Source organism: Leuciscus leuciscus (assembly GCF_965113295.1).
Source record: "Leuciscus leuciscus genome assembly, chromosome: 10".
In the NCBI taxonomy this organism is placed as follows: Eukaryota; Metazoa; Chordata; class Actinopteri; order Cypriniformes; family Leuciscidae; genus Leuciscus; species Leuciscus leuciscus.
This window is the reverse complement of record NC_138734.1, coordinates 36481225-36769582: the sequence shown is the minus strand read 5'-3', so window position 1 is coordinate 36769582 and position 288358 is coordinate 36481225. Positions and strand designations below refer to the sequence as shown.

The 288358-nt window shown below is 38.1% G+C and overlaps 8 protein-coding genes, 3 long non-coding RNA genes and 1 pseudogene across 18 annotated transcripts; 7 read left to right on the top strand and 5 right to left on the bottom strand.

The window, feature by feature from the left end:
- The first annotated feature begins 2530 nt into the window (after window positions 1-2530).
- On the top strand, window positions 2531-13199 carry pskh1 (protein serine kinase H1). Its single transcript, XM_082181903.1, has 3 exons — window positions 2531-2964; window positions 4152-5253; window positions 10743-13199. Exons 2-3 carry the CDS (start codon window positions 4303-4305, stop codon window positions 11058-11060), a joined length of 1269 nt encoding a protein of 422 aa, XP_082038029.1. The 5' UTR covers window positions 2531-2964; window positions 4152-4302; the 3' UTR covers window positions 11061-13199.
- Window positions 13200-14923: 1724 nt separating this feature from the next.
- fan1 (FANCD2 and FANCI associated nuclease 1) lies at window positions 14924-25419 on the top strand. Its single transcript, XM_082181697.1, has 14 exons — window positions 14924-14983; window positions 15278-16555; window positions 17121-17261; window positions 17364-17562; window positions 18319-18552; window positions 18994-19125; window positions 19202-19310; window positions 19429-19548; window positions 19667-19831; window positions 19974-20142; window positions 20888-20991; window positions 21108-21302; window positions 23760-23888; window positions 24048-25419. The coding sequence occupies exons 2-14, from the start codon at window positions 15346-15348 to the stop codon at window positions 24183-24185; spliced, it is 3045 nt and encodes a 1014-aa protein (XP_082037823.1). The 5' UTR covers window positions 14924-14983; window positions 15278-15345; the 3' UTR covers window positions 24186-25419.
- A 4425-nt stretch (window positions 25420-29844) lies between these two features.
- On the top strand, window positions 29845-51154 carry mbtps1 (membrane-bound transcription factor peptidase, site 1). Its single transcript, XM_082182475.1, has 23 exons — window positions 29845-30004; window positions 32774-33295; window positions 34636-34893; window positions 37438-37656; window positions 37764-37874; window positions 38004-38113; window positions 38759-38875; window positions 39054-39121; window positions 39218-39320; window positions 41105-41256; window positions 44015-44176; window positions 44509-44653; window positions 44779-44967; window positions 46817-46989; window positions 47154-47269; window positions 47388-47544; window positions 48324-48448; window positions 48571-48648; window positions 48772-48912; window positions 49033-49164; window positions 49930-50056; window positions 50187-50317; window positions 50435-51154. The coding sequence occupies exons 2-23, from the start codon at window positions 33076-33078 to the stop codon at window positions 50647-50649; spliced, it is 3249 nt and encodes a 1082-aa protein (XP_082038601.1). The 5' UTR covers window positions 29845-30004; window positions 32774-33075; the 3' UTR covers window positions 50650-51154.
- A 4558-nt stretch (window positions 51155-55712) lies between these two features.
- Window positions 55713-62815, top strand: slc38a8a (solute carrier family 38 member 8a). Its single transcript, XM_082182574.1, has 10 exons — window positions 55713-55988; window positions 56236-56434; window positions 56545-56701; window positions 57915-58019; window positions 59827-59884; window positions 60350-60464; window positions 61241-61388; window positions 61467-61666; window positions 61908-61959; window positions 62068-62815. The coding sequence occupies exons 1-10, from the start codon at window positions 55800-55802 to the stop codon at window positions 62168-62170; spliced, it is 1326 nt and encodes a 441-aa protein (XP_082038700.1). The 5' UTR covers window positions 55713-55799; the 3' UTR covers window positions 62171-62815.
- Window positions 62816-62942: 127 nt separating this feature from the next.
- Window positions 62943-156048, bottom strand: necab2 (N-terminal EF-hand calcium binding protein 2). 2 transcript variants are annotated; one of them, XM_082182572.1, is made up of 13 exons: window positions 155624-156045; window positions 148621-148645; window positions 115397-115505; window positions 110599-110624; window positions 110193-110290; window positions 92715-92851; window positions 92244-92368; window positions 85547-85626; window positions 76300-76356; window positions 71100-71212; window positions 69123-69200; window positions 67492-67583; window positions 62945-64585 (listed from the first exon to the last, which is right to left on the bottom strand). In XM_082182572.1, exons 1-13 carry the CDS (start codon window positions 155939-155941, stop codon window positions 64557-64559), a joined length of 1287 nt encoding a protein of 428 aa, XP_082038698.1. In that variant the 5' UTR covers window positions 155942-156045; the 3' UTR covers window positions 62945-64556. The 2 variants fall into 2 exon arrangements, with proteins under 2 accessions (XP_082038699.1, XP_082038698.1); XM_082182573.1 differs by lacking the exon at window positions 76300-76356 and having other exon boundaries at window positions 62943-64585; window positions 155624-156048.
- On the top strand, window positions 79762-82468 carry LOC309508125. Its single transcript, XR_014209398.1, has 3 exons — window positions 79762-80227; window positions 81278-81350; window positions 82053-82468. It is a non-coding gene; the product is annotated as an uncharacterized lncRNA (long non-coding RNA).
- A 3071-nt stretch (window positions 156049-159119) lies between the features above and the next one.
- On the bottom strand, window positions 159120-223686 carry LOC309507346 (hydrocephalus-inducing protein-like; annotated as a pseudogene). Its single transcript has 50 exons — window positions 223681-223686; window positions 219085-219211; window positions 217920-218070; window positions 217612-217821; window positions 217372-217513; window positions 215585-215718; window positions 215295-215428; window positions 215081-215219; window positions 214684-214805; window positions 214109-214265; window positions 213543-213686; window positions 208916-209017; window positions 208264-208409; window positions 207263-207350; window positions 199978-200091; window positions 199690-199839; window positions 198992-199145; window positions 198328-198729; window positions 198082-198221; window positions 198024-198046; window positions 197154-197253; window positions 196862-197027; window positions 196552-196784; window positions 196369-196471; window positions 196059-196263; window positions 195667-195683; window positions 195486-195601; window positions 194183-194392; window positions 189304-189409; window positions 188545-188763; window positions 187914-188330; window positions 186487-186696; window positions 186251-186357; window positions 178451-178530; window positions 177749-178099; window positions 176818-176956; window positions 176487-176694; window positions 176116-176338; window positions 175934-176011; window positions 165540-165617; window positions 165245-165439; window positions 164999-165154; window positions 163758-164022; window positions 163382-163603; window positions 163011-163220; window positions 161665-161828; window positions 161082-161219; window positions 160735-161009; window positions 160038-160267; window positions 159120-159684 (listed from the first exon to the last, which is right to left on the bottom strand). The product of its transcript is annotated as a hydrocephalus-inducing protein-like (transcript).
- LOC309508118 lies at window positions 190600-192599 on the top strand. The gene is made up of 2 exons (XR_014209391.1): window positions 190600-191498; window positions 192101-192599. It is a non-coding gene; the product is annotated as an uncharacterized lncRNA (long non-coding RNA).
- Window positions 223687-227500: 3814 nt separating the features above from the next.
- On the bottom strand, window positions 227501-242064 carry LOC309508004 (AMP deaminase 3-like). Its single transcript, XM_082182511.1, has 14 exons — window positions 241862-242064; window positions 241493-241598; window positions 240737-240902; window positions 238902-239121; window positions 238654-238783; window positions 238341-238535; window positions 238107-238238; window positions 237824-237987; window positions 234726-234852; window positions 230332-230495; window positions 230102-230222; window positions 228933-229106; window positions 228718-228828; window positions 227501-228095 (listed from the first exon to the last, which is right to left on the bottom strand). Exons 1-14 carry the CDS (start codon window positions 242023-242025, stop codon window positions 227919-227921), a joined length of 2151 nt encoding a protein of 716 aa, XP_082038637.1. The 5' UTR covers window positions 242026-242064; the 3' UTR covers window positions 227501-227918.
- A 2712-nt stretch (window positions 242065-244776) lies between these two features.
- Window positions 244777-246220, top strand: LOC309508111. Its single transcript, XR_014209384.1, has 2 exons — window positions 244777-245937; window positions 246036-246220. It is a non-coding gene; the product is annotated as an uncharacterized lncRNA (long non-coding RNA).
- Window positions 245899-260158, bottom strand: ampd3b (adenosine monophosphate deaminase 3b). 4 transcript variants are annotated; one of them, XM_082182504.1, is made up of 16 exons: window positions 260004-260158; window positions 259197-259290; window positions 254865-255087; window positions 254606-254783; window positions 252670-252835; window positions 252178-252397; window positions 251936-252065; window positions 251645-251839; window positions 251411-251542; window positions 251133-251296; window positions 249882-250008; window positions 249279-249442; window positions 249000-249120; window positions 247852-248025; window positions 247637-247747; window positions 245899-246732 (listed from the first exon to the last, which is right to left on the bottom strand). In XM_082182504.1, exons 2-16 carry the CDS (start codon window positions 259252-259254, stop codon window positions 246556-246558), a joined length of 2340 nt encoding a protein of 779 aa, XP_082038630.1. In that variant the 5' UTR covers window positions 259255-259290; window positions 260004-260158; the 3' UTR covers window positions 245899-246555. The 4 variants fall into 4 exon arrangements, with proteins under 4 accessions (XP_082038630.1, XP_082038631.1, XP_082038633.1 ...); XM_082182505.1 differs by lacking the exon at window positions 260004-260158 and adding an exon at window positions 259416-259656; XM_082182507.1 differs by lacking the exons at window positions 259197-259290; window positions 260004-260158 and adding an exon at window positions 258380-259154.
- A 1947-nt stretch (window positions 260159-262105) lies between these two features.
- On the bottom strand, window positions 262106-264184 carry admb (adrenomedullin b). 3 transcript variants are annotated; one of them, XM_082181546.1, is made up of 5 exons: window positions 264027-264184; window positions 263579-263691; window positions 263365-263493; window positions 262966-263261; window positions 262106-262876 (listed from the first exon to the last, which is right to left on the bottom strand). In XM_082181546.1, exons 2-4 carry the CDS (start codon window positions 263677-263679, stop codon window positions 262991-262993), a joined length of 501 nt encoding a protein of 166 aa, XP_082037672.1. In that variant the 5' UTR covers window positions 263680-263691; window positions 264027-264184; the 3' UTR covers window positions 262106-262876; window positions 262966-262990. The 3 variants fall into 3 exon arrangements, with proteins under 3 accessions (XP_082037672.1, XP_082037673.1, XP_082037671.1); XM_082181547.1 differs by having other exon boundaries at window positions 262106-262617; XM_082181545.1 differs by having other exon boundaries at window positions 262106-263261.
- Window positions 264185-288358: the final 24174 nt, after the last annotated feature.

Below are 288358 nucleotides of genomic sequence, written 5' to 3'. Positions count from 1 at the left end.
ATGTGAAAAGAGAATTCATAATATTCATTAAACAGTAGGCGAAAAGTACCTGGAAGACCTTATGGGAGGCACTTTAATAAGTAATTACTTTGTGACCATTAAAAAAGTACATTCTATATAGTATGAATGTGTGCAGCATGAATGATTCTGGACATACTACATTCTTCATGTTGTCGTTGTCAAATAACCTATCAGCTGCCATTCATAAATCTTCTCCCATGGCCTCATTGGATAGAAAAGTGTCCATTGGATTCGCACTTCAGAATCTCACTAGAAATAGTAGGTCATCTGTACTTTTTGCCTACTGTTTTATGAATACTACGAATTCAGACATGCGACTCACATACTTTTTTTCATCTAATATATAGTAGTATGCGATTTTGGATGCAGCCCTTGTCTTTATGACTGAATCACTGAATCATTCATTCAACCATTCAGTTCAAAAACACTGCAGTGTGTTGCTTAGAAATGCACAATGATTAATTCTTCTTTTCTGCTATTCTGCTCGGAACTATTTCCGTGTGTCACTCATACTCTCTTCTCTTATATTGAACTATTCTGGCTATAAATGCAATAGCCTATCGCAATCGTGTTGGTTTTATAAGAGCTGCCGAATCACAGCCGTGCTTTCAGAAATATAGCACTTTTGACTGTGTGATATTGCAAAGGTGTATTTATTTATAATGGACGACAGGAGGTTCTTTGTAAAGCCTCCTATTATGTTATATGATATTTTGTCTGTTTTGATTTGACATAAAACAGAAGTTGCGATAGTCTATTCTTTCGTATTGTGATGTATTTCCGAATACAACGGCGTCTCAAACAAGAAAAAATGTTGGGCATGACTTGATTTTGTCTATCAAGAATTGATTGGATTGTTGTGGTTTGCTATTGTTGTGATATCATGTGAGTGACAAGTAATCCAAGCAATGAAGTCACATTGTAAGGCATGATGATCTGCAAACTTCATACATCTATCCTTCGTTTCTTGATTACTCTCTCTCTCTTGTCCCAGCTACCATCACACTGTGTGTCAACACTTTCTCACTAGTATGCTTGTCTGATTTTTTCATTCGGATAGTTGGTGCCCTTTTGTGGTAATGGATGGATCTGATCCAGCCTTTTACTGCAGGGCACAAATCCACTGGCATTTCCTCTGAGCATTAGAAGTTACACCGCATTATATTATCATCTTGCCCTATTGGAGCAATTGTGAAGCGATTGCTTTTTTAGAGTGGTAATATCACAAAAGTCAAGAAAAAAGAGTTCAGCTGCTTTACCCCTTGTCATGGTTTATATTACATATAGGGCTATGATATAAATGAAATGATTAGTCTTAGAAATACATTCAGGTATTTTTGTATTAATGAAGTCAGTAAATGCTTAGTTTAGCACTACCAACAGCACATAACAAAACCTGAACCAGTGAAATGGAGTTGATATTATTTAAAGAACAGCGCCATCTATTGGTGGATGAATCGAATATTTTGCGAGGTGTTGTGTGTCAAAACCATAGGTCAAAACCTTCTCAGCATGAGAAGAAAATGGACATTCAACTGTAATCTAACATGAAATATATATATTTTAAAAAGAACATGAAATAAAACAGCTCATATAATAAACAGGTTGACCTCCTAATGTTGATGTTTCAGGCCCTATTTAGTATTCTACATTAAATTAATTATTTTCAATGCAAATATAGGCTTTTGAATAAAAAAAACCCAAAATAATGGAGAAATATTTATCAACGCATTACATATATTGGCAGGCTGGTATAAATTAATTAACTAAAGTAAACAAAAAGCTTAGTGTTAAAAGTGTAGATCGTCATATGTAAGTAGCTTTCTTATACTGTCTATGGTAAGTAGTCGTCAAATTGAAGCAAGCTACGATACATGCCAAATAGTGGGAGACACAGATTTGTACAATATAAAAGTCCCTTCATCCGAATAGTCCTGAAAGCGAAAAGTATTTTGTAAAGTGAAATGTTAAATAATTCGGGCTTTTGTGTTTTTAAAATTCGACAATAATTGCTTTAAAATGACACCTTAATTAATAAATGGCGCAAACTTATACTTAATTTAAATCGTACACCTTTACAATAGTACAAGAGATAGTTTATTTGTATGGATAATTAAACTTAGCAAAACATATTGTTTTTTAACAATGTGTAGATTAAAAAAGTAATTGTGCAAACTCGGATACATAAAGAACTACTAGCTATGAAATGAATAAACAATCATTTAAAATAAAATAGTTGTGACAATAAAATAAATTGTGCATTTCAAAAGATTAAAAATTTCAAGAAAAAAAACTTCAAATTTACAAACGTCTTACATTGATGATACATATTTCACAACCTTTTGTAAATTATTTCACATACTAAATTTTAATCCAGAAATTAATATAATCTTACAATTTTACAATTCAGTCATTAGGCTGTGTGTACAGAATGCAGATGCATACATTGACGTTTATCCTAAAAACACTCGATTGACATTATCCGTAGTTTGTTTCTCGGCCAAATTTATGATTCTGGCTGGCTTCACGTTATTTGTTGCAGGGGTCGAAGCAAGCGAAGGTCTTTCCTTTCCCAAAAGAAAAGGAGAAGAAAAAAAAGAAAAGAAAAAAAAAAACGGAGAGGGGGGAGAAAGAAAGAAAGGTCTACACAGGAAAAAAGGTGGTCCCACTCCGAAAACACCGTTTCCAAGCAGGCGGTCTCTATTCCATACTTTTCTTCTCATATCGCATCGCGTTAAAAGTGATACAAACACGTTAACAACCCTTATTTTTGGACTCAGCATGTTCATGTTAGCAAAATCTAATGGGATGCTATCATTCTAGCAGGATTAAAGTTTTAGAAATACGGAAAAATGGAGAGAAGAGCTGAAACTGGGGTGAAGAGGCTGGCGCTGGGAATCTCGCCTAACTCCCACCATCGCCTGTAAGAAAATCCCTCTTAAGGTAATTTTCACATCTATTTGGACTTTTAAAGTTTCCAGTTTGGGTCTTAAGTTGATACAATTGTTGTCAAAACTACAACATTACGGAAACTTTAGCGATTAAGCTCGATTTTAGATCCAGGCCTCGAGAAAACAATTGATTTTGTGCTGGACGGGGAATTTTTTTGTGATTTTGGGGGGTAAGTTAACGTATATCCGGTGTATCGTTCACTTTTAATTATATTAATGTTTTATTAACGACTTTGTAACATAACTGGCTCCGTTAAGGCCGTAACAGGTAACGAAAAGTTGAATAAAAGTGTTTCAAGTTTGTTTTGAGCGATGAAAAAGTGAACAAGTGTCTGAGTTTGAGTCTTTGTGGGGGGCCAGTGGAATTTTTGTGGTAAAGTTCAGTTGTAAGATCGGTTTATAGTTTAACTATACTAGTTTAACAAAATAAAGTGCTTCATTGATATGCTATGACACAACTGATATGAATAGAGGTGTCATAGTTATTAATTTTTATTACCCAGACTCATCTTCATTTGTTCAACGGAACAAATATCCTTTATGACTAAATGTTGTATAAACCTATTTTGGTTGGACATCCATCCATCCATCCATCTATGTGATATGATAGCATTTATTCAATTATATTGATGATTTTAGCACTTATTAACAGCACTAATTTACATAGTACATTTCAGAAATAATAACAATTTATATAATATTATTTTATCTATCTATCTATCTATCTATCTATCTATCTATCTATCTATCTATCTATCATCCACCCATCCATCCATAGATGTGATATGATAGCATTTATTCAATTATATTGATGATTTTTTTTATTCACTATTCCTTAACACTTATTAACAGCACTAATTTACATAGGACATTTCAGAAATAATAATAATTTGTACAATATTATTTTATCTATCTATCTATCCTTCCATCCATCCATATATGTGATATGATATAACTAATTTGTTTTATTATATAATTTACAGTATAATTCACAAAAATCATTGTTAAAAAGTTTTATTTTCCAATATCAGCATGAACTGTTACAATTCACACTTGGTATCAAACATAAGCAAAAATGTAACTACCCATACTTCATGCAAAATATACTTGTTATATACTTACTTAATATACATAATCATATATACTAGTCTTAATAAATGAAGTATTTTTTTATTTCAGATTAACATCTGATTAAATTAACATTTCACGTCGACTGGAATCCACACAATTCCGGTGTGTTGACTGAAGAGGTAACTGAGTGTGGGACTGGACGTGTTGCCTAGGAGATGAGGATGTGCTGCTGGCACCAGGAAGGAAGGATTTTGATGTGATGGGGTGCAGGACGAGCAAAGTCCTCCCAGAGCCACCCGCTGACGTCCAACTTGACCTAGTCAAAAAGGTAGAGCCGCATCAGACCGATGTCTATAAAAACTTCATCAGAAGTGAAGGTGGCGGGGAGAAAACAGGCTCGCCATCCCCTCAGGGTCAAAGCCAGGCTGCTGCGAAGGTGAGCCAGTCCCCTCCACCAGCTAACAGCCAGACAGAGCCCGCTGACCCACACCGGAAAAAAGTAGCCAAATACAGGGCCAAATTTGACCCTCGAGTGACTGCTAAGTATGATATCAAAGCTTTGATAGGTCGGGGCAGTTTCAGTCGGGTAGTACGAGTGGAACACAGGAGCACACGGCAGCCGTACGCCATCAAGATGATCGAGACCCGCTACCGTGAAGGCAGAGAAGTATGTGAATCTGAACTTTGCGTCCTGCGACGGGTGCGCCACACTAACATTATCCAGCTGATGGAGGTGTTCGAGACAGCTGAGCGGGTCTACATGGTGATGGAGTTGGCCACCGGCGGAGAACTGTTCGACCGCATCATCGCCCGTGGGTCTTTCACAGAAAGGGATGCCACGCGGGTGTTGCAGATGGTTCTCGATGGTGTGAAGTACCTCCACACATTGGGCATCACGCACAGGGACCTGAAACCTGAAAACTTGCTTTACTACCATCCTGGTGCTGACTCCAAGATAATGATCACAGACTTTGGCTTGGCCAGCACGCGGAAGAAAGGCGACGAATGCCTGATGAAGACGACCTGTGGAACGCCTGAGTACATCGCTCCTGAGATACTCGTTCGTAAGCCGTACACCAATGCAGTGGACATGTGGGCGCTGGGAGTCATCTCCTACATACTGCTCAGTGGCACCATGCCTTTTGAGGATGACAATCGCATGCGCCTGTACCGACAGATCCTCAAAGGGAAATACAGTTTCTCTGGCGAGGTAAGGACTATGCGACCACTTTAAAATAATCATTCATTGTGATGTCAGAATGATATGCATGTACTGTAGTGTACATAACCTATACTGCATGTGTACAAATAATATACTTACAGAGTCTTTAATAATGTTTGTGTGATCTCAAGTCAACACTACCAAGCATTAAATAGATAATTGTGGGCTTAAACTTAAAGATTTGAGATCAACCTCATTAAATGGTCAAATATGTATTATTTCAACAATGTGCTTGTGTCACACACGTTACACCTGAAGGGAGTGGATTCTGGAATCCACTGCTGCGTCAATGTATATCTAATGAGTGATTATAATCAAGGTATTAATCAATATTTTAAATTCCCTAACACACCACTACAAGCCTTCACATCTTATATAGATAAAGCTTAAAAAAAGCTTTTTGCCAAGTTCAAGTCAGCATGAAATGGAAGTTGCGATAGTAGTTTCTTCCCTATTATGACGTATGTCTAAGTGAAACGGCTTCTCGAACAAGAGAAAATGTAGGGCGGTCTTGATTTTGTCCCTAGGAATTGATTGGATCTTTGTTGTTTGCGATTGTTATGATCTCATGTGAGTGACAGGTTGTCCCGCCCTCATGCCAGTAAACATATCATCAGAGAAGAGAAGAGATGTTGCTGCAAGAGGGAGGGTACGGTGGCCCAGTAGTGCAAAACTAAAAGAAATTATTCCACAACACAACGGAAAATGTACAACACAACGGAAATAAGTTTTCCTTGCCATTGTTTTATGTCAATAGAGTCAGCAGTCTTAATATATCAATACCACGATTAGTTTTAACAGTATGTAACCATTGTATATTGGCATAAAATATTACTTTAAAATCACTTACATGAATTATAGCTGTGTACTCGAGAATGCTTTGACGCGCTTCCACAGCGCATGATCCCTAAGGGAACGTCTGGCAATTCCCCCAAGTGTTAAAACGTATAAATTATTATAATATAATTTGCTAAATAAAAATAAAAACCATTTGGTGAATTGCAGAATTACAGGAAGGTATTGGCACAGTTTCACCTGTAATTAGTCAGTCTGGTCACTAGGAACCTACCACAGGCTTTGGGACATGAAAAAAAAAAACTTTAGGTGAATTACAGTAGCCCTAATGTTTTTATAAATAACAAATTGTGTACGGTGCATACAGGGAGCTATTGGCACAATTTCACTTGCTGTAAGTCAGTCTGGTTAATCGGAACTACAACTTTTGAAACATGATAAAAGGAAAAAAAAAACTTTTACAGAAATTTCCTACAAAATTTGTTTACTGTAAATACATGAAGGCCAAGGGAGGTATTGGAAAAAAGTCACCTGTAGTTATTCAGTCTACTGCCAATGCAATCAAGCTTTGGATTTTGAACATGTCTGTTTTTGAATGTTAAAAGTAATTTTAGTTAATACAAATTATACATTTAACAACTTGTAGGAATTGGCAGACATTCCCTTAGGGATCGCTGTGGTAGTGTGTCAAAGCATTCTAGAGTATAAATATGCAGCAGTAATGCACGTAGGTGATTTTGAATTAATAAATGTCGCTATAGAATGGTTAGCTATATACTGTTAAAACTAATCGTGGTGTTTATATATTTTTTTAGACTGCTGACTCTAAAGAACAGTGGAAAACTAACTTTATCATGCTCCAAGAGCTCTCTAGTGGTCGGGAGCTTTTACGTTGTGTTGAACATTTTCCGTTGTGTTGTGGCTTAATTTCGTTGTGTTGTGAACTTATGTTTGCTTTTTAAATTTCGTTGTGCACTACTGGGCCACCGTAGGAGGGGAAGTCATTTTTACTAAAGATCACGAGGGCATGTGAATGAAAAAAAAAATAATGATGTGAAATAAATGCTGCAATATTCTCAAAAAAAATTTGAATTCATGGTTATTTTAAAGTTTCTAATAAAGGTTTAGCCAAACTCGACGTGTCATACCCAAAGGGATAATCAACAGAGATAAAATCTTCTTAAATGATGTACCCTAATAATGCAGTTATGTATATTTCTGAGCTCTATATATATGAGATTTATATAAGAAGCCACTTCAGTGTGGATCGTGTGTGCAAAACAAGAGTTGCTGGGAGATTGGAAATGCAGATGTTTTTGATTAGGTATAGAAGTGCTATAAAGCATATGCTAATGTTACTTGGTTTTATTAAACCCAGAAGTATTTGTGTGCCATGTTTTTGGGCTCGCTTGCAATGTTCTATACTTAATGATTTATTTGTTTTTGGCTGACTGCTTTTGCAAACAACAAGCTCTTATAAAGTATATATGCTTTATATGTACATGTTAATTGGTGGGTGGTATTCACCTTTAAATTTCCTTAAAGTGCTCTGAAGTGTTATTATTTGATGTTAAACTCTCACCTAACCCAAATTTAATGCTGATGTGTGTAATTGTTTTATTATGTAAAAATTCTTTCTCTTATGCCCGCTTGCTTACATTTGTGCAGAGACAAGTATAAGTAAGCCAGTCGTAGGTTGATTTCCCCGAAAAGCGTAAGCACTGTGGTCTGTGGCGCTTTCAGCATTGCACTGTTTGTTTGAGCGGCTTGACATAGCAACATTGACAACAAATGGTTTGAGTTTGGGGCGGTACTACCTGTTTGTCCGTTGGGCGTTAAGGAAACATATTTTTGCACTTTTATTCAGTGCCAACATTAGAATTTAATTATTCGTTTTTCATAACCTCACAAACCCCCTGCAGTTTTTCCGTAGAATATAGCGGTTTTCATATATAAAACATAAATCAGAATTAAAATGTTTAATGTCTTTAAATGCTTAAATATAACTTTATTATTATAAATCCATTTACATAAATAATTTAGGAATTTATGCATTTGGCAAATGCTTTTATCTAAAACGACGTAGTATTTAAGCTTTCCCTGGGAATCGAACCCATGACCTTGACATTTTCTAGCGCTATGCTCTACTTTTTGAGCTACAAAACAGATGTGGCAGTACATCTTCAGTTACAGTACATCTGTACAGTGTACAGTTTAATAATGTTTGAGCAACACTTCAGTATGTGTCTTACCTCTATGAGTGACCCCAGGAAAAACGGTCTTGTACATTAATATTTTCATTATCATGTGGCTTAAAAACATAATTTTCTTGACATTTCTTGAAGACTGGCCTATTGTAACAATGCAATTTGTTGGATTATTTATTTATTTTTTCAACAGTGAGAAAGTAAAGAACAATGACGTGTTGCTATATGGCAAAATATCATAAATGGGAAGGGTTTGTGAAAACATTTGGTGCCACTAGTGACATATAAAGCAAACAACAGCTTTTACTTTGACTTTTAATTGTACTGCAAAATATATAAAAATTCTAAATGCGAGGAATACATATAAATGATTACATTTACATGTGTACATTTGCAGATGCTTTTATCCGAAGCATCTTGGATTGCATTTAAGGTATATTTTTTAATTAGTTCACCCATTGGCTGGGAACTGAAGTCATGACTTTGGTATTGCATGGCACATATTAGAGCTGCATGATTTTGGATAAATTAAGAATCACAATATTGTTTGTTTAAAATAGAGGTGATGATTCACCCACAATTCTGAATAGACAACTAAACATGTAATTAACTAGAGGTTCTGCCAAAATGTACATTTTTAAGAAATATTTCATTAATTTGAATTGATTCTTTTTTTTAAATGACTCAATGACTCACTCATAAAGACTTCACTTGTTTCATTACTGGATTAATCAGCGTTTTTAAACGAATCTCTTGAATGATTGATACAATGACAAATATTATTATTATTTTTACATTCTAGGGTTTAATAGACAGCCGTATCGTTGTAATTTCGGAATAAGATAAAATCCAGATCGCAGTCTTTTAACGATTAATCATGTAGCTCTAGCATATATTTAGTGTCCGTAGTCTGGTGAGCAAAGGCTTTTTGACGTGTAATCAATGCCTATGCCTATTCGCTTTGAGGCCATCTATATGCTAATATTCTCTGATATAACTTGACAAAATTAGCCATTAGCAGATACACTGATCCAAAAATACTGATGACTCATTCTGCACTAAGAATGACAGTGCCCCACTGAAAATGTCTGTCTCCTGCTATATATCTACTTGAGGCTTTTATACAGTCCATTCAGATCTGCATTCCTAAATAGAAATATTCCCCACAAAGCCACCAGAACACAACAGGCTATGATAGTACTGCCTCTTTCTGTCTTTTGGCTCTAGTGTGCTCTGTTTCTATTCTTCACAAAGTGCTTTTCAAACACTTTAAACTTTTGCCAACCATTTTGTCTTTGTCTGTTGACCTTGGATTTCTGAGTATGTTTATTTGCATGCCTCTATTTATCGTATTTATATGCAAGTTTTGGTGTGTTCGCATGCGCTTGTATTTTGGGGAGAGTGTGTGTGTGTTTGTGTTAGCTGGACAATACCCAGCGCAGTCTTGTCATCATGTGTTATCCCGCAGTAACCCCCTGCATGAGCGTGTGATGTAAGGCCACAGAGTTCCTGGCAGAGTGTGTGCGTCAGGGCCTCTCTGCTGCTGTGAGTCACAGACAAGACCAATGTGGACTTTACAGGGAAAAGCCCTGGAGAAGTCATGCTAACCAACAAAAACTCAGCCATGTTTTGTTTTCTCTCTTGCTTATAGAGCTGCTAGTGTTTGGCCAGTTGTCATAACATATCAGGACATGCACGACTAGTCTAAAGATGTTCTTGGAAGAGTGAAAAATTAACTTAAAGTAACTAGTTTGTATAATATATTTTGCATTGCTGAAACCTTCTTGTATTGGTCCTTTCTTTCTCTTTCAACAAACTTGAATTATGCTGTCCAATATCGGCTATTGTTATAGTTGACTGGACCTTGTTTGTTTCTTATTATATTATCATTCAAAAAGTTGGTACTAGGTACAGCAAGATTTTTAATTTCTGAAAGAAATTGATACTTTTATTCAGCAAGATCAAAAGTGACAGTAAAGACATTCATAATGTTATTGTAATGTTTGGATTTGTTCTTTGTTTAGAGTAAGAATCTTGAAAAAAATGCATCACGGTTTCCAAAAAAATATGATTCAGAACAACAGTTTCCAACATTGATGAGAAGAAATGTCCTTGAACACCAAATCAGCATATTATAATGATTTCTGAAGTTATTACAGTTATTACAGTTTTTATTACTGTTTTTGCTGTATTTTTGGTCAAATGCAACCTTGGTGAGCATTAGATACTTCTTTCAAAAACATAAAAAAAAAATCAGTAACACTTTATTTTATGGACACGTTACATGTACCTACGATAGTAATAACAGCAAATTATGCATAATTACAAGTATTAAGTATACAAGTATAATTAAAATGTATGATATTATCTTATATTATAATTATCTAGGTTGTTATGTGTTGTTGTGTACGTCTCAAAATCATTTGAATAATTTTATTTATGCCATTTTTCTATTTCTTTTCTGTTTTCTGACAGCCATGGCCAAGTGTTTCCAACCTTGCTAAGGACTTCATTGACCGTGTCCTCACGGTGGATCCAAATGAGCGTCTCACTGCGGGCCAGGCACTTAAACACCCTTGGGTTGTCAGCATGGCAGCTTCCTCCTCTATGAAGAACCTGCAGCGGTCCATTTCCCAGAACCTCCTGAAGAGAGCGTCCTCGCGCTGCCACAGCACTAAATCAGCCCAGTCCACTCGCTCCAGCCGCTCCACGAAGTCCAGCAAGGCACGGCGCGTTCGTGAGAAAGAGCTGCGAGAACTCAACCGCCGGTACCAGCAGCAATGTAACGGTTGAGGGCGATGTAAAGACAAACAAGACCTTGCTAAAACATTGGAGAGAGCAAAACAACATTGTGCCTCAACTGAGATGTCAACTTCCTGCTCCATCACAACAGAGCCAATTAGCAGAAAACCTCCTTCTAAACTTTTCATTCACTTTCTATTTTTCTGCTGTTTTTCTTTCGTTTATTATCTTTTATGTGAGTTTTATTTATTTATTGTTGGTGTATTGTCATGTTTATGTTGTCTTTGGAAATTATCTCATTCAGCCTTTTACCTGATTGTATCTGTTGAACAGAATTTTACTTAAGTTGCTGGAAGGACTAAGAATACACCTTCCTGATTTTTGCTGTGAATTATTTGTTACGGTACCCACCCAGAAGATTGTTCTTCTGATAGGGGAAATGTGCTGTTTATTCATTATTTGCAACAAATCACATGACCTAGTTATAGTTTATTGTGCCTTAACATCACTTTGAACATGAGGGAAAGGGAAAAATCAGACCGTTGATAATTGCTTTGGAAGCGACCACGCAAATCACGTTTATAATAATACACACTGCTGTTTAATTATGAGCCTTAAAGGGATAGTTCACCCAAAAATGAAAATTTTGTCATCATATACTTACCCTTGTGTCATTTCCAAACCCTGTATAACTTCTGCGGAGCACAAAAGATGATGCTTTTACCCATACAATGAAAGTCAATGGGGTCCAAAACAACACTGGACCTCATTGGGTTTCATGTACGGACTAAAAAACATGGATAAATAAATAAAAAATCTTCTTTTGTGTTCTGCAGAAATAAAGTTATACAGGTCCAGAATGACAAGAGAAAATGATTACAGAATCTGTCAGTGAACTATCGCTTTAAGTTGGTCCAAAAATATTAAAGGGATCTACATTGTCCAATATGTCTGTTGTTTATCCTGAATAAGACATAACTGACCCTTTTTCCGGCCGTTTCTGCAACCCTACTAATAAGGACCCTAATTGTAATGGCAATCATTAATACCTGTCGGAAAATACACAGGAAAAAAGTGTAATCAGGATTTTCAGAGACTTGGCTTTAATTTGGTCAGTGAAGAAACTTACCGTGATTCATGACTTCTACTGTTGTAGTAGTTATTCCTACTATCTGATATTGATCGCTCTCAGTGTGTGGGTGGCCAGTATCGGGAAGCCCCGAATCAGAATGGGTTACTTTCTCTGTCACCAGCTGTTGTGCCTTGAGCAAGGCACTGAACCACCGTGAAGGCCTTTTGGCAGCCTTTCCACTCTCACTCCCCTCTGTCAGAAAGCAGCAGAAATGTGCCAAAGAAACTCCTGTGTGCCTGGATTATCGAGCAGTGTTCGGTGAGAGCGGACATATGAAAATAATTAGTATTAAAACTGTGATGAAATGAAGACTTTTTAAAATATGTTCTTAAATCTGTTCCTTGTTTTATATATATATAAAATCATATATCAAAAATTAAAGGGAAAAGTAATCTGTGTATTTGGGTTGTGTCCCGTTTCACAGCAAGTGCCTTGAATTTGTTATACAATTGATGCAACGAGTGAATAATATTTTGAAAAAAATTGCAACCACATTGGTTTTGGATACTTTATTTTTGAAGAACTATTTGATTTTGCCGAAATATTCTCATTTTTGGTTTCTTCCACATTCTCTCACTTCTGAGCTTGTGTAATTTTCTCAGACTTTAGGAAAATATATTTCCCTCATTTCGGTTACATTTATTAGCTACATTTTTAAACCTGCGAAATATCTTGGGTTCTTTTGTCTGAGTTTAATTTGAAAATAACTAGAAATTTGAATCGGTTAAAGTTTCTTGAGGGTTCATGAGTGTTAAGGCTGTCATGCATTACTTGTTAATTTTAATCTAGTAGTATCCATTCAAATATCAACATCAAAAATGACTTTGGGAAAACCACTGTTTGTATATGCCTTTATACCCCAAATATTTTTTTTCTCTCTCAAGGAAAAAGCTATTTTATATGTGCACGTCAAATTGAGACTAATAAAGAAAATGCTCTTAAAAGTGCAAAAATATTTTTAATTTAGTGTATCACCAACATTCATGTAAGGAATGTGTGTTTGTAGCTTCAGTTGAAATAAAACTGCAACTGTTGTCCATTTGTTGAGTTCAGTCCAACACTGTCTCATGTTCCTTTTTGTCCATTTTTAATGAACAATTACAGAATATTGCTTTTTTTTTATTTTATTTTTTTATTAATATTTAGTAAAATGTTGCAAAAACAAAAACAAAGGCTCACTTTAATCAACTACTGAAAAAATATCTTTACAATTCAAATCAAGAAAACTGCTTTAACTTCCTGGGACCCAGGAATAGACTTTTGTCCACTGTAGTGATGTAGAGTGTAGAGGTTTCACCATGAAAACAACTTAGCCTTGGTCTTCAAAAATGTCTAACATTAATGTTAATGTCTAACATTTTAATTTAAATCTGACTACTTTTCAAATTGTATTTCATAAACCAACATCTGAGGAAAACGTTATGGGGTTTCAAAACAAAAAATGACTTTCTGTTACGGAAGAGGGCATTGATTTCATACATGTCCACTGTACAGGACATCAGGACTTAAATCATGTTTATCAGGCATTTTGGGAGACACAAGTGAATATGGAGATAAATGATACATCAATATTCCTATGAAATATTAGATATTATAATTAAAATGTTGCTAATTATTACTCCAATTATTACACTTCTTTTTTCATTAAATGTTGCTCCAAGAACACATTAATGTGCGCATTAGATACAGTGTATAGATACATTGCATTGAATGGGAATATAAATTTATGGCCATTTTACCCACATATTGCATGAAGTAAAATGGTGTATCAATTCATTCCTTTATATCTTTCATAACATAGTTGAGAATCATCTTTATACAAATTTTAGTTAAAATAAATCCTGAAACCCCAAAATGTATTGGTGATTGAAAAAAAAATCCCATTATGTCATTTTATTTTTTAAACAACTAAGTCCTGGTGTCCACTACAGAGGACATAGCAGAACATATGAATAAAAAATCATTTTTCTAAATATATATATATTTTTTACCATTTGTTTCTTATGCTCTAAAGTCTAAACAATGTGATGATATGGGGAAGAAAAAAATCTGGGTCTCAGGAGGATATTTTTGTGCAACATAAACTATGATTAATTTTCCTTTAGTACGGATGAGACATAGGACACATTTTTTTGGTTGCTGTGTGTTTGTAAAACTGTCTAATTGTCTGTTATAAAGGAAGACACAAAATAGTGATTCATTGGTTAAGATTCAATGTTCAGCTGTGATGTAAATTTTTAGGCCAACTGGTTTCCGATATGTAGCCTAAGTAAAATAAGGTTTGTGGTCAAGGGATAGTCCATCTAAAATTCTTTGGATATTTGGATCATTTACTCACTCTCATGTAATCCCAAATCTGTATGACTTTCTTCCGCAGAACACAAAAAGAGATATACTTTAAAGAACAATGGGTATACCAAACAAATTGGAGCCATTGTACGGAAGAACAAAACACTGATACATTTCTCAAAATATCTTCTTTTATGTGCAGAATTAAAAAAAAAATTGGGGTGAACTATCCCTTCAACATTAGGCTACTTGAAGAAAAAGATTCTCCTTTAATATAATTAGGCTATACACAGTCAAACATCAAACAAAGTTGCACTTTGAAGCCACAGTTTTTTTTTTTATACAACGCACGTTGCTATAACAGCTTTTTAACAGATAAAATATGATGAAAAGTTAAGTTTGTTTTAAAATATAACTAAATTGCCAGGCTGTAGCAAACGAAAGATAGCAGACTGCACTGGAGCTGACTTTTATTTTGAAAAATAACACACACAAAATAATGGCGCCATGAATTCTTGCAGCTAGCTTCACATTTCACTTCAGCACAAGACAGGTCTGTACAGTTATTTGCAGATTTATTTATAATTGTATAATATTTATTTTATTTATAGCTTAATCTATATTTGAAATTATTTTTCGTTTCATAATATGTTCATTTTTGGGGGGATTATTTTATGTGGCATGGCATTCTGTGTCAGCCTTGGAGAGTCTGATACGAACAAATCAATGAATTGCAAAATAATGTAACCTTTGAATGTAATGAAGCAGCCTTCCTTTACATAATTCAGACACCGTCTAATGAATGCCACCCTCTCCTATGACTATTTGGTCTTTTATGTACTTTCAGGTTCAGAAACAAATATTCAGCCTGTTGTTGTTTAGCTGGTTGATGGGATAACATATGAACAGACCGGTATGGAGTCTCGGATGGGGAAAGGCAGCTCTTCTAATAGAGGCAGTGCCAGAAAACTCTCAGTCACGAAGAAAAATAGCCAGAGAGTCAGTGCAATCAAAGAGAGAACAAGCAATGGAGGTGCGGTTGCTTCCATAACTTCATTTTTCAGGAATACACCACCTTGTAAACTGGCCTGTCCTCTGTGTGGCAAACTTGTACCTCGTTACAAGATTAATGAACACATAGACTCTCAATGCCAGAGGTTTCTTGGAGAGGATCATGAAGATGCATTGGCTGTCAGTGATGACAAGCAGGAGAAAATAACCAAAACACCCTCTAATGTTGCAGTAACTCGAAATAACGGGAAAGAGAAAAGCCCAGGAGAGAAAAGCCCAGGAGAGAAAGATGCTGATATGAGTCCATATTTTAAAAAGAACTGTGTGATGAGGCAAGAATCATCCAAAACAAATGTACAAACTAAAGCGGTTAAAAAAGTTGGTCTTGGGAGCTTATCCTCTAAACTGGCTAGAAGGGCACTTAGGCTTTCAGGGGAATCTGAGACGGATAATACTCATGTCTCTGGAAAAGAAGAGGCCTGTAATGCAGAATCGAGCAGTTCACAGAAGGAAAATTACGTGAGGAGTTTAACTTTTGAATCTAAAGCCGATGGCATGGATACAGATGACACGCTACCAACAGAGCCAACAGCTTCAATCCAACCTCAAGTGAAAAACGTTGAGAAATCTGTGGCAGTTCTGGCAGAATCTAGCAGCAGCGCTGACGTTCAGTCAGTGAAATGTTCATCCTCATCCAGAATAATGAAGCGGAAGTCAGAGGAGATGCCAAAAAACGACACAAACACTACAGAAACCTCCATCATACATAAGAAAAGTAGATATATTCAAAGTAAAACTGAAAACAGACAGGACACTAATGTCAAGTCAGATCAAACTGATGCCTCATCCAGTGTCTATGATGTTTCATCATCAGAGAGTCAAATCAAAAGCAAGACCATGTATGAGGACATTGAGACTACAACACCAGCTAATGAACCCAAAATGCTTGCCGTAGAGAAAGCCAACGAGGATTCAGAGCATCAGCACACCAGGCGGCCGTATTACTTGCAAAACTTTCGGACTGTCCTTGAGGCGGTGTTGGAAAATGAGGATGATAGGCTGCTCTTCAATGAAGATGACTTCTCAGCAATTCACACTTTTCAGCAGCTTTCAGGTAGAGGAACTACTTCAAAGTCACTTTGAAGTCTCACTTCTGTGCTTATATGCAACAATAGTCTTTTAAAACTCAATGCACTCCAGGTAAGTTATGTAACATACACTATCATTCAAAAGCTTATGGTCAGTATGATTTTTTTTTAAAGAAATTGATCATTTTATTCAGCAAGGATGCATTAGATTGATCAATAAATATCAAGATTTATCACAAAAGATTTATATTTCTTTAAAAAATTCATCCTGAAACCTGAAAAAAACGTTTTTTTTATATATAAATATTAAGCAGCACTACTGTTTTCATCACTGATAATAAATAAGAAATGTTTCTTGAGCACCAAATCAGCATATTTTAGGATCATGTGACACTGAAGACTGGAGTAATGATGCTGAAAATTCAGCTTTGCATCACAGGAATAAATTCCACATTTAAATAAATTAAGATGGAAATTATTTATTTTAAATAGTAATTATATTTCACAATATTATTGTATTTACTGTATATTTGATCAAATAAATGAAACCTTGGTGATCACAAGAGACATCTCTCTCTGTCTCTCCTGTAGTTCCTGGTCAGATGCTTTATGTCCGTCTGTTCCAAAGGAAGCTGAAATGGCTTCAGGTCAGTAAGGTGGAATATACAGAGATCAGCTCAGACCTCAGACCTGTCTTTCAAGAGCTGGTCGCATGTGGCTTCTTACAATCAGGTCAGTGGTGAGATTTGTCGACCCTTTTGATTTATCAACAGTTTAGAACCCAATATCAGGCAACATACTGAACTGCAGCTCATGACTTCTTCCCTATGACAGAATCGGAGCTTCACGACATCCAAGAAGTGTTAGATCTGCTTCCTGCACCAGAGCTCAGAAACCTGGCCAAAACATTTCACCTTGGCCGTGGAGGGAATGGGACTCAGAAACAGCAGTTGGTAGAAGGGCTACTCCAGCTGGGGAAACAGCGATCGCTCTTTGTTAGTCAAAACAACACGTCTGCAGTCATTCTCAAGAGGTGAGATGTTCAAGATACATGCAGCATCTGTACTTATATCCCAGTAGTGATGTTGGCCAAAGGTTATGGTATTTGGTAATGTCATAGACATTAAATTAAAAAGGTGATTTAGCAGACACTGACTTATACAGTGCCGTTCAAATGTTTGAGGTCAGTTAGATTGTTTTTAAATAAATTAATACTTTTATTCAGCAAGCACGCATTAAATTGATCAAAAGTGACAGTGAAGACTTTTACGTCATTACAAGACATTTCAAATGTCTATTTCCAATAAATGCTGTCTTTTTTTTTACTTTCCACTCATCCAAGAAAATCCTGGAAAAAAAAATCACAGTTTTAAAAAACATATATATATATATATAAAGCAGCACTGTTTTCAACATTGATAATAATTTTAAAAAGTTTCTTGAGCACCAAAAACAACATATTACACTGATTTCTGAAGGATCATGTGACACTGAAGACTGGAGTAATGATGCTGAAAATTCAGCTTTGCACCACAGGAATAAATTATATTTTTTAATACATTAAAACAGAAAAGAGTTAATTTATATTGTAATAATATTTCACAATATTTCTGTTTTTACTGTATTTTTGATTAAAAAAACAAACAAGGCTGCATTTATTTGATAAAAAATACAGTAAAAACAGCATAATTTCTGTTAATCTTACTGACCCCGATCTTTTTAACACGAGTGTATAATATAAACTGTACAAAACAGATGTCCTGTTACGAGTAAAGCTGGTCTTTTTCAGGGCCAAGCAGGCTGCAGGTTCCTGTGTGCGTCTGTGCCGCAGGTCCCGCGCTGTGTTCTCCCGCGTCCTGCTCCTGTTCTCCCTCACAGACTCTTTGGAGGAGGAGGAGACGGCCGCTGGAGGTCAGGGGCAGCTCTACACCATTCTGCTGGTCAATTCTGGCCGTCTAGCTTTCCCAGAGTACACTGTACATCGCTCAGCCAGACTGTTTCAGGACAGGGATGACCTCATCAGGTCAGTGTTATATTTATTTTTTAACAAAACTTTGATCAAGTGGTAATTTTACTCCAAAATCAGAAGAAAAGAAAAGTAGGTCACACTTTTTATTGGGTGTCTTTACTATATACTTTAGGTACACTGTACTTATTTTGTTGATGTTGTGTTGCAAAACACTTTTGATCCTATTTGTCTATTTCAGGACCATTATGATTTTTTAATTGTGTTTTTTAATTTTTTTTATGACAATTATATATAGAAATGAAAAAAATCTATTCTGTAACACGAACATGTATTAATAAATTAAACAAGCATAAATTATAGGAACAGATACTACCAGGATGTGTGTGTGTATATATATATATATATGGCAGTATTTGTCATTATGTTCTAGAACATTTTTTATTGTCTCTGTTATTGTTCTAAAATGTTTGATTCTGTGCATATTCTTCTGTACAGGTACGAAACGGCGATGCGTACACTGCAGGAAGTGATTGCTGCAATGCAGACAGGCAGTTGGGAGGACGCCCATGACCTCTATACTACAGCAAAGGCCACTTGGCAGGAGATTAAAGACTCTTGTGACATAAGGTTTGAAAAAGAAAAAGCAACTTTCATTTAATTTGCTTGCTGTTGTAAGATGGATTGAGTTTCAATATGTGTGCAGTCATCAAGAACAACTGCCTGTTTTCCTGCGGTGTTTCACTGTGGGCTGGACCTACACCCGTATACTGTCTCGGGGAGTTGAGATTTCACAAAGACTTCGCCGCTATGATGTGGGTGGATAATACATGGAATTAATTATGCCATTGTAAACACTTTATTCTTTATATTGATTTTATAATACACGGGTTCATTAATTCAATTATTTATCTTTGCATTTCTGCATTGTAGGAATCTGTGGAGGAGCTTAGGAATCTTCTGTCCCAGTCAGTGTATTGTGTAACCAGTAGGGGGCGCTGGTGGGACAGACTTGCTCTCAATCTCCAGCAACATCTTAAACAACATGAGCAGGTACCTTATTCGATTGTAGATCAATCTAAACAGAGATATTGTTTTAATGTTACTTTTATATGGGATGCATAAATGTTCTTTCAAAGGATTGAATGAATTTGACGCCTTTTGTATCCAGGCCATCTGTGCTATCCGGGATGGACTGAATGACCCTCTGGTCCGAACAGGCCACAAATTGTCACTTCATCAGCGAGCTTCCCGAATGAAGGAATCTGCTAGCTTGAAGAAGTACCGTCTGCTGCTCCGAGATCTGCCCACTGTGCAAGTACAGGATGTCACTCATGTGAGTCTTCATTTCTTCCTTATTTTTGATTATAATATAGTGTTAATCACTGTATATATTTTGTGGTCAGAATTACTAAATACTAATGTTGTATCTTTTTAAAAGCAACACTGACTTACAGTTTACAACTGTGTTTTAACAGGTCACAATTCGAGGCCAGCTCTTTCCTCATGAGGGTGGAATGGGCAAATCAGTGTTCCTTAGAGCAGCCAATGAGGATGAAGGTTCCAGAGAGGGACGAGGGACTATGGTCATGTGTTCTGTTGAGGACCTGGCTCTGGAACACTACAGAACACTTGGATTTGATCAAGGTCTGGCATCACATTTTGTTTGTGCACAATCAAGATGAAGGAAGTTAAAGGATAATTCACTCAGAAATTAAAGTTCTGTTATCATCTACATAGCCTCATTGTCATTTTCAAACCTCGAAATGACATTTTTTTTCTGTGGAAGAAAAAATTTGAAATTTTGAAGAATGTAGCCTGCAGTTATAAATGAGGCAGAAGATGAAATCTTGACATCTACTTTACAAGCCTAGCTCTCCTTAGTGCATCAGAGATGTACAGATGTCGGAAACATTCAGAGTGGTTCTGAACCAGATCAGGTGATTCATTGAAAAGATTTGACTTCATTGAAACGAATCTGACATCGTTATTTACGTCATGTACAGATTTACAATGAAAATTATTTAAATTTCAGTCTTTTTCTCTCAATATATAGCAATATATGACTTCAGAAAGCATTCAAATATAAATGATAAAGACCTCTTTTATGATCCTTAAAAGCTTGAAAGCTTGAAAGCTTGAAAGTTTGCTTGTTCACGGTTCTCTGATGTCGGATAATGGTTACATGCAATTATGCCAATACAATTTTGAAATCTTTTTTGAGAGTTTTATTTTTAAATGATTTATTTTACATTTGTATGATGAATTATTAGCTTTAAATCAACTCACAAACCCCCTTCAGTTGCCACACAACCACAAGTTTGGGAAACCCTGCACTAGCGCATACATCCTGCATTCTTTATGTTGCTGTAATCTGTTTTCCCCTTTTAAGGTATTCACGGAGAAGGCTCTACATTTTCCACTCTGTTTGGACTCCTCATGTGGGACATCATCTTTATCGACGGGGTTCCTGATGTCTTCCGAAACCCATACCAGGTACAGAATAATTAAAGAAGGAATGCTGTTTGCTTCACTCGTTCAGGGTCACGCTTTATTGTCAGGTCATACCACCCCAAGAGATCAGTGATCAATGACTCTATGCCCTTTCCCAGACTTGTCCTTTAGATTTGCACACTGATTGTTTCTATGGTAACCGGCGGGAAGCCATCGAGGCTCGCGCTGAGATGTTGCGCGAGGCGTCTGCAGAGACGCTGCAGGAGCTGCTCGCTGATGTGTGGACCGCACAAGAGGGGAGAGTGTGTGCGCTGATAAACTGGGAGCGCTTCTCCTCTCTTCAGCAGGCACAGGTAATCACAGATTCTTTACGCCATGTTCGTTCTTACATACCATCTTGGTAATAGCTTTCCGGCAGCTCCGGTCTACTTGAATGGGGAACCTTTTTGCAAAGATTACTTTTCAGTAACATATTTCAGTCACACTTTAGATTTGGATCCAATTCTCACTATGAACTAACTATTAACTATGACTTTTGCCTCAATAAACTCCTAATTACTGCTTATTAATAAGTAGTTGTTACGTTTAGGGATGTAGAATATGGTCATGCAGAATAAGGCTTTAATATGTGCTTTATAAGTACTAATTAACAGCCAATATCCTAGTAATATGCATGCTGATAAGCAACTAGTCAATAGTGAGAAATGGACCCTAAACTAAAGTGTTACCCATTTTTAGTTACAAAAGTGTTACTAAACCCATATTTCAAGTGAGCAATAAAATCAAGTTAATGTTCAATTGTGTTTTAGAGTAAATCTAATTTAAATCTCAATCTAATAGACAATTGGCTCTTTTTCTATTGCTGCCACATTGAGTTTCTACTAGTGGTCCGTCAACTCCTCAAAGTGTCTTTAACGTCATTAATTAAAGGTACACTATGTAACAAATTTATAATGAGTCAATGCATGATCAATCCTTTTTCCAAAACATGTTTTTGTCTTACCCTGATTCACTATGGTAAGCCTATTATTAGTGTTTATGTTTTAGACCTGTTGGAATGGTTTTCATGGGAAATTGCGTACTTGCATCCCTCGGTGCTCCGGCTACTTTGACGAGTGTATGGTGTAGGAGTGGCGTAGGTTAGTTGTCACAACGAGTGAGAAAGGTTGACATGGAGCAAAAATCTCAAACCTCTGAATCACCCGTTTAAAAAAAGCACACAGATCAGGGGAGAGTCTGCTGGCAACTGAGTGATTGTAAAAGTGACAAGGAGATAAATTGCCATTTGTAGTTAATTGTAAAGCATTATCTATTGTGAAGGGTCATATTCATCTGCACAGTCACGCAGAGCTGAAGCACAACAAAAACATTCTTCCACAAAATGCATGCAGTTTTATTTTTTTGACTACTAGAGCGCCAAAAGTTACTTAGTGTTACTATAAAACTTACATAAATTTTTTTCTTTTTTTCTTAGACAAGCATACTTCTCTTAGTGTATTTTAACATTTAAAGTCAGCATGAAACTGAAGTTGTAATAGTCTTTTCTAGTGATGCACCGAAATGAAAATTCTGGACCGAAACCGAAAATTTAGGATGCACTTGGACGAAAACCGAAACTGAAGCCGAAAATGGCTTCTTTTAAAAATGTATTAGATAGATAGATAGATAGATATTTCGGCTTCAGCAATTTAAATTGCTTGAATATAATGAATATAATGGAAATGAAAAATCACAAACCAATAGAATAATCAAACTTTTATTAACAGTTACATAATAAAACCTAAAATATTTTTAACAATAAATATAAATAATAATAATATTAACAATAAAATATAAATAATATAAATAATAATGCCACGCGCTTTGGCACTATCATCTGCAAATTTCTTTTCTATCATCTGCCACCAAGGGTGTTTGTGATGTAGTTGGGGTACTTTCAACCAATGTTGTTTTGCGGTACTCCTCATGTTCAATTAGATGTCGTGATTTCAGGTGGTGTATCAAAACTGTTGTCGAAAAAGTTATTTGGCACCGCACCCCCTCTTAAGATTTTTGCAGAACAAATGTTACATATTGCAACTTTGGTGTCCTCATCTGAAACTTTAAAATACTTCCATACCGCTGACATGCTTAATCTTTGATAGGCAGACGCGTGATAACAGCTCGACCGTGATTGAAACCTAAGCGCTTGCGCACAGATGGGAGGGGCGGGTGACATTCATTTTCGGTTTACATTTTCGGCTGTTTTTTTTATTTCAGCCCGAGACCGATAATGCCATTTTCGGCCGTACATTTTCGGCGGCCGAAATTTCGGTGCACCCCTAGTCTTTTCTTCCCTATTGTAATATGCATATCTGAGTGAAACTTCTTGAACAAGAAGAAATGTAGCCTGGGACTTGATTTTGCCCACGGGGAATTGATTGGATCTTTGGATCGCTGTCATTTGCTTTAGCTACGATCTCGTGTGAGTGACAGGTTGTCCCTTTCTCGTGCCAGTTAACATGTCATCAGAGAAGAGACATTTCTGCAAGTGGGAAGGGAAGTTATATTGATTAAAGATTACGAGAGCACATGAATTAAAACAAATATAATGATGAGCACAGATTTATAATAAATAATGTAATATTCCATAAAAAAACAAGGATTATCAGTTTTAATTTTATGGTGACTTTAACATTTTCATTCGATATCATTAAAATATGAACTGATTATACTGCGTGTGCCAGATTGTTCACTACCGTAAACAAGCACATTCATTTACTTAAGGCACTTAAGGCAATTTGTACTTAATTTTCTTCGTCTGGTTTTAGAGTCTAGTAGAGTGTTTGGGTGGCCACTTCTTAAGCGGTGTGGTCCTCAGAATGGCAAAGGACTACAGGCACTGCAGAGGAGGACTTCCAGATCTGGTAGTCTGGAGCATGTCCAACAAGAAGTACAAGGTGAGTCAGAGACGTAGCTTGCAAGTTAGGAATTTCACAGTGTATTCAACTTTTAAGTACTCCAGAAAGTAACTTATGTAACTGATTTAATACGATTACGGTGTTATGGAACAACGGAAATGCTTGAAAACTTTGCTTATTTGAGTTGTGTTCTTCTAGCTGGTGGAAGTGAAGGGTCCTAATGACCGTCTGTCACAGAAGCAACAGATCTGGCTGGATGAGCTGCGTAAGCTCGGTGCTGATGTAGAAGTGTGTCACGTCACTGCCATTGGAGCACGGGGAGTGAGGCGGGAATGAGGCCGCTGTCACTCTGAGAAGAACGAAGACTCGAGCATGCATGGTTTACCAAACAAGCAAAGTTAGAAATGTTTGATGCACACAGGACGGATTTAATGTTGTATTAAAACCTCAGCTTGGCGCTGATCTGGTGATGTAACAGAAGAGTATTATTAGGAAGTTTAAAAATACTTATTCTCCTGAATTGTAAAATTGTTAACTTACCTCATGGCACAGACTGACTGATTTATATTCTTGTGCTCATTGTAAAGTGACAATATATTATACTGACAAAAAAAAACAAAAAACTTTTCTGGTGTAAATAATTTTAAAGACATTGAATAAAAAAAATCACATTTTAAAAGTTTTTGTTATTTAGTGCTTAACTATTTATGGAAGACATAAGCACACAATGTTCAGTCTTTTGCTCTGTTTTAAAGGTCTATTCAAAACCATTTTATAAACTGTTATTTTAATGAATCATGCTTTTCAGTGTAACCTTTAAACATTATAAAGTTTGCAACATCATGCTACTGTAGCATAAGGTAAATAAATCAGTGCAGTGCAGGTAAATGGACACTATTGGACACTTTCCTTAATGTCCTATGCAGACCAGACAATCTCAGTTACTTCAACATTTAATTTATAGAACAATGGGGATGAACAGAATCACATAGAGAATTAGAACACTGAAGCAGACTATATATATATTTACATACAGGGCTGAAAATGGGGGGTTACGCGGGGGGACAGAGTCCAGGGACTGAATTCCGAGGGGGGACAGCGTTCCAGTTCATATTGTTTAAAAAAAAATTTGGGAAATGAAGGGATTTCTATCATCAACAGCATCAACAGTTTCATGTGATGAAACGGGTTGTGAGAAGGAGGGGGAGAACAACTCATTAATAGGATACTCTTTAAATTCTTGGGGGAAAAAAATTAATTGGCAGTTGAAATTATTTCAGAGAATTAAATTAGAATAGAACAACATGTTTAGAAACGTAAAAAAAAAAAAAAAACCTTCATGTCATTTTATTAATTTAGGAAAGAAAAAGTAGGCTAGCTGAAACTGATCTTTGATTCTCATACTAATTGCTCATATGCCTCTGGACACAGAAGGATTGCATTGGCATTTGATTGAAATGTATAACATCTATGCAAAATAATCCTTGAATCATTTATTTAAGGCCATTCCCGTTTCGAATATGTGATTGTGTATTGTCAACAATAAGCATAAAAATATTCGGCATTTCCATTTTGTAGTGTGGATCATTCATTGCGACATTTAACTTTTAAAGTTACTGTCAACCATTTTTTTGACCTCGGTATTTATAAAACCCTGCGTACGGCCCTGATGGTAACATCCTCAAAATATCTTCACATTTCAAACATTGTATAAGAAAAACAATGTTTTATCCAAAAAGGTTTATCCAAATTATTTTGTATTTTAGAATGCACATCAGCTTCCCTTCCCTTAAAACTGGATTCACCTTTAAATGTTTAATAATTGTTGATTTTAAGTAGGGCTTGCATAGACTAGTCGAGTAGTCGATAGATCGACTACTTCAACCACTAGTCGACGCTGTCGGAAACAATCGACTACTCGAGCGTCCATTAACCATAAATGAATTAAAAATGGCGAACGTCACCAACAGACGCCACACGTCAGATGTGTGGAAGTATTTCATCAAGGATGACAAAAATATTGTAATTGGCCAACTCTGCAAGAGGCCGTTCACATATTGCGTTTAAAAACGTGTGGAAAGCGCGGCCGCTGTCTCCTACAAGCGCTCGCGCTCCCATGGCGTCTGTCGGTGCTATGCAACCGTGAACTGCGCTCTCCATGATGACGATGAAGAAGTATCAGCAAAGGATTAATTGATTTCTAGCCCTTGCATTAGCTTTACTACTAGATATATTTCTGGAGATGAGAAGGAAAAACCCGCCTGGAAAAACTAGCGCACCACGTTGTTTCCATATGAGCGCGCTCGCCGCGCCTACATTTGAAATAACGACCTTGAGCGCGAAAAAGACGCGATATGTGAACGGCCCCTAGAAGCAGACGTCTGAAATGAAAGGCAAGAACGGCTATTTATTTGGCTTTAGACTGTTACATGAAAATTTAAAAATGAAATGTCATAATTATAATGTTTTGAGAGTTTACTTAAGTAATTGTTGCATTAGGCTATGAATTAATAAATGTTTATTGATAAGATCTAGCTATTTCATGTCTTTTCATTTAAAGTAGCATGAACCACGAGTAGTCGAGTAACTCGAGTATTGTTTTGATAAGGAATCGACTAGCAGAAATCAGTAGTCGTGCAACCCCTATTAAGTACTAAACTGAGAGGCTGCCATCCAAAATATTCCTCAGTTTTCTTTAACCCGAGGTCAAATGTATTCAAAAGATTTGTGTGACCTGTTCAATTCTGTATGCACCACATATGCAGATCTTTAATTTGGCCAAAATCATACAGGTAATTTTCTCCAAGCAGAGATTCTGTTGAATAAATGTGTTTTTGTCACACACAATTAATAAATGTTGTTCATTGACCTTTCATGTGCCTGTCTTGATAATAAAGAAAATATTATTTGGAGGAAACATGGAATCAACGTGTTTAATGCTATTATAGATTATATAATATTTAAGAGTACATACTTTTAGGGCGTAGTATAAGTAGGCGAATTTTGACGCAGCATTGGTTTGAAATCGCTGGTGTTTCTAACATCAAAAACCACCTTGTAACCAGAGCCATATGTAACCAATCATGTCAATGCGTGATCGTCAAGGAGTATGGCAAGCAGTTTTAACTTTTATTAATTTCCAGGATATGAATTCTTGATATCAACAATAAAATGTTCACTAGTTAAAATGATAATTATTGATATCTGGAATTGGATTTCTACTAGTAACAATGGCAATTTTTGATACAAGGAACTGTATTTCAACTAGTAAAAACTATAATTCTTGATATCTGTTATTGTATTTTCACTAGTGAAATGTCACCATAGGCTGCCATTCAAATTCAATTGTTGATATCAACAATTGATTTCTTACTAGTTGAAATTCCAATTTCACTTATCAGAAATACAATTCTTACTAGTAAATCCTTTATTTTCGATATCAAGAATTCAATTGTCACTAGTTGAAATGTCTATTCTTGATATCAACAATTGAATTGCTACTAGTAATGTTAATTTTTTATATCAATAATTAGATTTTCATAATTTGAGACAGTGGTGTCCATTCCGGAGACGTTGGTGTCTGTGCCGGAGACATTGGTGTCCGTGCCGGAGACGGTGGTGTCCGTGCCGGTGTCCATTCCAGAGACGTTGGTGTCTGTGCCGGAGACATTGGTGTCCGTGCCGGAGACGGTGGTGTCATTTCCGGAGACACTGGCGTCCGTGCCGGAGACGGTGGTATCCGTGCCGGAGACATTAGTGTCCGTGCTGGAGACGGTGGTGTCCTTTCCTGAGACGTTGGTGTCCGTACCGGAGACGGTGATGTCCGTGCCGGAGTCGTTGGTGTCCATTCCGGAAACGTTAGTGTCCGTTCCGGAGACGGTGGTGTCCGTGCCGGTGTCCGTATCGGAGACGGTGGTGTCCGTGCCGGAGACATTGGTGTCCGTGCCAGAGTCGTTGGTGTCTGTTCTAGAGACGGTGGTGTCTGTGCCGGAGACGTTGGTGTCCGTGCCGGTGTCCGTGCCAGACATGTTGGTGTCCGTGCCGGAGATGGTGGTGTTCGTTCTGGAGACGGTGGTGACGGTGGTGTCCATTCCAGAGACGGCGGTGTCCGTGCACTTGTCCGTTCCGGAGACTGTCGTGTCCGTGCCGGAGACATTGGTGCCCTTTCCCGAGACGGTGGTATCCGTGCCGGAAACATTGGTGTCCGTGCTGGAGATGTTGGTGTCCGTGCTGGAGATGGTGGTGTCCGTTCTGGAGACGGTGGTGACTGTGGTGTCCATTCCAGAGACGGTAGTGTCCGTACCGGTGTCCGTGCCGGAGACGGTGGTGTCCTTTCCGGAGACGTTGGTGTCTGTGCCGGAGTCGTTGGTGTCTGTGCCGGAGGCGATGATGTCTGTGCCGGTGTCCGTATCGGAGACAGTGGTGTCAGTGCCGGAGACATTGGTGTCCGTGCCGGAGTTGTTGGTGTCTGTTCTGGAGACGTTGGTGTCCGTGCCGGAGATGGTGGTGTTCGTTCTGGAGACTGTGGTGTGCATTCCAGAGTCGGCGGTGTCCGTAGACGGCGGTGTCGTGCCGAAAACGATGGTGTCCGTGCTGGAGACATTGGTGTCTGTTCTGGAGACGGTGGTGTCCGTTGGTGTCCGTGCCGGAGACGGTGTTGTTATGTTAAAAGCCTTAGGGGGTATGATACTCTAAAAAGTTTGAGAACTTAACTCAACTGAACTTAAATTGATTTTTAAACGGACACGGTGGTGCGTTGAACACCATATTCTGATGACGCAAGAGTTGCAACCATGGCAGCTGAGAAGGCCATTCTTTGTGTTCTTTTTGAAGAATTTTCAGAGCCTGATGAAATCAGTATAAATACGTGTTTATTAATACGGCAAAATACGCTCAATGTTACAGTCACTGCCCTTGCCGTCCAGAATAAAAGAGAACATCCCAATCGAGTGAAGGGATTTGTGGAAACTGTGGTTCCTAATTATTGTAATCCAACATTTCAGACTGAAAACACATCTATTTAGCCTCACATTCTACTGACTAATTATGTGCACCCATTTAATTATCTTTTTTATCTCCTGCTAACCAATTCTAATTTAAATTATTTTATTTCTGGTTCTTACTTTTTTAACCTTGTATTTTCTTTCTCATTTTTATGTAAAGAACTTAATTACCATTGTGTATGAAATTTGGTATATAAATAAACTTTCCTGGCAATGATATATAAAAATGTCTGCCTTATGATCATAAAATACGTTACAAAATCTTATCTTATATCTTCAGTAGTCTAGAAACATTCTAAATAGATTCATTCTGCTGTGTTCCTCATTATCATTGCTCATAAAAACAAAAAAGGTGTGTTATTTTCGCAGTTCCTCACAAAATTGAATAAAAGCGTGTAAAAATGTTGTTTAGCTGTCTGCACAGTACTTCAGCTGCTCTCTCTGATGAGTCTGTGAATGAGTATAATTTATGGATGGTACTTTTAAACAAGTTTATGAACGTGGTTTCGACAACAAATGTACAACTGTATAACGTAAATAGTATGTTATTAGTCAGTCAGCAAAGCCAGACTGAATGACCAAATAGATTAGTGCGTACACAGTGTAACTTCAGTCTGGCCATGCTGGGAAAACAATCGACCTCACAAACACCCAATTAGACCAGGGGAAACCATCTTAAACCAGCTAAAACCTGTCAACTAACTACTTCAGGAGTGCCTTAGCTGTATTCCGCTATTTAAGCTATTAGGCTATGATCGGATTCTTCACTTCATCCTAATGTAGCTGTTTATCTCATTCAGGGTAAAACTTTTTCAGTATGGGGAAATCACTGCGTGCACCTTTAACGCTAGCTTTTGAAGCACCTTATTATAGGTATCGTAATAACCAATCAAATGGAAGCGCAAAGGTATAAACGTTTCTATTGGCTGAACGCACATCCCTCCCGAGTCGAGACGTGACGCAGCGATCGATAATTGGCTACTGGTTGTTGTGTTTAATACCAGTTTCTCACGTTACAGTCTAACAGCTTGCGCCATTAGCTTGTGTACAGTTCTAATATGTAACTTACTAAACCCAAGATACGATTTTTTTCAGACAACCTATTGTGGGAGTTAATCATTTCCTGCATCACCGTTGCACATTCCGCTAATAGTAAGTATTCATATAAGTATAATATGGGGTTGTTGGTCATGTGTGGGAACTCTTATGCTCATGCTTGGCTAAGCTAGCCGTTAGCTTGTAGCAGGATGGTTTCGAGGCCACATGCTTGTCTGATTTAGAGACAAAACATGATTTTTGAAGATTTTTTTACATGAGAGGATAGTAAATAACGGGCCATTCTGTCAAACGACTTTACGCAACTAACATTGATGTTTTGTTGGTGTTATAGCTAGCAAGACATGCTAGTGTTTTTGTCTTTAGCTAATGTGCAGTGTATTGTTGAAAGTAAAATCAATTAAATGATATTAGATCTATCCATCAGACAAAGTGTTGTGGTCAGTACAGAACCAAACCAGTCTGTCCAAATACTGACTCCTTATGTAACGTTACATTTTTTACTTCCAATTTGAACATTGCATCCAATGCAGAATGCTGTAAATGCTAAGGCTTTGTTCAAATTTCTTTTGCAGATAATCTTTTGTGTGCAAAAAAAGCAGAGCTGGTTATCACTTTGATTTCTATTTAATTCACACATATTTTGTAATTTGTTAAATGTCTAATGCTTTGGCCAAGAAAACAATGGCTTTTGCAGGCCAATGTCTTTTTCTGATGATTTTGCTGATAATAATTGGCCAGAGGCTGGAGAGAGTGACTTCTGCTCTAAACTACATGGGCAAAAGTTCAGTATTGCTTTAGTTGTTTGTTTTTAAGGAGGATCCACCCAAAATGAAAATTCTGTCATTAACTTACACAAGGGTAGACACGATGACAGCTTCAGTCACTTTCATTCTGCCTAAAACTATCTTTTGAGTTCCACTGAAGAAAGTGGTCAAACAGGATGAGTAAATGATGACAAAACTTTGGGAGGTGGGTGAATTACTTTAGCTTTTATACTAACATCCTTGATTGTGCTATTCTACAAACAGAATGAAAGTAAACATTGATTCTGTAAAGATCACATCCGTTTTACTTGTTTGCTCTGGCCACCATTAAAGTTGCGATTCCTTTTCACATTTCCTGGTGTTCTCAGAAGCTAAAGTTGGGTCAACTTTTATAGCGGTGAAAAGAAATTGGGACAAATTTATTTTGAGTTCCCAATTCCCATTTGCTTGGTCAGTTGTATTAGAAATGCTTACGCAGCAGCGCTAACTAGTTTTCTGCAATTTAATGCCAAGGAAATATAAACAGGTTTAGTGTTATAAATGTACATTGCTATTGTTAGATTTACCATGTTAATGACTGTGGAAAGGCGTCATCACAGTCTGTGATGGGCGAGGACCTGGTTCTACGCATCAACTGTTGATTTGGATTTTGAGATGTGTGTTTGAGATGGAGGCAGATAAACGCAAGCTTGTTGGGTCAGGTTTTAAAGGTGCTGTAAGCAATTTTTGAAAAACGCTGTTGAAAGTGGATCGGATTGAGCAGAGCATCACAACAAACTTTTAGCCAATCAGCATTAGGGGGCGTGTCCACACATGATGGGGGAGGAGAGAGCGAGCAAGAGGGAGATTTGAAGAAAGACTGTAGAAAGAGAGATGGCTAAGAGACATTACAAAAGAGAAAAGTTCAGAGGAATATCACTGGAAATAAAAGGATTATGATCAGGCAAGAGTTTAGGTCCTGCAATAATATTAGAAAAGCTTTCCAGTGCTGGAGAGACCTAAACGAGAAGGCCTGAAAACATACACAGGGTTTGCGTTGTTTCTGCTCCATATGTGAGTAACAATGGTTTGGAGTGTGTGCTGCTGGCAACTAACAACAAACTCTTTCTCATATATACTTTTGTGTACTGCATGTTCATTTTTTCCCGTCTTCTTTGCTTTATTTTTTAAGTATTACTTTGCTTTGCTTCTGCTATGATAAGAGACATTCTTGCATGCCTTGTTCGTGCATTTTGGGGGCGGATGAATGAAGGGAAGAGTGTGTTTGTTTGGGTCGATTTCGAATATATCCATGATTTTGAGAAATCGCATATACCGCAACTTTAAGCTGACTAAGGGTTTGGAGAAGTCCTTCATACGTCACCAGAAAGAAGTCTGTTATTTTCACTGGTCAGATTGTGACATTTTGATTTAACATTATGAGGTCAAAACATAAAAAAAAAAAATAATCATGCAGGAATGAATTGTTTACAACATCTATAACATGCATTTAATAATTTGGTGAGCTTTTTTTTTTCTTGTCATGTTGACACAAGTCAGCAGGGATGGTCTGGTCTGTAGTAAAGAACCATATGGTGTGGATATTGAGCTGCATAACAGCTCAGCCCATCTGAGTTAAGCCCACTTCTTGGCGTTCACAGCCTGGAGTCAGTGGGAAATTAAGCCTCTGGAAGGGTGCCTGTGGGTGGGGGACTGTGTTTTCAAGGAAATGTCCTTCACATAATCCTGAGGCTAACACTTTGTGGTAAATTACAAGCATCATTCTAGATGTCTTAATGCAGCACTCGAACTGCATGAGCGGCAACAGCAATCCGACTAAACCCGATGAATGTGTAGGTCTATGTTGCCGTTGGTCTGCATCTGTCAGTGCAGAGTGGCTTGGCCTTAAACAGTCTTTGGGACCACACTTGATTTTAAAATGAATGGTCCTTGTAATTTGAGTGTCTTAACACCACTGTTCAAAAGTCCCAGTTTAAAATAACTGTTTTTTCAATGTAAGCTCCTCATTAAGATGTATAATTATTGGCTAAATGTTGACCTTTTAAAATTTGTGTTTTCCAGCAACTAGCTGAACGTAACTATTGTTATTCCCTCTCAGTCTACAGGAAGAATAGAAACCCTTTGGCCATTGTGAGGAAGCCCATCACCAGATGAACACCCCTCCTGATCTGCTGTAGTTTGTTTTACACTTTCATGAAGATGGCCCCTCTCCTCCTCCTCAGGCTGCCACACTGATCACCTCCACTGGACCACAAGCACACAATGGAGAGAAAACGCAGAAAGAAATGAATACTCAAGCCATGCATTATTCAGGCTTCTCTGCATTCTGGACCTAAACTATTTCATAAACTGCAAATACCCATACACATTTGTTACCTTTGAGGACACATGTATCTTTAGATGGGTAATAACCAGAAACGGACCACAGGGACCATGATTGTACGGCTGTGCTTGCTTGTGGCTGCTTTAGGGGGTCGATTGCCTCTGGTGGGCACAGAGGAAAACAGAGGGCCGTTCTCAACTCCCTTTCATCCTCCTCTGAATGCTGATGCACTCTTGAGCTCAAACTGCTCGCAGATCCTGCTGAAACTGGACTTTTCTACCAAAGTGGTCAAGCATGGTAAGTGATTTCATTTTACACTGAATAAAACTTGACTTGTTTGTGTCTGTAACAAAACAAATAGGATTTAATTTGTCTGAGGTTTGAGATTGACCGCGAGGAGAATGCTGAATTCTTCATAGGGTGCAACATGTTCAAGACATTGTGTTTTAGGACTGTAAGTTTACACAATAATTTAGTGCTGTATTTTAGTTTTTAGTGTTGATAATGACATTTTATTGCGCTGAAAATCAGTTATCAACCGGTTTATGGACTTAAATGAGGGTTTAAAGCAGCTGTTGCACGTCTCATTGTAATTTAGGGCAGGACAAAACGTGAATGTTTCAGGTCAGACAGTGCTGGTGTAATGTACTCCACTGTGCCGCAGCTCTCTCTCAGGACTCTGTCCATTCATTGGCTGGATCGTGCCCTCTGTTCTGTGTGTTTGCTGGCGTCCGGCCCAGAGTGTTGGCAATACATTCCTAAGACTTAATCTGAGTCCAGCGTTGTTTTCAAAGGGCCGATATTTCACTACATTGGGTGTGGTGTGGATGTGGGTATACAAGACCAGAACGTAACACGTTATTTATAGTGGCCTGATTACTGCTCTCTGAATGCGGCCCTTTGTGCCATCCTCTAATGTTTAATTCATTCCCACTTCCCTCACCCAAAGCTATGAATTGTGGGATTGGCAAAAAGATTTTAATTCATTCGCACTTCCCTCATCCAAAGCTATGAATTGTGGGATTGGCAAAAAGATTTTAATTCATTCCCACTTCCCTCACCCAAAGCTATGATTTGTGGGATTGGCAAAAAGATTACTTTTGTTCTGTGTTTTAAAAGTTGATGTTGATCTGTTTGGATGAATTGTTCACAATAAGATGAATAACATGCTGACTTTAATTGTATCTTATTATTTGCATTTGTCTCTCTCTGCTGTCCTTAAAGTCACTAAGCCCTTAATGTAGTCTATGTCTGTATTTTTGTATTGCATTCCCTTATGTACTATGGGCTTTGTTCGTAGTCGTGTCAAGCATTCTGGAGGATGGCAACATTTCAAAGCATTCTGATAGCGTCTCTGTTCAGGTTTGTCAAGCAAAGAAAGAATCTGGGTGTTCCTCTATACCCGCCCTGGCCTAAAGTTTCACTCAGCAGCCGTTGTTTCTGTTAAAGGCTCTATTGTGGTTGTTAATGCAAGGTTGGAACTTGGATCCATTTGAATGATGTGTTGCCCAAATAGAGGCAGAACCAAGACGTTAAGTGAATGCGAAACCTTGCTTACGGTGCAAGGTTTTCTCAGTAAATGCATGTGCATTATTCTGATTTTGCAATACCTTTTATTCTCTCCCTGTCTCTTCTAGAGTACATAGTTGCATTTAACGGATACTTCACAGCCAAAGCACGCAGTGATTTCATCAGCAGCGCCCTGCGAGATGTGGATGCGGTGAACTGGCGCATCGTAAGGAGGGACAATCCTGCTAGCGATTACCCCAGTGACTTTGAGGTGGTGGAGATCCGGCAGGACACCCGCAGCAGCCTGCTCACCCTGCAGGACCACCCCTATATCAAACGAGTGACGCCTCAGCGCATGGTCCTCCGCAGCCTCAAAATGACTGACTGTAAGTTGTACTGTACCTTTATAACACTGACATTCAGAACATAGGCATAATACTGCTATCTATCATACCTTTACTAAAATGCAGTACTAGTACACGGTATTATATTGTACTGCTGTGTTTCCCAACCCTGTTCTTGGAGGCACACCAACACTACACATTTTCCAACTCTTCCTAATCAATCACACCTGAATCAGCTTGTTATTAGAGACTCCAGCCATGAAAATAGCCTTAGATGCTGACATGGCATTAAATAAAACAATCTATCTATCTATTAGAGACTCAAAGACCAGAAATATATGGGTCAGATAATCCAAAATGTGCACTGTTGGTGTGCCTCCAGGAGCATGGTTGGGAAGCACTGCTGTACTGTATAAGTCACACTTGAACCCTGCAGTGCTGTGCACTATCACAGAGGTTACATGCAATTTGTTCTTTCCCAGCTCTCTGGGGTGAATGCAGGGAGGAAAGTCATCAGCAGGGGGTGAACCGAATAGGAAGTGTTTATTTACTGCATGGGGTTGAGGAAATGGCTTTCAGAAGTGTTTGAGGTGGAAGAATGTTCTGTCTTTGAGCACTGAGTTCTCCACCATTAGAATAAAAAAAGAAATCACTTCCTCTGCTGTCAATCTGTAAATCTGCTGTCAGTGTTTAGACACTCTGGGAGAGTGATTACAGTTTACTAGCACCGCTCCTGCGTAATAACATTGTGACAGTCTTCCTTTACCAACATCCTAAACAAGCTGCACGGCTTCTGTTTAATGCTTATGTTTACTGCAAGATTTTGCAGCATCAACTCCCCCCAAAAAAAACATTTAAATGTACACTACCGTTAAAAGTTTATGGTCAGTAAGATTTTTTTTTTTTGGAAAGAAATGAAAAACCATTATTCTGCCAAGATGCATTCAATTGATCAAAAGTGGGATAAAATAAATAAATAATTCATCCTGAAAAATATTAAGCAGTTGATGGTAATGATTCTTGAGCACCAAATCAGCATATTCAAATGATTTCTGAAGGATCATGTGACACTGAAGACTGGAGTAATGGCTGACATGACAACTTAAATATATTTTTGCCGACAGCACCATTCTGAATTAACACTCAAGGAGCTGCTTATCAGTCGGCACTCGGCACCCCTAAATGCTAGCATATCTCACTCTCCCACTACAGAGTATACATAGTACAGCTTTGAGGCACTTTGGTTTCAGTAATAAGAACAAAAATACATCATTAGCTGCTATTAGCTGGGTCTGTTTCTCTAAGAATAACCCCTGGTCACGGTTTGAGAGCATATATGCAAGTAATTATCATTTAAATGGTGTCTGGGTCAGCTCTACAGGAGCACGAGTGGGGGATTGAGATGTAATATAATTACAGTATATGCACTAGTCTCGTCTGTATAGCTCTAGGGGGAATTAATGAGCAGTAATCAGCCAGAGAGGAAGACTGACATGCCAGGGCTGGTCAAAGTGGCTGGCTCTGCAACTCAGCCACGCTTAAACGCCTACGATTCCTTTCCAGCCGCTTCCACCTGCACTTTACAAGAGTTTTGTTTTACTCTTTAAACCTTTATGAGGACACTTTTACATAGAACAGTTAAGGTGATCACTGGTATTATTACTCTGCTCCATTTGAATATTCCTGAAAGCACAGGCTACTCATCTCTGGTCTCGCCGGAAATTATTCACATGGCCAATAAAAATGCTTATGAAGGTGTAGATGTTGATGCTGTGTGCTTAAGTTGGTGTTAGACAAATCTAGAATCTGATACTGTGCAAGCTGCGTTGATATTTACCTCCAATTACAGGGTTTAACAATATGGATAGCCTAATGACTTGAGATAAGTGTGAGAGGGTTTCAGGCTAGAACTGAAGATAGAACTGTCACTTTTGGCCCGTTGTTGAATTTAGCCGATTTAAAATGTCACCATGGTTAAATTATCTAGCTAGTCTTAGAAGCAGTTACAATGGGTTGAAAATTATTGACAAATTATTCTATACTATCTTTAAAAACCTCAGATTGTTAATTTTAATGATTTAAAGACATAATGAAAATTATGAAAACTAAATGTGAAATGAAAAATTAGGAAAAGTCTAATACAAATATTTCCTTATGACATATGTTGCTAAACATTTATATTATATTTATAAAATATTAGCAGGGGTGATAAAAAGCTGAATTTCTAAAATTGTTGAGCCCTGATATTTTTTTGTGAGGTTTGAAGTATTCATGATAATCACATTTTTGGAGTTCTTTGGAGATTGTGTCTTCAGGGAGGGCATACAATTGCTATTGAGTTATGAGAAATAAATGTGTGCACTTATAAAGTATTAAATGGAGAATGGCCTGAAAGAGTGACAAATTGAAATCATTCAAGAGATTTGAAGTGAGTAGGACATAATGGCATATTCTATGGGATGGCAGAAATGCCAGTAGAGGTTCTTCTATACCATTTATATTGTATATCCATGGCACAAATCAAACATTCAAATGGGATGAGGTATAATTTATTGAGAATAATTTCTCATTCCTTTTCTCTTTCAGCGGGCACTGATGGGGCGTCCTCCTGCAATGACACACGCTGGGTGCAGAAGTGGCAGTCTTGGCAGTCATCAAGGCCGCTTAGGAGGACCAGTCTGTCTCTGGGCTCTGGATTCTGGCATGCCACAGGAAGACACTCCAGTCGCCGTCTCCTACGGGCCATTCCGAGACATGTCGCCCAGATACTGCAAGCAGATGTGCTCTGGCAGATGGGACACACCGGTATGTGTGAGAGAATGTGAATATGCGTTACCGTAACTAATGTTCTACTATTGAAGATCAGGTTTGCGCTAAAGCCTGCGTTTCTGTTTCTGTGTGTTCGTATACAGGCTCTGGGGTGAAGGTAGCGGTATTTGACACTGGGTTGAGTGAGAAGCACCCTCACTTTAAGAATGTTAAAGAAAGAACCAATTGGACCAATGAGAAAACACTGGATGATGGTAAGACGAATTCTCAGTGTATGTCATTAAACAAGTTTAAACATGTTTAATCAGTCATATTTTATTATTGAGTGAACTTGAATGAATCAACCCAGATTAAACTTTTTCTGTCTCATATTCTTTCTTCAGGGTTGGGTCATGGTACCTTTGTGGCTGGGGTTATCGCCAGCATGAGAGAGTGCCAGGGCTTCGCTCCTGATTCTGAGCTTCATATCTTCAGAGTTTTTACTAATAACCAGGTAACTACACACATAACCATTTCCCTATATGCAACCACTTTCACATGTCATTAATGAAAGTAATTAATAATATTATCCAGCAAAAAATGCATTAAATTGATCGAAAGTGAAGACAATGTAATAAAAGTTTTCTATTTCAAATAAATGCTGTTTTTTAAACATTCTATTCATCAAAGAATCCCCCCCAAAAAAAAAAGAAGCACAACCATGATTTCTACAAATATGAAGCAGTTTTCACTATTGATGGTAATAAAAAAGAGCACAGAATCAGCATATTAGAATGATTTCTGAAGGATCATGTGACACTGAAGACTGGAGTAATGATGCTGAAAATTCAGCTTTGCCATCACAGGAATAAATCACATTTTTAAATATATTAACATAGAAAAAGTTTTTTTTAAATTGCAATAATATTTCAAAATATTACTCTTTTTATCAAATAAATGCTGCCTTGGTAAGTGTAAGAGACTTCTTTCAAAAACATTTATTATTGTTTATGGATGTATTATGTTTTAAGCTATATCGCCCAGTTCTATAACGGACATCAGTTTTTAATTTCAATTTTTTATAATGTATTTAAGAAAATTTTACATGCCGCCTCATATGCTTCCTCCTATATGTTTTTCTTAATTTTTCTCTTCTTAGGTGTCCTACACCTCCTGGTTTTTAGATGCCTTTAACTATGCCATCCTGAAGAAGATAGATGTCTTAAATCTCAGTATAGGGGGACCAGACTTTATGGACCATCCATTTGTTGATAAGGTTTGGGCAGATTTAATTAAACTGACATTCAGCAGATGCTTTTATTCAAAGCGACCCACAAATGCGCAACATGTCAAACAATTTGTCACAAGTGTATTTTTTGCCGGTACATTAAATATGGTTTATGTACTCTGCAGTGTAGTCCTCTAATAAAAGCATAACTTGTCTGTTTAACAAGGTTTGGGAGCTCACAGCCAACAAGGTGATTATGGTCTCTGCTATTGGCAATGATGGCCCTCTCTACGGGTAAGTGGAGTAGATCTAGGACAAATTATTTTAGATTTGGCTATTAGTCCCAACATATCTATAGATTTTTTATTTAATTTTTTATGTTTCTTCCAGAACTCTGAACAATCCAGCAGATCAGATGGATGTTATTGGTGTTGGAGGGATTGATTTTGAGGACAACATTGCCAGGTTCTCATCCCGAGGCATGACAACATGGGTGCGTTCCTTCTTTGGCTGACGTCTCATTACTGCTTTTTTCCCTGTGCAGCTGCATGAAGAGGCCAGTGAGAACATGTCTGTGCTTTCTGATCTGACCTAAAATAGGCAGGCAGACAGACACCTCCTGCTAGACAAAGCTGGAGATTCCTGGACTTCTCTCCTTTAGGAAGGAGAGTAAATTGAAGAGATTTACGTAGTCTTAAAAAATCCTGTTACACTTTTTGAAGTGGTTCAGAGAATTATGCCTTTGTAGATTTACAATATAGACATAAATGAATGCCCTTGATGTTAATAAGATATTTAAAATAAAAACTGAATCCCCTGCTGTAGGACTAGGTGATATAGCTAAAAACATAGAAAATAAAAATGAGATTTGGCTATAAATAGTCCAGTTAAAATTAAATGGAGTGTTTTCACAGTATTTATTAATTAACACGAAGATGAATATCTAATAAATTTTATTATTTAGATATACATTATAACAAGTGGCAATATTTACCTAAATATATGAAATGGTTTTAGTAAAAATATATTTGGAAAATGTCATGCAAGGACTTCATTGATTCATTATAAACTGGTTTTACAAATTAAGTTTAAATCTCTCAAGTTGTGAGACAAGGAATGTTGTCTAATTAGAAAGTAGTCTATTAACATGTCTTTAGAAAAGGTTGAATAAATAAATGCATTTAAAAACATTGTATTGTTTTTAGTGCTGGGCAAAGATTAATCGCGTTTAAAGTTATATGCATGTATTTATTTAAGAAATATTTGCATGTATATACTGTATATATTTATACATAATTTATATTATATATAAATATAAATAATTTATATATAAATAAAAAAAACAACTTAAATATATACATGCATATGTGTGTATTTATATATACAAAATAATTATACACAGTACACACACATATATTATGCAAACACAAACTTTTATTTTGGATGCGATTAATCGCGATTAATCTTTGCCCAGCACTAATTGTTTTATTTGATCATAACGACACGTTCAAACCCCACAAAATCAGCAAGTCAGGCTAGTAAGAGTGATCTCCCAATGTGGGGTTTAAAGGAACACGCCGACTTTTTGGGACTTTAGCTTATTCACTGTATCCCCAGATTTAGATAAGTCCATACTTACCCTTTTCATATACGTGCGTGCCGTAACTCTGTCTGACGCACCCACCGCTAGCCTAGCTTAGCACAAAGACTGGAGGTAAACGTCTCCAGCTAGAATACTGCTCCCAATAAGTGACAAAATAACGGCAACATTTTCCTATTTACATGTTGTGATTTGTATAGATACAGCGTGTACAAATAACAAGGTCACATGAGACACAGCCATCTTCTAACTGTATACATTCTGGGAACTATATTCTCAGAAGGCAAAGCACTGCTACTTGGGTGGAGTGATTTACTCCAACTCTGAGCGAACTCTCTGCTCTTCACCACGGGGCTTCTCAGGTGCTGCGAGCAAATCACTCCGCCCAAATAGCAGTGCTTCGCCTTCTGAGAATATAGTTCCCAGTATGTATACGGTTAGAAGATGGCTGTGTCTCATACGGTGAATAAACTAAAGTCCCAAAAAGTTGGCGTGTTCCTTTAACACATCACTGGAGCCATGTAAATAAGTACACGTTTCTGGCCATGTGTGTCTGTAGAATTTTGACTCTGTCTCCACTCAGCCACATGTACTGCTCTTCTCACTCATCACAATATCTGTCAGTCTGTCTTGTCAGCTCAATTGACTCATTGCTTCCTGTGCTATCTGTTGATCAGGAGCTGCCAGGTGGCTATGGCAGGGTGAAGCCTGACATTGTGACGTATGGCTCTGGTGTGCGTGGTTCAGGATTGAAGGAGGGCTGTCGTTCTCTCTCTGGCACTAGTGTTGCATCACCTGTAGTGGCTGGAGCTGTCACACTGCTGGCCAGGTGAGACACAGTTGAACAAAATCTGTATGAAACTAAAATATTGTGCGTTAATATTCACAAACTCACTATCGAGTCTACTGTTCTTTTTTTTTTTTTGACCATACATATCTTTTGATTAGACACCACCACCTACAGTGCATTTAAACTGTTTATATCTCACTCCACTGTTCTAAAGTTTGGTTCAAAAAGATTTTTAAGAAATTGTTTTGAAAGAAGGAACTTATGCCCACTAAAATAACTGTTTTCTATTTTAATATATTTGACTTATTCCTGTGTTTTTTCAGCATTATTACTCCTGTCTTCACTGTCACACGATCCTTCAGAAATCATTCTAATATGCTAATTTGGTGCTCAAGAAAATGTATTATTATCAGTGTTGAAAACGGTTATGCTGCTTAATATTTATGTGGAAACTGCAAATTTTTTTATCAGGATTCTTTGAGTAGAATGTCTAACAGAACAGCATTTATTTGTAACATTATAAATGTTTACGGACACTTTTGATCAATTTAATGCATCCTTGTCAAAAAAATATACATTTCTTAAATAATAAAAATTTGACTTTAAACCTTTGATCAATAGTGTATGTATACTCAACACCTAAACTAGCGGCAGGGCTGGACTGGGACAAAAAATCGGCCCGGGCATTTTGGCCCAGACCGGCCCACTATATGATCATAAACACCACCCATCTTTGCACGCCCTTAATTATATGCATACCAACTCCTATTCCTTAAAACCACTAATGCCGTGAGTATAGGAACGAGTGAGAGTTAACAGATGAAATAAGTAAAAATTGTTGAACTATACTTCACATTGGTGAATCCTAAAACAAGCTATAATCTGCATTGGCATAGCAATACAAGTGTTTCTTACAATATTTTTGGTAAAACTGTGGTGGGTGGACCTCAGTCCTTCTAGGGGGGTTCTGGGGCATGCCCCCCCGTGAGAAAATTTTGTGCATTTTAATGTTAAATTCATCAATCTGGTGCACTTTGAGAGTTCAAAATTAAAAGCTCCAACCCATATTCAGTGTGCAAATTAAACAAAGAAAAATTCAAACCTCTTTTAGTTACAGCGTCTATTTACATTACACCTACTACATAATAATAGTTATAATATTAATCCAATGACAGTAATAGCCATATTTTGTAAAACAAATGCACTCAAAAATAAAGGAAACTTTCATAATTAGTTTTGTACCAATTTCTATACTTGAAAGAGATAAGCACATGATCTTTTATTCTGACGGAAACTGCATCAAGCTTTTATTTTGGCGGAAAACATGGTTTACAAACGCCTCTCATTAAATGTCTAGTGGTAATCGTCATCTATGCAGATGTGGAAATAATCTGTAACTGGGTTATGGGTTCCTACACTCATGACATAGCCTTAAGTGTTTTGAAAGTAGTTCTGCTTACCGCGGACTCTACACTTTCTCATCTCTCTCCTGATCCTCCTCACTATCATCATCTGCCACAGGAGCTGACGAAGGAGCTGATGAAGGGCAGAAAACATATATTTTGACACATTTTACAGTGTCTGCTTTAAGGGCCTGGTTCTATTTTTTCACGCTATTTCTCTGCACAATCCTTGCGTTTCTTCTCCATCTCGCAGACTATTTTGATACATACAACTGACACTGCTGCACGCTCGCTCACTCGTTTAAAGTTGTGATTGGGCCAGCCCAGTGTTAATCAAGAAAAGAACCAATGGGCCGCTGATCTACGTGTTTCATGGGCTGGTCTTTGAGAAGAAAAAAACTAACACTGACTTTTTTGGACCAATGCATTACACCGGCACAAACCCAGCGCCGCCAATTAAGCAAAACAAAACCAAACGAATGGGCCGCCGATGTACACATTTTTTTTTTTTTTAAATCTGAGATGAGATGTATCGGCCCAAAAAGCACGTCGGCCCACCGGGAAAATGCCCGGTATGCCCAATGGCTAGTCCAGCCCTGACTAGCGGTATCCAATTTTAGGCCTTGAGATATACTCAACAAAACAGCATTCTCTTTCTCTATATCAGGTGTAGACATGTTTTATATCAATTTTCATCAGCGATTCAAAATAGGGTTTCATCATAAGACCTATATTTGCTGCTTTATCAGGGCGCAGATAGTGATTGATAGTGGGCTCACCTGTACTTTGTACATTTATTGCTATAAACACACTGCTCTTTGAAACATGATATGAAGTAGAGCTAAATAAATTGGTTCTCTAAACCTATGGTTTTCTTCAGAATTGTTTTTGTTACTGTGGCCTTATGGGGAAAAAATGCATTTGCAAATAATAAAAAAATACAGCCCGCAAACTAAGAAAAACAAGAAACAAATTAATTGACAGAATCAATCTCATTTTCTTCTGAGAATTGAATGACATCCTCTTTCTTTTGCTTTATAGACCTTATGTAGCCCCGCCCCTTTTCAGCGCTGCACTCGTTGTCTTTTGTCTTCCGGTCTGTACTTTCACAGCGATCGTACTTATTTATGAATGAACAGCTCGTTTTAAAATCTTCCCAGTCTACTGACATTTGTTAAGACATCTGCTTTAAACATATAATATATAGCTCTCATTTGTATTAGTCTCTTATTGGTACTTGACCCCATCCACCTCTTTGCTTTATGGCCTCTGAGTGACCATGTGTTTCTTTTAAGTCTGTTTTCCAGTCTTCAGCCTGCACTGAAATTATATTCCATCAAGAATTCCTTCATCCATTTAACAGAAACTTGTTTATTTGTCTTTTGTCTTTCCAGCACTGTGCTGAACAGAGACTTGGTGAACCCGGCCAGTATGAAGCAGGCCCTGATAGCCTCAGCACGCAGGTTGCCAGGTGTCAACATGTTTGAGCAGGGCCATGGCAAACTTGATTTACTCAGAGCCTACCAGATTCTTAACAGCTACAAGCCACAAGCCAGGCATGTCTCTCGCACACGCACAAATATTGTGTTCTTCTCTTTGCTTTTACATTTATGTATTTAGCATGTATTTACTTTTTATCCAAAGCAAATTACAAGAGGGAAGTATCTTTCTCTAGCTTTCTGCTCACATAGAATGCTCAGTTTTTTATTCATGTATGCTAAATTGGTCCATTTAAAATGTAGCCAGCGTCTCCATCGCACCCTCATTCGGATTTAATTACATTCCAGCCTTTTTATAGAGTAGATTTGACCTGGTTCATTATCTTGCACTGGCTCTCAGGAAGGTCATCATCCTCTAATGAATTTCTGATGGTGTTTTTATTCTTTAGCCTGAGCCCGAGCTACATAGATCTGACCGAGTGCCCTTACATGTGGCCCTACTGCTCACAGCCCATTTACTACGGTAGCATGCCGACAATTGTCAACGTGACCATTCTTAATGGTATGGGTGTGACTGGAAGGATTGTGGACAAGGTAGGGAATAATAAAGAGACTGACTGCAATTCAGTGTAAACTGATATGTTGTTTCATACGTTGAGTTTTAACTTCAAATATTATTGTCCCCCTTGAAAAATAACAGTTATGTTTGATGTTCACAGCCCATCTGGCAGCCCTACCTTCCTCAGAATGGTGATTTTGTAGATGTGGCAGTATCTTACTCACCTGTGCTCTGGCCCTGGGCCGGTTACCTGGCTGTTTCCATATCTGTGGCCAAGAAAGCTGCATCATGGGAAGGCGTCGCTCAGGGTCATGTCATGGTTACAGTGGCCTCGCCGGCAGAGAATGACGTGAGTATCAGTACTGTCGCTGAGATCTCCGATAAACTAGTACAATATGCTATTTTTATTTTATTTGAAAGTGAGTTAAATTAATTGTATTACTTTATGAACATTTGGGTACTTTACACTTGTAAGTGTAAAAAATTCCCCCCATTGGAATTTTCTGTCATTTATGACAAAGCTTCTCTGCCATTGACAGAACTTTCCGGCAATCCATGTTTTCACTGGTAGGGGGCGCTATTATTCATCGTCTGAAATAGTACAGAATCTCTGGATCCAAAAACAAGCAAAGAAGCAGAAACAAGCGATAGAAGGATTGCTGAGGCACATGTAAACTAACGCAACCATCAAATATTAAAATTAACATGAAGAGATTTGGGACTGTGCAGCTTTGGGGGTGTTGATGGAAGCAATTTACTCAATCTATGTTTTGATCATTGTTCTGAATTAGGGCTTTGACTCCGAACTTCGTTATTCGAATATAATTCGAATATTTAAAAAAAATAATGATATTCGAACGAATATTAGGCATCCTTTAATATTCGAACCTGTTATGGGCATTATTTTTCATAAATATGTTTGCTTGTAAACGTTGTTTTCAATTCAGATTCCGAGGCTTTTTCACGCCTGGTGAAGTTCTGAATCGCGAGCTCATTAACAAGGCTATTATTGGTCATCTGGGCTCCGGTAGGTGACGTTAGCCTCCTGGTTAGCGCCTATTTTGTATACCAAAACAATGGCCGCGCCAACGCCTACAACAACCACGCCTGACGAGGAGTTCGAAATCTACACTCCTGACAATTTGAAAAGCAACGTGTGGCGCTACTTTGGGTTACCAAAGAAACAGGGAAAAATCACGAGTAAGGACAAAGTCGTGACAGTGTGTTTTTCTTCTGAAAACATCATTGCCTGCCTATTGACATTGACTGATACACTGCCCTCTGGTGGACAGAACATATACAACTTAAGTTTGATACCAATATAGGTCTTACTGTAGGTATTTTAATAGTCAAAATATGATTAATAAATATTCGAATATATTCGAATATTAATAATAAACAAACGAACTTCGAATATGATTTTTAGGCAAAAGTCAAAGCCCTATTCTGAATCTGATCCCGCCAGTCTTTGACAAAACCCCCCCCCCCGCAATTTTCAGAAAATTGTTCAAAATGTTGCTTTTTTATGAAATAAACCACATTCAAGTGTTGGAAGAATGCATGAAACTAGAATACTTTTTTTTTTTTTTTTTTTTTTTAAAGCTCTGTCCGATATATTGCATGTTCAGATATTCATGCAACAAAATATTCTGGGGGCCATGACATTTTTGTGAAAATGATAAATGCAGCGAGCGCTGGCAACATAAAAAAAAACGCTGGCGAGGAAAGAGTTGAGACCCGTTCACACCAAGGGCAACAACTATAATGATAAAGATATAGTCCAAAAAATATAGAATATAGAAATATAGAAGAATAGCTTCAGTCCACACCTCAATCAATGATAACAGAGGCACAGAGAAATGATATTGGTAGAATTACTTTCAGAACAATTTTTTCCAGCTGATGAACGATGAAAACATTGACAGCCAATCAGAATCCATCCTGCTTTAAAGAGCTCAAGCATTTAAAGCTTCAGATGACAGAACTGCAGCCCGCACTTAGAACAAACAGAACAATATCGTCTGCTGGTGTGGACTTGAATATAGTTATCTTTATAGTTCTAGTTCTTGGTGTGAAGGAGCCAAAATGAAAGATTTTCAGAAAACTTCTAAGAAGCCTGAAAGCCTTCTAAAGGCCCGAAGTAGTGTAAATCGAGATCATGACCTGCTGTGATCTGTTTTCCATGTGTTTGCATCCAGTCAGCAATAGGTGGCGAAATGACCTCCACAGTGAAGCTACCAGTGAAGGTAAAGATTGTCCCCACTCCTCCGCGTAGTAAAAGGGTTCTGTGGGATCAGTACCACAACTTGCGCTACCCGCCTGGCTACTTCCCCCGAGACAACCTGCGCATGAAGAACGATCCACTTGACTGGTGAGCCTCAAACACCAAAAATGATCCACATTCAATCAGTTGTTAGAAAAGACCTTGCATTGTGGAAACGAATCTGTAGAGGGTAGCATTTCATAGCTGGTCTCTATAGTACCATTATTCACTTATGATGGTGTAGATTACATGGGTTTTCTCTTGTTTTGCAGGAATGGTGATCATATTCACACTAACTTTAGAGACATGTATCAGCACCTTCGCAGCAATGGCTACTTTGTTGAGGTCTTGGGTGCACCAATAACATGCTTTGATGCCAGTCAGTATGGTAGGTGTTCATTCAGTATAAAAAATTCTGTCTTGAAGATTAATTGTTTTGTGGAATAAGTAGTGATGGAATAAGGACTGCTTAAATCAACTGTCACCCCTGTCGGTGTGTTTTTTAGGGACCTTGATGATGGTGGACAGCGAGGAAGAATATTTTCCAGAGGAGATTTCCAAGTTGAGAAGAGACATAGATAATGGCCTGTCTCTCATTATCTTCAGTGACTGGTACAACACATCAGTCATGAGAAAAGTCAAGTTCTATGATGAGAACACCAGGTACAGAGTGCATCAAGGCACAGTAGTCTTGAAATCTTTGAAATATATTATTCATCAGTCCACTGTATTGCATGTATCTCTGGGTAGAATGTTCAGTGGGGTCCAATAGTCTGATGCCGCTACCGAAAATGCTTCCGCTTTCTTATATTTATTTTATTTCTTCTATAATGAAAAATAGTAAATAAAATGAATTTCATATTTCGTTAATTTATTTGATAAATTATTTATTTATTTTATAATAGATAATATTTATAATAATTATAAATTAAATTCATTAATGTTTTTCTTGGTCATAGATGTTTCTTTAATATTATAACTTTTTTCTTATTGCTATAATCCTGAAACCTAATTTAAAATGTATGTGAAGTCTCTAGGTATAAATAAAAAAATTATCATATTTCAGTGTGTTCTAAAACTGAATATGGCAAAAATATATATAGCTCATGCTAACTAGCTCATGTCAAGACTGCCTTGCTAATTACTTGATTAATTGTGATTTCACCTGATATTTTTATTTCAGCAATGTGTTTGTCTAATTTTCCAATTACTTTGTTTTACCTGTCCTAATTTAAATTAAAGTGTGCTTCCCATTAGGGTATTGGAGTGCCCTAATTCGTAACTAATTTTATTTGGGGGGGATTGAAATTGTGTGGTTTCTATTATTGGATCCGACAAATAATTTTTAAATGGGGCTCTTAGTAAAGTGTCCAGTTCAGGGCAAACATGTTTTTATCAAATAAAGGCAACTTTTGAAATGTGCATTACACATTAATTCACAGGCAATGGTGGATGCCGGACACAGGGGGCGCTAACGTGCCAGCTTTGAATGAGCTGATCTCAGTGTGGGGTATGGCCTTCAGCGACGGTCTGTATGAGGGAGACTTCACAATGGCAGATCATGACAGTAAGATGATATAACATTGCATAGATTTCGGTTAAATACACAATATTGAGTAGATTATTGAAATCAAATTTAGGAAAACATGACTCCATTAAAACAATGTATCCTGTCTTGTCGCTTTTCAGTGTATTATGCCTCAGGGTGCAGCATCGCTCGCTTTCCTGAGGATGGGATTGTCATTGCTCAGACCTTAAAAGATCAAGGTACACAGATCACCTGCTGTGATCATACATCTCACATCACTGCTGTATCCATGGAGACCAGCTAAAAGCTCCCTCGTTTACTTAATCATCTTGTTATTGTTATCCATGTACTCAAATTTCTAGGTCTAGAAGTCTTGAAACAAGAGACGGCAGTGGTGGAAAATGTGCCTGTGCTTGGACTGTACCAAACACCCTCTGAGGGGGGAGGTCGCATAGCGCTCTATGGAGACTCCAACTGCATTGATGACAGTCATAGACAGAAAGGTAATGGACATTTTTATATATATATATAGCTCGCATTTTGTGCAAACAAGTCTGTCAGATTCACTATACATTTTCAGACTTGTTCATTTAATTTGCATGTGTTTGGGATCTCCTATTTAGACTGTTTTTGGCTGCTGGACGCTCTGCTGCAGTACACTTCATATAGCATGACTCCGCCCAGCCTCACACACTCTAAAAACAGAGTGGTTCCCCCTACAGGCACAGACAGGCCATTACCACAGAGATTGGAAGGTGATTTATTTTCTATTTTCTTATAATTCATTATTTTTTATTCATTATATAATTATAAAAAAAAAAAAAAATATATATATATATATATATATATATATATATATATATATATATATATATATATATATATATATATACACATTTTTACTGCTATGTTTTTAATTCATTTGTTATTTAATTATTTATTATTTTAATCTATCTATTTTTAGTTTACTTATTTATGTATTTAATTCATTTTTATGTATTTATTTTTTATTTGTTTATTTATTTTTTGTTAATTCATAATTTTTATGCATTAATTCACTTTTTTTATTAGTCATAAAATGTTATTAAATTTCACTTAAGTTTATTAGTAATTGTTTCGCTTTTTTATTTAAAATGTATTTTTAATTGATTGTTTTAAATAATTTCTATTTATTTTTTGGTAATTTATGCATTTAATTAATCATTTTTATTCATAAAGTAATTTTTCTCATTTGTTTTTAAAATAATTCATTTTATTTATTTATTTATTTTTAATCGTTTTAAATCATTTCTATAATTTGTATTTAATTCATTTGTGTATAATTCATTATTTGTATACATTTTTCTTATTTAAATAAATTTATTGTTTTTGTTTTAAGTCATTTATGATTTATTTTTTGTCAATTCATTTATGCATTTAATAATATTAATTTTTTTTCTAATTCATTATTATTTATATTTTAATTCATTGTTTTGATCAATTGAACATCATCATTATTGTTATTATCATTATTTTGGCAGGTAATCACCTCTACCGTTACTCCAAAGTACTGGAGGCTCATCTGGGTGACCCCAAGCCTCGTCCTCTCCCTGCATGCCCTCATCTGTCTTGGGCTAAACCCCAGCCACTTAATGAGACTGCTCCCAGGTCAGTACACATGAGACTGGTGCCATTCTCAGTGCAAAAACAGATCTCAATCTGGATGCGTTGTATTTTAATATCCACATCTGACTAGATTTGTTGACTTTTTTTTTTTTTTTTTTTTTTTTTTTTTTAGCAATCTGTGGAAGCACCAGAAACTACTGTCAGTGGACATGGACAAGGTTGTTTTGCCTAATGTAAGGCCATATCGGCCTCAGGTTCGACCCCTATCCCCTGGAGAAAGTGGAGCCTGGGACATACCCGGAGGTGAGGACGGAGTATTTGCTGTGTGTTTAGAAGATAGTCAACTAGATATCACCCGCAAAATGGCCTTTAACATTCAGACAATGCATTGCAGTAATCCATATCTGTGTGTTTCCTCAGGAATAATGCCTGGCCGCTATAATCAAGAGGTGGGCCAGACCATCCCGATGTTTGCATTTCTTGGTGCCATGGTTGTGCTTTCCTTCTTTGTGGTGCAGTTGACCAAGGCCAAGAGCAAACCCAAGCGCAGAAAGCCCAGAGTGAAACGGCCACTTTACCTTCAACAACAACAGCAACAACAAACCCCTCACTCAGTCAAAAACCCCAGCGTATGATTGGCCACATGCCACATCTGGACAAACTAATAAGGAACAGTCTTCCCTGTGGTGTGTGTGAGGCCGTAACCCAGTGATAATGAGATTGTGGACTCTGAAAGGCTGTGTCTGTACATTCTTGAGATGAACCAGCCACCTGCGCCCAGATAAGGGCCTTGCTTGGACATCAGTGTTCCCTCTCCTGTTTTTATTCAACACATGCCTTTCAATTCAGTGACCAAATAGAGGAATGTTTCCGTTTTTAATTTATTGATGATAATTGACTATTGACCCTTGCTTTGTATGTCAAATTGGACAACCAAAACCAGCCATTCAGTTTTTTTTGATCAACATATTGGACTTTTCCACATGTCCTCTTTTTTGTATTCTGTCCGACTGTGTTTTTTTTTATAAAACGGTTGTGTGCTTGCATCTTTTGTAAATAGCCATCATGATTTTACTTTTGTTGGTGTTGAATTATCAGTGTTTTAAATATATCTTATCCGATATAAAGCAAGCAAACCTGCCTCTGTCTTTGTAATAGATCTTAGATGACAGTCTTTATATAAGGTTTAGAATGGAAAAGAACAAGAACAGTCTTCATCTTGTTTTTTTCATGGGATGATTCAGGTAAACTGTCAGGAGCATATGTGCCTATGGAACGGTTCTGTTTACTTTTGCTACTTTCGATGATGGATGAACCTATTTGTTCTTTGTTTGCATAAGATACATGTGCATAAGATAGATGAAGCTGTCACGGTTTGATTGTGTGGCCCGCTAGTTTGCCTCAATGCTCTGCTCACAAGTAAAATATCACTTCAGGACTTTCTTTTGGAGGAGAGCCATATTTAACTTGGTCTATCTTTTTGCAGTGATCTTCATTACATCAAACACAAGCATATACATGCTGCTGTATATCTGTCAAAACATGTTACAAAACCTTTTATTAGATTATAATTAAATGCACATTATATATTTTAAACGCATTTAAAAATGTAATGTATTCCTGTGATGTCAAAGCTGAATTTTCAGCATCATTACTCCAGTCTTCAGTGTCACATGATCCTTCAGAAATCATTCTAATATGCTGATTTGGTGCTCAAGAAACGTCTCGGTTATGCATGTAACCCTCGTTCCCTGAAGAGGGAATGGAGACGTTACGTCAGTGAATGACGAAATGGAGGTTTTGCTTAGAAGCCTATCACCTTTTGAGTTCTAGAAAATAAGCCAATGGCAAAACAATGCCATGGGTCTGCGGAATGTGCTTAGCACAACGCCGTCCCACCGCGTGGGTATAAAAGGAGCAGCGCGGCAATCTCGCATCATGTTATGCTGATGAGCCGAGACTGAACTCCCGGCTGTTCCAGTGGCACAGCGGTTGTGGCAGGGGGACGTAACGTTTCCGTTCCCTCCTCAGGGAACGAGGGGTTATATATGTAACCGAGACGTTCCCTTTCGTTCAGTCACTATGAGTTACGTCAGTGAATGACGAAATGGGGGTCCCAATTCAATCACGCCACAGCGGCTGTCTTCCAGTGCCCTCAGCAAGTCTGAGCTCCGTCATGAGACCAGCACGGACGAAGGGCTAGGCTTTACGCAAGAATACATGTTACATATCCAAGGTGGAATATGTAACACTGCGCCTACCCGTAGGGAGGACTTAGAATACACACATGACCCGAGAGCGGGATGCATATGGAAAACTCAGAGGTATCCAGCCCGCTGGGTGGAAAGTTTCAACCTCGAGATGGCAAGAGGTCTTGTCGAGGGAAAAAACGGTGGAGACTTACCGTGGAAAGTGTTGGGTGTCGCCCAGCCTGCAGCTCTACAGATGTCTGTTAGTGAGGCGCCATGCGCTACAGCCCAGGAGGAAGCTACACTCCGGGTGGAGTGTGCCCTCACCCCGAGGGGGCATGGACGACCCTGCGTCTGGTAAGCCAAGACAATCCACTATCCAGTGAGACAACCTTTGCTTGGAGCGAGCCTTTCCCTTCAGCTTCCCACCAAAATTGAAACACTGCGTTCTGTCTACGTAAGCATGAAGGGCGCGTACTGGACAGAGCAGTGCCAAGGCTGGGTCTGCCTCCTCCGAGGGCTGCGCTTGCAGGTTCACCACCTGATCCCTGAAAGGAGAGGTGGGAACCTTGGGCACGTATCCAGGCCGGGGTCTCAAGATCACGTGAGAGTTAGCCAGCCAGAATTCTAGGCCCGCTTCGTCAACCAAAAATGCCAATATCCTCTTGATGGAGACCAAATCGACCAGGAGGGCTGTCTTCATAGACAGGAACTTAAGCTTGACTGATCTCAAAGGGGCCTCTCTGCAGGGCTGATAAGACCACTGCAAGGTCCCAAGAGGGTATAAGAGGAGAGCGAGGAGGATTTAGTCTCCTCGCCCCCCTCAGGAACCTGACGACCAGGTCATGCTGTCCCACCGTTTCTGACTCCTCAAGGTTGTGGTGTGCAGAGATCGCAGCCACATAAACCTTCAGGGTTGAAGGAGACAGCCTTCATTCCAACCCTTCTTGGAGGAAGAAGAGCTCCGATCCGATCGGGCATTTCCTGGGATCTTCTCTGCGAGAAGAACTCCAGGTGACGAAGAGCTTCCACTTCAGAGCATAGGCGTGTCACGTGGACAAGGCCCTAGTAGAAGTGATGGTAGCCACCACCTGAGGTGGTAGGGTACTCAAACCTGCCGCGTCCCATCCAGAACCCACACATACAGGTTCCACAAATCGGGACGTGGATGCCAGAGGGTGCCCCATCTCTGAGAAAGGAGGTCCTTCCTCAGAGGGATTGGCCTGGGAGGGGCTGTCGCGAGGAGCACCAGTTCAGAGAACCAAGTCCGGGTGGGCCAATGAGGTGCAACCAGAAGGACCTGCTCCTAGTCCTCCCTGATCTTTCACAGGACCTGTGCAAGAAGGCTCATTGGGGGAAATGCATACTTGCGGAGGCAAACGCTGCCTGAGCGTGATTAATGCCCAAACACACCAGGCAGCAATCGTGCCCATCAAAAGACAACACCTGTCTACAGCACCCAGAAATACATGGGCGAGACATCTTTAAAAAGATGTGCCACGTGCAGCACTTTTAGGGAGGAGAGAAAAAAGCTCAACAGTGTCTTGAAGCGCCCAAGGAGAAACACACTCACTGTTGGCAGATCACTGCACAGACCAGCAACAGGTAATGTGATCTCGCTGGAATCGCTCTTCTCGTAGAACTCAGAAAAGGCTTGCAGAGGAGTGAAGAAGACTCTTGGCTCCGAAGCAAAAACATGATGCTCCTTTTATACCCACGCGGTGGGGCAGAGTTGCGCTATGCAAATTCCGCAGACCCATGGCATTGTTTTGCCATTGGCTCGTTTTCTAGAACTCGAAGGTGATAGGCTTCTAAGCGAAATCCCCATTTCATCATTCACTGACGTAACGTCTCATTACCTCCTCAGGGAACGAGGGTTACATGCAAAACCGAGACGTTTCTTGAGCACCAAATCAGCATTTTAGAATTATTTCTGAAGGGTCATGTGACACTGAAGACCGGAGTAATGATGCTGAAAATTCAGCTTTGCCATCACAGGAATACATTACATTTTTAAATGCATTTAAAACATTTCTTCTTATTAGCAATATTTATAACTTTGTTTTTTAAGTAATACTTTATCAAGGACACATTAAATCAGTATTTAATGAAGTAACAGTAAAGATATTTATAATGTTACAAAAAAGATTTCTATTTCAATGCTGTTGTTTTAAATTTGATATTTATCAAAGAATCCTGAAAGAAATGACTTCCACAAAATCATTTTTTTTTTACATTGATAATGAGAACCATTATTAATATTTTAGCAACAATAATAGAGTACTAAATTATCATATTAGAAAGATTTCTGAAGGATCATGTGAAAATTCCGCTTTGCCATCACAGAAATATATTGCATTAATAATATAGTCAAATATAAAACAGTCCTTTTAAATTGCAAGAAATTTTTCAAATCTCTTGAGATACAAAGCATTATTCAGACTATGTATTTGAATGCAGGTGTAAATGGACAAACAAAATACGCTTCTTTGTTCTAAATCAGATCAGCACTGTCTGCTAAGCAGTCTTGTAGTTGCCTGTGCTTGTGCTTCGAGCCAGTGTGAAATCGACTAATTCCATTAGAAGTGATAGGGTCTGGGAAGTCTTTCTAAATCTCGGCCCTGATCCATTTTTAATGGGAAGAATAGCCTGTGAAAATGTCACCAGTCTCTTTCAGGTGACGAAGCGTGATAGAGGTTAATGACATGAAGAACATGGGAACTAACCCTGACCAGTTATCTGTGCTTAAATGGATTTCCCAAATCTTGTCATAACGGAGGTCACAAGTTCTATTTAAGTCCGTATTGCGAAAATTCCCAACCAGCTTTGGGCTCTAGGAGAGTAGTGAGCCTGTAGCATCAGTGCCAAACTCCCACCCCTGGAACGCATGCTGTTAAATGTGGGATATCCTGCACAGTGCACATGATCTGCAAATTACTTTCACAATACATATTGTGCCAACATTTGTCTTTTGATCTGTAAAGAAAAGATTACGATGCAAACAATCAAAAAGAATTCCTAAAACAGTGGGAATTTGGGAGTGAATTTAATAGCACTGGAAGCGTACATCAATTTAAACAATTAACCTTCTTGCAAAATAAAAGTAAATAAATAGTTTCTGCTAAATTACCATAGTTTCTATAGTTATTGGCAAAAATACCAATGCCATATAAAAGCAACCAATCTATCAATTAAATAAAAAAAATTTGTTTGATTAAGGTCCTAATCCCTTAAATGTTTAATATTCATTATGATTTTACACTAGGCAAAAAGTTAGATTTAGTAAGGGATAATTAAAAGTGTTTAATGCACAGCTAGCCGTGGATTGTCCCACTTACACCATGGTCATTTGCCAGCATTGCCAACTTAAAGCTGTTATCGATGTTTGTAGGGCAATATTTGATAAGGGTAAAACACTTTGAATCAGACAGGATATTTGACAACATAATGTAAATCTCCACTCGACCTCTTGTGGCTAGTGGAACAGTGGAAACGGGTCCAGCGTTTAATTGGTCTAACACCAAACTCCACCTCTCAGTTACCTGACCTAATGTTTGAACTCTCAGAGAGGAACAGAGATTGAAACAGGGCCAAATATGGAGGAGCTGGCAAAAGAGAGCATCAGCTTTTTAACAAAGCCCTCGCTGGACACGAACGGGCCGAAGTTGGGCTCTTTAGGAGCGGTTTTCATCTTGCTGAAGTCCGCGCTGGGTGCAGGGCTTCTCATCTTTCCCTGGGCGTTTGCGAAAGCTGGAGGAATTCACTATGCTGTCACTGTGGAAATGGCAAGTAACTCTGTGTGAATGCTATAATGAAACAAGGATTGTTTGAATATTTTATGACTCAGTTAACCTGTTTTCATCACTGTGGTTTCAACCACATCGATCATGTGCATTAATAGAATTATCTTGTCAATGCACCCACTGGTCATTTGTTCAGTATGCACATTGTTGCCTGAATTAAATATTTGCACTTAGGCCTATTCTAATTCTGTGCATGATATTATATATGATATATTTCTATCTTACGTAGATTTCTCTTGTGTTCCTGATCAGCGGACTGGTCATCCTGGGATATTCATCTTCAATCAGTGGACAAAACACATATCAGGCTGTGGTCAGAGTCGTGTGCGGTCCTGCCATAGGCAAACTCTGTGAGATCTGCTACGTCTTCAACCTTTTCATCATATCTGTTGCTTTTCTAGTCATAGTGGCTGACCAGCTTCAGAAATGTAAGCAACATCTTGATGGGACTTTGATCTTTTTTTTATTACTAATTGCTCATATAGTGTCATTATCCATTAGATCTTCACACTGATCAATCTCCATTCATTTCTCGCAGTATGTCTCTCTATGTATGAGTTAATCACAGGCTTGCCAGAATCAGAGATGCCGTACCACTGGTACACAGACCAGAGATTTGCCCTGTTTCTCCTGTGTCTCTTCTTCATTTTCCCACTCTCTGTCCCGAAGGAGATCAGCATACAGAAGTATACTAGGTGAGGAACTATATTCTGTCAATTTCTTGCTTATTTCCTTGACTGTGTTGTTCAAAACAATGTGAGTATTGTTATTTAAAACAGTACCACTTTACAATCGTTTCATAGGTTAACATTAGTTAATTTATTAAGTAACATGAACTAACCACAAGTAATACATTTGTTACTTTATTTATTAACCCTTTGTTAACCTTAGTTTATAAAAATACAGCTGTTCATTGTTTGTTCATTTTATTTCACAGTGCATTAACTAATGTTAACAAATACAACTTTTGATTTTAATAATGTATTAGTAAATGTTGAAATTAACATTAACAAAGACTATTAAATGCAGTAGAAGTATTTTCATTCTTAGTTCATGTTAACTAAAGTAGTTAACTAATGTTAACTAATAAAACCCAATTGTTAAGTGTTGCCACTAAACCTATTAAACATTTGTTTTTGGTATTTGAAATAAAGCTGAAATTAAATATAAAAAAATATAAAAAAATAATAATAATTATTACAGTTAGTTGCCAGGGCAATATATATATATATATATATATTTTAAAACTAATAAAATGACAAAACGCACATAACCAAATTACTAAAAATTAAACTGGAAATTGAAAAATATAATAATAAAAGCTAATTCAAAATAGTATATAGTATATAAATAATACTAAAATGACACTAATTCAGAAAACACTGTTGTGATGACCAAAGCAGGTTTATTTAGGAAGGTAAAAAATTCATTAAAGTTAAAACTATTGAAATAATGGTAATTCCTATAGTAGTTATTTTTCAAGTTTTCAAGAATGTGTTTCATCGGCACTTCCTCACAAGACACAGTGTCGTCCGATTTGTGGGCGAAAGATTCTTAAGTGGGTTCTTTTCAAAGATTTGTGTGCAACAAGTCACAATCTGTTCGTATTATTTATTAACAAATTTATTTTGGAAATGGTATGGAAATTGATTGGTCAAAACTGTGGAAACCCTGTTTAGATGGAAGGAGTTGAAACTGTAAGTGAATAAAAAGACTGTGATTGTGCCTTAATTAATTTTATGAAGCATTGTTATTGCTTCTGCTTTTCATTTATGCTCAATTGCCGTGACAGTGCACATTTTGTATAGCTTTAAAATGACTCTGACTAATAAGCAAAGTTTTTTCATCACACATCATCAAGATAATTTGTTTAATGTCAACTCGTCTTTGATATTTGTTTTTGTTCAGCGTTCTAGGAACTTTCGCTGCTACATATCTCACTGTAGCCATTACTGTGAAATACCACAGGAGGCCTGTCCATGAGATCAATCTGTCACCTCTTTACAGCAGTGGGTGAGTGGAGAGTGACCATGCTTTCAATTTAGTGGCAAGCTATATAAAGGATCTATACCTCCTCATCATCATCTTTTCCTCCTGCAGTGTGTGAACAAATCTTACCGTCATGCTTACTGCTGAGAGAAAGTAATTGGTTCATTTAGCCAGTGTTCAGGGTAACGCATGTAATGCGAGTTACTTAATCAGATTACTCAAGTAACTAAATTTACTTTTAAATTTACAACAACATATCGGAGTTACTTCTTCAAATAAGTAATGCAGTTTACTTTATTTTCCATTGTACTGATTGACTCCTGAAAGAAATGTTGAAAGAAATAATGAGTGAGAGGCAAAGGCGTTGTGTGCGTTGTGTGAACATGATAGTTATTGTAGTTCTAGAAGCATCCATTTACTCATCTCACTTGCACAAAAACTGATTCAGAATCCCTTAAAATGAACAAAAACAGTGAAATGCAAACCGAGAATATTATGAAAACCCACAATAATTAAATGTTAAAGGGATAGTTCACCCAAAAATGAAAATTCTGTCATAATTTACTCTCCCTCAAGTTGTTTCAAACCTGTATGAATTTCTTTTTTCTGCTGAACACAAAAGAAGATATTTTGAAAAATGTCTGTAACCAAACAGTTGATGGACCTCAATGACTTCCATAGTAGGAAAAAAAATTACTATGGAAGTCAATGGGGTCCATTAACTGTTTGGTTACAGACATTTTTCAAAATATCTTCTTTTGTGTTCAGCAGAAAAAAGAAATTCATACAGGTTTGAAACAACTTGAGGGAGAGTAAATGATGACAGAATTTTCATTTTTGGGTGAACTATCCCTTTAAATCACACAATATACCTTATATATTTAATCGCACTTTATTAACTCTTTCCCTGCCAGCGTTTTTTTTTAAAAGAAAGAAAAGTTGCCAGCCACCGGTAGTGTTTTTGATCATTTTCGCAAAAATGTCATGGCCCCCTGAATATTTTGTTGTATAAAAATTTGAACGGGCAATACATCAAAAGAAAGAACAGAGCCTCTGCTTTTAAACAACAACAAAACTTTCATTTAACTTTTATTTTAACTTTATGCATTCTTTTTTTTTAATCAACACTTGAATGTGGGTGTTTCATAAAAAAGCTCAATTTTGAACAAAAGGATGAGAAAATCATGTAAAAAAATAAATAAATAAAAATACAACAAGAATTGCATAAGCAATGCTTCTGTCGCTTGTTTCTTCCCCTTTTCTGCCTGTGTTTTGATCCAGAGATTCTCTACTCTTTCAGCAGATGTGTGTAGCAACACCTACCGCATAACAGTGAAAACACAGAAGGGCTCAAAATTAAGTCCATGGCGAGTAAACGTTGTCATAAATGATGGAAAATTGTATCTATGACGAGTAAACGTTGTCATAAATGATGGAAAATTTTGTCTATGGCAAGTAAACGTTGTCATAAATGATGGAAAATGTATTAAATGGCGGGGAAAGAATGAACCAATGTTCTTGCTGCTGACCTTTGATGATCCAATTCAACCATAGTAATTAGCAAAAATGTCTTTAGATAAACATGACATTTGTGTTTAATTTTTGTTTTGTATTTATTGAAGTAAGAGTGTTGAACTCTCTTCTCCTGCGTCCTATTCCTCGGTGTTCCAAAAAGTAACTAAGTATCGCAATTAGTTACTTTTTTAGGCAGTAACAACGCAATATTGTAAAGCATTACTTTTAAAAGAAACTTTCCCCAACACTGCATTTAGCTGAAAGCAAAATGTGTAAAACCGCCTGTTTAACTATCATTGTTGTTATTTTTGTTTAGAGTAAGCTCATGGGCTTCGATGTTCACTGTCATCCCAACTATTTGCTTTGGCTTTCAGGTGAGTTTTCTTGCGTTTATCATACTAACATTTGACTCTTGGAGAAAAAGAGAAATCATTTCACTGAATATCATCACTAGTCCACAAATGAGGGGAATTCAAGTTGTTTTTGCTCTCACTTTAATATTTAAGGTCAGGTCAGATGCAAAGTGTAAAAAAATGGGGCATCTTTGAGGTGTTTTATTTGTCAACGCTGGGGGATTGTTAAAAATGTAATAAAAGTCCACCGGCATGGTAGAATAGTGCAGAACTACTCTGTGTCCGCTGCCTGGGGCTGATTGATTACGAGGCGGGAATGGAGATATGAAGATATGAAAAGAGCTGTGCGGCAGGGGAATCGGTGAGGAATGAGCTAGTGCAGGAAGTTAGTTATTACAGGAAAAGCTTTTGTTTGGTGGAGACAGTGTACTGGAGATCGGATGTTTGTGGTCACATGTGCTTGTGCTGATTCGGTGTCTGTTTTAGTGCCACGAGGCCTGCATTGCTGTCTACAGTAGTATGGAGAACAGGAAGTTGTCCCACTGGGTCTTCATCTCTGTGGTGTCCATGTTGATCTGCCTCCTCATCTACTCTCTCACTGGTCAGTGATTACAGCTCAATTACCACAACTCTATATGCACTTCATATGCAAGCATGCTTCACGTACATAATGAACTTTTTTTCCCATCAGCAAAAATGGTGGTGAATGCAGAATTTGCTTTTTTTTCTTTCCAGAAATATTGAATAATTAGCATTAAATAACGTTATATCCTGGCAGATGTTATTGCTGTTTTTTTTGTATACATACTACAATTTAAAAGTTTGGGTTCAGTAAGATTTTTGAAAAGACATTAATGCTTTTATTCAGTAAGGATGCATTAAAGTGATAGTAAGACATTTGTTATATACATTTCTAAATAAAATTTCAAGTTATTTTGAACTTTCTATTCATTAGAGAATCCTGCACAACTGTTTTCAACATTGATAGTGATAATAAATGTTTATTGAGCAGCAAATCAGCATATTATAATGATTTCTGAAGGATCATGTGACACTGAAGACTGGAGTAATGATGCGGAAAATCACAGGAATAAATTAAATTTTTAAACAGTAAATAAGAAAACAGTTATTTTACATTTTCAAAAAGTTTTTACTGTATTGTTGATCAAACAAATACAGACTTGATAAGCAGAAGAGACTTCTTTCAAAAACATATAAAAAAAAATCTTACAAGGTTCAAGGATGACTTGATTGAACCCAGGGTTTATATATATTTATGTCAGTCCTCTTGGCTCATACCAGATCTCTTTTTTTAATCAGGAAGAGTGTTAGGTGTTTAGTAATGAGTGTATTGTTTAACAGATTACTATTTTGTAGGAGTCTTTGGGTACCTGACGTTTGGGAAGAACGTTGCTCCTGATATTCTGATGTCATACAGTGGAGGTGATGTGACCATGATCATTGCCAGGCTGCTGTTTGGAATCTCAATCATCACCATCTACCCCATCATTGTCTTGCTTGGAAGGTATGTGATAAACTGTGTCTAATGGTTAATAGGAGAACAGTTACATATATAGATAAACTGACCAGTCTATGCGTGTAGATCTGTGATCCAGGACCCACTGCTGCGGCAGCGACACAAACACACCGCGGTGACGGAGTCTTACGAGAGCCGTACACGTGTTGCCTTGACCACAGCCTGGGTCACAGTCACTTTCCTCATAGCAGCGTTCATTCCTGACATCAGCAAAGTGATCAGTGTTGTCGGGGGAGTCAGTGCTTTCTTCATCTTTGTATTTCCAGGTAATTGTACTTGTAAGATTGATGCATGTCTTGATGCATGTCTCATAATTCATTAACTGACATTTATAAAGAGAAAAAAATATTCCTCATGATATGAACCTTAATATGAATGATTTTTAGCTTGATTCTCACAACACTTTGTCTGAGCATATAAATATAATGTGAATCTTTTAATGCTTTTCATGTTAGCATGATGTGTATTCATCTTTTATATATTCATGTGCAAACATTTTTATTGAAGGACTTTGCCTTATATTTGTGGTGCAGTCAGAGTCCATTTCTCCTACAATGAGGTGAGAGAAGTGTAGTGCTCAAGGATCCTGTATGGGATGTTTAATCAAATTCACACTCATTCTATTACATGTACAATAACAGTGTTGTTATGCCTTGTTTGCCCCCAGGTATCTTTTGATTGCATGGGGAATGATCACACTTTTCTGTGGCATCTATATCTTTGGGCAGAGCACTTCAATTGTGATTATGCAACTCCTAAGTGAAATTTAATTTGTTGACCGTTACAGGACTTTAAACTGTATGGTCTTTCAGAATTTTTGACACCGCTCCAATACTTCAAGTGTGGAGTAATTGCTTGTAATGGAGATTGATGTAAAAATGTAATAATAATCCAACTCGAAATGAAATACCTCAGACCAATTAACTGTCATGTAAATCTGAATTATTTGTGTAGTCTTTTTTTTTTATGTTCTGCAATTTTGATGTCCATTGTCATGTCAGCATAGATGTGAGCTAAATTATACTTAAAGAATAAAGGCCTTATGTGCCAGAGAAACAAGCGCACAGTCATCTTTAGTATATTGTGTTTGAACTTCCGTTTTTGTGGTAGTTATGTATATTTCTATGGCATCGATGTCAAAGAGTAAATAGGTGGTGAGTTATTGTAGAGTTAACCAAAGTTATCATGAGCATTGTAATGTTTGAAGTGGATGTCATAACAAAGGTCAGTAGACCGGGAAGATTTTAAAACGAACAGTTCATATATAAATACTCAATATCTTACCTTCATGCTGTCTAAGTACGAACCGGAAGTTAACACAACGAGTGCAGCGCTGAAAAGGGGCGGGGCTTCATAAGGCAAAAAAAAAAAAGAAGAATAGTGGAAGCTATGTGTACATATTTTGACTCTTTATATTTCATTGGAACCACTTTGGTATGCATAAGCACATTTGTAAATAAGTGACAATGTAAAAATGTTTATTCTTCTTGTGTCATTTCAACAACCAATGAAATATGACTCTTATTGAAAATGAATGAAGCTGAAAAATGCAATGACAGATCCTTTTTCAGTACTTTATTGAATAGCAGCACTCTACATAATCTAGAATTTTAACAAATTTAAGACGAATATAATACTTTGCATCCCTGCAATAAATCTCTACACTCACTTATAAGAGAGAAAGCCAGTATACGGAAACATACATGGGTATAAGAAGTAGTATTTCATCAAACAATGCCATTAAAAGTGACTGCTCATATAGTTTTATTCATTTAATATAGTTTTGTTTCTTTTTGTTCCGTTACTGGAGTAATATAAAAGAAAATAAGAAATGCACAAAATCCATTTAAAGTAGCATAGCTAAATTCTACGGCAAATAATTTACTGGACATTCATTTGTAACATGCACTCACTGTGAGGGATAAACAAACCAAACAGAAGGCAGGATTGGTGGGAAAGGAACGCTGCAACTTGGGCCGTGTTTGGTGTTGAGTTTACATTTCGAGCCAACCAGAAATTCACACAAATACAACAGTCTTACTGGTCAACAACATCAATTTTGAAAAATCCTCTATTAAATTTTGTCTTGTCCTGAGAAATGAAATGATTCGATGCCATATGTTTAATTATTTAGAAGCAATAAAACTGATGGAATATTAAGTCAGTGCCACTCTTTCCAAGATCCATATATTATCGGTCAACAATGGTCGACATAAAAATTTCAAGATAATTCTGTTATTACTCAGGATATTCTCTACTCTCTATCAGCAAATCTCATTTACATAAGCATTTCAGCTACAGTTCAGGTACATTGTGCTTTTGGAGCAGATGTTTATTTGGTGTGTTGTAAATGTGGGCCCTTTGACTGGCAGTATGTGTCATGTTCATGGTTTGACAAAAATACCAGTCTCTTTATATCAGTGGTCCTGGGGACCCACAACTCTGCACATTTTGAAGGTGTCTCTTATCTGAAACGCTCAGTTGGAGCTCTCTCCCTAACAATCTGATGATCTGCATCAGGTGTGTTAATTAGGAGACATACAAAATGAGCAGAGTCGTGGGTCCAGGTTAGAAAACCACTGCTCTACATGGCTCATGAAGATACAGTTCAAAGTATTTATAACACCAACCTATAACTAGTATCAAATGACCTTTACAGAAATGCTATTGTCCATGGACAGCTGTAGAAATACTTTGCTGCACAGTTTTTGTCTTCTCAGAAGTTGTACCAAAGGGAACTGTTTGCAAAGCAGCGAATGCATGTTTGAATTGGGATGAAATATTAATCAGCCTCATTTAGTTAGAAGAGACTGTTTATGCAAGTTGATATTTCAAATGCAAATGCGAATCAACCAGGTGAGGTTCCCAAATGCTTTGGGGAGTTTTAATGTCGTCCCTGTACGTTGCAATGGAGGTGAAAAGGGAACTGGGACTGTGTCCGGCGTTCTCTGCAGCCGACACTACTTTTGGCTCAATATCAAATGGATACTGTGTAAACAAGTAATTATAAAAGAGGAGACAGAGTGGGGAGAGCGCTGAAAGAGGGGTAGTTAAGATAGCAGGGACTGTGACAGGGATAGAGAGGGGGAAGTGGAGGAGAAGAGAAGGGTTTCAGGCATAAGGCGGGACCGTTCCACCCGCAGACTGGCTCGCTTCTCAGTCTTTGTTCAGGTTGCACCAGGCGGCTAGAAAGAGAGAGATAGCGTCAGTGTCATTATCAAACAGATAAGCAACAGTAAATATTTAATGCCTCAACTGCACGTCTTTATGTTTGTCCACCTTATTTTTAAGCTGTACAAAACAGCTCATTATGCTGGTTGATTTTGCAAACTGGTATTTCTTATTATATGAATTTAACGTATTGTCATAATTCTAAACACTGGTTTGTAGTTCAAATGGTTTTACCGTTTACTGCATTTTGTTATTCTATTAGTTATTTACCTATGGTGGATAATGAATCGGAATTTATGCACGTTCGTTAAAAAATAGCTTGCTTTCACGTTGCAAAATAAGGTGGATAGAAATTTGTCAACCAGCATACATGTACAAGCCTATTGTTTCTGCTGCGGTTCTGCAAAACGGTACACATGGCTGTTGAAATCACATCACATTCAAAGAGAAATCAGACCAAAGGTTTCTATTATGCCATGGATTGGAATGTAGCTCAAGCTTTCCTGTGGCTTAAACAGATCATGGGTTCGATTCCCAGGGAAAGCAAGAACTGATAAGAATGTAAATGTGTACCTTGAAATGCAATGTAAGTCGCTTTGGATAAAAGCGTCTGCCAAATGTAAATGAGTAATGGGAATGTCTGATGGAGAATTTTGACTTTGTAGCAGCTCTCTTTTGAAATTACTTCTCTTAGGGTGTGTTTACACTTGTAGTTTGGTTCGTTTGGTATGGACATTTTATAAAATGTAGTCCTGGTTAGCGTTCACTACATATGATGGTATTTTGACCAGCTGAGAACTCATGAAGAGCTTATCAAATGTGTAAAGGAGCCAAAACCACGGCAAGCGGCTGTCACACTCGAACGAAGATCTGTGACGAGACACGGTTCTGATGCCTGTACCAAACTGTGATGGGCAACATCGCGACTATAACGAGAAAAAACAGGTATGCTTGAGCATTCTGTCCTTTTTAGACTCGCATCTTGTGACATCATGTCCTGTTTTTGGTTCGTTTACATGTCTTTTGTCCACGTTGCGTTCATATTTCATTCGAACCGCACCAGAGTTGGTTCTTTTCAGCGGTCTCGGTCGGCTTGTTTGTTGCACACCAGGGTTCGGATGGCAGAGTTCACATTTATTCAAATGAAACAGAGCAATCACACGAGGGTTCGTTTTAATCAAATCAAACATGCCAAGTGTGAACACACCCTAAACCAGTGTTTCTCAAACTGTGGGGCGCGCCCCACTGGTGGGGAATAGAGACGTGACAGGTGGGGCGCGCCAAACAGGAGGAAATTTTCCTTTTTATGCCTTATATGGTAATGATCAAATCTTCCGGAATCTGGAGCAAGACCGCGCATCCAGACTAGAGAGTAGAGATTTTTATTTCTGTGCCCCTGAGAGTACGGTCCCACATATGGGATTTAGAATGTTCAGTGAAGTGACATCACTGCCAGATTCAAATTGTGCTTTCGCGCGTTGGCTGGCGCTGAGCCAGAGACGGACGAGCTCAGCGCTGTCATATATCACAACTATGCAGTGTTTTCAACCTAATAATGTTTATTTTAGGTTTCAGCCATTTAAATACACATAAGCACGAGTAAAACAATACATTTGGAGTTTGTAAAATACATGTCTGTAAGGAAATTAAGGCGATCTGTCATACAGTGTTATTGTCATAGACAGTATATAAACTGGACACAGCGACCCCATAGGTTTCAACGGAGAAAAGTGAAGCAAATTAGAAGCACTCATTTCCTGATTGCCGAGCGAACTGCGCAGACTCAAACTGAGCTTGACGACGTGGATGTGACGTGAGCAGCCTGTCTGACAGTTGTAAGTCTTCTAGGAGCTGTGCCAAGAGAAATCTGAATCATTCCCTTCCGAAACTTGCAGAGACGGAGAGCGTGAGTAGGAGCTGTCCATGAGCTAGGAGCAGGAGAAACTTTACGATTCTCTATGGGCTTCTCCCTTGACTTTATCGGACTTTATGCCTCCACGTCCCCCCGATTGACTGCGAGCTTCTCCTCCTGTCTCTACGGTAATTTCCAGAGAGTCGCGTGGTTATGACGCAATCGTTAGCCTGTTTTTACAAAAACTGCTTCTACGGGGCCATAACGTAAGATACAAGGTAATGGAGCATTTTATACATTGTCGTGTTTCTTTAGAAATAAATAATGGACAAATGGAGTCTTTAAACGCCTCAGATGTAAAGTTATTCGCTGTCAAAGTGACGCCAAAATGAATGGGAGTCAATGGGATGCTAACAGCAGGTGAAGGCTTGTTAGCCAATGGCGGCCGCCGGGGGTGGTACGGAAATCGAGAGCTCGATTACCCCCCTGGTTATTGTGGCTGCGGTGTGTCACGTGACAAATATGACGCGTCGCCATGGAAACATTAAGGGGGAACGTTCTAAAATAACAGTCGCCTTGAAAAAAACAATAACAAAACATGGATAAATTTCTATTTTTGAAATTAGTAAAAAAAAATTACACAGCCGCACTTTTATTTTCTCAAATTGTTTTATTTTATGCAAGTTATTACGACACAGCTGCACTTTTATTTTCTTTATTTTTTAACTTTCTGTTATTTGATGTATATAGTTTGTATTTTAGATACAACTTGTTACTCTGATACTACTTGTTAGTTCAATAAATTGGAACATGTTAAGCTTGTTGCGCTTTTAATTAGCATTGTGTTGGGGCGATGGGGCTTGAAAATTCCTCCTCGTCTAAAGTGGGGAATGACCAAAAAAGTTTGAGAACCACTGCCCTAAACGCAGAGACTATCAGAGGACGTCAGGGCGCGTAATGGCTGAGACATCTCCCCCCTGACTACGCAAGACAATAAAAGTAGCATCAAAGGCTGGTTTGGCACCATAGCCCATAACAGCCTCTACGGCAGGCGGCAGTGAAACGCACCAGGCACAGCGACAGAGGACACAGCCTCGGGCTGGCATAGAGTATCCACTTTCACATGCTGGAAGGCCTTGCAAGCTGCAGTCTGAAGGTGCCTGAGAGAGAAGCAGAGACATTTAGAAAAGGAGCAAAATAAACACAGTTCCAGAACTCTAATATCTTCAGATGCAAAGTAGCATCAATAATAAACTGTAAAAGTGGACTCTGAATGTAACTTCCAAAAAAACAAACGGCTTCCTTGAAAATTATGTTTGATATGTATATAATAATGCTCAGTTATTAATTGAAAAACAAGTGTTTGTAAAGCGTGGTCACATTTTGGCAAGATTCCTCAGACAAAAAAAAGGTCCACTGTCTACAGTGTAGTGATGTATGAAGCTCACACAGAAGTCACTTTCTGTTGGTAAGGGCAGCAATTTCGAGGGAAACACAAGCAAAATCTGCATGGGGAACTTTTCACTCTCACGTGAAACTCCCAATCACATGGATTCCTATCAAAATGACTGGATGATCGGTCACAAAATTTCAAAGAGCAATGGCAAAATACAGCACCTTAAATTAGGTCAGTTTAAATTATCTTATAATTTGCTTTAAAATGAAAATTCTGTCATTATCTATCCACCCTCCTATCACTCGCAACACAAATGGAGTTATCATCAAATTGTGAAAGCTGCTCTTTTCCATACAAGTTAAGTTCAGCTGCAACCAAAAGACAAAAAATACAGGCCAATATATTTATTTAAATTTAAATCTTTAAATCTAGGTCGTGCTATCACAAAACTCACATTTCGGATCATATTACTTTTTTTGATACATGGATCGGATAATTTTTCCGTTCAAAAGAAGTATGTGTGTGTGACTAAGATACAAATTAAATAGTGCTTCAAGTTTTTTAGGTCTAACAGTATTCAGGTAGAAAATTAATTATCAATTGTAAGATAACACTGCATAGTCTTTACTGTATAAAATATATCATATTTTTTGTCTTTTGTTGTTATATAAGCATTAATGACACAGACAGCAGCAGGTATATTAGGCTGCTGTCACTTTAAGCCTGAATGCACAGCTTCAATATAATGATACGCATCTGTTTTCTTTCTCAATTGTTTATGTCCACTTAAGACATAACCAACTATGAATACGAGGATACTCGCCATACGGGTTTATTTGACAATTTTGCGAGTATGTGTCTGTTTGAGCGCAAGGAAATATTAAAGAGATTTTGAGACTCAGAGCACGAGTCCCGAATTCTCTTTTGTGTTTTCTTGCGCTTGAATGGTTTAAAATGGCTTGAATGTTTAAACTGACAGGACTTAAAAACATTTGCATGTTCACTCTATGATGGTTCATCTTTTCAATTAATTCATGAATCACATGCATTCCAAACCGTGGGACCGGGTCCCTACGGATCAACTAGGATCCGTTACACCCCTAGTCCCCATACATGCTAATGGAAACCATATCAATAGACTAATGCATTTGACACTTAATTCTAAGTAAAAGCTTTTTTTTTCTCATGTCTTGTCTCGTGATAATTCAGGTGCTCATGACAATCGAGATGAGCAGAGTTAAGTGCGAAGATCCCAGTGAGCACAACAAACACACAGTCACACACAGGAGAAAAGGTGTTTTACCTCTTCCACTCCTCCTCTCCGTCCCAGAACTCGTACACCACAAAGGAAAGGCCGTCAGGCAGCCGCACAGCCGTCACACTGGAGAGAGGTGAACGGAAGAACAATGAAAAAACACTGCACACTTACAATCTCACGTTTCACGAACACAGATTCAGCAAGCTGATGGAAAACAATGTTAAACCTTGTAGAAACAAACAGTGAGAATAAAGAAAACAAGGATAATGTTTTCAAGGAGACGGCAATTAACCTGCCATATAGAAAACGTTAACGGAAGCATAATTATTCATTGTACTGTATGACCCTCCACTTGATGGCAGTAACTCCTCAGATATTTCTGCAGCTGCAGCCCTTTGAGCAACAAAACAGCAATGATTAGCATTAGCTCAATAAATCAACAGAAGTCTGAACATTAGCAGGTTCTGACAACCCCCACAGACTCCTCGAACTTTCAGCAAACTGCAGCAAAGTAGCTTTTTCAACGCTTTCTGGATGTGGAAATGATTCAAGCTGTCCTCAGTCTTGGGTCGCCCACATATTAGAGAACAGGTCATGTCTCCAGCAGACATTTAAAGTCAACGCAAATATAAAAACTAAATCTAATTCAAAATAGTATAGTGTATCAATGATATAATAGTATATCAATGTTATTAAAATAACACTGCTGTGTAGCGATGCAAGTGGAAAGAGAAAGTCTTTTGAGAGGAAGTTACATTTAGATTAAAGATTATGAAGACATGATTCTTTCTTGCTCCAATGAATCCCTAAAAAAATACGCATTAAGAAAGTAAATAGGTTCAATTTTGATGTTATGTTGACTTTAATAACTGTACAGAATTATTATTGTTGCCAAACAGTGAACAAAAGTATCTGAACAAGTCGGTCAGTGAGTTAATTTGCATAAAATGTGCTGTAGTAGAAATCAAAGAGCATTTCAATCACTGTTTCACAAACAGAACATGAGAGGAGGAAAGTTGAAAGAAATAAGGGAGGCTACAGAGATGACAGTTCAGCAGAGAAGCTTGCAGATGTTCTCACTGATCAATTATTCACTAGTCTGATGTGAATCATGACGGCAGTAAATGCAGCCACACAAAACCCTCTCTCAGAGAACAGTCTCAGGGAGCTTCCATGAAAAACACTATAAAGGACCTCTTTTACTCACTGCTATTACATCATTATTTTATACTGTGGGGCTGAAAAATGCTCTCAGTCATGGCCTGACCACAGTTTTGAAAATGAAGCAACCTACTGTTCAAATTTTGCATTATGCATTTATTTGATCAAAAATATAGAAAAAAACAGTAATATTGTGAAACATTATTCAAACTGTTTTCTTTACTGTCACTTTAAATAAATTGAATGCATCCTTGCTGAATAATTGAACTATTAATTTAAAAAAAAATCTTACTGATCCCAATCTTTTGAACAGTAGCTTGTCCAGGTTTAACCAGGGGACAAAACTGAGTAGCTTACTGATTTTAAAGTAGTTCAGGACGATTTCTTGATCTTTTAGGGATTTGTAAACACTATCTATTGATAGTGCAGAAAAACGGCAATTGTTTAACCAGTTTCATCATTAATTCATGAACTAGAATAACAACACCTGCTCACCTGCCATCTTTATCTAAAGGAGGTAAAACGATACAGTGTCTTATTTCAACACATCAGGGATAAATACACATTGATGAGACACATGCATTTATTAGAGAGGCACAGGTTTACTCTTTAAGAAATGCATAGCAGTTATAGCAGTTATGCAGTACAGTTATTGCTACCCTCCAACAGTCATTTTGAAACATATGAAACTTAATATAGAGCATGTGCTTTTCCCTTAGCAGATAAAAACTGAAAACACTTAAGTCTGACAGCACGAAAAAGCACTATGAACTAGCATACTTATAAGACGCAATGAGAGAGAAACGGAATTAGAAAAACACTCACTAGAAGGTCAAAGTAAGACAAATGAAGTCAACTCACTGGAAACAGTCTCTCTGAGTAGACACATTCTTCAGGTATTGTTTCAGCGCATCGCAGAACTCTCCCAGCTGCTTCTGGGAAACATTCATCTCCTGGCGGATCAGGTAGAGGGACTAAAGAGAGAAAAAGAGCGATAGGATGGGGAAAGAGAGAAAGTGGTTTGAATAGTCTGAATACACAATGAAAACTGTGAGTCTGGGGGGATGATGAGAATGTCTTGTCCTATTGTTAATATTCTCTCTAGGCAAAATAAATAAATAAAACCAAACTTATTTAGAGACTCAAATCACAGTGTAAGGGTTCAAGACACCATACGTTATAAAAACACTTAAAGGGATAGTTCACCCAAAAATGAAAATTCTGTTATTAATTACTCACACTCATGTCTTTCCAAACCCGCAAGACATTTGTTTATCTTCGGAATACAAATGAAGATCTTTTTGATGAAATCTGAGAGCTTTCTGTCCCTCCATTGACAGCTACGCAACTACCGCTTTGATGCTTCAAAAAGTTCATAAAGAGATTGTTAAACTAATCCATATGAATTGAGAAGTTTAGACCAAGTTTTCTGAAGAGACACGATCGCTTTATATGATGAACAGATTGAATTTAGGCTTTTATTCACATATAAACATTCATCAACTCACACATCAGTTGTGGTAAACAGAAGCTCAAGAACGTTTTCTTGACGTGCGAGAACCAGTGAAGTTCATTCTCATGTTACGCATCACATTTGAGCTTCTGCAAGAACCAATGAGGTTGTTTGTTGCGTGTCAAGCAGGTTCGGTTAAGCTTCTGTTTATGTTCATTGATCAATGTTTAAATGTTAATAAAAGCCTGTTTATCATATAAAGCGATCGAGTCTCTTCAGAAAATTTTGACTAAACGTCCAAGCGTCAACTTTTTGTAGTTGTCAATGGAGGGACAGAAAGCTCTCATTTTTGGGTGAACTACCCCCTTAACTCTAACACTGCTTAGAAAAGCAAACGGTCTTAAAAGCTTTGATCCTCATTTAATAAGAGTTATGGTCTATATTGCAGCTGAAAGGTTAAGCAAGGGTTAATCTTCATTTGGATATTCCTTCAGGAGAAGAAATATATACAGTATGAAAAATACCAGAGAGTAAAATCAATTCAGCTTCTCCTTTGGACTGTCGCCTAAGTAACTAATTAATTCCCAGTGTAATCTAAAAGATGTAGAATTGTGGGAGTGTGGTTGGCTACCAAATGAAGTTCAGTACAAATAACAGGGCAGGCTTTAAACCTGCTTCCCTGCAACAAATAATGAAAAATTGTACAAAATAAAATAAAACCTGATTCGCTGTATCAAAATTTCATAACATTTCTTAAAGGGTAAATTTAGACCTTCACGGAAATGAAACTGAACTGCTTTTGACTCGTCTGTTTCACATAATTGCACTTTTCTCGTGTAACATGTCACTCAGGGCTCCCACTCGTTTCTAAATTGGTGCTGTCATCTTGAACCAATTTTATTAAGTCTAAGAGATTTGATTAAATAACTAATATTACTAAGAAATGATGGGTTTAAATATTATAATTTCTTGGCAGACTATTTCCACACTGCAGAGCACCCTGAGGAGCCTGGAGCGTTGATTAACATCTGCATTTATATGCTGAATATCATGCCAATATGGTTTGAGGTGCCAATATGCAAATCATTTCAACCTGAAGTAATATCCTTTAAAATGTTTATAATACACTACCGTTCAAAAGAGTCAGTACAAATTATTTATAATAATTAATACTAGTCTTGTATTCAACATGTATGCATTAAATTGATTAAAAGTGACAGTTAAGACATTTAAAATGTTACAAAAGATTTATATTTCAACCAAATACTGTTCTTCTGAACTTTCTATTCATCAAAGAATCCTGTAAAATAATTTATCACGGTTTCCACAGACATTAAGCAGCACAACTGTTTGAAATATTGATAATAAAAAGAAATGTTTCTTGAGCAGCAAATCAGCATATTAGAATGATTTCTGAAGGATCATGTGACACTGAAGAGTAATGATGCTGAAAATTCAGCTTTGCATCACAGGAATAAACAACATTTTAAAATAGAAAACTTTATTTTAAACTGCAATACTATTTAACATATAACTGTATTTACTGTATTTTTGATCAAATAAATGCAGCTTAGCTGACTAACCGCAAACTTTTGAACGGTTGTGTATGTAACTCCTCAGTTAGACCTGGTGAACTGTAGAAAGAAAAAAGTCTGCAGATTTGGTGTGGGCTCGCCTATAACTTTTATATGCCATTGCCATATTACAACCAAACAACTGCACCACAACACAAAACATATCTTTAAAGGCCTAAATAAAAGTGAAAAAGGGCATGTTTTTTTAGGAGATATTAGGGCATATTTCGTGTGTGGTGTATGCTATAACTAAAGTGTCACATCTTCAATAGAGCATGTGTAGTTCCCCAGCAGGTGGGGAAGATAAAACCCAAGAGAAACCATTAGGCCCTTCGATTTGACAGCAGTCCCGTTCCCCGAAGGCGAGGGCAATAAAAGAGCAGAAGCCTGGTAATAAACCCTGAACTTAATCAAGAGCACTATGCCACCCAACACTAGCCAGAATGCAATCAGAAACACTACATTAGCCGACCTACACACAATGATGAGTATCATTCTGTTTTCCCATTCTCCTCCACTGGAGGCCTGATCTGATAGGCACATAAGAATAATTAGAGGAATGCATGAGGATTCGCAAACCTAATTTTCTTTGCATTTCGACATCTGGCTGATCCGAACGCATTGAGACCGATTGCACTAATGTCTTTCATTAGTCTTCAGTGTTTGTTTGAACAGTGAGGGGGCTTCATTCAGACTCAATGCCGTGGAATAAACTGATAAATCATAGCTCGGTAGACGATGCAAATGTGACCCATAGTGTAAGGCTTTGTGGGATATTCTCATTGTATTATTAGAATCCTTAAATCTGTCGCTCTGACAGAAGCCAGTTTAAATTTCCTTTAGCAATATTTCTTGGGTGTATTGTAATGTCTCTCATTTGGCTTTATGCGGAATTAGCAATCCCTGATGTGGTGAATGCGCTTTGCATATATGTGAATGATGTGTGTCTCTTTAGCTCAGAAGGGAACCTAAACTAATGAACTCTAAAGACCCCCATGTGGAGTTGAACTGCTCCACTTCTACATTATGCATCAGACTGTGACACACACACACACACACACACACACACACACACACACACACACACACACACACACACACACACACACACACACACACACACACACACACACACACACACACACACACACACACACACACACACACACACAACGAGAGGAAAGAATATTTTATGTGCTCAATTTCCTACCATGTGAGTGAGGAGATTGTCTCAGGTACAGTACGAGTCCTTAGTAAAAGTAAGAAACCTCAGAGGGTTTGAGAAATTTCACAGTTACCATGGAAACTGGGGAATACCGTCCCATTTCTTTCTGATTGGCACCTTTCTACCCCCATGTATCCTTTCTCTGGTAACATTGACTTAATTGCATTATTCTCCCCCTTTTTGTTTAAGTCCAAAAGGCATAAATGGGAGCATCTCAATGTCCCTCTCTGCATCCATTCCATAATTCCCTCCAAATGAGCAAATACGTCTTTCAGACATGTAGTTGTCCCTCTCCCTTTCTCTTTCGGTCTGTCCTCGGTGGTTTTATCAGCAGACAGCTGATTTATATTCCTCTTGGCCAATCAAGACAAGCACTGCGGGTGGTGTAAGTCTAGTGAAGTCAGTGAATACAGCCTGTAAAGTACTAAACTGCTGAGCTAACAGATGCATTGAGCCATTGGACTGATCAGTCATTAGTCCACTCTCTATAAACATGTCTTGAAGAGAAGATAAGAGCTCCCCTTCTTGCCGCATCTCCACTCTGCTATAGACTTTAAAAGCCATTGTTTTCTTATATCTGGAGGTGGGAACACATTTTAGATGCCTGAACATTTTGTTTATATATGCATGTAGCTCATTGCAATGATTTCCATAAATATTTACAAGAGGAAAATCAAAAACTTAAGTAGCAATAATTATATGCTAATATATGCATTCATACATATTCAAATATATGAGGGTGTGAAGAAAAGCACTACTGCTGTAATACTTAAGAAGATCTACCTGCTCATTTAAATATTCGGCATCACTGTTCAAATTCCTGTTTCTTGTTACTAGGATTAGGTGCATTTTGTTTTAATGTTTGTCATCCAAATGTCAAAATGCATGCAATTTGCTAGAAGCAAATGGAGCAATAATAAGTTGTAAACAGAAATAGCTCTGAAATGGCACAGTTATTGTTTTAAAATGGCTCTTTTCTGCTCTGTGTAATAATCATGGCAAATAACACTGCGGGAGACCCTGATATTATTATAGGTGTGATGAACTAATTCCAGAAATATCTAATGGGTCCCAAAACAAAGCTTGTGTTAACCAACAAACACAGAGGCACACGCTAAAGCTGTCAGGTGGAACCTGCCCAACCCCCATTTTGTCCTGAAATTGACTAGGATTAATGGATAAAAAGGAATGATTCAATTACCCCTGATCCCTGCAATGTCAATAAGAAGTCAATTTGAGCTAAGATCTGTTACACACTGAACTCAGTTGCACCTTTTCCTTTTTTTTTAAACACAGCAATCTTTTCCTTATTAGATCTAAAACTTTTAAACCACAAAGTTTTACAAGAGATTAAATCCCAGCACTCCCACACTTTAGCTGAACAAATCCGTCCGATATTTCTATGCATTCCCATCATGCTCTGCTGTGTGTATCACTAAGTCCACAGAGCGAGACTGATTTGTGGCCAGGTGAGGTGTAGCGTGATACTGCCTCTTATCTTTTAGAGGCACAAATGACTCCTGGAACATGTTGGTATTAAACACACTGAGCTGGCGCTTTCATATGGAGAAAGAAATGTGACTTAATCCTGAGGAACAGGTGGCAGATCTGCTGCAGGTGTGTGGAACAGCATGAGGAGCTCTGGAGAGACCCAAGCTTCATTTGACAGGGGTTTATTCATTGGTTTTCAGTCTGCTTTTGTGTTTTAAGATGGGGGGAAAGGGTGAAATTGGTCATGCATTGTCTTGGAGGATTTTATGCAGTTTTCTATCATGCTCTTTGGTATATAAGACGTGCTTTAGTACTTACTGCGCTAGTTGTGCCATCAGTGTCTGTTAGTCGCTGATGTAGGTCAAACCAAACTGTCTGCAACACAAACCAGAACAGAAAAGCCACCAGTGAATTGACTGTCCCCCTCAGCTGCCCCTCGCTGCTTCTGTCTGTCTGCAAACACTCAGGTGAGCTCAGAGGATATCAATCACAAACACAACTGCCTGACTTTTTACCAAGAAAACAAAAAATGTCTAAAGCAGTCTGCAAAACATAAAAGTAGAAATGTATAAATTAGTGCACTAGATGTACGCCTTTAACCGCTGCGCTAACGTCTTGCGTCTTTTGCATGACATGGTTTTCTAAAAACAAGACACTCAAGTTGAACTTTTAAGCAACTTTTAAGCATCTCTATACCTTGCATTTTAAACCTCTGTAAACTTACAATTAATTTGGTCATCAGCATTAATTTACTCACATATGTGTAATTGCCCATTATTCAATGTGGGTCAATAATTAATTTGTGAAAATAATGTCAAATTCTTTTTTATATTTGCAGGTAGTTCTTGCATTAATGAATCAATGGTTTCAAACTGATTTGCAGCTCCATTTTTGTCACCACAGTCAGAAAATCATACGGTACTATAGCAGTGTTGACAAAATAAATATACTTTGCATTTCACATAAACATTAAATACAGTAGCCATTTCGTTTTCAGGTGTTGCTAGCTACTAATAGGATGTAAAATTGTTGATTTGACAAATGAAAGAAAATTTGCATTAATTACTTATGGTATAAAAGTATAGTATAAAACAACAACTATACAGTAGAACTCACCAGGGCCTGTGTGATGTTGTGGAACTCGTAGCAGGATAGCAACTGACTTTCATTTTACCAGATTTTTTCTTGAATGTTTTGTCTAAATGTTTTCATAAATGTCTGACAGTGTTGTGAAAGAGTATTTTAATATGAACCTCTTTAGTGTGTTGCAGGGATGTAACAACCATAGACATCGAGGGAGACAAGTCCCCCCCCCCAATAATAAGAAATGGCCAAATTGTGCCTCCCAATATTTAATATTCTTAATTCTGCTCTGCTGCACTCCATTACGCATCGCGCTGTTTGTTGTTAGGATGACAAAATGTTTTAAACGTTACATTTTTAGCCTAATCTGCTTCAGTGATCTAACAGCACTCATAATCATTGTGATGGCCAATCGAATCAAAGAAGGTGGGGCTTACTGTTCATTAAAGAGGAGTGCGAATTCCAACGCAATGCTTTAGGCCTGTGTGATGAACACTACGAACAGTATTTATATTGTTGTTACCTCTTGAACACAGCCGCGTCCAAATGATCTGAGGGCGCGGGCGGGTATAGATATATACACTAGATGTCGCCTTGGCTACGGTTTCGTTCCAATGAACTGCAGTAGCCAAGGCGACATCTAGTGTATATATCTATACCCGCCCGCGCCCTCAGATCATTTGGACGCGGCTGTGTTCAAGAGGTAACAACAATATAAATACTGTTCGTTTTCTCACACAAACCGCTCGTTTCGTGTCTTAGGCCATCAATGTGTACTTACGATGGGGAATTGTTTAATTTGGACGAAGTGGAATTGTTTTAATTTGGACTCTGTGCTTGCTCTTTGAGGTGGTGACCATAGACCTGCATTATCTGACAGACAAGAACGGTTTGACCTAAAAATATCAAAATTGAAACTACTGCGGAAAAAAAGACACCTACATCTTGGATGCCCTTGAGGTAAGCTAAAACATACCAAAATTTTATTTCAAAGTGAACTATCCCTTTAACAGTGAAAGAGTGTGTGGTGCTAGTAGCTAAACATTTAATATTTGACTACTGTTTTAAGTTACAAATGTTCAGCAACAGATAGTAATATCCAGTGATGCAAACTACTCAACTTATTGAAATTTCACTGTTTTGAATTGAAAATATGCTCAATATGATAATTTACATGATTCATGAAATTCATAACTGAATGTGACGAGACATGAAACATTTAGCGTTTCTGAGATATTAGTTATTATTAGACACGAATAAGAGTGATGTGGGCATATTTTTAAATGTAAACATTATTAGCAAATAGTTTTTGATTACTATACACAACTAGGCAACAATTATAACTTATTTCACATTTTTTTATCCTTAAATTAATTTTAATCCTTTAATTTTTTAATTCCTTTAAATAAAAAATTGGATAAAATAAAAAGACATCTTTGGTTCTCCCCAATGTTTAAGGCATGGTTATGGCCTTGCTGAGTAGTACAGTTAAAAGTGCACATACAGCATAATACTGTATACGTTTTTTTTTTTTACGTACTAGTTTTTATTTCTCAACTCTGATTCATTTCAAACTAGAAATGTTGCTATTTTATCAAATAATGGCAGGTAAAGTTGTAGGAAATTTTTTTTAGTAATCAAGAATCTGAGCAATGAGAGAAAGCATGCTAGTATTATTTCCCTTCCTCCATGTAGTGCACTGTCACTAGAATGCAATGATGAATGCACATAATAATAAAAAATATACTGAGAACAAGAACAGTATAGGCTACATTTCAAATATTCTCACTATATTCCAAATATAGGTACTTTATGAATTCAAGAGGAATTCACAGCAGCCCTGGCTCTGAAAAGTTAACACCACCGCAATGTAAGAATCATTATGTGCTTCATAAATGAGAGGCGCTGGTATCTCCTGTCAGTCCATCCACATGAAGTGAACAGGGATGGTGCGGGATATTCTTTACCATCATGGAATGACAGAGTACATAATGGCCAGTAATGATGCCACAAATTCGTGCAGCTGTCTCTCTCTCTCTGATAAAAGCGACGGCGGGTTATCCATCAAAAATAATAGCAAGAATGACAACCGCCATACTCTCGAGTATGAAGACTGCAGGACCGGCATGAGCGTTAGTCTCCACAGTGATTGGAGGCTATCAGGATGCCACAACTGGATGGAAAAAAGAAATTATGCGTTTCCTAAAGCTGTGGGGGCGCATTATGCAGACAACAAGAGCGCTCTGATGACTGATCCAGCTCTGAGCCAAAGCGGGTCACTGAAGTCAGGCTGCCCTGTCTGCTATAAGCGACAGCGAGAATGGAGAACGGGACAGGACAGACGTGCAGTGCTATGTTTGACATTTCAATTAAAGTGAAGGCTCTGAGGATGGATGTTTAGAGGAACATGTGCTAATTCCTGCACAGACCCAGGTGTGCTGCAACAGTTGCATTGATCAACTATGGCAGATTTCACAGTGGACCGAGTTTGACATGGCAACTGGAAAAATTGTCCCTGACTCGAGAACCTTGAAGGCAAGCCAAACAATGACGATTGCAAATGGTTGCATGGCTTGCAGGGGTGGGTGGAAAAAAGGTATTTCAAAATATTGCAACACTCTAAAAAACGTTGGGTTATTTTGTGTACCCAATAGCTGGGTTAAAATATTGGGTCGTTCTGTTGGGTTATTCGGATCATTTATTGGGTTGTTTCTATAACAACGCAGCCCGTTGGGTTAAAATTCAAATTTCAACGGTTGATCCCCGCAGCTGACAGAAGATACACGGGTGAGTTAATATTACACTATAGCCTACAGTATGCATATTGTATACATGTTTGTTTTTTTCGATATAAAGTGACTTTAAGCTCTTACATAGTATTATTGCCGTTTTTTTCTAAATGTTCAGCCAATTATTTCCATGTTTATTTCTCCCAGCTGACTGCTTTTTGTCCGCTATCTGCGACTAACGACACCAATATGGCAATATAGCCAGCCAATTTCTTAATACTCGGTTGTGATACTCTTCCTAACTTTCTATGTTCTTTCCGATTCTTTTGGGGAAAGTTATTCATATTTTCATATATTAACCGACGCGCTCGGCTTCAAGACCCAGCGGAAGCCTGGTCCATCCATCCAGTGTCGCAGTCACTTACAGGAAGAAGGTATGCTGAGTTATATAAAGGCCTATTGTAGCGCAAATGTTTACTTGTTTTATCCCAACTACAGTGTGAATTTAAAATACTACAAAGTGTTAAATTAGGCTGACCATACGTCCTCTTTTTCCCGGACATGTCTTCTTTTTGGACCTAAAAAAAAAATGCGTCCGGCCGGGATGCCATTCATTGTGTGCGTTTTTGCATTGCTTTAGAATTAGATCGCGCCTTCTCGCACCATTGTTCGGTCGGTCTTGATGTACTGACGCGTCTTGACCATGCGTCAACATACGACGAAAAGGGTACCCCCATAACGTCCATGTGTGACGATTCGGGTTATGGGTAGGTTTAGGTATGCGTTAGGGTACCGCTAGGAGGCGCTGCTGGTGCGCTTCTGTCTGCGTCTCATATTGACGTTAAAGGGGTACCCTTTTCGTCGTATGTTGACGCATGGTCAAGACGCGTCAGTATGACGTTTCGGGGTGAGACCGGGCTGATGTACATAACGCAAAACTGCACCACGGCTTGTCAACAGTGGCACATGGCTCCTGAACTGCGATAAAAAAGAGCCCAAATGTAAATTCACAAACGATTTACCGAGAAATTTCCCATGTTCTCGATTAAAAGCCCCGAAATATGGACACCCTAATTAAACATTTTATCTAGACAACTCTATAAAGATAAAAAATTATAAAATATAACTATGACTGGATAGTAAGTTATTACAATAGCCAGTTAAGTTACATAACACTTTTCAGATCACCACATAACTTACCCATTAAATAAAATGACGGTTGTTTGAGACTTTATTCCTTTATAATAAAATTTATTACTTTTTAAATGACACATAGCAGTAAAAGGACATTTTAAATGGAGGTAATTTACCATAATACATGGCCATTGCAGGAGCTCATACTGTAAAATTACAGCTGTGATTTTACAGTGAATTTATAGTAGGTTAGTGACAAATTGTTAGTGACAAATAAAGCATATTGTCACTGACAATAGGCTTTATTTTTGTTAATTCACTTTATATTAACTAAACTTTTTTTTACACAGGATGCTATGGATTCATATGTAAGGGAAACGCTTCAGAAGTGGAACCTTGAAACATTAATCGACAGATTTGCAGGTGAGAGATAATGTAGCAAGCATATAGCAGCATCACTAATATAGTGAAACCTTTTTAATTTGACTTCATGAAAATTAGAACTTAGGCCTACTAGTAATGAAGGATAATAAATTATTCAAATGGCACCTCTCCTTAAAGTAGTCCACCAAAATGTTTTAAATTGGTCATAATTTTTTCACCATGTCCCTAATAACCTGTTTGAATTTCTTTCTTATTTGGAACACAATTCCCAAGAGGGTTTTTTTTTTTTTTTTTTTACATCAATAAATCCAGAATAAATCAGAAAATTTTCACACAGAAAGGAAAGCCTTGAGTCACAAATGCATTTTGGGACAAACATGACCCCACACAAACACAAATGCAGGTGCACACACATGCATACACAACTTCATTTCTGCTAATTGGTGTTGGTTTTATATACACATTAAAAATTTTTTTTTTTTAAATCTGCATTTGGTTCATTAAAATAAATATAATTTGACAATCAAACTCTACATCTTTTCTTTTAGTGGCATTTAAGTTATATTTTTGCTAATTTGTGGTGTTATTGCAAAACCAGACAATTTTAAAACACCTCAAATAATAATTGTTACTTTATAGCATTTGTTGAAATGATTTGTAGGTACATCATTTATGACAACACAATTTGGGTAATATTTGATCCATGTGTGCATATTTACCATTTAATTTTTTTTTTTAAAGGTTGGAACAAACATCATTCAATATTTGGAGGAGGAGGAGCAACGGAGGCAATTCCCTCATGTCCTGCAGATTGGGGATAAATTCAACTGCTCACAAGCCTTCGTCATTGTGGGAGGAGCGGCACTAGAGCAAGACAGCCTTTTACAAGCTGTGCATACATGCTTTAAATTATTTTATGTTTTAGACATTGAGTATCCAAAGCCTGCAGCAGCTGTTTGGCAGTTTCTACAACACACAATATATTCTGTGCCAGGAGGAGTTCCATCAACTCACTGTCGCCTACTTAGGCAGTTTATAATTGGATAAGCTGGACAAGCTTTGGTTTGTTTTGTTTGTTTATTTTTGTTTTTGTATTCCATGTTTCTTAGAACTTAAAACATATATGTTTAATATATATTAAAACATTTGTATTCCAATGTTTCTTAGAACTTTATCAATAACTTTTGAATGCAATGTCTAATTGAATGTAAATAAAGCATCGTTAATATACTTAAGTTGTGAGTTATTTATTTACATGGCAATAATAGTTAATTATAATAATACTAGGTTGATTAAAGCATTTTGACCAAATAACCCAACAGATTCGTTTTTTGTAACCCAATTTATTGGGTAAAACTAATTACCTAATTTATTGGGTTAAAATAACCCAACAATAGGTCGGTGCTATATCAACCCACCATTGGGTTAGCTGTTGGGTCGTTTTTAACCCAACTTTTTTAAGTGAGAATGTTTTACCTCAACTACCTCAATGTATTGACATTGTCATGCAAAAAAAAAAAATTTAAAAAAATTAAAAAATGGACCACCACTGAGGGCAAGTCTGCGAGAAGGTGTAGTATTAGGTCAACACAGATATGTTTTCCAGCTATGCCATTAAAGAACCATTTTCATGGAAAATAACTTTCATGGAAATTTTTTTAAAAGAATTGGACCCTAAACTAAAGTGTTACTTATTAGCATGCATATTACTAGGATATTGGCTGTTTATTAGTACTTATAAAGCACATATGAATGCCTTATTCTGCATGACCATATTCTACATCACTTAATCCTACCAATACCTAAACTAACTACCTTACCTAACTATTAATAAGCGGTAATTAGCAATTTATTGAGGCAAAAGTCATAGTAAATAGTTAGTTAATGAGAATTGGATCCTAATCTAAAGTGTGACCAAAGAACCATATTTTGTGTGAAGAACTTTTTAATAATCTGAAGAAACTTTTTCCACTATAAAAGAACCTTTCCACTGCACAAAAGTTTCATGTATGTTTAAGGTTCTTCATGGAACCACGGATGCCAACAAAGAACCTTTATTTTTTAGAATATATTATATAAATTACTGGTCAAAAGTCTGGGTTTTAATGTTTTTGAAAGAAGTCTCTTCTGCTCACCAAGACTACATTTGTTTGATCAACAATTCACAAAACGGTAATATTGTGAAATATTATTACAATTTAAAATAACTGTTTTATTTTAAAATATTTACCATATTTTAAAATGTACTTCTAATATGCTGATTTGCTGCTCAAGAAATATTTCTTATTATTATCAATGTTAAAAACAGTTGTGCTCTTTAATATTAGTGTGGAAACCATGATACATTTTTCTCAGGATTCTTTGATGAATAGGAAGAACAGCATTTATTTGAAAGAGAAATATAAATGTTTTTACTGTCACTTCTGATAGTCTTCTTGCTGAATAAAAGTCTTAATTTCTTTTAAAAAAACCACTTTCGAATGGTAGTCTATATTACAAAATTAGCATTATTTATTTATTACGCTAATTAAATTAAAACTATAAGCTCTACAGAATATTTTCTCTTCCTGCGTACAGTATATGTGCAGTGCATGTACCGTATCCTTGTTAATCTGGACTGACCCCAAACATCTCCCAGTGCCACTGCAGTCTCTGCTGCTCAACCCAGATATCCTCTCATTCATACCGTCTCACCAGGATGTGTCAGAACCTCCCTTCCACTGAGAGAGGAATAAACCAGTTGGGTTGGTTTGGCTATTCTTAGCTCCAGCAATAAGAACCTGCCTGCCAAAGATTCCAGTATTAACTGGGGACTCTATTAGTGCACTGAGCTCAATGTCTATCAGACACGCATAATAAAATGACTGAGAGAAAGAGAGATGGTAAAATAATGGTTAACCAAGAAAAAAAAGTGACATAAGTGTTGAATAAAAAAAATCTAAGGGTAAAAATCAGCCATTAACTAGTTGCATTACTGTTGTTGTCAGGTCTGTTTAATTGCTTCCTTTGTTCACCGATTCATTCCTGCCCTCCTTCACTGCTCTGCACCCTGAGCAATGGAAGTAATAACTTAAGGAGGAAAGATTACTGGCTTTGCAAAATGCAATCTGAATCTCATCTCATGCTTTTACATATGAATGTGTGTAATTATGAGTGTGCTTGTGTGTGCATGAGTAATGGAAATTACAGGAGGCACAGAAAAGCTCCCCACCAAAGTTTTACTTCCTAATCGACCGGTGGACTTCTGAAAGGAAGCAAAATTTGTGTTTTTAGACTAATGTAAATTCACGTTCAAGCTCCATATTGATATTTCCAGACCGTTCAAAAGTTTGTGGTCAGTAAGATTTAAGGCTGCATTTATTTGACCCAAAAAACCCCCAGTAAAATTGTGATTTAAAAAGTTATTAATTTGTAATTAATACAATTTATAATTAAGTAGTAAATGTAAATTCCTGTGATGGCAATGCTTAATTTTTTCAGCTGCCAACATGATCCATGTTGAAAAAAAGTGCTGTTTAATGAAACTGTCATACATATTTTTCCAGGATTCTCTGATGAATAGAAAGTTTAAAAGAACAGTATTTCAAATAGAAATAGTAATATTGTAAATCTTTTTACTCACTTTTTTATCAATGCATTCTTGCGGAATAAAAGTTTTTTTTAATCTTACTGACTGACTTTTGAATGGTAATGTATACTTGTTGTACTATAATTTTTTTTATAATGACATACAGTACTATTTAATAAAATCAAGTAAAATCAAGCTTCATCGGGTTTATGCAGTTTTCAAAAATAATAACTACAATAATGCTGTAACAAGCAAAGCTAATTTACAGACTGATAGAACAATAACAGGGATATCAGCCAATCACCATAATATGAAAACCTTATTTGACTTTTTGGCCTTTATTTCACCCCCTCACAATCAATAACTGCCATCCTCTAAAACATACACAGTTTAGGACAGTGTTACTTTAGATGGGATCTTTTTATTTGAAAAATAAATAAATAAAATAAATATGAAATATCTACTCAAACAAAACATCTCAGTAATCTATATATGTTATCAGAAACGGAGCTAAATCTTTCCATTTACTGTAAATCATGTTATTTTCTGGTTCTTATAACGCTGGATTATATCTGCATGGGTCTGTGGATTCTGACTCTCAGTATTATAAGACGTTTCCCAGGAGGAAAGCACTTGACCTCTCAGTATTATAAGACGAACCTCTTACCTTGTTCTCCAGACGTCCAATCAGCTCAGCCAGTCGGTTGATCTGTGCCTCGAGTCCTTCTTTTCTCACCTCCACAGCTCCTGACAGAGACAGAGCGGCACAGTGCATAATTTGCAGATAGTTTCAATGATGTTTTACTCTTCCTGAAACCTCGTCTCAGAGTGGCTGTCATAGCAATGCGACAGGGGGAATCAAACGTTCAGACATTATTACTGAGCTCAAGTCATTACATAGATTACAATGGACATTTACACATTTTTGCCGACTTCTTTGAGTGCTGCAGATGACACTTATAAAAGAAGCACTGAAATATACTACCATGCTTTTTTGGACATGTACCACCTTATGGTATTACCACCTGATACCATGGTACTGCCACCGCGAATGATAAAGGAAGAGTACGCACTGTAACAATATTACATTTCGCATAAAAAACAAAATAATGTGAGCGAATAACATGATTTTCACCTTTCCTTTCTTTCTTTTATGCAATGACAGATCCTATTAATGAGGGAAAGGTTTTCCTGCCTTTGAAATCAGCCCCACTTGAGGTGCCAAACCAATTATACTCTAACACCTCCCATGTGTTGATGAGGCCAGCATAATGGGGAGGGGAGACATTTTGGAACACATTAACTGTGTTACCATAGCAATAGCAGGACCAAGTGAACAGGGCCTGAAACCTTTTAAAGGCATAGATAATAGTCAAAATCATATAAATAAATAATAAATAATACAAATATTCCACAGAATTCTAGAAATTTTACCATAAAATCAGCACAGAAAACCCTAATAAAGTTTGTAATTCCATCTTGGCCTTAGTAATACAACAGACATTTCTTCATAATGCACTTATAAAGACTAGAATGTGTGAAGATAATCTGGGAGTCTTGCCACATGCTCTTCCTGCTTAGGAGGATGTCATGTTAATTATCTTGGGAGCTTCAGCCACAACATCAGTTCAGTTCAGGCTCCGGTCAGGACCAAAACTTTCCCTGACCACCTGCTCCTTTCCCGATTTAATGCTGTCAAACGAATAACATGCACAATATAGTTTCTACGGAAAAATTGGAAAATGTTTCAAAGTCTTGCCAAAATTGGAACATTATGAAGTACAATGACCCTTTGAAGAAACATCTCAGTGAAATTATTGATAATGTTCACTGTAAAAAATTGCTGAAAGAAAAATAGCCAAATTCTGACAGTAACATTAAATCATTAACCATTAAAACAGTAATCTGCTTTAGAAAACAATGCAAAGCAACTGCTGTTAACTGGTACAGAGTAGACAGAAAATTGAGGCAACCCTGGTGTCAGGCAACCCCCGTGAGGCATGGCAGGGGATCAAGACCATGACCAATGTCCCCCACAAGGGCAGAGGGAATCCTTCCCTGATTCTGCCTGGAGGTGAGGGACTGGAAAGGGCAAACCAGCTAAACGGCTTCTCCTGTCGCTTTGAGAGCGGCAGCGGTATGCAGATGACACGGCTCTAGTGAGTCTGCTTCAGGATGGGGAGGTAGATCATGGGCCAGTTTTAGACTCCTTTTTAGAATGGTGCAATAAGTCACACTTAATTTTAAATACCAATAAGATCAAAGAAATGTCCATAGATTTTAGAAAGTCACAGCAACCCACCGACACTTTTATCAATGGGGAGATTATTCAGGTTGTTACAAACTATAAATACCTTGGCATTGTACTGGACAACAAGCTTAAATGGGACTCATGGACTGATCTTTTGCACACTAAGACACAGCAAAGAATGTACTTTTTAAAGAAACTGCTTGTTTTTAATCTCAATAACAGCTTTTATTGAAAGTGTTTTAACTTGCTGTATTATCTGTTGGTTTGGAAATGCCACTGAATCACAGAAAAAGATCATCAGAAAAACAGTTACTACTGCCAGCAAGTTATTGGGATAACATTACCGAGCATTGAACAAATTTACAAAGACAGAATGGTGAGAAAGCCAATAACATTGTATGTGATTACACACTCCCGTTGGCATCTCATTTTAAATTATTGCCATCTAGGCTTCGTTTCTGCCCACCCCTTATGACCAAGAACAGATCCAAATTTAAGCCATAAGAGCCTTAAATCAGTCAAAATAAGCTAGATGTCCAGCTGGCCAGGTCAGACCCAAGGGTGTAGTGTATTATAGTGTATTGCATTGTATTGTATTTGTTTGTGTCATATGTCTGATGTTCTGTCATGACCTTGCGACTGCGCCGCAAACCCAATTGCCCCACGGGGACAATAAAGTTATCTACTACTACTAATTTACAGCCCATTTTCAACACTGATCTACTGTATTTATGGATTATGGTTCAGTACTGTAGTACCCAATGCATTGTGGGCTGGTGCATTTTTGAAGCAATAGCACAATGTCCGACCCAACACCCGTACAGTGTGTTTCACAGGAGTTAGAGTAAGAGTAAGTCTTCCTATCCGTGTTTGCGGTGCTCATGACAGGAATATATGTGGAAAATGGAAGAAAACTAATCAAAGTGGAGAGGAGAGGGAACTTTGAGACTGACTGCTGCGAGGAGGGCGTTGTTTTAAAACTTGACCAGTCGGAGTGTTTTTTCTCACATCCAAATCACTTGAACGATGACTGATGAGCTGGAACTGAACAAGCCGGAATAGCGCTTGAGAGTGCTTATAAGTGAGTGATTATAAATGCATTAAACAGAGATTCGCTGTAATACATAATTTATTCCCAAATTTCAGTGTTTATTTCAGACTGTGTATTTCCTGGTGGCACTCAGCCTGATGGTTTTGCCCGTCTAGTGCTCGTTGGCAGGAGAAAAATAAACTAAATGAAATAACTGGTCAAATTTGTTCTTAAACATGATTGATTATTAAACTTTTAAAACGCAATTTCGTTTACCTGTATAAGCTATACAACAGATTTTAAGTTTGCATTCTTTAAGCTAATGCAATCTCACAGTATTCAATTACAGAATTACAGTTGATTGCTGGCGTCTCTGCAGTTAGTATTTTACTGTTATTTACATTTAGGCACCACAATATTATAATGCAAAATAAATGTAAAAAATAGGAGAAATTAGCTTGTATAATTAAATATTCAATATTGGTAATCCAATATCAGTATTGACTAGGGTTGCCCCCTAATAGTCAACTAAACGTTAGTCGACAAGAAGAGGCTTAGTAGTTAATATAAACCCCCCTTAACATAAACTTGCAATTAGTCTACTAATGGCTTAAATGAATGACTACTAGTCGACTTGAATAATCTTTAGTCAGGGGCAGCCCTAGTATATAAATAAAAAATTCTAATTAAATCTCTACATAAAAAAAGAAAAGACTCACTGTATATCAATAAATTATACAGTATATCAGATTTATAGCTTTGAGCCTGTGTGTGTGTGTGTGTGCAACATGAACAGAAATAGAGAGGAGAGTAGAGTGAGAGAAAGAAAGCAATTTGAGAAAAGCATATGATTGACTGATGGGAGAAAAAGTGGCATGTGCAAAGCAAGTCTCGCAGAAGTATTGATCAATATTCTCATCCCGTTGCTCATAAACTACAGCTTGGACAGCATGCTCCAATCATGGCTCTCCCTGCCGGAGCTGACAGCTAGAATGGCGCTTTTATTGTGAGCCGAGTCAGCTTTATCTGTGTCTTGGGGAAATTTAAAACTAGTGCCAGTGTTTGAACGTCACCCATAAAACAGACCTCTTCGATTCAGCGCTGTGGTGTCACTCGAAGAATATTGGCATTTCAACAGGCCAACCTTACAATAAAAGTGAACGAGAGGACAATTGAGATCTACTGATTACTGCCAATAAGGAGTGTGCACATCGATGGGAACTCCTTTTACAGCTTTTTGTGCTAAAATGTCAAATGGCGTTTAACACACCTGCTGAAATGAGGACTAAGATAAGCCACTACTCCAAATAAGCTCTGGTTCTGTTGAATGATAAATCCACAGCAACAGAAATGTCTGTATTGCTTGGCTGTTTTGAAGAAATTGACTGCATGACTATTCTTTTAGCACTGAGAAGAAGAGGAAAGTGAAATGGACATTTAAAAAAAGATTCATAAATTGCTTTTCTCTGTGTTACAGAAAAAAGAAAAACACTAGAATTAATTTGTTACCATATCTCCAGGCGCCCTCTAACTCCTGACTGAAGCTCAGAAACGCTTTAAAGAAAGACCTTTTTTTCCACCTTCTCCTCATTAAAAACTCACACATTTCTTCCGTTGCATCATCCATACGAGACGGTCGTGAGCGTGTGGTATGTGCTGACTTGGCACACGAAAGGCTTTGTGTTGTTTTAGTGTCTCTTTAGAGCGGTTTCATTACCAACTCAAAGGAGCTCAGGCCCAAATCTCATCAGTAATGGAAATGTGGTGTATGTTGATACAGAAAGCCCACGGGAGAGCCTGCGAACCACATCTTTGACAGACTTTAACTTTGCTTTCGGCAATTAGATGGCATGAGAAATGGTAAATGCGGATGTTTTGTGTGATAATGTAGTTGGCCACCAAGTCTGCACCACAAAAAATAAACCTTACCGAATTGATTTATGCGATGTTTGGAAAAACATACCCCAAGAAGCAATAAAGCAACATGCCAAATAGACCTTTAAACAAGTCCTTGAGTAAACCTCTGCTAAAAAAAAAGGATTGAAAGAGTGGCTAAAATGCCATCTATAATCGATGTGCCAATTGTTCTAATGGCGGTAATATTGCTTAAGTCAGTCTTTTCCTCTCACAGACCCTGGCTGAGGAACAGCCACCAAGTCTCAATAAAGATTTCCCAGAGTCTCCATTTGCTTGTGACTCACTGATTGATATTATAGTAGTTTAGTATTTTTATGCATTTTAAGTTATCATAGGTGAGGTACAAAAGGTAGGCAATTTAATTATGCAGCCTTCTAAGATACCTTCTGTTGGCCAAATTCACATGTACTGTATACATCACAAGTAACACCAGAATTGATGAGAAACGCCATATTGATATTACATTCTTGTTTTTAGATTCTATTTATTTGTTTGTTAAGCACTGAGAGAAATGTCATCTAATTTCCTTGTACTCTGTACAATGACAATAAAGAATTCTATTCTATTCTATTCTATTCTATTCTATTCTATTCTATTCTATTCTATTCTATTCTATTCTATTCTATTCTATTCTATGTATTCAAAGAGAAGGAAAGCCCAGAATGCATTGTGCTGAGCTCAGTGGAAAAAAAATACACCATAGATGGCAGATGAGGTGAAAGAAATGATTATAAATAAACATATTTCATTCAATATAAAAATAGTTATAGTATAATAGTATATAGTATAATAGTGTAATAACAGAAAATTATTATTTTACTCTATATTTGTGTGTGCTGTGTACACCGTTCAAAGGTTTTGGGTCAAGTTTTTTTTTTAAAGACATACATTTATTCAGCAAGGATGCGTTAAATTGATTAAAAAGTGACAGTAAAGACATTTATAATGTTACAAAAAATATTTCTATTTCAAATAAATGCTGTTCTTTTGAACTTTCTATTCATCAAAGAATCATGAAAAAAGTATCACAGTTTCCACAAAAATACTAAGCAGCACAACTGTTTTAAACATTAATAATAACAAGAAATTATGATTTTTAAGAATCATGTGAGCTTTGCCATCACAGGAATAAATGACATTTTAAAATCTATTAAATCAGAAAACATTTATTTTAAATTGTAATAATATTTCACAACATTACTGTTTTTATCAAAAACATTTGCTCAAATAAATAAGATACATTTTAAAAAAACGTATCTAATAATAAATCCTAATATAGATCTATCTATCTATCTATCTATCTATCTATCTATCTATCTATCTATCTATCTATCTATCTATCTATCTATCTATCTATCTATCTATCTATCTATCTATCTATCTATCTATCTATCTATCTATCTATCTATCTATCTATCTACCTACCTACCTACCTACCTACCTATCTATCTATCTATCAATCATCTATCTATCTATCTATCTATCTATCTATCTATCTATCTATCTATCTATCTATCTATCTATCTATCTATCTATCTATCTATCTATCTATCTATCTATCTATCTATCTATCTATCTATCTATCTATATTTTTTTGCTTATTAGGGAATTGTGACATTATATTAGCAACATTTTATACCATTCCAAATCAGTCACTTCTTCTAGGTAGTAGACAGCAAGGCAGCTCACTAGGGTTTAGAACAGAGCTTATGTAAATGAAGAAATAAATGAGAGGTTTCTTGGAAAATAACTCTCTGGCGTATGAGGCAAGAACCAACTATTTCATCGCAACCTTATTCAAAAAGCCGGTTTTGCTCACATAAACAGATGCATGCTGCATTTATGCTGATACTTGGAGACATAAGTGGATTCAGTCTGTAAAAGCAAGTCACTTAGCAAATTTTGTACCATTGTGGTTATTTTAGATTCTTTCAAGACTTGAATTCCAGAACACATCTACTGCATAAGTACATACATGAGTTCCAGTAAATTCATGATGCATAAAAATGCAAATGGTGAGTGGTGTGCACTATAATATTAGTGCTATTATACCTCCTCTATAATGCTATCAAACTCCTTTTGTAAACAATTGAATGCATGTCCACATTTAGTTGTATCTTGAAAGGTGTGTTTGGAAACAGCTGGATACAGAAGTGATCACCTCACCTGCACCTGTGTTGATATTCCTCATGCTCTCCTTTGCACTGACTCTGTTGTTGGGAGGATAATCTGGCACCGGGGCCTCATAGCGCCTATCTGGGACGCGTGGGCTGGTCTTACTGGGGTAGGATCTAGGTCACAACAGGGAAAACAAGGATGATTAAAGTGTCTGAAATCAACTAAATATGACTTAATTTTTGTGTTTTACTAGAAATAGTCATCTTCATTATTTAACTTTATTTATCAAATCATATTCAAATGTATGATGGCAGCCCAATAAACAAATTTATAGATTGCTTTCAATCACATACCCGGGTGAGATGCCAAACCTGCTCAATTATTATTGTGCATTTAAACCCCGCAATTGATGTAATGTAATCTACTTAACTGTTGATGACTGATGTCCTAATGGACATTTATGTTGATGGAACTGTGGTACACATGCTTTGGGTCATGATGGGTGATGCTCTTTCTCACCCCACTGATGAATGCTGCTCATCAATGGCATCCACAGCACTCTCTACAGAGTTCAGCAGAGACTGGATCTGATTGGCTGATTCCTTCAACAGGAAGCGGGTCACAAACTGCTCAACATTAGTTCCACGTTCATATACCTGCAGTGAGTGAGAGAGAAAGAGACAGAAAGAGGCGATTGAAGGAGGGAAGACAGATAAGAGCACATCAGCACTTTTCCGACGATCTTAAGCATGTATATTTGATGAAGTCCTGTTTAAGAAACTCTGGCAAACTTTGCTCCAGCTCTAAGCAAAACATGATTCAGAGGTCTCAGGGAAAGAACAGAAGTGGAACGAGTTTAAAGAAAGGAGTTCAACAAGATGCTGCTCATGTGGGTGAAAGCTTAGGGCAAGTTAAGTTCTGAAAGCTCGTAATGGTGTTGGACATTAGAGGAGCCAGCACTCATTGATCCGGTGACATTTTGACCGCTTCCCCAAACACTCAGGGTCTGTTTTACACCATAGAGGCATAATGTTTCACAAAGGTGTTGTATTGGAAGTAACAGACTTTGAAGGTGTTAAAGACTTTGGCCCCGAAGCTGCTTTAGTGCTGAACTTTAAGCTTTATAATTGTACATATAAACACATGGATTCTGTCAAACACTCCCAGGAGCCATTGTGGACTCTTAGTTTAGAGTTTTATGACCTTTTAACCACATATGTCCAATCTTTTTTTGCAATTTCCTCATATATTCTAGATCGTTGTCCTATATTGTCTATATGGCAACAAAAAAAACTTCTTGTGTAGCAGCCAAGACTCAAATCATAGACATTGTAAAAAGTGAGTAAACATCTAATCTCTGGCTTGCTCAGTCATTGTCCATTGGCACTGAGATTTTTGCTTTGATTTGCAGAAAGATTGTCATGGTCAGCGTTTTAACCAAACCTGGCCTTCACGGACTGCAAATGAATATCTAAATGGGAAGGCAGCATTGGCAAGGAAGTCAAATTGGACTGCAGTGCTGGCCTCTGTAAGGTCTCTCATAACTTATGCTGCATTGCCATGCAGACTTAGGATGACTGTGTATAAAAAGACCATAACAGAAGGATTAATAAAGGAGACTGGGAGCACTGACAGCCTGTAGCACATGGAGGGGTTTGCAATACAGATGTTGTCCTATCTACAATATGACCATGTGTAGCCGCCACAGTGGACTACTGCGTCTAATGAGGCATGAGGCAGAAACGTAGGAGGCTGGTATGAGCGGCTTTATTCCGTGACCACCAGTTTCAAAACATGTCTCCGTTATATTGTCATTTTCTGCTCGTACGGCACTTTGCAACAACACAACCTTGTTTCTGAAGCGACTTTCAGCATTTCTATATAACAACGTCTGACGTTTACGTTTTACGTGGCATGAGAGAGTGACATAAACCAGTGCGTGAAATCGATCAGAGCAGTCAGACTGAAACGGATTTGCAGGAATGCGATTTGAAAAGGATTTCAAACCACATATGAATGTGATTTTATTTGAATTTTTTGCCATTCACACATGCTAAGTCAGATCGGATTTCAATCGGATATGCACAAAAATCGGATTTGGACTGACAGTCTGAACGAGGAATTTGTAGCTTTTAAAATGACTGATTTTATTTTTGTGTGTTTTATTTTTAATTGAAGTAAAACAGTATAGAATTTTAATATATAGGTTATTAACAATAACATGAAAATAATTATTAATTTAACATTGTGCATAGTACCGTTTCAAGGTGAAACTGCATTAAAGAAGACTTCCTCTGGCCCTGTTTGTGAGGTGAAAAATAAAGATTATTTTCTAAATGGAGGATGGATGCTAGTGTTTGTCATGCTCACCTGCCTGAACGAGGAGCCACCAGGTGGTGACGGTGGCGGTTGGGAAGGCTCAGAATGATTTATTCTAACGGTATGCCAGGTCAGTGGTTCTGCAGTGCGTTTTAGTGCCAGCAAGGGCCTTAACACAGACCAGCAAGCGCGGAGGCAGGGCTTACTGTCCATGCCAAAATAAACATGATTTCTCAAAATAACTGGCAAAACAAATAACTTTTCAAATCCAGAAAAAATTGCATCAACAAAATGACAGCAATGATGCCGTTAGACGTAAATCAAGAAGTAAAACAAATAACCTGAAGATCAAAACTCTATATAACCGTGGCAGGCCTTTAATGAGCTGTAAATGGGTTTGAACTCTCAGGACAACAACATGCTTGGAGCAAACTAATGATTTGGTGCCCAGACTGCATGAGTGCATAAGGATATGGGCTGTCATGAAATATTCATTCTTCTCTATTATGGCTCAGGCAACACATATACCCAACACAAATGTACAAATGGTCTGTCACCCTTCTGTAAAATATGCTGTAGGCACTTCTGAAAGTATGACTGATAAGGTGAATTACTGAATAACAATGAGTGACATTCAGGACTAAAGCATCCAGAGACACCTGCGCTCAAGCCAAAACCTAAACAGTCGAAAAGAGCATTATATGTGATGCACAATACAGGTTTTCCACAAAATAAACAATGTCATATACAAGATGAATAAGCCATCAGGGGCTGAGGAGGAGGTTGTGAGGAATTGTGATCTTACAGTTGGAGATTTTCCACAGAGATTATATGTCACCTTTGGTAAAAAAATAAAATAAAAGGGAATCGCTGACAACTAATCTTTTTTGTCCTTTGCAGAGTGAGCATTAAATATTAGAAGCATGGCAAATGCAGACAAGTGCTTACTTGCGCAATATTTCAAAGTTCAAAGTGAAACAGGGTATGAAGAAACCCTCACATCAAGCTTAATAACCAAAGCTGGTCATTTTAAACAGCCATCTGCAAATGAACCCCAGAATAAAATGGCATATTATAGTGGGACATGTAATTTGACTGATTTGTCCTAGCCTCTTTAAACGCAATTTTGCATATCACAAAATGTTGTTGCTAAGAAACATATTGACTGCTGTTGCTAGGATACGATTAATTGGCTCATGTCTGAACAGAGAATGTCCTGTGTTTTTGTCTTAAAATAGATGAAAGCTTACAGTTATACTAACATATTTACAAAAAAAAGTCACACCCTTCTATTTGTTGACGAGGCTAACTAATAAAGATACACAGATACTGTGCCAGATAATTATACACGATATATGCATCTGCTCATCTCCATTATATTATCCAATACAATAAATTGCTTTTTATCTAACTGTTATTGTCTTTTTTATATTTTTTTATTTATGAGCACCCCCTTAACACAGTAATTACTGGGCTGGTCGAAACCATCTTAGGTTGACAGACACCCTATTTTTCTTTTCTTTTGACATGCTGAAGAGCTACTCAAGTGACTTTTGTTATATTATATTGTAAATATACTATACATTTATTAAAAAATAAATGTATAATATTAAATATAGTATTATATGAAGTATATTAATATGTAGTGCTGCAGAGCGACTCTTTCCCTTCCACTCTAAATACAATTTTCTTTTAAATACAGTATATTACAAATATATATTTATAACAAATATAATATATTCAATTTGTCATACTGAAGAGTTGAATTAAACTTTATTCACAAATGATGTGTGATTTTTTTCTGTAATATTATGGAGGGGCATGGTCAAGTTTCTGTGTGTACTTTGCGATTAAATTATGTGATCAAACCTGGTTAGGGTAAGGGTTGCACACAGTCATTCGTAAGTTCTTACTCAAATTGGAACGTATAGTCCACACTAGAGGCTTAGTAACCACGAGCTAGTTTGTAACTAACTCTGTACTTTATTCGGTTGCACCATTTGTTCTTAAGGTAGGACGTAGCTAGTAGGTAGTAAGCTCTCTGTAAAGTCATGCGTAGTCGCATATGACATCTACCCTCAATGATCCAATAGCAGCATTCAAATAAATGAGCAGAAGTTGTTTAAATGCTGTAAGCTTCAGTTTATTCTTCATTCTTTTGCCTCACGTTACTAACAGTAAAAATAAGTTTTCATTAAATATAACAATCAATTATTCAATCATGAATAACATAGGTATTTGTATATGTAAATAACATTCAGAAACTGTCTGAAAACATAAGAAATGACATTTATTTATTATGACTGATTTTTTCTGACATGCACAACATGGAGCGATGTGCACAGGGCATGCTGTTTAGGACGGGTTCGTGTTGAAGAGCCGCTAATAAAGTAATTTATTTACATAATGTTCTCTCTCTTAAAGTGTATGCGAGTGTAAATGTCAGCATTATCATATATGTCTAAAGAAGTGAAGTCTGTCAGGTAAAACAAGAGCTTATTAGGGTCTTTTCCACCGGAGGAACCTTTTCATAGCTTCTATTATTAATGGCAGAAGTATATGCTTCTTGGCGTGGAACTGGGAATGATTTTAGTTCTAGGAACGCTTTTTTGGGGGAACTAAATTAACTCCTACTTCAGAGTAGGGTCTAACCCAGCACAATAGGAACTACCAGTGACTTAAGTGTATGTTGATTGGCTGAACGCATGCAAAACACTGGCACCTGCCATTTAAAAAAAGCTGTGTAAACAAAGTTTATAGCCTACATATTTACTCCACGAACATGGAAAGCAGCAATAGATGGACCAACACGGAAGTCCAGGCACTTCCATATCCAACGTGACTTTGAAGGGACCAAACAAAATATGATTTCCTATGTACCGGTATTTCTGCTCAGCTATAGCGAATTTTTCGTATACCGTTTACTTTCTTTGTTTAACAGTTCTATCTAATAATGCATAAGATATACTGTTAAACAGAATGTAAACTAATGAAGACGGAGAATGGGAGCGCTGTGTGCTCAGGCTCTGGCTGAGCCGTTCTCAGCGTTGACAAAATAAAAGTCAGCCACGCCATCAAAATTAAAGTCCAGCACAACAACCAGAGTCACTTCAACCTATAACCTACTCAGTGTGAAAGCCCCAATTGATGCAGTTCAGTCAGTCTGCTATTTTATTCCAATCGTTACTCCAAAATATTTAGTTTATACATAGAGTCACACTCCAACTACGTTTAATGGTGCAACACAAAAATATTTAGTAGCGTGTAAGTTGTAAACTGTGCCCATTTACGTCAAAACAGGCCAAGGTGTTACTTATGCACATCCGGTGCAACCGGTCCCTGATCATCATCTACTCTCTGATGCTGCTGGTTCTTCTTCAAGTGCTAAATGAAAGAGGGTTAAACAGTTTTTTAGAATAAGCCGAAAGGGTAAACAACATGAAAAGAACATCCCTTCCAAAATTACAGGGCACAACAGAGACAAGCAAAGGTTTTCTCCCACCTACGATCTAAACCTGGGCTCAACCTAGTTAGACAAAGCTTCCGAGAATTGAGAGAAGAGATTCAATCACAATCGCATTAGCCAAGCCTGAAAACAGAAGTCATGGCATAATGCAGTTATTCAGCCAGGGACACATCCATTCACAGGCCCGAATCACAGTTGCTGAGACTTTACAAAACCAGGATTAAATCCCAGTCTGGTAGAAAATGAAGAGATGAGAACACAGACCTCCTATTGTAGAAGGATGATTGAGCTGTGCCTCCATTATTGTCTGAGAGTGTGTGGGAAATGGGTTGTCTAATGCTACAAGATAAAGATGTACACTTTGATTTCTGCTGTTCACTGCAGGTGTCTTGAGTATTTTTCAGTGTGCCGCTGAAGGTTTATCTAACTTTGGGCATCACAGTTTCAGGAACCCAAGCCTTTTTGGGAGGCTTTCATCTGTTCCAGTTACTGCATTTTCACTTTCATCTCCCCCAGAGAGAACAGTTTAACCCAGAGTCCTTTGACAGACTTAGAGTTAGGATTTTATCCTTTAAGAACATATAGAGTGTGACACTGCAGCTTTGAAAGGCAGAGAATTTTAAGAGACGCATAGTCACGTAATCAGCTATTTCTTGTTCCTTTGACCCTTCTGCAGTGCAATCTGACAGAGAAAGGTTGGAAGTACATTTATAGTTTTCGAGATTGTTCTTCCTTGTATTCAACAAAGCAAAAAATATTCCTGTGAGAAAAACGCATTTCAGCTACACAACGGCTTTCTTTTAAGCCTATGCAAGGCAGTGATAAAAGTGAGCAACTCTCTTTTCCAACTTGCTTGGTTGAATTATGGATCAAAATTAATACATCTGTGTTTGTAGGAACTGTTAGTGACTTGAATTCTGTCGATTTAGTCAATCTGGCAAGAAGCACAAACAGCAAAGATCGCTTAGTAATAAAAGATAGGCTGAATAAGCCTTCAAATAAGCTGAATTTGCAGAGGCACTCGACAAATAATCTTTCATCGCCAAATATCCATATCCCCATGTGAAAGAATTTACGTAAGAGAAAACACCATATCATAGAACCTTATTCACAAACATTATTAGATTGGATCACTTACTAGTTGTCAATTATATCCTCTGTGGGTTTGACCTTTATTGGTTTGACATTTAGATTCCCGAGGGCATCTCTAGGGGATAGATTTCATGGCAGGCTTATATGGGAACTTGTCTAAATAGGTTAATTCTAGTTTACCTCAGAGAGTGCACAACAACAAAAAACAACAACCAGTGAACTTGAAAGTGCAAATCTTTATTCACACCCCACAGGCAGTGGGAGGCATCTGAGAACAATGATATTCTCGAGCTGCAGCCACCACCAGCAAACATGAACAGGGCTTCTAATTATAACCGCCTCTTGCAGAGTTTCCCAGGCAATTTTAATCAGGCGGATTGATGTTGGAGAATTATCATCACAAAAACAGGACTCGGTGTAACAGCGACATTGTCGAAAGAGAAGCTCTTTCGACAATGAAGAAACACAGGTCCACCGATCTGTGTCACGGTGGGAGCGTTTTGTAACCGCATTGATTGAGACAGCAGTCAGGAAATCTAGCGCTCCAGCTGTGTTTCAATTGTGCCCACCTCTATAAGCCATAATGGTGATGAGGCAAGTATTTACCATCAGTGTCTCTTTCAGCCATCTTCTTCTTTTTTCCACACGATTCATGAGATTAAATGACACAGGCTACTTTCAATGAAAGAATGGTTGACCTTATCTGTCGAAATATACCATGTCGCTCCAAACTTGCATGACTTTCTTCCGCGGAACACAAAAGGAGTAATTTTGGAGATGCTGTCTCTCTTTTCATTGCAACAACCAAAAAATAGTAGTCCATATGACTTTGTTTCAAGCCTTTTATTGTCATATAATACTCTGTGAGGGAGAGAAGCAATTTTAAGTCGGTATATTCACAAATCATCTTATCTAGAATTACAATTACAGCAGATGTCAGCATTTTTTGTGAATAAAGTCCGTTCCTAACACAAAGCTATTCAATTGTTTTTTTCATATTTGAAATATTGCGCTCAAGTCATATGGCAACCTTTTTGAAGCTTGAAAGCGTGAGTATATTCATCAAAATTTCAATGAAAGAGAGAAAGTAATGCAAGTTTGAACACCATGAGGGTGAGCAAATAATGACAGAAGTTTTATTTTTGGATTAATTATTCATTTTACTTCAAAGTAGAATAAATCAGAGGAGGAAGGACTACTCATTGAGATCGTTCTTCACACAGACAGTGAATTTCACCAGCAATGACGCTTAATGAAAAGCTGTGTAAGATTCGGGCAATAGAGTTCACGATTCTCCAGCCAACGCAATCAGCCATAAAACGCAGTCAGAGACAAACTGCTATGGTTGTGGATTGCAGTTCATAAAATGCAGCAGCAGAGAGATTTATAGAAGAAGCTTCAGAAGTTTAATGAACGAGTGAAGGCAAGCGCTGTGGCAGCACTTAGCTCTCACTGAGCAGGCGCAGGGTCCACCGCTGCGCTAGAGCGTATGAGCACAGCCTGCCATTCACACACTAGCAGTGGAGAGATGAGTCTCAGGACACTAATAAATGACAGAGGTGAGATCTAGCAAAATGCCTGGAGCTTCACATGCTTTTGAAATGACCACTTCACACCACAGATACAGGAAAGGGTTCGAGATGGAAATAGTGGAACATATTGGAAGCACGGCAAAAATCTGTGCTACTGTTTAAATCAGTGATGCACCTAAATGAAAATTCTTGGATGGAACCGAAAAGCAAAATTGAGGGTACACGAAGCTGGAAACCAAGTTCCTGATTTTTTATTTACTAGTTTCATTGCATACATTATTATAATCTTGTCATAATATTATTATAATATATTCCTCTGTGCTTTCCTCATATCGTGTGAGTAGAGGTGCATCTGCCAGGGTTAAAATGAAAGTGTCAGACCACATACCAACAGTCAGTGATTTAATATTCATTAAACTGATTGCTTATTGAATGATTGTAAACAAAAAAATAAAAACAAGTTTTCAGCATTGTGCAATACTGTTCAAAAGTTTGGGGTTGGATATATAGTAAAAAACATTACCATTAATTTTTATTCCTAAAACCATTTATTCCTGTGATGACAAAGCTGAATTTTCAACATCATTACTTCAGTCTTCAGTGTCGCATGATCCTTCAGAAATCATTAAAATAATTTATCAATGTTGAAAACAGTTGTGATTCTTAATAACTTCAGGATTCTTCGATGAATAGAAAGTTCAAAAGAACAGTATTTATTTGAAATTGAAATATTTTGTAACAATGTAGATAAGTGTCTTTACTGTCACTTTTGATAAATTTAATACATCCTTTTCTTGCTGAAAAAGTATTAATTTCTTTAAAACAACAACAAACAATCTTCCTGAACTTCTGAATGGTAGTGTATTTATATTATTTTAATTTAAATACAAGGGAGCAGAATTAAATTAAATTAAATTAAATTCAAACAATTCATATTACTGATGTTAAAGTCCTTATATAATAAATAAACCAAGCACTTCAGAAAAACAATGATTGAATTTGATTAAGTTTCGTGTCAACTGATCTACAACAATTCAACTCAACAGCCTTCTGATTCACTGGTATATCCCACTGCTCTCCTCATTATATTCCATTATAGTCTGTTGTTGCTGCAAAAACTGTCATTTATCCAAATGCACATGAAACAATGGGATGTAAATATAAAATGACTACCAACGAATGGAGTTTAAAGCCACTCATGTTACATAACACCATACTTCAAGTTTTGGAAGGCAATTCCAGAACAGCAGCTTGAGACATTGAGCCGGTCTCATTAGCACACAGCCTGCGCAAGGATAACATTATGGCAACATGCAAAATCTAAATTCCAAGCTCACCACCTCATAAATAATCATTCACACTGTGGAGAAAAGCAAAGGAGGAAAGAATGAATTTGCTTATTGTTTGGGGAAGTTTATTTAATCCTGTCCCCAGCGCTAGGCCTTTAGATCTCCTAACAGGCCAGAAAAAAAAGCCCACTGTAAATGACAATAGTGCACAGCAAGTGTATGAGCAGACTGAAGCCCTCCACACTAACTAAATCATCAGCAGTAACATTCCAATAAGCCCTGAATTAAATTACCTCTGAGCATAGTGGTAACGCACCATAGTAGGAATAAATGTCTCTGTAGCTTTATGTTCTGGAAAACACTTCTAGTTTAAAGTGCCTCTATTATGCTACTTTAAAGGGTCCTAATTTTGTTTTGGATGTGTCCTACAAAAGGATTGCATGCATCCAAGGTAAAAAAAAAAAGATTTTTCAAAATATACATCGCAGCATCAACTCTTTTGTCACAGTTTCTGAAACAGTTTAATAAAGGATTCAGTCTCTCTAAACTGTTGGAATTACTGACGAATCACTTCAGGCAGTTCAGAATCGGTTCGTTCTTTTGGGAGACTAGCTCCATTTATCGTGCACTTTGATCTTTAAAACATTTTACATTCACAAACAGGTATATTACACACTGCATGAAACGTGATATCCGAAAAAGTATAATAGTATAATAACAATTTAAGGTCCATGATGCTACCTTTAACACTTTGCTCTTATTGTTATTATTCTACCTACATGTACTATAAGGCCAAAAGTATGTGGATATGCCTGCCATAAGTGGTTACCAGGGGAACTAGGTAACCTTTCTGCAACTAAAAGCAAATCAATGCAAGGGAGAGTGACTGAACACAGGAGGTGTGTAATAAATGTCTATAACAATGTCCAAACCCCCTTACCTCAGGTCAGAATGAAATGAAAGGGGAGATAAGTTCTGTACCATCTATTTTTCAGGAAATGTCCTTCACCTCTATTTGGGATCTCAGATGTTCACAGCATGAGTCTATGATAGAATGTACTTATTGACCGAGCTTAATTTTTTTAAAATAAGACAGAGATTCACTGCATCCAAAATCTAATACCTCCTTACTATATAGTATGTGAAAAACAGTACGCCAAACAAGTAGTGAGTTTGAATACATCGTATTCGAAAAACAATACAGTAGGTGCAAAGTCCCTGGATGACCAACTACTTCCGCCGAGATTCTGGAGTGCGCTCTCCATGGACACTTTACTATCCCATGAGGCCACGGGAGAGGATTTATGAATGCAAGTGAAGCGATGCAACTGACGCTGGTAGGTCATGTGACAATAACAAGGCGGATGTAGTAAGTCCAAGTTTCATACATACTACCCACATTCATACTAAACACTTTTTTAACGATCATGTAGTACATTCAAATTCAAATGTAGTACCTACTCAGACAGTATGCGATTTCGGACTCAGGGATTCACTTCTCTTTTCAGCATGGAAATCATCAAGAAATACAATAAACAAAGCTGTTTTGGTATAGGACAGAATGTGACCAAAAAAAAAAGTTTTTTTGTTTTGACTTGCATGAAGTGCCTGTTATCATAGATTATAGGCAATATATGTAAGTTTATTGCAAAGTATTCTCATATATACATGGTTTGGAGTCAGTAAGATTTTTAAAAGAACTTAATACTTTTCTTTTATTCAGCAAGGATGCCTTTAAAATGATCAAAAGGAAAATAAAGTAAAGTCATTTATAACGCTACAACAAAATCTTTTTCAAATAAATGCTATTCTTTTGAACTTTCTATTAATCAAGGAATTCATTAATTCAACATGGATGATAAAAGGAATATAAGCACATTAGAATAATTTCTGAAGAATCATGTGATCAAGACACTGAAGACTGGATTATTGGATGCTGACAATTTAGCTTTGCCATCACACCAATTAATTATGTTTTAAAATATATTCAAATAGAAAACAAATAAATAATAATAATATTTGACAACATGACTGTTTTTACAGTATATGTGATCAAATGAATGCAGCCTTGGTGAGCATAAGTGACTTCATTCAAGAGCATTAGAAAATCTTTCCAAATCCACAATTTTAAATGGTAGTGTATAAATATAAGTAGTAAATCACAATGGCTTGTGGCTACAGAAAATAATATCACCACTTCACAAACTTAGAGAGTATGGTATGACCATTAGTTTTACAATGGATGAAATGAATAAGAAACCCAGCTGATGCTTACCCTGGTAAACCAGAGTTCTCGCAAGAGCACAAGTTGAATTTGCTCAGCGAGTTACTCTGGTGTCGATCAATGGAGCTCATTAAATATGCCCCTCGATCTGAGCTGCACCAATCACATCGGGTTATCTGATATAGGCGGGCCAGAGGCGAGCTAAACAGATGACGACAGCGCTGTGACGTCGAAGTCATCAGTAAACATTGCAAGATGGTTATGGATAAATAGCAGTGGTTTGAAACGGCTTTGGCCGCTACAATGAACGAGTTAGACTTGGCTTTTTCCCAAAAGAGGAACAGAAGACGGCGCTCGAATCGTTCCTTTGCAAGAATTTGTTTTTGCTGTTTTGCCGACCAGAAGAGTCTAATCTACCAGTTAGCTCCCCTGGTAGCTAAGCGTATGGGGTTTATTGTTGTGATTGGTCGTAGTGTTATCCAATTGCGTGCTGTGAGATTTTCAAATGCATGCTTGGTGCCGCCCCTCGAGCTGGCTGATTTTCATTGATCGACACCAGACCATTAATCTTTTAGATTCAGGTCTGGATTTCCAGGCTAGCTGATGCTCTCCATAGGCTTAAATATTTGCCTAGCATACAGTGTCACAGGAATAGCAGGGGTTTACAGTAAAGCTGCAGGAAACTGTATTGTAGAACCTCAGAGACCAAACCGAACACTGCACCACAGTCCTCAATCTAATCCTGTCAAGTTAGAAAGAACTGGAAAATTGATATAAAACAGTCCCCAGTCCACCCCCTACCTGCCAAAATCTCTTCCAATAAGCATAATTACTGTTTGCCATGTGACAGGCTCATTAATATCAACTCTGGCATCAAACAAAGGCTTCAGAGTGCACAGCACAGCCAACCTGTTCAAAACGCGACAGCTCCCAGCTTGGCATCCTAATGAATTCCTGCATTTACATTTTAAACAACAGACAGTCCTACAATAACTGCTTTTTCATCCTCTGACAAGAGTGTGCTCACTTTAGCGCATGAAAAAACACACATATGGCACGTCACTTGAAGCAGGCTGAAATGAGCTGAAAGACACGCGGAGAACGAAAAAACGGAATCTGAACAGGCCGATTAGAAGAGATGATAATAAATTATGAGAAACTTCTGTTTAAACTGCTTAAACTAAATATTATCCTCAAAAAAAAAAAAAGAAACTTGAAGAGTAAATGCTCTCTATTTGAAGACTTAGCAAAAGGAACAGTGTGCGAATGTCTGGGCAAAGTCCAAGCGCTTTAACCAAGAAGCAGCTAATGAGAGGAGCTCATTAAAATTGTGTGTTCAGGACAGGCAAAGGAAAGATGAAATGTGTTTAATGAATTCTTGCTTTTCTTTTGTACCCATCATCTTCCCTCCAATGGCATCCTGCTTTAGCCACTTCCAGTTGCTAAATGGCCAATTAAAAACATGTTCTTGATGTGTTAAAATGTAGCATGCTATGGCAGGGGTGATGATGACCCTTGCACGCTTTATTGAAAAACAACCGCCGTTATTTTTGTCGTTTATTTGCATGATAGGATTTGGTTAAGTATGGCACTTCATATTATTCTGGCTTGCTTGATCTCTTCACTTTCTTCAGTTTTTTTACTTCAGAAAATACTGTCAGTTGAAGAACTATCTCGAAGTATGTGGCAGGAAAAGATTTCTATGACACATTTTAATTGGCATCATTCTTCATATTTACACTAATAATAAATCATATATTCTGTGAGAGACAGAGAAAGCGCACACCAGGAAACTATGTCATTTAGACCATATGGCAGCCTATATGTGTGATCGGTGATCTGTAGCTGATATTAAGATGTACATGTATTTTTTGTACGCTCCCCGCAACATTGTGCATTAGATTTGTTCCATTCGCCCAAAAATATACGGAGGACAAGCGGCAAGCCGGTAACGTCAAGATGATGTGCGAACGACAAAGCAGTTGCATGTAGGCTACAGATAACATGAGTCCGCTGACAGTGTGTGCGAGTGTTTTCGTCTCAGTCAGTGGCTCTGATCTACTTCCTTTGCTCTCTCGCTCTGACAGGTTGAGATAGTAGGAGAGAGCTGTCCTCTTTTCTGACATCAGTGCTCTTATACTGAGCTCATTTGTTCAGTGGGATGTCAGCAATTGCAGCTGAGAGACTTAATGAGAAGCAAGGTAGAGAGCATTCCCAAAAGACAAACTGCTAAAAACGTGCATTGAATAGGCCACAGTTATAGAGTATATGAGCAGTGTGGAATAGGAGTAAAGTTGTTTACTTGTGGCAATTTTTATGGAACAAAATAAACCATTACATAGACAGACCAATAACTGGATTGATAATAACAACAATAATAATAATAGTTATTATAATTCCAAGTTATTTATTAATTCTGATTACAATTATTTGCGTCAGTCAGAAATGTTATTTCTGATCATATTTATTTTATTTAAAAAACAATTATTTATATATTTTTTTAATATTTGTTTGATGATCACAGTGCATGAAAATCTGAGAATAAAACTATATTTTAAAGTTTGTTCTGCATATCAGTTATCGGATACTTGCATAAACAAAAATAACCTCTGTCGGTATTGTTAATAAAAAGGCAATATCAGTTGATATCTGCTAGTATGGAGAGAACCATAATAACAATAATATTAAATAGTAATAGTAAAAATAATATTTATACATTTTAAAACATTTTTACATATTTAAACACATTTCTTTCTTTTTTTCTACATATTTTTTCTGCAGTTCTTAATGTGTGAAAATCAGAATAATTAAAAATTGGTTCTGCATATTGGTTATGGTATATTTACATAAACATAAAAATAGCCTGACTGTACTGTATTGTTGATAAAAGGGCAATATTGTTCATTCCAGAATGCTTTGAGCGAATAGGGGGAAAATTGCTCTCTATAATCTATAAAAGATTTTACCGCAATGGCTACACCTCAGATAAATTCACCATGGCATATTTAAAGCATCTGATCCTATTAGAGACCATAAAAAGAATTATCTAGTCTATACACGGCACTTTAACACAGTACACATATCTGGGAAATGAGGCAGATTTAATTCCACCATTGTTACACTAGAAGCGTGTCCCTCCTTACACATGATCACACAACTTAAACTGCACATAAGCTACAGTGCAAATTGATGCCTGGTGTGCAAGAACATGAATATTTCATGGGCTGTATGAAAAAACACATTTACATTAATAATTAGCAGCAGCCTTTAACCTTTTCCACAGAACAGAGCACTATATTTTGAGTAATGAAGAGGTGTGAGAGGATTCAACATAACACTTATCAATATCAGTGGCTGTGGCAAACATCTCTTTGATTTAAGGACATCTGATTATTCGCCATCAGACAGACATCATGGCTCTGCTACTCAGCTAGTGGAAGGGTTTGAATCTCCAGAGACGTGGCAGTAATGGAGAAGAAAGTGGATAAACTAAAGCTGTAGCCCATGTTACTCAGTGTAAAGTCAAAGGTTCATGTCTAGTAATGTAGAGAGAGAGATAAAAAAATAAAAATACAGATACAAAAAATTACAGAAAGCTGCTGTCACTCCAGTCCACTCACATAATGTGTTCCAGTCCGTGCTTTACTTGGCAGGCAGCAGACAAAGCTTGATGCTACTATTCTTGTTGGCAGATAAAAAGTACACAAACTAACTGGTCACGTTTTGTCTGAATGTAAATGACTTAATGTAAAGTGTGAGATATTCCTTAATTGTGAGTAGCTGTTAAAAGCCAACATTCCTAGATCTTTAACATACTGATCTCCTAGGATTTCTCAGTCCCAATATATTCTGAAACAATGCCATCTTCATTGCAGGAGAGGCAGCCTGTGGTTTTGCTACTACCCCGTATATTAGATGACAGTTGCTGTTACACTAACACTTTGCACAGCATCTGGTATATTTCACATTACCACAACTACTGCGATGACAATGTCTGTCTCACTTAGTCAGTCTCCATCTCATCGACTCAAATACACACATTCATACACAAACACAAACACATCCAGTGCAACAAGGAAAACATTTACAGGCCTTAAGAGCTGAGTTTCTACTGTCACCTTATTGATTACCTAGTTCTGTCATGAAACTCTAGATGGCGCAGGTTGATGGGTCAAACTCATTTAGTAGCAATCACGTAATTATCTACATTGCACAGCTGATTGGTTGTTGGATCAGCGGCAATTGAGCTCCGGCTCAACATTCAAACAAATACCAGTAGTGCTGCTGTTAGCAGTCTGCAGCGCGCTTCAGAAACCCTCCACCTTCCCCAGCTCCACCTGTATAGATCTGCTATGGGGTTATTTCATGTGTTACATGTGCAGCAGCAGCAACATGTCTTACATGCTCACAGCAATGTCTGTAAATGAATCGGCAGTAAACAAAACAACAACAGCCTTGCATATTAAAAAACATCCTCTCTCTCATTTTACTTTCTATACAATGATGATTTTCAAACCTTTTGATCCAGAGAAGGAGTGTGACGCAGTATTCTGTATTCAGGCCCCCAAAACGCCACAGGCGTGTAAATGAATGGCCAAAACGCATAAACAGTTTTCAGTATTTAGTAAAAAACGGTGTCATGTAAATGGCCCCAGACACAAAGAATAATCAACATAACAAGGAACAGGTGCAAAACTAATTAGAAACCATGGTAACAAATGAACGAAAACTCAGACAGAACATGACAATTTTGTGACAGTCATGAAAATTCTGTGTATCGTTTTAACTACTCACTAAAATAATAAAATAAAAAAACTCTTACTATTAAAAACTAAGGCTGTCAATAGAATAATAGATGAATCTAATAATCTCTAACCAGTTTTTAGAAATAATGAAACTGTAAAATTATTAAATTCGCTATTGCATTAAACAGATTAAATAATATCTCAAACACACTAACTTTGAAAGGTGTAAAAATACAGTGATTTTTTCCCTATTTTCCTATCCTTTGCATTCCCATCGACATACAGCTACACAGTCTAAAAACTTTACATAATGGTCCGGTAAGAATCTTATGCCTGAAGATGCAAAAACACAAGCAGAGCATTTCTGCATTTTGCAAAAGAGAAAATTGTGTAATTGTGATTGGCTTTGGTAAGAAATCACCTGTTGAGAAGAACAGAAATGAAAATGTAGGGGGTAGTGAAGAATCACAGGGTGTAATAATATGATTTGCGAAATCAATGAAGGTTTGTTTGCAATCAGCCAGCCACATTAAAAAACAAGTGTTTAAGAGTGTCTTGGATCCCAGAATCCATCGCTGTAAAGCTTACACGCACACAGGCGAAACAAACACTAATAACTGTACCCCAAATGGGCCATACATTTTTAAAGAGTAAACTCAAGTTTGTATTGGGACAGATTTTTTTTACAACTATCACTCATCCAGGTATTTAAGACCTCTAACCTGCAGTATTAACAAGAACCTTAGTAACATCAATTACATTCTCCAGCGTGCCGGTGGGAAGTGTAAAATACAAGGAGGAGGGAGGAATACGCTCAAAGATTGATACAAGACGAGCTGGAGGAAAAAAAACAGAGACTGGGTTTTAATCGCTTCTATAAATCAGATTACACACTCGGTTAGAAACGGAAAGGAAAAGAGAGGCACATATTTGTGATGGCCACAGCTCAGTAATCTTCAGCCCTGTCTAACTGAGCACCAGCTTGCTAATGAGAAGAAAACCACAAACAGAATATGCAAGCCAAGCTTTGAAACGAGAGGTTATATTTAGACGAGTAGGAGAGACTGCATTAACATGCTCACACTCCTCTCTCGAAATCTATTCCTCATCTGAGGAGGGATTTACAGTAGTATTCTTATTGGAGATGGTTTTCTCTTTATAGACCCCCAAAGACACATCTGATACAAGCTATGATTTAGGAGCTAAACCAGCAATTCTTTAATACAAATTTGCTTGTTTTCAAAAATCTGAATGTATGTTATTGGACCATGTATTGACAAAAACGTAGAAGCAGAGACACACTTGAGTCAGTTTTTGGCACATTACTAACCTTCTTGGTGAAGTCCATGGCTTTGAGAATCGCCAGGTTGAGTGTCTCTAGGGAGGCCAGCACACCTTCATAATCTCCCATGTGGTTGGCAAAGTAGTCTGATGAACAGAGAGAGATGAGGCAGAACTGAATTATGAAATGTTTTCTCCATGGGAGAACGAAAATATGGAAGCAAAAAAAATGTAAAAAATTGGCCAAGATATTACAAAAGAGAAATTCTGCACAATCCATTGACTTATGTTGTAACTGACACTAGGTTGAATGACTAGAGTAATATTGTTTGGTCCATATATTGTTAATCAGTAAATATACTACACAACTGTATTCAAATAAAAATGCTTGTTTGCAAAGCATATTCAATTCGTTGTCACTAACACAAACTGACAGTTTATTTTCTGATACTCACCACATAGTTCCTTGGTGTCGACATTACTAACACATCACAGGAAATGGGTAGCGTACAGAAAGACAGAACAGAAGAGGGAGGAAAGGAAAGGGATAAGAAACAGGGGGGAAAATCCAGCATAAATCACACATTATATTATGTCCTACAACAGTGGACAAAAAGAAACTCACTAAACTATCTATCTATTTACATGGATCGTCAATACAATACAAAAAACTCAAGCATATGTTATTTTTGAAACAAGATCCTCAGCAGACCTTAAAGTTTACAGCTTCAACATAATGAATTATGAACTGATAAATTGACAGATGCATATAATGTGTTCTGTTTGATTTTACTTTTGATGTTTTAAGTATTTTGTGTATAACTCAAGTGTTATACAAAATATAATACAAAAGTTAGTTATGTATTTTGTTCTATTGCCAGTAGTTAGCATCTATCAAGTTCTAAATTAAAAAAAATTATTAAATAAAAACAATCAAATGAGGTAAAGTATCTAACATTTCTAAGTATTTAATTGACTGAATTTTTTTATTCATATAAAAATTACTCTGCTGTGATATACAATGCTACAAAAAATACTCATACTGGCAAAAGAAAAGGAGAAAAATATTAGATTGAGAGAAACAAGCTACAGAAAACCATTCGTTTACTGATTCCTGTTGCCATTTCGGGGATTCATCCCATCTCTTAGGATGCTCTTGCACTTTTCATCGCTCAATTCTTTATACTTTCCCTCACTTGTTAAAATGGAGATGGCATCGGTATAGGGATGCATAAAATCGATATACAGTATATGACATTTACAAGTGTAGGGTGGGCACTGAGAGTGAACATGGCAAACAATCTTCTCTCCTTTCACTGGTACTGAGCTCTCGAACGCCTTGCCTGTCAAACAGGCTACATTCACACTGTCAGTTTTTGGGATTGACAATCGCATTTACTGGTGTGAGTCTCAAAATGTCCTGATCACATAGCAACTTACAGTAGCGTCTTGAATACTGTCTGTATGACCGTGCAACGGGAGTCAAGCCCGTATTCTCTTACCAGTAATCATAGCGACGGTGACCAAAGTAATATAAAAAATGGTGACATCCATAAAACTGAAAAGTCTTATCACTTTTAACATGACAAGAGTCCAATCAAGCCACCAGTTAATCAGTCAAATCTTCATTAAATAACAGCATTTTAGTCGCACCGCTCGTGTGTAGAACACAAATCTGATGGGAGCAGCTCCGGTGGAGAGGTGGACAGTGATTGGATCTAGAACCTTTAGATGACACACAGCTAAGTTACAGAAACCACACACAAAAACCTGCAACACACGGTAGACACGCATTTGTTCATCGAAGAGCTGCTCTCCCACAAATAACCGTACTGTGTGTGAACACAACTGTATTAAGACTCAAATACAGGACTGACAACTGTATCCTGCTGCTGTGTGATCATAAGAGTACCTCCAAATCAGCAGAGGACAGAAGAGATGAGAAGACTCTGCTTTGTATAATACTATGTGAACATTATGAGTCTTATTATCTGTTAGTGGCCTGTCTACTTCAAACCCATTAGCACTGTGCTAGATAAGCTAAATAGTGATCATCTTCATTAGTGTTATTATTTTCTGTCCAGTATGTTGATGGATGGATGGAGTCAACATGAAATTGAGCCTATTTCCTTTATTAATGCATGTTCTAGGTCTCAGTGTGAATGATTCAGCTGTGCATGTTATTAAAAATAATAAAATGTCTTTGTAATATTTAATCAAAATATAATAAATGGTTCTTCCCCTCAAATGACTTTCCTGATGCCACTTAGGCTGCCAGGGCTACTAAATCATGTTAACCAATAGCTTTTAAAGCACTGTTTTAGCAAACTTGCATTCAGTCCGGCTCTGTTCTGTTATGTAATGCCCACTTTTCACAATCCAAATGATTCTCAATCAATAGAATTCTTGATGTAAATGTGTGAAATTAAAGAAGTAAAATGATTTGCAAACAGATGTTGGCATTGACTTTTTTGACCAATGAGATTTCATAATGGGAGGAGCTAACCATGACTCAACACAAATAACAAAATGCCCTGTAGTTAGTCATGGTCTCATCTAGTTAGTACAAACATTTCCACAGTTGTTCATGGTTAGAGCACTGTAAAAAATGATGAATATCTGCTTGATATTCAGATAAATGGAGGACAAAAGATGCAAAAGGATGCATGTTTCATTTCAAATCTACAACATGAGTGTAAATGAGAAACAAGCACAAAAAGGCGACACTCTCAATTGTCTTTCTTCCATTTGAGCTTCATCCACCTCAGTCTCTCTCAGTACCCCCCACCCCAGTGTCTTTCCCAACCCTCCCCCATCTCATCATCTAGCCCTCTTGTCTCCGAGTCCATCCCCTTCTCTGCACCAGTCCTTATGGGCTCTGGTGGTTCATTATTTAGAGAGAAGGCTGTGTTGGACCTGAGAGCAGCGAACGCATCCTAGCAGCTGCAGACTTCTCCTCATTTTTTTACATAATTCATTCTGAAATGTGATTAAAGACAACACACACACACACTGAAGCTGCTCTGCCTCCAGAGACCAGCTCACACACCTATACACACAAACACTGAGAAATAGGGTGTGTGAGACGGAGAGAACAGAAAGAGAGAGAAATGGCAGCAGATCGCTATAGATGAGACAGATGTACTCACAATGACAGAAAGACACTTTCCAAACACAAAACTTTGAGAGAGACAGAGATAGAGAGAGAGACAGTAAAGCAATTTATAAGCTGTTCTGAAAGGGCTAAGGGTTTTCCCTTTTTCTTGCTGTCCATTAACCATCATTATGTCCATCAAAATGAAATCTGCCTCATTTTTTCTGCCTGGTTCCTGAGAAACCATTAACTATAATAAGAGGTTAAATTTGGAAACAAGATTTGACGATCATGGTTCATAGAAGATATCTACCCTACAACTTCCAAAGGTTTCTCCAAATACAGATAATTTTGTCCCAGCGAGTGAATTTTATTACATGGAACCAGACTTTTAATCTTAAAATGTTAAAAATCCATTATAAAATTATTACCATTAAAATGGTTTTGCTAGCCATAATTTTCAGACAAGCTGTATTTTTGCTAAATGTGTGAAAATATGAATTTATTGATTACTTTAAAGGAATAGTTCACTCAAAAATGAAAATTATCCCATTATTTACTCACCTTCAAGCCATCCTAGGTTGTTATTTAATACAATCAGAGTTGTGTTAAATAATATCCTGGCTCTTCCAAGCTTTGTAATGGCATTGAATAGTTTCTGAAGCTCCAAAAAGCACATCCATTCATCATAAAAATAATCCATCCAGTGGCTTAATAAATGCCTTCTGAAGCAAAGCGATTGGTTTTTATAAGAAAAATACCCATATTTAAAACTTTATAAACTATAATCACTGGCTTTCGGCAACGGCCGTACGCGCGTTCACGAGAAAGTTACGTGGTTTTCGCGAGAGGCATTTATTCTCATCTAAGGTTACGCTACGCCTACATCATACGTCGGGTCAGAGGTCACCCTTCCGCTACCCTCGACCCTCGATAATTAAAATTTTTGGGTGAGCTATTGCTTTAAGATACATTAAAAGCTGGTTATTGAAATTAGCCTCAGCAAGACAAAGGAGAGAAAAACAGACTAGTTCAATAAACTACTGAAAGTGTGAAGGTTAGAATTTATTTTCTGAGTCCACAGGGCCAAAACTGATGAAACAATTACAGTGTTTTGCAAGGCAGCTTGGATGAGGTAATGCTTGTGCTTTAGGTGAATGTCACCTCATCTTTGCACCGTCACTGACTAGATTCTCATGTAGACAAATGGATAATACTTAAAGGGATAGTTCACTTTGAAATTAATTTTTGGTATGTTTTAGCTTACCTCAAGGGCATCCAAGATGTAGGTGTCTTTTTTTCCGCAGTACTTTTTAGTCCAAATTAAAACAATTCCCCGTTGTCCAAATTAAACAATTCCCCATCGTAAGTACACATTGATGGCCTAAGACACGAAACGAGCGGTTTGTGTGAGAAAACGAACAGTATTTATATCGTTTTTACCACTTATACACAGCCATGTCCGAGTGATCTGATCTGACGTGTTCGCAGACTGGTGCATAGATATATACACTAGATGTCGCCTTAAAGACATTCGTTCCAATGAACTGCCGTAGACAAGGCGACATCTAGTGTGTATATTCCTATGCACCAGTCTACGTACACGTCAGATCAGATCACTCGGACATGGCTGTGTATAAGACGTAAAAACGATATAAATACTGTTCGTTTTCTCACACAAACCGCTCGTTTCGTGTCTTAGGCCATCAATGTGTACTTACGATGGGGAATTGTTTAATTTGGACGGCGGGGAATTGTTTTAATTTGGACTCTGTGCATGCTCTTTGAGACAGTGACCATCGACCTGCATTATATGACTGACAGACAAGAACGGTTTGACCTAAAAATATCAAAATTGAAACTACTGCGGAAAAAAAGACACCTACATCTTGGATGCCCTTGAGGTAAGCTAAAACATACCAAAAATTTATTTCAAAGTGAACTATCCCTTTAATGTTGTGAACTATTAAGACCAAATAACAACTTGAATGGGATGTGCACACACAAAATGAAATGAATTGATGAACAAAGATTCATAAATTTTTTGTCATTCTGGATTATTCCCTGACAAGGTAACCAATGTTGTGTTGTTTCCTATTCTTATTGACTGAGATCTGTTCACTGAATGTGTTTTGAGAGTCGTGTGTCTCTGTAATCACCTGGTGTTATCAGAGTCAATGGTGTGAAACAGTTTTTCCAACTCCTCTTCATTCAGAGTCCCATCAGAGAAGAAAGCCTGGAACTCATCAAGGGAGAGCTTTCCATCATCTGCAGGAGGAAGAGAAGAGATTTTAGCTGCACGCCTCATTCATTTTTAAAACACCAGACAGAACTGTATATCAGCACCATGGGTATTTTTGTAACTACATCTTAACAGGTAGAACACACTGTGTTAGTCAAAGCATCACAAGTACAATCTTTTTTTAATGTCTAAAATCAAAATACACCTATATATGAGTTCCATACACTCATATGTCTCTCATTCAACATGTGAACAAAACATTCTTATTAATAGTATATGCAAAGAAAATGCTCTCACACAAAATTGATGGATTTAAGTGTGTATGCACAAACATTTTTTCTTAACCCTCGTTATAATGTTAATAATGTTCTTAATGAGGAAATGAGAGCCCACAGTTAGTAATTAACATGATACATGTCCAAACCATCTCCACCTAAGAGTTTTTTGCACAATTTCTTTACAGCTATTTGTCACTCTTTGCAGATGCTTATGCTCTCTATAGACGCACATCAAGATGAGAAAGCCTAGTGTGCCATTCTTTATGCAGAACTTGATACATAATTGTAAGTAATTATAAGCAATTTTTACTACTCTGAACTTACTGTATTTGGTTAATCAATTTCTAATACATACTGTACATACATATACACTACATGGACAAAAGTATTGCGACTCCTGACCATTACACCAACAGGGACTGTAACGACATTGCATTCTAAAAAACAAACTGCTAAACTGTTCCCACAAATCTGGAAACAAAGCATTGTCCAAAATGTCTTGGTATGCTGAAGCATTAAGATTTCCCTTCACTGGAAGTAAATGCTAGCTCAGCCCCTAAAAAACAGTGGCATACCCATTATCCCTCCTCCACCAAACTTTACGGTTTGGCACAAGGAGGTAAAGTTCTCCTGGCATCCAACAAACCGAGAAGTGTGATGTCTCGGCCAAGGAAACCCATTCCATTAAGCTCCCGCCGCACAGTTTTCGTGCTGATTTCAATACCAGTGGAAGTCTGAAACTCTTCAGCTATAGAATAAGCAGAGTGTTGGTGACCATTACACACTTGGTGACCCTGCTCTGTGACTTTATGTGGTCTTCTGCTTCGTGGCTAATTTCTGCTGTTCCTAAACACTTCCACTTTCAAATAATACCACTTACAGTTGAGCGAGGAATATCTAGCAGGGATGAGATTTCACAAACTGACTAATTGCAAAAGTGGCATGTCATGTCTATCTACCATGCTTACATTCACTGAGTTCTTCAGAACGACAAATTTTGCATGGCTAGGTGCTTGATTTTATACATCTGTGTCAATGCGTCTGATTGAAACACCTGAATACAGTAATTAAAAGGTGTATCCCAATACTTTTGTCCATATCGTGTATATACACACACTACCGTTCAAAAGTTTGGGGTTGGTAAGATTTAATGTTTTTGAAAGAAATCTCTTACGCTTACCATATCATTTATTGATCAAAAATACAGTAAAAACAGTAATATTGTGAAATATTATTGCAATTTAAAATAACTTTTCTATTTGAATATATCATTTTCAGCACCATTACTCTAGCCTTCAGTGTCACATGATCCTTCAGAAATCATTCTGATATGCTGATTTGCTGCTTAAGAAACAATTCTTCTTCTTATCAATGTTGATAACAGTTGTGGTGCTTAATATTTTTGTGGAAACCATGATAAATTTTTTTGTTTTTCTGATCAATTCATCGTTCAAAAGAACAATTTAATTGAAATCGAAATTTTTACAGCCACTTTTGATCAATTTAATGTGTCCCTTATTAATTTCTTATGTTATAAATTCTAACTGACTTAAATATATAAAGATCGTCATGGTACTGTATAGATGTGTATGATTTTTTTTTAAAGCATCACCATAAAGAGAGACAGAAGGCTACTAGAAGAATATATTGTATTGACTTCCTCTGTGGGGAAGGGTCGAGAAAAGGTTGGTGAGAAAAGGGGGGGAGGGGTGTTACAAATAGGAGTCTCAAATGCAGTCAATGCTGGGTGAAATTAAATATTCATCACCCTGGATTTGTCCTTGAAGAAAGAACTGCACTTATTGGACAAACTGAAGCCGAAATACAATATGAAAGTAGGTGCAGCCAATTACTGTTTCCAAAGAAACTATTAGATTGTAGTTTAAAAATCCAAAAGCTTTTACTGGAAATAGGAACCAGTCCTGGTTTGTCAATGCAGAACAACCATAACACACAGCAATGCACATGACCTTTTACCATTCTGCACTTTACTGTCTCTTTACCTTCATGTTTTTTTCTTTCTCTACCTCCATAATGTTCTCATTCTTTCTTTCACCATCACATGCCTCGCTCACAGTTAGAAAATGAAGGCGGAAGGGAAGCAAAATCAAAAGCAGATCTTTCTGTGAACCATAGCTCTTCCATGGAGTGTGTCTCTGTCTTTCCCCCATCTTTATGCAAGGCTGAGGAGCACGGGGAACCCAGCCCATAATTAGGCAGTGACCCACTTTTCTTATCTTTTCCTCTGGAAAGAATTGCAAGCCCAGGAAACAGACATACTTCCCCAGTTTCTACGTTCACCATTGTGCTCTGATGACAGCTGATGTGTAACAGTAACATTATGCCTGTAAAAGATTTTAATGAGTCGATAAACCTCTCTGCACTGGGTTGGGTTGACAAAGTAATCCTATACAACTAGCATTTATTGTCAATGATCATTGTTTGCATGATGCTAGTTAGAAAGAAAGATTTTTATTTTCTTGCAGAGCCATTTAAGAGAGTGAACAGTCCTGCTGTGCAATTACCTCAGAATTGCTGCCCTCACCTAAACTGCAGGTGGGCTACTGTAATGCTGCTTGATGGACAGAAATGGTTTATCTTTCCAGATAATGTGAATGGCCTTTAAGTGGGATTTAAAAGTGCAAAGTCTCATTTGACACAGTAAGAGTGTCATGACAACGGCAGCTTTTCATTTACACAGAACCAAAGCTTAAAACCTAAGCTTATTTGAAACTTTAACAATACTCTTTTACTGCCTTGCAAGTACTAGAAATTAATACTGTACTACCATTAAAAAGTTTGGGGAGAGTAAGAAGTCTCTTATGCTCACCAAGCCTGCAATTATTGCAATAAAAAAAAAAAAAGAGTAATATTGTGAAATATTATTACATTTTGAAACTGTTTTCTATTTTAGCAGTCTTCAGGAAAAAAAGAATGTGACCCTGGACCACAAAAGCTTGATTCACATGGGTACATTTTTTGAAATTGAGATTTATACATCATCTGAAAGCTGAACAAATACGCTTTCCATTGATGTATGGTTTGTTAGGATAGGACAATATTTGGCAGAGATGCAACTATTGAAAATCTGGAATCTGAGGGTGCAAAAAAATCGGAACATTGAGAAAATCGCCTTTAAAGTTGTCCTTTTATGTTCGCGATTGTGCTGCATTCACTCACAAAAATAAATGTTTTATATATTTACGGTAGGAAATTTACAAAATATCTTCATGGAACATGATCTTTACTTAATATCTTAATGATTTTTGGCAGAAAAGAAAAATTGATAATTTGACCCATACAATGTATTGTTAGCTATTGCCACAAATATACCCGTGCTACTTGTGACTGGTTTTGTGATCCAGGATCACATGCTGATTTGGTGCTCAAGAAACATTCCTTATTATCAATGTTTTATTTAAAAGTGCACTATGCAGAGTTTAGTATAGTAACATTACTTTAAAGGGTTATTTCACCCATCATTTACTCACCCTCATGTTGTTCCAAACCCGTAAGACTTTCATTCATCCTCGGAATACCAATGAAGTCCTTTTTTATTAAATCTGAGAGCTTTCTGTCCCTCCATTGACAACTACACAACTGACACTTTCACGCTTCAAAAATTTCATAAAGAGATCATAAAACTAATCCATTTGAATTGAGCAATTTATTCCAACTTTTCAGAAGAGACACGATTACTTTAAAAGATGAACAAATTTTACTTAGGCTTTTATTCACATATAAACATTGATCAGCGAACATAAACATTGATCAGCGAACATAAACAGAAGCTCAACCGTACACGCTTAACGTGCGAGAACAGACCTCATTGGTTCTTGCGGAAGCTCAAACATGCTGCGTAACACGAGAATGAACTTCACTGGCTCTCACACGTCAAGAAATCATGCTTGAGCCTCAGTTTAGCATAACTGATGTGTGAGTTGATGAATGTTTATGTGAACAAAATCCTAAATTAAATCGGACTAATTTGGACCAAACTAGTACATTTAGACTAAACCGCTAAATTAATAAGGATTAGTTTTACGATCTCTTTATGAACTTTTTGAAGCATTAAAGTGTCAGTTGATTAGCTGTCAATGGAGGGAAACAAATCTCTCAGATTTAATCAATAAGATCTTCATTTGTGTTCCGAAGATGAACGAAAGTCTTAAGGGTTTGGAACAACATGAGTGTAAGTAATTAATGACATAATTTTCATTTTTGAGTGAACTATCCCTTTAAAAATAAAGTCCATTTTCTTATTTTCTGCTTGAGTTGCTGTGCTCGTGAGCTGGGCTGCAGCCTTTGGTCAGTGTGTGTGTCGCTCCAGCGGATTACGGTTCTCAGCGCATGTGAGAGGAGACTTTATTGCCTGTGTTCTGTCTTGAGTCAAAAACGTTTGCTTGTGTTGCTATTGCTTTATTGACTGCTATCTGTAACTCGACAGATTACTAGGCACTGTTATGTTTTAATGATAACACATAATTATTTATTATTTTGGTTGGTGTTCCACCCACGAGGATGGGCCAAGTCTGAATGTTGTGTTTGCAAACAGTAAAAGAAAAATTCTGCATAGTGTCCCTTTATTTAAAAAAATATAGACAAGCTAGTCAACCTCAAGATTCAACTAGTCATTTGATGGACAACTATTGACCACTGTGACATATCTCTTTTAGAGTACATCGTTGCCTCTAGCTGCCTCTGACTGAGTGTAGACGGATGGATTATACTTCATGTAATGGCAAGGCATAATGTTCTCTTCTCTCTCTTCATCTTTTCTCTGTCACCATTATATTCTCCAGAGATATGGGGACTTTGGCACGTAAACCAGTCCAGTTGCAGTGAGAATGTAGATGGGAAAGGCATTGGGCTACAGCAATGCTGCTTGATGGACAGAAATGGTTTATCTTTATAGACAACATAAATTGTCTTTTAAGAGTGGAAATTTAATTTGGTGACGAGGAAATCAAACAGACAATGTTCCTCTGTCTTGAGAGCTGGGTAAGGGGTTTGGGGAGGTGGAAATGGACCAAGAGGTGAAGTTTTAGTTTATGTGTGTGGGAAGGCAAGAGCCTACAGGGACTGGACACTGTCACAGATCTCGCTACTTCCTATGAAACGGAGGCAATTAGCACTTTTCACAACCAATGGCCCCGGCACCTCTTAGCACCTCCTTACAAACACGTCTCTTCCCATCTCTCATCTCCCAGCGCATTTCGGGGAGAACTGGGGTACATGTTGCCATGGTAACCAAAAGAACAGGAGCAGACCTTCTGAGGGATCTGAGATGTCTTAATCGTACATGCGCTTGCCCTTATTTATTTTTCTCTCTTTTATTCTGTTTTTCTTTCCCTAGCCTTTCTTCTCCTATGTTCTGCTCTCGTTCCACACCAGTGGCATGTGGGTGACTTCTGTAATCAGGAGGCTCTGCGTTTGTTTGTCTTTAACCCAATGTAAATTCATCTTCCAATTACATATGAGGTTTACACAGTTTCTGTTTTAAAGTAGGAATGCATTAATATTACAATTATGGCAATACAATAAAAGGTAAATATGTCACCACCTATTATCGATTAAAATTGTATACTATTTCATTCTATTTTGACAAAAAATGTTTAACATTTTAAAAGCTACAAGTGAATTTAGGCAACAGCATTAAAATGGTTGTTCATTATTAACCTACATTTAGCAGTGTTATTAAATGTTACGTGTTTTAAAGATTAACTTTAAGTGAGTGTTAGATGACAGTAAAGGACTTCTAAATGCAAACAGAGATTGGAAATGAGCATGAACAATTAAATATCAAATATTGGCCAGCATATCGACTGTTACCTAACAGAATCAGACATATTGTGCATCCTTACATTAAAGGCATGTAAAACCATTTAGCTTCAACAAGAAATCAATAATAGCCTACTATTTAAATATTTTATATTCAAGTCTCATTATGTTTATGCTTTAAATTTTTTTTTTTTCATTGATTGATATTAATTGATATTAACAACAAGCTTCTGAAATGTAGTTTTAAGGCTCTTCTGAAAAAAATCTTTATCTGTTGGTGTCACTACTGGAAAGTTACTTAGAAAATTGTTAACAATTTGTGCTTAAATTTAGCAAACTCTGAGAAAATACGCCTGATCCACACACATTTCAGTTCACCTTGTAGAAGAAAAGTATTACTTTTCATTGCCCAGTGCTCATTTTGTCATTGCGATTCTGCTCATGGTTATAAACAACCTCCGGCTGGAAAAAAAACCCCTCCTTTCTGCATCAGAAAAATCACAGAGTATATACTGCGACCCTTTTTCTCATAGCGTAATGATGCTGGAAATTATTGGGGTGCAGGAGCAGAAGTCTAAAGTAAGACCGTATAAACCTGCACTGGCCAGTCCGCCCGCTCCATTGCCAAAACAGTAATAAACTCAAAAGCTAAACTAAAATGAAAGTCACACACTCCCTCTGGCCTGTCCAAAAGACACCAGTCAGTAATGATGGATGAACAGTAAAAGAGCCTTTCACAGGCCTGTCAGCTTCTCTTGCTCTGTGACATTAATCAACATGGAAAAAACTAGCCCTACCTGCCTGTCTCACAGTAAGCCTGTCTGTCAAAGCATCATTTAATCTATCTGCCTTCAGATTGCCTGTCTGTCTGCGATGGACACCAAGTACCTTTGTTTGTAGTCCGTCGGGTTTTAATTCAGCCATATGTCCGAACAGTGTGATGGCGACATGAGAGGACCCATCAGCACATGCTAAACATTTACCCAACTCATCCTCCCACTTCCATATGTCTCCAGCACAGACGTGTTTTTCTAAAAGTGTAATTGTGCACAGTGAGACAAATTAGAAATAGGTGTTGCTGAGACTGTACAACATGCTCAAGCTCTTGGACAGCATCTTACTGGGTTTAGCTCTGAAACAAAGAAGAAAACAATCTCATGGAGCAAACTCACATGAGCAGAACGTAAAATTTGGCAGTAAAATAACACGATTTGATGTGCAAACACATACTGTAGACGTTACAGGATTTCTCAAAACAAAATCCCCATCAATCAAATGACATGCAAACAGTTAAGGAGCAATGGTTAAACTCGTAGTGATGAAGATACCAGCTAATACGCCACATGCATTAGCCCACTGCACGCTGTCTCTGTGGAGAAGATAAGGGATGGCCGTATGAGAACTGATCCAGAATCTGATTGAATAAAAGTGAATCCTAATCCCCGGCACCACTGACAGAATCAATTAATGCTTCATCTAACAAATCTGATTCAATCACAATTCATTCAAATGAGTCATTAACCTCAGCTGCCTGAGTGGGCATTTCACATGGAAATCCTATTAGTGTGACCCAGCCACCAGAAAAGTGCATTAGCACAGAGAAGCGAGGGCTACAAATCTGCAAATCTCGAAAGCAAAGCTCTTAGAAGTACTGTAGCTCTGCACCAACCCAACAACCTTCTCAAGAGAAACAGACATAGAGAAAGTAATACACTTTTTTGTTAAGAAATGAGGTCTCAAGCAGTCTCGAGTAGCAAGACCTTTAGACTGACGGCAGAAGGTCTGGACTCCATTGCAGCTTTCATTGGCCAAGGACCGCCAGAGAGGACATCTGATCAACATGCAAAGCAACCAATCACAGTTCGTTTTGTTCATGTTTAGGGGTGGAAAAATGTAAAGTCAATGTCCCTACGATAACAGAAGGGCGTGCATGTAATAAATTATACATAATGTTGTTCAAGTTTACTTCAACATTGGTGCCGCTAACTTCACATACTTTTTAGGTTAGTTGATCCTGATAAGCACTCACTGTCACAGTTGTAAACAGCTTCTTCCATGAGGGGGTTTGGCATCACAGCAGCTTTGTTTCCAGGCAGACCGATAAAGAACGCAAAGAAATCCAGTATAATTCAACCAATCTGTACTTACTACTTTTAACCAGGCATAAATTCTGATCACAAAGTCTCCACAGATTTGTGCTCATTTCTTCTGGGTTTTCTGTACAACAGACCATGAACTGACTGAATAAATTTTTCCCACTGTGACAATTATAGTGTTGACTATTATCTATAGATAAACCCACCACCAAAATGTTGTGTAAAAAACACAACACACTCTGATTAGTTTCTAACTACTTAGACAGAAATATGATATGACCAAAATATGACCTTGGTGATATGACCAAAATATTTAATTTTCAACCACAGTAAGGAAAGACAATTAAAGCCATTCCTAACATTTCACAACATTGCCACTTAAAGTTGAAGTATGTAGTTTCTGAGACACTAGTGGCACCTAGCAGAATTACAAAATAGACATATTTTCAAACAGCCTTGTAAAAAACCCTTTCGCATGTCGGGCCTCCCCCAACTCAAACGTTATAAATACAGCTTGCATTTTGGTTTGCAATTCTATAACCAAAACTGAATGTCTTTTCCTATATAACGTGCCAGCCATGGCCCCACACTATGCTAAACCCCCTCTGGCTCCGCCTGCTACTGTAGCCACGCCCCAACCTCTCGCTATACAGTAGTTTGAGCTGGAAAGTGAACCGCTCTCACTGATGGTGCCAGGGGGGCTCATATTATAATAACAGAAAGCATAATTTTCTGCCTCTCAGACAAAAAGGCCAATTCAGAAGAGTGTTAGATGCATTTTTCAAAATTGGAGATTGGTTCAGTTTGTCTTTGAGTATGACTGAGTGTATATTTGGGCCACTGGGAAACGGGTGGGGCTCTATTAGTACTGCACCATTCAAAGCAATGCCATCAGTCAAGGATGAAGAGTCTGCCAGGCGACTAATGTAAGTTCAGCCTGTTCTGTGGTCAATAAAGTCCTTGAATCCTATCTCTAATGTAATGCAGACTGCAGTATGATGAATATGCAGCTCAATGCTGCAGTCGGCTAATTATTAGAAGAGAAGATTCATGACTATGATCGCCAGAAGTGCTAAGGGACAATTAAAAAAATTAAACAACTGGCTTAAAGTAAAACCCTAAAAATGTAAAGAACTATAACAGGGGATTTCCTGATAAAATGTATTAGTTGTAATACACTAGGGCTGCACGATATTGGGAAAAAAAATGGCATTGCAATATTTAGTTTTTGTACAATTTGTATTGCGATGACTGGTGAAGATCGATGCTGAAACGATATGTGTAGCCCTATAATACACATTAGAAAAAAAGTACAATGTCATTGGTTGGTATTTCTAGAGGAATACGAATATTCCCTGTAGAAAAAATGTGCATTATACATTTAGAAAGAATCTGCATTGCACCAATATGTGGCACTGGCAAATGTCCACTTGCTATACTCAAAGATTCAATCTGGAAGTAAGCCATCTGGATTTTAAAAGTAGACACAAACCAGTTTAACTTTCAACATCAGCAAAGAATCGGATATAAAGTCAGTAGGTGGTTTATCCTTTCTATTGTACATATCATTGGGCGTGCAGAACATCTTTTAATGTATCCTGAATAGAGTTTTACACTAAAAGCTTCCTTGGAGAAAGGTTGTTAAAGAATGAAACTTATCCCTCTGAATACTTTCCTTCAAATATCTATTACCTGTAAGACAGATGCACATTCTGCAAGAGAAGAAGACATTTTTAAGAGAAGAAATTGCCTATTAAAGGGATAATTCTGTCATCATATACTCACCTTCATGTTGTTTCAAACCTGTATGAATTTCTTTCTTCTGCTGAACAGAAAGGAAGATATCTAGAAGAATGTGAGTAACCAGACAGTTTTAGATACCATTGACTTCCATAGTAGGAAAAAAATATACTATGGAAGTCAATGGTATCTAAAATTGTCTGGTTACTGACATTCTTCTAGATATCTTCCTTTCTGTTCAGCAAAAGAAAGAAATTCATACAGGTTTGAAACAACAGGGTGAGGGTGAGTATATGATGACAGAGTTTTCATTTTTCGGTGGAGTATCCCTTTAAATTAGAGAAAAAGATCTCTAAACAAAGAAGGCAGTACTGGTACTGGGACACTATCCAAGTTTCAAAATCCTCTTAAAAGGTGTAAAATAAAAGAATATCTCACGGCTAACTAATTATACAGTAGTTGTTCCCCCCATCAAACTCATACTCTTACATTCATAAAGTGTGAAAAGATTTTAGGAAAAGAACTTATATAGCATTCTAGCATTCTGTCACAGCTTAATTTAATGGCACTCAATCCATTTAAATTAGTAAAATTAAAGTTTACTTAATCCATTTGCAATGAGACTACATGAATAATTTAGGTTGGAATTAACATAGCATTATTGAAACTGGGCTAAATATTTCCAATTTCCAGCATGATTTTGGTGGGATCAGATGGAGTTAAAGGTATTGTTCACCCAAAAATTATAATTTACTAATCCTTACGACATTCCAAACTCATAGAATTTTCTTTCTTCTGAACACAAAAGATATTTTAAAGAACAATTCTGTTTCAATGTTTCAAGAAGATACTTGTCTCAAGTGTTTTGTGTCCATACAATGAAAGTCAATGGGGTCCAAAAAAAAACATATTTTTGTGTTCCATAGAAAAAAGTCATACAGGTTTGAAATGAGGATGAGTAAATGATGATTGAAAATTGTGGAGAAGGACGTTGCTTAAATCAAAAAGCAATTACTGTTCATATGCCAGTGGAGTGACCAGCTTTTTCTTCCTTGTGGCTCCTATCAACACAATATTTTATATATGGTAAAAAGAAAAGTGACATTTAGTATGCTCATGTGCTCTGTTGCTCGCTCGTTATTAACTGCAAGAGTTGAGTTTCTTTTGACATGTCTAATTCTATTAAGTTTTAATCAATGCAGTTAGATTTTGCTACATAAAAAATAGAGTTCACAGAAGCGCTGCACAATTGATCGTTTAAAGATTGTGATCTCAAATCAAACATCCACACAATATTATTTCTGAATGAAAAAAATTTGGCTATATCTATTAAACCTTTTACAAGCACGATCACAACGAAACATTCAAATATGTGACCCTAGACGACAAAAACAGTCACACGGGTAAATTTTTTTAAATTGAGATTTATACATCACCTGAAAGCTAAATAAATAAGCTTTCCATTGACAAATGGTTTGTTATGATAGGACAATATTTGGCCGAGATACAACTATTTTGTGGTCCAGGGTCACATATGTGTTTGTGGTGCCGCTGACCCAAAAAAAAGCAGTTGTCATCTGTAGGTAGGTCTTTTCAACCACACAGTATCATTAGTTCTGTTACAATAACTTGAATTATCACAGGAGTACAGGGATACGTTTATAGTTCGGATATAAACACTGATGTTTACGAAAACGATCAAAATATAGTAATGCTGCCTTCATGTGCTATCAGAATTATCGTAAATACTAGTTTCCTAGTTAAATGAGCTGTAATCACGACTTCAGAAGTGGGAAGTAAGAAATTTCCGATAGCATGTGAAGGCAGCATAAATTACCTTTTGAAAGCAACTTGATGCTAAAAAATGTTATCCAATACACCGTTACACCAGTAGGTGGTGATAAGTTACTGTTAAAAAAAATGTATTTGTCATTGAATCATAAATTCAAGAGATTCGTTCAGAAACGCTGATTCATCCAGTAATGAAACAAGTCTTTATGAGTAAGTCATTGAATCATTGATCTCTCTAACAAAAAATTGTGATTCTCATGAGAAGAGAAGAGAAGAGAAGAGAAGAGAAGAGAAGAGAAGAGAAGAGAAGAGAAGAGAAGAGAAGAGAAGAGAAGAGAACAGAACAGAACAGAACAGAACAGAAGAGTTTATTCAAAATAGCGCCTTACACCCCCACATTCAGCTGTGGCAATCAAGCAAGTCTGCCTTATTTCCACTGAGGATTAGAAATTCTCAATTAATTTTCTCTCTTTTATGCTTCAAGGGACTCAGGACAAAAATCATCTGGCTTTGGGTGGGTGCCTAAGAATAAGTATTTGTCTTTCATTATATAGACATTTAACATAATTGAACACTTCTGGGTCAGCCGACTTAAGGGCTCAGGGAGACGTGAAAGAAATGAAGACATGGATGTGACCCCATATTGGGTTTCCATTTGATTAAAGCCTTCAGGCATCTAAAGAAACAAGCTTAGGGAGATGATGATGGCACCATGGCAACATCAGGAGCCACAGGCCTAATGGGATATATAGGGATCGCAGTTTGCTGTAACCATGGGTAACTGGCTACAGGGAGGTTGTTAGGGAAAATGCATTATTACAAACCATCCCCACTGATTTCTGCTAAATGTGCTCAAGAACATTCCTAGATAGTGGCTTTGATGCTGTCAAAAGTGGCCAGTTTAACTGAATTCACCCTATTTATAGTCAGAATCACACGAGAAGCTGCAAAGAGAGCGCTCTGAGGGAGCTCAACGCAGGGTTACGGTGCTGCTCTTGACAAATCTCTTTTCAATTGCAGTTATTGACTTACAGGTTGATTTATGGAAGAAAGTGGCCACCACAGCACTAAATCCTACTGTCACTGTTCCGTTGTAATACAGGAGTTGTGGCTGTATTGCCATTCGTACGTAAAAACCATAAGAACTTCATGTAGTGAACTGATTTCTCTGTTTGATTACAATAATAAAGTGGAAAGATTATAGGGATATAAGGGATAGTTCACCCAACATTTTTTATTTGGTCATCATTTACTCACCCTCATGTCATTACAAACCTGTATTTTTCTTCTTCTGTGGAACACAAAAGAGATTTTGAAACCTGTCTCAGTGGGGGTTTTCTTGTTCATACAATGTTGTTTTAGACCCCACTGGCTTTCACAGTACAAACAAAAATAGTTAAAACATTAAAATATCTTCTTCTTTGTTCCACAGAAGAAAGGGCCATCAGAAGATGTTACACTTACAAAAAGACATACAGATACAACACAATTTGTTAACATGTATGAAGGCGCTAATTAACTGACTTTTAAGTGGCATTTAACAACTTAACCATCTGTCATTAGTTAGAGTAGGAAAAGGCCACAAATTCACATATGCGTGTAGGGTACCCTCAAAATGGCAATTATTGCAAGAACAACCAGTGTGATGCTCATCATTACTTATGTGATGTGTGCTTCCAGGAAACTCAGACCATATAATACTTAATCATGGCTCAATAAGATAACCTGCTTTTTGGCTACTTAATTATGTCACAGATCTAACTTGTATATTTTGCAGTAATGCCACAAATACAAAGGACACGAGTAAAATACTACACAGTCTTTTTTGTGCCACTAATGAGTCTATCAAACATTTGTTTGTATCCTCATCTGAATCAGACACCTGTTCAAAAACTGTGCATGCAATCATAATCATGGTGGTTCATGTAGGTCATCAGCAGGTTCTTGAAAACAAGACACAGAATATGAACGAAGGTCGTGATTAGTACTGATTAATAGTGATGATTTTTTTTGCATAAAGAGCTGCTGTTTGCCCCTTCATTCACCTCATTTTAAATTCTTTATAGTTTTCCACAAACAGGAGCAGAGAGGTCACCCTTGATTCTAATAGCTGTATGCTCAGTTTTTGTGAATCGCGTGTTTGGTTCATTATGGAAGTCAGAGGTGCTGTCCATGTGGAGAGAGGTTTAAACGGAAAGGTCAGGTTGATGATTCACTCCCACATTTTACATTTTACTCAGGGGAGCTGTGCAGACCAGATAGCACTTTCTGTTATTCTGAAAATAGCATGTCAAGGATTAAGTTGTAAGGGGAAAAAAAGGAATTATCTCCAATGGGTGTCACTAGCGTGTAGTCTAATCCATTATCCAAGACACATGATGCAGGATGAAAGATACTAGGAGACTTTAATGACAACACAGAGTATACACAGGAAAACTCGTAACACACACTATTAACATAAGACGACACCGAACAAGGAACAGAAAGAACTGAGAGAATAAGTATACAAAGGGATAATTAACAGAACAAGAAACAGGTGTGTACCTCAATCTGAAACCATGGCAACAAACTAAAAATGAGAACTCAGGCAACATGGGAAAACGTCTCGGTTACTAATGTAACCCTCGTTCCCTGAAGGAGGGAACGGGAGACGTAACGTCGACGTGACAACGTAATTGGGATCACTTCAGGGAGTCCTATCATCTTCGAGTGTCTACAGAACAAACCAATGAACGTTGGCGTGCGTGAAACGCACACATTGTTTTGCGCTGAGGAGCCAAGATTGTGATGGCCATTGCAGCGATGGTCAGCAACGGTGGAGACGGGACGTTACGTCTCCTGTTCCCTCCTTCAAGGAACAAGGGTTACATTAGTAACCGAGACGTTCCCTTTCAGTCGCTCACGTTTGACATAATTGGGATCCCATGGAAAACGCCACGGTTGCTGCCACATCCAACGCCCTACGCAGACTCTCAGACCCCCAACTGGTTGGAGCAGAAGACCTGCGTAGAGGGAGTTCAGCTGCTGTTCCGTTATACCCCACACAGAGGAACTCTTGGATAACACTGGGAAAGAGTGCCTTTCCAGGGGAGAGGGGCGCTGCGGAAGCCACATCCTGCCCGAAGGGAGGTACCATGTGGAGAATACACATATGGACTGGCCGGATAGGGGCAGTGCAACATATGGAATGTCACTGGGGTGGCTCCACCTAAGAAAGGGGAGGCAGCACCGGACAGTGACGGCAGAGCGGACTCTGCCAAGGGAAAGACACGGGCTCACCGCAGGGTGGAAGAATACGCGTGGAAGAAGGTCGTGGAAGAATACGCATATGGGATCGCCGCAGGGATCACCACATTTGGAACCCAGCCTAGCACAAGTTACACAAGCATACGAGCACTAGGCCTGGCGTCGGACGCTCCACAACGTCCGACTGCCGAAGGGGTGCAGAGGAACTCTACAGGGTTCGTCTGAGTGGTGGGGAACTCGACTGGAGCAAAAAGCGCACCATCCGTTCCAGTGGAAGGGAGTGGCGCAGCAAGCGGACACTAGAGTGGGAACTTTGGTGTTACCGCAGGAGCACAGGAAGAAACCTGCTCAACACGTAGGCTATAAAATCTAGCGAACGTGTTAGGTGTCGCCCAGCCCGCAGCACTACAGATGTCTGTCAGCGAGGCGCCGTGTGCCAGCGCCCAGGAAGAAGCGACACCCCAAGTGGAGTGGGCTCTCAACCCGGGCGGGCATGGCACGCCTTGGGCTTCGTAAGCCAAGGCGATGGCATCCACTATCCAGTGGGCCATCCTCTGCTTGGAGACAGCCTTTCCCTTCTGCTGGCCTCCGTAACAGACGAAGAGCTGATTTGAGGTCCTGAGGCTTTGCGTTCTGTCCACGTACAGACGCAGAGCGCGAACAGGACAGAGAAAAGCCAGGGCTGGGTCTGCCTCCTCCGAATGCAGCGCTTGCAGTTTCACCACCTGGTCCCGGAAGGGAGTGGTAGGAACCTTGGGTACGTATCCGGGCCGGGGTCTCAGGATCACGTGAGAGTTATCTGGGCCGAATTCTAGGCACGATTCGTCGACCGAAAATGCATGCAGGTCCCCTACCCTCTTGATGGAGGCCAATGCAACCAGGAGAACTGTCTAACAGGACAGGATTTTTAACTCAGCTGATTGAAAGGGCTCAAAAGGTGGTCTCTGAAGTGCCGAAAGGACCAGAGACAAATCCCAAGAGGGTATAAAGAGGAACCTCAGGAACCTGACAATCAGGTCGTGCTTTCCCAATGACTTACCTTCAACTGCATTGTGATGTGCGGCAATCGCGGCAACATACACTTTAAGGGTGGAGGGAGACAGCCTTCGCTCCAGCCCTTCTTGCAGGAAGGAAAGCACGGCTCTGATCGAACAAGATCGGGGGTTCTCCTCGTGAGAAGAACATCAGTCAACGAACAGGTTCCACTTCAATGCAAAGAGGCGCCTCGTAGAGGGGGCTCTAGCGGAAGTGATGGTGTCAACTACCGCTCTCAGAGGAATGGGCCAGGGAGGAGCTGTCACGAGGAGCACTAGTTCCGGGAACCACGTCCGGTTGGGCCAATACGGTGCAACTAGCAAGACCTGCTCCTCGTCCTCCCTGACTTTGCACAAGGTCTGTGCAAGAAGGCTCACTGGGGGAAACGCATACTTGCGTAGGCCCCAGGGCCAGCTGTGTGCCAGAGCATCCGTGCCGAGGGTCACCTCGGTCAGGGAATAGAACAACTGGCATTGAGACGTGTCCGGGGCGGCAAACAGATCTACCTGTGTGGTCCCGAAGCGCCTGAAAATCAGCTGGACCCCCTTGGGATGGAGTCGCCATTCTCCCGATAGCACCTGCTGCCGTGAGAGCTCGTCGGCTGTACGGTTGAGCAGGCCAGGAATGTAAACAGCTCGAAGCGACCTCAAATGCTTCTGACTCCAGAGGAGGCGATGGCGGGCGAGTTGTGACATGCGGCGGGAGCGCAGACCACCTTAGCGGTTGATGTACGCAACGGTCGCAGTGCTGTCCGTACTTGAGGTAAGCGAGTCTCGATCTAAGCGCTGCCATAGTCATATTCCCGCAATGGGAACATGAACTATTCACAAAAGCTGCCTCAGCGTGCTGAATGCCCAAACACGAGAGGCAACTATTGTGGCCGTCTGCTGGCGCCAGGGAACGACCGCACCCAGAAACGCACAAGCGGAATGACATCCTGAAAAGGATGCAGGGTTGCTCTTTTAGTGAAAACAAAAAAAACTGAAAAACTCTCTCAGTGCTGAGGCACCCAGGGGTAGCCGCAGTGTGTATTTACACACACTCAGGAGGAAACGCCCATCGAAACCGACACACACACACACACACAGAACTGCAGTCTGTGAAACAGCAGTTGTGAGCTGCAATACTCGCGGCCGCCGCTGATCGCGCCATCACACCAACACTGGAACGAGAGTCCTCTTTGAAGTTTTCAATGCAGTCTTGTAGAATTCTGAAGTCAAACAGAAGCTCTGCTCCGAAGTGAAAGACAATGTGAGGCGTTTCACGCACGCCAACGTTCACTGGCTTGTTCTGTAGACACTCGAAGATGATAGGGCTCCCTGAAGTGATCCCAATTACGTTGTCACGTCGAACGTGAGCAACTGAAAGGGAACCACTCTAAACAGAACATGGCCGTGACAATGGGTATATAGGTCAGGTGTTACTGCTGTAAGCCCTGAATGATTCGAGTCAGGCATTACATGTGAGCATACTAAATGTAAATGTCTTTTTTTGTGGTCACAAACCGAATTAAATATATTGCTTATACATAAATATTATTTCTACTAATGAAAGATGGAGAAGTTTAAAGGGCACCTATTATGACTCTTTTCACAAGATGTAAAATAAGTCTCTGATGTCCCCAGAGTGTGTATGTTAAGTTTTAGCTCAAAATACCCAACAGATAATTTTTTACAGCATGTTTAAATTGTCATTTTTTGGGGCTCAGAAAAATGGAGATGGGTCTGTCTGCGGACTGCAAGAGAGGGGAGTAACAGGAAGTGGGCGTAACTTGAAGTGGGCGTAACTTGAAGTTGTCCAAATCACACAGAACCACACGATATGTCAAACTCAAAATGAGGAGATGTCGGCAAGATGCCAGCTCGTATAGAGACATTAGTAATGTCGTAAGTTTAACATTTAAACCACATTATTAGATTACCCTTTGACTTTATGAATACACATAAATGACAGCTTGGCAATATATTAAAGGTTTTTATTAAATATTATTTCAAAAAAAATTTCAGCACATGTAGTCAGAGGTACAGAAAAATAATAATAATTCAGCAAATAAGGAAATTGTTTTATTTATTTTAATCATGTTTGTTAAAAATATGTTGAATGATGTTAGTTAATTTGTGCAACCATGTATTTGCTATAATGATGAAAATATTTGAAAACCAGTTAAAATCAAGTAGCCTAATGATGCAATCCTTAGTTTAAATCTTAACTTTTGAGTGTATGCAGAATTAAATGGATGTAAAATTATCATGTCACATGTGATATTTTATTTAATGTGACAGAAAAAAAGACAGTAACACCACAGTGACACACAATGAATTACCAATGACATACATAAGACCAAAGATCATTATTCTTCAATAATATATATTTTTTTATAGCACAATGAAATGCTCCACGTGAAACTTCGGTCTTCCGATCTTTTACCATCGTGTCAATTCTCAATTGATTTTGATTAATATGCGCGAAGGAGCGAGAGAGAGCCAGACAGTTTGAAGACGCGCGCGCGCGCGACCGGGGCTCTCTGCTCGTTCCTATCGCAAGCACAGCAGTCATCTAGGCTACATCATTTACCGATCAAATAAGGCTTTGGCGAGACAAAAAATCGCTCGTGAGAGAGACGCGTGAGTGACAGAGAGACGGAGGGAGAGCAGGGAAAGGAAATGCAGCTGAATGAATACGCTACGTGTTTTAAATAGCGAGCGTACTTTTTTAAAATCTTTTTTTATAACGAAACGCAATATGTTGCGGCCGGTGTTGATTCTGTGGCGCACCGCCACGAATTAGTCTATGTGTGGGAAACACTGTTTGTTCTGTTTATGTTAAACTCATGCGAGAGCGATTCAAAAGCATTCAGAACTGTCTGTTTGCTCTTATCGCTCTCGCGGTAGGCTACTTTGATATTATACACCGACCGGTCTGTGCAGCGCAGCTTTAAGTCGAAAAAAACAGTGAGCAACTTGAAGTGGACGTAACTTGAAATGACGTAACTTGAAGGGGCGTAACTTGAAGTGGGCGTAACTTGAAATGACGTAATTTGAAGGGGCGTAACTTGAAGTCTTGCAGGATGCAGACAGATTCTATTGGAGAAATGCGCTGTTTTAGTGTGTATCCCTTTAAATGCAAATTAACTGCTGCTGCCGGCCCAGGGGGCGGAGCCTCACGAGCTCGCGCTCAGAGCCAGGACAATCTCATTTGATGATATCAGAACAGAAACTCTCAGTTGCGGTGTTCATTTCGACTCGGAGTCGGACAATAATGCCCACAGAGCCAGAGAATATATGTTGTATGGAGATAGAACAGGTATAGTTTAGTTTAATTATGGTTATAATTTACTTGTCATCTGCTTTTATCCACCATTAATACAAGCCTGCTGTAGCAGACCCTGTCCGAATGATGACCAAAATATACTGATGAGTTCAGTGAAGTTTATTGTACATCACACAAAAGATGAACCGTTAGTTTTACTCCAGAGAATCACAGCAAGAGCTGAATAAACACAGTATAAGAAGTGAGCATTGCAGTCTTATCCATAAACTCTCTCTTTCCCTTTCATTATCAACAACATACACAGCGAAGTACACAAAACACTCGTTACAACTAACAGTAAACAAATATAAACACACTTTTTCAGTGGGTGCTAAATAAACTGGTAAACCTTATATCCGTAAAATGACTCGATGAGCTGTCATAAAGTGCGTGCTCTCACTTTCATTTCTGCCGTGGTCAGTAACGTTAGGACTGTCGCTCCAGAGACCGTAAGCTGGATCACAAACAGTACTGATCCATCCTCGAGTAACAACGAGAGTAAATTAAGACTGCTATGTTCATTCTTACATCCAACAACATCACACCTCAATCGCTTAGGAGACATTCTTGTCTATAGGGATCTCCCAGTCACGTGACCCCTAGCCACGTGTCAGCCATTTTGACGGAATACTATTGCACAAGCGCACATACACGAGAATGCGGATTATCACGTTTTATGGCTGCGAATTGATTAAAATAATGAATAATGGTCACTGTATAATTATCTTGAGCCTGCTGAAATGTTCCTATAAATATATTTTCTTTCCAACTGTGCAATCTTAATAATAAATAGGCTAAATATATTTATCCACTAAGCTGCAGCAGTCCTATGCTCGTCTTCCCATTAAGTTTTTTTTCTCTTTCTGACATTTCATACCTGTTGTTAAATTTTTTTAATTAAATTGACTATAAAAAAGATTGCTTGTGTGTGCTGGTGTTCATTCCAGTCTTTTAAAATAGTTGAATGAATGAATGCTCGCGAGGTGCCTGTAACGATTTTGAATAGGCTAACGTTAGGCTATTTAATCAATAATGTACACAGGGTAGAGGAGAACGACAGTCAACTACTTTGAATATTATAGCATTTGGGGCATAAACATGTAAATAGTGAAAAGACTGACATTGAAAAATGACACAGAATGATTAAAATTTTAATATTTAATCAAAATAAATAAATGTTCGTGGTTCGCACTGATGTTATTCATTTGTTCTCACACACTTCAGCGTCGCGGTCACTGGCCACTATCTATTATTAGCGCAGCGGCCGTCAGCTAACTCTTCACGCCATGTCATCATAAAAAGAAATATACAAGAGGAAGATAAAATAATTAGGAATCATAGATCCATATGAAGCACCACGAGTTCTTTTTACAGACATTAAATGTGTAGAAAAACTTCCTGACATTGAGTTCGGTGACATTTACAGCTACCTTATTCACTTCCCATCACGCTACACCGGAGCTTCATTAAAAGCATACAAAAGCTTAGCAGGCTATCGGTATCACGAGTCCGGATGGGTCAGCAACTCTTTGATTTGGACGCCAGCGGGGAAGGATTTTTCAATCATCACCGCAAAGGTTGGTAAATAGATGAATATTTCGCGACGAGCTGTATTATCACCAGCGGTTTAGCATTTTCTATTCCGTCAAGATGGCTGCTCCAAATGGCGTGACGTCACGCGGGACGTCCCTATAGCTGCTCAAGCGTCGAAACAATGGCGGACTCTGTGTCCAGCTCACTCAGGGCGGGTCTATGCTCAAACTGCAGTGTCAATCAACAGTCGTGGGAGGGGCCTGTGCAATTCTATGTCACATTGCATAGAATCTTAGAACAGCTCATTCTGAGACCGTGCTTATGATTTATTGAGATTGTAAAAAAAACACTGGGTGGATTTTTATCATTCTAGGGTGGTTTTGCTCACACACTGCCAACACACATTTATGTTCAAACACCATGTAAAAGTGAATTTTGCATAATAGGTGCCCTTTAAGGTTTACTTTAGGGAAGGTGGGGGAAGGAAGACCCTCAAACCTGCATCCCTTAGGAGAGTGCAGTACAACACCTCATTACACCATGAACACAAGCACTAGCGCATCGTAAATTATCCTGACACTGAGAAGCACTGAGGAACCTGACAGCCAAAACCTTACAAACAACGTGAGAGAAAGAGAACAAATCTGAGACAAAGAGTGAAAGAATGGAGAGAAGACAACATCTCCAGCAGAACAGTGTTTTTATTATTAAACTAAAACTACAAATCATTTTCGTTAGAGATAAATTGAGATCACGATTTATTTGTTTCAAATAGAGATCAGAAATCTCCCACGATTCTGAACAGACAACTAAATAAAGTAATATGTAAATTAGAGGTTTTGACAAAATATAAAAAAAAAAAATGTTTGAATGAATGATTCAATGACTCACTCATAAAGACTTCACTTGTTTCATTACTGGATGAATCAGCATTTTTGAACAAATCTCTTAAATAAATTATTCAATGACAAATACATTTTTAATAGTCACCTGTCGCCACCTACTGGTGTAACAATGTATAATCGATACAATCGGTATAATATAAAAATAAAATCGAATTCAAAATATAATATAAATACTATATCATTATATAAATAAATAATGAACAGAAGATGTGACAGCTCCCTGCTGAAAAGACAAAAAATGTCCATGCTGACGCTGAAATTTCCATGCAGTGCTGATTCATCATGACAATGACTGGTTTATAACAATCTTTGTATGGTGTCTTGACAAAGCCTTTGAAAAGCAAATTTTTAAATCTGCTTATCATGTCACCTGGTTTTACCCTCACCCAATCTCCTTCATCTTGTCCTGTCAAAAACAAAAATAATTTTGGCAAGATCCACAACAACACAGCCCACTGCCAGACCCCAGAAACAAAGGTCTCCCATCATGCCCATGCACCACAAATACCTCTCTGAACCCGGAGCACATAAACAATTAAGACATGCACCCTTTGTGCTTGTTTTGATATACCATTGCATATGATAGCACACGAGTCTTAAGGAGCACCATCTCTGTTCATCTGAGTCCCACTGGATCTCCATCTCACTCCCGCTGTTGTGTGAGCAAACTGATAATGCTGACAGCATTCTGTACATGTTCTCCTGGCAGGCTGCAGCACAGCGTTACATCTGGCATCTCCCCTGTGAAACAACTGCTAAGAGTGACAGTTAACATTGTGCTCTAGCACTATTCTTTCAGGACAAAGCAACGACTCTACGGAAATGCTACAGTGCATATTGTGTGTGACCACTAATAATATAGTTCAACATAGTGAGCACATTGCTTGTGTACTAATAGTCCTATTTGGTTGTGACAGGCCAAAGCAAAGGGGAACCCAGTGGTTAGCCTACACTATCAAATAAAAAAGCACCTAAAAAGGCTTCTTTGTGATTCTAGCACACATATGATTGTATGGACGCTGAAACAATATCACCACATTTTGACAGCATCTAAAAGGTAAAACCTTATACATACGTATAGGTTCATGGGTATTTATTTCTACATGCTCATTTCCCCTATTTTAACATTTTGATTAGCTCTGCTCTCTTTAAAAGGTTCATCTTTAAAAATGCTAATTTAGCATATCTCAAAATGAATATCACAAATTTAAAGCTTAGATTCTATATAGGTCAAGAAGACATATAGTGAAACATTTTTTTTCAAGCAATCCTCCACAGGACAGTGTTTCAAATATATGCCTTTGAGAATAGAGATGGAATGAGACCTCATTAGAATTACTGTCATTTCTCTAGAGGTCGACCGATTGATCGGTTTTGCCGATTAATCGGCACCGAAAACCAACTGCTGGAACAATCATTAACGGCAAAAATCCATTCCGAGAAATCTGGGTTGTGTCCGTTGCAGGATCGGCTAAGAATGTCATTATACAGTACGAGTTCATTCAGTTAAGTATCCATTTTAAAAACTATCGGTTGATTAATCGGTTTTCGGGCAGTGTGGGCCAATTATTGCTATTGGTAAAATCCACCTATCGGTCGACCTCTACCCTAGTAAAAAATAAATATCCTAAAATGTATTTGAAATTAATTTATTTTATGCTAAGTATACTACAAATACATTTATGTACTTAATATAAATACCCTGCCTACAATTGTACTGTTGGTATACAAAATGGGTATACTTAAAGTCTGCTAAACTAATTTTGTTTAGTTAATTTCCAGAAATAGTTTTGTTTGTTAATATCCAGAAATAGTGCAGAGGTCCAACTACAGATATACTTAAGTATATTTGATTGTGCTAAAGTGGAATTATTGCAAGTATACTTTAGGCACACTTTAAATATCTTGACACAGAGATCATACTATCCTTAGTGATATTAAACACATTTTAAGGTGTAATATTAAGAAATGTGCACTGTGCAATAAAGAAGTACTCCAAATAAAGTTTAATTATATTAATTATATCAGTAAGTCTCAAGCGATATGTCAGTAAATATATTAATGGATTTGTAGTATACTTAGTATGAAACAAATGTATTTTAAATACATTTTGGTATAGGTTTTTTTCTAGGGTATACTCTATGAAGGTGCTTGATGAAGGTTTCAGCCTTGCTTTACATACAGTATGTGGTTTTAAGTAAATAAATAAATATATATATATATATATTCCATTAATGCTCAGCAAAACAAAAGCCAAAGACATCTTGAAGAGAAACACTGACATGCCACATCAATTCTTTCTCTGTCAAGCAGCCAAGTTTAGCACAAAGCGTGGGCCGCCAGGTCAGCCAGGTGAACTCCCACGAGTCTCCGCTAACATCAAAAATCAACCAATCTCCACTGCCTCGGATCCAATCAACCTTCTCCCATAATGCCTGGGGACATCCTCTGAAAGCACTAGGATTCCCTAAAAAACAATTCTGGCATGCTACTTCCTTATCTGCAGTGCAGTCCTGTGACTGCGGCGTTTTCTCGCACATTAAAGAGAGTGTTTCCTTTGATGTGGCAGTGCGCGGTCGGGTAGATGGAGAAATGTGGGGAAATACCCTCAGTGCACACAGAAACAAGTACGGCAACCGCCTCCTCAACAGCTTATCGCTAACTCAGAGAACACAGTATGTGCTTATCTACTTTAAATGAAGCACTACCACATATTCAATGTTTCTTTTATTCTATCTACACGTGGAAGAGTGGAAACTAATCAGATACCTTTTTAAAAAAAAGTCAATTTTAGCCAAACTTAATTAGTCAAACATAAATTTGGCATTAGCGGGTTCGGAAAAAAGAGTGAGCATGGGGTGGAGATGGAAGGCAAAACAATGGAAGAAAAGGAACAAGCCCACACCTCTTAGCTGGAGGCCTGAAGTATTTTTAATTAGGCAAAGTCTCTTGGGACGGAACAGTGTGATTTGAACAGACCTGCGGGATCCCAATACATTTTCAAATACTTTAAAAAAGATTCCCTGCTGACTTTACTTAATGTTGCACTTTGCAACAGCATAATCTTAGCAAAGAAAGTTCTTCTCTGAATGCAGTCTGATGTATGTTTAAAGCTTCTCTAAAAATACCTCATTGCATTACGGCAAATCTTTAGCAACACCGTTCAGATGTGCGAAAAAGGCAAGAACTTTTCAGAAAAACTTTAAATGCGCTAACAACAGTGCTTTGTGCTTGAGTAGTTTGTGAGAGAGCCAGTATTTGATGCATTACAAAAACAGATCTTGAAAAATGCACTTAAAAACAAGGAGTACAAAGCACTACCTTCATAACCAACAGTGCAAGAGACGCTTTGTATGCTCTTCTGTGCTTTAATTAAACTTTCTCTAACTGCTGCCTCTCAGGAGCCGTTTTTGACCACTGTGAGGACGGACACAGAGAAGCATATGGGCTCGGGATATTCATTTATCTTCCAGATCCATTTTTAAGGCAGCAGTTAGCTGGCATCAGACTGTTTTTTGCAGTTCAGAGAGCGGATATCTGTCCAGAAGCCCCAGTAAGGCTTTAATTAGTGGGGATAGTAGGGGTTTCAGATCTCAGGCCAGCTTCCATCAAAGCAGGGCTCATCCCGAGGAAGATGTGAGAGCCGGCGTTCTCCTAGTGTTCTGTAAATGCATTCATAAATGAGTTGTGTTGGGACGGTGCCCACTCTGAAGAGCATTAGCCATGCTTACACCTGCCTGTGTCTTACAGTAGAATAATTATGCTATATAGACTTTGGCACATGACATTTTTTTCCTATTTATCTGTTACAGACTGGGATGTAAGGCCCAAATCCAGTTTAAAAGATGCATGCAGTTATTGACGGGAAGTTAGTATGGGATAATATTATTTGGAGTCATTAATATTTTTTATTTTCAAAGGACTTAGTACTTTATTCAGCAAGGATGCATTAAACTGATCAAGTGACAGTAAAATAAAAAAATGTATGTTTCTATTTCAAATCAATGCTGCTATTTGGAACTTTGGAACTATTGATCAAATGTTCCTGAGGAAAAAATGTATCACATTTTCCTCAAAAATATTAAGCCGCATTACTGTTTTCAACATTGATAATAATAAGAAATGTTTCTTGAGCTCCTAATCAACATATTAGAATGATTTCTGAAGAATCATGTGACACTGAAGTAAATGCAGCTAAAAATTCAGCTTTGCCATCACAAAAATAAATTGCATTTTAAAATATATTAAAAAAGAAAGCAGTTATTTTAAATTATAGTAGTTCATGATATTACTGTTTTTACTGTATTTTTGTTAAGATAAACGCAGCTATGGTAAGCATTTACACCCGGTATTAAAATGTGTTTTGGTCGATCGGATCACAAGTAGACAAGCCAATTGCGCTTGGGCCCGGTTTCACAGACAGGGCTTAGATTAAGCCAGGATTAGTCCTTAGCTCAATTAGAGCATTGAATTAGGTTTTATAAACATGCCTTAGCAAAAAAACATTACTGGTGTGAATCTTGAGACAAAACAATGCCACTGACATATTTTAAGATATGTCAGTGCAAGTTGCTTTCAGTTAAAACAGCAGATATGTCCACTTTCGAACACTTCTGTCCTGATTTGTTCGAGGGGATGGTCTATAGGCGGGTAAATACATGGGCTTTTTCAGGTCAGGAATGGTGAAAGAACAACACAGTGCTTGGTTTGTTTTTCATCTTCAAACCAAACTTGGGTCTTCAGCCAAAGTTGAAATCTCGTTTGGCCTCCTAATGTTTACGCATTAGTTCAGTAGGCAGAGAGTAGGCAGTCTTTTGTGGTTGTTTGAACACATTCGACCACATGAGCATCTCCACAAAAGCAATCCGGTCGAATGCGTTTTCAACTACCTAAGTGGTCGAAAGTGGCCAAGCTCAAATCATTTTAGAACCTGTTTACATCTGTATTCAGCGTCGACCACTTGTAATCAGATTGACGAAAACACAGGTGTAAACAAGGCCTAAGAGACTTCTTTCTGGAACATTTACCAGAAGAGATTACCTCTCTTGATGCTCCAGTGCGTTTTGACCCATAATGTCCTAGACAGTAATTGTCACTCCCATTGAAAGACGGAGAACAGGTCTATACTTGTATACATTCCCTGTTTAGGTGTGGAAATCTGTGATGTTTTAAATTTTACTGTACTTTAGCGTTTGTGGTCGGTAAAATTTTTCCATCTAAAACATCACAGATTTCCACACCTAAACAGGGAATGTATACGACTATAAAGACCTGTTCTCCGTCTTTCAATGTGAGTGACAATAACTGTCTAGGACATTATGAGTCAAAACGCGCTGGAGCATCAAGAGAGGTAATTAGGTCCAAGCAGGTTTTCAGTCAGGTATTCACAGTACCGCTTCTAGGCAGCCATTTGCTATGGCAACTACAGTAAATGTGTTTATATGTACAGTATGTGCTTATGTGTTGGGGTTATGCATTAAGAGAAGATGATTTTGACCTCTTATGTGCATGAAATGCCACAGCATTGACAGCATGATACAGCCAAATATATATATGTTTTTTTCAGAGCTATGACTTAATGTGCCACTCTGCCAAAGTCTGAATCAGCATATGCACGTATTTCTCATTTTAGCAGCATGTCAAAATGCCATCTCAAAGGTGGCTAAATAATATATGTCCCTGCCCACTGTAGGCTAAAGCACATGCTGTGTAAAGAGCCTTCAAACAATATATTCTTGTTCCACGGGCCAACATAATGTGCGCTTTGGTAAATGACTAATGGTCTAAAGCCTGGAATATCCATTGAACTTAAACAGCTACATATAGCGAGTACAACTGAACTGCTCAAGCACTCATTTAACAGATTTTGACATTCTAAAGTACTACAACAGTGACAGTGACAGTGACAATATCCAGATTAGGACAATAAATGGCACAAAAAAACTCATCTGAACACCTTTAATGAATGGATACACTATCTTTAATTTTGTCATTTCATCTGAATATCAATATTTTTGGCTATTTGTTAATGAGGAATTTGTGGACATTCATGCTTTATATAGTGGAGTAAAAATGTAAATTTTTATTTTGAATTGAAAAGATAAAATCAGACCATTGGGGTAAAATGGCCCATCAAGGCCCCTTGTGGAATGTTGTTACTAGTAGGGTTATTACAGTACCAACACTCAGTAGTCGGTACCAATACAAATACAATTTCAACAGTCAATAGACCGAAAGCAAGAGAAGAGCCTGTCCTTTATAATCACTAAGGCTGTCAATCTCTGAAGAGCCAGTTCACTGAATTCTGCACTCTCGCAAAAACTCAAGTTACAATAAAAAAGCTGTCTTAATTGTACAATGAATCTCTTATTTACATCATGTTTACACTTTGTTGGTTATAATGAAAGGATTCGCAAGCCAACAAAACAAAAGCAGATTCTGACTAACTTACTGACTAGCACCTCTGATAGGCCATTGCGTTCACGTGCTAAACAGATGTTTGTGATTGGCTACAATGCTCAACACTTGTAAAAACACGCTGTATATACCAGTACTGCAGAAATGCTGGTACTGTTACCCTTTTTAGTACCAGTACGTTTGGTAACCTAAGTTACTAGAAACTGTCCTCTGTTATTATTTTTAATGCTTATTGTAATTCATGTGATTATTATCCACTAATTAAATTAATTAGATGGACATTTCAGACATCTTCTTTTTTCATAAAAACCTATAGGCTATTGAGTGAAATCCTTCAATTTGATCTCATGGTATTTTCTACAGTATTATGACTTTTTTTTAATTTTTTTATATATATATATGGAAAATTAAATATTCATTTAATAAATAGATGAAATATAAAAATGTATTTACCTATCAGACAAATATCTTTTACTGGGATTCTGCTTTGTCTTCCATCAGTTATTTACTTATTCAGCTAAATAGAATAATTTTACATTTTGTGCAATGACAATGAAATTTATCAAATGTTTCTCTTTATTTCCCTAAATAATAACACACTGGCAGATGCATCATCATCCTGGACATGCATAAACTTATATCAAAAATATGTTACAATTTATGTAAATGCACATCGTTATTACCCAATATATGAGGCAGTTTATACAGCACAAAGGTTAATGTAATTTAATACAAAGCGCTCTGGGTGGGAGCAAATGGACATAATACTGAAGTAACTGAAGTTTAATCAGACAAAGTGGCTTCACTTTCTGCTTGTTTTGCATGAGGACAAAGCTGCTTATCCACACAAACAAGTGAATCATGATGAAATATCAAAGAGAACCAAGCAATGTGCATCTATATTGATCCAAAGAGACGACAACATGTGTTGCTGCTCTTTGTGGCGATAGCTTCAGAGTTGGCCTCAGGAGGATACAGACATGTGGTGTCCAAAAGCTCCACTATTAATGAGACTGCAGGACTAAACTGAAGGTACACAAAGTACGCATTCATCTGAAGTAAAAACCAATCCACATTCTCATTGCAAATCCTTCAAGTCTTTAATATTTAGCAGTACACTGTCCAGTAAACACACTACAAGATTAATACCAGGAATATTCAAGACTAAGAACTATCCTGAGACATTATTTACCCATCATGACATTTTTACACAACTTTAATGATTCATAAGATCTAGAGCAGGGAAGCCTTGATGCTTGCACGCTGTGCGGGAGGTTGCTGTCAGCATGTTTATTTTCAGTGAGCACACACGTAAACACTCATTTACTGCCAGTGATAACCCGCAAATCTAGAGCAGAGAGGGGGAGAGTACTAGAGAGGAGAGAAGCGCCCATTATACGTTCTAACGCACAGATTAGCTGCGACAAAAACATTTCAAATGAGTCGGAAATTGGTTTCGTCATACACTGTATCCTTTCGTTACAGTGCAAGCCAAGCACGTAACCTTACGGTTTTGGAGCGACATGAGAGTGAGTCATTTTTGGGTGAACTATCCCTTTAAGGGCTAAACTTCCCTTTATCACGGCACACAGTGATTCTGTAATTCGTCAATGAGGAAAAATAATAATTTGGTCCCTAAATGTTTCTTTTATCTGCCAATGACTCCCTCATTTTATCTGTAGCACTTCTGCTCTCTCTGTCCATGTGAGATCTTTTTAATGTGAAAAGCATTGCACAGAGAAACAGTACAGAATTTAAAACAGCTGAAATAAATTAAATTTCTATTACAGGTACCCATGCCGCTCTTTCTCTCCCTTAAAATGAGTGATTTATTCAGGGTGGGCGAACTGCAGATGCAGATAAGGCGATGGGTCACGCAGGTCTCTGCCATCTCTGCTCTCATATCAACAGCCCTTGCAGATTTATACAAAAAGCAGGAGGCTGACTCTGCCAGACCAAGCCTGCATAAAAACTCTCAGGCCAAAAGAGCATGTCATTTCCTCTATACAACAGAGGTTAATGATTCTCTCTGCCTGCTCCACACGCATGATGAAACCAATCACTCCTGCCACTCCTGCAGTAAGAGACATGCAGTGGGGGGGGCATGACACTGTGTGTTGTTTGCTCGAAAATATGATTGAGGTTTATCCTGTAAGATAAATTAATCCTTAAACAATGTATTTCAAAGATTTAGTTAACTTAAATGAAAACTGTTATTACTTGCGCACCATATTTATGCAAACTTTGAAATGTAGTTTTACTTATATTTTGATTTTATATTATGTATTTATTTATGCATTTACACGGCAGGTCAAAAGCTTATCCAAGCTTCACCAAGGCTGCCTTCTGATCAAAAATAAATCACAATCACTAACTTTCTCAATACCGAATATGGCATGTTATTTATATAAAATATTACTTATTGAAAAATTATATTTAAATGAACAATATTAGCCATTATAAAAGTATAAAAAAGTTTGTACAATAGGAAATAAACAAGCAAGCAGTTCAGTCAACAGTACAAAAGCAGCACTAGTTATAGTACAGGATTTCAGTTAAATAAAAATTAGTGCCGTCAAATCGATGAATTGATTCTAAATTAAAAGTTTGTTTATATAAGTTTGTGATATATATATATATATACACACACACAGAGACACAGAGACACACACATAATATAAATATAAAAATATCCATACACATTTTATATATACACAAACTTTTATTTTTAGAATCGGTTAAACACGATTAATCGTTTTGACAGCACTAATAAAAATATAAAGTTATGAAACTAAACTTTGCCCTTGCCTAATGCATAAACACTATCTACATAAGAGCCAGCGGCAAATTCCCGAAGGACTGGCCGAGATAACGCTGTTCTCTGCGGGTATATGAGCAATGAACGGCCGCTGACGGTCTGGAGCTCACATCTTTGAAAACGTCTGAATTCTGAACAAATTATCAAATGTGCACTATGTTTATATATAAGTCCCATATCTGAGTTCTAAATAACTACATTCTCACTTGAAAAAAACTCTTAAAACTACATTCCGTGACACAACAACAGTAGCATTTGTAAAATGATGGTGATTTGGTCATCCGGCATGACACTCGCTGTGAGAGAAATGCTGCAAGCGGAGTGATACAAACGGTGAAACGGTTCCCGTAGTGCCACTGGTAGAATTGGTTTAAAATTACATAAGGCTAAGTAAATGGGGACAAAATATTATTTTAGGGGAAAATCAACCCTTTAATGTATGCAGCCCTATTCGAAAAGAAAGAGGATAATAATGTTTCACTCCTAGGAGTAAAGTTCTAAACACTGGAGGCAAATTAGACTGCTGTGCTTTGTTTCTCGTTAGACCTTGTGTGATTGAAAACCAAAGTGTAGCAAAACATGGCACCCATCTCCTGTGGTCCCGATTCTTGTTTTTTCTTTCTCCCCCACCCTCTCGCTCTCTCTCTCTCTCTCTCTCTCTCTCTCTCTCTCTCTCTCTCTCTCATTAAAACTGTCACCAAGCTGCTCCCCTGGGAGTGGTTTAAAAATAACACAAACGGCACAAGCATCACACATCAAATAGCCACTACTCCTTTTAACAAGGTTTGTTGCAGGTTTTCTCTCTCTGCTATTTGTATCGACTCTCTTTTAAGTCCTGGTGCAATAACTAGTTTCACAGCATGGAGTTTTCCTTTTTCAAGAAAGCTAAAACAAAGAAAAAATATTTTGTATATATATATATATATATTTAATCTCAAACCAAAAGTTGAGACCAGATGTGACCCGGTCTGAGCTCAAGGCTAATCAGGAATCAGGAATCATATAGAAAACTGCATTACAATACAACTTGGATGAAATGTAATATGAATCTTCTCATACAGTACATGAATTGTAGCATTGCAAAATATGTAACAGGGCCTCTCTTCATAATCATAATTGTTTTGTGGACACAGGGTATGAATATGGATAAAGAGGCGAATCTGCATAATGAGACTAATCTAAAATCAATTAGCAAATACATCTGGAATTTTTGCAGCAATTTAATTAGCAATGTAATATAGAAAACTTAGTTTAGAACATCTAGCAAATGCAATCACTAGTTGGTGCATTACGTATTGATTTTCCTAGCAGATGATATCTCATTGAAATGATGTTATAATACTGTGCAGAAATAATACTGGTCAGGCATCTGAGAACAAAAACAACTGAACTTTTAATAAGCCCCGCAAATGGGAATTATTTAAAAGATTATGCATAAGGCAGCACATTTCCATTGTGTTTTCTGGAATGTTTCTTCAAGTTCTGTCTTTTCAGCTGTCAGTACCGTGCGGACAGATGGTCAAGATCTTCAGTGTTGTGTAAAGTTATAATAGCTGTATTTTATTATGTGGATCATAAACCACCATCCATAAGTCTGGGGTCAGTAAGATTTTTTTAACTTTTGAATTACCACTTTTACTCAGCAAGGAAACACATTTTTATCAAAAGTGACAGTAAAGACATTTATAATTTTACAAAAGTTTTCCATTTCAAATAAATGATGTTTATTTCCACATTAATAATAATAAGAAATGTTTCTTGAGCATCAAATCAGCATATTAGAATGATTTCTGAAGGATCATGTGACACTGAAGACTGGAGTAACACTCCTGTTTGTATCACAGGAATAAATTACATTTTAAAATATATTAAAACAGAAAACAGCTATTTTAAATTGTAATATTATTTTACAAATTTCTATTTTTAATGCATTACTATAAATACTGTAGAGCATATACTGTATGTATACTGTGTTTTTTCTTAAATAAATGCAGCCTTGGTGAGCACAAGAGATTAAAAGAAATCTTATTGAAACAAAACTTTTGAACAGCAGTGTACATTGAAGAGATGGGAATTGTGTATTAAAGTAAACAGGGTTGAGTCTGACTTCATGTTAAGAATAGAACAGAGTCTAAGAATCACATTCACATTAATGATTTAACATGACATGATATGAAGCAGATTACACTCACCATCCTTATCAGCTCTCCGGAAAATCTGAAATGAAACACACACACACACAGAGAGAGAGAGAGAGAAATACAGTATATTAATACAAATTATTAATCATTTTAATTCACATTATCATTTTAATTCACCTAAACTTGCGAATTATTTAGCCAAAAACCTGATCAACTGCTAATCACAGTCTCTAGGACTCACTAAAGCTCCTCTAAAACTAATATTAAATGTACATACCAAGTTCTGGCATGAAACTCTAGATGGCGCAGGCTGATAGGTCCTTAACTCAATTTGGTTGCGATAACATCGTTATCTACATAGCACAGCTGATTGGTTGCTGTTGCATCAGCGGCCAATGAGCTGCGGCTCAACATTCAAATACTGGTAGTGTTGCTGTAAGCAGTCTGTAGCGTGCTTTCAGAAACCCTCCACCTTCCCCAGCTCCACCTGTATAGATCTGCTACGGGGTTATTTCATGTCTTACATGCTCACAGCAATGTCTGTGAATGTATTGGCATTAGAAGTCTCGGTCCTTGCTCTGCAGCAGCAGCGTAGCAGATCTATTCTGCCAAGACCAAATACATTAACATTGCCATAGCCATTACCATGCCCATCTCTATTACCATGTCAATCTCTCCAAGAGTTGTCATGACAGAAATACAGTAACATAAATATTTTAAGATAGTGACTGAAGAAAAGTAAAGTACTGTATGTATTAGAAAAAAACCCTGATAAAAGTAATTAAAAAATGTCTCTCTGTAGGGTTCAATGTCAATCAAGCTAAGGAGGAGGAGGTTCTATAGATAGGCTGTTTGCAATTGCACGATACCTCAGCCCTTAACATGGTGCAATGAATCCTTCCATTGCATTTAGAAAACCACCAGTACAAATTACATTTTAACCTTTAAGTTTCTTTTTGTTTTTTTAATCAAGACTAAGCTAGTTTGTCTATTGCCGATGTGTTTGATTGAACTTGTGAGAGATTGAGCGAGTTGCTTATATCTGTGAGAGCAACCTGATAACACTGTCCAGTCAGATGTGAAATGGACCACTTAAGACTCTCTTGTAACAAAGGAAAATCACAGTCAATAGAATGTGCTGGGAAGCGTTACTCACTACGGGTTAATTTTACAGCAGTCGATCCATTCAGACCTTCTCATTTTCCTAATAAATAAATACGTGAAGCATGAATTCGTTGTGATCAGATCTGGATGTTAAATGTACTGGCTGCAAAAGCAAGCATGGAGCTGCATGTTTGTGATTGGACACGCATGACACGGAGGAAGTGTGTGTGCCAAACATCCAATAATTGAAACACGTATTGACAGCGCACATTTTGATCTGCTTCAATAGAGTGATCACCTTCTGTTGTTGGTCTAAATCACTTCTCAATTGGATGAGCCAGCTGCCTCATTCATTCCTGACAGCTAACAGCATTCCACCTGTCAGGATGCTTCACCATCACAAAACAAACTCAAAAGCCACACAGGACAACCACTGAAACATCTGCAGCAGAATAAGAACAATGGGGGGGTTTCCTTCTTTTGAACTAGAAGCATATTCTTGGCCATTAAAAGAGGAGAGTGATTGTAGGAACAGCAACATTAGCCATGTTCGATCAATACTGTAATGTATTTTACAAAGCGCTCGAGAGGCACTATTGGTATTTAATCTTCCTTGCTGTTTTATATCTTAAAGCAAAAGTGTCTGCAGCATTAATCGCCAGTAGTGGTTCTCAACTGGAGGTTCATGACCCAAAAATAGGTTGCCGCAGATCTGCTCTTATTTTGTGGACTGTGAATTTAAAAAAAAAATAGTTAAATGCAAATAACAAAACTATATCCATAGAATCATGCATATTTAAATAAATAAAAGTAATAGGATTATCAGCTTTTAAATTGTATGAGAAAGCATTTCACATGCATCAAGGATAAGCATGGTTTGTGTGGATTAATTTGATTAAAAATAGAGTAAATACTTTCTGCTTGGCTACCTTACATCTGGGAAGAATTGGATATAATTGGTTGGTTGTTTATTAATTTTATTTAATTTTACTTTTTTTGTGTATGTCTGTTTTTGTACAGCTTTTGGTGTGCTGTTCTGTATTGTTAAAATCTGAATAAAAATGATAAAATATTAAATATTATTCCAGACTTTAGTGTCACTCACGTGATCCTTCAGAGATCATTTTAATATACTGATTTGGTGCTCAAGAAGCATTTCTTATTATCATCTCAGTTGAAAACAATTATGCTGATTAATATTTTTTTTATAAGAACAGCATTTATTTGAAATAGATTATTTTTTATAACAGTTTAAGTTTTTACAGTCACTTTTGATATATTTAATGTGTCCTTGCGGAATTAAATTAAATTAATTTCTTTCCCAAAAAAAAAAAAATCTTACTAACCCCAAACTTTTGACAAAAAATGGTATCATGTTAATAAATTTGCATATTGCTGGGCCTATTAAGTGCATGGTAGAATTAATAATCTTCCATATTAGATTTTAAAGAAAGATATTTTTGTACAGTGTCAGATCCTCAGCAAAACCAGTTGAAAACCACTGAATGACAGGAACCAAAGAATTGTTATCACAGAAGCATACTGCGCCTTTAACTACTATGTACTAACATTTAAATTAATAATTTGTGCACATACATGTTTTTAAATTGTACTTATATTAAAAAATATATATATACCTGCATGTAATTACAGCTGTAATTCATTTCTGTAATCACATCTAAAATTACACTGTTGACCCTTAATACCTTTTACCCTTAAAAATACCCTTAAACCTAACCATACCACCAAACCTGTGCCTAACCTTACCCGTATCACACCTCAATTGCAGCTAGTGTTTTGCAATACAATATGAACACAATAAGTAAACTGTACATATTTTTGGATGTAAGTACATAGTAGTTAAGGACATCTAATATGAAGTGTGACCTATCATCCTTTCTTCATCATTATCTTCCTGAACTGTTTGAGAATAAAAGGGATGCACAAAAGGTATACGGTTGTTAAAAACCATTTGTAAGGTCTGACAATATGAAGTTACCTAATGTAGGTGACCCAATTTGTTTGTACCTCGGAAGATTTATCTCTGTGTGATAGGAAAAGGGGACAGCTACAAAAAAAAAAAAAATAACAAAAGTGTTCGTGTGAACTACAAAGCAACATGCAAGCAAAAGAGAGCAACACTTACAGCGGGAGAAACTAAATGAATAGTACAGTTAAAGTACATATTCACAGAGCTATTCATGGTTAATATGTATTTGAATGCACAAAAAAAAAAAAAAACCTTGCTGAGAAAAATACTCTTTAGTTGTTCATTGGTTTCTCAGCTACAAAACAATGAACAACTAGAGTGTAAACCAAAACTATCATCTCATTATCCAGCAGAACAATAATCAAATCAAATACTGCAATTGGACTAAATCCAGACATCACAGGAAAAAATGTGGCTCTACTTTACGACTGTAATCTAATTATTGACCTTATTCTGAAAAAGACAATATTCTGATTAAGGTCTGACTTTCCCTCCATGTCAACATACAGTTCGTCTTTGTTATGGTACCATATACAGTTTAGGGTGTTTTCATTCTTAATTTTACGAAAGCTTCAAGTGCAATTCATTATTTGTCATGCTATACGTGCAAATAGACGAGAGCGGATACTAATTCTGAAGCCACGCTCTCTTGTTTGCCGTCAAACGGTTGACCAGTGCCGTGTGTGTATGTGTCCTGTCACAAAATGCGGCGAGAATTCCCCGACTTTAATAGTACTGTACCTTTAAGATGTGTACATGTCTATAATGCACTTCGATAATGTGATTGAAATAGGAATACTCCACATGTCTTAATTCGATTTGTGTTTACTCATATGACTTCAGCTGGATTAAGGTAATCAGAAATCCCTGTTTACATTGTAGTTTCTTAATCAGAGTATTGTCTTAATCGGCTTAATATTAGAATATTGCTGTCCATGTAAGCGTACTGACACTTGTTTCCAAGTTTCTCTTTACGGCTAAAAGACTCTTAATAACACTGATTCTTTGTGTTGACGAAAGGAAATATAACGATGAGTGAAAGAGAGTGAGGTATTAGGCAAAGAATGATAAAGATTGCTAAAGAGTGTTTGAATGGAGAGAGTGTAGCTCAATGAATGGACTTGTTTAATATGTGGACTCACATTTAGACTTGCTAAGTCAGTTGGATTGATTCTCTGTGCTTTGGATCAAATCCAATTCACTGAACAAATGCCAAGTATATTTGTATTTTAAAGTTCAAGTCAATAGAGCGATGAAGTCTTTAGTAAATGTCAAGTGCAGTCACCATTTGATCATCTATCTGTTCTCACACATGTACAGTAAAGTCACCATGAAATCAAATCTGACAATTCCTGTTTTTATGGAATATTGCAGTACTTATTATAAATGAGTTATCCATCCGTGCAGATCATTATTTTTTTTAATTCATGTGCCCCTCCTAATCTTTAATAAAAATATCTTCCCCTCCCTTGCAGCAACATCTCTTCTCTTCTCTGATGACGTGTTTACTGGTGCGAGGGCGGGACAACCTGTCACTCACATGACATCACAGTAATAGCAAACCCCAACCATCCAGTCCCGACGGACAAAATCAAGTCCCGCCTGACATTTTTTCTTGTTCAAGAAGCCGTTTCATTCGGATATGTCACAATAGGAAAGAAAAGACTCTTGCAACATCCGTTTCATGCCAACTTCTATGCCTAACGTCCTCGCTTTTAAAGCATAAACGAGAGCGCTACTGTAATTTAGTGCACAGCATTCAACCCCAGTGGAAAAGAAGTGTTCAAAAAACATTAAATTGACTTAATTACTTCCTTAAGCCAGATGAGGTCTGGGACCTGAGACATGGATACTGTGAAATACACTTAGCCTTTTTTATGACAGCTTGTTACTTAGTTTTCACTGTCTGGTTTGGGGAAGCCGTGCTGAGAGAATTCAACACACCTTGAATCCATAACTTGTCTAGCCGGTGAATCGAAAGCTTTCTGAAATGGAAACAGTGGTCTTTACAACTGCATGCTGCTTTAGACACTTTTAAAATGAAAAGTAACGATAAATGACCCTCTGTGGCTCAGTTGTTTACCAATACAGTGTTAAGGCTCAGTCAGGCTGATCCTGGAACAGAGGTGGCAGCAGACGTGTCATTTGGTAGAGATAGATTGAGTTAAATAATGGAATTCTCTCACAAAGCATAGGGGGAAAATCAATTCCCCTACAAGCACCTGCGCTCCATACCAAAGTCTCCACAAGAAATCATGTACAAGCGCTCACTATCCATAAAAGACAAATTATCCACAGCACCTCATTATCTGCTTAACCCCTCCCTTATTAATTTCCTCCACCTTCACTATTGTATTTATACTAGGGTGCATCGGTGCCTCTGGTCTTTTTCTGAGGTTTTTAATTAGTTTTTGTCCCTTTTCCTTTCTAGTCTGGTTACCTGAGACTGTAGGCTATCTGGGTCTGGGACTGATCTACTTATCACTCTCTTAAATGTTTTAACTTCTCCCCAAAAAGCAACGTAGAAATCTCAAGAGGTATGACCATCAAATACATATAATTATCTAGCAGCAATGAACAATACTGAGGCAATAATTTGACCTACTAAATCAATACTGCTGAGACCTTGCCACAGCAGCCAACCACACAGCATAACTGCCGGGCTCACAGGAAAAGCGCAATAAATTATTTAGATTCGGGTATGCTTCTCTGAGACAGCCTTAAAATCAGAGCAAAAACTGTTGTAGGCTATAACCTAAAAATGCAGAAAGCTACAGCTGGATGTATCACTGCTGTTTTGTACTAGAATGTGTGTTCATATTATTTTACAATTAGGAGGATTATTTCATTGCACATACTAAAAGCTCAACGGTATTTCCATTCAACTGTGAATGGCTGCGTGTCCAGACTGTGCACATACAAGAGTCACATCAGGGGAGGAGGACTGTCACACCCTGAACGGGGTTTATTTAGCAACAATGACCATCTGACAGTATATTATCTGACTTATTACGTGACTACTTAGCAAATAAATAACTACTTGTCTTGTACATAAAATATTGATTGAGCTGAGAAATTATTTTTTATCATCGTAGCCTATAGCCTACTAGTAGATTATTTTAGCTTCCGCTAAGAAAAATAGTCCATTAGGCTATACATTAACACTTCAACAATATTACATCATCAATTTAAATATTCTAAATTAAATTGCTGTAAATTAAAATAACTTCTTTTTCTAGTTATCTGGGATTTAGAACCGTAACTTATTTGTAAGTAGGCTATCTCTCATCAGTAATTTCTTTTCGGTTCATTGCTTTGTTTTTTTTAGTTTTCTTGCTTGGGCACTCTTGCGCTTTTATCAAAGGTTTTATGCTCACAACACAATGTAGGCCTATAATAAAAAATAAAATAAAAACATTTTTATCGAAGTAGGCTATGTAACCATTTTTAGTCGCACGATGGCGCCAGGTTACTTTGCGTCATATGTAAAGAGTAGCCTAAATGCGCGGAGTGATACGTGAGAGTAGCGTCAGATTAAACTGCTACTGGATGGTAGGCTATTTTACCATCGTCAAGTTCAACGCGAAATATCTCATTTAGGTTATTAGCTATTATACAAAAATTGATTGCTCGCGATTAAACAATCAGAATTTAGTACTCTAGAAAAACGTAAAATAATCTAAAATATTACATATTTGACATGCAAAGTTTCAAATTCATAACTGTTCTGCAAAATGGGTGGACTGGATAAAAAAAAGTTAAATAGATTAAAATTCATAAAGTGTATTTGCCTTGCTGTAATTGCTTGAGTAGGCTATCAAAGGTAGGCGAGATTTTTTTTAACTGTTCAAAACTTGGTTAATTGTTTAATTAATTAATTATGGCGATTGAATAAAGTTGAACGAGTGCATGCATTTCATGTTTCTTTATACATACAATGATAAAATATTAAAAACCTACGTCCAAAATGACAGAGATGCCCTTTCGGGGCTCCGGTGCAAAGAACTGCTCCTGAGCCACCGCCGCCTCCTCCTTCACATATTCCCGAGTAGAGATGCTTTTATTGTCGCTCATCTTGGTGACTATCCAGCGGACGAGCCCGTCAATTCCACCGGGCTGAGAACCGCTGTTTCCGGACTGTGCAGCCGTCGCTGTCTCGCTGTCCTGAGCCCCGGGTTTGGGCTGGTCTTTGCTGTCCTGTGCCCGGAGTTTAGCTTGTTCTTTGTGGAGCAGTTTTTGGACACCGTCCCTGCAGTAGCGCGCTGCTTGTTCACACATCCTTTTGCCGCGGAGCGTTCATGCTGCGCGCTATGGGGGCGATCCCTCCTCCTCTATGACATCAGCGGCGGCACACATCCCAAAACTCAGCCCTCCTGTCTCACCTAACCGGAGCAGTTCAATAAGTGCCATCCATTTAGTCCAGATGCAGAAAAATGCGAGAAAAAGCATTATTAGCACTTTAGAGAGTAGCTAGGCCTAGGCTACTATTAAATGGGGAATAGACTGTAATGCCCATTGATCCTAGACAGCTTTTAAATAAACTATGGTAATGTTGTTAAAGTCCATTTTTGGCTTAGTTTACTGCAGTAACTCTCAGTTTTAGATCTTTGCCATTCGTGAAAACATATGATCCGTATTTTCCTCTTTCCTCTACATGACTATCTACTTAAAAAGACACAATAATTACACCTAATTGCATGCTTTTAAGTCATTATCCCACAGAAATAACGATATTTAGGCCTATTCTATATAGGCTAGATGCAGTTAAAGGTAGGGTAGGCAATATTTTCATAAACACTTTTGTTATTCTTGTTGAAACTCTCATAAGGAATAGTTCACTTTAAAATGTAAATCCTGTCATCATTTACTCACCCTCAAGTTGTTTCAAGCCTTTATGAGTTTCTTTCTGTTCTGCTGAACACAAAAGAAGATTTTTTTGAAGAATGTCAGTAACCAGACAGTTGATGCGCCCCATTGACTTCAATAGTAGGAAGAAAAAAAAATAGTAGAAGAAAGAAATTCATAAAGATTTGAAACAACTTGATGGTGAGTAATGATGACAGATTCATTTTTAAGTGAACAAATCCTTTAACATCCTGATAGCAATCGATAATAGAAGTGGCCTAAATATTACAAAATGTTCAAATATCATCTGTTGAAGTCTCAGAACCAAAACATTTTTGTCCAATCATTGCATTCGGTCCAATGTCACCTGCCTGTCAGTGTATGTACAGTATATACAGTTACTACTGAACCAAAACAATGAGCTTATGCTGCGTTCACACCATGTCATAATCGTATTTTAGAGACGGCAACCTGTGAGCGTTGTTCACGTCCTCAGACTCAGATTTATGTGTTTCTATGTCAACACAGAATGGCTAAATGAAACTGCAGCAGTCAGGTGGTATAAGTCCGAGTGCCATCTGTTGTTTAATCAACATCCCAAATTATTTGTATCATTTGTAAAAAATTGCAAAACAGCTTGCAGTTTTTGGGGTGGGTACTCCTTAGAAAATCCCTCATTACCTTACAGTCTCTATAATGGTCTGAAATGACCTTTGTGACTTGAAAGACTGTTGAAAGGCTCCCCGGTCCTGCCCTTTACGAGGGGTGATTAAGTCATTCAAGCTAAAAGGGCCTTTATTTAATTGGCACCAAGTACAACCCCCCTGCAGTTTGCGATCCTATAGTGAGGCATTTAGCCAAACAGAAAAAAGTGATTGAATGCATCACTTTAATGTAGAGCAACTCACAGCAACCTGTTACTCCTTCTTCACCACAGAGGGTGCTCAGATAATTACAACAAGCAGTAATCCCTTGTCTTTGGACATGCTCAGATCAACACCCCTTGCAGCCAGTTTGTGTGTGGCGGTGACAGGCCTCTCTTTACCACACGTAAACAAACTCAGTGGTATATTGTGGCACGTGCAGGGAGCAAAATGACACTAGTGAATGGTTATTCTGGCTTCCTTTTTCAGTTTGAGGCTGACAAACCAGATGCAGAGACATTGGGGATGTGCCTTTCACATGAGATTGGACACACTGAGGCAGACTGATAATATATGTGTTGTTCATTTATATATCATTAGACTGCATAAATGTCTCAGCTAGCAGCAGTTGTTAAATGTATATTGTTAATGTGAATATAACCACTTATATAAACAGGTAGAAAAATATAAGCTGAATAAAACCATAATAAAGGAAAAGAAAGTGTGTCTGTGTGTGATAAAAAAAAACTAAGCTTTATAGTATATTACATTTTTAAAATACTATAAAGCTTACCATTTTTGATCACACACACACACACACACACACACACACACACACACACACACACACACACACACACACACACACACACACACAAACACACACAAACACACACTCAAGAGTATTTGGAACACTTAAATTATTGATGACACTTCATATGAGCAGTGTTATTTTAGTATAATTTACATATACTGTATACTATTATAGTTTTTATTAATATTTTAGATTTCATTTTAATTTTAGTTTTAGTTACTTTGTTATGAGCTTTTGACATTTACAAAAGTTTTTTTAAATATATTTATATTCATCTTTAATGGAATATGAATTCAGTTTTAGTTGTTTTGGTACTTGGTAGCTATTTATTTTTGCCAAGGCTACATTTTTCATTTTCATTTGAATTATATATATATATATATATATATATATATATATATATATATATATATATATATATATATATATATATATATATATATATATGTATATATATACTGTATATAGTTAACAATAACAGCACAGATATAATGAGTAAATTCTAATGTCAGCCTGTCGCAATCACTCCACTCACTCACTTTCTGTTTTTGAGATTTAAATATGGCCAGACAAGTGAGTTGAAATTATTTCCAAAAAGCATGCAGGAAGAAAATTAGATATGAACCCACACATATGCACTGCATATGAGTATGAAACATATACACTATATGCACACACACATGAACCTAGAGGGAATATACCTCCCATCATGCCTCAGTAGATGGGACATGTTAAAGGTGATGTAAGAGCAACAAGTGCACCTCCTGGTGGACTAAAGAGGAGCACCTGAAGCTACAGCAGTTCACTTGATACTTGACTGGTGTCATTCAAACAGCAAACCTGAGTGTTACAGAAATGTTTATTTTTCTGTTAATTTTGAGTCTTTACAATACATTTGTGTTTTATTTAAAGAAGCATATTCCTTTAAACTGAAAGATGGATTAAAAATAAATAAAATCATCTTTATGTGAAAAGAACAAATGAAGAGTTCAGATGCAAAAGCCTCTAAGTGCCATCTGAAATTTTCTTCTAGAATGATAATTTTTATCAAGCTCGTATATTTAAGGATAAGATGGCACTTAAGAGGCTTTTGCATCTGAACTCTTCAAATTTAAATCTTAACGGCGCCAAGAAACATGTATAAAAAAAAAAAAAAGATTTAAACATTTTTTAACCACTACCATGAATCATTTTATCCAAAGAATAGCAGACCTCCTTCTTCATGCTGTTTTTTTCTCTGAAGGAAGCTCTGGACAGTAACCTTTCAAGTAGTAAACCCAGAAGATGGCTCTCCATACGTGGGCAGGAAACTGTCAGCTTTCCGTGACATGGGCCTCTGGAGCTCGTAGGAGGGCCGTCAAATGTAACCTGTATGTGCTGAGTTTTTTGAGGTGCAATAGTCTCTGCACCCTTGACAGTGAAGGCAGGGTTGTCTACCTGAAAGGAGAAGGTGGTGGCCTGTTGAAAGACATTCTTAAAGGAGATAGAAACACTGGAACTGTCTGATGGCGAGGGGACCCTGAGGTTTAGGTGGGGTGCAGGTGCCAATCAGAGGGAAGACATACTCCCCCTCCGACGTCTGAAGAGATGATGAGCTGGCTTTGGATGTCTCCCACCTGGCAAGGTTCAAAATGAACTGACACGCTGATATCTGTGCCAGTCTGGTTCCCCGCTGCTGTTTTAATGTTCTTTTCTACAGTGAAGTTTGGGTTGTCCATCTGAGTCAGAAACCAGATTTGAGAGGGATTATTTTAGCAAAGATATTAGAATTTATGTTGCTAATGTTGTTGCAAACCTGTATGACTTTCTTTTGTGGAAAGACTTGAAAAATGTCTCAGTGGGTTTCCTTTTTGTCCATACAGTGAAAATAAATGGATTGTTTTAGACACCATTGACTTGCATGGTATGGGCAAAAACAATTCAAACATCCTTCAAAATATCTTCTTTTGTGTTCCACAGGTTCATACAGGTTTGGAACGACATGAGGGTGAGTAAATGATGGCAGAATTTTCATTTCATTATCATGCCGATAAAATCTGCTAGATAATAATGGGAAAGTAGGGTCTCTTACCTTGCAGATATATTTGGTCTTGACACGAGTGAAGTTGGTGAACTTAACTTTGACACTGTGTTTGCTGCCAAGTGGTGCTCTGAAATATAAAGGCTTCTCAAGAGGTGCAGGCAGGGTCTTCAGCTGAAGCTCATAAAAGAAGTGTCCGAGTTAAGCGGTATACAACACCAGCCGGGCTGTGGACTCTCCCTCACAAAAAACAAGACTCTTAAAAAAACGGCTATTAAATACTAGGGTCACCACAGCAAAATTACCTTGGTTTTTTCTTCTTTTGCACGGAAAATGTATTTCATTTACATTTTTGAATAATTTTTTTAATGGCCCACGACGGTGCACATCTTAAAGGGATAGTCCACCCAAAAATGTAAATCCTGTCACCATTTACCCCTCATGTCGTTCCTAACCTGTATGACTTTCTTTCTTCTGTGGAACACAAATGAAGAGATTTTGAAGTATGTTAGTATCTAAACAGTTTTCAGTGACCATTGACTTGCATTGTTCAAACCAAAAAATACAATGGAATTCAATGGAAACTGAAACTGTTTGGTTATCAACATTCTTTAAAATATCTTCCTTTGTGTTCAGCAGAAGAAAGAATTTCATACAGGTTTGGAATGACTCGAGGGCGAGTAAATGATGACAGAAATGTCATTTTTTGGTGAACTATCCCTTTAACTTTGTATTTCTGAAAGTATACCTACTGTAGACTGAGCACGCTCAACAAACTGTGGCGGAAATCTGATGTCTGAATTCTGGCACTCTGCAGAGAACGACACGTACACAAGAAGAGGGTTCTCCACCTCTATGAACTCTGATGTCATCTGCCTCACCCGGGTCGCCATTTCTATAGTGTCAATCAGTCCCGGAGCCGTCGCTTTAAAGTTCAGATTGTAGAATAGGAACTCGCCAGTTGCCTCATTCTTGAATGTCACCCGTGTGAGCGAGGAATATGATATTTCATGGGCCATAAATCTGTTTTATAACCAAAGTAGTCTGTATTAGCATTTGTATGGGTGTATGATGGCACTTGCTTTAGCATTGTACTGGCCCTCTTTATAAGTGAAGAAGGAGAGTTTGTAGTTCTTCGTATCCAGCGCAGGCACATCAATGTATTCCAGGCCCTTCAGGGAAACTATGCCGTCTGAACAATCTGGTTTGATGAGCTCCATCACAGAACGGAACCTGCACAGCAGGATAAAAAACACACAATGATCAAACATAAATTATACAATGTAGCTAAGTAGAGGAATAGAATTTGCAACCGTAGCTTCAGAATTTATGGTCAACGGAAGGTTTTATGATCATTACAAAGCATATCTCAAGAGGCACTGTGTTGTGTGGCTGTTTTATGGGTATTTTCAGGATTAACAATGTTTATCCATGTGCAATGAGCATATGTTTATGTGCAATGCATCCAAGAAATGTTTAGGATAATATGGAATTTTGCGGCAAATATAATCTCTGTAGGTTAATTCTAGCATCTTTATCCTTTTATTTGGAAGTCTTTGCAATAAACTTGTATTTAATTAATTGACAAATAAGAAATAAATGACTCATTTCATGATTGTGAAATACTTTGTTGTGATTATTAAACTTGCACGTATATGTTTCGGTGTGGATGAGGTACCTCTGAGGTCTGGGCAGCCAGTTGTGGACAGGTAATGTCTGTGTGTGGTAGGTTTTGCATTTGATCTCTTCGGTTACTGTGCCTTCAGCCTTTGGTGGCTCAGCTGTGCCTTGCAATATGTACAGTATTCCACTGCCGTCAGGAAAGGAGAAGAACACAGAGCCCTACACCAGAAACAAGTCACCATGAAATCAAAATTCACAGTTCTTATTTTAACGGAATACTGCAATAAATGATTTGTCTGGGCACATCATTTTTTATTTTTTATTAATGTGCCCTCATATTCTTTAATCAAAACATCTTCCCCTCCCTCATGCAGTGAAATTTTCTTGGTCGAGAAGCTGTTTCATAAAATATAATTCACAAAATATCAAACTTTTATTTCATGCCGACTTTTAATAAGGCAGAGGAAAGTGAAATCCTTAACAGTGGAAAACGTCAAAGATTTTTGTATCGTTGGGCATACAGTAACTTTGCCAGTCGCTACGGGATTTTTCTAATGACTATTTGGAAATTTGTTTTGAATTGTGTCGTTGAATAGCTGTTTCAAGAATAATTAATGGAAAGAGCCTTCATCTTGTGTCGAGAGTGCCATACCCAGTGGCGTAACTTTGTTTTAAAAAGTGGGTGGGACAGGTGGGGTGGGGGTTGCTAATACAGTGCTAAATCAGATATATGTACAATAACATTACGATGTCCAGCAAGCGATTTAAATAGTAGGCTACATGGGGTTTAATTTTTAGTTTAATGAAATGCAGCCTAATGTTGTCAGTGCGAGAATTTTTGTGTGAATAAATACATAGATCCTCCTATCTGACCAACGTGTACTTTAATGGTCCAGTGGTAGAACTTTGACAAACCGTGTCAGAAGTTAAGGGTTCTAATCCGCACTCGTATATATTTTTTCTCGTTTAGTCGTATATTCCATGTTCATCAGTCGTTGTATATCAAGCAGGGACATGTTTGTGTGCATTATGTTTTGTGATTTTACCGGAACGAATAGAGAGTATCCGCAACGGATTGAATCGCGCGTCCGAGTGAAGACAGTGCAGCGTGTGCGCGAGCCACACGAGAACACACAGTATCCGCGCCACTGATCGCAGCGGCAACGAGCACTTTGATCACTTGATTTAAAAAACACATTTCAGCGCTAGATCGTCTCTTATTTAACAAACGAACAAAAGAATGCTCTGCTAGTTAATTGGAGATGTTTTATTTATTTGTAGAATTGGTACATTCGTGCCGCAAGATGTTTTAAAAAGTGGTGGGGACAATATCGACCCTGTCAAAAAGTGGTGGGGACATGTCCCACCCGTCCCACCCGCAAATTACGCCTATGGCCATACCTCATGCCTCTCCCCGTCTGCAGTCATGACCAGAGGCTTGTATGTGATCTCATAGGTGTTCTGCTGTGAAGGCTCAATGAGGAGAGTGGGCGGCCCACTCCAGTGCTCTCCCACTATGACACATTTCAGAGTCCAGCGCTGGTTAATGCGGCCGGGCAGAACCAGAAACTGAGTAAACTGACTGCGCACCTGACATACGAAATTCGCCACCTGCTCACACAAAAGAGAAAGAAAGCAAGAAAAGTGACACAATGAATAGTCCTGGCCTTTAACTTCAACATTTTTATCAGCACATCTATTATTAGTATGCAAGGTTGCAGTACTCATTAAAGAAAATGGTTCCACAGTCACATTCAGACTAAGCCACTTACCTCTGCTGCGACCTGCGGGACAATGCAGGAGCCAGTGAGGGTGAGTTTTAACGGTTTGCCCCCCTCTAACAGCACAGCAGAGACCATCATAGCGCAAATCTTGACTCAGCTCCGTAGGGGCATAGGTCACTTCCAGAGATACTTCCGTCCCCTGGGGTCATGTAGCCTTCAGCAGGGAAAATTATGAAATCGGGAGCAAAACCCTTTACATCCCACTTAAATCTGAAGAGAACAAGGAAAAGCTGAAGATGCAGAAATACAAATTTCTATTTGAGTCCATTTCATATTGTGTTTCTCAGATTTATTCATTTACAGACTCAGCTACACATTTTAGATGCAACCAGTCACTGAATTGTGATTACGCATGAATGTGTACCTCGCACCAATTTCTCCTGTGTTCTGCATGATAATACGACGGGTGGCTTGGCAGCGCTGGACCACAGCTCCAAACTGCAGGTAGTCTGTGTCCAGTGTGACCTCCACCCCTTGCAGCTGCCCTTCATGACCAGCAGAGGGCTAATAGCACCTCCAGATGCAGCTCCTCTATGAAGGGAGGCATGTGCTCTTCAGGAGAAAAGAGAAGCTCCACCACACACCCCCTCTTTAAGTGTCACCTCCCCCTCTGGATGAACAGACAAGATCTGAAAAAGCACAATGATTCTTTTTAATGTATAGAGTGCAGTGGAATGTGTGCATGTTTTCATATACACTCAGGTCCACATGTCTGGGACTACATTGTAACATTGATCATGTGACTGATTGTACAGAAGGTCAGATTTAAGCTCTTTCACTACCGTTCTAGTCTACTGTACACTACTGAAAAACTCTATGAGATTTTACAAAATTATTTATTCAGCAAGGATGCATTATATTGATCAAAAGTGACAGTACAGACATTTACAATGTTACAATAGATTTCTATTTTAAATAAATGCTGTTCTTTTGAACTTTCTACACATCAAAGAATCATACAAATATTAAGCAGCATAACTGTTTTCAACATTTATAATAAGAAAGTTTATTAAGCAGCAAATCAGCATATTAGAATGATTTCTGAAGGATCATGCGGCAGTGAAGACTGGAGCAATGATGCTGAAAATTCAGCTTTGCCATCATAGGAATGAATAAACATTTTAAATACATTAAAATTAGTGCTGTCAATTATTTATTTATTTTACTAATTAATCTCACATTTGTCTGTAATTAATTGTGATTAATCACACCTAACATTAAAGTTTTTGTCCGTTCAAGCACGAAAGAGGTGGCATTCTGTGCGGGCCTTTCGGGTGTTTATTCACAGAGAACCTCTTCACAAACACCGTGCCAGTACAAATTTTTGCTCTTTTTTTGCGTCTTATCGCACTTAAATTGTTTAATAGCACTTGAATGAATGATAGCGTGATCATATACTGTAGCGCCGCAAAAGGATGAAAGAAAAAAAAGCATTAACGCATACATTTTCTATTATAATAAGGGCTGTCAAAATGAATTTTAAATTGTAATAATATTTCACAATATTAATGTTTTACTGTTTTACTAAAAAATATTAGAAAATCTTCCTGACCCCAAACTTTTAAAAAGTAGTGTATAAGAGAGAGTGTTACGTGCACGTGTTACCCTTGAGCCCTGGAGAGAGTTATCAGAGTGTCTGCGAAGACAAAAAGTCAGGGAAGAGTGGCTGTTGTTCACCAGAGGGACCAATTTCTGTCTTCGCTGCCCAATCTGCAGAGCTCCAAAATTGACCACCTTATGTGCTGAGTCCTCTAAATTAATCTAAGGCAAAAAAACAGTGAAGGATGAATATCTGTACATCAGGATGTAGAAAAGTAGGATCATTCAAATCTCCGACACCCTCTTTGTCACCTTCATTACAGTGCCCTGTCCCAGGATCTCCACTACTTGTTTGGCACCCTTATTCATCTCAAAAACCACCTTTTCGTGGTAACGAACTGCTTTGCGTGGGTAGAATGAGAAGAGAACTTTTACAGAGCCGCCAGGAGGAAGGACTTGAGGGGTGAAAGTGACCTCAAGGACGGGTGTGTTGGAGAACAGTCTAGACTGAATAAATAACATCATATTATAAAAGCAAACCATAAAATTTCACTTTACACATTTCAGAACTTGAATATTATCATGCAAAAAAAAAAAAATTCCTGACTCCTTTGCTGCTAATCCCCAATGTGTGTGTAGCAGGCACCATACCAACACAGTATATTAAATGCATTCCAAAGTGGTGCTGTTGACTCAATAACTACAACTGTTAACTGACAATAAACTCTTTATTGTTCCATCACGTTCAACATAGCCGCTCTTCCTCTCATAGGACGCCAGACCGAACAACCAAAAAAGAAAAACGGGCTAACCCATAAAGGGTGCTCTTTGCACATGCGCAGTAAAAGAAACAATAGGTTACTGTCGTAACCCCGGTTCTCTGAAACATCGAGTGGAGAGATCCACCTATGGGAAGGGCATCCGTACCTGACCTCTGCAGAAGCATCCAATTGCACCAAGTCTGGCTAGACAGACAGAAGCGCGCAGCCAATGCCAGGTAAGGCCACACCCCCTTACCTAAGGCATATAGCTGTCAGGCGCGCTGCTATTCCTCAGTAAGTATATTCGCTTCTCGTGCGGCAAGCGGGGCGAAGCTGGTGGATCTCTCCACTCGATGTTTCAGAGAACCGGGGTTACGACAGTAACCTATTGTTCTCTTTCATCATCTCGTTTCGAGATCCACCTATGGGAGAGACATGGACAGCTCCCCGATTGCCCAATACACTCACAGTGAGGTTCTGAAGGCCAGAGAAGGACGGTCACCTCAGAGAGGCGGTGCCTGACACGTCCCACAAACATGACCCTGCAAGGGTGATGCCACGCTAAACTGCTGTGGACAAGCAGGGCATGAAACATGCATGAGACCCATACATGATAATGGCCCCCGCACCACCAATGCACATAGCTAAACCCAAGAAGGAATGCGAATGCTTGGTGACAAGAATGAACATGGCCAGCCGGCACATTCACTCTTCGTTGGTTAACCCAACGGGGCTGTGGGAAAGGGCTAAGAGGACCCTACCCCTAGGACCGAGTGTGCCACCGAGGTTCTGGTGACATCCAACCGGTAGTAACGCTCAAAGGTATGAGGAGAGGCCCAGCTGGCCGCGGAGCAGATGTCTTGCAGTGGCACTCCCCTGAACAAAGCCCAAGAGGCGGCTAAGCCCCTTGTAGAATGAGCTCTGATGCCCCCTGGGGGCTGCACTCCCTTTGCTTCATAAGCCATAGTATAGCGTCCACAAGCCAATGTGAGAGGCATTGCTTTGAAATGGGACTCCCCTTGTGCGGGGGAGCCCTTGAAACAAAGAGCTGGTCGCTCTTGCGGAAAGCACTTGTCCTGGTCATACATGCTTGCAGAGCACGACCGGGACACAGAGCATTCAGCCCCTGCTCCTCCGAAGAGGCAAAGGGTGGAGGGTGAAAAGCGGATAGCTCCAAAACCTCCGAAGTGAACACAGGGAAGCATTTCGGCATGAAGGCCGGGTTAGGCTTAAGGGAAACCTCATCTCCACTTAGGGAGAATTTGGCGCACGAGGGTTGAACCGAGAGTGCATGTAGCTCACTGACCCGTTTAGCAGATGCCAAGGCCGAGAGCAAAGCTGTCTTGAGGGACAGCAGCTTAAGGGAAATACTTCCCAGAGGCTCAAAAGGATAAAGAGACCGCGCTTCCAGCACCATGGAGAGGTCCTACCCTGGAACAGATCTCCTGATGACCGGCAAAGAGCGGCGTGCACCCTTCATAAAACTGCGGGTTAGAGGGTGCTGCCTGACGGTGGAGCCCTCAAAACCCACATGACAGGCTGAAAACGCAGCCAGGTAGACCTTAATGGTGGAAAAGGACCTGCCTCTTTCCATGAGGTCTTGCAGGAAACACAAAATATCAGGCACCGAGCACTGATAAGATGTGAGACCACGCCCATCACACCACCCTTCGAACACTTGCCACTTCCAGCCATATAGGGATCGTGTGGAAACGGCCCTGGCATTCTGAGTAGTGGCGATTACACGCGGCGGGAGCCCCAGTGCATTTAGGTTCGTCCTCTCACAGGCCAGGCCCAGAGAGTCACCCTGTCCGGGTGGGGGTGGTAAATCTCCCCGTTGGCTTGGGACAGTATGTCCGTGCGAGGGGGAAGGCGCCATGGCTCGGCGTACAACAGAGGGATTATCTCTGCCAGCCACGGGGCTTTGAGCCACCTGGGTGCTATCAGAATGAGAGACAGGCCGTGCTCTCTCACCCTGGCCAGTGTGAAAATATCAGGCACAGGGGAGGAAAAGCATACAGCAGCACTTTGGGCCATGGGTGGGCCAGTGCGTCTGCCCTGAGGGGCGCGTCCACGTCCTTTAGTCGAGAAGAACATAGGACAATGGTGGTTTTCGCGCGAGGCGAAAAGATCTACGGCTGCCTGTCTAAATCTCATCCATAACATCTCCACTATCTGCGGGTGAAGACGCCAATCCCCTTAGATTGGGTTTCCCCTCGATAGCAGATCCGCGCCTCTGTTCAGAATGCCCGAACATGAGTCACGCGTAATGACAGAAAAACCCGTCTGCTCCACACCAACAGCCTGTAAGCTAGAGCGTGGAGTTTCGACGAGCGCATGCCGCCCTGACGGTTGATATAAGCCACTGCCGTGGTATTATCGCACCGTACTAGAACGGGATGTCCCTGCAGGCGAGGCAGAAAATTATTCAGAGCTTTCCAAATGGTAAAAGCTCTAAATAGTTCATGTGCGCTGAACGTAGTCTGCTCAGCCACAGACCGTTCACCATTCTGCCTTCCTGGGTGGTTCCCCAGCCTGTTAAGGACGCATCTGTCGTCACAACTTTCCGCATCGTAACCGTCCCAAGGGGGTTCCCCGAGCGTAAAGTTCTCGCTCTCCCAATGGCACAGGGCCGCCGAGCAGGCGCAAAACCTCCGAAACCGGAGCTCCAAAAACAGATGCTCCAAAACCTCCACTGTTACCGAGCGGCAGAGATCGCGAATCGGGCTGAAATGTAGTGACAAAACCCATTTCGTGAACGCTCTCATTCTCAGGAGACCCAACGGCACAACTTGGATAGATGAAGCCATGAGACCTTGCAGCCTGAGGCATGTGCGATATTGTACTCTCGCCCCTTCTCTGAACTGAGACAGACAGTTCATCAGAGAGCGAACGCGCTCTTGAGAGAGACGCGCTCGCAAGGAGACTGAGTTCAATTCCAACCCCAGGAAAAAGACATTCTGACTGGGAGTCAGATTGTTTTTGCTCGCATTCACCTTGAACCCGAGGGATGTGATGTGCGCGAGCACCCGGCCGGTGTCCCGCGACACCTTCTCCTTCGATTTGGCTATGATGAACCAATCGTATATGTAATTCAGAATTCTCAGCCCTGATAGTCTCAGGGGCGCCACGCCCGCCTCCGCACACAGACAGAAAGTTCGGGGACTCAAATTTCGCCCGAACGGAAGAACTGTGAATTCGTAACAAATGCCTTGGTAGGCGAGACGAAGATATTTCCTGTGTGGAGGGTAGATACTTATGTGATAAGAAAGCATCTTTCAGATCGACTGATGTGAACCAGTCGTTCTGCTTTATGGCACGGGCGAGAGAGCCTTGTGTCACATTCTGAAATTGTATTTCCTCAAATGTTTGTTCAACATTCGAAGGTCCATATAGGGCGTGGGGCACCACGCCTTTTGGAAACATAAAAATACCAGGAATAAAAACCATGGTTTATAAGATTGGGTGGCACCATCTGAATCGCTCCCTTGTTTAGGAGGGAGGAAATTTCCTCTTTCAGAATGTGTGAGGCATTTTCTTCTGTGTAAGAAGAGAGAACGCCGTTGAAAAGTGGAGGTTTTATTGCAAACTGCAGCCTGTAACCCTAGGTTACGGTACGCAAAACCCACTCGGGCGCTGAAATGGCTTGCCAAGCCGCTTCGTGACTCGAGAGCGCCCCCGCTCGGGCCGGAGCGGGGGTGTATGGGCCCAGCTGGTTCATTCGTGATGCAAAGGCGCCATCTAGTGGGCACACTAGAGGCGACATGCAGGGGTTCGGAGGGATTTCCTCCCTCTGCAGTGAGAAGTTTTCTCTGCGGAGAGAGGTCTTCTCTCCAAAACAAATTCTTTTGATTCGTAACTTTGTGTGTTTTGTGTTGGGCAAACACTGGGGCCGGAGCCTTTATTGACAGAGTGAGGGGAACATAGTGTGGTGTCCACTGTGCTAAACTTTCCCTCACAAGGCCTGAAAGTGGGCGGAAAAAACACATATCTCCTGAACACATGAACTGGGCAGTCTTAAGTGCAGGCAGGAAAATAATATCCGCGGAGAGAGATATTCTCTCTGTAACGGATTTATTTAATTTTTATGTTTTAAAGTGTTATTTAGTTATGTGTGTGTTTTGTGTTGGGGAACACAGGGGCCGAAGCCTTCCACACACAACGTCCACTAAAAACACACTGCAGGCAGAAAAATAATATCCACGGAGAGAGATACTCTCTCTGTAACGGATTTATTTAATTCGTTTGTTTTAAAGTGTTATTTAGTTATACGTGTGTGTTTTGTGTTGGGGAACACAGGGGCCGAAGCCTTCCACACACAACGTCCACTAAAAACACATGGCTGGGCAGCCGCAACTGAGCTGTGTGAGCCCAGCTAGTTGATTTGTGAGGCAATGGAGCCCTCTTGTGGACGGACTCAGGGCGACATGCATGGGATCAGAGAGATTGGCTCTCTATGTTGGCATATATAATTCTGCACGAATTCATTTGATTCGTTTGTTAAATGTGTTGTTTAGTAATGTGTGTGTTTTGTGTTGGGAAACACTGGGGCCGAAGCCTTTAATAACTGGGTGAGGGGAACCAAGTGCGTGCAGTGTGGTAACACTGCTACGTACTTTTCCTCACGACAGCCCCGCTTGGGGGGTGTACACACACACAACGTCCACTAAACGTCCTCGTGGCCCGTGAAAGCGGGCTCGATACTCCCAACGGTCGAACAACAGGCAGGCCGCTTGCGTTCGGGGCCGCCTTCCTAGGAAGGCATAAATTGAAAGCCTCAACACGTAATCGTAACACATCAAGGCCCGTGAGACCGTGTTAACAGTCTAGCGGGACGCTCCAGTTTTAAGAGTTGTTTCCTCAGACTGGGCGGTGGTCTCAGCGCTTACCCGTCGTAAATATTCCTATCCTGGTCGGTGGCGCTCTGTGGAGCTGGCCACACAATGTTGAGACGAACGGCCGCTCGCTCACAAACTTCCAGGAGGATGGACTGAGGCAAAGCCGCGTGAGCGCTAGCCTAGGGAACGCTAAAAAGACCGCGTCATCCCCGTCGCCGGAACCGGCCGGTTCGTCAACGAGAGTGAGGTTTTCCCGCGAAGATGTCCTCTTCAGGGAATGCGGATTGGGCTGATGTCAGCTCAAATATTTAGAGAGGTGGCGCTCCGGGAGTCCCCCGGTAGTGCGTCATCATCACCGTGTCCCCCATCCGAGTCAGAAAGGCCGAGCACGGCGCGCTGGGTCGTGCAACTAAAAGCCGGCTTAGTAAAAAGCTACATGTGCAGCAATTCTCCGGGTTCTCCAAAGCTTCTTGAGCGTGTTAAGCTCAAGCAAACAGCGCAGAACGAGAGGGTCCTTAGCGGCGATTAGAGCACCACACGCGGCCGGGCAGGCTCGTCGTGATAGGCTGTTCCCCGGAGAAGCGGCTGTTTAGACGGTCACATAGCCATGGGTGGGCTAGCGGTGAAGAACTCGGAAAAATCCGTGGCGGGCAGCCATGTAAGGAGGAGCAGGTGAAGGACAGCGAGAGCGCGGGCGGCTCCGGATGCAAAAAACACAGCGGATAGGCTGAAGAAACGACTGTCACTCACGTCTGGCGGAGGCTGATCTGGCGATATGTCCTCCTGAAGACTCGAAAGTGAGCAGCGTAACGTTAATCCAACCGAACTGTGTCAGTGCAGAGATCGCGAGAAGCGAATGTCAACTGAGGAATAGCAGCGCGCCTGACAGCTATATGCCTTAGGTAAGGGGGTGTGGCCTTACCTGGCATTGGCTGCGCGCTTCTGTCTGTCTAGCCAGACTTGGTGCAATTGGATGCTTCTGCAGAGGTCAGGTACGGATGCCCTTCCCATAGGTGGATCTCGAAACGAGATGATGAAAGAGAACATAACTTAACAATCTTTCTTTTTTCTTAAAAAAATAATAAATACTGTTAAAGTTTTAGAACATAAGCATTTGTTATTATTATAACAGAATAACAGGGTAACTTAAGTGCTTTTTAGACATTTACAAAACATAAGCAAATAATTGTCAAATCCGTTCAGTGCTTAAGATAGCAAACACCTGTGCTGAGAGCTTCAGAAGGCCAAGTGCAGATGCGCCCTTTTTTGTCAAGCAGTTAGCTAGCTGCTCTTTAGTGGCCGACCACAAGATCATCTGAATAGTTCCAGTGTATAAGCTCCTTCATACTGCTGATTTCTAGGCGCAGTCTCTTTTCGGTTACAGATTTTGTAGATTTGCGAGCATCGAGAAGGGAATGATTGTCTATTACACACACAATAGGCACATTGATGCATGAGCAGCCACCAGTGGTAATCTCAGAGTATAATGTAGCGAGGAAAACTGCACTGTCAAATCCATCTGCAAGTGCCAAAGTCTCTCCTGCTAAGGTACTCCGTACAACTCTCCTGATCCGTTTTGACTGCCAAGATATAGGAGAAAATCTTCCATTTTCCCCCATAAGCATGATGAAATGTCCACCCTGTGTGCCACCGTCCGGAAGATTTCCCATTGAGGAATCACTGTACACCACCAATTTAACAGAACTGTTTTCCCCTAAGTACTGGAACCTCAAGATGACCTCTTCTTATTTCAGTTTTCTGATAAGTTTATTTGTACAATGCAGGGACTGAACAGTAGCATGCTTTGTGTTAGATGCCAACATGGATATGTCATATATTATGTCAGGTCGGCTCTCCCTGGCAACCCACAATATTTGTCCAATCTTTGATTTTAGCATGTCCATCTCAACGTCTGTCAATGACGCTTCACGTTGGGTTGCTCTGGTGGGGTCCACTGGGATGGGTTGCAGATTTTTTAATGTACGTTCCTTGTTGTACTTGTATTTCATCCTCCTTAAAATGTACTTCTATTCCAATGTAGCTGAAACTGTCATGTTCTTCCCGTCCGACTTGAAAGGCAGCTTTCAATTGAGGAATGATATTTATGGAGAATGCATCTGTACCACCCCAAATAAAGTCATCCACATGGGACGCAGGAATCATCCACCCAGTAAAATACTGCTGGATCTACCTTTGATACTGTAGCTCCCAATTGTTGCATGGTGTCTTTCACTCTATTATACCAGAATAAAGAAGCATCTGTTAGGCCATAAACAAATGTTTTCAACTTCCATATGGTTTCTTTGTTCTGCACTTCTTGTGGTGGGCGAATGTAAATATCTCTGGTTAACTCTTTACCTTGTAAAAAGGCTGCTTTAATGTCCATGGAGTTTAGGTGCCATTTATTTTGACATATGACTGCCATGATCATTTTTAGAGACTCTGAGGCACATGTAGATGAGTCTTTGGGAAGGTCTTGAGTGTTCATTTCTTCAAAGCCTCTGGCCACTAGTCTAGCCTTACGTACAACTCCAGCAGTTGTTTCTTTAAGTGTGCACACCCACCTCGTGGAGGTGCACTTCTGGCCTTCATCTTTCACTTCTTCAAAGACATTATTTCTCTTTTTGTCGCATTTTTTGCAGGCATGAAGAGATCATCATGTACTATCAATATAACATCTTCATTGTAGTCAGTGCTCAACTTAGCATGTTCGGATGGACTCACCTGAATATTGTCCATTTGTCCAAGATTGACTGATGCAGTTGTGCCAGCAATTTCCTCAGGCTCACTGTACTGCAAATTGTACCAGTTTTTGTGTTTGCCGGTTGCCTTTCCTGCTCGACCTAGGATTATCTGTGTATTTAACTATTTTATCTTTTTTTAGTCTTTGACCTTCACAGTTCGTGCATAAGCAGGTTTGTGGCGTGTGGGATTGATCAAGACTATCACCTCTAGGTACAGTAGCACTGATGCAGAAGGTTCACTGACATCTTCAGCATTAAAAGGTTCATCATTTTCTGGAGTCATTTCCTCATTTTCACTTTCAGTATCACTGAGAACTGCTGCTGGTGTTATTGTGGGATTTTCATCTGTTTTCATTTGTTCTCCTTCTGTCTCCTCCAGTTTTGTTTGTGGGTCATCCACCTTTCTTAGTCTGGACTGATGCACTTGAACATAGGTTCCACCATGCCTGACAAATACAACCACGCTATCTTGGCCTATGACCACACCTGGACCTTTCCACTCATTACAATCTACTCGCTTATAATACACTTTGTCCCCTGCTTCATATCTGTCATGAACGGGCCGCAGTTGCTTAAGGGCTCTTCTAATTATCTCTGAGCATTCAGCTTCTGTGAATGCTGTTCTCATTGCATGTAGTGTGGTGATTTGTTCAGCTATCCAACTACTCATACTTGCTGGAGGCTTATTGGTGAGGACTGAGGGAAGATTTGGGTTCTGCCCAAACACTAACTGGTGGTAAGGACTATAACCATGCACATTGTGCATGGAGTTCTTTGCCATTTGTGCCCAATCTAGAGCTGTCTTCCAGTCGCAGTTGTTGTCCCTCTTCAATTTCAGCTAAATTTAGTTAGGTCAGATTGTGCCTTTCAACAAGGCCATTGCGACTGTACGCTGCCGTTGTTTTCATTTCAGTATTAAACTTTTCAGCCATGTCCTTCATTTTTTGTCAGTCTTACATGTTCCTTTTTATTTGGACAGTCCTTTGCCCAGTGATACGTGCTTTGGCAAATTGCACATTTCGTTCTTCTTCCATATTTATCAAGGGGGTTTGTGCTTTGAGCTATGGTTTGGGGTTGTTGTGTAGTGTTTGACTTGTGTCCCCGTTTTCCCATAGACAGTAAAAGAAATGGACACAGCGACCCCATTGGATTCAACGGAGACAAAGTGAAGTCGATTAGAAACTCTTACTTCCTGGGGGTCGAGCGTACTGCGCAGACTCAAACTGAGCTTGACGACATAGATGTGACGTGAGCAACCCGTCTGTCTTCTAGTAGCTGTGCCAAGAGAAATCTGAATCATTCCCTTCCGAAACTTGCAGAGACGGAGAGTGTGAGTAGGAGCTGTCCATGAGCTAGGAGCAGGAGAAACTTTTGCTATGTATTCTGATTAATTATTGTGTCACTTTGCCTCCACGTCCCCCCGATTGCAAGCGAGCTTCTCCTCCTGTCCATACAGTAATTCTCTACTGTGCGACAGAGAGTCGCGTGGTTATGACGCAATCGTTAGCCTATTTTTACAAAAATTGCTTCTACGGGGCCATAATGTAAGCTACAAGGTAATGGAGCCTTTTATACATTTTCGTGTTTCTTTAGAAATAAATAATGGACAAATGGAGTCTTTAAACGCCTCAGTTGTAAAGTTATTCACTGTCAAAGTGACGCCAAAATGAATGGGAGTCAATGGGATGCTAACAGCAGGTGGGGGTCCGCTAGCCAATGGCGGCGCTCGGGGCTACTTCAAAATAATATAAAACCCTGCCCCCCTGCGTTTTCCTGAGTATCTCGTGTAATAGGCAGTGTCACTCTCTGTGTTTTGCAGTGCACTGCCGCCCTCTCGTGGTGAAGCAACATTATCGCCAAAAATTCTTTTCAAGGCTGATTTCATTACAAGTGAAAGAAACACTAGAGCAAGCTGTGAGTGCTAACTGTTTATCTTTAACAGTAAGTCCGGCAGTATCGAGTAGCTTAAAGGCTAGTATGGCATCAGGAAGCTCCATTTTGAACTTATGTAGCCTGTTGTATCGACGCTCGAACTCGAAGATGTTTTCCACCATAGAAACACCGCTCTCTAGTGATCTGGTCAAACTCCTTGTATGCCTCGTATTGCCGATCTTTTTCTTCTTTTAAAAAAACAGAATCCAATTTTGCTATGAGTGTTTGCATTCCAGTGTCATCATTCAAATCCTCAGCGGAAATTTCCAGAGCACTGTCCCTTGCTCTGCCCGTTAGTGACCAAGTAACTGCTAAGGCTTGTTTTTTCTTTTCCAGGTCAGTAACACGTCTCCAAATTTCAATCTCATTTTTCCAACTTTCGTAAGCCGTCTTCTCGTCAAATGGTGGGGGATTTTTGTAATTCCCAGTAGCAGCCATCATCTGCTACCAATGTTGACTCAATAACTACAGGGTGGGCCATTTATATGGATACACCGCAACAACATGGGAATGGCTGGTGACACCAAAGTCCCGTTTGTGGCACACCAGTACATGTGAGGGGGCAAACTCCTCAAGATGGGTGGTGACCATGACATATACTAATGTGCCACAAACAGGACCTCAATATCACCAACCACTCCCATGCCACCACGGTGTATCCATATAAATGGCCCAACCTGTACAACTGTTAACTGACAATAAACTCTTTATTATAACTTAACAGTGCTTGGGGAAAGAAAATTCCAGGTCTGGAGTCATAGCTGAACCCAACAGGGCACAACAGAATGTCGGCCCATTCTTTATCTACAAACAGAGGAAAGAAAGACAACAAATTATAAAATGGAAAATAAAACAAATTATGTAAATGAGATGGGGACAATAAGAACGACAAAAAAGACAAGGTCTACCTTAATGGAAAAAGTCAGATCTTTGAGCACACATTTTCGCTGAGGGCAGAAGGTCACGTTGCAGTAACTCTGTCCACCTACAGTAATCGTGTCCAATGTAGGTTCCACTTGCAGGTGGGGCTGCAGCGTTGCAGGCCCAGATAGATCATACTCAACAATCTAAACTAAACTTCCCAGGATTAGACACCACAAATGTACATGTGGATTTATCGTTTAGCTCCACCTGTTCAGGGAACAGATGACAGGAATTGGCAAAAAGATTAATCTACATTTTTTGGCTGGAAATCTTCCTAAGACGAATCTTTCACACAACATACATATCGCCACACACACACTTTGCATTCATAACTGACATCACATACATTTTTTACTTGATTGAAGTCAACCGGATGGATCTGGTGTGATGAGGGCTCTGTGATGGATCCCTCAGGGCTCTCATATCGCACATGAGCATTCATGCTGTAACACTCTCCCTTCACATTCATGGTCAGTGACTGGAACTTCCTCCGTACTGTCACCACTAGATTATAAGCCACACGTCCCCCACGAGTGGGAGTGATCCGTATGACCATCGGGATCCTGTCAGAGGCAGATGTTAAGGGGTGTAAACAAAATCAGTGCATAAGATCAAACGGTGTAAATCATTTTGACTAAATAAAATAATAAATGTTATGTCTCAGACTTTATACAAATATAACATACTTATCTTTGGGTGGAACTGTTCCCTCCATAGGCTCTACCACTAAGATGTCCTGGTAGCCTTCAGAGTGGCATGAGGACCTTTCGACCATAAAATGGAATGGTTGATCATCTCCATTAACCACAAAAACAGTCTGATGAGCTTCAAAACCAGCACATAAAGGCACATGGACGCCCCTGGTGAAAAGACTGGCATGTGTTACCCATAACTTCAGAGTAAAATAATGATTGTCAATCCCCTTCACATCAGTAAACATCTAGATCAGTAGCTGTTGATTTTCCAATGTTCCAATGTTGTTTTGGACCTCATTAACATTCATTGCATGGACAAAAACAGTTGAAACATTCTTCAAAATATTCCGTAGAAGAATATAGGACATCGTGAGGGTTAGTTAATGATAACAGAAATTTTTTTTTGGGCTGAACTATCCCTTAAAGCAACACTATGTAAAAATGTTTACCTTAAACATTTTTTTTCAACATTGTTTCAGTGGTTCATCAAGTCGTAACAGGGTGAAAGGCACTTTTGCCTCCGCTTTGCGGTTATCTGCTATAACCACACTATGTAAGATTGCCAGATCGGGTCGTGTTTCTGTAGTTCTAATGAGACTTAAGAAAACTACAAATTTGACTTGCTTTACGGCAAGCGTTACAATAGTCATTATTTAGTTTTTCTTCGTTTCTGATGTCGCAATACATCATACTTTCATAAAATCATGCATCATACTCTACCTTGTCTGTGGACATCGTTCATTCCAAAGCCGGTGCTGGATAAACAGTGGGCGTGCGTGCGACAGTAGGCTGCGGTAGGCTAAATGATTTACGACAGCGGTAATGGACAATGCCGCTTCCAACCTGTAGGGGGACCGCAGAGGAAAAGTTCCATAGTGTTGCTTTAACATGTCAGAATTTAGCTTTTTTTTTTTAACCTCACTTAGTAGCAAGCTGCCCAGATTGAGGTGGGCTCGATCAATATAGACTATAGGCTCATTAGCAGAGCCCACCAGCAGAAAGGGCAAAGACAAGTTGTGTTCAGGGATTAAGAAGGTCCAGAAGGATTCAACTAAATCCAGGTTGAGAACCTGGTACTCAAATGAGGCCTGAAAACAACAGAGATGAAACTTTGATATTGATGCATCTGACCAGCAGAATATTTGCAACATGATTTGTTCTCAGCTGAACGGACTTGTTTGGTGTAAGGCAGCTGAAAGGAGATTTGCCTGAGTCGTTGCATCTCCAGATGAAAGAGTATGGCTTGTTCGTGGGATTAATAATACCAAATTCCCTGAGAGAAAATAATCTATTCATTATTTCTGTATAATATCACTCACCCATATATTAAATCAGGGACGAGACTGTCAGCATATAGTATATATATATATAGTATATAGAGTACAATACACTACCATTCAGGGGTGCATTTCCCATACAATGATGTAAAATGTAATCACGTTAAAAACTGTATAGATTTGCAAAAGATTTCTATTTCAAATAGATGCTGTTCTTTTGAAAAAACTATTCATCAAAGAATCCTGAAATAACTGTATCAAGGTTTCCATTAAAATAATACATATTATGTAACAATTTATGGTTTATTAATCAAACTTGGAACTATCCATTTTATAAAATGTCTTACCTGCGGACAGAAGTGCCAATACCCACTGAGTTGATCTCAATAACCCTGGCATTGGGGTCCACAGTGAGCGAGCTGTGGGGCTCAGGCAGGGGCGTAGCAACCGGGGGGGACGGGGGGGACACGTCCCCCGCACTTTTAGAAAGAGGATATTCTGTCCCCCGCATTTTTTTTTTTTTGACCCAGCGCCAATATTTCCGCCCGTGTTCTCTGATTTGTTACTTAGACTTGAGTGAACTAACAGTCAGCCAATCACAGCGTGAATCATCTATTGGGCGTGTCTGCCATGAGCTTCAAATCTCTTGTTGCTCTTGCGAATTTTCATTCGTTTTAGTCACTTTGATGTTTGGCCGTCTGGGGTGAAATGCACCCCAGAAAAAAGCAGAGGACTATTACATCCTTTTTTCCAAACACACACTGTAAGTATGTGTTACAATATGTTGCGATGACATGATTAATCACGCTTAAAGTTTCCTTGTTATGATTTAACTTACTGTAACGCAGTAAGACATTCGCGCCGCAGGACCTCCAGACGCGCGTAAACGCGTCTTTGTATTTACATTGAAATCACTCGCGCCAGACGCTCTATTCGCGTTTGGTGTGAACGCACCATGTCGCGCCGGATTGTGCCGAGTGTGTTAAATGCTCTCCTACTTGCCGATTTTGGATAAAAGCGTCTGTTAAATGAGACATAACAGATTATTCCCAGTAGGCACACAACGTCATAAGACGTTTATATTTGGTTCAATTTCGGTTGCGACGTCGGGTGACCAAAATTCAATGTAAATTCAACATCTAATGTCAATGTTAAATTGATGTTGTAACGTGAGGGTTCGGTATGTGGTGGTAGATCACTCTTTATGATAATAAACAGTAGAATGGAGACAGGAGACTTTCTCAAGCGGCACTTTTACTGAACACCGTCACAACAACAACACTTCCTTCAACAGCCTTTCACGTGACTTCACTAACCAATCAGAAGCAAGGACTTAGACTGAGATAAACGTGAGTGAATCAGAGAGGCAGATTCAGCAGAATATCCTTACTGTATTAAATATGTAAACACATAAATGTGTAAATAATTAACTGACTAAACATTGTAAATATACTTCTAGTATATTAACTCAAATATAAATCATATTAAATTCTAAGCATTACAACTTTCCAATATGAAATATGAACTCCACTTCTAAACCTTACATTTCCTCCCCCTCCCACAAAAGAAACGTCCCCGTTTCCCATCAAATAAACAAGTAACAATAACCACAGCAATAAAGCAACTGTATCAGTTCAGAACATAGTCCTTAAGGAATCTTGGAGGTCTAACTGAACGTTTCCCCGGGCGTAGCAAAGAACCAGAAGCCTGAGGAGTGGAAGAGGGGACAGTGTCAAACTGGCCTACTGGGCCAAAGGAGGGGGCTGAGCAAGACTGAGTCAGGGGAGAGCAGGATTGGGGCTGTGGTCGGGGTTGTGGATGGCCAGTGGGAGGAACTAATGAGGGAGTATTGCCCTGGCCAGATAAGGAGTAGCTCCTCGTGGCTGCAAACTTTGAAGGCTTAAAGGGCAAAGCACCTGATAATGCAGTCAAATGAGGGAGTTGAGACTGCAAAAAGTCACATGTAGGTGTCTCATGCCCACAATCTGGCACAGGAGCATAGTAGGGTCTGAGACGGTTGTAGTGGACAATCTGGGACTTATCAGACTGATCCAGGAGATAGTGAATCCTGTATGTCACTCCAAGAGAATCCACATCAGATCCTAGGCACTCTAATATTTCAAAGGGGCCTTTCCAGTGAGGAGCAAGTTTTTGTTTTGCTGTAGTGGGGTCATTTAACCAGACAAGGTCTCCCGGCACATAGGGAGTGTGCTTAACACTCTTGTCATACTGTCGTTTCTGCTGATTGTGGGCATAATCTCTGTTCCATGCAGCAGAACTGAAAGCGGACTGAAGTTTCTGTGTCAATTGTGCAACATAGTCAGCAGGAGAACCCGTAATAGACAAAGATGGTGTGTTGTTAGGTAACAGCATGTTGACAGGCATCCTGGCTTCATGACCATGTGTGAGGAAGAATGGTGTGAATCCTGTTGTAGAGTGTGGGTTGGTATTGTAAGCCAAAGCAACTTGGTTGAGGCAGTCACCCCATTCCCCAGACTGCTGAAGTAGTGTCTTGGCTAACTGATCAATAAGTGTCCTGTTGAACCTCTCAATCATGCCGTCACACTGAGGATGATATGGGCTGGTTCGTGTTTTCTGCACACACAGCAGGTCACACAGATGTTTCACCAGGTCAGATTCAAACTGACGTCCCTGATCAGTGTGGAGCATTTCCGGGATGCCATGCTCACAGATGAAGTTTTCAAACAGACATTTCGCCACTGTTATGGCGCGCTGGTCTGGAATGGCATAAAGGTTGACATACTTGGAGAAATAATCTTGGACAACAAGCACATACCTGTTGCCACGACTTGTGATGGGGAGCTCAAGAATGTCAGCTGCAACCTTTTGGAATGGCTCAGTAGCAACAATTGTTTTCATTGGAGCTCTCTGATGAGGTGTGGGACTCCGTCTGGCGTCACATGGAGTACATTGCTTGCACCACATCTTGATGTCACGTGACATAAGGGGCCAGTAGCACAGCTGTTGAGCACGTTTCAGGACCTTATCAGCAGATGAATGACCAGTTACAGGATTTCCATGCAGCATCTGCAGAACCGTGTCTTTCAAAGCATGAGGGACAATCAGTTGATGGAGCACTGATGTTGTGGATGGGTTGAAAACTTTACGGCAGAGTACACCATTATGAAAAGTAAGTCTGTGGAACTCGTGCCAAAGTGCCTTCTCAACAAGTGTGCGTTTTTTCATGCGCCAGTATGGTGGTTTCTGTCCCTTAACTGTCCAGCTAATAACCTCTGACAGTACGGGGTCTCGCTGTTGTTCCTTTTTAAAATCCTCTTCAGGGAACTGAAGCACAAATGTGGAGGAGACAGACTGTTGAACACCCTGTGAGGAGGCCGGAGGAGGTTGTGGTCCAGTCAAGTTACAGCAAACTGGCTTTGTATCAGTACTGCAGAGGCTGTGATGTACCAAACTGACCGGACTAGACAGACTCACAGGACTCAGACTAGAATGTCTCTTGTCAGAGTGCGGATTACCAAAAGCACTGGAGGAGGTGCTCTGCTCAGTTGGTCTGATGTCAGCAGGGCGACGTGACATTGCATCTGCATTGAGGTGACTGTGGCCATCCTTGTGAATTACAGTCCATTCAAAAGGATCAAGTTCAAGGGCCCAGCGTGCACGACGACCAGTTCTGTCATTGTCAATGGGTATTTTTCTGAGACCCAGGAGAGGTTTGTGGTCAGTTACAATAACAAAGGGCTGTTTGTAAAGGTAGTGGCGAAAATGTCGCACGGCCCAGACAATGGCCCAGATTTCTCTGTCATATGTTGACCATTTTCTTTCTGCTTTTGTGAGAACATGGCTAGCATAAGCAACCACTTTTTCTTGATCCCCTTGTCTCTGAGCAAGCACAGCACCAATTGCAGAGCCTGAAGCATCTGTGTAGAGGGAGAATGGCACCGTAAAGTCAGGGAATGCAACCACTGGAGGATTTGTGAGTGCATGTTTCAGGTAAGTGAATGCATCCTGACATTGAGAAGTCCATTGGAAAGGTGCATTCTTCTCTGTGAGAGCATGTAGAGGGACACTGTGATGTGCAAAGCTTCGGATGAACTTGCGGTAATATGAACAAAGTCCTAGAAATGCTCTTACTTCTGTAGCTGACCGTGGAGTAGGCCAGTCTTGGACACTTTTCACATTCCGCGGGTCTGGCTGAATGCCATCTTTGGATACAACATGGCCCAGAAACTGTACTTGATCCCTGGCAAAACAGCATTTGGAGGGATTCAGCTTCAGGCCACTTGACTGGAATCTGGAGAGAATTTCTTCCAGGTGCTGGAGATGTTCACTGAAAGAGCGGCTGTAAATGAGGACATCATCCAAATACACTAGGCATGTTTTCCATGGGAGGCCACGAAGTACCATTTCCATCAAGCGCTGGCATGTGGCTGGAGCGTTGGTGAGACCCATTGGCATAACTTTAAAGTGATAAAGGCCACTACCTGTTGTGAATGCTGTTTTTTCACGGTCTTCCTCCTGCAGCTCGACTTGCCAATAGCCATGTTGTAGGTCCATTGTGGAGAACCAGGCAGAGCCCGACAAAGCATCCAGTGCGTCGTCGACTCTCGGAAGAGGGTGGGAATCTTTGATTGTCACTGTATTAAGTTTTCTATAGTCCAGGCAGAAACGCCATGTGCCATTTTTCTTGCGCACCAAAACAACTGGCGCAGCCCAGGGACTGTAGCTTTCTTCAATGACATCTGCCTTTAACAGGTTGTCAACTTGAGTCTGTATTTCAGCTCTCTGTTCTGGTGTCACTCTGTAAGCTCTCTGTTTAATTGGTGTGGCCTCATCAGTGCGGATTTGATGCTTGATGATGCTAGTGCGACCTCTGTCCTCTGAGTGTTTACTGAATACTGCTGAGTATTTCTGAAGCAGTGATTTCAGAGACTGAACTTGGTAAGGTGACAGGTCGCTGTCATTTATCTGGACAGATGGAGCTATATCATGCACGGGGGAGGTTGCACACCCTGTCCCTTCCCCTGATATGACGTCAACAGATGAAACCGAATGAAACTCACCCAGGTGTTGACCTGAATGCAGCTCAACGTCATCTCTGGAGGGATTTAAGATTCGAACCACAGTTGTACCATTCTGAACCTCACTGAGAGAATGTGCCACAATGATGTCACACGATGGGTTGGGCATGAGAACACCATAATAGTCAGTTGGCATTGGAGAAGCAGGTGTAGCTGCTGACACACAGGCTGTGATGAGGGTTTCACTCATAGCTGGAATCTTAGTGGGCGCTAGCACAGACACATTACAGCAGGCGGCCACTTCATGTCCTTTGGGCAGGAGAGGAATTTTCATGTCCCAAAGTTGCAGCATTTTGTTGTTTATATCAAGGAGGGCATGGTGTTTCCGCAGAAAATCAAACCCAAGAATGACTGGCTGGCAAGCACCTCTGAGAATTTCAAAGTCCTGTTGCCATACCTGATGTCCAAGTCTGATACCAATCGTTAACTTGCCTAAAATGTCCAGGCACTGTCCATCGACTGAGCGAGCTGGCAGAGAGGAGGGTGTCATGGGGCGTTTTTTCAATGCTGGGTGAGAGTTACGAAAATCTTCGCTCACAATGGAAACAGTAGAACCAGAGTCAATTAAAGTGCACACTTCAATGCCCTCAACAATAGCCAAGATTGTAGAAGAGACAGAATCATCAGAGTGTGAGTCATTCTTGTCAGGCATTAACTTGGGGGAATCCTTCTGGGGCAGTGAGACAGTAGCTGATGTTTGCCCCTCAACAGCAGCTAATGGAAGTTTCCCTGACAGTTGGAGTCAGAGTGCGGATATCGTTCAGGAGACTTGAAACGAACACTACCTCTAGCGTGTGGACTGGCATCCCTGTTTCCCTGTGGAGCAGGACTAGGGCTGCGTCTGTATCTGTTCGTATCATCCTTGTCATGGCGACCATACCTGGAGTACTGATAGGACTGGCGTGAGGGAGAGCGATGCCGGTCACGTCTGTCATTGTCATGCCATTGACGGTCTCTCTGAGTAACAGGGGAAGGAGGACAACCGTCATAGCAGGACCCTGGATCACGACCATGATACTGCTCAGGTGAGTAATTGTCTCTGCGGTGTTGTCTGTTATAATAGGGTTGTGGAGAGACACTGCGCGCACTGTATCGAGCATCGTCGGAGGAAAACCTTTCAGTTTGGGAGTCCAGACGCTGAGCCAGGTAACTGTGTTTCTCTCTTAATAGGTGTACTTCACTTTGTAAGCTGTTGACAGTAAGAGTCAGCTGCTCAACTGCATGCAGAAGCTTATCATCAGTAGGTTTAGGACGAACCATAGCTACCTGCTCTGAAGATTGAGAGTGTGGAGACCCTACAGTTGTCAGTTGGAGCGCTGCACGTGCCCTCTCACAGCGGCTGGCGATACGCAGGGCGTCCTCAAGATCCTCCGCACCCATCTCATGGACTTTTGACTGAAGATTTGGGTCCAAGCCAGCAACAAAGCGGCGAAATTTTTCACCCTCTAGTGCATTGTGGTCATAGTTGGGAAAGGCTTCTAATACAAGACGAGTGATGTCTGCACTGTACACATCCAAACTTTCACCTGGTCGACGAGGTCGAGCATTCACATGTGTCTGGAAAAATGGCAGGGAGTATATTGGTCCAAAAACGTCCCTGAGTTTCTCCTTTACTGAATCATAGTCCTTCTGGATCGAAGAAGGAAGGCTGTCCCAATACAGAAATGCAGCATCTGCTAGGCGAGTAGGGAGGACGGAAGCCATCACCGTATGCAGATCTGTATCAGTTGAACTCATAGCCTGCACTGCCACTTCAAAACGTCGAGACCAACTTGTGAATGATTCAGTCCCATCTCCTTTAAAAGCAGGTGGAAGATCAATTTTTAGGGCACTGGAGACAGCGCATGTAGCTAGAGAAACAGCACCTGTTGATGTAACGTTAGCATCTCGCCGTCGTCGTGTGGGGGGAGACTGCAGCCCAGTTTCACTTTCATCAGCCGACATGGTGACAAAATGGCCAGTCCCAAAACTCACAAAAAGCACGTAAAGTAGAAAAAAAAATTAATAAATAAATACCACAAAAGTCCCTTAATGTCTCCACACTAGTTTTTAGGTAATCCACTGCTCTCAAAGAGTGTCAAATCCAGATAGCACAACAAAAAAAATGACCGCATCCACAGGTCGTATGAATAAAACTCACCAAATGTGCAAAAACCACCAAAATATCACCACGCTGCCACCAAATGTAACGTGAGGGTTCGGTATGTGGTGGTAGATCACTCTTTATGATAATAAACAGTAGAATGGAGACAGGAGACTTTCTCAAGCGGCACTTTTACTGAACACCGTCACAACAACAACACTTCCTTCAACAGCCTTTCACGTGACTTCACTAACCAATCAGAAGCAAGGACTTAGACTGAGATAAACGTGAGTGAATCAGAGAGGCAGATTCAGCAGAATATCCTTACTGTATTAAATATGTAAACACATAAATGTGTAAATAATTAACTGACTAAACATTGTAAATATACTTCTAGTATATTAACTCAAATATAAATCATATTAAATTCTAAGCATTACAACTTTCCAATATGAAATATGAACTCCACTTCTAAACCTTACAATGTCCAATACCGACGTCAGCTGACGTTGAGATTTTGTTGTTTTTGCAACCAAAATAGTCAATGTCACAATTCACTTGACTTCAACCCGATTTTCATTTTCAAGGTGTTATTGATATATTTTTATAAAATGTCTGTTGTATAATATTACTGTAGATGTAATCTGTATACTCATTGAACACTTTTTTTGTCCAACTATTAAGAAGTAAGATAAAAGTTATTGTTCAAGTGTAGTGTAACTGAAATATTGTAAATATCATAAAACATCTTTATTTCATAAAAATAAAGCATAGATGTCCACAGTGGTCTGAAAGTCCCAAGTCCTGCAGTATTTTTTATTTGAGTATGATTTAAATAGGTTGCTGTAAGCTATCATGGCATGTTCCCAAAATTGCCACTAGGGTGCTGTAAAATGCCAATTGCTATTCTATCTAGAATTTATTATTATGAACATCACCTTTGGGTCACATCACCATACAGCTTTTGTCCCCCCCACTTTTATAATGGCTGCTACGCCCCTGGGCTCAGGGATCCGCCTGTTTCCAGGTATGGAACAAATGACAGTATGGCAGCAAACTGCGGCCACTTTCGGCGGTTACTGGACTCTGCTCGTCTTTTAGATTAGGGATGCTACAATTTAAAAACAGTTTGTAACTGAGCAGTAAATCATAATAAGCAAATTTCAGAGAGTGTTAGTAATTCATTAAATCTGACAGGCAAATAAAACATAAATACGAGGAGTCTGACTGAGTGTCTGACCTGCAGATCAAACTGGCCTCAAACTCAGCCACTTCCAGAGGGGAGAATCGGATGTGGAAGGTTTGACTCGCTCCTGGATTGATAAACCCTATACCAGGATCAACACTGAAGGGAGGAAGCTCCGGGTCTCCTAGCAGTAGAGAGGACACACTCTGCAGAGAGCTTGCTGGTCTCTCTGGTGTCCTACTGCCTTGAGCCGAGCGAGAACTCCTACCTGATCCATCATATATATTACTACATTAATAGTTTTTTTTTTTTTTTTACTTGCATCAACTGAATATGTAATATGTTGTAATCTTGCATATAATTGTTGATTGTTGAAGTTATTGTAACTAAATTTGAGTGTTTGAGCGTGTCTAACTAACGATCATTACATGCATGATCATATTCACATCTGCCGTCGAATTATGCGATCGCTTTGATTGTCATATTTTATGTTTATGAGTTGATTAGTTAAATCAGTTAGAGATTATAGTTAAATGGCCTATTCAGATGCTAATATGGCTAATTAAGAAGCTATTTAATTCTTATTGCAAGTAATATTCCACACAGATTGTACTATTGTTTACTATATTGGATTGTTAAATAATTGGATCTGAAGTCTGTATTTTTTATTTATTGTAATTTGTATTTATCTTTGTACAGACCACACACAAACATATGCTTCAGTAAAGACATAAAAGGAAAGAACTGTGGTTGACTGAGTTCCTGGGTTCTGATAGGCCCATCCAGGGCGAGTGTTGCTTATCCTACAGTCCTTAAGAGATAACATTCAAATTCCTAATTCCCAATCCAACAAATGGTTCTTCGTGCCGGATATATCCCAAGGAGTCGTACTGGCTTGCTAAAACTTTATAAATAATCCTCATGGTGGGAGCGCCACGATTTATGGGCCGGTGACGGTACGTCAGGACATCTACAGGGCAATTCCAGCTAAGACCCAATGTGGACTCCTGGACATCTGTCTTTTCATGGGCTAGCCAGAGTTCCAGACCATCCGATCTGGCTTCACGAGGAAGATGGTGAATGACAGATGGCACATTGCTGCTGGCCCATTGTCTTAATTCAAAGCCTCCTTCAGCTAACAGCTCCCTCAGCTTGTCAATCAATTGCTTAGCCTCCTCTGGTGATGACAAGCTCTGCAAGCAATTGTCAACGTAGAAGCACCGTTCAACTGAGAACCTCACATCTTCATTAGGTTGGCTATGTTCTCTCACATGCCGTTGTAAGGCAAAGTCACTTCATGTCTTGCAATTGTGACTTATTTATGAATTGCCATATGCCATTTTATGTCTAAATTGCAACTTCCTATTTCATAATTGTGACTTTATTTCTCACAATGTGACTATTTCTTATTTTAAACTTTGTCAAAATGTTGGCATTTAATGAACTTTATCAAATGTGCAATCTTTTTCTAGATGAACTACTGCATTTGCTTTATTATAATTTGTGCTATTGTCATCTCTATAACTGATACTACAAAACCCACCTTCCGTTTGTTTGGCTGTTGTGACGACTTGTCTGCATCCACCCATTTAACAGTCCTGTGACAATCATCCCAGTCTGGGACCTGGTCTACAGGCTGCTGGAAAGGAAATCATGCTGAGTTTACATTTTATAGTTTGTGCATTCAGCACAATTGGCTGCTCTGAGCAGAAGGTCACAGTCACAACTTTGGAGCACTCGGCATGCAGATGGCCAACTTGTGGAGAAAAACTCAGCTGTGGGCCATTGGGCAGCCATTCAAAGCGTAGCACCTTGGAGCTGCTTGGGTTTGTCATGGTAAAAGTTTCTTTAAGTGTGGCCCACTTGACAATCTCCAAAATCCATAAGGTCAAACGGACCTGAGAGGAGCAATCAGAAGGGATCATTACCGTATAATACTACATGGGTATTGAAACCAAAAATATCTATAAAATAAATAGCACAATTTTTATTTTAATCATGCTTAGGAATGTTTGAAATATTCAAATATTCTAAAAGTTAGCAACAATGACAGAATATCCAGAACTTAGCACAGGAAATATTTCTGTCCTATGCATTACTTGCTTTCAATACTGTCCTGCTGAACCTTGCTGCCAATGTTGTCCAGGATGATGATGTCATGGTAACCCTCGCCCACAAGCTGCACCACTGTCTGATCATACTGGTTATCCTTTAACATTAACTTCATGCTGGCCTCAAACTTCTGAGCCACCTTTGGATGAAAACCGACTTGGAATTCTGCTTGTTGTCCAGTCATGAGGATCAGAGAGGCTACATGAGCTAGCTGTGCCTCTGAAGAGGAACAAAAATTCAGTTATGTCACATACATTTGATTTTAATATATTTTTTGTTAGCATATCTCATTCTAATGTTCTCTTTACTTAAATTTATCATTGCCTGTCTCCAGCTAAATGTTTATACACAAGTCATGGAAGAAATAACATTTTGTTCCTTCTCGTACAGCACTCCATAAAAAAGTAGCAATCATAAAGCTTGAAATTACTTAATTAAATTTTAAAATATTCTTTAAGTTTATAACACAGCTCTCTAGAATACATTATTCTGATTGATCAATGGTGCATTGTTTGGTCAAACACGCCTGCTTGACATCAGGGTACTGATTATTCTGTATTTTGTGATGAACCAGTCTCTAAATGATCCCTTACGTAACCTATAATCAATGATACCCAATTTAATGAAATGGAACAAGGTCCAACAAAATCTACTGCTGTTTGTGTTGATAGTTTCATAGCTGTTATTTGGAGAGCAAGACATAACAGCATTGTGCAGAAATTACAGTGGGAACACATTTCATTTGTGTTTAAGGCTTGCCTTTTCCGGGATTGCTTTCCGTGTGTGAGGAGGCCAGTCTGCATACAGTGCCAGGAGCAGCTTTTAGAGTGAAAACTTCCAGGTGACACTGTAGAACAAGGCTAATGCTGGGTACACACCAAAAGATTTTTTACATCTTATAAGATTTTCAAAATGTGACAGACCACAAACATGAGGACAAAAAATCCTAGATTTAAGCGTTTTGCTCCTATAGTGTGTGGTGTGCCATGATGTGACAAAGACAGCACACAAACAGATTTTCAACCAGAGTCTCGACTATGAACACAGGAAATCTCGCAAAATATCGTGAGACTTCAGAATAAGCATGACGGACGATATGCAGGAAGAAATTGCGATAGTGTTTGGAATGATTTTCACAGAAAATTCACGTGAAAAAACCATTGTACCTACCATTATATATAACCTTTTATACAGAAATATATTCATTCTTTATTGTCTTTATTTATTCTTTATTGGATTTATTGTCTCTTTAGAAAAAGTTATTTAATCCCTCTAGTCTATAGAACCTCACTGAACCCTTAACACTCAGCTTTTTTTTTTTGATTTTTTTTTTTTTTTTTTGATTTTAAGAATTATACAATTACAGTCAGGGAGGTACAAAGAGTAAAGCCGATAAACAAACATAAAAAGACATATACATAAACAGTGACAAACTTAAAAGTTAAACAAAAATTTGAAAATGTTTACAGATTGAAACGCACTTTGCAGCTTTCTTATTTTTCAAACCCAATATTGTGTTTAGGTATTGTAAAATTTCTGCTCTTAAAATGAAAAACAAAGGCTTGTTTCCTCGAAATTTACACTTATGAATACTAAATCTTAACATTAAGCTTCCTGCAAGTGTGTGTGTGTGTGTGAGAATGACCGTGGCCCTGTCCCATATGGCACACTCCGGACTTGTGGACTTCCTCAGAGTCCACACTTTGGTGACGTCATGTAGTGCAGACCTATAGGGCCCTTGGCGCGAGTCCACGAGGGCGCATTGAGAGGTATTTTTGGGACAGACTCGCTCGGCATGCCGGAAATAACGGTCTGGTTGTTGTTGGACAGGAGAAATCACATTTTTGCGCTCCGACGTCTTATCTGCATGTCCACTACACAGCCTAATTTTACAGTTCTATATTTTGATATTATGCATATCACCTGGGCATTAGACAATAGATAAATCATGCTTATTTAAATGATGTATACAGTTACATGATGTATAATGTTCCATTTGAACTATGATTACAATTTTAAAACATAATTTAAATATATGTTTTTCAATTTACAGGTTTCAATATTCATACTATGTTTACATATGACTCAGTAAAGCCCTGCCATTCGGTTCTATTTATTTAATGAATCATAATGCGATCGTATTATTAAACGCGCTATTATTATGTTTGAGACATCAACCACTGGTCGATGACCATAATGTTTGTATAAACTGTAGGTAACAACTGGTAAAATGTACATTTAGGTCATAAAAACAGTAATATTTTCTTCTCAGCCATGTCAACAATTATCCGTGAGTGAAATCTCCTCCCATCTGTTGTCTGATTGGCCTTTCGCAAGGATTCCTGGGTAGTTAAAGTGCGTGGAGCCTGCATCTATGCGGGCTTCGTGGAAGACCGCTTCAAGGGTACAAAGGGGGCGCTGCTGAGCACACTTCAGAGCGGTAAAATGCTGAATGGGACGGCCTACGGACTCGTAGACTCAGCGAGCACGCGCAATTCAAGTCCACGAGACCGAAGCTGTGTCCCAAAGTGAAGGCTGCATCCTCCGAAGGCCGTATTTGAAGGCCGGATGGCCGTATTTGAAGGCCGATTGCGTCACCGCGGCGCGACGAAGGACGTCCCAATTCAAAGGCTGCATCCTTGGAAGGTCGCATTTGAAGGCCGATTGCGTCACGCGGCTCGATGAAGGCTGTCCCAATTCAGTTCTGCATCCTTCGAAGTCCGTATTTGAAGGCCGGTTGCGTCATCGCGCCGCGACGAAGGCTTCCCTGATTCAAAAGCGACGCCAAATGCACCCTTCGTTTCCCCGTGAAAAAAAGGATACATAAATGGACACTTAGCGGCCTATTCTACCCCATAAGTCATTGCGCGCCGTTGACGACAGCATTTATTTACTTATTTTTAAAGGCGGCCGAGACTAGAGATCGGTGGTGGACAGCAAATTCACATTTAAATGTAAGTATTATGTTTTAATTTACTCAAATAGCTAGCGAAACCAGAGTTAAATTTCTTTTAAACTTCTTCTTAACTCCTTCGTCACCATTGCGTGGCTACATTTATCATGTAGTTTTAGGCAAAACTTGTGATAATAACGTTATTAGTTTAACGACCTATTTGTTATATTTGCACTTGTGTATTATAAGAAATATCACTCACCCAATAAAGCCCAAAACAATAAGAAAAGCAGTAGATAAGGCAATGGGGTTTCACTTTTATGTGTTTTTGTAGTGCTGTCATGCTATTTGGTTTTAACCAAATTTTAGTATACAGAAATATGATTTCTTAAGTATTTTGTATGCATGTCTTGATGTGTCATATTTTGCAGTGTTAACAATGCACTTAAGATTGCTCCTCTGTGTTAAGTACCCTTTTCTGCTTTTTTAGAACAATTCAGGAAAAAATGGGTTTATATATATATATATATATATATATATATATATATATATATATATATATATATATATATATATATATAAGAAAAGTAATACACACATCTTTGCTGAAATGTATTGTCCTGTTGTTGTTAACAAGCCATGGTTCATTTGCTCTGCCTTTAGGATTGCAAGTGTCCTGGGACAGGTGAGCGTGTGAGTGGGAAACCCACTGCTGAAACTTGGCCCTGGTTTGTCCTCATGGATGAGGTTTTGGGACAGAGGCAATGCACCAACCCCCCTGTCCTCATCGCCTCAATCCCTGAGGACACACCAGGGCCGAGTTCAGTAGTGGGTGCCCACGGTGAGGAGGAGCCAGGGGCAGCAGCACCAGCACCACCAGTAGCACCAGCAGGAGCACCAGCACGAAGGCGGCGAGACAGGACGGGTTTTTGAACTTGATCAGAGAAGAAATGCAACTACAGAGGGAGGCAGAGGCGAGGAGTGCACAGGAAAGAAGGGAGAGGATGGACAGGCTGTTTTCTCTTCTTGAGAGAATGATTGAAAAATGTTCTACATATTCTTGTTTAACTTTTTTCACTTTTATTTTTTAAAAGAAAAATTATGTACATTTATTTTTATGCTACTTTAATTGTGTAAATAAAAGAGAATGAATTGTTCTGGACATTGTTTATTTTTGTAATGACAGTAATACTTTCTGCATGAAACAAATTCTATACCTTTTTATTTTTTCAAATAAAATTGGTAAATGAAAATCATTTGTTCTATAGGCTACATTAAAGCACTTTTTCCAACTATTTACAAAATACGTTAAACATATCAAAATCAACATAAACATTTAATTTTACAATACATAAAATAAGAAAAAAAATGATGTAGACTCTATTGAGCTGAGCTGCTGGACCGGGATGGGCTGCCCCTAAGGCCTCCTGCTGGTGGGACATCATCTGGGATTGTCTCCAGAGTGTTTGAGTGCATATTTCCACTATCCACTAAGTTGTCTACCAACAGGTTTGCAGGGCTGATTCAATCGACGGCTTTCTGAAAAAAGTACTTTTAATAACTACTGCATTTATATTAGGCTACTACTGCATTACTGCGTATATGTTGCATTTTACTTCTGTATATTTTCAATATACAGTAATATCTGGTTGTTACATTATATAGCTACTTTTGTGTAGTTTAATGTAATCATATTGTGATGTGAGGAAAAAAGTACTTCACTAGGTTACTTCACATTTGTAAGTGAATACTTAACGAAATATGCAGTTCCGAAAATTAAAGTAACAAAATTAGTCACAATATTAACAAATTGTTGCTCACTACAGCAGCGTCCCATATCAAAGGGCGCATCTGACGCGCTCGGACCGGTCTAGCCTACGAAGGACTGTTCTTGTCGCCTGGCAACTGTGACAGCTGCCAATGACGAGCGCGAGAAATACTGGACTTTTTATATTCAATTGGGTTTTGTATTCAAACAGGGCTAAACCGAAAATACATGACCTGGCAGCGCCGGGGCTAAAACATCCTCACCATGTCCTCAAGTAAAATATAAAACATAAAAATGAATGACAATAGCCAATTCTGGCTCCATAGCTGTTTACTGTATCAAAATGAATGATCAGGATAGTAGCTGTCCTCTCGCACTGTTGCTTGGCGCCAGGAGCGGTGATCGGGAACACCTGGCTGCGCAATTAGGAAATCCAAGGAAGGCTACATGGAGCGTCCTTCAGAGGACGCATAGGCTGCATCCTTGAAGTCTGCAGCCTTCAACATTGGGACACAGCTCGAAAGTCCGCATGAAGTGCGCCATTTGGGACAGTGTCTTCCATCATCTCGCTTTCTGATTGGATATTGTTTCGTTTCACGTGATAATCTCCAGAGCGTGCGCGTGTTTGTCCTCGGAGTTCCCCCCCACACATCAGGATTTCTGATCGTAAATATTAAACATGTTTAATATTTACGATTCGCGATCGGAGCGGCTCCGACGTTCTTCCGAGCAGGTTCGGACACTCTTAACACACCTCACACCAAGGGAAAATTCTGATAAAATAATCTGTAAAACCATCAAGATAATCGGGACATAGCTAGGATTGTCGGAAGGGGAGAAATCGGCCCAAAATCAGCCCGATTATCTTTTGGTGTGTACCCAGCATCACCTGCAAATACAATGGGAGAATGGATTATTCCAATGAATATTCAAGTTAGAGAAATAACAATTCAGTCATAAACTAATTCTGATCTTACCTGTGCTGGCACATTGCCATTGTTCTTGATCACTAATGGAAGAGTCTGCCCTCGCCCGTAAACTGTAGCACTGGCTGACCTCGATTAGTCCTCTGAACAGGTCTCAGAACAGTGATGCTGGGCAAGTTTCCTTCACCCATTAGATCAAACTCAAGAGCTTTGTGTCTGTGGGCAGAAGTTTGATTGTGATACAAAACAGAAAGAGTAAAGCTTCAACATACTCTAAACAACCATCTAAACAGTTCAACCTGCACTGAGAGCAGTTACCTTGTGTTCACTTTCAGAACTGCCTCAAACACTGCATGATATGTGTTCATAGTGTTACAACCCTGCGCTTCCTATTTTCGCCTGCTGGTGGCGGGATGACTTGGGAGGGTGTGGTCGATTGTACACCCCTGCTGAATAATCTCATCTGATTGTGGAGAGGATAAAAGATGGGACTGATTCAATCCATTTCACGTTTCCTCTGGGGATCGGCAGTCCCCAGGAGAAGTCATTTGCTCGAACCGGTGCTTTTGCTGTATCAAAATTTCCTCACCATTTGGATTATTATTTTTCCCCTTTATTTAAACCCTAGACATTAAAGGTATAGCGGAGGATGTTTTACTTCCTGGTGGGTAGTCTAAACTATTGGTCCTCCTAATTGTCAATTATTCTGGTGAATCAATCAAACTTTTCAAAAAGTGGAGAGGGCGGGTCTTATCTAAAATTTGGAAAGATCCTCCGCTATACCTTTAAGTTATATTATTTTGTATTGTATAATTTTGACACTTGAATAAAGAAACTTGCAAGTCAAACAATCTGAACAAGTGCTCCTATTTTATGTTACGGTCGAGAGTGAGCTGGCCGTGACAATAGTCAAAAGAGAAAAAGTGACTGTGGCAAAAGCATGAGAGTGGCTGGGGATACACATCTTTGCAGGGTTCAACTAAAAAATCTCATTGTGCATTGTCTTCTAGAACAGTGGTTCTCAACTCCAGTCCCCGGGACCCGCTGCTCTGCACATTTTGTATGTCTCTCTTATCTAACACACTCAAATCAGTTCATGGAGTCTCTCCTGACGAGCTGATGATCTGGTTCAGGTGTGTTAAATAAGGGAGACATACAAAATGTGCAGAGCAGCGGGTCCCGAGGACTGGAGTGGAGAACCACTGTTCTAGAATGATCAAAAACAGGTTAAGCAAATATACAGTTAAGCAACAATTTGCCCATTAACAGTAAAAAAAATTAAAAACATAAAAACGCTATAAAATTCGTACATATTCTTCAGAATAACAAAAATAGCGGCAGAACCACCTCTCACAAACCCACCTTGATCGCCAGGCTGAGTTCACAAGACACTTTTCCTGGATTGGTCAGCCGAAACTTGGCTTTGGCTGACAGACCCACCAGTACATTGTTAAAAGCCAATAGGCAGAGCTACACCATGAGGCCCACTGAGCCCAGAGGTGGAGCTCACAACCACAATCCCCCACAGGACCCACTGAGCACTGGGGTGCACCTGCACCATGGGGCCCATTGAGCCCAATGACATGCACCATAGTAAGATATTTGTGGGTAGATTCAATGTAATCAAAATAATGGGTGGGTAATATAAAATCAAGTATTTCAAGACCAGGTTATGACTGTTATGAATTTTAACAAGTGAGTATATATTTTATAAATTAATTCAGTTAATTAAAATTAAGGTTCCTCTCTATACTTATCAGGACAATTTAAGTCAAGTCCTTTGGGTGATTTATAGTAAATAAAGTGATTAGATTATGAAAAACTAAAATCTACCATCAAAAAAAAAGAAAAAAAAAAGACAAAGTACATACATAATCAGAGAACATACTTCACAGAACTTTATATCTACTCATTCATAGTCACAAACCTGGCATACAAACTTCTGTTACTAGCTTGTATGGAATTCCGTCTGGGTTGTCAGAGGGGTCTCTGTCAGTGATGTCTATTGCTAGACATTCCTCCCAACTACCTTCATGGTCTGCCTTGCAATCCACAGCAACTACTTGTTGGGCTCCAGGTGCCAGAATCCCAAAGCATGGAGAAAATGAGAAGACATCACATGTCAAATATATCTGTAAAAAAAACAACAACATGCATATAAAACAGAATTTGTACTGTAATAGTACATGTAATGTACACTCCATTAAAACTGTAAAAAAAGAAATATTGTTTCTTACCTGTGTTGTCGTGCCAAACTCATTCTGCATAGTGTGTCGTGATTCACTGGCACTGGATGGTTTTGCAGCATAATTGTCTTTTGATGGTTTCTTACTTCCCAAGCTTAAAAAAACAAAACAGGAACCAGAACATTTAATATTTAACACAATTTAATTTAATTTAATTATAAACAATAGCCATACCCTCTCCTTTGTGAAGGAACTGGGGTGTTTTTACACATCCTATGTAGAAACGCATCTCAAAGTTGCCTTTATTCTCCACAGTGAGAGTCTGTTTTTTTACATGAGCCGTACACAATGGGCCCAAGTTGACATAATTAGTGGGACTGATACTATTTTGGGAAAAGTGCCTGGACTGACACTTTGATTGGTATAGTATTAATGGTCTCGCCACCCTCCAAATTGGGCTCAATAACCTATTCAGAAAATTCAATAAAATACATTAGTTTAGTTTTTGATGACAGTAGAGCTAAAATGTAACAAATACTGCATGCTGACAGCAAAGGATTGGGCTATCTCCTATGGACATCTTGTTGTGGTGGTAAATAATTTGGACATTGCTGGGTTTATTGTTGGGGCGTAGAGAGCCCTTCTGAGGAGTGATGGAGAATATTGAGTTCAGATCTGGCATTCCTGGCTCTGTGGCCCCCAGTGTAAATCTGCAAGTTGATATTGGAAAGAAAATTATTTACAAAAAGAGACAAAAGAAACATTACAGACATATGTGATGTTATTATTTTTATTAAAATAGAAACATATGATTAAATATCTATATAGTAACTTACTTAAAGACTATGTCATATTTGCCTTTGTTTTTCAACTTAATTGACCGCTTGACCTCTTCTGATACTTTGATTGTTCCAAAATCTAATGAACCATCAGAATCTACAGCAAATACAAAAAAAGCATGAAATGAATAAAAGAATAGTTCAATTAAAAATTAATGTAGACAGAAGTTTCTTTCTTTAAATACATACATAACATACATACATAGACTTTAATGCTCTGCCTTGACGCTTTAAGCTTAACGTTGACTAGATGATAAGAAATCTGTTCACTTTATGTGGAACAGTGAAAAGTGCGAAGTCCACTTTTACGCTTTGACAAATAAAAAATTATGACAAATAAATGCATAATCCGAGAGCATTCCACAATAAATATTTGATTATACCATCTGGATGCTCAATATTGATCTGGTGAACGCACGTTTTAAACAGCTTATTGTACACGTAAGTTAATCGCCGTTCTAAACTAATGTGCTGCTGCATTACACATACACAAACACACACAGTACAGACAGTAGCTCGTACATCACGTGCAGATCGCGCACACACAGAAACATTCAGCACCACAGAAATGTCTTGTCAACACTGTCTTGTCAACACTGTTATATGATTTATCAACAAAATAGCTAAGAAACTGAAATGTTCTAGCATATTTTTCTTAGTAACTAAAACCCACAGCTTCACTATTAGTAGAGCGACAGTAATTGCACAATTAGTAATTGCTCTCTCACTAATGCATTCATATATGTAATCTTTACTGTGTTATATACTGCTTTTAATTTAGATCAGACAAGTCTTTCTCTTTGTTCAAATTAATGTTACATTTAAATGACAAGGCTTTAGATATGTAAAAGAGAGTTTCTTTGAGACTTGAGCAGCTTCTGATCTCAGGTCTGCTTCTTTCTTCTCTAACATGTTGTCACAAGACATGGGCATCAAAAAGGTAAAACAGCTGCTGGACAGCTCTGTGTTGGGCACTGATCTCATCTTAGGGTATGGGACTATGGAGAATATTATAGGTGGTGGGATGGGTGGACCTTCAGGTCCTAATCCTAGCCCATCCAAAACCTGTGAGAAAAGTGATTTGAAAAATGACTTCAAGTTCATACACTACGGATACAAACTTTACACAAAGAAAATAATTCCAACATAAAGAGAAATTAAAGTATTCTACCTCTTCATGGGAGGGTAGTTTCATGCTACTGATGATCTCCAATGCACTCAGTTTTTCCTTCTCTTTCATAAAAAGCCATATGTGTGGGATGGGTTCTGGCACCACCATCTTTTCTGAGTCTTCGGCACCATCAGTTGACACTTGGGTCTGACGAGGAGCTGGTGACTTCATATCTGCACGCTCCACCTTCAGCTTTTCCTTCTCAGCTGTCTCCTTCTCTCGTTCCTTCTTGCTCTTTTTGGCAGAGGGAGGAGGACAATCCATGTCTCTGGTCTCTTGGCCTTCGGGTTGTAATAAAAGACTCTGCGTTCGGTCCCAGAACTGAAGAATGTGTTGGAGTTCTGTCTGGCACTGTTCGTACAGTTGGAATCGGGCCAGTAGTTGTCTGTCACTCTCACTAGACTGTTGATAGAGAACAACAAAATACAGCAAAGGTTTTAAAACTAGATTTTTAAACATAGCTGGACAATGTTAACCAGCCAATCTTTTGTACAGCAATTACAATTGGTGCTGCTTGTGGTACAGAAATTATACTTTTTATCTGGATTGGAAGTCAAATACTTAATACATTTCATCTACTTATGTTACAAAATTTTAATCTCCACGCTTCACAAGAATAGTCTTTTGAAGGTAAGCATATTGTCAAATCTACTCTCAAACAAACCATCTCTTGTTGTAGGTCCTCAGAAGGTGGCGGAGTGTCTTTCTCTCGCGGTCTGGTATCACAGTCTTCACTAGGTGTCATCTCCTCTGCTCTTAAACTCTCAAGCTCCTGTTGTCTTCTCTCTACTTGTTCTTGCTCAAACAATTCCGGTTCTCTAAAGTAATACACAATTTGGTCATATGTGCAGTTTTAATTTTTTTTTTTTTTTTTATTGAGTGTGAAGAACTAAATTTTATTGAATATTTGCCATCATTACTAATTTAGAATGCATTTACTTTAAAAAAAAAATTAAATTGATCTAAAAAGACTTGTTTTTAGAGTATACATCCTGCATTAAATGTATTTGCCGATGGATTAACATTTAAAAACGAATGAAGTGTACGAAATTAAGACATAAAATATTAGTATTAGTATTGTAGTAACTTAAAACACTTACTACAAATACTTTATTTGTTTAACCGCATGTCATATGACCATTAACAGACATCAGAGAACCGTGAACATGCGACAGTGTTAATAAATTATTGAAATATTAACTTAAAATCTCAAGGGATACAGTACAGGAAATATTTTATGTCAAAGGGGTTCGGCTGCAAAAAAAAGTTTGTGAATCTCCGTTTTGGAATATAAGATTAAGGTAAACAATTTTTCCAGTGTACTTCAAAAACAAAAATAATCAGATGTTGAATTAGTGTCACCTGAGCTTGAAGGCACTGTAGCTGTTAAAGAGGTCCATAACATAAATATGGTCACGGTTGTTGAATGCTTTAAGGATGATCTGGAGTGTGTTACTTAGAGAACAGTGTCTCCAATCCGTCAATCACAACACCACGTTGACAGTCGCTAAGCTATGGCATGGGAGCAAGGAAGACAAAAATCATTATGTGCTGTCTGCACATGCTGTGATTGACATAAACTATCATCCGTATATCAGATACCAGGCATAGGGTATACGATAAAATGTACACAACTTAAAAGCCTCTTACCTGCAGTCTTTCTGACAGGATCTCTCCCAACACATCATCAAGCAAGAGGCAGTTAATCAGCGCCAGCTCTTCATTCTGACTGACACTCAGATGCATGGGTGCCTGACCATCTGTCTGTACCACAAACAAACACATTTTTATTTATATCCATTCATACATGATCCAGTACACAACAGATCCACATATTACAGCACATGTTTTACTACAGTATCTTACTATATTATGTAGGGAAAGTCTCTTATCCTCACCAACACTGCATTTATTAGGGCCCAAGCCCTGAAAGGGCGAAGGCCCTATTGTTTTCGTTAGGATTATTTGTTATTAGGGCCCAAGCCCTGAAAGGGCTCAAAAACTCTTGAAACTTTGCACACAGGTCAGAACCCGCGGCCATCAGGGCCGGGCTGAAGCTGGTACCCGGGCGTGGCAGGGGGTCTCGACAGCGCCCACTTGAACGGGGTCCGAAAACTTGGTTCATAGATCAAACAACTTCCACACTCTAAGTTATTAGCTCCGCCCAACAGGAAGTCGGCTATTATGGGTTGTTTGGAAAACGCTTGCTGTGGAATGTGAAATACTCCTCCTAAAGAATTCATCCAATCCCCACCAAACTCGGTCAGCGTGAAGTCAAGACATTGAGGATGCTAAACTGCGGACGGATTTTTGATATCTCGAACGGTTTGACCGTGGTGAGGAAACGAATTTATGGCGAGAAAAGAGAAACATGAAGTGGTATAACTTCTGCATACATTAACTGATCTTGATGAAACTTCAGCAGTGTGTTCGTGGTAAGAGGCCGATCAGATGGATGCAACTATTGTGAGTCAAAGTTATAGCGCCACCAACTGGCAGCAGGAAGTGTGTCACTTTCAAAATGTTTTTGACAAAAGTGGGGGGGTTAGTTTTACGTACAGTTACAAAAATCAGTACGCACATTGGTCTCATCGAGCCGGACAACTTTCTAATTTACAGTCATTAGCTACGACCAACAGGAAGTCAGATATTTTGGTTTGAATGTGGATTTTTTGGATATTTCAGACTCTGAGTTTTTAGCTACTCCTCCTAAGTGGTTTATTTTATTCACACCAAACTTTTTCAACATGATGAAAATACATTAAAGATTCTAAATTGTGAACGGATATTAAACATCTCAAACAGTTTTGCTATAGTGAGGGATTAAAGTAATGTCCAAAAAGGAAACACTAAAAGCCTCATATCTTCTAAAAATGTAATTATACACCATTTATTTCTAGATAAAAGTATACAAATATCACAACTAAACCCATTTTATTCTTTTTTTTTTTTTATTTAAGAATTATGTTTAAGTTAAGTTAAGTTTAAAAACAGCCAGAATAGTTGTTTAGTCCAAAAAATAAATAAATCAAGTCATTCATTGTGCTATGCTGCCCTCTTGTGTTCAAAATCAGGTAGGCCTATAGTATTTATATATAAATATGTTAGGGATGTGACTCTGGGAATATTTCCCCACCGGTTAATCGACGTGTGACACCGCTGTGGGCTTTTGAATCACTAACTTAAAAATGAAGGTAAAATATGTTCGGTGCCATCTATGGTTCCAACAACTCCAGGGAAACCCGCAATCCTCATAAAATCTGCTTGCTTTTGCCGTATAGTTTGAAGGTCAGTTGGGAAGTCAATGAACTGCCTTACTATGTCTGGTGTGGTTAGTGCAGCAACAGTGGTATTTAAGACCCTGCTAACTGTGGACTGTGATGGCCCTAAGTCATCACTGGTGCATTGCTGCATTTTTCCAGTCGCCAAGAAACGCAGAGTCATTATAACTTTCATTTCTGCAGTTAATGCATTGTTTCTTACAGTGGGAGAAGTTATTGAATTTCTGACTAGGTCAGTAACAAAAAAGAATACCCTGACGATTAAGCCTGTATCGTTTGATCAACTCTCTGTCATCATATAATTCCAACACATTCTTACGTTGTCGGAAACTGCGCGGCCTCCTCCTCTCTGCTGCCATCTTGTTATTCCTAACTGGTTAGGAGACCTCTCCAGCTCTCTTAAATAATTTAGGAGCTGAGACCTAGTCTTAACACTTAGGAACCTTTATGAATCACACTTATTCTTAAGATTAAGAGTAAAATGACGTCATTCTTAGAATTTTGACACACTTAAGACAAAAAATTTACTCTGAGCGGCTTTATACATACGGCCCCAGATGTTATGTTTGACACATGTAGCCTAGCATCCAACATTAAGAATGCTACTATTCAGTCCATACATGAAGTGAACAAAGTGATCCGTAAACTTAAGTCAGAGAAGGTCACACTTAAGTTTCAACACTTGGGCAACAGTGATGATTTGAGTTTGGTGGTCTTCAGTGATGCTTCACTGGGCATTGCATGGATGATCTGGATCAGTTGCCTGAGACTAGTTTTGAAAAGGATGTTGTATGTGAAGATGAGGAGAGTTTTTGCCTGTCTAAAGAAAACATTGATTCACTCAAAGTCCTTCTTCACCAGGTACAATATAAACTCAGTCTGACAAACTATAAACTTAAGCATTAACAATTGTATAACACATTATTTTGATATTTTAGTTGGAGAGTAGAAAGACTGAGAACGAACATGTCTGTGGCTCTTATCGGGAGAAGATCAAGGAACCGTGGGAAAGGTTGCAGACTCCACGGGAAGAGCATGATGCAATTTCTGAACACATGACCCTGTCAAAGAAAAGGAATATGGAAGCTGTTAGTAACCTTTTGATTTTCAGCTTTTCTTTTTCCTTTCTTAAATTATACAATGCTGCATTAATTAAGGCTTTTAAATTGCTAATCATTGCATTGAACACAAAAGTTTAATTTTTTATGTCCTCTACTGCCAGTTACTAGCTGAGGTCCAACGTCTTGAAGAACTGAAGCTTAAAAATATGCAAAATTTTACCGAGGCCATTCGGAAGGAGATTGCTGTGCTCTGGGATAAGTGCTTTTATAGTGCGGACCAGCGGCAAGCTTTTGTGCCTTATTATGTTGGTGAGTTGTAATTTTCTAAATTACACCGTTGACTGTTCGAAATCTGCCTGTCTTTTTCTAAAAAATATAAAGATTTAAGGGCTGCCTTTTCTCTCAGATGATTTTAGTGAGGAACTCCTGAGCTTACATGATGCAGAAAATTTGCGACTAAAAAGTATTACGAGGATCATAAAGAACTCTTTGAAGGTGTTCACAAATGGGATGAGAGCTGGAGACTTTTCTTAGAGCTTGAAGTAAGTTAAACTGGCTGAAAATCTTTGTCAAATGTTGTTGCATTAACTAACACTGCACGTTTTGTGGTAGGAAAAGGCCAAAGATCCATCCAGATTCACCAACAGAGGAGGAAACCTTCTAAAGGAGGAGAAACAACAGGCTGATCTGGTCAAAGGTCTCCCCAAGGTAATTATATACACACTACCGTTCAAAAGTTTGGGGTCAGTAAGATTTTTTTTAAAGAAATGAATACTTGGATGCATTAAATGTAATGTTTCACATTGTTACAAAGGCTTCTATTTCAAATAAGTGCTGTTCTTTTCAACTTTCTTTTCATCAAAGAATCCTGAAAATGTTTCACAGTTTCCACAAAATTAAACTTTTTTCATTGATAATTATAAGAAATGTTTCTTGAACACGAAATCAATATATTAGTGATTTCTGAAGGATCATGTGACACTAAAGACTGGAGTAATGACTTCTGAAAACTCAGCTTTGACGTCACAGGAATAAATGACATTTTAAAACATATTAAAATAGAGAACAGTTGTTTTAAGTTGTAATCATTTCATATATATATATAACTGTTTTTACTGTATTTTGATCAAATAAATAAAGCCTTGGTAAGCATTAGAGTCTTCTTTCAAAATCATAAAAAAAACCTTGCCGTCCCCAAATGTTTGAATAGTAGTGTACATTTTACATTATAAAACTTAGTAACTGAGTATCTCTTATTTAGCTTGAGAAGAAACTGAAGGCTGAGATTGAACAGTGGGAACAAGAACAGAACAAAGAGTTCCTGGTGAATGGTCAGAAGTTCATGCAGTTTGTTACTGATCAATGGGAGACGTACCTAGTGATGTGATATTTGAATCGAGGCGTCGGAGCGTGTGTCGAGAAAAAATGGGCGTGCCAGATGAAGCCGCGATTCGAGGCTTGTGTTGTTAACGTGAAAATCACGTGACTGATGACAAACGAGGCCTCGGTTTGTGTGGATACGTCATCGGTTCGGTCTAAGTGTCGCTTCTGGATAAAAGGCGGTTCGAAACTCGCGCCACCTTGTGGGTGTTGTCAGCAGTAGTAAAAAGCAGATGTAGTAGTGTTAAAGAGTCAGAGAGTTAAATAACTATCATTGTCATTGTCGTTATTGTGTCATATATGTGTTAGGGCTGTATATTATTACATTATCAGGTTAGAATAGTTATAGTATATTGTTATTATTAATTATAGTAGGCTTAGCTATATTATAGTCTTGTTATATTAATTAGATAAGATTATTTGGATTGCTCTGGATTTTTTTAATTTGGATTGTCCTTTTGGATTTGTTTGCTTTTTGTGACTCTTCCTTTTTCCTGGTAATGGAGACAGCAAGAAAGAGGGAATCCTCCCCTGTCTGAGCTCAACAGAAGCATCAGTAGGCCTATCCTCATTTATACCAGCTGGCACTGGCATTTTTTAAATAAGTGTGTTACCCCAACACACTTGAAATAATTCTGTTTCTCAATAAAAATCGATTGTAATCCTTCCTTCCAGACTATTCTGTTGCAGTTTACTTTATTACACTCCCTCCAACATAAGCACTGCACTCAACACAGTGTCACTGTTGTTGTTCATACTGTCACTATCCAAACAATTAATGAATATTTAATTAACTGTGTGTGTGACTCTGCACAAGTAAATTCAGACAGAGGAAGATACATATTTTATATTATACACAGTAATGGACAAATGTCTGCTCATGTCTTTTTATTATTGCAAATGAAAGGTTACATACATCAACAGCGAGTACAAAATAAATAAATAAATACATATTTTTATTTATACAAATATTTTTCTAAAATATATATATTTTTCTAAAAAAAATATATATTTTGTATAAAATTGGGGGGGGTGGGGGCACTGGTTCAGAATGAATGAATTTGTCTGCTATTTCTTTGCACAGTAGCTAGGTGTCACTAGTGAGCAATGCTGAATGAAGCTTCGAGTAATGAACCTTTGGCTGAAGCAATGGGCTGCGAGGTATCAGTGGTTCAGGAAGCCTCATTTTGCCATCACTAGACGTACCGGCAGGAGAAGGAGCGGGTATGTCCTTCACATTACTGGGCATAAGAAAATATGTACTCTCTAGAGTCTAGACCAGTTGTTCCCAAACCTGTCCTGAAGGTCCCGTAGAGTGAGTGCTCCCCAACACTGCACGTTTTCTTTGTCTCCCTAATGAAACACACCTGATTCAACTCATCATTAACCCATGTGATAATGAGCTGATAAGTTTAATCAGGTGTGTTTGATTAGGGAGACAAAGAGTGTTGGGGGTCCTTCAGGACAGGTTTGGGAACCACTGCTCTAGACTAGAGCTGTGAATCTTCATCAACCAAATCTAGTGATGGCAAAATGAGGCTTCCTGAACCACTGAGACCTCGCAGCCTTTGCTTCAGCCAAAGGTTCATTACTCGAAGCTTCATTCAGCATTGCTCACTAGTGACACCTAGCTACTGTGCAAAGAAATAGCAGACAAATTAATTCATTCTGAACCAGTTTGAGTGTGAGTGAAGTACAAAGCCTATGATAAAGAATAGTTTAGCATCCAAATACATCGCAAATGTTGAAACATTTTGATTCTAATGAGAGGGTTACATGAGCCAAACACTGCTTACTTTCGTTTTCATTTTTATTTTATTTCATTTTGGCTTGTTTATAGTTATATAATAGTTATTTATAGTTCTTTTTAATATTATTATATATAATATATAATATATTTTTAATACTATTATATATAACTATATAATAGTTATTTATAGTTATTTTTCTATTCTTGTTCCGTTCTGAATATCATTCAATTTAAAGGATTTGTTGTGGAATATTTTGAGTGAATCATAAAATCAGAATAATTCTCTCGTTTTAGTGATTCCCTAGTTCTTTTTATTTTTTTCATTGTTCTAATCAGGTCAGGCAAGTACACACACACACACACACACACACACACACACACACACATACATATATATATATATATGAAGGGCCAAAGCCGGCGGCACCACCACCCCGGTGCCTTTAGGTAACTAAAGGCACCGGGGTTGCGGTGCCACCGGCTTGGGCCCGTAATCGGCTATATATACATATATATATATATATATATATGAAGAGTTCAGATGCAAAAGCCTCTAAGTGCCACCTGAAAATTTCTTCTAGAATGATCATTTTTAGCAAGCTCGTATATTTAAGTTCAGTAATTTCACTTAAAGGACAACTAATAGGTCATTTTCATTGCCATTTAAGTGAAATTACTGAACTTAAATATACAGGCTTGATAAAAATGATCATTCTAAAAGAAAATTTCAGATGGCACTTAGAGGCTTTTGCATCTGAACTCTTCATATATAGTTTTTTTTTTTTTTACGTAAAGTCAGTAATATTGTGAAAGATTGTTACAATTTAAAATAACTCATTTCTATTTCAATGTATTTTCATGTATATATTGTAATTTATTCTGTGATGGCAAAGCTCAATATTCAGAGTCACATGATCCTTCCAAATTCATTCTATGATATGATTTGTTGCTCAAGAAACATTTCTTATTATTACCAATGGGAAAACATTTGTACTTATTTTGTATTAGTTTTTTGATAATTTTTTTCAGAATTCTATGATGAACAGAATTTCATTTTTCATTGATTTTATTTTATTTTAACTATAAATATCTTACTATATACACTGTATATACTGTATATATTAATATCTTATCTTATTGAGTGAAGAATTGTCATATATTCAATTTCATCTGATATATATGTGACTAAGTGAAAAGCCCCAAAAATGTGTGTACCACTGAAGTAGCAGGACCATAGCTGTCATTCTTCTGTGAATGCCCTGTGATGTTTGTTTTGTTGCTGGTTGAGGCAGAAGATGGTGAGACTTTAGGATCACTGGTCTGGCTGCCCTCTGCCGTGTGATTGGCAATTGCTTCAACACTAATAACACCAGTACCCTGACCAGGAGGGGCCATCATATCTGTCGCTGCCTCTTCCAATTCCTTCTGAGCACCGCAGCAACCTTGGCACATAGTTATCTTGCCCTCAGGGCTGCAGAGCCGTTCCCTGATGACACGGCCTCCTGCACCACCTCATCTACACTGAGACAAGCCGCCAAAAACAGGCGAGATCTATTAGATTCACTTGAAATTATGCCAAAAGGAAAAATCTGCGATCATGCACTCAGATGTCCGATTTGTGTTAATCTTGTATAAAATTCTACATCAATTATAAATTAAAACCTCATTTCAAAATTTGTAGCTAAAAAGTTATGGCTAAAAAGGCAGTCTGACAAAACACAAGCAAATATCCTTTGTTTATTACAAACACAGCATAAAAAGACGCACTTTAACTCATTTTCAAGTGTAAACCCATTTTAAATCATAAGAATAGGTCTGACACATGCATGCAAAACTAAACATGTCTAAAATGTAAACCTGTATCAAAAATGTGCCTTTAAAGGTGCTCCGTGTAATTATTTTGATTGTACTAAAGCATAAAAATACCATATGTTTGCAGAGATGTAGGAAACATGCTAAGTTCAAATACTTGTTTGTTTACTGTACTAGTAATTCTACATCTACTAGTCTGTGTGATCCCGCCCACATCCAATTTACCCAATAATATTTCGGTATAGTATTATTTAGGAATAGTATGTCAGTTGGCAGAAAATACAGTGATGGAAGCCAGCAAACGAACTGGTTCAGAAATCGCAAATTCTAAAAAAAATAAAGCCTCTGCAATAAAAACATTGCAAGCATATACATTAGCTGATCAACTTATACAAGGCTAGTCGCTTTCCATTGTCAGTTACGGCACAGTTATCATATAGACCAGTGGAAAAGTTTAGAAAGACATTGTGTAAAAATAAATAAATAAATAAATAATAAAAAGATTAAAATAAATTGATAAAAAAAAAAATATATATATATATATATATATATAAAATAAATAATAAATACATTTAAATTTCAGATTTGGGAGTTGGTGACATTTAAAAGAATAAAAACCCCTAATATAGACCATCTCTGCTGCATGCAGTACCCTGGTTGGTTAGTGATTTGTACTCTGTAGTAGTGATTTTGTACTTTGTAGTAGTCCAACAGTTCTGGGGGCAGAGTCTCGCCAGGAGAACGGGGAGGTAGAAGTAACACATTTTGAGCATCATATCCTTTTATCATCTGCAAGATCTGAGGAGCAGAACATAAAGAAACAATGGGAAAATAAAATAATATATAATGGGATTGTCCAGACAATGTCCTGGGCTACATTAAACCAAAAGTCATTGAAAATCTAAAGTCATTGTTGAGAAATAAGATTATTTGGGAGAAATAAATATATAAATATTTAAATCTCATATATAAATGAAGCAATTAATAACATAGCTCAGATAATGTGTTTTTGGAAAAATGGATAAAAAAATTTAATGTTAATGTTGATTTCAGAGGAAACAAACAATGCAAACACAGCAAATAATGAATCAGATTATTTTAATGTTGAGCAAGCAATCTCATTGGCTGCAGGATCAGCAGAGGCCAATCAGCTTGTGCCATGCAGTAATAATGTGATTCCTTGCAGCATGTAAAGGACCAATCAGCCTGCACCCTCTAGAGTTTCATGACTGAAATGGATTTTTTTTACAGAAATATTGAGATAAAGACATCTAAAAATATATATCCTGACAAAAGTCCCATTTGGAACCTTCTTCTAGGTACTGCTTGTCGAAGTCCAGAGAGTAAAACTCAATAGGGAAGGGGCAAGGGTTGTGGACTATCACTTCAGCAAAGGGAACACATAAGAAAAGAGGAAGCAATCAAGCTTATGAATAAAACATACAGCTGGCATGCATATCAACTGCAGGTAACAACAATATATTGGAATTATTCATAACTAAGTCATGATATTTCGGCACTCAATAGAGGTGCCTTCATCCTGATTTAAGGAATAAAATTCAACATGGTAAACTGATGTGTTAAAAATATGATAATGTTCTTGTCACTTTTAAGTATTTTAAATATAAAATATAAAGTGTATTTGGCTAAAATGTAGTTAGATTGAATCTTAAACTGAAGAAAACATTAGAAAGTCCCATTCATCACTATTTATACTACTGTTCAACAGTTTAGGGTTGATATGATTTTTTTTTAATGTTTTTGAAAAATTATCACCAAGGCTGCGTTTATTTGATAAAAAAAAGAGAGAGGGGGTTCAGCGAAAAATCGGCAGCTGGCAGCAGGAAGTAGCTGCCACTGGCAGCAGGAAGTAGCTGCCGTTGACAGCCGGAAGCCCTGCCATATTAGGAGGGACCTGCCATTTCTTGGCAGCCAATCAGTATCGTCCAACGTAGTAGCAACCAATCACATTTACCTGGAAGTCAAGCGAGAGCAGCGCCGGCGAATCTTCAGTAATGGCCGCGGTATTTGGCAGGGTAAGTTCGTATATTATCAGATTAATAAATAATTGTTGCTCTGTACGTTGGAGTTTAACTTTTATGTTAGAGACAGTGTATCTGTGTCTACTTAAGTTGAATTGGTTAATTTAATCATTTGTAGAAACGCAGCTTGTGCACCGTGTGCTCCTGGTTTGTGAGGGGCTATCATTAACTCCAAATACTAACTTACGTTACCATTATCATTAAATATTAGCGTTTGTTAACATGTTAACTTAATCTATTGATTAGAATAAAGCTCATGCTGATTTATTGGAATTGACAAGCTCAGCCTTGATGATACACGTGCAACGCTAACAAAACATATCCCAAATTATCTAACTTATGTTTTAATACAAAACACCATTTTAATCAACATTACTTCACCATATTCTAAACTTCTGTTTTTTTGTAGTTTCACCAAGTTCACCACAGCCTGTCACAGATTGCTGGGGATGGACAAGCATATGTGCCAGGAAGGAAACCCCAGATTTCCAGTTGCAAAACCAACCAAACTCACTGGTATGTTTTCACATAATGAACATAATGTTCAAATGTATTATATCCTGTCTTGATCAAAGCAGGCAAAAGGCATTCTGTTTTTTATCTTTTTTTTTTATATATACAAATTCTAGATTGTATCGAAAATTTGACATTTCAGTGTCTGTTTATTTTCTTAGTTTGATCATGTTTTGGATGGGACCCAATCACCAGATGAGACCAGAATATATATATATATATATATATATATATATATATATATATATATATATATATATATATATATATATAATTATTTTATATATATCTATTCAAAATATACTGGAACTGTTCACTTTTTCCATATAACTTTCACCCCCAGTTTCACAGACAAGGCTCAAACTAGTCCCAGACTAAAATGCATGTTTAACTGAAAGCAAATTACACTTGTGTATCTTAAAATATCAGTGCCATTGTTTCTTTTAAGATTCACAACAGTAATGTTTTTTCTAAGGCATATTTATAAAAGTCCTAATTGCACTAAGGCCTAATCCTGGCATAATCTAAACCCTATCTGTGAAACCGGGCTTCAAAGTTTTACATATTAGTCCAGTGGTTCAGTTCAACACTTTGTTCTCTGGCTTTAGATAGGCATAGACAGTGGCATTTAAAAAATAAATTACACCTGCTCCCTAGTTCAGGTATGCTACTGTCTACTGCTGCAACATGGCTAAGTGGTTCAACACGGAGTTCATCTCTCTCTTTCTCTCGTGTATAAAATAACTAACTTTTTCCCCCTTCTTTTTAAGCTCAATTGCAATAAAGATGGATCCGGGATCTTGGAAGCTTGTTAAAAATAAGGTATTGATTTCATGTTACAACAATTTTGATTTCTTTACTATCTTTAGTGTATAAATAAAATGTTAGTTTTTCCATTTAGATTTTTTTTTCCAGGATGTTCCAGCTCAGTTGGGATCTGTGGACTGCAGTGTATTCATGCTAATGGTAAGTTATTACGGTGGTTTTGTTTCCCCATAACATTTATTTTACGGATAACCCAACATCCATAATAATTATCAAAAGACATCAGGCTGATCCCAATGAATTTTGTTTTTCAGGTGTGTGTGTGTGTGTGTGTTAAGGTTAGTGATGTCACTAGCCCAGGAGGAAGCTTGTGTAGTCCCCACCAGTTGTTTGTTGTAGTCCTTAAAGTGATTTCTGTAAAAAATAAAATAAAATAAGTCTCCCTTTGCTTTGAACTTTTATCGTCGTAACTTATTCATATTGCAGATATTGTTTATGCTCTGACAGCAACATTACTCTAAAGTTTCTTTCTTTCTTTCTTTTTCTAACATCTGTCTTTCTTTATTTTCTTTCTTTCTTTTTCTAACGTCTGTCTGTATTTCTTTCTAACTTATCTTTTTCTAACATCTGTCTTTCTTACTAATCTTAAGGTTACAGGGGTTAAACACTATGTGATCTGATTCACAGAATTGTACTTTTATGTGTATTTCTTTAAAGTGAACATTATCTGTTCTACTTTTGGAGGAACTGCGATTCCATTGTGTTTTTGTGTGTGTGTGTTGAATGCTCTGTGCAGGTCTTGTGATATGCAGCAGCTGACCCCAAGACGCCTTTCTACGACCTCCGAGGTCATCACCGGACCATCTTGGGCTCGGATGACAATGTCGACTTACCCTCCTATCTATCCATAAGTGTAGAATTGTTTTAACTTTGTTCTTTTGCCAATGAGAAGTAGCCAACCGGTATTTACTGATGTCAATCATGCCCTTGGAAATGGTATAACTGGTGTGAGATTTTGTGTACAGTAGAGTCTCTGGCCTGCGACCCCGTGAGACTTTGACGCCTGGCTCTACCAATGAAACTATTCTTCAGTAAATTTTTACTTATTTGATTGAACCTCACGACTCCTGGTCTTCTTTCATCATATCTGGTCCTGGGTCTTTAAGCTGTTATCCCCTAACACTAGAAACATTGTAAATCATGTTAAACCATGCTAGAACATTGTAAAACGTTTTCAAACTTTCTTTTTCAAGCCAACTTAGTTTTTTATGAACTTTAACATCTAGTTCAGAATTGTTCATTCTGATTTCAGAACAACAAATATCAAGCCTGTTTTCAAAGTTACAGCTGTTTTATAAAACAAAGTCAAGAATGTATTGAAATACTACAAATGTAAAACTGAACTTAAATGATAGCAAAATATGATTTTTAAATAAAGGTCATTGAGAAAATGTTTTTTTTTTTCTTCTTTTAGACATGACTTTCATTATTTGTTTAATGAATGTTTATGTACGTTTAATAAATATACAATATTATTATATAGGCATTCATTTATGTATATATTTCATTATTTGACAAACATGTACACAAATTATATTTATACACGTACAAATTCATAATTTCAAGTGTAGCTTAATGTTTGTTTTTTTGTACTGTCTATGATCTTCGTTACTTAATTTATATTTGATTAACCTTTTTAAACCAATTACAAAATAATTACAAATTTAAGTAATTTATTTAAATAAGTACTAAAATGATATATATACATTGATATAATAATTTATTTGCCTTGCTAAAAGCGGCATCCACCTCCGACTTCCGGTTATTAGCGGCAGCTGACGTCAGCTGCCAGTGGCAGCTACTTCCTGCTGCCAGCTGCCGATTTTTCGCTGAACCCCTACTGAAAAAAAACAAACAGTAAAAACAGCAATGCTGTGAAATATTGATATAATTTAAAACAACTGTTTGTTATTTTAATTGTAATTTTTTTTCCTGTGATTGGCAAGCTAAATTTTCAGACAGCCATTACTCCAGTCTTCAGTGTCACATGATCCTTCAGAAATCATTCAGAAACATTTCTTGTTGTTATCCATGTTGAAAACAGTTGTGCTGCTTAATATATTTGTGGAAACTTTTATGAATAGAAATTTCTAAAGATCAGCATCAATTTGAAATCTTTTTAACATTCTAACATTATTCCAACATTTTGCTTCACAGTAACTTTTGATCAATTTATAGCACCCTTGCTGAATAAATGTATCAATATATTTACCAAAAAAAATCTTACTGTTCCCAAAATTTTGACCAGTAGTGTATATGAAAAACTACTAATTGTGTAATCATACAGCATCTAGACTCGTCCCCTTGGAATTATAAGGTTCTATCTGACATTTTTGTCAAAATTTAGTTATTCACATATTCTTATTCTGTGACCACTTCTTTACATTATGTGATGTTTTTTAAGTTGTGTACATTTTGGAACTTTTTATTTAGAAAATAAAAAGGTTCTTTCTCCACAGTCGAATGGAATGCGAAAACTTTAAAGCTCAATATCTCAAAACTGCTCAGAACGCAGATTCCAAGGGGACGAAGTGTCTGTGGTTGACTTTACCCCCTCTGCTGGGCTGAATTTGACCTGCATGTTGGTTCTGTCACCAGCATAGAGTGTGCCATCGCAGGGCAATAACTCGAAGACAACTGGCCGCTGTTTCAGCCGAGCCTGCCGTCTGAGGTACAGTGGGGTGTGCTTGTCAATCTAATCACCAAACCAAACCAAACCAAAACATCTGGGATAAATTTCCACTTATTTAATCAAAACAAAAACTAGATCTGTTATCAGAGGAAAAAAAACATTATAACAACAAATGGTAAGAGCACTGAAGTAAACCTCATAGTGCAGCCTGATCTAAAACTAGAAGCAGCAAACATGCCATAAAGACAAATGAATCTCAGCCCTACGGCCAACATGCTTTAATATCCAGTAGATATATATATATATATAACTCATTACTAAACCAGCTAATAATGATGGAAATGAACCTCAGACCCAACATTAAATAAAAACGGACTCTATTTACTTGTTCAATACATGATCATATTCATTCTGTGAATAAATAGTGCATATTATTCAAAAGAAGAAAAATGACTTTGGCCCTTTGCTGTGTAAAAGGCTTGTACCATCTTTGGCCGTTCCTCCTGTCTGATACTCCACCGTGATCACCTGGCACAGGCCACACTGGATGGTGTCGAACTGCAGTGTGTCTGTTGACACTGTGAGGGAGGGCATGGTGACCTCTGCACATAAACACACCTACACTTGGGGTCCCTTAGTCACCTGTCAAACACACAGGATTTAGTGACAGAAAATCAACAAAGGGGCTATAATGTACAATACACATAGCAGTGTGTACTGTACAAACAATATGCAAAATGTATCAAATTCACTGATAAATTGTAGCTAATTGAATACATTTTTATTACAAATATTTTATATTATCAGCATAATAATGCGTGAGAAGTTGAAAAAAATTGTAACAAATTTTAAGATGTCATAATTTTGCTTCCATTAATATTTCTTATTCATTTCGTCATAACATTTATTGGTATTAGCTTTTTCTGCACAAGTCTGTATGAGTGAATGATTATGATGGTGAATGTTTGCAATCTCAACAACTGGCATGAAAAGTCAATATTTGATCTTCATCCTGTACTTCTTTGCTTGTCTCAGATATTTAATGTTGCTTTCATCAAACCAGTATGGGCATAACTGCATTGATCTTTCCCAGACTGGCCTCACGGGTATCAAACTTCACTTCAAACGTCTCTGTCTCACAGAAGGGCAAATTCTGCACCCTGTCCAATTCTGTACTAAACCCTGTGAGAGAGAGAAAAAGAATGAATATTAATGCAGTGGATCCTCAATAAAGCTATAATGAACAATTCTGTTTTAGGTTTTGCTGATACTAACATACTGGAATAATAACATAGAAAAAACTCAATTTTAATCAAGCCACAAGCTTCATGAACAATCTAAACACATCACAAAGATTGACGCCAACTCAGACATCTGTTTCGCTGAAATGGATGATGCCCAAAACAATAATCCCTGGCTATTTTAAATCTATTGAACATTCTGCGGTATGGTCCAATCTGTGCCTGCCAATGAGCTGTTGTCAGCTCTGAAAGATACAGCCACTGGACAAGTGTTGGTTATTTTGACAATGTGGGTCACGATGCTGCCATTGATGACATATACCCAAAGTCCAGTGTGTACTCAGGCAAGATTAACCTAAAGAGAAGGTCTATCAGACACACGCATTGATCGCTTGTAAAAAATGAAAGGTTTCTACATGAATAGACTTACTTGCACAGCTTCTTGAGCCAGTTGTTAGTGGACCCAGTTGCTCTTAGATCAGTGACTTGGTGCTGTTTCTGAACAGCCATGGCATTTTCCTTCACAAGTTGTCGTTCTAACTCCATCTGCAGCAGGGCATCATATGCAGCATACGTATAAGGATACTATTTATAGTACCACACACAAATATATACATACAAAGTTGTAATGATGGCTATTCTCATGGGAGTTTAACGGATTACACAAGTAATTTATGGGTAAGCTAGGAAGAGGCATGTCCAATTATCACAGACACTCACAGTGGGAATATAGTCGTCTTCAGGTGGCACCTCCTCCTTTACTGTGACAGCCCTGCTCAACACCCTTTCCCTTAATTTCTCATTCTCCACCGAGTCTTTTGCCTCCTCTAGCAAAGAACCATATATCTCTGCATCTAGCCAGAGAACAGAAAACACCGTAATAAGGTTTCATAGCCTCTTCCGAAAGCCATATTCAAATGAGATTTCATTTCAGAACATATGTGTACACAAATGTATTACTTTGGATGTCTGTAATTTTGTCAATTCGTACAGGATGCACAATGTTTGCAGGAATTTCAAAGATAGGTAATGCAAATGCTGAATTGCTGTCACACATAATTGACCTATTACCTATTACCAATTTTGTTTAGAGAGTTGTTTCTCCCGCACCCTATTCCTCAAACTTGGCACTTGCCAGATTGAGGACATTCTAGCACTGTTTTTCAGAGAAACAAGTGTTTGAACAAGCATGTTTCCTAAATCTCTGCAAACAAATCATGGTATTTTTATTATTTAATACAGTCAATCATTAGCGCCTATGATTTAAGCACCTTTAAAGAAAAAGCAACAGTAAAACATTCAAATGGTTTAGTTCAAAATCAAATCATCTTACAAATTGCTATTACAAATTCAACAATGTCTTATTATAGGCCTTATAGTGTGACTTCGGCTAATGTCGACCTTATGATGTAAAAATATCTCTTGAGCAACAAAGTCTGCCATTTCTTCTCTCTTTAGTACAAACTGCCTGTGTTAGTAAAACAAATAATCCGATAAATCGGTAATCAGAGAGCAACACAGCACTCCTTCCTCAATAATAGTTGCACTATTTGCTCTATAACCACAAGACCTCAGTTCCCACTGAGAGCAAAACTGCTTGTTTCTAACATAAATAGCATTCCTTCTGGCTGGCTGCATATCAGGCAAGAAAATGGGTTTGAACAGTTCTAGCGCAGGGGCTGAGCTAGTCCAAGGTCAAGAGCATTATGTCAGTCTGCAAGCTGGCATGGTGCGACTGTGTTTGATTAAAGGTTAGGCGAGCCAGGACGCAGGGCTGGCCTCCTTTCAATTGTATTTGATGAGAGTGAAAGTTGGACCATATTCAGGAATTTAAAACATCCTGTCAGAAATTTGCAATGTGTCCGACAATTTTGCGATGCTCTGTTGGCCTCAGAATGGCTAATTCATTTATAAGGTTCGATTAATTAGATCATATGAAGACTGACTTGGCCAATAACACGTTTTGTGTGAACCTTTCGAGACACTTGTCCTCAACAAGCCACATAATTTGAGGTTCAATACTTTGTGTTAGTTAGAGGTTTGTTCAGATCTCAGTTTTTTATTTATTTTTTATGCTTTTTAAATTTATCTTTTAAGTCTCTTATACTCACCAATGCTGCATTTATTTGATCAAAAACACAGTAAAACTGTTAACTATTTTTATATAATTTAAAATGCAATTTTTTCTTGTGGCGGCAAAGCTGAATTTTCAGCATCATTACTTCAGTCTTCAGTGTCACATGATCCTTTAGAAATCATCCTAATATGCTGATTTGGTGCTCAAGAAACATTTCTTACTGTTGTCAATGTTGAAAATATTGTGCCGATAATCTTTTTGTGGAAACTATGATACTTTTTTTGGATTCTAAAAAGTTGAAAAGTTTAGAAGAACAACATTTATTTGAAATAGAAACTTTTTGTAAAATTATAAAATTTCTTCATAGTTTTTTCACAAATTTGATAGGAAGGAAAAGTAATCAGTTTTCAAAACATGAAGAACATTTCACCTTGCTGGGAATGATTAAAAGGCTGACCAGGTAACAGTTGCTCAAGAAAGACTCCTGGTTCTCCAGTTATAGAAGAGAAATCAAATCCAACTTTCCCTGTGTTCTTCAAAATGAGCCCTGCTTCAGCTACATGGTCAAACAACTATGATTATAGGGGGGGAAAACAGAACAAAACCTTTCATTTATGCAGATTGCTGCTGAATGAATCATATTGCTATTTTGTTGAAAGTGTGAACTTACCTGTAAACCAAAGTCAATGTTATTTGTGTCCAGTGTATATGAAACAAAAGAAGCCTGACCCTTGAGTGTGATCTCATAGGTGGGCTCTCCTTCCACCTCACACAATGCCAACATATGCGTGCTGATGTCAGCGTGACCAAGAAATGAGAAGGTCACCAGCTTGGTGTCACCAGGCTGTAGTTCCCCATACAGTGAGGAGATATCAAACACCTATGAAATAGATGAGAATGAAAAAGAGCAGCTTCAAAATGTATAATACTTTTAGTGAATATATCAACATATTGGGACGAACGCAAGGTTATACGGACCTGTTTCACACTCGGATGCGCATTTGCTGTGAGATTGATGGGTTTGAGCTCTGTGCTCACTGGCCGTGTTGAGTAGGTCCTATTCTGCTCTTGTCCACTACCATGATGCAATTCATCCTCTTCCAATTGAGGCATGATTACATCAGTCTCCCTGAAAAAATATAAACAATGACACATAATTAGTGGTTTTCACCATTCATCATTAGATCTCCATCTCTCTTACTTCAAGTTCTTGTTCCACCTTAAGGGTCAGGCGGAAACTAAATTGAGTCAAGATGGCCGTTAATTACAGAAAGCATTAAATAACTGAACAGGTGTAATTTATCAGAAGAAAAGCTAACACAGAAAATCTCAGGCTCTGAAGAAAGGGAAAGGAATAGACTAAGTGCCTCATTCAAGTGTTGATGGAATCAATGCTTCATAATATTTTGCTTTCAGAGATAAAGCAAATCAAAAATCTTGTGAAAATTCAGATGGAAGGTTGTATTTAAGCTGAGCAGGCTCTGACAGTGGGTGTCATTATAAATGGAGTCAGCAGGGGGCACTGTTAGTCAAAAGATGGAACTTCATTTTTTTGATAAACCAGGAGGCGATTGCTTAGTACAGATAATGAAAAAGCTCCACAGGACCCCTGGAAATTAAAAACACCAGTCATATATAGAAAAAAAATCCTTCTATAATCTATCTGAAAATGTACAACTTTTGTGCCTGAATGGTTGTGTGCATGTTCAACAACATCTCTAGAACCAGGCTGAGGGCATAGAACAAATGCTGAGAGCGTTTCAGATACCAACGTAGTGAAGGGAAGTCTGGTGCAGGTGTTCTCAAAGGCTGAAGTCTCTCAAGAGACATGTGCTGCCAGAAACGCTCGCTACACTAAACAAACGCACAGATAGCGCCTCACTTTTACCTGCCCTTCTCAATATGAGTGCGTACGTGATGGGTGCTCTTGAGCAATCTAATGATTCTGTAGGAGGCTAGGCTACGCTTTGTTCTCTCATTATCAACTTGGAGAACCAGAGAGGAGCTGAGGTAATACTCAAAGCTCTGCTAACATGATGAGATTCGGGTATACATGTATCCTCATAATTCCTGCTTATTATTGGAGAGGCTTCATGCCATGGAGTTGTCAGCCTCTAGTATCACACAGAAGCCGTTCTCAGACCTGTTTGGGTCCATCTTGCCGTCAGCTTCTCTCTGCTCTAACAGCTCCCTCTGCGCCTCCCCACTCTCCTTTCTTTCCCCCCCCCAGCGTCTCCTTCAGTCCCCCGGCTCGTCTCGAATAAAAAAACCTACCAGACACCACAAGAAACTGTCCATCAGCAAGAAATCCGCCATGTGCCGGGAGCCCGAATGGATCAACCAAGTGGTCCAATAATAGCGGCTTCGCTTTTGGTTTAATTACTGATATGCTTTTAATTAGCAGGCTGGACATTGCATGCTAAAAACCTTGTGATAATGATAGGAAAGGTCATAGTCTTATTGGATCATGCACAAGGTGGGAAGCGAATAGTGGAAAGTGATTAATCTTCACTGGCTTGCACTGCAGTCCCACGGAGGATATATCGATTAATCCGACGCAGGACATGGCAGCCACTACAACAATTTAAAACTTTCAAAACTCAACGCAAAGCTATCAACAGCTGAGATTTAAAATGAAGCGTTGTGTAAACAATTTTATTTTCCAACCAAGAGACCATGAGTAGGCCTATGTGTGTAAAGCTGGAAGTGTGTTAAAGGGTAACTCTCGCCAAAATGCAACCTAGGGTCTTTTTGTTAATCTACCACAGGCAAACTTTCATTTAAAAGCATAATCAGAATGGAAACGCTACTTTTAAGTTTGACCATATTTTCGTTTTCGGTCTTTTGAATGGGAGTAAATAGGGCACTTCTATGATAGCATCAAAAATCGCTATTTTTTAAAACACTAAGAAGGCTCGACACAACTTGAAACACGAACAACATTGTTGTTTCCGTCCGTCGGCATTTTGACAGTCAAAAATAGTCGATCTCCGAATGCAACGTAACAGGGAGGAGAGTAAAGATGGAAAGTCCCAAAAGCTTAGCTCCATATAAATTCACAGATAATTTGTTGTTTTATCGTTAGTGAAAATCAATATTGACCTTGTATTTGAAAAAGGATCCTCATATAAGAAGCAATACTAAAATTCAGAGTCATTCGGAGATCAACTATTTTTGACAAAATGCCGGCGGACGGAAACAACAACAGCTACAGTGAGTTGTTCAAAATCTTTCTTTTTAGTAAACTATGTGTACACAAACAATGTTCTCAATGCTCGAGTTCATGTGTAGAGCCCCTGGTGAAACTTTGAGCAAAGTTTCATGTTGTGTCGAGCCTTCTTAGTGTTTTAAAAATGGCGATTTTTGATGCTATCATAGAAGTGCCCCAAGCATTCAAAAGGAAACGAAAACGAAAATACAGTCAAACTTAAAAGTGGCGTTTCCATTCTAATGCCTCGGGTAGATTAACAAAAAGACCCTAGGTTGCATTTTGGGCGAGAGTTACCCTTTAAATATACGGACCTATAAGACGAGATGAAAAACGCACATTGTTGCGATAATTAAATGTTAATTAAAACATGCTGTCAAATATAGCAAAAATACAATGAGAAAAAAATGTACAAGTCATCCTAACCATTTTACATTTTACAGAAAGTTAGTAAAGACATCATTAAAATAGGCCAAGTGACTACAGTGGCTCAAACATAAATTTATCAAGCGACGAGAATACTTTTTATGCGCAAAAAAAACCTAAAATAACGACTTTATTCAACTATTCATTTTCTTCCGTGTGGGCCTGAGTGAATTCACGTAGTGTAACAGCGCAGCGCTTCTGTGTATACGTCACCACGTAGGCTCACGCATCACACACATGACCAGCGTCGGCCAATAGTGAGCATACGTGATGACATACAACACAGAAGCGCTGCGCTTCAGTATTCACTCACCTGAATAGACCTGAAATCAGGTAGATGCTACAGAATCCCTCTAGTAAATAAAAATGTTTTTAAGAGGTCTTTTATTCCAAATGCTGTTAAAATTCTCAACTCAGCAAGTGACTGAAAATAATCAGTTAAATAAATCATTAAAAATAATGACAAAAAATATTACTGAAGTGAATTAGATAAATAAAGATGATTTATATACACCCATTTATATACAAGAAATGTTAAGCTACTTGTTTATGTATAAGCATTTTTTAAACCCAAATACCAAAGAGCAACGTACCTATGACGTCACAATGTGCGTGACTATGCTATATTCGAGTGAATATTACTGTGCTATTGCGCTCCAGTGTGATTAAGCTCATGAGAGAAAACATTGACAGCTATAAAGAAGGATTTCACAGAGAACAGCTATTTTTGTCTTGAAAATGTTTCAACCTTATTTAAAAAGGGCTATATGTAGTTTTCAGCGGCCTCTAGCGGTGATGTTTCAGATTGCAACCAATACAAAGTGGAGGTTTCTCCGTGATTCAAAAGCACTGCCGATGTTGATCCGTGTTTATGTCCAAAGTTTCAGTCTTAGTTTTCGGTATCAAAGTAGGCTTATCTACGTTTTTATGTAACTGATTTAAAAAAGCTATGAACCGTCTTAAAGAAAATAAATTGATGTCTAACTTGTAAGACTAGTCTTAGAGGTTTATGCAACCGGCGCCAGGTCTCAGTCACGTCACTGGATTTCGCGGTAAAGCATATTAAGCCGATACATCAACATCTCTCATCATTGGGGTGGGGGAACGGATTTCGACAGCTGAACTATTTGCCGTCGGATTCTGTTCCCCCTATGTTTCTTACACAATAAGGTTCTAATATTTATCAAATTGCAGCAAAATTACTAGCCTCAATGGCCTAATGTTCAGTGACCTGACAATGTTTTGTTTTTTTTTAGCTTTGGGCGACCCGAGTGCAAGTCCCGGGTCGTCGAACTTTACTATACTGTCCTATCATAATAAAATAAAAATAAAAAAACAATAAAAAATCTTTAAACTGATGCAAGTTAAGCTCCATCCACACACAAAACAGAATCAGCATTTTTTAAGCCATTACATCAACACCTCTCATAATGGGAGTGGGGGAACGGATTCCGACAGTCTTTTTTTTTGCCGTCGGATTCTGTTCCCCCCCATATTTATGACACACTGAGGTTCTAATATTTCTCAAATGGATGCTGTTTAAGCTCCATCCACACACAGAATAGAATAAGCACATTTTAAGCCGATACATCAACATCTCTCATCATTGGGATGGGGGAACGGATTTCGACAGTTGAACTATTTGCCGTCGGATTCTGTTCCCCCTATGTTTCTTACACAATAAGGTTCTAATATTTATCAAATTGCAGAAAATTACTAGACCCAATAGCCTAGTGGTCAGTGACCTGACAATGTTTTGTTTTTTTAGCTTTGGGCGACCCGAGTTCAAGTCCCGGGTCGTCGAACTTTACTATACTGTCCTATTATAATAAAAGGCAAAAAAATATATTCTTTAAACTGATGCAAGTTAAGCTCCATCCACACACAAAATAGAATCAGCATTTTTTAAGCCATTACATCAACACCTCTCATAATGGGAGTGGGGGAACGGATTCCGACAGCTGTTTTTTTTGCCGTCGGATTCTTTCCCCCCCCATATTTCTGACACACTGAGGTTCTAATATTTCTCAAATTGATGCTGTTTAAGCTCCATCCACACACAGAATAGAATAAGCATATTTTAAGCCGATACATCGACAACATCTCTCATCATTGGGGTGGGGGAACGGATTTCGACAGCTGAACTATTTGCCGTTGGATTCTGTTCCCCCTATGTTTCTTACACAATAAGGTTCTAATATTTATCAAATTGCAGTAAATTACTAGACTCAATAGCCAAGTGGTCAGTGACCTGACAATGTTTGTTTTTTTAGCTTTGGGCGACCCGAGTTCAAGTCCCGGGTCGTCGAACTTTACTATACTGTCCTATTATGATAAAAGGCAAAAAAATAAAAAATCTTTAAACTGATGCAAGTTAAGCTTCATCCACACACAAAATAGAATCAGCATTTTTTAAGCCATTACATCAACACATCTCATAATGGGAGTGGGGTAACGGATTCCGACAGCTGGTTTGTTTGTCGTCGGATTCTGTTCCACCATGTTTCTTATACAATGAGGTTCTAATATTTATCAAACTGAAGATGAGTGGTTCACCCCCTTAGCCTAGTGGGCAGTGCACTGACAATTAGTGTCTTTGGGCGACCCGAGATCAAGTCCCGGCCCATGGAATTTTCTTGATCCTATAATTTTCCTATTATAATAAAAGGCATAAACTCCCAATCAATATTTCTTTAAACTGATACCAGTTAAGCTCCATCCACACGCAAAATAGAGTCAGCATTTTTAATCCACTATATCAATACCTCTCATAATGGGAGGGGGGAACGGATTCCGATAGCTGGTTTGTTTGCCGTCGGATTCTGTTCCCCCATGTTTCTTACACAATGAGGTTCTAATATTAATCAAACTGTTACTGATTAACAGGCCCTCACATACTAGTGGTCAATGCTCTGACGTAAAGAGCTGATGATTTTTAGGTGACACAAGTTCAAACACCACTCGTGCACATGGTGATTGGAAATGGGTATAATATAAAAGTGATCTGACCCGACCTAACCAGACTACTATCGGGCAGCATCAGCGTGTGCAGCAGATGCCGTCTATCCACTGAGGGTTTGTGAAGCCCACTGGTCAGACACCCACGCTCATGGTGACAGGAAAAGGGAATAAAAATGGTCTAACCAGACACCGCAGGCAAGAATTTTAACTGCAACTGAAAGGCCACACTGGGAAATGAACAAATCTCCAGTCCTGACTCTGCCTCCACTGGCCGGTCCTGCTGCTTTCAAGATGCACAACCCCCGAGTGACAGCTCGAGCTCCGCTACGACACCCTGCTGCTGCTGCTCCTGCTCGTCTCCCACAACTTGTGATTCACCGGATAGCACCTGTGAACCGGAGCAGTGTGGGGAAACTAGCCAGCTAGTGCAGAAAAGCAGAGCCCTGTTAGTCCAATACAAGAACAGCGGCTCTAAAAAGATGTAGCCATGTAAAGACCAACCACAAAAGCCAGTAAGACTCCTGTCTGTGGCCGATTTTCCGCCAGTGAGTGAATCAGTGCGGGCAGTGATCATAGACAGTATATGGCAGTGATGTGCAGAACTTGAGCCAGATGATGATTGGTCGGTGTATTATTCATGACAAACAGACTTCAATGAATTATGTGATATTTTAAAATATGTGATATATGGATTTTTTTCATTAAATCGACACGCAACCTATTATTGAAGAAAAAGAAAGTTTACAAATTGTTTGGTTTATTTTTTTCCATACTAATATCGGCTACTCACTGAAAGAACTATCTGGCTCGAGAGCATCAGTTCCCGAGCAGACTGTGGGATACCTATGTTTACTAGTGCATTTTCATTTTAAAACGCATAACTTTTGCTATGGCTGTGCCTGCCGTCCACACACACTACTCCAGAGTTTTAGGTCCGTGTACTTATTGATAGTTTGTTTTTCAATTTGAAATGAATAAGCAAAAACGAGAAAACGCGCCATAATTCGTTTTTTCGGGGTTTTTCAAAAACGAAAAAACGAGATTTCGGCTTGATTTTCCAGTTTTTTTTTTGTGATTTTCCATTTTTTGGTTCACGGTTTAAAAAAAATTAAATATATATATAGCCTATATATATAAATATATATATAGGCTATTCATTAAGTTTGAGAGCTTCAGTCCTCATTCCTTTTTTTATTATTATTATATGGGGGGGAGTTAAGATGAAAAAGAAGAAGACAAACTAGTTTAGAACAACATTATGACAATAAATAATTACAAATTCACAAATCATTTTAATTAGCCATGACAAACTCTGTGCTTTTGTGTGTCTATGCCTCAATATAGGAGCGGTCAGAGCCGAAACTGCCCGTCTGCCGAATTCAGGTGACTGCCGCTAATGAATCATGGGTTGGTCATGTCAGATGCTCCCACGGAGGGAGATATAGCTGGGTACATTCTAATCTTGCAGATGAAGCCGGGCACCCACACAGACCTTAAAATGAAGCACTGTGCCACCGTCAAACTCACTGTCTCCCCATAACAGATGACCTTCTTTAAATACTATTTTATAGGGTGACTGTATATTTGTTGTTCACTGGAGGCAATAACTGCTGATTATTTGACTTTTTGTTTTGGTCATATTTTTACACCTTGTCAATTGAAAGACTGTGAAAACATGTTGGTAAATGACAACATGTAGCTGTAAAATGTAATTCCCTCGCTGCCCCGTTTTATCTTGTTTGTGAAGTAATTGCACTTAATCACGTTTGTTCCATAAAGGCCTTGTAATACCTGAAAAAACATCACAGTATCAGCATGTTCAACAGTTTAATAGTATTGTTGACACTATAATTCAGTCAAACATGATTTAGTAATGGTGATGTGCATTTATAAGGTTTAACAATAATTAGAGTGATCCATTTTACATGAACTCTTTATCAGTGTAAGTTGGACCAAATGTTAATTATAGGGCATGAGCATGACTCTGTTATATTACATTCATTATGAAAAATAATTGGATCGTTCAAATGGATTAACATTTGAGAATGAACTAATTTGCTTGTTTTCTTCTGAAGCTTAATAGGTTGCAAATTAAACTTTTATTTTATAGGGCATCACTGACACTTTCAGTGGAGGTTGGTTACCTTTTAATTTAATTTAATTTTTAAGTTTGAAATCCTAAACTTTTCAACTCGCACTTTTGTGTGTATGAGAGAGAATGTGAATTTGTGGGCTTAGGGAAGTCACAGTATTATAAAATATATGATAATGTATAGCTCAAAGTTTCTACATCTATATACATATACATTTGTGAGGCAGTTTATGATGATTTAATCCAGTTTATCAAGTTCTACTAATCTAGTTTTAAAAATTTTCATTTCTGCAATATTCTCACAGATTTATAGAGATTGGACTGAATGTTAATAGTTTTATCAGAGAAAATAACATTATTAGCTGCTTCCTAGTGTTGTTTTGAAGGAGATTTCTTTTACTTATGGACTAAATTGGGATGTTTGATGTTCTCTGTTCTGTCATCTTGTGTAAATCTTGAACAATAAAGTAAAAAAGACTTGTTTGAAGACTGTAACAGTTCCTAGTACTTCCACTGGACTGCAGTGTCGAGCAAATAAATAATAATATTTCTAATGATCTGGAATATGAACTATAGACAATCTCATAATGAAATGATTCAGCAAGGCTTTTTTTGACACCACTTTATTTATTTTACTTTGAGTGCAGTATTCAGATATTAGTGAAGATATGTAGCATTCAGGCACGTTTCAGGTGGGTTTTCAGAGGCCAAGCACCCATACATTATACAACATTCTTAAAACAGTTTAACCATCATTGTTGGTGTACAAAAGTCTATTTTGTGCCAAAAAAACAAAAAAAAAACAGCCCCAGAATCTCAGGTTGCAAAGAAACTAGTTTATCTTCCTGTGACTTTTTTTTTACAAAAACATTTATCTGAAAATAAAGAATACATTTTTATATTCAGAAACCCGAAAACTCCCTTGTTAAAGGGTTAGTTCACCCAAAAATTTTAATTCTGTCAGTAATCACTCACACATGTTGTTCCAGCCCCGTAAGACTTTCGTTCATCTTCGGAACACAAATTAAGAGATTTTTGATGAAATCTGAGAGCTGGATCACTCCTCCATATCTCTGTGGGATCTAAACTTGCCTGCCCAGAAAGTTAGTAAAGACATCGTTAAAATAGTCCAAGTGACTACAGTGGCTCAATCATAAATTTATCAAGCGACGAGAATACTTTTTATGTGAAAAAAAACCTAAAATAACGACTTTATTCAACTATTCATTTTGTTCCGTGTGGGCCTGAGTGAATTCACGTAGTGTAAAGGCCCTTGCACACCGAGTCCGAAATTCGCATCCGAAATTTTCCTACGTTAAAAAATAAATACGACCTCACGTTATGTCAATCACGCTTGTACACTGCCTCCGAAACTTCCATCCGTCAAAAAAAAAAATCGAATCAGGTTCGATTTTCGGCGTTTTTCGCATCCGTAGCAAGCATTTTGAATGGTGTTTTGACAATCAGAGCCACCGAATCACGAAAGCGAAAAAAAAACGCATGCAATAATTTCGGACTCAGTGTGCAAGGGCCGTAACAGCGCAGCGCTTCTGTGTATACATCACCACGTAGGCTCACGCATCACACACATAACCAGCGTCGGCCAATAGTGAGCATACGTGGTGACGTACAACACAGAAGCGCTGTGCTTCAGTATTCACTCAGGCCCACACAGAAGAAAATGAATAGTTGAATAAAGTCGTTATTTTTGTTTGTTTTTTTGCGCACAAAAAGTATTCTCGTCGCTTGATAAACTTATGGTTGAGCCACTGTAGTCACTTGGACTATTTTAATGATGTCTTTACTAACTTTTCTGGGCCGATTTTTTCTGGTTTCGATCCCATAGAAGCCTATGGAGGAGTGATCCAGCTCTCAGATTTCATCAAAAATATCTTAATTTGGGTTCCGAAGATGAACGAAAGTCTTAAGGGGTTGGAACAACATGAGGGTGAGTAATTACTGACAGAATTTTCATTCCCTTTAAGAAAAGGTAACAAATGTATGCTCCCATTTTCAGAAACCATGCAAAAATACTGAAACAGTTTATCAGAGCGCCCCAATTTTTTTTAAAGAATAGATTTGAGATATAAAATATATACACATAAGGCACTATGACAAGGGATATGCACATCATATAAGGAATTAAGTCACATGACTCCACATCTTGCTACCTGAATGATGTATATCTATGGCTCTTTTGTGCATCACTTACAGCAAGATAAAGTTTTATGCTGATATCTGGTCCACTCGTATGGACTCATGTTCTACCCTATCGATCACCCTGCCATGTTTACGGGGCTTGTGCAGCCAACTCTTCTGACTTGACGGCATCCACTAGGAAGCTGAGCTCATTGCACAAGATCTCGTGACGATAGGCCACACGGATTTGCGCCACATTTGTCATTCGGATGTCATTACCCTCTGGTCCATCCTGTAGATAATTCTCACCCAGGAAGTGTTTCTTCTCCTGCAAGGGAAATCTAAATGTCAGATTTTACATAGGCTGATGTTAAATTTAGCATTATTACGAATAAGGAAATATTACGGGAAGTTAAGCCCAACCAACAGTATTTTTAATTTATGTAAATCCAGTTTCAGTGAATGGGGCCAATTCATACATGTTAAAATACTTTTTCAATCTTACAGCCAAAAGACATACACATACGAATGCTAACATGATTTAGGTGTAAAAAAAATAAAAAAAATAATTAATATACAATTTTACAACTTCACTGCCATGAAAATGCAATAACATAAACTCCAAAACCCTTACATTTCTGTTAATGTAAAGTCATGCAGGTACTGGGCTACATCCATAGACTGTAAAAAAATAAAATAATTACACCGCAGTGGTTGTCGCTCTGTCCGGTCTAAAATAGTTAAAATATAAATGCTTATAGGTGTACCGTAGTGATTCTGGATAAGACAAAAACACTGTATCGACGATGGATGCATGATGTACTCACTCATATACATTTTTAACAATTTTAATTTTATTTTAATTTTCAAACAAACGAGGATGAGCTGAAATTATTTCTAAATCTGAACCTAGAATATTCTTTATAGGTTAAGACAGACAGAGAAAGTACCTGATGAGACAGACCGCTCTGAAGCACACTATTTCTGGCGATCTCACACACGTCGCATGTGCTCAGTTTCCACAGTTGTGCTGCTATGGCGTACTCCTCCATCAAGGCCTCCTAAAGATACATTAACAACAGAATCACATCACCTGACTGCTCTAGATGATTACACTCAGTGTTGGCAGTGTTCTATGAGCGTCATTCACACTGCTTTCCCAGACCTTTGTGTAGTGGAACTGTAATGGGTCATCCGTGGAGAGGGACACACACAGGCCCTTTTGCAGGAACTCCCTGAGGGGATTCTTGGAATACTCCAGGAACAGGCTATTGTTACTGAGCGGAGACATGGCAATGGGCACCTGGGCCAAGTAAAACAGGTACTGCAGCACAGGACTCTGTTTTGAGAAATGAACAAGAACAATGTTAAACCATAAGAAAAGACTACATCAATTCTGGTATCTGATGATTTTCACGTTTTTTTGTGTGTTAAATTAGGCTACTCCTTTCTAAGAAACAGTCACTTGTCCTATTGGGTCAGTAAATAACCTTTAGCGCACCTCAAATCTATTAAATTGCAATAAGCAATTCAAATTCTGTCAATTGTATTATGAAATTCAAACGATAAATACATGTTTGGTGCTCTTTAATGTGGTGCGACAGATCATATAGCGCCTTCTCGGTTCAAGCTTAGCGCACGTGAACTGGACATCATCTGTATTGCTAGTTATAGCATGAAAAAAACATGAAAGAACTTCAAAAGGTATGTTGAAAGATACAGTACAACTTACCGAAATCCGTGTAATCGCTCAATCAGTGTTTCAACCACATAAAGACGTCAATAAAATAGATTGTAGCTTAAACAATGTCACGTCATCTTACATTTACCTCAGAAAAGCCATTCAAAAAGCTCATCATTCAGCTAGGAAAATTAACTTTGATTAACATTTTGATAAATATATGCACTATATAGCATATTCATTTCATTTCAACTTAACCTGCTCTTCAGTATTTAATGTATGTACTGTATGAATGTATGCTTGTATGAATAAATCCGTCATGTTTTTGACAGCCACCATTTAAATGTTTACATCTAAATACAACTAGTAGACACACAATTACGTAATAAATTTACCTGAAAATACCTGATAGTCCCCAATTAATCGATATTAAATCGAATTGTAAAATTTGTGTCAATGCCCTAGAAATTATACATTCCCCCCCACCCCCCTTCAATTGGCAGTGAACATTACCCCAAATGGGGGAAAGCTGAAACAATCCTTACTTTTGAAAGCGGTGTAATAATTGTTTATTTGGTGGATTCTGAACTACACTGCCTATGGGTGTAATGTTGTGTGGTTTGATGTGAACACAATTCGTTTTAGAGACTGACCTTCTTCAGGTTGAGTCCGTGAGAGATGTTGTCAGCTGTGAGGAAGGCTGACACCAGATGGGTGATGGATCCTGCCTCGCCACAGTGAGGACGGAACTGGAAGGTATTGAGACCACGTTCCCTGCAAAATATATATATATAACTTCAGTTATAAAGCTTTTGGCTAAATTTGAGGGGAATGCAATGGGTTGTAGTGCTGAAATCAGAACTTGATCTTTACAGTGACTTACTTTCGTAGGTTGTTGAGGACCATGATGTTGGCATACATGTGGAAGAGGTAGTAAGTGTATGGTGGGTTTTCCTCCATGGTCCACTCTTCCGGTTTTGGACTCTTATAGGTGAATAAGTGATTACTGGTTTTGGACTCATCATCCACACTGTCAAACCCTGTCACCTGCAGAAAAAACATCGAAATCTTTTTTGGACAATTTCACAGTCACGTTTTGCCCTCATTTTCCTTGAAGGGTGGAGCTTTATATTTACATAAAGACTAGGCAAGGTGGCATTCCTTTGACTTTGATGACCGTCCTTTGAAAAATCGACCACACATTATGAATAGAATACCTTACTGTGTTGGGGGTAATTCAACCACATCTATGTTTTTTTTTTGTTTGTTTTTTATTGTACATGGCTATTTTTCATGGACTCGTATTCATCTGAGAACTATTTAATTGTTCATAAGGGATTAAGTCTTGATTCCCTACTAAAATGACTGTTTTGTGTTTAAGCTTTTAATGTCAGGGTTCTGTCACTTCGGTTTGTTTATTCTTGGTTTGGTGACCCAGCTCTGACACTGCTATAGGCGGATCTTTTGTGACGTCATTGTTTATGTTTGTCGCGTTGCATCATGGGAATCGTGTGGCAGGAAACACCGCTAGATACCTCTAATTTGATTGTTTTGCACGTTTGGAGGAGGATTTAGAGAAGAGGATGGTTCACTCTTGCTGTGTGGTCGAGTACGGCTCGTTGGGGGCCTGATAAAAAGTTTTTTTCGAATTCCCTCCGAAAAGGATCGCGAAAAACGAAAGAAATGGTTGCGTGCAATTAGGCGATTGAACCTGGACGCTCCGAAGAAAGCCTGGATTCCTGCAGCTAACGTTACTGATCGAGTTTGTGAGGCTCATTTTGTTCATGGTAGGCCTAAGTCTTAGTGACTATGTATTTATAGAAGATTGAATAAAAAAAATAATAAAACTGAGTCAAATCAACCGAGTCATATGTTTTCGCGTTCTGATTCAGGTGTCCCAAACCGCGATCCACAGCACCCAGACTATGTTCCTCACATCAAAATGGGCTATTCTGGATCGCAAAACTTAAAAGCAAAAGAAAAGGCTGTTCCAACCTCTGCTTTTAGCACGATCACTGCTTTCTGTTTGGCAGAAAAGATCGGCCCAACTTTTTGAAAAAACAAAATAATCATAGGCCTCCAGACTTTTGAAAGTCTTTAATCTTTCATGAGTGAAGGGTCCAGGGGTTTCTATTAAATAAGAATAAATGTCTCCCCAGCAGATTGGTGGCCAAGACACGGGCAAGTCGGACCAACGTTTTTTGTCATCCCAGATCTCATATGGGCTTTGAATAACTTCGATTTTGTCACCAATACAAATTTTGAGCTTCTCTCCAAACCTCCTCCGGTCTTCAGATGTTAAAGTGCTTATATATTGTGGATTTCGCCCGCTAACTCTCTTGAAAGTGCTCGTCGCGTCTTTACTGCCCGCAATACTGTTTGTTTTGTTGCCACACAACCACTCGCGCATGCGTACAAAGATGTCAACAAAGATCCTCCTATTGAGCATGCGGTTCCGAGTTAGCTTGGGTCGTACACTCTTCTGTCCATTTGAGTTGTTTTGTGTGCGGACTCTGTGGAGTTTGGATCCCGGCACTTCGTTCTAGTTTGGTTTCGGTTCTTTCTCATAGTGTTGCACGCGGCTCTTGTTTTCATCAGCCGCATGCTTTTATGTTATGTTTTGTCTTGTGCTGTGTTGCACGTAGCTTGTGTTTTTAATTGGCTGCATTATTTCATGTTGTTATGTTTTTTGTGAACAGGCGGCTTATGAGTGTTGTCATTAGCTGTGTGTTCGTGTCCTGTTTTGTGTGAGCACATGGCTTGTCATGCTTGTTTCTTTGTGGCATGTGCTTGTATGTCTATTGTGTAACCCTGCCCTTCTTATCTGATTACTGGTTCAGTTGCTCCACCTGGGGCCTGTTTCAATAAAGAGGTTCAACCAACTCTGAGTTAAAACTTGAACTCTGAGTTGACTTACCCTGAGATGGGAAACTCTGAGTTTTTGGTTTCAGAACAGCTGAAATGAGTTAGTTCAATCAACTCTGAGTTGACTGACTCTGAGTTAAGCGCGTGCGCCACAACTATAAAAAGCCATTATCAATGGAGCACAGATATTATGAGTCACCATGGCAACAGCGCCAGACAAAAAGAGGTCTGCATATTTCTTCACATTTTAATTACTGTTATACAGTGTTGGGTGTAATTAATTACCAAGTAATCTAAATACTGTAATTTAATTAAAGGGATTACTCTTAATTCTTCTGTAATTTAAAGTTAAATCTGATGTAATTGTATTAGACTATAGAACAATTCTGTATAGGCTATTTAACATACATTTTTAAAAGTTATATTTTTAATGTAACCTTCTCCCTCTACACACTTTGGTCAATTCAAGAATAATTCATGCAATTGTATATTGTTTATTTGAAAGCATTAAAAGTGCTGTTTCTTGTCTCTCCTTGTATTGTTCAAGTGTTTAAGGTTGACATGGGATTTAGTAATTAGTAATAAGTAGACCAATAATTTCTAAAGATAGTCATTATTACATTAATCTAATTACAATGTTGAAGATGTCATTTGTAGTTAGTAATACAAGTAACTTGCCCAACTGTTATAATATCAGAGGTGAAACTGGAAGAACAGTATGTTATTCAACCTAATTTTAATTTTCATGTAGGGGCAATCCTGCAGGTATTAAAAGAACATGGCAGCAGCTGAAATTTAAATATAAAAACATAATTCAGTCAAGTAAGGCCTACTGCAGTGTAGGCTACCTGGCTTTACAAACATGTGACATATTAAATAACTAAAGCATCCAGTGTCTAGCAGTGCAGCAGCATTTTTGGCTGAGGGAATTCCTGGACGGACTTCAGAGCCAGTCACTCCCAAAGATCCAAGGGCCTTCATAAAATGTAAGAGGTTTACATATGTGTTATTTTTGATATAGGCTATTTTTGATATTTCCATTTATTTTACTTTGGGTTAGGATTTTTGTTGGTCCCAATAGTTTCTGATGGTAATATCTGTCTTTTGGAGCCTCCTGTCCCAACAGAAACCCAGGTAGTTGTAAGTTGCCTACTCAATACACCAGAAATTATGACAAATAGTGTTATAAAGTGTACTCAACCAAATGCTCATCACATGGGGATAAAGAGTTTCTGCTGCTACAGAGATTAACATTATGTGTCTACACATTCTTTCACATTTTTATGTGGAGTAGCCTATAGAATCTACATTTACGCATTTGGCAGACGCTTTTATCCAAAGCGACTTACATTGCATTATCCTATACATTTATACATAGGTATGTGCAATCCCCTGGGATCAAACCCACAACCTTGCATTGTTAACGCAGTGCTCTTACCACTGAGCTACAGGAAAGCTACTTTTCAATCTAAGTCTAAATCTAAGTTTAAATCTAAGTATAAACGGGTATTCTTATCTCTCCCCGCGCCCCCAGAGTGTGGAAGGTGGAGGACGGTCCATCAACTTCTGTTGCACAGATGAACAGTTCAGTGATTTCCAGTAAATGCCACAGTTTAATTCTGTAGAATTTGTTTAGAACTACATTATGTAACTCTAATATACTACTGTGTTTTCAGTTGCCAGTTAAGGAGTTATATAGACTTTATCTTATTAAAAAAAAAAAAAAAAGCAATATTTTATTTATTAATAAAAGATTAATTTTATTAATAAAAATGTACTGAAAGAATGAATGAGGTGTTTAAACACCACTTCCTCTTTAAAAAGGGGAGGAGACCGAAAGAAACTCTGGGTTTACTGAAGAAAACCTGCTCCCGACCAGGTTAGGTTCACAGAGTAAGTTACCATGGTAACTGACTCTGAGTATAAGTTACCTCTCTTTCTGAAACAGGCTTGACTTACTCTGCTTTCTCAGGTTTAACATACATCCCATTCTGAAACAGAAAACTCAGAGTTTCCCTCATTTCAGGGTTAACATACTCAGAGTTTTCACTTAACCTCCTTTCTGAAACAGGCCCCTGCTCTCCCTTGTTACCTGCCTTGTTTGCTCTCCATTCTCCTTGTGTTTTCAGTCCTGGGCCAGTTTGTTGGCTTACATCCCATGTGTCCTGATCCCTGATGCCATGTCATGTCCTGCCAAGTCAAGCTGACAGGTCCTGTTTTCCCCCACGGGGTATTTTTTTTACAATTTTTTATAACAAATAAAAGCCCGTTTCTGCATCACTGAGTCCTCGCCTCATCCCTTACCTCAACCCTGACAGTTAATTGTACTGGTGGTGTTACAATGTTCTATAGTGGCATGAATCTGCTCTGACTGGTCTTGCCAGGTTAACAAAACTCTGATAAAGCACTTACGTGTTTCAGGAAAACATGTGTTTCTTTGTGCTTCTGAGGGTTAACTGTGGCCTGGAACAGTGGGAGGAAGATGTTCTCCAGCATCTTGGCGAAGTTGGGAACAATCCTCTTTGATCTGAAAATGTCACTAAAAACAAAGTACACAAGTCAAGAATATTTGCTTTTAGAAATACTAGATATGAATTATGCCCAAGTATGAGTAAAAATATAGTATAAGTGGAAACGTCACAGAGTTGTGCCATTCAGAATTGAATTGAGAATGACTTTTAACTTCATGAATTTTAACTTACAAGGATAAAAGGATGCAGAATTTTCATTTGAATTTAGAAAAACTTTCATTTGGTTTGAACATTAGGTAGCCTAATATTAATAACCCTGGTCTACAGCCAAAATGCTTCTGAAATAAATGTAGTCAAACGTTACTAATTATGGGTCACTGAGAAAGAAAATGATAATTAAAATTGTTGATTGGCTCTAGTTTTCAAGATATGCTATTAGGTCAGTATATACGACCCTTGACTTGGGAATGGCAGAGGATACGTGAGTAATAAAGGGAAGGGATCTCAGTTTAAACCTGAAGAGTTTAAATGCCTAAAATACATCTTTGACTGGATCTATAAATAAATATGAACAGTACTTGGTTAGGCTAAACAATTAATGATTCAATCTGAAGCTGATATTGCATTATATTCCTTGAAGTCATGGATGTTGCAAACATAACAATGCTCACATCACTCAGCTGAACAAATTGCCCTAAATCAGCTCTAGAAGTCATTCAGCAGGGGTGCAAAACTGAATTCCTGGAAGGCCACAGCCCTACAGAGTTTAGTTGCAACCCTGCTCCAACACGCAATCCTGTAGTTCCCTTTCAAGAGAACTCACGCTGTGTCTGAGAATTCAACGCAATGGGAACGCCTCTGCGTGACTGCTTTGTTAAGCACTTGTGAAATCAGTCCAATGGCAGCAGGAAGCAGAAGGTGCCTTCTATGGGGGAAATGGATCACACCATTTCCCTTCATGGGCTGGGGAGCGATTCTGGATGGTTGCTTGACTCAAGGTTTGTGGAGGGGTCATCATCTCTCCTGGCACATAAACTGCATGGAGATGACGGTGGTTTTCCTGGCGTTGAAACACTTCCTCTCAGACCTCAGGGGCCACCATGTTCTTGTCCATACAGACAACACATTGGTGGTTGGCTACATAAATCATTGGGGGGTTGCACCTGTGGTTGCGCCCACTGTACAAACTGGCACACCAGATCCTCCTTTTGGTTCAAGGAAACCTGCTCCTTATGGAAGTAGTTTGGCCGGACCGATGTGGATTTGTTCGCGTCTCGAGAGATGACACATTGTCTGCTTTGGTTCTTCCTCACTCATCCCCCCATGGTACAGGTGGTTCGCATAAGGGTGCTGGCCTGGGACTTTTCCCGTGGTATTGGAAGGCTTATTCCTGGCTCCCTTCAAGCCTCTTGAGGAGGTTCCAGAAAAGTTTCTGACCCTCAAAACTCTATTTCTCATCGCTATTATGACTCTCAAAGGAATAGGAGACTTACAAGCCCTGTCGGTTTCCCCTTCGTGTTTGCACCAGGTATAGTGAAAGCCTTTCTATACCCTAGACCGGGTTATGTTCCTAAGGTCCTCAGTAATGTGGCGAGATCTATTGTACTGCAGGTCTTTTGTCCTCCCCCTTTCGAATTTGGGACCTGGAGAAAATGAATATACTTTGTCCAGTTAGGGCACTAGATGCGAATGTCCACAGCTCTGCTGTGTGGAGAACAGGGTCACCCAGGAAGGGGTTCCCAGAGTCTAAGCAGAGGATGAGCAAGGTGATAGTTGAGGCTATCTCTTTTGCGTATGAGTCAGCCTTCCCCTATGGCTGTCCGGGCCCACTCAACTAGGAGTATGGCTGCTTCAAAGGCTATTTTATCAGGAGTTTTCCTCCAAGATCTATGTGATGTGGCTGGCTGGCCCTCTCCGCACACATTTGTGAGGTTTTATAACTTGGATTTGGGCTGTACACCAGGTTCCCAGGTGCTGGTGTTTCAGTGCTGCTGTTTACGAATTCACACAAGACAGGCGTGTGTATAAATTCCCACAACGTCGAATTCTCTGATGCAGCGCGAGGTCCCTTGAAAAGGAAAGTCTCAGGATACGATTATTGTGACTGTTACGACGCTGCGTCGCCCTGCCACACTACCTGCATGACTGTAATCTACTTGCTTCAGCCTATCAGAAGCTAATGCTGTTTGGTCCGGGTATGCTTTATAGTTTCCTGGTCATGATGTCACCCGCCTATGGCGTTCCATCATGCCATTGGTTTAATTTCACATGTGCTTCACTACACAATCATGCAGAGGTCTTGCCACATTCGATGCAACATCTCGTTCCCTTTTCAGGGAACTATGGTTACAGTTGTAACCTGAGACGTTTTCAGATAAGCCCGAAGGACTTGATGAGCTAGATCATGTGTGTTTAATTAGGGTTGAAGCTAAATTATGCAGGAATGTGGCCCTCCAGGAACTGAGTTTTGCATCCCTGTCATACAGCGTCGTGCTCTTATTTTTCAGTGTTTGATTTTGCAAAGGGACACAGTTCTGTTACTATCTACACATTATACATATACGTAAAATGTAAAAACTTAAATATCTTGGAAACCATAACCAATCAGTTGTCATATTTGAATTCAGCACATCAAAATACATAATAAATAGTACATTTTATCTCTGAAGTAGACGACTTCAGTATTGTTTGACATGTCACATGTACAGTAGTTGGCTAACACATAAGTACACAAATACATACGTTTTCTATTTCACTTTTCACATATAATATTATATAATAAAACATTTAAATTATATATAAATAAATTAACTAAATATATTGAGAACATATTTTTTTCATTAAGTTATCAATTTATTTAATACATTTCTTAAATATAATGAAAACATATTACATTTATTTTATCTAAATATATAAATTTGTATATAAAAAAAAAAACGAAATTGTCTTGCCCATTTTGTTGTGTTAGATTATTGAAGTTTCTCTGTTAAATGTCTTTAAATTCATTTATATGTTAATTGACATTAGAAGAGGACTTACTAAATCCTGGGCACCTGTATGATCCATTTCATGTTAGGGGAGTACAACTTTTGCTTGATAAACCACTTGGACAGGCTGTCCCACTCTTCAGGGGCTCGGCCGTAAATTGAGAGACGGGGTTCTGCATGCTGATATTTACTCTCCTCCAGGTTATGAGCAACTTCCTGCACAATTCCAGGAACAATGCAATTGATTGTTACCCACTTAAGAAAATAGTCTGTGTGCTCTGACAGTTATAGTTAATTTTATCTTGTGTATCAGCATATGAGTTGATCAATTTTACCTTGATAAGACGTGCAAAATATTCTCCATTGATGTAGTTATCACTTTTGAGGTAGATCTCTCGGAGCTCACTAGCACCCACTGGGTTGTATTTGGAATTGAATTTATCAAAGCGATGAAAGGTTTGTCTGCCCTGTAACAAACAATAGAGCAATTTCTTATTGCGGCAAGATCCATTAGAAAATGTAGCATAAAAGCATAATTTGGAAGTCCTGAGGTTTTCTGAAATACGTACCGCATGTACATCTAATGAGTCCACTGTGAGATCGTAAGGGTCCATTTTCAGATTGTCAAACACCTGTTTGAGGGTGAGCTTCTTTCCATTCTTCTCCTCCACCACTCGCTCTGCTTCTGTCTTATAGGTGTCCTGGATGAACTTCAGAAGATGCTTCTGGTTCATGCAGGCAGCTGCGTGAATGTGCGTATCAACCTGAATATTCACAAATCAGTGTTATGGGCACATTCAGAATGTACATTTAGAAGTGAAAAGGGTCTTTATGCAGTAAATAATGTAAATGTTAATGTTTATACCACTTTATCTGAAATACCTTTCTGACATTGTAGAAGTCTCTGTGAGGAACGCCTTTCAGTTCCTTTAACTCAGCCATCTCGTTCAGCATTTCATGTAGTTGGAACTTGGACCTTAGGAAGTTAAGCCTTCTGTGACAATAGGTCTTCCTATAAAAGAGGATATTACCCCTAAATATATTTCTTTTTTCATTGAATTTCACCCATCATTATTATTATTTAGCAACAGATGCATGCAATGTTATAAATATAATATAACCAAACTCACGTTGGTCCGTCTGCAATCATGGCAAGGACGTGGCTCAAGTCAATAGCAAAAGTTTCCAAGTCAGGATATGGTAAGCTTCGTGGCTGATCCTGTTTTAAAGCATCCACATTATCGTAGACATATATGATTCCATCTTTCATCCTCAGGGAGTAGTTCAGATCCTGTGGGAGGTCTTCCATACTGTAGGGATCCTCACCCTCACTTGGAGGGGGGCAGATATCTGTTGTCATGGAAAGAAAGCAAGTTCTGATGAATACTAATGTCATATTATATTGATGTCGTGATATAAATAGAATCCAGACTAGGTGTTTTTAGTATCACTTTCCCAAACCTAATGAACACACTTCAGTATTTGAGACAGAATAGTACTAAGGATTTAGGACAGTCATTTCTCACTTATGTCTCAAAGCTGTTGTCATTATAGGTTTTGAACAGTTAAAGGCAGGGTAAGCAAGAAATATTTTTCGTCATGCTGGTTAAAGTCCTAATAGCAATCACTAAGTTAAGTGATCTAAATGTATTTAAATGTATATCATCTGTGGAAGCCATAGGACCATAAAATGTCCTACGTATTTTCATTCCTCCGCGCACCAGTGCGTTTCATGGTTTGCAGAGTTAGACAGGTGTCATTCACCGAGGCGAGCACCACAACCAAAACAGCAGCCACTTTTTACAGTTCTTCCTGAACCAAAACAACGTGCTTATGCTGCGTTCACGCAAATGGAAACCTATGGCGTTATACCCGGAGCTGTGCATGACTTGAATTTATGCGTTTCAATGGCAACACTATCAATGGCGAAATGAATCTGCAGCAGTCAGGTGGTACTAAATATATGATTGACATCATTCTTTTTTCTTTTTCTTTTTTGCTTAATTTTTAATGACTTTTCCTCATTTAATGAGGACAACTGGGTAAACACAAAATTGAAATGATGATATGCCCAGTCTTATAAGTCCATCAGTGTTCTTTGGGGTCAATTCGACCCCATGCTCATTTAGCTGTGTAAATAATGTAAGAAATATAAAAAATGTACACACATTTGTTTTGGTTGTTTTGGATGATACTGAGATCATTATAACATGCAATTTTATAATCTTCAAAAAACTTCCCTCTGCTTTGCATCAAAATGGCCTCACATGCAAGGAATTTGCAGCAAGCAAAGAATATTGCACCTGAAAGAACCATTTACCGGATCAAGAATTCAAGGAGGAGGGGTTCAACTGCAGTGAAGAAGGCTTCAGGACATCCCAGGGTGTCCACAAGTGCCAGAACACTCTCTTCCTAAATGAGTCAACTACGAAATCATGTCACCATGATTTATAGGGCTATTTAAGTAGTCAACAAAGAAACATAAAGTACCTGACACATAGCCTAAACCTTTGTTAAAAAAATCATATTCTGGAGGTTTAAAGGTATAGCGGAGGATGTTTTACTTCCTGGTGGGTAACCTATACTATTGGTCCTCCTAATTGTCAATCATTCTGGTGAATCAATCAAACTTTTCAAAAAGTGGAGAGGCTGGGTCTTATCTAAAATTTGGAAAGATCCTCCGCTATACCTTTAAATTTCTGCAGTCCAATTTACCGCAGAGGGAAAAAATATGTAGGTAAATTTGAGGGTAACAGGAGGGTTAAGTTGTATATGATCATTATTATTGTAATGTTATGTACTCTGAGACATGAGGTAGTTTAACGCCGTCTCTCGTCTCGTGACACTTTGCAAACTCTGCTGTGGATTCAAAGCTAGCTTGCTATTGCTAGCCACTCCGAAAATTGCCAACAATACCTTTAATTTATTAATGCATGAACTGTTATTAATTCCAACCATGACATACCTGGCAGCACTTCATCCTCCTCACTCCATTTCTCATTATTGGCATTCCTTAGAAACCTGGCTGTGGTCCTGGGGAAGTGGTGATATGCCAGCCGGGAATATTTTTCTCTGATGAAGAGTGCTGTCAGCAGAGTTTTCGCTGCCTGTTCGTAGTTCTCGACTGTTGTCTGTCCAAAATCATCATAGATTAATTCATTTTGTGAGCTTTTAGGAGTACAGCATATTCACTGCAGTTCAATAGTCAAAAGTTGGTACGATTTTTTGAAAGGAGTCTCTTATTATGTTTTGTTGAAACCATATTATATTTTCAGCATTCTTTGATGAATAAAAAGTTAAAAAGAAGAGCATTTATAAATCTTTTGTAACATTATGAATGCCTTTAATGTCAATTTTAATCAATTTAATGGACACTTTCTTGCTTGCTTTTTTCATAACTTAGTCTACTAATCTACCACTGCATCCAAAGTATTTGATTCTGAAACCACACCTGTACTGGTCATGCAATTATAACTGAATTTGTGTCAAACAGGTGCAACTTGCTTGTACTTTTTTTTTTTTAATATAATTATTTCATAGAGCTCTGGTTGGCTCAAATTAAATTCCCAGCCCTGTTTATGAACTTTCTTGAACTTCCCCTTATGTTATATTATATTATATTACTTTTAATATGCATTATTATGTATGTTATATATATAATATACTATTTTATTTAACATATAATATGTAAGATACTTATACATGCTCATTTGTCTCTTACCCCTGTGCAGTAGTCTCCACTGATGATGACCCGCTGGAATTCTGGGATGTTGTCTGGCGTAGGGATTTGCAAGGATTGGGATCGCATCAGCTTTAAACTCAGTCTCCTAATGGGACATAAAGAATAATAAATACATTTACTGAACAACAAAAGCAGAGAGTGCTACGCGGGAGTCTTTACATAGCCACTGGTGCTCATTGGATAACACTTTTAATTGTTGGATAGCCCATTTAATTAAAGGCTTTTAACGTTCATCACATGAGTGCCGTGGAGTGTTTCGTCTTTATAATAATAAATACATATTGAATATCACAATAATGAAAACTGCTGATTAGTTCTGCAACCTGTGGCACATTTAAGTTCACTGACCTCTTGACGGTTTTCTCTGACATCTGCTCCTCCATCTCTTTGCGTAGCTCCCATTCCTTGGCCTGATGTAAGCCAATGGGACAGTCCTCAGGGACGGTGAACATGGACAAGCTGTTCTTAGACTCTTCTTCCTTCAGAGCTGAAGCGTACACTTTCTCAGCCATGAGTCGCACTTTCTCATCCACCTCTCGCAGAGAGATCTTAGTTAACTGACTTAGTTAACATTTCTGCAGGAGTGATGCCATCAGAAAGAATGTCTGTTCTTTCTGTAATTAGTCAATGTTCTTCATCAGGTGTAACACCTTGTTTTGTACATGCTGTTCATTTGTTAAAAGTATTCTAAAAACTTTCATTACTTTGGGCAGTACCGTTTTCCATCAGCTTCTCAATCTATGATCACAAGTATCTATTCCACAAAATCCCTTACTTTGATCAAATGAGACTAGAAAGTGTACTAGTTTGTGTTATGACTAATGACTGAGTTATCAACATGTTGCCAAAACCTGACAACTGAGAGTCATGCTTTGAAATGAATGACATGGTACAATTAGTATTTGTAATATTTTGGCTAAGAAATTATTTTCTGGATTTTGCCTTAATGTAAAAATATTATTAATCAGCTGATTATTTAAAAAATAAAACGTGGTAATGTGTATGTGTACATGGCAGTTTTGCAACTGCACACATCACGGTTGTAAACATGTCCTCAAGTATCGGTCCACACAGTTCTGGTTTCACTTTCCATATTGTCCTTTTGTCTTAGTCAGGTATCTATGAGGTTAACTGAGTTCCTGTCCTATTAGAGACTGGATTCCCAAAGTGTCAGATGAGTTGTTGTTGTTGTTGTGTCCTCTGGCAGCAAACTACTCATGGTGTACAGCAAGCATTCCTCTACTTGGTAGGCAATCATAATTAGTTCAGTAATTAGCACAACCATGAAGAAAAACAACAGGAGAACTAATGCAACCCCATTTACATTTTGTAAAATGCAATAAAATCAAGGATCTGTGATTCGTTAATTCTCTTTAACCTTTATTTAACTGACAAAAGTAGAAAGAAAATATTTCCAATGTTTTCACCGACCAACTTAATTGTATTTGGTATTCAACCAATTTTGCTTTTGATGGCTGCAACACACGGCAAAAAAGTTGGGACAGAGGCTAAATTAAAGTGAAAAGGTTATAGAATGTTAACTGTTTTAAAACAGTCCACTATAAACAGATGAATTGGCAATATGTGGGGGCTTCGCGGTTCTGTATAAAAGGAGCATCTCAGGCTTTGCAGGCAAAGATGGGTCAGCTCATCACTTTGAGTCAAGTTTCCTAAGTGAATTGTCAAATAATTCAAAAATCACATTTCTCACTGCAAGATTGCAAAGAATTTAAGTCTTTTACCATCTACCTTACATAGTATCCTCAAAAGATTCAGGGAATCCAGAGAAATCTCAGTACGTGAGATCAAGGCAGGAAACATGACCTTCGAGCCCTCAGATGGCACTGCATAAACCATCGTGCTACTGTGTTAAATAGCCATGTGTAATCGAGAGTAATTTGGAAAACCGTTTTCACTTAACACAGTCTGACACTGCTACAAGAAATGCAACTTGAATCTCTGTTACGCAAGGATAACAGGAGTTCTCTGGCCCCGAGCTCATCTCAGATGATCCAAAAGACAGTGGAAATGTGTGCCGTGGTCAGATGAGTCCACGTTTCAGCTTGTTTTTGGGGAACAAAACGAAAGTCGAGTTCTCGGACCCAAAGACGGATGGGACCATCCAGACTTTCATCAGTGACAGGTGCAAAAGCAAACATCTGTCATGGTATCGGGGTGCATCAGTGCAAACGGCATGGGTGACTTCACTTGAATATGTGTGAAGATACCATTGACATAGAGGCGTATTGGGATTGTACAGAGACATATACTGCCATAATGATGACATCAACAATGGAAGGCTTCATTCTGCAGGTGCTACAACAGTTTCTCAGGTTTCTCATTTTAAATCAAATAGAGAACCTCCATTTTCAGACCCCGGCGTGGTTCCATCCGGACATAATTGCGCACTTTTACCATTTCTACAGATTAAAGTGAGCAGCGCATTAAAACAACGGAGCGGTAATGATACCGTACTGTAATGATGTTGCTTCTCTCCTCCGCTAAAGACGTAAAGCGTCACATTAAGAGTTGCAGATGATGAGGTCATTTTAACAACAGTAGCAGAAACAAGGTGCACAGAAAATATATATACTAAAACACTGCAGAAAACAATGGAGCAAATATAATTATTTTTATCTGTTGACTCTGTTGTTGAGGTTTGTGACAAGTTTATAACTCGTGGCACCTTTAGATGTTTTTTTTCCCCATACATTTAGCATTGTTAATCAGCATATTAAGAACATTTCCATTTCACAATAAACAATGTTATAATTTGGAAAATGATTTAGAGATGGCAAGGGAAGACAAAAAAACGCAGAAATTATTAGTCAACTTTGTTTTGTGCTCATGATGAGATTTTTGATTATTAGATTATGTGTGTTGTTTGTTTTTAGTAGTTTATCACTTTGTGCAAAATATTAAAATGGTGCATACTTTTCTTAAGAGGTAAACCTTGCACCATGTTTTCTCAATCCCAAGTTTTCTCACACCCTTCTGTGTGCCATACACGTAGGTGTCTAAATGTATTAAAAAACACATCTGATCTAACCTCTTTTTATTCTTTTTATACATATATTTGCTAAATATTGGTATAAATGTGCCTCTGTCTCAACTTTTTTGGAGTGGGTTGAAGCCAGCAAAATCAAAATTTCTCTATATTTACAAAAAACAATTAAGTTGGTCAGTGAAAACATTGGAAATCTTTTCGTTGTATTTTTGTCAGTTAAATAAAGTTTAAAGAGAATGAACAAATCACAGATTATTGATTTACTTGCATTTTACAAATGTTCTCTTATGGAAATGGAGTTGTGTATATATTCATAATTATTATAAAGCATGTTAAATATTGAGTCATTGTTCTTTCATGTATCAGAATGAATGCACAACCAGCACAGAGAAGCAGAAGTATATGCAGCACATTTACAAAGTGTAACTTTGTGGTTTAGTTTTACATGCAACACTGTAAGAAAGGGCAAAGTGTCTTGTTTTCCAACACTTTACTCAATGTATATTTTAGGGTTTTCAAAGTTGATAATGAAAGACGAAGTAAATATTTAATGCAATATTTACAGAATAATGTTATTGTGGTTTCATTTTGCTTTTGACAATCTGGTCAAAAATCATGACTAATCACAATTTTATTCAATTGACAGCCCTAATAGTCAGAAATAAACAAAATCGGGTTATTTTTAGGTTTTTATATGCTATAATTTAGTCACACATGATTCAGAAATGTTTATAATATTTATAATTATATTCATCCATTTAACATTAACTTTATTTCTGTGTAAGGACCAAATGTTAATTATAGTTCATGACATGAAAAATAATTGGATCTTTCAAATGGATTAACATTTGAGAATGAACTAATTTGCTTGGTTTCTTTTGCAGCTTTATGTTTGCAAATGAAATCTTTATTTTATAGGGCATCACTGACACTTTCAGTGGAGGTGTGTTACCTTTTAATTGTGTGTTCTTGGTTTTTTTCAGTTTGAAATCCTATTCATCTTGGACTTTTGTATGAGAAGAGTATGTGAATTTGTGGAAAATATAAATTTCTGCAATATTCAGATTTATAGAGATTGGTCTGAATGTTAATAGTTTTATCAGAGAGAAAATAACATTATTAGCTGCTTCCTAGTGTTGTTTTGAAGGAGATTTCTTTTACTTCTGGAGTAAATTGGGATGTTTGATGTTCTATCATCTTGTGTAAATCTTGAATAATAAACTAAATTGAATATTTTCTTCTAGCCAGTTTGTTTGAAGACTGTAACAGTTCCTAGTACTTCCACTGGGCAGCAGTGTCGAGCAAATAAATAATAATATTTCTAATGATCTGGAATATGACCTATAGACAATCTCATTATGAAATGATTCAGCAAGACTTTTTTTGACACCACTTTATTTATTTGACTTTGAGTGCAGTATTCAGATATTAGAGAAGATATGTAGCATTCAGGCACGTTTCAGGTGGGTTTTCAGAGGCCAAGCACCCATACATTATACAACATCCTTAAAACAGTTTAACCATCATTGTTGGTGTACAAAACGTGCAAGTTCAAGTACACAAGTCTATTTTGTGGCAAAAAAAAAAAAACGCCCCAGAATCTCAGGTTGCAAACAAACTAGTTTATCAAGGCAAATTTTAGTTCCAGTGCCTTTTTTTCTTTTTTACAAAAACATTTGAACAAAAGAACACATTGTTCACCCGAACACTCCCTTGTTAATAAAAGGTAACAAATGTATGCCCCTCCCATTTTCAGAAACCATGCAAAATACTGAAACAGTTTATAAGAACGTCCTATTTTTTAAAGGTATATTTGACATTTGAGATATAAATATATCCATCACATACAAGGCACTATGAGAACTGATATGCCCATCATATAAGGCATTAAGTCACATGACTCCACATCTTGCTACCTGAATGATGTATATCCATGGCTCTTTTGTGCATCACTTACAGCAAGATAAAGTTTTATGCTGATATCTGGTCCACTCGTATGGACTCATGTTCTACCCTATCGATCACCCTGCCATGTTTACGGGGCTTGTGCAGCCAACTCTTCTGACTTGACGGCATCCACTAGGAAGCTGAGCTCATTGCACAAGGTCTCGTGACGATAGGCCATCCGGATTTGAGCCACATTTGTCATTCGGATGTCATTACCCTCTGGTCCATCCTGTAGATAATTCTCACCCAGGAAGTGTTTCTTCTCCTGCAAGGGAAATCTAAATGTCAGCTTTTTTATACACAAGGGTGGATGTTAAATTTAGCATTGGAATGCATTTAAAATTAGCACTGGAAGATTTTTCTTAAGGAAATATTCCGGTTTCAGTAGAAGTTTCGCCCAACCAACAGTATTTGTCTCATAATTATATATCTATATATTTTTTTTTCATTAAAAAGCAACAATCTGAGTTACAGTGAGGCACTTACAATGTAAGTGAATGGGGCCAATTCATAAAAATACGGTTTCAATCAGCCAAAAGACATAAACATAACCGTGTTAACATGATTTTGGTGTAAAAAAAAATCCCTTATTATCCTGTTCTGTGTAAAGTTATCAAATTTGAAAACATCACCAGGGCAATGCAAGACCAAGAACTCTAAAACCCTAGAATGACTGTAAAAAATATTTAAACAGCTTTACATAATAATACACAAGTTTAAACAGAATAATTACATTATGTAACTTTTGCTGCTCTCGCGGTTAATAAATAAAACTGCATGAGTTTTCCCCTCGGTTGAAATTTTGCATTTGAAAAAAAAAGAAATTGCTTTTCAGAATACCGGCAACATGTGAGAAGTGCCGGTACTCAAGAAAAAGTGAGCGTATGCAACAGATTAAAATATAGAAGTATGTATAGTACCGGTGTGTTCCGGCCCACTTAAAGCACTGATTGTACCTTTAATGGAAGTGCTTTTATTAAACTTTCAGCTTTAAATCCTCTACAAATTGGCCCCATTTACTGCCATTGAATGTTCCTCAATGTCACCTCAGATTTCGCTGGGTTTTTCTTTCTTTTTTTTTTTTTTTTTAGAAAACAAGGATGAGCTGTAATTATTTGAAATCTAAACCTAGAATGTTCTTTATAGATTAAGACAGACAGAGAAAGTACCTGATGAGACAGACCGCTCTGAAGCACACTATTTCTGGCGATCTCACACACATCGCATGTGCTCAGTTTCCACAGTTGTGCTGCTATGGCGTACTCCTCCATCAAGGCCTCCTAAAGATACATAAACAACAGAATCACATCACCTGACTGCTCTAGATGATTACACTCAGTGTTGACAGTGTTCTATGAGCGTCATTCACACTGCTTTCCCAGACCTTTGTGTAGTGGAACTGTAATGGGTCATCCGTGGAGAGGGACACACACAGGCCCTTTTGCAGGAACTCCCTGAGGGGATTCTTGGAATACTCCAGGAACAGGCTATTGTTACTGAGCGGAGACATGGCAATGGGCACCTGGGCCAAGTAAAACAGGTACTGCAGCACAGGACTCTGTTTTGAGAAGTGAACAAGAACAATGTTAAACCATAAGAAAAGACTACATCAATACTGGTATCTGATGATTTTCAAGGTTTTCAAGATTTTTTGTGTGGTAAATTACTCCTTTCTAAGAAACTTAGCATACAGGGCTCAATAATAATGGTGGTCAGTTGACAGAAGAGTCACTTGTCCTATTGGGTCAGTAAGAACCTTTGTAGCGCACCTCCAATCTATTAAATTGTAATAAGCTTTGTACTTTATTACTTATGATATATAATAACGTCTCAGCTTTCAAATTCTGTCAATTGTATTATGAAATTCAAACGATAAATACATTTTTGGTGCTCTTTAATGTGGCACGACAGATCATATAGCGCCTTTGGTTCAAGCTTAGCGCACGTGAACTGGTCGTCATCTGTATTGCTAGTTATAGCATGAAACAAACATGAAAAAACTTCAGAAGGTATGTTGAAAGATACAGTACAACTTACCGAAATTCGTTTAATCACTCAATTAGTGTTTCAACCACATAAAGACGTCAATAAAATAGATTGTAGCTTAAACAATGTCACGCCATCTTACATTTCTCAGAAAAGCCATTCAATCAATGTCCAAAAACTCATCATTCAGCTAGGAAAATTAACTTAGAGGAGCATTTTGATAAATATATGCACTATATAGCATATTCATTGCGTTTCAATCAAATTAACCTGCTCTTCAATATTTAATGCAAGTATGAATGTATGCATGTATGAATAAATCTGTCATGTTTTTGACAGCACCATTTAAATGTTTATATCTAAGTACAACTAGTAGACACACAATTACGTCATTTAAAAAAAAAAAGTATTATAATGTAAAGCTAAAACGATCCTTACTTTTGAAAGCGGTGTAATAATTGTTTATTTGGTGGATTCTGAACTACACTGCCTATGGGTGTAATGTTGTGTGGTTTGATGTGAACACAATTAGTTTTAGAGACTGACCTTCTTCAGGTTGAGCCCGTGAGAGATGTTGTCAGCTGTGAGGAAGGCTGACACCAGATGGGTGATGGATCCTGCCTCGCCACAGTGAGGACGGAACTGGAAGGTATTGAGACCACGTTCCCTGCAAAAAACATTTTCACTATTTAACATGGCTTGTGACTTCAGTTATAAAGCTTAAGGCTAAATTTGAAGGGAATAGCTTGTCTTGATTTTAGTTTGTTCTGTGAATGCAATGGGTTGTAGTGCTGAAATCAGAACTTGATCTTTACAGTGACTTACTTTCGTAGGTTGTTGAGGACCATGATGTTGGCATACATGTGGAAGAGGTAGTAAGTGTATGGTGGGTTTTCCTCCATGGTCCACTCTTCTGGTTTTGGACTCTTATAGGTGAATAAGTGATCACTATGTTTGGACTCATCATCCACACTGTCAAACCCTGTCACCTGCAGAAAAAACATAGAAAGCTTTTTTGACATCTTTTTACAGCCACTTTTTGCCCTAATTTTCCTGAGGTTGTGGCTTAATATTTACATAAGGACTGATCAGGCTGTTCAGATATATAGGCAAGGTTCCTTTGACACCCAAATTTGGTGGGAAGAAAAATGTAATGCACAATGACTACATTACTGACTTGTGCGTAGATTAACCACAACTATGTTTTCTGTGATTTATAGTGCATGACAATTTTACATGAAGTCATATTCATCTGAGAACCATTTAATTGTTCATAAGGGATTTGGCATTTAAATCTTGATTCCTAGTAAAATGACTGTTTTGTGTTTAAGCTGTTAATTGTACTGGTGGTGTTACAATGTTCTATAGTGGCATGAATCTGCTCTGACTGGTCTTGCTAGGTTAACAAAACTCTGATAAAGCACTTACGTGTTTCAGGAAAACATGTGTTTCTTTGTGCTTCTGAGGGTTAACTGTGGCCTGGAACAGTGGGAGGAAGATGTTCTCCAGCATCTTGGCGAAGTTGGGAACAATCCTCTTTGATCTGAAAATGTCACTAAAAACAAAGTACACAAGTCAAGAATATTTGCTTTTATAAATACTAGATATGAATTATGAGCAAGTATGAGTAAAAATATAGTTTGAGTAGAAACGTCATATATGTTGCAGAGTTGTGCCATTCAGAATTGAATTGAGAATGCCTTTAAAAAATCATGAATTTTAACTGACAGAGAAAAAAGGATGCAGAATTGTAAATTGAATTTAGAAAGCAGAATTACACTGATTTGAACATTAACAATTAAACATTATGACAATAACAGTACAGCCAAAATGCTTCTGAAATAAATGTTGTCAAACTTTACTAATTTTGGGTCACTGAGAAAGATAATGATGCTTAAAATTGTTGATTGGTTCTAGTTTTTTAAAGATATGCTATTAGGTCAGTATATACGAACATTGCTGTGGGAATGGCGGAGGATGAATGAATAATAAAGGGAAGAGATCTCAGTTTAAACCTGAAATGACTAAAACACATCTTTGACTGGATCTATGAATACATTTATGACTGGGTTTGGACAGTACTTGGTTTTTAGACAAAACAATAAATTATGCAATCTGAAGCTGGTATTGCATCATATTTCTTGAAAGTCATGGATGCAAATTGAACAAATTGCCCTAAATCAGCTCTAAAAGTCATTCAGCAGGGGTGCAAAACTGAATTCCTGGAAGGCCACAGCCATGGTTCCAATCCTGCTCCAACACGCAATCCTGTAGTTTTCAATTAAGCCTGAAGGACTTGATGAGCTGGATCAGGTGTGTTTAATTAGGGTTGAAGCTAAACTAGTGCTGCATTCCAGTCCACTTTTAGACGCGCACTTCCGAACTTCCCTAAGCACTTCCCCTCGGGGGAATCCCTGCCGCCATTTTGAAGTGCGTTCCACTTCGTGAAGTGGACGAGGGAAGTTTATATGGACAGACCCTCCTTCTCTCGATTTTGAGTCTACTTCAAATGTACACTTCAGGCACCTATATGTCCCCCAATGTCCCCCCTATATGTCCCCCAATATCTATATATTAAAAAAATGTCTTGCCCATTTTGTTGTGTTAGATTATTGAAGTTTCATTGACTGTTAAATGTCTTTAAATTCATATGTTAATTGAAAATAGAATAGGACTTACTAAATCCTGGGCACCTGTATGATCCATTTCATGTTAGGGGAGTACAACTTTTGCTTGATAAACCATTTGGATAGGCTGTCCCACTCTTCAGGGGCTCGGCCGTAAATTGAGAGACGGGGTTCTGCATGCTGATATTTACTCTCCTCCAGGTTATGAGCAACTTCCTGCACAACAGGAACAATGCAATTGATTGTTACCCACTTAAGAAAATAGTCTGTGTGCTCTGACAGTTATAGTTAATTTGATCTTGTATCAGCATGCGAGTTGATCAATTTTACCTTGATAAGACGTGCAAAATATTCTCCATTGATGTAGTTATCACTTTTGAGGTAGATCTCTCGGAGCTCACTAGCACCCACTGGGTTGTATTTGGAATTGAATTTATCAAAGCGATGAAAGGTTTGTCTGCCCTGTAACAAACAATAGAGCAATTTCTTATTGTGGCAAGATCCATTAGAAAATGTAGCATAAAAGCATAATTTGGAAATCCTGAGGTTTTCTGAAATACGTACCGCATGTACATCTAATGAGTCCACTGTGAGATCGTAAGGGTCCATTTTCAGATTGTCAAACACCTGTTTGAGGGTGAGCTTCTTTCCGTTCTTCTCCACCACCTCTCGCTCTGCTTCTGTCTTATAGGTGTCCTGGATGAAATTCAGTAGATGCTTCTGGTTCATGCAGGCAGCTGCGTGAATGTGCGTATCAACCTGAATATTCACAAATATGTACATTTAGAAGTGAAAAGGGTCTTTATGCAGTAAATAGTGTCAATATTAGTGTTTATGCTACTTTATTTGAAATACCTTTCTGACATTGTAGAAGTCTCTGTGAGGAACGCCTTTCAGTTCCTTTAACTCAGCCATCTCGTTCAGCATTTCATGTAGTTCGAACTTGGACATCAGGAAGTTAAGCCTTCTGTGACAATAGGTCTTCCTATAAAAGAGGATATTTCCCCTAAATGTATTTCTTTTTTTCCCTGAATTTCATTATTATTATTTAGCAACAGATACATGCAATGTTATAAATATAATATAACCAAACTCACGTTGGTCCGTCTGCAATCATGGCAAGGACGTGGCTCAAGTCAATAGCAAAAGTTTCCAAGTCAGGATATGGCAAGCTCCGTGGCTGATCCTGTTTTAAAGCATCCACATTATCGTAGACATATATGATTCCATCTTTCATCCTCAGGGAGTAGTTCAGATCCTGTGGGAGGTCTTCCATACTGTAGGGATCCTCACCCTCACTTGGAGGGGGGCAGATATCTGTTGCCATGGAAAGAAAGCATAACGGTAGTTCTGATTAATACTAATGTCATACTATACTTATGTTCTAATATAAATAAAAACAGGACTAGATGTTTTTAGTATCACTTTCCCAAACCTAATGAACACCCAACAGTCTTTGAGACAGAATAGTACTATGGTTTTAGGACAGTCATTTCTCACTTATGTCTCAAAGCTGTTGTCATTATAGGTCTTTGAACAGTTATTGGTTACTTGATAAGAGTTATTTGAACATTATGCACATGACATACCTGGCAGCACTTCATCCTCCTCACTCCATTTCTCATTATTGGCATTCCTTAGAAAGCTGGCTGTGGTCCTGGGGAAGTGGTGATATGCCAGCCGGGAATATTTTTCTCTGATGAAGAGTGCTTTCAGCAGAGTTTTCGCTGCCTGCGCATAGTCTTCAACTGTTATCTGTCAGAAGTGATCATAGATTAATTAATTTTGTCAGCTTTTAGGAGAACAGCATATACACTACAGTTCAAAAGTTGGTAAGTTCAAAAGTAACTGTTTTCTATTACTAAAATTGAATTATTCCTGTGATGGAAAAACTGATTTTTAACATCATTACTCCAGTCTTCAGTGTCACATGATCCTTCAGAAATCATTCTAATATGCTGATTTGGTGGCCAGCAGCCATATCACCCTGTAGCCCAAGACTGGTTGCCCACTGAAGCTAAGCAGGGCTGAGCCTGGTTAATACCTGGATGGGAGACCTCCTGGTCTGTGGGTCCTAACACCCCAGTGTAGTGACGGGGACACTATACTGCCAAAAGAGCACCGTCCTTCGGATGAGATGTTAAACCGAGGTCCTGACTCTCTGTGGTCATTAAAAATCCCAGGATGTCCTTCGAAAAAGAGTAGGGGTGCAACCCCGGCATCCTGGCCAAATTTGCCCCTTGGCCCCTGTCGATCATGGCCTCATAATCATCCCCATATACTGATTGGCTTCATCACTGTCTCCTCTCCACCAGTAAGCTGGTGTGTGGTGAGTGTTCTGGCGCAATATGGCTGCCGTCGCATCATCCAAGTGGATGCTGCACATTGGTGGTGGTTGAGGAGATTCCCCCCCTTTATGTAAAGCGCTTTGAGGTCTCAGAAAAAGCGCTATATAAATGTAACTAATTATTATTATTATTATTAAGATAAAAACTCTTATTATCAAGGTAAAAAACAGCTGTGCTGATTATTAATATTTTTTTGGAAACCATGATACATTTTCAGCATTCTTTGATGAATAGAAAGTTAAAAAAGAACAGCATCAATACATTTTTTGTAACATTATAAATGACTACAGTTAAATTTTGATCAATTTAATGTGTCCTTGCTGAATAAAAGTATTAATTTCTTTAAAAAGAAAGACCTTACTGACCCCAAACTTTTGAACGGTATTATATATGCCTTAAACCTCTAAGTTTAAAGGTTTGTGACTTGTAGTCCATATATTGTTAGCTTTGGAGGCATAATTGGTGTATTATGTGTATATGTGTATAAAAAAGTGTGCTAGTGTACTTCTAAAAGTACGCATAAAAAAATACTCTGTTCATCAAATATGAATCACTGTATAATGGACACTTTCTTGCTTGCATTTTTTCACAATTTAGTCTACTAATCTACCATTGCATCCAAAGTGGTGAAACCACACCTGTCCTGGTCATGCAAACTTAATTTGTGTCGCACAGGTGTGACTTGCACGTACTTGTACTATGAATTAATTTGTTTGGCTCAAATTAAACACCCAGCCCTGTTTATTAACTTTCTTGAACTTTTCCTTGTATATTATATTATATTATTAAATACCTTCATATATAGTATATATATAAGGAATAATTGACAACGGGCCGTTAAATTACAAGAAAAATAATGCACACCGGGTAATTCACCTCGCGTTTGAGTACATAATAAAACGTAATTTTGTGGAAAAAAACATGGAAATAATTTGTCGTTTTTATCCTATTATTTACTATATTTATTTGCTTGGTCAGTGTCATTGTGGGTTTTGGTTCTCTTGCTGTTGTGGGTTGTAAGGAACTTTGAATAACTGAAATCCTTTGGCGAAGTGATATGGAACTGTAATACCAAGACCTGCCTGGAACTACTTTAGCCATGTGTTTCCCTGAAAGTAATTGCACACCTGAGAACGTTCGTCAACCATATATATATATATATTAATTTGTCTCCTACCCCTGCGCAGTAGTCTCCACTGATGGTGACCCTCTGGAATTCTGGGATATTGTCTGCCATAGGGCCTGCGGCTGTGGAAGGGGTCAGCAGGGGTGAAATCACAGACATAGCCCAATCTTGAGCGGCGGGGATATGCAAGGAAATTGATTGGGATCGTATCAGCTTGAAACTTTGTTTCCTAAAATGGGGCATAAAGGATAATAAATAATGCAAACTGCTGATTAGTTCTGCAACCTGTGGCACATTTGAGTTCACTGACCTCTTGACAGATTTCTCTGACATCTGCTCCTCCATCTCTTTGCGTAGCTCCCATTCCTTGGCCTGATTTAAGCCAATGGGACAGTCCTCCGGGACGGTGAACATGGCCAAGCTGTTCTTAGACTCTTCTTCCTTCAGAGCTGAAGCGTACACTTTCTCAGCCATGAGTCGCACTTTCTCATCCACCTCTTGGAGAGAGATCTTCGTGAACTGACGCGGCATTTCTGAAAGGAGTGGTGCCATTAGAAAGAATGCTTTTTCTTTCTATAATTAGTCAATGTTCTTCATCAGGTGTAGGAACACCTTATGTACATGGTGTTCATTTGTATGAGTATTCTAAAAACTTTCATTACTTTGGGCAGTACCCAAACATTTTGCCAAAACCTGACAACTGAGAGTCATGCTTTGAAATTAATGATATGGCACTATTAGAAGGCCTATTATTTGTCATATTTTGGCTAAGAAATGATTTACTGGATTTTGCCATAATGTACTGTAAAATCATTATTGAAGGTAGTAAAATAAACTGGAGGTAATTATGTGTATGTGTAAGTCATGGCAGTTTTACAACTGCACTCATCATGATTGTAAACATGTCCTCAAGTATCGGTCCACACAGTTCTGGTTTCACTCTGCATCTTGTGCCTTGGTCTTAGTCAGATATCTATGAGGTTAACTAAGTTCCTGTCCTATTAGAGACTGGATTCCCAAAGTGTCAGATGAGTTGTTGTTGTTGTTGTGTCCTCTGGCAGCAAACTACTCATGGTGCACAGCAAGCATTCCTCTATTTACTTGGTAGGCAATCATTATTGGTTTAGTCACAATCATGGAGAACAAACCACAAGTGAAGGGGAACTTGTATATAATAATTCAATAATGTTATGCATGCACTGAAGCAGAAGTATATGCAGCACATTTGCAAAGTGTAACTTTGTGGTTTAGTTTTACATGCAACACTTTAAAGGATTTTATCGTAGTTTTTCATCCAATACAAGTCAATGGAGTTGGACAAAAACTACGATAAAACCTGTTGGAAAGCATCTGAGTTTCACGTCTTTGTAAACGAAAGTTGAATGCGTTTTAGGAAGGATTATTCCAGTGCACCTATGCAACCATTGTGGAGGTGGGGGGGTGCTACCACAGAAACCGAAAATTCTCGGGACAGCAGCATTTGTCCAAATTTCAATCTTAACCATTGTATTTCATCAGAAACGATCTGAAAACAGGGCTTTAAGTGTAAAATACCGAACTTGTCCTTTAAGAAAAGGCAAAGTGTCTTATTTTCAAACTGGTGTCTGGGTCTACAGAAAATCTGACACTTTACTAAATGTATCTTTTTAGGGTTTTCAAAGTTGCCTTTGAAAATCTGGTCAAAAATCATGACATGAATCACAATTTTATTCAATTGACAGCCCTAGTTGTAAACAGTGAGAAATAAAAAAAAATCTGGTTCATTGTAGGTTTATATATGTACATCATCCTAATAGGGAGTAGAAAAAATATGCTGCTAATTTAATACAAAGTAAATATTTACTGACAATGATTTAATACCGGAAATCACAACGCTTAACATTTTTCGTCACACAGTATAAATGTTTATTTTACTGAATCAATTATATCGCTGCCATTATATTTTAGGAAGGGGATCATCATATTTTGGGGTCTTTGGCATCAAAAAGTTTGAAAACCCCTGTCATGCAGCATGCTTTTGACATTTGAACATTTAAAAAAATAATGTTGGATAAGTGTATTAATTAATTGAATCTCTCATTTGAAATTTCTCAAAAAGCATCTCTCAAATTATTTTTCAGGCCTTGACCACTGGTTTTTGTCTCTATTTTGCCTAACCTCACCACCCTTCCTCCATTCACGCACGGACTCCCTGGTTTATCAATACCACATTTGCATCCTGTACAGTAGATTATAGTTTCATATCAGTTACCATGCCTTGGCCACCTATCTATTTACCATATCACTTTGGATATGACATCAGCGTATACAAGGGTCAGTGCTCATATAGCATGGGAATGTAGGTCAGGCCCATCCCTATCAAAAGTTTTTAATGGCAGGCAGGTTTATAAAGTCATGTGCAAGATTGTTGACTTCCACCTGTGTTGACATGCAACTGGATATTCCACTGCACTGTCAACAATCCACAGCCCTTCGATATAGACGCTTGACAAGCCTGTCAGATGGATGATTCCAGACTCCTCTCTCAGCCCTGCCCATCTAGGAAACCTAGATACCAGACGCACTTCTAACAGCTGTGTCTTACGCATGGAAGTAACCCCCTTAGTTATATATCCAAGTAAAAATCAATCATATATATTTTTCTGTAAGATATGCATTATATATACAGTAAAAAACAAATACATTATATATATATATATTTTTTTTTTTTTTTTAGGCATAGTATAAATATATTACGTATAAAATGCATGTATAGAATTATACATGGATATCTAACTGATTTTTACTTGAATATATGTATAAATAAGTAATTGTCAAAGGAATTGTTTACTTTAATCACACAGTTATACTACAAATATATCTTATATCTTGTCAACTTTCAACTGAAGAAAAGCTTGTCAGTATCCAATCTTTTGACTGTCACTGACCCCTATTATTCAGCTTGACCGATCCTACTGTATATTCCTATTCCTATTGTTGGAATATACACTTTCTCTTACCTTCTTTAGCTATTTTTGCCATGGTTTTACTGGATCTCTGTGTTTGGATTTTCTGTTTTCTTGTTGCTTTATAACTGTGGTCTTCAGTTCTAAGTCTTATTTTGTCTATGAAGAAGCTTCAGTGTTTTCCAGTCTTGAGTATCCCACTCCTCCCTATTTAAAGGGTCTGACAGCATCATATCAGCAGAAAGCCCTGGCTGGACGTCACAACAAGCTGCGAGCTGAACCTGAGACCATTCTAAATGCTGGCAGGTTCTGGAGCTTGCAAGCTGTCAGGATCATTTCCCAGCCCGCTGTTTTTTTTTTTATAAGGGAATAACATTGTCTTGGTATTAGCTCACTCATTTTCCAGTAACATTAATGAACCTTTAAAGACAGGCTGTATACGCTATCGCTTATACAATGTATCCACTATTGAAAACAGGTTGTTTACATTCCCATCCACAACCTTAGCAACGTCATATATAACAGCTCAACCTGACTTAAACCAGCTCACACTAAGCCCTACCCCTGAACAGATAACTAGAATCAGGTTACTCCCTTTTAAGTCAACATAACTCAAACGCCTCCAGTATACTGTATGTGCAGTATTATTATCAAGCTTCTGGAAAGCACATGCTGACACATATAAGACCCCAGAGGAATACTCTGTTCCAAACAGCATCCAATAATGTTCTAATCCGTTTTCATACATCCCCTTTGCTGAAGTTAGACTCACCTAATTTTGCTGGACCTTGAAATGAGCATGGAAGAACCCTAGGCTTAAAGCAAATGAGCAAAGCGTTCTCAAAACACAACAGCTCAGCTCACAAATGCATTTATTTACCTGCGCTTTGAGAAGGTCAAGGCTACCACGGTGTCTCAGAGAAAGTATAAGGGGTGACAGACAGGATAGCTCTGTATATTTGTGTCTACTAAACCCGTGTCTCCTCGACCTTTACTCGTTTGTAGGAAAATAAATAAGAGAAGCTGAACTCCGCCCTGCAGCGTAGCACTGGTTCAATACCTGCCAACCCTCTGCCCCCTCCCCTTACTTTACATCTAAGAGACGGAAAAGCCATACTTTCATTTTAACACACAAGTTCAGCTCACTTTGTGCCATACATTTGCAGTGTTCTCCTTGTTTTGTAGTATTTGGTTAAAATTGACTCTAATTTTATAGACTGAAAAAGTGTAAACCATTAAATTACAGTGCCATCATTCTCGCAGACTTATAGCAAATAATGGAGTCAAATGTATTGAATGCCATTAGTGTAATTTAAATAATTGCATTTATTATAAGGCTTTCTTTGGTTTTAAATGAAAACAGAAATATTTTGCAATGACTTTGCACAAGTCATCGAGCCTGGCATAAAGTCAAGTGCTTCATTGCAAAGAGGTTATTTATAGAATGGGTTCAGTGCTCTTTTGTTAGAGCACTTTATGACATGCTTGCAAAGAATGTTTTGCTATACTTTGAATCTACTTTGACAATACCCAACAATATGTCTGCATGCCAGCTTTCAGGAGTTTCTGCAGTAGACCTGCACATTAAACAAACTAGCCTTTTACAAAGACAAAATGTACAAAAAAAAGAAGAAGCATATTGTGCAAGCCAACACGAAGCACTGAGATATAGTATTATCATACTGTGCCAAACTTACCCCTCATAAAGTTGGGCGTTGATTGTTGCTTAGACAATGGGGTTCCTTTCCTGCTCATTTTGTACAGTGTAAAGTTCTCTAGTCAAAGTTCCACCTGAGAGACAAAAGTAACGTTAAACGCCTTGTGTTCTTAAAAATGCATTGCAGGAAGGAAAAATTCCACAGTAAAAACCCCCTGATTAGTTTGATAAGAATTCTACAGCAACGTGGACTGTTTACCTCTCAGCGAGCAGATGAAAGCTAACTGCTAGACTTCTGGTTTTCAAAAACAGGAAAAGGAAATGAATAAGTAGGCCAACTAACTCTAATCTGATGGACACTACTTCTGCAAAGTCGATTCCAAAAGCAAAACACAAAAGTTTATGTTATTTCCTAGTATGTTTATTACATTTCCTGTGGGACTTGCTTTACAGCATTATGCAACATTTTCGGATGTTTTAGGGGGAAACAACTCCTGATAAACACTAGAACGTTGTTAGCTGTCCTGTCATCTTAGCTTATCTACAAGAACACAAACAGCATGCAGTTCTGAATAAGGAAATGCCTCAATGTTAAAAATTATTTTTATTTTTTTTAAATACCACCACACCTGGAAAAACTCTCCAATATTTAATCCTTCCATTTTATAAAGAAATATTTAAGACTACAGAGAAGCATTAACGGAATAAGGCATCATCCCTCAACAGGTTCAGACCTGCAGGAGATGCTTGAAAGAAAAGAGGCCACAGGTTACAGAACTTCTACTGTGGTAACCTAACTGCCAAAGCGTTACTAAACTTTGTTTTAAAGCGATATGAACCAACTCACCTTCTGTCTGCAGACCTCTATCTGTTCTCCTTTAAGTTTTTCTGTCTCTCTCTCTCTGTTCGTGTGACAGTCCCCTGGGAGATTCTGCTGTGTTCAGCAGTGCAACACTCACTGGGTGTGAAGATAAATGCTTCAAGGCTTTTACAAGCTGAATCTTAAAAAAATGTCACTGCACTTAACCCTTTCAGTGCTGGTGGTAGGGAACCTTGAACTTGGGACTTGAATCTTGTCTGGTGTGTTTAATTTCAGTTCTTTGTGCTTTTACGGTTTTGCATTTGTTCTCAGAGTGTTTAAAGATACTTTCGACGTTTTGCGACTATATTTGTTGATGAAAACAAAACATAGGTGAACTATTTTTGCTTAAAGGTAGACAAGTATTTTATGGATATGTTTAGCGTTATGTTGTTCAACCTCGAGGCTTGACTTTATACACATGACATTCCCATTAATCTGAGAGCAGAGAATGAAGAGATGAAGGCGAATGTTAACTTATACACACACACACACACACACACACAGAGAGAGAGAGAGAGAGACAACGCGTTACTGCATTCCCTTTTGCTGCCTTTTCTATTTATCTATGTAAAAAATGCAAAGACGTCTTTGACTTTTGCGTCACGCTATTTTTTCGGTGTCTCGCACTTGACTTGCACACGCGCCGCGTTGTTTAACACGATTTGTCAAGTAACAAGAACTTCATTCTTTACAAAACAAGTCTTGAGAGACCAATTCATTTCATGTACGTGTACACTATCTTAAACAATTCGTTTTGAGTGTAACACTTTTCAATTAGAAAAAAAAAAAAGGAGGGAAAGTCTGTTCTCTGCCGAGTTCATAGCTGCTGAATGCTACCTACCAGCCAATCATGAATTTGAATTAGTTGTTTCCGGGTAAATTACTTGTTCCCGCCGCACGCACGTTCGTTACTAGGCAACACGCGCACACACGGTATGGAAGTTGGAAGAGCAAGATCTGATGAATTGCGTTTTGCTTCTTCTTCTTTCTTCTTCTGCATTTAGCATTTTGATTTTACGATTCCTGGACGAAATGCAAAGACAGTGAGAGCTGATGTTGAGGAGTATAGCCAAATTCGTGCTAAATTATTTTTGATGCAGTCAAAAACTCTCCAACTGCTTTTAAAGGGGTCATCGGATGCAAAATTCACTTTTATATGGTGTTTGCATATAAATGTGTCTTTGCAGTGTGTGGACACAACCACCACACAATGAAAAAAATCCATCCAAAACTAGGAACAGTTTGGCTCTGGATGGAACACTATCACCTACCCCTGGCATCAAAATGTGCAACAAACACTTACAACACAAAACACCATTCATAAGATAAATGTGTACACACACACATGACTTGACATGCTCAGGGCAAGGCAAGAGGTGTCAGTGTGAGCACTGCTGTTCAGTTGGCTTGTTTGGGGCCAAATTTATTTTTTATTTTTTTATATATATTTATTTTTTTGAAATATAACTATTTCTTTTATTTGGATGAATTTGTCTGTCTTTTATCAGATTTACCAATTGTTATAATTTCCATTTGTGCTGGTCAATTATAAACAATAGGCTAAATTTAACTGCTAGCAAAAATTGAAGCGAATTTGGTGGGGTCGAGGGGTGGAGCGGCCGCTGCTGCAAATATTTGGGTGGCTCTTCCCCTAACAGATGTCATGCCAAACTTTTGATAAAACTTGACAGCTCTGTCTCCAACTCATTTCATGAAGGATTTTGCACAAGACTGTATTTTAATCTGCAAGTCACAGTTAAATTGCCTTATCTTTACATTGCTTTTATTTGGTAAGTTTTATTTGCAACTATTTATTTCCTTTTCTAGAGCGTGAAATGTTGCTTTAGCGTGTATAATAATTATTAGGGAAAGCGCGCCCTCTGCTGTGTTTGTAATGTAGTTCAAAAAGTTAGCCTACTTTTCCCACAGTCCACTTGGCAACACAATGTTTACATTTTTCAGTCGGTCCACACATAATATTTGACTAACTTCAGTAGCCTGTGTTTAGCTAGGCCTACTTATTTATTTTTGCGTTCAAGGTACCAACCTGAAAGCTGCCCTGGAAATAAGATACAATTTGTCCTCACTCACACTTGCAGGAGTTTAATAGGTTATCAATTGACACATTATTGAATGATTCATGTGGAAAAAATGCTTCGCATTATAGCGATATGAAATCACAGGATAGGCTAAACATCTTATTTCAAAATAAACGCAAAATAAACAATAGTTTCTTAAGGATACATGTACAGTATGTAGATATAAATATATGAACTTTTAAAGGCCTACAGTATTTTCATAATATACATCTTTATACACATCAATAAAAGACTACATTATAATATTAAAGTAAATTATTGCACGGCCCCCACAGTATAGATAAATCAGTCTTCAAGTATGTGGATGTCCTTGAGGACAACAAAAATAATTTCTTCCATAAAGAGTTTTCTCTCTCTCTGTTCTTCATCATTGGTCCTCCAGGGTAAATAGCTTCATGAAAGCTCTTCTTGCTGTTCTCTCTCCGTCCTCTTCACTGAAAGTTTGGGCTGGCAGTGTCCTGGGTTGTTCCTTCATTCCTCCAGCAGAAGGCGCATCAGTGCTGCAGAAGAGACAGAGAGTCAAGTCCCAAAGCTCCATTAGAATGACAAGAATGCTAAACACATGCGCAGAGCATTGACCACCCATTTCCTGTCATACTGCCTTAGACCCTCACAAAGCTTTTTATATATGTATATATTTTATGTCTCAACTGATAGCACTCCTTTTTTCCACAACCACTTTAAGCGACCTGAATCCTTCTCTGTCCAACCCATCAGGCAGAGGATGGAGAGAAGGATGCTCCACTTGCTCCTTTGTGCCTGAAGAGAGTACACTAATGTTCAGCAAGGGAAGTATCAGAAGTATCTCAGTAAACAGAGCCAATATAAACCAAAGGCTCAGGACAAACCGCAGAGGTGTTCCTGGGTTGTTCTTTAAATCCCTTTGTGGATGGATCGGACCCATGCCAGCTTTAGACGGCCTTCGTGGAAAGTTAGTGCAGGGTGGTTTGATGGGAACGAACGTCTCCGTCGCCGTCCGTAGCCCCCTGAGCCGATCTTATCACTGGGGGCGTTGCTCGTCTTCGTGTGCATCATATTCAGCAGGTGGGCCAGTTCGTGCACCGAGCAGGTGGCCAGATTACAGCCCGCTCTTTCGACTCTTTTGACCGTGTAGGCTGGTTCTGTCCGCTTTACCCTCACACTCCTGTAGGGAAACAGAAAGCATTTAGTTTTCCTTTATCTGCTGGTGGTGATTAGTCAGTTTGCCCTTAATATGTGTGTTTATCCAGTCAAAGAATGTGACATACCTGTGCTGTGGTACAAATGACTCGGGACCGCTGTTCCTCTGAGTCAGCAAAGCTGTCGAGTCACTCTCGCTTCTCTCAGACACGCTGCTGACATCTTTCCTCACCTTACCCTGAAGCCAAACACTGAGCCTAGCAGATGACAAGAGAAACCCATGAGATTTTATTCAAAATCAGAGTTTTGAAGGACAAGAGTGGTTCAGTCATGAGAGCGTACCTTCTCAAACCATCTGTATTCAGAGGTTTTGCACTCGTGATGCTCGGCAGAAATGCAGTCAGCACACACCACAGGAAAGCCTTCTGAAGCACTGAGTTCATTGTGAATGGAACCTGTGGAAGAACATGTAGCAATGTTATTATTAATCATATAAAATGCATGTTCTTCTCATGAAAAACACCTGATTTTTGAACAAAAGTCCCAATGACATGATCTTCCTGCTCCTTGTTAACTCCACACTGGTCATTCATTTATTTTGAAAGTTACACAGAGGTTAAGTTTTGCTCAACCGTGTCATTTCCCAGTAGCAAGTCTTATATTTGCCTGAGACAAGTGCACACTTGGTGCAATGAAAATGACTTGCCAGAAAGTCAAATGTCTCACTAACCCATGTTTTTGCCTTGACCTTTGAAACCAAAAAGTAAGTGAACAAACCAAGAAAACATACCTGATAACTCCGGTCGCTCTCTAGAATTGACTGCCCACTTGAAAAGTGGTGATGTTGAAGTCAGTATTTTTGTGTATTTCCAAGTTGTGTCCAAATCTTAGTTGGCTAAGGATGAGTATTCAGCTGTGCCACTGCTAATGGTCTGAGTTACACAGAAAAACCTGAGTGCTTTATATACTTTACAGGGGGTGGGAAGGGGCGGGAGTTGTCTTGAGTGATAGCAGCCACATCCCTGTTCTAAACTAGCCAACAACTTTATGTGCCCTGTCTTAAAAGGATGGAATATAACCCCTGAGAGAAATCATTATTCCAGCATTCCTGTAATATCGTTTTTAATTAGATGACACCATTTGTTTTGTTTCCGAATAATTTTCATATCTCCTGCATTGGTGTGTTCACAGGGTCAGAGAGGTTTTGAATTGTAGAGTCGAGATTCATTTCCCAGACAAATATGCTTCAGCATCAGCCTTGTAAACATCTGATGATTAACTTCCTGCGAAGCATCTGGAATGCACATCTAATTGGTGATCGAGTTTATTTCAAATGATGTGGCTGCATGGGAGATGTTGTCCTTGGGATAATGACTCCGTACGAGCCCTCACACATTCCAGCCACCTACACATTTTGTTAACAAGTTAGGAATGTGGAATTAATGATTTCTATATCGAGTACAGCTAATATGACACCAGATGCCTTGCCAAAATCATTTGAGAATGAAACATGCCCAAATTTGTAACTGAAGAGAGAGAAAAACAGTAGATGGTAATTGTTCAAACATTCTCCTCACCCCAAAAATTAGATTGAGTTCTTCCCTCTGGATTTTTGCGGGTTCATGTGGCATATTTTTCAGTCCATGGGTATAAATAAACAAAAAAATCTATATTGAGATTGTATATACACTTCTGCTTTAAAGTTTGGGGTTGGTAAGATTTTTGGTAAGTTTTTTTCGTGGGGAAAAGTCTCTATTCTCAGCAAGACTGATCCTTTATTTGATTACAAAATACAGTAAAAACAGTAATATTGTGAAATACTGTTTTCTATTTTAACATATTTAAAATTTTTATTTATTCCTATGACGGAAAAGGTGAATTTGGAGCATCATTTCTCCAATCTTCATTGTCACATGATCCTTCAGAAATCATTCTAATATGCTGATTATTATCAATGTTGAAAACGGTTGTGCTAATATTTTTGTGGATACTTTGATGAACACTTATTTGAAATAGATATCTTTTGTAGATCAATTTGTCCTTCAAAATTGCCAATGAAAAAAACATTTTTCAACAGTGTTACTAGTTGTACACAGTTGCGATCTGTTTGGTTTTTAAATGCACTGTTTTAGCACATTAGGCACGATCGAATTGCAAATAGTCTGCGTGACTATGGTAACATTACGTTAAGTGCCTCATAAGGCTGCTGGAAATGTTCCTGCCAAGTGAAGACATGCTCAGGAAAGACAACTTTACTCCTACCAGTTTCCTTTGAGTTAAACAACACCCGATTCTATATTTAAGCATGAGCAAAGCCTCTCCCTCTCGTCTTTTTATCTGTAGAAAGTAGAAACACAGTGTCGAAATTTTTAAAAATGTGTTCTGGAAAGATAAAAACGCTCCAGCTCAGATGTTTCTGCCAGTCTAACAGCAGAGTAGTTGCTCAATTGCTCTTGGTGTAAGTGACAAACTGACTGTCTGAATCCATTTGTGGTTTTCTATAATGCTACACAATCTAAAAGAAAATAGTAAGAGTATCAATCTTTGCTGCGGTGACTGGAAGTCACATAATCTTGTCTCTTTATGAGAGGAATAAAGCATGAATAAAGTGTGCACCAGGATTAGATTCTAACAGCATTGAAGTTTTATATTCATAGTGAACTCCACATGTTTTGATGCAAGTATGACAGCACAGCTGTGATGTGTTTCCTTTTTTTGGTAATAGAGCAATTACCTGTTTGTTCCTCCTATCTATGCATTACCAGCTGTTAAATGTGGTTGAAGCAGGTTCAAACCAGACTTTGGTTATATCAGTGCTTGAGCGACGACTCAAAAAAGAAAATCAAGGGTGTATTCCAAGCAGATGGGGCAAGTCCCCTAGAGGCATTGTTATTGCAACATCATCAAGTCAATGAATACAGACAGCCACAAATTATTTTAAGCCTCAGGAAGAGAATCTGCTCCATGAAAATGACACATCTCATCACATCCCCATGTCGTGACATACATGCTCTCGTTTACACTTGCCAAGTAATGCATCGTGAAACCACCGTGACATTTTACGCAAAATCCCCTCCGTTCTCAGAAAGTTATCTGCTTGACACTTTTTTTATTGCTATTGTTTATCCTTTATATGAGTAAGTGGTTCGATGTAATAATGACTGTGCTGGCATCTGCTCATCCGAGTGGTCGGACAGCACATGTTATTTATTTGTTAATAATCTGCACATCAGAATTAATATAAATCCTCTGGTTGTAGCCTATAACCAGCTGCTGGTGGATATCCAGTGGATTTGATTCAAAACAAGTGGGTAATATCTTTTTTACTATCAGTCTTTGCATGGTGTGAATACTGTTTTCATGCTAAGAAAGAAATCACAAGCAGATTTAGAAGTGTGGTTATTTCTGCTCTGTTTCGTGGAAGCGTTTATGTGGCCTGCCAGTCACCGCAGTAGTTCTGTTCGATTTTTGAGAAGTTATTTTTTCTGTGGGGGGGGAATACTGTGGAAGTCAATGACAATCGTCAACTGTTTGGTTACTGACATATCTTATTTTGTGTTCAACAGAAGAAAGAAACTCATACAGGTTTGGAACAACTTGAGAGTGGGTAAATCATGGCATAATTGAACTATCCCTTTAAAAAAAAGCATTTTCTCTTAAATATTCAGGTAGAACTATTTTCAAGAGTATGATTATAAGCACAACAGGGTTGTGAAAGCAGACTAGTATGAGTTTTTCTGTATGGCATGATGTTGTTTAATGTCCCTGACAACCTCTGTAGTCCCATTTAGCCACTTGTTTGCAAAGTAAAGCTTTTAAAAAAAAAAAAATCACAAGGGGGTATTAATGATATGTGTTTTATAGAATAAAACGTGAAAATATCTTCAGCTTGTGTTAACCACAGACCTTATTTCAAGCATTTACCTAAAAACCTTTTTGATTTTGGGACAGTAGAACCAGAAGTGCTAAAATGCTAATTCGTATCGACTTTTTGCCCTACAAGAATACATCATCCCTGCATTACTCTTATGTAATGTTTTTTCTTTAGCACAATACTTCATATATGCCTCAAGGTGCAGCATAAAGACTGCTGCTTTATCGGTTTGAGCAACTTGAAGGCCCTCCCTTACAAAAAAGAATTATACTTCAAGTTAATTTTATTAAGTATACTTAAGTAATGTTCAAGTATATTTATAAGTATACTTTATGTAGTATACTAATATCAATGTGTACTTGTAGTAAACTTGTAAGTGTACTATTTCAATACTGCTTGGGACTAAATTGGCCCACTTTTAGTATATAAAAGTATGCATTAAGTGTCCTTTAAGTTAAACAGTAGCAAACTTTAAGTACACAACTAGGTTTCTCATTTGTAATGCATCTGTACTACAAGTGAACTTATAAGTATACTAGTAATTTACTATTTTAATAGAAGTAGTAGGCCTACATTTTTTAGTTTATGAAAGTACACACTGAAGTGTACTCTCAGTAAACTACTAGTTTTTTACTGCAAGTATACTTGTAAGAATTATTTTAAGTGAACATAACATTATACTTACAGTTTACTATTTATATATTATTTTTGCACTTGCAGTGTACTACTGTTCAAATGTAGATTTTTTTATACTTGAAAAATACTTTTAACTTACTGTACTTTAAAAAAAACACATTTTATTAGCTTCATGAATCCTTTTTTATCAACACTTTAATGTCAGTAAGTTTCATAAAGAAAGGCAACATTTTTAACAAAAAAGTTGAGAAAATCACATTTTTGTCAAAGACTACGCCTTGATCAGATTCAGAACGATGATCAAAACACAGATGGAGTAGATCGAGTCCATCACCAAAGCTTCGACATTTCATTTGGTAACATTAAGCAGTTTTGATTTACATGCTGTTTAATGTTTAATGATCACGTTATTTTGCATTTGTGTGAGCAATCTTCTATCACTTGTTTCAGCTTCTTCTTCTTCTCCTTTGTTTTGATCCGGAGATTCTGTACTAAAAGATGTGTCATAGCGCCCCCTACCGTATACCAGTGAAAACATGGATAGCTGGAAAATTCAGTGGGGAAAGAGTGAAGTAGAAGTAAATTCCTATGTGCACTACCAGTGGACTAGCCTACCCAAAAATTCAGATACGCAGAATTAGAAACATATCTGTTTTATATCAATATTTTAATCAATATTTTCAAACAATGTAAGTTTCATAAGACTGTATATGAAAAACTATGTAAAAAAAAAAAGTATATTTAATAGGCTACTCGATCAAAAGAGTTAACACAACTACAAGCCAAGTATACTTTGAATACTTAATTATAGCCTACTTTTAAGTATATCTCAATCAAAATATTGAGTACAAGAACAGGCCAAATATACTTGGACTTTTCTCTCAGTATAAGTACTTGACACTTAAGTGTAATTAAAATGTAGACTGAAAGTATACTTTCTTATTTTTAGTTTAAAAGAAGTAATAGAATAATTGAATAAACTTCTTTTTCGTAAGGGCTGTCCCAAATGCCGCCCTAAACTCTTCTGATCCTTCTTCATGTTTACACTTTGATGACGGAATGCCACATAGACTGTCGGTATAGTCCACTTTTTTTAGGCTGCAATTACACATAAAGTGTAATATTTGGAAGTTGGAACTGCATCTGAATTGCAGTGAAGTGCTCAGTTCTTAACTGGTATTTGAAGGTTATAGACCTCACAGCCAAATTTTCATGGAAGTATAGCATACTTAACCAAAACCTAAATGTTTTCACGTGTTTAAGAACAAAGCATGCCCATTCTTCCCGGCACCTAAGGGTCCCAAGCTTTCTTGGGAAAACGAGCTTTCCGATAACAGGAACTGTGGATGATTCAACCCTTTTATTTCAGTTAAAAACAGCAAAGGGCATTTCAGATAATTAACCAGCAGTTAGCTTTCTGCACCTATTTCCATCACCTGAAGTAGGTAAATGACTTTCAGAGGAATTAATTTCTTAACACAAGCTGTTTGGTGAACTATAAAGTCTATAAATCTTACAGTCATTATTTAAGTTTAGCTGTTCGTGCAGTTAATAATGCTTATATATTCTCTGTTTTGTGTTTGAGTCACATCATCACTTCAATTCGAAGGCATTTTTGCGCTCTGGAACCACTTACATCTAATCTTCCGTGGCATATCTTTAGCTATTATTGTCTGGATTTTTATTACTCACAGTTGCTGGTATTGCACAGTTTTGATTGGTCAGTCATTGTGCCTAATCTGATTTTAAAGACGCTGTGGATCACTTATGTGTCTAGCAGAATGTGAATTGAAGTATTGGGCTTTGGAACAAATACCTGAAGTAATGATTCTTGGCAATGTAATCATGATCCCCAGGTGGTCATCCATCCGTTCTTGTCACAGCCATTTCGTGCTCGTGTTCTTTCATGCATAGCTGTTTTAGTGCTCATTTGTTGGCATCTGTGACATTATGTCATTGTCATGCAGTTTTTATTCATACCTTCTAATTTACCAAAGGTGTTACAAGGGTGGGCAAATGTGTTAGATTATGATAGGTTATGACTAATTCAAAACACTCAATAAACAATGTTTTGTACACATTTATAGGGCTAAGATGTCTGACATTATTAAAGAACCATAGGTATCATGCCCTTAATAGTACAAGGAACTTTTTTTTTGCTTGAATTGTTCATTGTTTTGAAGCAAGTAAATGTTTTCATTGTTTTTGTTTACCAGCATTCTCTTGGTCCAGAGGTCCACCTCAGTGGATTAATAAGTGGCAGAGAAATGCCTGTATAATGTCTGCCAGTAGAGTTGTGGAGCGGAGATACCAGCATGGAAAAATCCACTGTAAACCGATGTGCTGTTTCCTTAAATAATGTAGTTAGTAGAGATGCTTGCAAAGACCAGACATTGAAAAGGGGGCCTACACTTTTCATATCCATATGGATTCTGGGCTCTTTTGGCTTTGTGCAGTAAGAAATCATTGAGTAACACCATAGCAATGCCCTAGCGCCCACCAAAAAACACTATAGAACCCATTTAGAAATGCCCTAGTGACCACTCAAACATTGGCACTGGCAAGCACCACCCACATTTTCTTCAGAATGAATATTTACTTAGATTTTGTGGTTTGAAAATACACACGTACACTACCATTCAAAAGTTTGAGGTCAGTAATTTTTGTTAAATAAACAAAAACAACTGTAAAGACGTTTATAAAGTTACATAAGATTGCTATTTCAAATAAATGCTGTTCTTTTGAACTTTCTGTTCATCAAAGAATCTTGAAAAACGCATCACGGTTTCCACAAAAATATTAAGCAGCACAACTGTTGGAACAATGATTAAAAAAAAAAAAGCACCAAATCGGCATATTAAAATGATTTCTGAACACCAAAGACTGGAGTAATGATGCTGAAAATTCAGCTTTGCCATCACAGGAGTAAATTACATTTTAAAAAGCTATTTAAAACTAAATGTAGCTTCAGTGAGCATAAGAGACTTATGCACACACACACACAAACTTTTGAACAGTATTATTTTTGTGATTTCTTATTGGTTATGGCTCACTGGACAGGTCTGTTTAGTGACGTTGATATTGATGTAAATAATTTTTGGCTTTGAAGTCAACATTATGGTTGAGTGTATCTGTTGGTGAACTTAGCTCAAATCAATTATCTCTGTAAATAATCTAAAATAACAGAAAATCCTGCATGTGTCCATCCTCATTACAGCTGTTACAGTGTCTTTTATTGTTTTTAGCCAATTAAATACAAATTATTAAGTAAAAACAAACTGAGTTAAGTCTACTTGCCTGTCGTTAGAAATTAAGTTAATTCATTGAAGACCATTTAGTAAACTTGCTAGTTTTAAGATGTGAAATTTTTGTGAGGCAATGAATTTACTCAAATGCACATGCACCTTTTTACAGTGTACTGTGAAGTCTTACGAGATCATATCAACCAGCTCAGTGTGCATTCATTAGAACGCTTGTCGATAACCAGCCTGTCATGTGACCTGCTTTCAAAGTACCATACATTTTTTTCCATTGCATTTTTGAAAACTGAGTGAATGATTGTATGAGTGATGCCACATGCTCCTCTTTATGTAATCTTAACATTCTAGCCAGACTTTGTGTTGGTAATCAGGACACATAATCCAGATATTTTTACTTGGCTAACCGGAGCACACCATTTTGTTTTTGTCTTGTTAGATATGTTTAGTTTAGTTCTTTGATTCTTGGCTTGTTATCTGCTTCGTGGTATTAGTAGATGTCTAAGTTTGCCCGTTGTGAATCGCGCTACCTTTAATATTGCTTATGTAATCTTTATAATCTTTGGACAAAATGAAACTGCTCAGGAATCACTTCATTTTCTGGCTGCTTTCTCGGAGATTCATTTTAAGGTTTACCACACATGCTATTTGTATCTTATTACCATCAGTACATTCAAGAGGAAGTTACAACACGATTCTATCAATATCAGATATGAAGTTTTTCCTTTCAATTAATTAACTTAAAATATTTTTAAGATAAATTGTTAAATCCTGTAACAGTGAGTGTTCAAGACGTAATCTGAGACAGCATCCCTAACATTTAGGGTTATTTAGGGGTTGCTAAATTCCAATATTAATCTTAATAATGATGGCAACACTTTACAAAAAGGTTCCATTTGTTAGTTAACATGAACTAACAATGAAAAATACGTCTAGAGCATATTAATCTTAGTTCATTTTCATTTCAACATTTACTAACCCTAGTGAAAAAAATCTCTGTATAATATCAGTCTTTAAATGCAAGATATTTAAAGTATACTTGCAATAGTTCCACTTTAGCACAATCAAATACACTTAACTATATCTTTAGTTGGACCTCAGCACTACTTCTGGATAACTATTTAGTACAAAATTAGCTGTTCCAATTTAGCAGACTTTAAGAATAACAATTTAGTATACCAAAAGTACAATTGTACAATTTAATATTATAAATCATCAAGAGTTTTTATTCAATATCCAATTAATACCAGCAGGACTTATGCCTTTAATATTTCCAGTAAAAGCACTGTTGGTAACTGTTATGGACAAGATTGTATTGCACCTTGTGAATGACACCTCATCCATAAAAAGGGCAGCATATGTTTTGAGCACAAAAGTCTGAATGGATTTGCTGATGTTATACTAGATGGGATTCCAGTTATCTGTGTTTTTTCCTTGAAGTTTAAAATAAACTTCCTGAGAACATATAAGCACTGTACACACACACACACACACACACACACACACATGTATAATGTTTAAACAAGTGTCACATGTTCCCTGGAGCTACAAAAACTTTGTCAGGCATTCTATGACACTGCATTACATGATGTGTGTTGGATCTTTAAGGATTTCAGCAACATGTTTAAAATGTAAAGCTATATGTGCTTGATTAGTTAGCACAGATCTAACTGCAACAACAAAAAAAATCTTCTTGGAATGCGAAAAATGTCACCATTAATGATCGGCCATAGAAATCTGTGTTCATACATTCCTAACTTCTGACTATGAAATATGAATTAGGCCCCACAGAGAACACCTGACTGTCCATCTGCAAAGAGGTCACGCTGGACGTGCCGCACGGTCCAGGGACAGCTTCATCAGAGCTTCTCATCAAAACAGATGGAGATCTGCTGAATTTTCGAAATGTCATTCTTTCTGACGCTTTCACTGTATGGTACACTGTCAAAATTTATATGATCAATAAGTTATGACAACATATGTTTTTACATTGCTTTAACTTGGAACTGTGTTAAGCAATATTCAGCTTTTTCTTAATAACTTATACAAGATTCAACTAATTGTACGTTTTTAGTAAGTTTAATGTGATTTAAGTTGAAATGACTTAAATATCCAAGTTGATTTTACTTGTTGATCTATTGCCCCATATTAGGTGATCAGATAATACCTGGTCTGTTTACCTCTCATCTTGAATTTACGAGTACCCCCGCTATGGTTCATTTGTCTATAAAATGTTGGATTAAAATGTGTATGGGCCGTTGCCATAGATTCTTGTTTGTTGAAAACATAAATGATTGATGTTTGGCTTGGCCCGTGTTTGACACCAGGGGGTAGTTTAAAACACACTTGCTCCGTGAAGATGAGACTTTATTTTTAGCACTTCATAATCTGCTTTTTGTTAACTGTCCCTTTACTATTCCTCATTCTTAATCTGTGACCGCATTCCCTGTTCACATCTTGATTTAATCCAATTCTTCCCTTTATTTATGATCCGTGACTGAATTTGCTCCTCCAGATGAATTTTGACTCAGCACTTCAGAATTTCTGCCTGTTTATTTAGCACACGTAAACCACGGTCACTCTGGGATTATGTTTGTTTTTTAGCGTCAAAAGGTCAGGCGGTTTACGTGTCTGCAAAATAAGAATTATTCAAAACAGGTTTTTTTAAATCACATCCTGATTTTTAAACCTGATGCTGATTTTTTTGATGTAACAATGAAAGAATAGCCAAATTACGCTTGATGTTGTGCAAACATTAGATCATGTTTTAGTGTTGGAAAGCCTCACCGTAATCACAAATTAAAGTATTTAATATGAATATAAACAACACTGGACCTTTTATTTATACTTTTATTGTAAAAAGTCAACAAAAATATATATTTTGTGTTCCACAGAGAAAGAAAGTCAAACTGGTTTGGAATGACATAAGGGTGAATGATAATGGTAAATGATGACAGAATGTTCTCTTTAAGTGATTGCCCTTAAAAAAGCATCATGACTATAAAATGTGTTTTTGAGACTGCATATGAATATGCACTCATTGTTAATTTTAATAAAATATGGACATTTAATTGGAAAATTTGTGGTTCTCCCTTCATCCATCGTCAAATCCGACAGGCTTTGAAACCCTGACACTTTGAAACTTTTGAGTTTATAGAGTCAGATGGGGTCATCTTGTAATTAAAAAGCTGCATTGCACATGTACGTTTGAAATGCAAAACATGTGCTTAGTGGCTATTTTTCAGTCATTACACTAATATGCTATGATTGCTTTGAAATGCAACGTAGCTGTAGATGCATCTTGTTTATCTCCCAGATATGATTTGGCTGAAATGATACAGCAGATACTGTTAGAACATGTGTGTCCAATCAGAATTACCTCGTGTGCATGGAATGTGTGGCATTTATAGTGACTCTGGTGTCAGAAGTCAAATGAATGGCAAGCTGTAGCCCAGAATATTTAACTCTTAAAGAACTCTTTCAGATGCATAATGTGCGAACAGTTGTTTTTACAGCAGTCATTTTCTGCTTCACTCTTAGAGGAATATTTTCTGTTCAGTGCAATAACTTGTGGAATAATGTTGATTACCACAAACATTTGATTTAAAAAAAATAAAAATAAAAAAGAGCAAAAATCTGGGTTACAGTGAGGCACTTACAAGGGCCTCACTGTAACCCAGATTTTTGCTCTTTTTTTTTTTTTATCAAATCCATAAACTTTAAAATACTGTTTCAATAGTATTTCCACAAGATGTAAATAATGTGTTAAAAAGTTAGTCCACCCAAAAATTATCCCATAATCCATCCTTTCTTCTTTCAGCCAAACACAACTGACGCAAAGCGATGGGTTTTTGAAAAATATCCATATAAATTTAGCGTGTATCCTATGTCATGCATTGGGTCAGAGGCTAGAATTACCTTTCTAGCCTCTTCTGTAAGGTTTAGGTTTCCAATTATATAAGTTTCCACATTTATGAGCTTTACTGCTTGAATAATACACACGTTTTAACAAATGAATTTATGTAAGTGCTTTTCTGTCAAGACAACTCTCTGAGTGTTTGGCATGGTAATGGATATATGGCAGTGTTGATATGTTTGGTCTTGGCGGAATAGATCTGCTATACACTCCTGCTGCTGCTGCAGAGCAAGTACGGGACTTGCTACTGCCAATAAACACACAACGCTTCTGTGAGCAAAGACATGCTGCTGTGTACAATATAGTGTACATAGCAAACTATACAGGTGGAGCTGGGGAAGGGGGAGGGTTTCTGAAAGTGCACTGCAACTGCTACAGAAAATGCTTGCTTGTTTTATACTTTACTTTTTATTTTAAATATAAAGTACTGACCATGATCTCTTTCGGTGTGGAAAAAATCTTTGTGTTGACTCAACATTTTTGTACTTGTTGCTGTGAATACAAGACATCCATCAGTGTGTTTGTCAGTAGATCTGCAGAGCATAAGTGGGAGCAGCCTATTGCCTGCAGCACTGAGACTGTTTCCTTATGAGCTCCTCGTGGATGAAGGGGGGTCTGTATAGGCTCGTGCCATTTTCTGACACCGTGCCAGAGATAAGCACTGCTTTATTGGAGTTAGTGCGAGGAGACGGGGGACCTCTTAACTGCTTCATTCCTGATGTCTCCAGCCACGCAAACTGTGACTGCAATGTCACTACATCATCTCTGAAGCATCTGTCCCCTTTTGGGGGTATATGGAGCTATAAAAATAGAGAACAGATTATTATTTTGATATGCCGAACTTTCTGAGTTTGCAAGTGTGTTTGCAAGGGACAGTACTTATTCCCTGCCATATACTAGGCTACTCTCTGTGAATGGCTATTCTGTCATTATGTACATAATTTACAGTATGTAACACAAAAGAAGATATTTTTGATAGTCAGTTGGGTCCAAATAACATTGGACCCCATTGACTTTCAATGTATGTATAAAAAACACTTTTCGAAATTTCCTTTTTTTGCTCAACAGAAGAAAGTTTTGAATTTTCACTTTTTTGGGTAAAATATACTGGTAACACTTTACAACAAGGTCTCATTTGTTAACATTATGTAATGCATTAGTTAACAAGAACTACATGTGAGAAATATATTTTTACAGCATTTATTAACCTTTGTTAATGTTAGTTAATAAAAATGCAATTGTTCATGTTAGTTCACAATGTATTAACTAATGTTAACAGTTACAACTTTTGATTTATTAGGGAATGCAAAAATGTACATTAGCCTAACTAAGATTAACCCTTAAATGCATACCTCGGGTCTTTAGTGACCTGGGACATCATTCACTACCCTCCTCCTCCTCATTCATTTATTTTTTAAGTTATGTATAAACCTTCTTAGTATTCCTCAATCAATTTATTATAAACAATATATCCATAAAAAAGTATAAAATAATGTCTGTTTTCCCGTTAATGTTTTGTGAAAATTGTATAGGGTCGCTAATTACTCGAGGTGTGTAACTGTAAATATAGTTTTTCTGCACAACAATAATTTTATTTTTAATGACTGAATAAGTGCAATTCACCTTTATTCTGATACACAATGATGACGTTCACTCATAGTTCCCGCAGGCAGAAAACAAAAGAATAGGAAGTATCATCAGCAAAACTTGAAATGGCTCAGCGATTTACTGCAGAGCAAGTACTGAATGCAATCAAATATTAGTGTGAACAGGGGCGTAATTTGTGGGGGGGTTGGGGGGGAGATAACCCCCCCAATATTTAAATCTATGCATTACAACCCTCCCAATATTTATACCATGATCACATGAAAAATATGCAGAATAATTTTTCAACCCCCCCAATGTTCAAACCAAATCTACGCCCTTGAGTGTGAATGTCACTTGATGGTGGATCTGGTGGATCAAAACATTGATTTTGAAGATGTTGAAAATGATAGTTTTGAGAATATGTTTGAGATCGTGAATATGAGCCAGATGCTGAATGTACTGGGAAATGAGCACTGATGAGGACAGTGATGATGGTATAAAACATCTGCTCAAACTGAACTCTTTCAAGCTCCAAAAGGTAATCAAATATGCTTCTGTAATTGTTACTCTAATATCAGGAGAGTTTCATTTGATCTAGATAGGTAGAGATTCATCCGTGTTAGATATAGATATAAATAATAACTGGCAAAACATTAATGCATTTAAGGGTTAATAAATGCTGAAGAAGTATTGTTTATTGTTAGTTCATGTAACTAATGAAGTTAACTAATGTTAACAAATGAAGCCTTAATGTAAAGTATTACTCACTTAAAAATGTTGGGTTAAAAATAACCCAACGAATAACCCAACTATGGGTTGGTATAGCACCTTCCCAACTGTGGGTTATTTTAACCCAATGCATTGGGTTAAACTTTAGTTGGGTTAAAATAACCCAACAGTTGAGTTAAATTATCCATTATATAATTATTATTAAAATTAAATATTAAATATTATTAAATTATAATATAATACCTAAGTTGGGTCAAAAAATAAGAATGTATTGTAAGTAACCGCTGCATTATTTCTAATACAAATAAAGAAATTATCTGTCTCATTTTGGGTTCACATAATATTTTTAAACTCACTTATTTAAACTGAACAGAACTGAGAATCCAACGCTATCTCACGACCAATTCGTACGAATTCGTACGAATGATAAAAAGTTGGCTAATTCGTACTAATTCGTACGACCTCACTCGTACGAATTTGTACGATTTGTCTAAACCCACGTGATGGGTAGGTTTAGGGGCGGGGTCAGGGGTAGGTCATTCGTATGAATTCATACGAATTGGCCAATTCGTAAAATATGTACGATTTTGCAAAAATCGTACTAATTCGTACGAGTCAGGTCGTATGAATTCGTACGAATAAGCCACTTCGTAGAATTTTTACGTTTTCCCGTGAGATCGGGCTGGAGAATCAAATCAAACCTTTTTTGTTGTTGTTGGTGTTTATTTGGATTTTAATAACTTGAGCAAACAGGGTTGTGATCACCGCACATAATTTGCATGGGCTCCGTCACAGTAGACTTAGCACAGAGACTCTTATTATTGAAAAGGACTTTTATTCTGACACTAAAATGAGAACATACATGCATACATACACTTATCATTGTTACATAATGACACACATTCTCTTTATTGCTCAAATTTGAACACCATTTAACACAGATATGTTCGTGTCACTGATTGTGTATTGTTTATTGTTGTCCCTGTCCTCTCCATGCCATTTCTTCTTCAGTTTAACGTTTAATGAGTCATAAAATGTATTTGTCTATTATTATAACAGTTTACCTCTTTGTTACTGTTATATCACATTTATTTGTCTTTCTTGAATTTCTTTATTCCAAGTAGGAGGGGAATAAGTATAAGGAGGGGTTTAGTCCAAGTAGGAGGGGCTTGATCTTTTTAAGATGGCCTCTCAGAGTTGGTGGGAAGCTAGTTGTTGCTGTGTTTTGGGTCAATTTATTGGCATAGCCAAAAGGTTGTTTTCATATAACTTTTGAACAGTTAATTTATTTGTTGTCTTTTTTGGCTTTTCACTGTAAATGCCATTTGCACTCCTTTGGAAAATCTTTATTTTTGCATTTCTTGGAATAAACACTGAACTTTTGACTTTATTATCATGTCACTTCGTTTTCACACCTCAATCTGCCGGTACTTGCAGAACAGTGGTGCTGATACTGTTCAAAACACCTTAAGGGCCCTTTTGTTGCAGTTGACACACCCCTGTCTCTGTTACTTACAGGCTCCCATATGTTTCCATGGTTACAACCTAACACACGCACAGACAAACAGTGACTGGAAAACAAGCTGTAACCGAAACACCTGCACACCCTAATAATCCCAAAACAAATATGTATATGTGTGTATTAGGGATGCACCGATACCAGTACTCGGGTGTCGGTCCGATACTGTGCTCATGTACTCGTACTCGTAAAAACTGCCCCGATGCAACCGCTCCCTATAGCACTGCTTTAAGGGGCCATTCACATATTGCGTATAAAAATGCGCGGAGAGCGCGGCCGCACCGTTGCCGTAAAATGTTTCTCCTTCTTTCCACAAGCGCTTGCACTCCCATGGCGTCTAGCGTTGCTATGCAACCATGAACATAGGCGCGCCTGGAAAAAACGCGATAGCCTATGTGAACGGCAACGGCCCCTTATGGCAACCTGACATTAGCCTTACCTCTCATCAGTTCAGTTGAGCAGGTAGTCGGAGGAGGAGTAATGTCAGCCGTTTAGAGATATTTTAAGATAAGCGATGAAGTAGTGCAGACTGCAAACTATGCTCTGCTTAATTGTCAAGAGGAGGGGTGAGAAATAGCTCCTTTAACACAATGAATTTGATTATACAAGTTGAATAGGCCTATTTACTTTGTTAGAGTCAGAAAGTGAAAAACATCTGATGAAAATAAAACATTGTTTGAAAAACTGTAATGGTATTATTAAGTATAGCCTACTCATTTTGGTTGCCTACTTGGTATCGGCAAGTACCCAAATGTTTGTACTTGTTGTACTTGTACTTGGTCTGAAAAAAAAGTGGTATTGGTGCATCCCTAGTGTGTATCATATTACCCGAGATTTCTAGATCTAAGCTGCAACAAAACAGAATTATCTGTGTGTTCTCAATGTTAGCAACAGTAACAATAAAAACATCCTGACAAATAGCCTACTGTCAGCACTAAAAACTGGCTCATCTGCTGATGAATCACAATAATACAATGAATTGTGATCAATATAGCCTATAACAGCTGTAATCATTCCATATTTTATGGGGTCCGACTAATAAATGGGGGTACAGCTGTGAACCACAACAGACAGACGTGGGACAGTTGGAACATCTGACACCCCAATAGGATACCCTCTGGTTTGAATTAGACCTTCATTCCAGCTGGTCCAAAGGGTATCGTAAAGACAATTTCTATTTTGCCAGCAATAGTACGAAGGATGTTATCGGTCTGTTGAGCTGTCTCTGGATGCGTCATATTGTAGTAATGATTAAACGCACTGTCATATTCAATTTTGCTCTTTTACAGTTATGTGGCTGGATTTTGAGTAAATAGCTTAGCAAGATTTTTTTTTCAACAGGTAGATGATTTTTCCTGAGACCTCTGGTGTATTTTGAACTGTTTTCAGTAATAAGTCAAGAGTCATGTGAGTTAAAGTGATAAATCCTGCACATTATGTACGGTATATGTGTTGACTATTCCCATTTGGCATTTTATTTCTATTGCAAAAGAGTTTCAGTCACATAACAAGATTCTTTAGAGCACATGAAGGACTAGTTTTTAGCTGTCCGTATAAAAGCAGCAGGTTCATGACGATACGTTAAACACTAAGAGGAAACCGAGGAAACTGAGTTATCAGTGGAAAAAGATAAATGTTATGTTAGTACGGATGCCAATCATGTGCCATGTTTAGTAAGATGGAGCGGTTGTCATCCTTCTAATGTTTGTTAAACATTCTCAGAGCCAGCTAATTTAATTCACAACAGTCTTCTGTAATCTCAAAAATAATTACTTCACCCCCCACGGCCCACAAGATAATTGCATTTGATTTACGTTCATTTAAAATGGAATATGAAAAACAAAACTGGAATCTAAGAACAACCGCGGTGCCTGTATGTTTTGTGTTTGTGTATTTCAGTTGGAATGTAAATGTTTGATAGAACAGGGGCCAAAATGGGGACAACAGATGAGCAATTTCTTCGTCTTTTTCTTCTTCTTGCATATTATCTCTAACTCAGTGGGGTCAAAAAATAATGAGAGAGGGAAATAAATAGAAAGTCAACCAATTTTAAACAAAGAGATGTTGAGACATAAAGTTAAGAAAAAGTAGTCAAGATTTTGCACTATTTTAGGTCAGATTCGTGATATTGATGATGTGAATTTGTTCATAAGATCAGATGAATCAATGAATGAAACATTCCATTAACACTTTACTTAAAGCCTTTATAAATATAAAGTATTATAAAAGCCTTTTTACTGCATTAATTATGCCTTGGAATGAACTTTATAATGAATTGTACGGTCTCATGAATAATTGTAACCACAGTTACAATTCAATATAATACTTATCTGTTCATTGTATAATGCATTAAAACATATAACAAACAACCAATTTCAGATTTAACAAGGAATCTGCAAAAATGATAATGCATTTTAACTTTGTGTGCAATTATTTATAAGATATAACGCATTATCACTATGTGTTGGGGAAAGTTACTTTTAAAAGTAAGTAATGTGTTGCGTTACTTATTCTCATCTGGGCTTTGAATTGGATCATCGAAGGTCAGCAGCAAAGACATTATTTAACATATTTAATTATTGCAGGTTTGTGTAATATTCTGAGTTTGCATATTTACTCCCAATTTCTTTCAACATTGGGACAGGAGAGGTGTCAGTCAATAAATGAGTCTTATTTGAAAAAGTAATATTTTGTTGTAGATTTAAAAGTAATGCGTTATTGTACTAGTTCATTGAAAAAAGTAATTTGATTACATAAGTCATGTTACTTGTGATTCGTTACGCCCAACACTGATTATAACGTATTATGAATACCTTTATAATGCATCGTACATAAAGGTTTTAAGTGTAGTGCTACCTAAGTTCCTTTGCTTTACAACATTTCTGCAAGTTGCCATGAGATTACTATAATTACAAAAAAAAAAAAGAAGAGGTGCCTTGAGACCTGTCAGACTCAAACAGGTTTCAGCACGAATTGCAATGATGTCACTGCTGATGATTCAACGATGCTGAGTGGGGTGTGAATGAACTATGTGTGCCAAATATTTTAGCATGTCTATGACTAAAATCTTGGAGGTAGTTAAAAGTAAACAGGAAATACAGATTAATTTGGATGCATTTTAGGGACTTTTTTTTTTTTTTAAGCTGTCTCCATCCAAAAGTTCATATAGGCCATCCACTTGCTTTGCCTCTGACCCCTGCAAATATTTCCCAAAATCAGTCCAAGCTTCATTGCAACATGGAAAATAAAAGAATAAATCACATTGCCAAACTCTTTGAACCTGTGAGGCCGCAGACACATTTTTCCTATTTAGAGCCTCTCTCGAAGTCTCTCTGCATCCACGGCACAGCATCCATTCCAAGAGTGTGCAGTGTTGCGTGTTGACTGTTGTGTTCCTTGCTATTTCCTCCCATCAGACCACAGGCTTTTTTTCCCTCATTTGATTAATGCTGAGTTAATGACCCCCCATAGACCAGAGAACCAGGCAAAAAATGTTAAGCATCTTAAACCGTTGCAGCTTGTTTGCTCAAACTGTTTATGGGGCACAAGGACATGCTATAAACATAGAGTAAAGAGCAAGCAATGGAAAAGATTATGTGCGCTGTGGAATGCACCATTGAAAGTCGCTTTGTATCAGGGGAGATGTTTCATATGTTGTTGAATTATTGTTTGACACCCCAGGATGATATGGGATAGAATAGAATAGAATGGAATGGAATGGAATGGAATAGAATAGAATAGAATAGAATAGAATAGAATAGAATAGAATAGAATAGAATAGAATAGAATAGAATAGAATAGAATAGAATAGAATAGAATAGAATAGAATTGAGCACATACTGGAATGTATAGCAACAAGGACGGATGTATGTATAAGTTATCTGAATATTGTTGAATGTATAATACTGTCTGTTTCTGATTATACTGAGAGTATGGTGATCCAGAATTACATCAGAATGTTAAAGGTGTTTATGTTAAAGATTTGTGTAAGTTCTCCACATCAAGAAAATCAAGCCATGTCTGTGGGATATAGGAAAGATGTCAGTTTCGCCTCCTTGATCATTACATTTCTGTGGACAATATTGTTATGTGAGCTAGAAAATGTCCATCATACAGCTACCTTTTTTTGCATGGCAAAATAAATTTTCTATATAGCAGGTAAAAACCTTTTTTTTTTTTTTTTCATGGAACATTGTTCAGTTTAAAAATATATTTAATTGTGAATTGGCAGTATATAAAACATTTATTTATTAAACTTTTAATTATTTGGCTAGCCAAGAATTATTATATGGAGCATATTTTCCAAAATGGTAGCGATGCGGTAAAGTTGCAAAGCATTTTTTTTATTATTAGTGCAGTTCAACATGCTTTTGTTTCAGACATTTGTCATTATTTTACTTCCATGAAAGAATCTTATATGTTTTAGTGTAAGCTGTGCCAGTAGCTCAACTAATAGTGATCATGATATTTTCCTCTAAATGCGAGAAATATATTTGCAAATACTGTTGCTATTAGAAGTATTATTAAAGATTTGTAAAATTACTTGATTACATTCATTATATGTCACTTGATTTTATATTTCTTTGGCCTTGGTCTTATATTCATTTGAAATAAATTATATAAAAAGCTTACTTTTGCCCTAAATAATCTGGATAAAAACTCCATTTGTGTTGCATTATAGATAAGTCGAGGCATTCACTAAAGTAAAGTGGTGTTTTGATCAACCCAAACCAATGAAGGCAACATTACAACTGACAATATCTGTTCACTTTAATCGAGTGACTGAGATACTGTACAAACATGCCCTCATAACTGAACTCAGGTTTTGAAGGACTCGTTGAAGATGGCACGTACACTGGGCTGTTCTGAAAGACAACATTAAGGTTGAGGTTGTAAGGATATGTTTGATCATGTCCAGCTGAATGCTATTTTGAAAGTGTGTGTGCAAGGTGGTGACACAAAAAGTCAAACTGAAAGTTCACACTCAAGAGCATAAAAAAAACAAAAAACCATCTGTGTTTGAACCTACCCAAGGCTTTGTTCTGTATTTCAAGTTTCTAAATGCCCTAAAAAATTAAGGTGAACGAACTTTGTCTCTGCCTGTAGACCACTTGTATGCACCAAGATTCGTTCCTGTTTTTTTTGTTGTTTTTTTTCTAATATCCCTGCTGGATTGGCCCCTGTCATTTTGTAAGGTAGCACATCGTGTCATGTGTTTAACCGGTGCCGTTTGTCGCCGCAGGGCTGAATCTTTTCACTGTTTATTAGAGGCGACTGAAAGCATGTTCTTCAGCCAAGTTTCATGGAAAACGCCGCCGCTCAGGGGCAAAACATGAACAAAGAGGGGGAGAGGGCAGGTTCATTTGGAGATAAGAGATGAGAAGAGTGTGAACCGGCTCGGGGAGGAGGAGAGGAAGCACCTGCATGTGGGTGGCGATCACTGCGGTGAACAGCTGACAGGGTCAAGGTGAAGTTCAGAAGAAAGAGGTGTCCCTTCACCTGATTATGAGAATAGCCTTCAATTTCCCTCTGTCTATTTTTATTGAGGCAAACCAAAAATAATTTCTCACACACATTTTTCAGTCAGTTGGAAGCATTCATTATATTATTAGGATAATGAAAATCTAGTATAGACTTGTTAAAAAGTTTGGGTTCTAGATTTTTTTCTGAAAGAGTTCTCTAAGCTATGTTCCCCAAAACTGCATTTATTTGATCAAAATACAGTAAAACTTTAAGATTAACAATAATTAAGAAACAATTTAAAGGAATTGTTTTCTGTTTCAATATATTTTAAAATGTAGCCTAATTTATTCATGTGATCTTCAGCATTAGCTACTCCAGTCTTCAGTGTCACGTGATCTTTTAGATATCATTCTAATATGGATTTGGTGCTCAATAAACATTTCCTGTTATTATCAATGTTGAATATTTTTTGGAAACACAGTGATACTTTTTTTGGGAAGTTTGATAAATAGAAAGTTCAAAATAACAAATAATATATTTTTTTTTATAAATGTCTTTGTCCTTGCTGAATAAAAAGTATTTTTTAGATATTACTGACCGCAAACTTTTAAATGGTACTATATAGGCCTACATGTTTATTAACTATGATAACATTTTTAGTCACACGTTCTGCAGGTTACATTGTTACACCAATAGGTGGCGACTATCGACCAGTCTTTACTCAAAGGGTGCGTTCACAAACACCGATTCATTCAGAAACAAGTGAGTCATTGAATCATTATTTCAACCCAAAAAACAAAGATTCACTGAGGAAGTAAACAGCAAGACGGCTAATTCTGCTCTGGCTTCGTTTTGAACTGTCCTCGTTGGCTTAACAAAATTAATAAAGTAGGCTACTGGCAATAGCCTATTGTATCTAAAAAGTAAGTAGCCTAACTCACTTTTGACGACTTGTTTACTTGACCGTTGTATGAATAGCAATATCATACTTGCAAACTCTGTTTTTGCTCTGTATAACCAGCTAACAAATGTTCTAAGAACATTTGCTAATGTTCCCATTATGTTATAAAAACTTGCGTTCAAAACGTACATTTGTCTTTTTCCCCCCAAACATTATGGAAACTTTACTTGCCTAACTGTCCACCTAAAACGTTTCAGGAAAGAAAGAAAAACAGAACAGTTCTACCAGAAAGACTCGGGAGGCAAAATAACAAGTAGGCTATGCATTTATTAACAGCCCAGCAAGCAAAGTTCTGATGTGATATCTGCGAACTCAGACATGTAAGTAGACTACCGATCTTTTATACTACACTATTAGAACACGATAGGATAGATGAAAAGGTAACAATTGAGTCTTCCCGGCAGAACTTACGCTAAAGCTTTAATTTCTGAGAACATTTTCCAGATTTGTTGTTCTCTTTGATTATAGTAAACTGTGATCTGATTAACCTCCTAGAACCGGAACAGGTGTTTTAACATGCAAGCTAGGTTTCTGAGAGACAACATGCCCCATGCAGTGAAATGTATTGACCCCTTAAAGACTAAATGCTGACCACCCTCTCTCCCTCCTTTTTGTCCATGTCAAAATTCATAGTATTTATCCTCCTAGACTCTGTTTTATGCCCCCAGCAAACCAAACCACAACAGAGAATCCCATCTCTCTTTTACAAGCATCCAAATTACCAAAAATATAAAGTAAATAAGTAAATGTTAGTCAGGAATGCAGAGTTTTCGTTTGGTTTACATTGTTGTTTTCGGCATTGCACGTTGAAATGTTTATCCACTTCACACAGAAACAGGGACTTGGCCATGTGTTTCCAATATATTTTTGTGTATGTGTGAGTAACAAAGGCTCTTACTCCACTTTCTGGATATAGATGGAAGACTAACACAGGATTTTGAAAGACTAAACCAATTATCAGCTCATCCCTCATCATTATATTTCATTGTAAGGATGTTTCGTATTTTCCTTATATAAATCAAGCTGAACTTCAACCAACTCTCATATAATTACAATTCTAGTAATTGCCCCCAGCCATCACCCTCTGCCCCCATGTGTACCATTCAAAGTTCGCCACCTCTTTCTAAAAATCGCTTTCTAAAAATACCCTTGCTTAAGGCGAAACACATGTGTACCGTAGCAGAAGAGCGCAAACAGGGCAGTCGAAAGCCTCATGGATTTGGGGAAGGGGTTTGAGAGTGCACCCGTCATCAGTCATCACACGTAGCATTCTGGTGCATTTTGGGTCTGGAACATCAGGTTTGGGTCATTAATATTCAGGCCAATGTGATAAACATCCTTAAAACGAAACCCTTCTGTGTCTCAGAAGCATGCAGGTTCTGACTGATGTAGATTCAGTGTCTAGTGTTGAAAAGGTATTTAAATGTTCGCAGATAAATCAGAGCAGACTGTCTGGTCTCTGTTATAGTCTGTTCAGTTTTTTATTGATTTATGTAACCGGAATGCACATACGTTTGCCTCACGCAGTATAAACGAGAACACAGTAAAAATAATATATTTGCGCTAGTGGACTGTACATTGTCTATAATAGCATGTAGAAGAATCATAAATAAGATTATTTTAAGTGTGGATAAATTGAAAAAGAAAAATGTGAATTGCATGAAAAAAAATACATCTGTGACTAAATCTCTGCTATTTTACTACACTGTTGGATGTAACACGTTGACTTTAATTTTACTTATACCTCTTTAATACTTTTTGTCATTTGCTCTGAAACTTTCTTAGACACATCCATCATCACATTGCTAAAAACAAAATATATTTATAAACAAAATTCATATAAGACATTTAAAACATTAGACAAAAAGACAAAAGACATTAGACATCATTTGTAGTCTTTGTAAACTCACACTCACATATATTTATTAGCATGTACCAGGATCATATCTCCAGCATAAATTATGATCCCACTATTCAGATTAGTGGTTGATTCACACGGGTTTTGCAAGAGGAATATGTGCTTTAATAAATGTCTATCCAGAGCCCCATCACAGTTTTTTTTTTTTGGAAAGCATATAGTGATGACGTCTATTAATGACAGGTAAACTGCAATGTTCGCCAACAGTTTAAAGGTAGGGTAGGCTATTTCGGAGAGGCTAGCAATAGCCAGATTGCTTTAAAAGTATAAGATCCCACCCTCCCTTCAGAGCGTCAAAGCGTCACGAGAGATGGTGTTAAATTACCTCATGTCTCATAGCACATAACGATAATAATGAATGTAAACAAGGGTTAGTTCACCCAAAAATGAAAATGATCCTATAATTTATTCACCCTTAAAGGGATAGTTCACTTTGAAATTAAATTTTGGTATGTTTTAGCTTACCTCAAGGGCATCCAAGATGTAGGTGTCTTTTTTTCCGCAGTAGTTTCAATTTTGAAACTATTTTCAATCTATGCACCAGTCTGCGTACACGTCAGATCAGATCACTTCGACATGGCTGTGTATAAGTGGTAAAAACGATATAAATACTGTTCGTTTTCTCACACAAACCGCTCGTTTCGTGTCTTAGGCCATCAATGTGTACTTACGATGGGGAATTGTTTAATTTGGACGACGGGGAATTGTTTTAATTTGGACTCTGTGCATGCTCTTTGAGACAGTGACCATAGACCTGCATTATATGACTGACAGACAAGAACGGTTTGACCTAAAAATATCAAAATTGAAACTACTGCGGAAACAAAGACACCTACATCTTGGATGCCCTTGAGGTAAGCTAAAACATACCAAAAATTAATTTCAAAGTGAACTATCACTTTAAGCCATCCCAGGTGTATACGACTTTTCTTCTTTTACCTAACCACAATCGGAGTTATATTTAAAAATATCCTGGCTTTTCCAAGCATTATAATGGGAGTGAATGGTACCCTAGATTCTATTTATAAATGTATAAACTATAACTGACTTACGGTAACAGCCGTATGCGAGTCTAGTTCTGGCAAAAGAGTGACGTATGACGTATTGACGAACGCGGAAGCTCAGGGGATAGAGCAAAACAAAACACTGGTCACGAATTAGAAGTTTAAAACGAGAATTTTTAAAGAGAATTGACAGAGGATTTCAATATAAGAGAAGAGGAGCTTGAGTTTGTTGGCGAGCCCTATTTGTTTGAACCGCGA

Coding starts and splice junctions, on each gene's coding strand:
- pskh1 (XM_082181903.1), top strand. CDS start 4,303: ATGGGGTGCAGGACGAGCAAAGTCCTCCCAGAGCCACCCGCTGACGTC. Junction 5,254..10,742: donor AATACAGTTTCTCTGGCGAG/GTAAGGACTATG, acceptor GTTTTCTGACAG/CCATGGCCAAGTGTTTCCAA.
- fan1 (XM_082181697.1), top strand. CDS start 15,346: ATGGAGTCTCGGATGGGGAAAGGCAGCTCTTCTAATAGAGGCAGTGCC. Junction 21,303..23,759: donor CCTCTCTTCAGCAGGCACAG/GTAATCACAGAT, acceptor GTCTGGTTTTAG/AGTCTAGTAGAGTGTTTGGG. Junction 23,889..24,047: donor TGTCCAACAAGAAGTACAAG/GTGAGTCAGAGA, acceptor GTGTTCTTCTAG/CTGGTGGAAGTGAAGGGTCC.
- mbtps1 (XM_082182475.1), top strand. CDS start 33,076: ATGGGTAATAACCAGAAACGGACCACAGGGACCATGATTGTACGGCTG. Junction 34,894..37,437: donor CAGCCTCAAAATGACTGACT/GTAAGTTGTACT, acceptor TTTCTCTTTCAG/CGGGCACTGATGGGGCGTCC. Junction 46,990..47,153: donor AAGAACGATCCACTTGACTG/GTGAGCCTCAAA, acceptor CTTGTTTTGCAG/GAATGGTGATCATATTCACA.
- slc38a8a (XM_082182574.1), top strand. CDS start 55,800: ATGGAGGAGCTGGCAAAAGAGAGCATCAGCTTTTTAACAAAGCCCTCG. Junction 58,020..59,826: donor TCACCTCTTTACAGCAGTGG/GTGAGTGGAGAG, acceptor ATTTTTGTTTAG/AGTAAGCTCATGGGCTTCGA. Junction 61,389..61,466: donor ATCATTGTCTTGCTTGGAAG/GTATGTGATAAA, acceptor CTATGCGTGTAG/ATCTGTGATCCAGGACCCAC.
- necab2 (XM_082182572.1), bottom strand. CDS start 155,941: ATGTGTGAACAAGCAGCGCGCTACTGCAGGGACGGTGTCCAAAAACTG. Junction 148,646..155,623: donor GCATCTCTGTCATTTTGGAC/GTAGGTTTTTAA, acceptor GTTTCATTTCAG/ATTTTCCGGAGAGCTGATAA. Junction 85,627..92,243: donor GAATATCAACACAGGTGCAG/GTGAGGTGATCA, acceptor TGTCTCTGTCAG/GAGCTGTGGAGGTGAGAAAA.
- LOC309508004 (XM_082182511.1), bottom strand. CDS start 242,025: ATGGCTGAGAAAGTGTACGCTTCAGCTCTGAAGGAAGAAGAGTCTAAG. Junction 230,496..234,725: donor CACATGTTTTCCTGAAACAC/GTAAGTGCTTTA, acceptor TTTTTTCTGCAG/GTGACAGGGTTTGACAGTGT. Junction 230,223..230,331: donor GTCCTCAACAACCTACGAAA/GTAAGTCACTGT, acceptor TATATTTTGCAG/GGAACGTGGTCTCAATACCT.
- ampd3b (XM_082182504.1), bottom strand. CDS start 259,254: ATGAGCAGGAAAGGAACCCCATTGTCTAAGCAACAATCAACGCCCAAC. Junction 251,840..251,935: donor ACTTCTACAATGTCAGAAAG/GTATTTCAAATA, acceptor GTGAATATTCAG/GTTGATACGCACATTCACGC. Junction 251,543..251,644: donor ACTCATTAGATGTACATGCG/GTACGTATTTCA, acceptor TGTTTGTTACAG/GGCAGACAAACCTTTCATCG.
- admb (XM_082181545.1), bottom strand. CDS start 263,679: ATGAACTCAGTGCTTCAGAAGGCTTTCCTGTGGTGTGTGCTGACTGCA. Junction 263,494..263,578: donor AATACAGATGGTTTGAGAAG/GTACGCTCTCAT, acceptor GTCATCTGCTAG/GCTCAGTGTTTGGCTTCAGG. Junction 263,262..263,364: donor TCATTTGTACCACAGCACAG/GTATGTCACATT, acceptor GTTTCCCTACAG/GAGTGTGAGGGTAAAGCGGA.